General features: G+C 45.6%; 5 protein-coding genes and 1 pseudogene across 10 annotated transcripts; 3 read left to right on the plus strand and 3 right to left on the minus strand.

The window, feature by feature from the left end:
* Positions 1-1,218: 1,218 nt before the first annotated feature.
* Positions 1,219-104,444, plus strand: ACOT11 (acyl-CoA thioesterase 11). 3 transcript variants are annotated; one of them, XM_089666571.1, is made up of 17 exons: positions 1,219-1,334; positions 2,773-2,853; positions 11,536-11,695; positions 14,386-14,455; positions 16,069-16,129; positions 26,681-26,782; positions 29,405-29,540; positions 31,371-31,530; positions 33,011-33,130; positions 48,208-48,352; positions 50,038-50,093; positions 52,888-52,954; positions 54,027-54,110; positions 63,447-63,580; positions 63,654-63,785; positions 65,834-65,957; positions 103,248-104,444. In XM_089666571.1, exons 3-17 carry the CDS (start codon positions 11,554-11,556, stop codon positions 103,257-103,259), a joined length of 1,545 nt encoding a protein of 514 aa, XP_089522697.1. In that variant the 5' UTR covers positions 1,219-1,334; positions 2,773-2,853; positions 11,536-11,553; the 3' UTR covers positions 103,260-104,444. The 3 variants fall into 3 exon arrangements, with proteins under 3 accessions (XP_089522697.1, XP_089522695.1, XP_089522696.1); XM_089666569.1 differs by lacking the exon at positions 103,248-104,444 and adding an exon at positions 69,223-71,634; XM_089666570.1 differs by lacking the exon at positions 103,248-104,444 and adding an exon at positions 69,223-71,634 and having other exon boundaries at positions 1,246-1,308.
* On the minus strand, positions 75,577-110,076 carry FAM151A (family with sequence similarity 151 member A). Its single transcript, XM_089666568.1, has 8 exons — positions 109,634-110,076; positions 99,823-99,963; positions 96,575-96,724; positions 95,134-95,293; positions 94,798-95,025; positions 93,813-93,952; positions 82,979-83,116; positions 75,577-78,152 (listed from the first exon to the last, which is right to left on the minus strand). The coding sequence occupies exons 1-8, from the start codon at positions 109,746-109,748 to the stop codon at positions 77,482-77,484; spliced, it is 1,743 nt and encodes a 580-aa protein (XP_089522694.1). The 5' UTR covers positions 109,749-110,076; the 3' UTR covers positions 75,577-77,481.
* A 6,838-nt stretch (positions 110,077-116,914) lies between these two features.
* On the minus strand, positions 116,915-117,060 carry LOC149429317 (U2 spliceosomal RNA; annotated as a pseudogene).
* Positions 117,061-123,092: 6,032 nt separating this feature from the next.
* On the minus strand, positions 123,093-151,076 carry TTC4 (tetratricopeptide repeat domain 4). Of its 2 annotated transcripts, XM_089666598.1 has the most exons (11): positions 149,167-151,072; positions 145,084-145,196; positions 142,691-142,799; positions 136,024-136,185; positions 133,420-133,497; positions 132,401-132,525; positions 128,178-128,264; positions 126,146-126,342; positions 125,933-126,017; positions 123,788-123,870; positions 123,093-123,367 (listed from the first exon to the last, which is right to left on the minus strand). In XM_089666598.1, exons 2-11 carry the CDS (start codon positions 145,186-145,188, stop codon positions 123,265-123,267), a joined length of 1,134 nt encoding a protein of 377 aa, XP_089522724.1. In that variant the 5' UTR covers positions 145,189-145,196; positions 149,167-151,072; the 3' UTR covers positions 123,093-123,264. The 2 variants fall into 2 exon arrangements, with proteins under 2 accessions (XP_089522724.1, XP_089522725.1); XM_089666599.1 differs by lacking the exon at positions 128,178-128,264 and having other exon boundaries at positions 149,167-151,076.
* Positions 151,077-151,193: 117 nt separating this feature from the next.
* Positions 151,194-158,589, plus strand: LOC149429319 (putative proline--tRNA ligase, mitochondrial). Of its 3 annotated transcripts, XM_089666610.1 has the most exons (4): positions 151,196-151,268; positions 151,398-151,462; positions 155,144-155,210; positions 157,166-158,589. In XM_089666610.1, exon 4 carries the CDS (start codon positions 157,176-157,178, stop codon positions 158,562-158,564), a length of 1,389 nt encoding a protein of 462 aa, XP_089522736.1. In that variant the 5' UTR covers positions 151,196-151,268; positions 151,398-151,462; positions 155,144-155,210; positions 157,166-157,175; the 3' UTR covers positions 158,565-158,589. The 3 variants fall into 3 exon arrangements, with proteins under 3 accessions (XP_089522738.1, XP_089522736.1, XP_089522737.1); XM_089666612.1 differs by lacking the exon at positions 151,398-151,462 and having other exon boundaries at positions 151,194-151,268; XM_089666611.1 differs by lacking the exon at positions 151,196-151,268 and having other exon boundaries at positions 151,328-151,462.
* Positions 158,590-191,136: 32,547 nt separating this feature from the next.
* LOC149429320 (putative proline--tRNA ligase, mitochondrial) lies at positions 191,137-231,636 on the plus strand. Its single transcript, XM_089666549.1, has 3 exons — positions 191,137-191,249; positions 228,591-229,189; positions 230,834-231,636. The coding sequence occupies exons 2-3, from the start codon at positions 228,601-228,603 to the stop codon at positions 231,607-231,609; spliced, it is 1,365 nt and encodes a 454-aa protein (XP_089522675.1). The 5' UTR covers positions 191,137-191,249; positions 228,591-228,600; the 3' UTR covers positions 231,610-231,636.
* The last annotated feature ends 24,753 nt before the right edge of the window (positions 231,637-256,389 follow it).

The raw sequence follows: 256,389 nt of genomic DNA on the forward strand, positions 1-256,389 counted from the left end.
TCAAGTAAGTGGTAGGACTCTGATGTGGACTCTCAACAGGGGATTATAATGGGGACTCTCAAGTTAGGGGAGATTGTGATGGGGACTCTCAAGTAAGAAGGGGACTCTGATATGATAGGGACTCTCATGCAAGGGGGGATTGTGATGGGGACTCTCACATAAGGGGGGAACTCTGATAAGGACTCTCATGCAAGGGGGGATTGTGATGGGGACTCTCAAGTAAGGGGGGACACTGATAGGGACTCTCATGCAAGGGGGGATTGTGATGGGGACTCTCAAGTAAGAAGGGACTCTGATGGGGACTCTCATGTAAGGGGGGACTCTGATGGTGACTCTCAAGAAAGGAGGGACGCTGATGGGGACTCTTATGCAAGGGGGGATTTTGATGGTGACTCTCAAGAAAGGAAGGATGCTGATGGGGACTCTCATGCAAGGGGGGATTCTGATGGTGACTCTCAAGAAAGGAGGGACACTGATGGGGACTCTCTTGCATGGGGGGATTCTGATGGTGACTCTCAAGTAAGGGAAACTCTGATGGACTCTCATGCAAGGAAGGGGGTTGTGATGTGGACTCTCAAGTAAGGAGGGACTCTAATGGGAACTCTCAAGTAAGGGGGGGATCTGATGAGGACTCTCAAGTAAGGGGGGGATCTGATGGGGACTCTCAAGTAAGGGGGATTCTGATGGGAACTCTCATGTAAGGGGGGCCTTTGATGGGGGCTCTCAAGTAAGGGGGATTCCCAAGTAAAGGGGGGGGGGGCTCTGATGGGGATTCTCATGTAAGCGGGGAATCTTATGGGAACTCTCAAGTAAGGAGGGATTCTGATGGGAACTCTCATGTAAGAGGGGACTTTGGTGGGGCCTCTCAAGGGGGGATTCACAAGTAAAGGGGGGACTCTGATGGGGACTCTCATCTAATGGGGGGATTCTAATGAGAGCTCTGATGTAAGAAGAACTCTTGATTGGGCTCAAGTTTATATGGATTTTTTTTTTTACTTTGTTCTACTGACATTTGTTCTAGTTGTTTTAAGTTCTATTATGCTGAATTAAAAAAAACTCCGTATGTAAAATGTATTCATTCATTTCAATTTGATGAGTGGATTGATGAATCTTTTTTTGCGGTCTGCAAATCATACAATGTGGCCCTTGTATTGGACAGATTGGGGACTCCCGGTATGGAGGATGGTGAGGCTGACATTGCCGCTTTAAGGCTTGCTCCACGCCTGTTGTGGGATGAAGGAAGTCTTGGCTGAGCAGAGGCAGAAGGAAGGACATGAAAGTTTGCTGTGCTCTGGGGACACCCAGCAGGTGGAGGGACAGCGACTGACGTGACAGTAAACTTGTTTTATGATATAAATATCAACTTTATTATGTTGGATCTCTTCAGCTGTCCTCTGTCTGTAGGACTCCTGTATGCCGTCCTCTGTCTGTAGGACTCCTGTATGCCGTCCTCTGTCTGTAGGACTCCTGTATGCCGTCCTCTGTCTGTAGGACTCCTGTATGCCGTCCTCTGTCTGTAGGACTCCTGTATGCCGTCCTCTCTCTGTAGGACTCCTGTATGCCGTCCTCTCTCTGTAGGACTCTGCATGCCGCCCTCTGTCTGTGGGACTCTGCATGCCGTCCTCTGTCTGTAGGACTCCTGTATGCCGTCCTCTCTCTGTAGGACTCCTGTATGCCGTCCTCTCTCTGTAGGACTCCTGTATGCCGTCCTCTCTCTGTGGGACTCCTGTATGCCGCCCTCTGTCTGTAGGACTCTGCATGCCGCCCTCTGTCTGTAGGACTCTGCATGCCGCCCTCTGTCTGTAGGACTCTGCATGCCGCCCTCTGTCTGTAGGACTCTGCATGCCGTCTTCTGTCTGTAGGACTCTGCATGCCGTCTTCTGTCTGTAGGACTCTGCATGCCGTCCTCTGTCTGTAGGACTCTGCATGCCGTCCTCTGTCTGTAAGACTCTGCATGCCGTCCTCTGTCTGTAGGACTCTGCATGCCGTCCTCTGTCTGTAGGACTCTGCATGCCGTCCTCTGTCTGTAGGACTCTGCATGCCGTCCTCTGTCTGTAGGACTCTGCATGCCGTCCTCTGTCTGTAGGACTCTGCATGCCGTCCTCTGTCTGTAGGACTCTGCATGCCGTCCTCTGTCTGTAGGACTCTGCATGCCGTCCCCTGTAGGACTCCTGTATGCCGTCCTCTGTCTGTAGGACTCTGCATGCCGTCCTCTGTAGGACTCTGCATGCCGTCCTCTGTAGGACTCTGCATGCCGTCCTCTGTCTGTAGGACTCTGCATGCCGTCCTCTGTAGGACTCTGCATGCCGTCCTCTGTCTGTAGGACTCTGCATGCCGTCCTCTGTCTGTAGGACTCTGCATGCCGTCCTCTGTCTGTAGGACTCTGCATGCCGTCCTCTGTCTGTAGGACTCTGCATTCTGTCCTCTGTCTGTAGGGCTCTGCATGCCGTCCTCTGTAGGACTCCTGTATGCCGCCCTCTGTCTGTAGGACTCCTGTATGCCGCCCTCTGTCTGTAGGACTCCTGTATGCCGCCCTCTGTCTGTAGGACTCCTGTATGCCGCCCTCTGTCTGTAGGACTCCTGTATGCCATCCTCTGTCTGTAGGACTCTGCATGCTGTCCATAGAACGTCCTTTAGCTGTATTACATACCCACTGACCTCTGTGCGAACCTGTGTCCTGCAAATGAGTTTCAAAGTTGATTGCTGCATTGCACTAACGGTGCCCATACATGTTTTCATGAATCATACATTCTGATTGTTCTCTCCCAATAGGATCTATCCATCTACAGGCGACAATCAATTTGATCAATATGGTACAGGGGAAGTGAATACCGATAGTTGGAAGATACGACCGTAAGTTATCAATCACATCTCTATTTTCGCCATGCGATCTCATAATCATATCAATCAAAATATGAAATGCTGCCAATCGATGTAACACAATGATATTCCCCTCCCCCCCTCCCGGTGGATTAGTTTGATCGAATAAAATCTAAAGTCTAAATCAACAGGTAGGAAAGTTGCTATTTGATTCAGCTGTCCTATTCCTATTGTTTTGTTCGCTTTGATTGAATCATTCACCAATCCTATAATAACATAGAAGCGTGTATGGCCACCAGAAGATTGTACATGACCACTATCTACACTGACCATTATTGATAGAGCAGATGACTGTCCTGGATTCCAAGGACATGTCCAACATTTTGGTGATTTGTTTCCTGCAATGTAGATGACTTTAAACACCTTTCTGATAAATTCCCTATTTATTGACCCTAGGTTCACATCTGTGCGGGTGGTGCCGCTGCAGATCCACACGAACATCCGTTCAGCCGCACCACCCGCACAGAGAAATGCGGACCCGCGGACGGGTGCCATTAGTTCTAATGGCACGCCGCTCGCACTGGAAAACGCAACTGTACTGGGAAAATCGGTTCCTGTGTGGGCTGCAGTTTCCAAAGAAGTGCAGGGACTTCTTCCCTGTGTGTCACAGGGCATGGGGGTCCATTCAAATGAATGGGTTCTCGTTCCCATGCAAAACTAGGGCAGCACAGTGGCTAAATGGTTAGCACTTCTGCCTGGCAGTACTAGGGTCATTGGTTCGAATCCCAACCACGGCACCACCTGCCTGGAGTTTGCATGTTCTCCCTGTGCCTGCGTGGGTTTCCTCCGGGTACTTCTGTTTCCTCCCACACTCCAAAGACATGCTGGTAGGTGAATTGGATCCTGTCTAAATTGGCCCTAGTATGTGTATGTATAAATGTAAGTTATGGACCTTAGATTGTGCACCCCTTGAGGGTTAGGGACTGATGTGAATGTACAATATATATGTAAAGTGCTGTGTAAATTGACAGCGCTATATAAGTACCTGAAATAAATAAATAAACACGGCTGCATAGATATGAACCGGGGGGTTAATGTAAAATTCAGTTTGGTTACATCTTGTTTTTTTTTTATATTGTTAAGCTGAACATACACTGTACAATCAGATTGTACAATCCCCTTTAGAGCTACCAACAATTTATGAAATACAAGGGCCAGCATATTAAATACAAACTAAATGGATTGTTGATATGCATAGACTACATAGATTTGGTAAGCATTTGTATAATCAGATTGTAAAGTGTATGGACACCCTCCAGCTGGCCATACATTTTAGGCTGCTTTCACACTCCATTACAAAAACACAGTAAAGTCACATATGCATTCTTGTTGCGTTTCCAGTGCGTTTTGCACCTGTAAAAAAAGGACATGTGACCCAAAAACGCAATGCAGGTGTGTTTTCTATTTATTTCAATGAGGATGTGCATTTTTGGTTCCTTTTTTTTCTTTTTTTGCACTAAACATGCACAAAAAATGTAGCTTGCAAGAGTTTGAAAAACACAACAGACCAGCAACTGACCATAGGATTTAATGGTAATAGTCATCAGTGTGAATGGCTGATTGTACAATCATCTTTAGGCTTTGTTTACACTTACTGGTGGGGGAGTGGTAAAATGAGGTGGCAGAGCTGCATTTTAGCACGCCCCTTAAGCTGCTAAGGCAGTCAGACAAGGGTGTATACATGCCACAATGTTCTGCTTTGCGGTGCAGCTAAAATGATCCAAACATCGTGTTCGGCAGGTAGTAGTGCCAACAAACACACATACTCAAGGGACTGGAGCCGCTTAATAAAAATGCCATTATGAATGAGGCCTAAGTCCTCGTTTTCACAGATGGTTGTTTTTTTGACAGTTCTGAAAAGAAATGCCCGTAGCGAAATAAAGAAGAAATAGCGCAGGGCATACATGACTAGGCCCAGAGTGGGGGAAGGAAGAGCAGAAAGGGTTAAGGTAGCTCCAGGGGGATTTGTTATTGTTAGTGGGGGGTAGCTGATTGGTAGAGGTTTGTGTAGGTGGGGTTTTGCTGCACCTTAGGGTGGGAGGTTCTGTGAGAGGGCGTCAGTTAGCTGGACGGCAAGAATGTGAGCTTCCCTCCCGCCCTCCCTGTTTGGGTGAGTTTTGGGTCCCTCCGGGTAGAAGGGGGGGACTATGTTGGTTAATGGACGGTTGTTGGTCTTTGGAGGCAGTTCTTATTTGGACGGTGAACGTCACTGGTGTGGGACCCATCCGTGGTATGGGATGCCTGGGGACATTCCCAGTTAACCGAGGTTTAACTGGAAGGTGGTGGTGCTGCACTGTGGACGGTATGGTTGTCTCCGAGCTGGTTGGTTGCGGCTGGAGGCCTAGGGTATATGGTTGTCCGCAGGTGCATTTCGGATCGTTTTGGGGTGCCTTCGAGGACCAACAACAATTCTGGGGGTTTCTGTTATACGGTCTGGTTGGTGGCGGTTGTTGGTCTTTGGAGGCGGTTCTTATTTGGAAGGTAAACAACAATGGTGTGGGACCCATCCGTGGTATGGGATGCCCGGGGACATTCCCAGTTAACCAAGGTTTAACTGGAAGGTGGTGGTGCTGCACTGCGGACGGTATGGTTGTCTCCGAGCTGGTTGGTAGCGGCTGGAGGCCTAGTGTATATGGTTGTCCGCAGGTGCATTTCGGATCATTTTCGGGTGCCTTCGAAGACCAACAACAATTCTGGGGGTTTTTCTGTTATAAGGAATGGTTGGTGTATTGTAACTTGAGTTGTTATTAAAAGGCCATGTTGGCCATTTACTCCAAAATTGGTGTTCTGTCTTTTGTTAGTAGAATTGGTTAAGGGGAAGGGGGTTGGTGCGGAACGGTAATGGTGGTAATGGGGAAGTGGATGAGCCTATCTCTGGTACAATAGTCAAGGAATTAGTGGTGAAATGCCTTTTTCAAGCCAGTTGACAGGTGCCTCAGAAGTGATATGCTGCCACCTGGACACCTATTATTTTGGAGAAATCCCACCATACTGCGCTGCAATTGCATGCATCAGATGTGGTTTACGGCACAGTCCCATTCACTTGAGTGGGGTGCACTTGGCGGCAGTACTGCCTTCCCAAAGCAACATGCTATATAATATATGGCGTGCATGACCATGGAATGTGTACATGCATGTCTGCCAGCAATGTGAAAGTGTTATTAAACCCACAACAGTAAAATCAGTCTGTATATACAGTAAAGCATGCTTGTTATACTCACTGTGGAACCTAAGGGGTTAATCCTCTGCATTGTGTAAAAAGGGCATTTGATCCTGACTTCTCTGCTCCTCCCCTTGTTCAAATGTCCACAACTTATCTCCTGATAAGACAGACTGAACCCATTCTGCACATGCACAGTTTAGTGTGTATTGCTAGAAAGGTTTTTTTTGTCTTGGGAGAGTGCATGTGAACAGCACAGGGCCAATCAGCACTGTCCACACAGAGAACAGGGATCCTGCATCCTCCTAAAGCAGAAAACTCCTCCTACAAGCTTTAACCAGTGCTCTGCTGAACACTGATAGAAGTCACAAGGCTGTTTTAACTATTCATGAGAAAAGGTATTTAGCAGTTTATATTTACTAAAATAATTGCATTTCCATGTTGTGTGTACTATGGGAGACCAGATATAGTGAATGCAGGGTCCGGGGTTTAGTAACACTTTAACTTGCCAGTGGGCGGTCAGAGTGTGGAAAAAATGCTGTGAGAATTGTATAAAATGTGTGTAGCCGCAACTGCTCAGCCATTTTATGAATGAATACAATGCTTCCTCTGATTGGCTGAGGTGGAAAGGCATGCGGATGACATCATAATCTCCACCTCAGCCAACAGAGGATGCCTTGTATTCATTCATAAAATGCTAAACTTCCTTTGAATGGTTGAGCAGTGTTCACCCCAAATCAATTTTGTGCCAGGAGCATGATGGGAAGTCCCTGTACCACTTCCGGTACACAGCGCTGTATTCTGTACAGTGTCCCTGGAGTTAATTTTGTCCCAAGTTTTTCTTGTTTGTAAAGTTTTATTTGAAAGTTCTAAGAATAAGTAAGGAAAAGTATGATAGAATAGTGCAGTTTTACGTACACATGACAATAATGCGGTTTTCACGCTTGAGCTAAGCTTAAGCATCGTTTTGAAGGGTTTTTTTTATCATTTGTACAGGTGATTTTGTGAGCATCTGAGTGTAAGGGGGTCTTAGAAGGGGCGTTCTGTTTCTGCCACTATTATATATAGTTGGGTTTCATAGGAATTAGAGGAGCTTGGGTGTAGAGTTAGTAGAACGAAGAAGAAGAACTTGGGTCTGGCCCCACCAGACTTGGCGGGGCCCTCCTGGAAGCTATGTAGTCTTCAAAGCAAGTGGCATTCCCCGGCTGGGCAGTGCCTGGGGTCCAGGTTCCCTCAGTTGGGTTTAGCTTTAGGGACAGGTTGAAGGGCGGCCCATTACAGGGGATTATGCTGATGGCCACCTCTGGAATTTGAAAAGAATGTGAATGCCCTGCCGTTACACTTTAGCAAGTAAAGTGTTGAAAAGCAAGTTGGACTTGTCTCTTATTTTTAATGGTGGTCTTTGCCGAAACTGGTTCCTGGTTCAGCCGGGGGAGGGGGGTTATGGAGCAGGGTGATGTGTCATGTCAAGGGGCTTGTGCACATTATGATATACAGAATACTCTATTGCTCCCTCTGGAAGTGGGGCCCACACTAATGAGGATTTAGGCAGGAAGCCTGTTGGTGGTACCCAAAGATGCAACATATGAGGAAGATTATCTTGGCCCCACCTACATGAGGATTAAGTGATTTTTCAGTTACATAGTTAGTCTGGCTGAAGAAAAGACAAAAGTCCATCCAGTTCAACCATTAAAAAAAAAGTTATAATCCTATACACACAGCTGATCCAGAGGAAGGCAAAAAAACCCCAGTTATTTTTAGCCAATGAAAAGCTAGTTACTAAGGAAAAGAAACAAACAATATGTGCGATTTTGCACTCTTTTTTTTTTCCTTTTTTATGCAAGTGTAGAGTGTTTTTGAGGTGTTTCCATTGACATCTGCTGGGGCCAAAAGCATTTGAAGCTTTTAGTTCGAAAGATGCTCATGTACTTTTCAGAGCTGCAAACTTCAGGCGACACTACACTCCGGAGTGAAGCGGCACGATTGGAATACATGTGGTTTTGGATGTTGAGTGTTGTGGAGCTTCAATCTACAAAACACTCAGGTGTGAATAGAGCCTTAATGAACAAAATGGGCCTTAATTTACCATGAATGTTCCTGATTTTGTCTTGAAAATGTTCCTATTATATACATAACTGACTTCTTTTCTGCAATTTCATTTGTATTGATTGCACCAACGTATTCCTAAGCTGTTTAAAGAGAACAATAAATGTTCTGTACCTGCACCTGAGGTAGTTTACAATTTAATTTTCCTACCACCGTCCTGCAGACACACTATAGGGCCAATCTGGGTGTAAGTCCATTAACCTTCCAGTGAATTCTTTGGCTGAAGGATTAAAGTCCAGGAACTGCACCCAGGACCCTAGTGCTACAGAGCAGAGGTTTTACCACCAATCACAGCTGTCCACATCTGGGGCATTTTAGCACACATATTATATTGTACAGTAACATATGTTGCCTTAAGCACTATTCATTTATTGTTGGATTTAATATCCACAATTGGTACAGTGTAAGTATAATAGTTATGCTGTTCCTGTCTAAAGGTCAGGGTCAACGCGTTTCACCTAATTATGGCTTCTTCAGGACCCAGTGTATTGAGAGGGCATCATTGTATATGAAAGAGAATATACAGTATATGATAGTAACATAGCATTAGTGATATTAAACATACAGTCAGGTCTATAAATATTGGGACATCGACACAATTCTAACATTTTTGGCTCTAGACACAACCACAATGGATTTGAAATGAAACGAACAAGATGTGCTTTAACTGCAGACTGTCAGCTTTAATTTGAGGGTATTTACATCCAAATCAGGTGAACGGTGTAGGAATTACAACAGTTTGCATATGTGCCTCCCACTTGTTAAGGGACCAAAAGTAATGGGACAGAATAATAATCATAAATCAAACTTTCACTTTTTAATACTTGGTTGCAAATCCTTTGCAGTCAATTACAGGCCGAAGTTTGGAACGCATAGATATCACCAGATGCTGGGTTTCATCCCTGGTGATGCTCTGCCAGGCCTCTACTGCAACTGTCTTCAGTTCCTGCTTGTTCTTGGGGCATTTTCCCTTCAGTTTTGTCTTCAGCAAGTGAAATGCATGCTCAATCGGATTCAGGTCAGGTGATTGACTTGGCCATTGCATAACATTCCACTTCTTTCCCTTAAAAAACTCTTTGGTTGCTTTTGCAGTATGCTTTGGGTCATTGTCCATCTGCACTGTGAAGTGGCGTCCAATGAGTTCTGAAGCATTTGGCTGAATATGAGCAGATAATATTGCCCGAAACACTTCAGAATTCATCCTGCTGCTTTTGTCAGCAGCCACATCATCAGTAAATACAAGAGAACCAGTTCCATTGGCAGCCATACATGCCCACGCCATGACACTACCACCACCATGCTTCACTGATGAGGTGGTATGCTTAGGATCATGAGCAGTTCCTTTCCTTCTCCATACTCTTCTCTTCCCATCACTCTGGTACAAGTTGATCTTGGTCTCATCTGTCCATAGGATGTTGTTCCAGAACTGTGAAGGCTTTTTTAGATGTCGTTTGGCAAACTCTAATCTGGCCTTCTTGTTTTTGAGGCTCACCAATGGTTTACATCTTGTGGGGAACCCTCTGTATTCACTCTGGTGAAGTCTTCTCTTGATTGTTGACTTTGACACAGATACACGCACCTCCTGGAGAGTGTTCTTGATCTGGTCAACTGTTGTGAAGGGTGTTTTCTTCACCAGGGAAAGAATTCTTTGGTCATCCACCACAGTTGTTTCCGTGGTCTTCCGGGTCTTTTGGTGTTGCTGAGCTCACCGGTGCGTTCCTTCTTTTTAAGAATGTTCCAAACAGTTGTTTTGGCCACGCCTAATGTTTTTGCTATCTCTCTGATGGGTTTGTTTTGTTTTTTCAGCCTAATGATGGCTTGCTTTACTGATAATGACAGCTCTTTGGATCTCATCTTAAGAGTTGACAGCAACAGATTCCAAATGCAAATAGCACACTTGAAATGAACTCTGGACCTTTTATCTGCTCATTGTAATTGGGATAATGAGGGAATAACACACACCTGGCCATGGAACAGCTGAGAAGCCAATTGTCCCATTACTTTTGGTCCCTTAAGTGGGAGGCACATATGCAAACTGTTGTAATTCCTACACTGTTCACCTGATTTGGATGTAAATACCCTCAAATTAAAGCTGACAGTCTGCAATTAAAGCACGTCTTGTTCATTTCATTTCAAATCCATTGTGGGGGTGTATAGAGCCAAAAATGTTAGAATTGTGTCGATGTCCCAATATTTATGGACCTGACTGTATATCATGTAGTAGACCATATGACAATCTGTGCAGAGAAGTATATGCTCACACAGGCATGGCAAACTGCAGGAGGTCCCGAAATCAGTTGTGGGGATGGGAACAGGGATGATAGGACCACACCAAACCCACCAAGGGAGGACATCAGATGGGTGGTTGAATGAATGAGGGAACCTACAGAAGTGTTTCACTAGTCACTGTTCAATAGGCACACTATTCCTTCCACTGACACCAATTATCTGGCACTATTCATCCCACTGACACCAAAAATGGGACTCTGTACCTTCCATTACCACCAACAATGGGAAACTATTCCTTCCATTGATATAAATGATGGGGCACGGTTCCTCCCATTGACACCAACAATGGGACAATATTCCTCCTTTGACCAGAGGTGCTAGGTAACTGACCAACAAGCCAAGCAGTAATTGTGTACTTGCAATGACCACAATCCAGCCCCCTTATCTGAAGGACAGTAAATTGTCCCTTACTTTAAAAAGTTTGGAGACCCCTAGTCTATACTAACAAATTTCATCCGGCCATGTTCTAAAAGTGACAGCTGGAATCTGATCGGTTGCTGCACAACACAAAATTCCACCTATTTGATGAATGACACCCAAACAACTCTTATGTGCCACTGTACAGCGAGACCATCAGACAACATCAATTATAGGTAACCAGGCATGAAATTTTTTCAAAGTCTGGATTTGGAGGGGGAAATGGAATCTCTGCCAGGCTTCTCTTTCAATCTCTTTCCTTGCTGGGAAGACTTCACTAGAATTGGTAAAATCATACACAATTCTGCCCTAAACCCTCATTGCCTCACATTGGGGTTCATATACAGCATGAAAACTGGAAATGTTGTTCCTAGCAATTAGATTTAACCCTTAGGTAAATCCTGATCTGTTGCTATGAGCAAATGCCCCATATATGCTCAAACTTTGGAAATCAGCCCCACTTTCCCCTTGACCACTATATTCCTACACAGGGAGACCTTGACTGTTGATTGTGGCATATGACATATAAACTTGTTTTTCTGAAGCCCCCCCACCTCAACAAAATGTTTAGAACCTGTAGCAAATTATAATGGTACACTGTATATTTACCAACGATCTTTAAACATTAGACATTTGTTGCACTTCAGTATTAGCAGATGTACTAAATCTGGCTTTTGTTAAAGGTCCCAGCCTGCCGTGCCATGGCAAGCAACAATGGAGACAGGCGAAACCCAACAGAGGTGCGCATGAGCCAGATGGTGCTACCATGTCATGCCAACCACCGTGGGCAACTCAGTACCGGGCAACTGCTGAAATGGATAGATACTGCGGCCTGCCTGTCAGGTGAGAGTTGTTATAACATAGGTTTTTGCTTACATAGGGCTGTTCTGAGTTGAAGTATAACTAAAGGCAAAACTTTTTTTTAGTTTTAGATAATGGAGAGGGCTTAGGACACCTATAAGGTTTGTAGTGCTGTCCGTGCCCCTGTTATACCTAGGGTTTTAAAACCTCCAAAATGGGGAAAAAGATGCTTTTATTGTTTACCTGTAAAATCCTTTTTCTTGGAGAACATCATGTGACACGGAGCACCTTCACATTCATTATGATATTTAGGCAAAGCTCCAGTTTTTGTAGTACGCCATAAACCAAAAAAGGAAGAGGGGTGGGATCACTGTGTCCCATGATGTACTCCAAGAAAAGGATTTTATAAATAAACCAAAAGCCTTTCTTGTACATCTCAGGACACATTGCATCTTCATATTCATTTCGATAGGGATGTCCCAAACCATTGATCGTGATGGGAGAGCAGCACAGCAACAAACCACCAACCCAAATAAGTAAGAACCTTATGCAGCAGCCTGCACACCGCACTGACCAGAGGTAGCATCCTTAGAGGCATTTGCGTTCACTTGGTAACACTTGCACTGAAGACCAGGTAGCACCTTTACAAACATGAGCTACCGAAAGCTGATGATGAGTATCCCAGGAGGCACCAACACTCTAGTAGAATGGGCTTTCAAAGGAAAAGGTGGAACCTTACCTTTAAGGCATACTCTTGAGAAATATACCGATGAATCTATCGAGAAATGGTAGATTTGGATGCCGCATTCCTTGTGCCCCGAGGAAGCTCAAAGAGGGAATTTGACTTTCGAATAGCAGCCGTCAACGTCAGTTAGCACCTGATAGCACGAACCACATCCAAGCTGTGAAGAGCCTTGTCCGCTAGTGTCTAAGGCTTAGTACAATATTCTGGATGAGACAGAACAATGAAACCACTTTAGGCATAAAGAACTGGTGAGGCTGTGAGTACCTTTTCACGGCGGAGTGCCAGAAATGGGCCCTTACAGGATAGAGCAGCTAATTCTGAAACTCTGTGAGCCAAAATAACAGCAACCGGAAAAATAAACTTCCAAGTCAGAAGGGCTAAAGAAACATTGGTGGGTTCAAATGGAGATTTCTGCAAAACTGAAAGTACCAGGTTGAGGTCCGACAGCATCAGTGAAGTGTTAATTGCTGGAACAGTGTGCATAATGCCTTGTTCAAAGGCCCACACCAAAGAGTGTAAGGCAATCTGTCTCTGAAACAGGGCCACTAAAAATTAAATTTGACCTTTGATCATACTCGAGGCCAGTCCCTGGTCAACTCCTGAGCGAAGATGAGCAAGAATAAGGCAACCACAAACTTGTGAGGGAGAAACCCCCGAGTCTCACACCAGGAAAAATAAGCCTTCCAAGTCTTATTGTAAACCTTCCTGGAAGTTGCCTTTCTAGCCTTAAGCAGGGAAGGAATTACCAAATCTGAAACACCCCTGTCCCTTAGGATCCTGGTTTCAACAACCATGCCAGCAACTGTAAGAAGGATGGCAGATCAGAAATTCTGACAGTAGGTCAGAAGGGTTGGAAAGAGTTTAGGGTTTGTCTGATGACATGTTCACCATGTTAGAATACCAAGTCTTCCTGGGCTAGGCTGGGATGATCAGAATCACCAGAATGTCTTCCATTGGAATCTTGCAAAGCAGATGAGGTAAAAGCTGAAAGGCAGGATGGCAAAGATTAGTGAGAACTGGTCCCATAGTGTCACCATGGCAACCACCATGAGTGTTCAAGGATTCCTAGTCCTGAATACAAACCTGGCATCCAGGTTCAATGAAAAGCTGGACAGAAGATCCAAATATGGGACCCTTGCTGCTGCCTGCATCATAATCAGATCCTGAAAATGAAAGGACCCAAGACCTGTTCCCACCGGGGGGGAGGGGGGGGCAGTCCAATCTTCACTTATCAGCTCAGGCTTTGCTACAAGGACCTTCAGGGACTCAACTGCCCTGCAGGGGATCACAACTCTGACCCTATATAGCACCCTAGCTATTCATAAGGAAATATACCACTGCAAAGGGTCCGTAACACAGGGTCCAGTGCTGACTGGCAATGTTAAAGGCCGTCCCCACGCGTCTAGTGTGGAGTCCAGGTACCACTGCTCTAAACATTGAAAACCCATAGAACATGGATCTGTATAAAGCAAATCTCATAATCCTAGCTGCAAATGTTGAGAAGCTAGCTATTTTTGTGCAGAGAGCTGAACAGACATGACTATCGCCTTCAGACACTAGCAAAAAAACACTGTAGCCTTTCCCAATGGGGAGGGGTTATATCTGGGAGGGGACTTTTTTTTTTGTGCAGGTGTCCACCTGAAGGTGGTGATATAACCCTACCATAATGAATATGAAGGTGCCCCGGGATGTATGAAATAGAGAAAAAGTTTTGATTTTAGTTCTGCGTTTAAATAAAGTTCTTAAGGCCTTTCCTGGAAACCTGTAAATCCAAATAATTGTGTCTCGATCCAAATTTTGCTTACATTACTTCTCAGGCCCTAAATCTGACCATTGTAGAAAAGCGTTGTGTTTTGTACTGAACTACCAGATTTCACCAGAAGGTGGCATTTCAATCAAATCTGTAATTAATGCTGTTTTGGATACACACAGTACTGTACATTGAGAGGAACTGTCCTAGCACAAGTGTTGTGTTCTGGTCTTTCAGCTGAACGCCATGCTGGCTGTCCCTGTGTCACTGCCTCTATGGATGACATCTACTTTGAGCATACCATCAGGTAATGACATTTCATTTTGTTTCATTAATAAAAGTAAATACAATGACTGCCTTTTTTGCCTACCCCTCATCCCAGCTCTGTCTGTAAACCTTAAAGTGACAATAAAGTAATTTTTTTTAAACATAAAAAAAAAGATAACTCCTAATCCATGCAACAATATTGCACAAAAAGATATTTTACTCTTCTCACAATCCCTGTCAGCACTCTCCTTCGAGTGCCTCCTGTAGTTCTCAATGGGTCCTGTGCCAAGCTGTGTGCATCCATAGACACACACAGTGACTTGACAGCTGCAGGGGTCAGTTCCCTCAGTTTATGCTGTAAAATTAGGAAGTGAGGTGAGCGATGCTGTTGCTGGAGACACTGATGAAGTGGTGACATGGAGATAGGTAAGTGTTTAGAGATGAAGGGGGAGGCAGATAGGACAGGTAGTGGGGCATTTTTTTACCTGATGACAGAGAATGGGTTAAGGTAAAAAGACATTTACACTTTACTTTACATTTACTTTAAATCTGTCATCTGCTCATTGGTGGTACAGTGGCTAGGTGACCCCCAGCGCCTGCTCATTGTGAAGACTATCAGTGACCTCCAAGAGCTGTGCAATGACCATGAATTTATATACCTGCTTGCCTATACCTTTGACTCAGTGAGAGGGGCGCCTGGATAACTGATGGGGCCTTGCATGGGAAGTAGAACAAGTGTATGAGAGGGATCTTATTGTAGACCGTTCACTTATCTTAAAACAATAGGTTCAATTCACAAAACAAATATAGCAGGTTTTACAGTCACATGGCTGAAAATAGAGTGCCTTATGCAGGCCATAGACGGGTCGTTTATCGGCCGAATTTTCGTCCGAACGAAAAACCTGCCAATATTCACGCCGTTAGTGGGGCAATGCCATCAGCTGCCTTTGCGGATCTTCTCATTTCTTTTTATCGGTCATGCTGCATTTTTCGTGAGCATTGGTGGCAGCATCCATGGCAGCAACTACCGATTTTTCGTTTATCGGCCGACAAATCAGCCAATAAACGGCCAGTCTATGGCCAGCCTTAGACAGGTCTTAAGCCTTTGTGACTGATCCTAAAGTATCTAACCAATCTGAGCTGTCGGTAGTTGCACTAGGCAAATGTCAGCTTTCAGCCAGTAGAATTTTTTTGTATGCAAAGTCTGAAAAATCATTTGTTGGATCATTCCATCTTGCCATTACTGAGGTGACTAATTTAGATAGAAAGCCATTAAAATTTCATCCAGACCTGCTACTTGAATGGAATCCCAGGTTGCTGTTGTGTCTTGCACTTAAACATTACAACATGTTCAATTTTCCAAATGAAAACCACATTCATGCTTAGAATTGTATGCAATGGAGAAAAATTCTCCATCCTGCTCCTTTCGAATTTTCTCTTCATTATTGTCAAAAACGACTGTCAATTTGACCCCTTAACCAGTAGAAAATATAATGAATATTCTGAAAATCAAAATATTGAAACAAAATTCTACTGATATATAATCAGCTTAAGTTTTAAGCTGGCAAGTCTACTTTTGCCATTTTAAAAGATAAGCCCATCAACGAGCATATTTCAACCTAATTACAGTTTTTTTTTCTTTTTTTTTTTTAGCGTGGGACAAGTTGTTAACTTAAAGACAAAAGTGAACCGAGCTTTTAATTCTAGTATGGAGGTGTGTGTTTTATTTTATTATATTTATTTATTTTATGATATTTGTGTTGGAGACATCTCTGATGCATTTTGATAGCTGAGATGTCATCGTAGCTGAATTAATGATGTAGCATAGCAAGAATAGAGGTATTTTACATAGTTGCATAGTTAATCTGGTTGAAAAAAAGACCCAAGTCCATCCAGTTCAACCAACAGAAAGCTGGAGCTAAAGAAAAATTATACCAAAAATAAAATAAGTAGTATTGGAATGAAGTATTAATATTCAATGCACAAGTACAGCGCATAGTGTGGTGTCAGTGGTTTTCACATTGTCCCATTGTCTCCCTAAATAGCGTGTCACCTTGCCCCAGCAGGTTCAAGGCTTCTATGCTCCAGTGAACATGTCCATACCGATATCCATTCTCTTATCTTGCAAAGTGAACACACAAACTAAAAACAAATATTGGTGTAAATCAGGATTTCACTAATGTGTTTGCACCTTATTTTGGTTCACAGAAAGTTATATTGCATGGATCAGCTGAATTTGGTGTGTGTACTTTGTATTAAATATTTTTTCAGCAATTTTTACTAAAACAGTTCACATAGATGTATCAAAGCTATTAGAGTTGTTACTCCTCTGCATACAGAGCCTTGAAAAGGTATTCATACCCCTTGAAATTTTCCACATTTTGTCTTGTTACAACCAAAAACATAAATGTATTTTATTGAAATTTTATGTCAAAGACCAACAAAAAGTGGCACATAATTGTGAAGTGGAAGGAAAATGATAAATGGTTTTCAACATTTTTTTTTTTACAAATATCTGAAAAGTGTGGCGTGCATTTGTATTCAGCCCCCTCGAGTCAATACTTTGTAGAACCACCTTTCGCTGCAATTACAGCTGCAAGTCTTTTTTGGGGATGTCTCTACCAGCTTTGCACATCTAGTAAGTGAAATATTTGCCCATTCTTCTTTGCAAAATAGCTCAAGCTCTGTCAGATTGGATGGAGAGCGTCTGTAAACAGTAGTTTTGCCACAGATTCTCAGTTGGATTTAGGTCTGGACTATGACTGGGCCATTCTAATACATGAATATGCTTTGATCTAAACCAGTGGTCTCCAAACTGCAGCCCAGGGGCCAAATGTGGTCCTTTGCTTGCTTTTATCTGGCCCTTGGGGCACTATTTTCATCCACTGGTACCAACAATGGGGCATAATTCCCCCTACGGACACCAATGAATGGGCAGAATACTTCCCAAAGACACCAGTGATTGGGTACAATTCCTAACAATGACACCAATAATGGGGCCCAATGACACTAATAATGGGGCATACTTATTCCCAATGATACCAATGATGTGGCCCAATGACACCAATGATGCGGCACAATTCCATCCAATGACACCAATGATGGGGAGCTGTTTATTCCCACTGACAATGGGACCTTTCTACTCCCAATGGCCACAGGTCAGCCCCCCTTAAGTCTGAAGGACAGTAAACTGGCACTTTGTTTAGAAAGTTTGGAGACCCCCTGATCTTAATCATTTAATTTTAGCTTTGACTGTATGTTTAGGGTCATTGTCCTACTGGAAGGTGAACCTCCTCCCCAGTCTCAAGTCTTTTGCAGACTCTAACAGGTTTTCTTTTAAGATTGCCCTGTATTTGGCTCCATCCATCTTCCCATCAACTCTGACACCTTCCCTGTCTCTGCTGAAGAAAAGCATCCCCACAACATGATGCTGCCACCACCATGTTTCACAGTAAGGATGGTATGTTCAGGGTGATGTGCAGTGTTAGTTTTCCCCCACATATACTGTTTTGCTTTTAGTCCAAAAAGTTAAATTCTGGGCTCATCTGACCAGAGCACCTTCTTCCACATTTGTTGTGTCCCCCACATGGCTACTCACAAACTGCAAACGGGACTTCTTATGGCTTTCTTTCACCAATGGCCTTCTTCTTGCCACCCTTCCATAAAGGCCAGATTTGTGGAGTGCACAACTAATAGTTGTCCTGTAGACAGCTTCTCCCACCTGAGCTGTGGATCTCTGCAGCTCCTCCAGAGTTACCATGGGCCTCTTGGCTGCTTCTCTGATTAACGCTCTCCTTGTCCGGCCTGTCAGTTTAGGTGGACGGCCATGTCTTGGTAGGTTTTCAGTCGTGCCATACCCTTTCCATTTTCGAATGATAGATTGAACAATGCTCCGTGAGATGTTCAAAGCTTGGGATATTTTTTCATAATCTAACCCTGCTTTAAACACCTCCACAACTTTATCCCTGGTGTATTCGTTGGCTTTCATGATGCTGCTTGTTCACTAATGTTCTCTAACAAACCTCTTAGGGCTTCACAGAACAACTGTATGTATACTGAGATTAACCGTTTCAATACCGTGCAATTTTACACCTTCCTGCCCAGGCCATTTTTCAGGTTTCAGCGCTCTCACACTTTGAATGACAATTGCGCGGTCATACAACACTGTACCCAAACTAAAATTTTATCATTTTCTTCACACAACTAGAGCTTTCTCTTGGTGGTATTTAATCACCGCTGGGGTTTTTATTTTTTGCTAAATTAACAAAAAAAGACCAAAAATTTTGAAAAAGAAACACATTTTTCTTTGTTTCTGTTATAAAAGTTTACAAATAATTGTTCTTCATAAATTTAGGCCGAGATGTATTCTGCTACATGTCTTTGGTGAAAATAACTCAAATTAGGATGTATTTTTTAGTTTGTAGGAAGGTTATAGAGTTCACAAACTATGGTATAGATCTGAATATTGATCAATCCTGAAGTACTGACAGCCAATCTAATTTCTTGAGGTCCAAGAATGTCAGAACAGTACAGATATTCCACAAATGACCCCTTTTTGCAGAGTAGACAGTCCGACGTACTTCATAAGAGGCATGGCGAGTTTTTTGAAGTTGTATTTTTTTGTCATAATTTTTCGGAAAATGAAAAAATTAAAAAAATTATTTTCACTATTTTTTATTTTACATACTGTCACCAGTGCAGTACAGCATCATCATATAACTGGCATGGCGGTTAACAGGGACACTGACTGGTGACAGTATGAAAAAAAAAAATATATTTTTTTTTTTAATTTTTTTTAATTTTTTTTAATTTTTTTATTATATTTAATTTTATATTACTTTTTTTTTTTTTTTTTTAAGATTTTTTTTTCATATTTTACTATGACCAAAATAGTACAATGTTACCATAGTAACATTGTACTACTTTGGGGAAATGATCAGTATTTTTTTTTTTTTACACAATTTGCTTATAGCAAAGAATTACTTTGCTATAAGCAAGCATTTACCTGAATTAAATCGATTTAATTCAGCTTTTTTTTTTTTTTTTTTTGTGCTTAGCTGTGATTTGGTCACAGCTAATCACATGACATGTGCATGTGATTAGCTGTGACCATTCACAGCTAGGCACTAGTATACAATGGATGGCATCATGAATGAAGCCATCCATTGTATACAACTGTCATGTGACCTGCTGTCATTGGTCACAGCAGGTCACATGGTACCAGCAACGGGAGCCGGTACTCGGATCTGTCATCGGCCGTGTCCGAGGTGCACAGCCGGTGACAGATCGCACTGCTGCGCCGCTCTGCATTAGCGCAAACGGCGCATGTGCGGGAGCACGCCAAATGGCGTGCACCCAGAGTGAAGAGACACATCTGAAGCCGCCAAACGGCCATTGGCCGGGCGGCTAATGGTTAAATTACACACATTACTAATTAGGTGACTTCTGAAGGCAATTGGTTCCACTAGATTTTAGTTAGGGGTATCAGAGTAAAGGGGGCTGAATATAAATGCATGCCACACTTTTCAGATATTTTTTAAAATATTTGAAAACCATTTATCATTTTCCTTCCACTTTACAATTATTTGCCACTTTGTGTTGGTCTATCACATAAAATCCCAATAAAATACATTTATGTTTTTGGTTGTAACATGACAAAATGTGGAAACTTTCAAGGGGTAAGAATACTTTTTCAAGGCACTGTATATGTAAAATGTCAGCTTGAGCTATGGAACTCAGTGTAAACTAGGAATTTGTTAAGTAAACTTGGATGTAAGAAACATTAAGCACCATTTTCTAGCTGTAGACATAGTATAGTAGACGTGCACTGTTTGGCCACACAGTGATTTATGCAGATAGCAATAGCATTCGGCAATACATTTGAATAAAACAAATGTGTATATAATTTGCGACACCCAACTTAATTTCTGTGATAGCTGTAAGTATACTGTAGCAATAGAGGAATTCTCTTTGAGAAGGTGATTAATGATAAAGGGGGCTATTTTGTTAAAGGGCCCCATCGCACATAGTTTTCGACATACATTCTCTATAAGCATTTTTTTTCCAGCAATTTCAATGTAAAAAGTTATTTCACATAGATATATCCCTCTCTAACCGCATCCCGTCCGCCCTGTAGCAGAAATACTGCTACAGGGTGGCACGGGTGTGCAAAATCATGTGTGCAAAATCACTCCCCCCCCCCCCCCCCCAAATGACCCCTTTTTTGGAAAGTAGACACCCCAAAATATTTGCTGAGAGGCATGTTGAGTCAATAGAAGAATTTATTATTTTACCACAAGATTTTGGAAAATGACTAAAAAAAAATTTTTCTTTCTTACACAAAATTGTCACTAAAATGATTTATTGCTCACACATGCCATAAGTATATGAATGACCACCCAAAATGCATTCTGCTACTTCTCCCCAGTATGGAAATACCACATGTGAGACTTTTTGGCAGTCTAGCTGTGTGCAAGACCCCAAAATCCAATAAGCACCTTCAAGCTTTTAAAGGGCTTTATTTCCTCATTACACTTCCTGACTACCTTTCACAATTTCACAGGCCCTGAAATGCCAGAATAGCACCAAACCCCCCCAAATGACCCATTTTTGGAAAGTACACACCCCAAGGAATTTGACAACAAGCAAGGTGAGTATTTTCCAGATCTCATTTGTTGCCACAAGTTTTTGGAAAATGAAGAAAGCAAGCAAACATGTTTTTTCTTTTCTTTTTTTCTTTTTCAAAACCTTGTGAGAAAAAATTAGATCTGCAAAATACTTGTCATGCCTCTTTTTAAATTCCTTGGGGTGTCTACTTTCAGAAAAGAGGTAATTTGGGGGTGTTTGTACTATCCTGGTATTTTAGCACCTCAAGAAATGTGATAAGCATCAGAAAGTAAAAGCTGTGTAAATTTAATTATCTATACCATAGTTTGTAGATGCTAGAACTTTCACACAAAGCAATTAATATGCAGTTATTCAGATTTTGTTTACCAAAGACATGTAGCAAAATACATTTTTGCCTAGATTAGTTCCCTGCCATCAGAATATAATGATCAGTGTTGCTGGTTATGGTCAGAGGCACTGATCAAGCAATAAAAACCCAACTAGCTGGTTCAACAGAAGTCAATTAAGAGACTGACTTCTGTACAACCAGCCTGCCCATAGATGAACTGAAATTCAATTGGTCCTTGCCAAACCAGTCAAATTTTGATCCATCCATCCAGGGGCGGACTGACAACTCATGGAGCCCCCGGGCAATAGAGGATCATGGGGCCCCTGTGTCCTTGCCCACACTCAAAAAAGCCTATAAAAAAGGTACCAGGGGCATTTCATAGGTCCCCCTACTGACCTCGGGCAGTGCCCGAGTGCTCGAATGGTCAGTCCGCCCCTGATCTGTGGTCAGTTTAGGTGTAAATGAGACCTAACAAGTAACTTAGTGAATTGACATAATAGAGATATCAGTTTTCTCTAGGGATTGGATGGATATCTTATCTGATGTTGTCATGAACATCTAAAGCAAGCAATGAAGAATGAGAGTATTTGTGTGGTAGGTAGCAGAGGAAGATGTGATCAGCTGCGGGCAGCAAGCTTGTATAAATCAGTGGCAGGCTAACGGGCATCTGCAGCCGTCTGCATGTAATTGTACATAAAGGAAAGTTTGAGCAGCCCAGGACAAAAACAGTTTGCATCCAGGGCTGCTTATCTGTCCCTAACCTCATTAACTGTTTGAAGTGAGATTACATGTGGACAGCTGCGTGTCTTTGATTTGTACAGGTTCGCTGGCTGTGGCTGATTCAGTTTTGCTACCTGCTGCATAAATATGCTCAATCACCATGATTGTACTGTTCTTCACAGCCCTGTGAATGAGGCCTAAGGTGGAGCTGAACGCAAAAAAAAAGTAAAGATTTTCTGTGTTACGGGGAACATTTAGGGATGTTAATTCTGCCTAAGCAGTAGCCTGAAAATGTGCCTTTTGTCCTAAATTCCTGCAAAATAGCAGTGCACTTCCAGGTATGTGAGGGTGCCTAGGCTCCTAGCTGTGAGGTGCCTCATAGCTGTGTAACACCCTGCAGAAATACTGGCTGCAGGAAGGTAAATGGACACAAGATAGCAGTATTCTGCAGCTCAATTATACAGATTCTGTTGAAGAAAAGCTTTGTTGGACTTGTAGGCTGATAGCAGGAATTCATTGTTTAATATGATCTAACAAACTACATTTCCTATAAGAGCTAGCTAATGGCAGATAAATACAGAAGCTCGGGAACCAGAAGACGGGAAGTGGACAGTGAGAGTTGGAGGGCAGGTGTGCGGGGAAAGCTGTGCGGGACCCCAGAGATCCGGGCTGGGCCAGGCCGCTGAGAGTGAAGGAGTGAGATGGAATTGCTGACTGCCAACACCGCTGACAAACCAGACTGACAGGTGAACCAGAGTGTTGTCATCTGAAGTGCTCTGGGACAGAGGAATCAAGAGAATACAGGGCCCACCATCTGCAGAGAGATTATCTGCTTCCTGACTGCAGCCATAGATCGGGTGAGAGAGCTCCATAGCCCAAATTATCTAATTCACAAAAGATATTGCTAAACTCAGTTACTCCGTTCTCAGCTTTGTATTCTCCATCCTACAAGTTACAAGTGTTACGGCCTAGATTGTTTGGCCCATCTTGCCTTGCGGCCTACTAATCATTACACACTCTCAACATACTAAATCACAAGCCTACTGCAAAATCTGCACAAGGTGGGTCAATCTGCCTTGGTGCCTCAGACTCGGTTTACACAACTCATCAGGGCGTCTTCCCATTCTACTACAGAAGTGTGTTCTGCCTCCTCCCTATTTCTCCCAATCTCAGCATAACCTATGGTTTTGCCCAGAGAGTGTTAAAGGGACACCATCCTAATTCAGCATCACTTAAGGGAGCACCTTCCCTCACTTTATGTTCACATTCTTTGGGGAACTCCTAACCTTGCATCAAGAGAGATTTGAATTTTGATGTGCACCAACCAGGGCCCCATCAAGCTCGCAAAAGATTGAAAATTGCAGTTTAAAAGGACATTAATCCATCTTTTCACAGAGCTCTTTTTCTTTCAGAATTAAACCCAGCCACCATTACCTGAGGGCCCTATGTGAGTTGTTTGCTTCCCATTCTGCTCACTTGGGAGAAAACATCTCAGTTTTGAGGTTATGTTTGAATTCTGAATTGCAGGACATACAAAAGAACTGATTTCAGTGTGCTATGTTGCAACCCTTGTATGAGTTTATCAAGAGTGTTACCTGTCATTTCTTGCACATATTTTCTTATTGTGCTTAATTTTACTGTGCTCACCCTTTGAACTAAAAAAAATAATCAAAGTGTCTGTTCACTGTAACCTGTGTGTGAGTCTATTTCAGCATTTCTCAACCACGGTACCTTGAGGTTTCTTCAGGGGTGCCTTGGTAAAATGTCCAAAAATTGCCCAAAACTTGTATACAAGCCAGTGGGTGGAACAAGCCTGCCTTTTAGTTACACAAAGCCGCAGGTTTTCACTACGGGGACACAGGCACCATTACGACCTTCTAGCCACAGGCGTCCTGACAGCCAATAACATCACCAGTTGATAAGGAGGTTGTCAGCCGCCTGCACAGCATCCTAGTTTGATCATCTCCTGCCTCTCTCTCTGTCAGTGCTGGGGTCACATTAGCTCAGTGATGGAGAAAAAGTGAGCGAGAAGAGAAACATTGGAATACTAGTCAGTACCAGTGTGCAGAAGTGTATTTGCTTTGAAAGAATAAATCACCTCTAATGTTGGGTATCCTACATGTGTGGATGTTGCTGCGTTATACAAAACTATTAGAATTGTTTTTCATATTTTAGAATGGGGTGCCTCAAGACTGTCCATAATTTTAAAGGGTGCCTCGGCATTGTCCATAATTTTAAAGGGTGCCTTGACTGAAAAAAGGTTGTCAAAAACTGGTCTATTTTATGGTTGCAGCCAGAGGGTTTTTGTGACCAAAGGTTTAAGGTGGTGTCAGTAGGGGTTGGGCTTTCAAAGCAGGCTCAGGAAAGACGGGGAACCCAAAAATTACTTGGCGGCCCTCAAGGGGAGAGTGCTACAGCAATATATCTACATTGTAAACCTAGATACTGCTGCATGTGATTTCTAGACTCAGCAGATCCACAGTAAGATTTGGTAATGTTTCTATTGCACTGCTCACCGTTCTCTTTACTGGAGACGTTAACATGAGGAAGCAAAGGCCTGCCTCTACCAAGATGGCGGCCTCCACACAGAAACACATTATAGAAAAAGGCCTGGTAAGTCATTAATAGGAGAAGATCAGCTCCTGTGAGTTCACAGAAAACTGGAGCCTTCTGGCTGAAATAAAAAAAAATGTGAATACTTGTGAGCTACTATGGTAAAACGTGATTATGTTAATCAATTAGGTAAATGAATAAATAAACCCACCTGTGGTTCGCTGACACTCACACTAAGTCATAAAATAGTGCTATGTGACTCAAAATAATATATAAAAGTGCCGCGCTCCCATACAAATAAACTTTGAAATACCTTATATTAATAATTCCAAAGCGTAAATCAAAAGTTTGATGTATATCACATATACCACTCTATATTAAACAAATATATTTCTGTGCTGATTACCCTTTGTGAAAACAAAAATCAATATCAATGTACCCAAGTCCATATATAAATATAAGTGTACACAGAGTCCTCTTCCGATTAAATTCAACATAAGAAGTGCCACTCCCAAAATCCACGTGCAGTGTGATCTTAGTATGCGCTCACCTTGTGTTTTGCCTAAGATGATAGGCAAAAAACGCTTGTTGTCCTCATAGGACTGATGTAACCATATTCCTCCTGTGTAAAGATCCTCCAGATATAAAATGGACCGTTGTAATTATATATTATTCCACCTGGGGCCTCTCCAATCAATAAGTATGCTGTATAAAGGAAATGGATGGATGGATCTCTCCCTTTCCCCTCCAGGGGTCTCCCTCCACCTCTAAATAGCCTCTCTCCGATGTATCTCAGATGGGTATCATAGGAGAAAAACAGAAACCACGGTGCCTTATCCTTTTTAAAATGGTAATTTATTAATGGTCAATTTGCCACTCACATGATTACACTTTTCCATAAGCTAGTGAGAGCATAGCCTGCAGTATCTGCTATACTCGCCGTACTGATCCGAGACAACGTTGTAACGTCGGAGCCCCTCCCCTACGCATTGCGTCACCGGCTCACGTGACTTCATCAGGGGGATATGATTGCAATCATATCTTTTGTAAATGAGATCATTTGGGATATGGAGCTCTCTCACCCGATCTTTGGCTGCAGTCAGGAAACAGTCTCTCTGCAGATGGTGGGCCCCGTATTCTCTTGATTCCTCTGTCCCAGAGCACTTCGGATGACAACACTCTGGTTCACCTGTCAGTCTGGTTTGTCAGCGGTGTTGCAATCATACCCCCCTGATGAAGTCTTGTGACCCGGTGACGCAACGCGTAGGGGAGGGGCTCTGACATCACAACGTTGTCTTGGATCAGTACGGCGAGTATAGCAGATACTGCAGGCTATGCTCTCACTAGCTTATGGAAAAGTGTAATCATGTGAGTGGCAAATTGACCATTAATAAATTACCATTTTAAAAAGGATAAGGCACCATGGTTTCTGTTTTTCTTCTATGATACCCATCTGAGATACATCGGAGAGAGGATATTTAGAGGTGGAGGGAGACCCCTGGAGGGGAAAAGGGAGAGATCCATCCATCCATTTCCTTTAATTACAACAGTCAATTTTATATCTGGAGGATCTTTACACAGGAGGAATATGGTTACATCAGTCCTATGAGGACAACAAGCGTTTTTTGCCTATCATCTTAGGCAAAACACAAGGTGAGCGCATACTAAGATCACACTGCACGTGGATTTTGGGAGTGGCACTTCTTATGTTGAATTTAATCGGAAGAGGACTCTGTGTACACTTATATTTATATATGGACTTGGGTACATTGATATTGATTTCTGTTTTCACAAAGGGTAATCAGCACAGAAATATATTTGTTTAATATAGAGTGGTATATGTGAATACATCAAAATTTTGATTTACGTTTTGGAATTATTAATATAAGGTATTTCAAATTTTATTTGTATGGGAGCGCGGCACTTTTATATATTATTTTGGAGCCTTCTGGCTGCCATTTTTTTTTTTTTTTTTTTGAGCAGAACTTGCAAAGTTCAGTTCCTCCTTTTAACCTCTGTGTAATTGTGTCTCTCCAGGTCGGAATCCAAGTTACCTCAGAAGATCTGTGTAGTGGTAAAGAGTGGAAAGTGTGTCAGGCATTTGCCACATTTGTAGCACAACCACAAGGCAATGTAAAAGTGAGCGAATGTTATTATGTCACAATATCACCAATGTGAATTTAGATATAAATGATTATATGGATAAAGTCCATTACATTTAGAGGTGTGTTGTGGTCTGCCATTGTCTACATGGGCCCTTTTTTTGCTTACAGACCATTGTGGCCACACAGCGGGGCCCGATCACAGCAAGGAGGGAGGCTCACTGTCAACACAACTTGCTCTTCTGTCTTTCCCCGCTGGCACTAGCTGTGTTAGTTACTGACAACTTGTCACCAGTGTGACAAATATTTAGAAAACCAGTATTCCCTGTTCACACAGCATGCTTCTGTACAACAACTCACCACCCAGAAGCAATGTCTGACAGTGCAGAGGCGGTGCAGGAGTGAACAGGCAAGGCTAGTTCCCTGCGTCTCCTCCTGGATGCAATAAAAAGTGTATATATCAGGCCAGCATTTCTCATCCTATTTTTTTTTTTTTTTTTTTTTTTTTTAGTCTCCATTGACACTTGACGTGTGACTTTGGACATTATAGCCACATGACAAATAGCAGCCCATTCTTTTCAATGGCATCCATTCAAATCGGTTTGACTAAGGCCTCCTGTGCACTGCAGTTGAAAAAGTTCCATACAGCATTTTTTTTGTATTTGTTTTTACTAAGGTAAAATGTAGCCCATTATTTACAATGTGCCTTTGCACACAGGTGCGTAAATAAGTGTCCTGCGTATTCCACCGTGAGAAGAAAATAGGAAAATCTGCATTTTTGGTCAGTAATTTCTGCTGCATGCAAGCAAATCAGCGTGAATATGTGCATATGAGCATAAATATTAATGAATTTTCCCTAAGAATGTATTGAGTGTGCAATTGTGCAAACACACAAATATGCGCGAAAATGCGCAAATCAAGGACCTGCAGTTATGTTTAAAAAAAAAAAAGCAGATACGGAAACATCAGTACCATGTGCAAGAGGCCTTAAAGTCACAGAGATTTTGAAAATATGCCTGCACTACTTTGATCCAACTTTACATTCTCTAGACCAAAGTCCATCAAAAGTCACACCAAAAGTCATGCTCCAAAGTCACACTGGAAATCCTGCAACTTTGGAGATGTGCTAATGTGAATGGAGCCTCAAAGTATGCAGAATCCCAAGATACCCCATTCATGAGCTGTATTTATTGGGCTGAAGGACACTGACCTCTGCCGGGAATGAGGATGTCACCCTCTCTTTGGCATCACATGGGGAGTCCACCCTTCACATCAGTATTCCCCCTGCAAATCAGAGTCTTCGCTTTTATATGAGGCTTCCCACCATGTTGACATGAGTCCCCCCTCCTTTTTACATGAGTCCCCCTTCCTTTCACATGGTGTCCCCACCCCGTTGACATGTGAATCCACCCCTCTTTTCATACGAGTTCCCACCCCACATAAGAGCCCCCTCTCTTTTCGCACGACAGCCCCCTCTCTTTTCACATAAGACCCTCCTCCCCTCTTTTCACAGAGTACCACATCTTTATACCTGAGAGTCCCCCCTCCATACACATCAGAGTTTGCCCCTTTCATGTGTGAGTCTGCCCCTGTCATATAAGAGCCCTCAGTTGCTTCTTCACAAATGGGGTCCTACATTCAAATCTTCAACATGGCTGTGGTATCATGGCAGAAGGTAGGAGAAATGATGCTGTGTATCCTGGTCAGTACCCCTGAAATTAATGATGTGGTGTGGCCAATAGTGGCAGGGCACTGTGCAGCCATACTGAATTTGTATTACTAGGGCTGGGCATTGCCCCCCCCCCCCCGACCCTTTCCCTTTCCTTCATAGTTTTTAGAGGTAGAGCGTGCAACTAAAATCTGAGGGGGGGGAGTGCAGAGTCCCCCCAGTACCCCCCTAGATCTGGCCCTGCCACACACTGTCTAATACCTTCTATTGAACAAAGAAAAGTAAATAGTTTTTCTACTGAATGGAAAGTTTCTTTTTTCATGTTTTGTATGTTTATGTAAAGTTTAAATGCACCACAATGACAGAAGAATGACAATATCCCGCCTTTGGTGGTTGGTGGCTGTGAGATTTTTCCACATACTGTATGTGGACCTGGTCACCAAACACTTCCAAACCAATGTCCATGTTTCATCACCCTTTAAACCTATTAACAGAAACATTTGTGGGAATGTTTATGAACATATACATGGTGTTATCTGGTTATTGTCCATAGTTGGTAAAGCAAAGTCCAAAGTGCGTAGCACAAGTGACTTATCACCCAACTGTATTGTATAACATGAGGGAAAGTACCAAATTCCGCAGTAAGTACATCAAGATACTGTTTAGTATTTTTCCCAATAGTTCATTTTTCTTTATAGGGATTTCAGTGTTTGTACTTTTCGGCCTCAAGCCCCCTGACACTAAACCCTCCATGTAATTCCAGAGAATTAGGCAGGAGGATGTGAAGTTCCTTTTTAAAATAAATAATTACATCTTGGCTGGGAGCTTCATCATTTCAAGATTCTAATGGTGAATGGGTAGATCTAGATCACACTGCTGTCTGCATGATATGCCCATCATAATTCATCCTCATTTATGGTAGAGATCAAAGTGCTGCATATGCAACAGCAAATCCAAATTTCATTTGGGATGTTCTGATGTTATGCACAGGTGAAGCTGAAGCCTTTGACCCCGCTTACCGAAGAGGAGCAGCTGGAACACAGTATTGCTGCTGAGAGACGCCGCATGAGATTGGTCCATACTGACAACATCAAGGACCTGTTGACCAGGAGCACCCTCCAAGACGGTAAATACCTGCTACTCTGTAGTGTGACCCGCCTACCATGCAGATGTGCCTGTTGCTATATCGCCATACAAATCTAATTATCATTGGAGAACACATTTTACAAAGCAGTCAACAGGCTTTTAATTGGGTTAGATGGGGTTTGCATTTCTATTCAAGTCTTTGAGAATTTATAGCCATCTTGAAGCAGGTTAGAAGGAAGTTTCCTGCAAGTCAAATGCACCTGTCACTAAATTCTGAGTGATCTTAAATGTCGTTCAAACTGATGCCATCCATACAAGGCCCTTAGGGTCCCATCGACACAGGCCCTTAGGGTGCTGGTCATATAGGAATCAAACCTGGACTGATGCAACAATCAAGAGGGGGTTGACTGTGTAGGTCGTCTTCCCTTGGGGTTGCTAATGTGTGCCCATTGAAACAGAAAATTCCCAAGTGTTTGGAACTTTTTTGCAAAATTGGGACCCAATCCATCCCTTTTATTGTTAGCTATGAATGTGTTCAATTTTCTTAGCAGTTAAATCAAAGAGGTGATCCTGGTGGGTTACAGTGCTTTCAAGAATAGACTTGTCTCCTTGCTGTGAGACATCTTGCTGTCCTAAGAGCCAGCTCTCTCTGGGCACCATGCCTGATATGCTTGAGATCCCTTTTCCATAGAATGTTCAGTTTTTTAGTTAAGCCATAGACAGGTTAGAACCAGCCGGGATTTGAACCGTGTATGGGCAGGCTGAATGTACTCAAGTTGATCAATTGATCAACTTGGGTACAACCAGCCTTCCGAATTTTACATGCGATTATCGCTAGTGGCTGGTATAGCAATATACCATATAGCCGCTATCAATCAGTCTTTTCCCAGCAGGGACAGCTCCCCCCTGCTCCCCCATGGGGAGAACACAATGGCTCAGCAGGGGGGAATCCCCTGTCAACACTGTCAGTGTTGATGGGGAATTGAGCCAATTTCTTTCCTACAACTCCATGTATGGCCTGCCTTAGGTCTTCAGGTCTTTCCTCAACCCCTCCAATTACTTGCGTTTTTGGGATTGGTGTGCAGAATGTGATAACACATGTGCATAACCAATTTGTACCCACATACTAGAGCCAATTTGGACCGGAGCCAATTATCCTACCAGCAAACTCTATGCTGAATATGTCCTTGCTGAAAATCAAACCGAGGACCGCAGTGCTGCAAGGCATAACCACTAAGCCAGCATTTTTTCAGTCACGGCACCCTTCAAAGGTATGCACAATCTCAAAGCACCCCAGTCTAAAAAGTTGAAAAAAAGTTACTTATCAATGGGAAATCTGAGACTGGGACATATAACCATCTTGATGAAAGGAACATCACATCAGAGCCCCCCATCTTGTCAGAGGTCCCACCTATACATGAGCCCCTGAGACCCCCATCACGGAACCCTCCAAGGACACTGTCCCTTCCCCATGTCAGAGCCCTACCTTTTTGGCTCCAAGGTAGGTAAATGCCGCTTGCCCTGGGTCAGTCATGCATTACCATGGTGCGGTCAAGCCAACCAACTTAACCATGGCAATGTATGATGCCGTGTGTCCTGGTCCTTGAGTGTTCTTGGTTGTTATGGTACTGCAAGCCAGCCCGATGATAAATGAAGCAAAGAGAAAAGCAGCACAGGATTCAGGAAGTACACTCCCAGTGACCCTGTAAACCACTCTCTGGATTCTAGCTGTAGGAAACTACATCGAACTTAGATTAGGGTCAATTGGATGGACACAGTTACTGCATAGTATTAGTAGGTCACCGATCACATGGAATTTCTCTTGAAGCCACATTTGATAAAGGTGAGTGCATGTGTACCTGTCTTGCAGAACACAGTCAAGAACAAGAAAAGAATGGAGAGTTCCTGGCTCAGAAAACCCGTGTGGAGAGTGTGGAGCTGGTGCTGCCTCCTCATGCCAACCATCAGGGGAACACGTTTGGTGGGCAGATAATGGCCTGGATGGAGAATATTGCCACAATAGCTGCCAGGTACAGTGTGTGTGTGTGTATGTATATATGTATGTGTGTGTGTGTATGTATGTATGTGTGTGTATATATATATATATATACACACGCACATTCACACATTCATACGTATGCTTAAAGTGAATATTTGCGACAGTCCAAAGCAGTATTCTAGCAAATTGTGAATTTGTTACACCAAGGCCTCTCGCGCTGTTTACAGGTATCAAACGGGCCTCACTTATTTTATATCTGATCAGTAATCACTAAGGCATGTCTTTTATAAAAACTTTGCATAACTGTTTTTCCATTGATACAGCATGTAAATTTGTTCTGTGTGAATGGGGCAGAACTGAATGTTCTTATGTGATCTTCTCTGCAGATTAAATGTTATTCATTGGTAAAACTCCTAGATTGTAAGCTCGAAAGAGCAGGGCCCTTGAACCCCTCGTGTTTTGTTTTGTTACTGTATTGTCTCATGTTCTGTCCCCCACTATAATGTACAGCGCTGAGCAAACCTTTTACCGCTATATAAATACTGTATAATAATAATAATAAAACTTTGGCAAGAACTATCGCATTATGGCCACTAGATGGCACAGAGTATTATTTGAATTAAATATGCTCCTCAGCTCCATCTACTGGCCATAATATGCTATTTTTGCCATTCACACTTTTTTCAAGGAATAACATTCAATCTGCGCAGAATATAGCTTGAGAACATTTGATTTTGTCCCATTCGCACAGAATGAATTTACATGCACTTTTGACAGACAAGCAGCTAGGCAAAGTTTTTAAAAATACACCTCATAGAGTATGGCAACAGTTGGCTGTAAATACAATTTTCGACAATTTAAATTGCATTAAAATCCTATCTTTTACACATATTGTTTTTGTCAGTACTGATTCATGCATTCCACAGCCTAACTACTCTTACCAAAAGAGCCCCTTTCTATAAAGATAGTAGAGTTCCATTTCTCAGGCTGTTTTCCAGATGTACGTTGTATGTTAGGGCAAAAAAATCAATTCATACACATTTCCCCATGTTTTATCACTAAACACAATGCAAGTACAGAAAAATGCCTCTTGATCCTACCAGAGATCCAGCGAGCTCCTAAATTCCTGTTTAAAGCTTACATAACAGATTCTGCTGCATTGAAATCCCAAGCAGTGTTATCAGCCCTGCCCGGTTCTTCCCTGTGGACTACAGATCACCTCCACCTATGTTAAGGAGATTAGGGTGGTGGTACTGAAGTCCAACAAAAAAAGAACTGGTAGGGGCTGACAATGCTGTTTGGGAGTTTAAAGGGGAATTCTGTATCAGCTGAAGCAGGAAGATAGGAGCCCATTGGATTTCTGGCAGATCAACAGGTATTTTCTGTACTTTCTGTAACATTTGTACTTTTTTTTTTTTTCCCCAAAACGATTTAACCTGCCCAATCTTTATACACAATAAATATTGTATAATAATAATAATAATTTCTTATTTTCTTTTTGACTTGCACAGCCGGCTTTGTCATGCCCATCCAACTCTGAAGGTAATTGAGATGTTCCATTTTCGGGGACCCTCTCAGGTTGGAGACCGGCTGATTCTAAAGGCTATTGTGAATAATGCCTTCAAAGACAGGTCAGTACGTGAGTGGAGGCAAGTGGGAAGTTGTGTCTAATATCCAAATCAACTTGCAGACAAAACTGTTAAATGTAGTTTAATTTTGTACATTAAAAGAAAAGTTACAGTGATATTTACATTAACAAACAGCGAATAATTAAATTAAAGAGACCCTGTCTCCAACTTAAAAATGGCATGTAAAAAGCGCAAAAAAATCAAGTACTTTAAATACTTACTTGCAGCATTTTCATCAATTATTTTTCATTCATTTACAGTGCGCTATTGAACTTGTTACAAAAATGTACTTTTTCAGAAAGAGACTATTCCCCAGCACAGCCAGACCCCTCCTTTACATCATAGCCCTCTCCTCTTTCAGTGGGTATTTAAATCCTGTCTGTGCTGGCCAAGCTCCTCACCTCCTTACATAACCCTTTTATATAGCAGCTGAGGAAGGAGTGAAAGGGAATACACTTGAGTGACAGCTTTGAGGCTGTTGACATCACTTCCAAGATGGCAGCGCCCAGCATCTGTCTCTGGCCTCTTGGATGTCCACACAAGGTTTTTACATGTAAATAACAAGCCTAAAATATGTTAAATTTACATGTAATCCTAAGAGAAGATTGTTGTTGAAATGAATGGTCTGCTGACAGGGTTTTTTTTTTTCTTAATATGCCAGAAAACCTCATATTCACGATGGGAAGCTATACTATAATAGTATTTAGCTATGTAAAGATAAACATAACATCTGATAACACTGGACAAAGAGATCCACAGTAAGCCAATGTTTCTGCTAAATACCATCATCAAACCATTTGCAGTTTTTGAATATGGCTTGTGCTATGAACAGGTCTTGCACATACCAATTTTCTACACTACTATGGCTTTATTGTAGCTGTTTTGTATGTTCTCCACCATCTTTTCCAGGAACTAGTACACAAATTCCCATTCCTTTAAACCCTATACTGGATTACAGGGCTGCCAGCTGCCCTTCCTTTAAGCAGCCTAACATTGGTACTAGACTAGGTAAACATAGCTAAGACAGCCTTCAAAGTTGGTTAAAAAAAAGAGTGTTTGATAAAAACACAAGCTATACATATATGTAGTTGTGAAATTAAGTGGAGTGGAGCATCCACCTTGTGTTGTGGAAAAAGAGATATTACATGCCCAGATATATTCCCCATAGAGGCAGACTGTTGGTGCTTTGGCTACTCATCTTCCTGAATAATTATCTTTATTATAAGGAGTAAGATGTACAGATAAAATAGCCTATGCGTTTCGGCGATCAGCCTTAATTATAGCCATTGTGTTGTCTGTAGCATTCATTTATTTCTAAAGTCAACAATTTTGTTGATATTGAATGGGGTGGTTTCCCCTAACCTTAGCCCTCATCTAATACTTAAGCTGGTCATACATGGATTGAATTCTGTCTGTTTCCTGCTGAAACGGCCAAAACTTGATCCATGGGCGGCCTTGCCAGCACCAACTGCCTCGAAGAAGCTGGGCGGAAGTTGTCTTCAAAACAGTGAATGCAACCAATCAGCTGCAGTCACTGTTTGGGTATACCAACAGCCCTGTTTGCCAGCTGTCAGAACACAATAGCCTACAGGGAGATTCCTCCATCCAAATTGTTTAGAATCTGGTCATTTTCCTTTGTTTGGTTCATAGGTTGAACAAAAAAAAATCTATGCTTGTATAGCTAGCATAACTTGTACCAGCATACTGGAGTGGTGAGGGGTCATAACATTTATATTGCTTATATGGTGTAGGAGCAAAGAAAATAGAGTACACCGGCCTAGTGCAACACCTTCTTACACCTTTAACTTGTTAACAATGTATTAAAATACTCACAAAAGAGTTAAAATCATAGGCATTTGTCAAATCCTAGATACAGACTCCCTTCACATCTTACTAAAAAATAGAATGGTTGGGGGAATTCAATAAACATGACGGTACCCAACCCTAAAATGTAGGTGGGTGTCACCACAAGAAATAACTAGTAGAAAAAGAAACCATGGAAACCACGACACCACTAGGGCTACCTCATACAAATGTAGTGCTACCCTCAAGGGCCGCTGTATTTTTGCCCAGGTTTCCCTCTTTCTTCGTCCTGCAGCCAAGCACAAAGCATTTTTCACAGCCAGGTACACACACTTTTTCGCTCGTTGTCTTCAATGACCAGTCTAGGGAATGTTGTTTTGGAGTTTTATTGTAGAACTGGGGATAGGGATGGAGAATTCAGTAGGAATTCCACTGAAGACATCTAGCTTATCTCTTAATTTAGCACTTTTGATGACCTGGCTGAAAGTAGATAGCAGACTTGCTCTTTTAATTGCAGCAGCAAGTAGTTTAGAAGTGAGCAAAGTCCCTTTAGCAGTAGTAGTAGTTACAGGGCTGAGCTCATCAGGTTCAAGCCAGTTACGACAGACTGCGGCAGCCCAAAGGTAATGTAACTGAACAAAGTCCTTTGCAGTAGCAACAATTGGAGAAGCTCTTCAGAACACTAGCCAATGTTCCCTTTCCTTTTCAGACCCACACTGACTATCAAGCACCAAGGGGGTAGCAAGTGCATTAGTCCTCTAATTCCTCAATGTCAGTACTCACAAGGCCCAAGGACAGACTGTTGGCCTCCTTCCAGTCTTCTCAGTGAAACCCTCCAGTGGTACCAGACAGAGCTTTGGCAGACAGCTCCCTTCTGTCAGCATACTGTAGAACCAGGGTCACTCTCTCTAACTTCAGGCCCTCAGGTCAATCACCTGAGGCCTGCATGGCAGCCAGTGCCAGGCAAGGCAAGCCTGCCTCCAGCCTAGCTTGGTTCTCCTGGGAAAGACGCTAAACCCAATTGCCCACAGAACATAAATTCCACTCCTAGCATGCAATGGGACTGCCCTCCTCTGCAGTTGGCAAGGGCTATATCCATATTCATGCTGTTCATTTGTCTAGCCCCTACCCATGTTCTGAAAGGCTCTTATAGCTTCCTGAAGGTGGGCAGAACTCATACAAACTCAAACAGCACTGGAGCATCATGAGCAGACCTAACTAATCCATCACAGCACTCTGTTAAGCAGAGAACCCAATTAGATGTTCCTAACCGTCCCTCTGTGAGACAGAGAAACACAGCTATGCTTACCCGAACTATACAAATCCTAGCACCTACCTAGGAGGGTGCTACACAAAATGAATTTAAAGCAGTAAAAAATACAGAAATGTACTCACGCTTGATGTATAGTCCAGTCTAAGCCTGCATGATCCCACGAATGATTGTCCCCAAATATTCCCTTCTAAAAACCGCCTAATAAGACACACCATATGGCCCACCACCTTGACATCTTCCATGGCTAAATGTAAGGACAGAAGGCCTCTCCAACATTGACAGCAAATGATAATCTCTATAAAGAGGATAGCTAATGCATTTTAAAATCTCTGAGGAACATAATACAAGGAAATAAACAGGCGTAAAGCTCTTTCATATGCTAAAGATAATTATTGAGAGGTTATAAAATAAATTAAATTATCGTATCACCCAATATTTCGTCTCCATTCAGTAGCCAAAAAGGCATGCAAAAAGGAGAATTTGTGAAAAGAAATTCACAGAAAAGCGGCTACATTATGAACAGAATGTGACACTCAGAAAAATTTCCAAAAATTATGCTTTATTACACTTATAAATATGACATATGGGCAGTCGCCCTGGTTTACCATCACCTCAGTATGAGACAATACACACAGACCTAAAACCATTAAAATAACACCAAGACCGGTCTAAATGCATGTGCAGCAGAGAAAATGACTACAAGAGTCTAATGTCCCTGAGACACAGACACATAGGTGAACACTTCCCAAAGGAGGTGTATCCAAAAATTATACCATAGGTATACCATAATACATATTATAATATTAGAATTCGGCAATTGCCATAATGGTTATATCCCAAACAGGGAATCCAAAAATTATACTATGGATATGGATATCACATGTATGCAATTCAGCAAGCACAATATGCGTCAAAAGGAGAACAATATGCCACAGGCCTGTATAAAAAAAGACAAAAATGTCATATGTATAATGCAATACATTCCTGTGCCGGCACAAGTGGTTGGGGCCCATTCATCTGTATCAACAGCTGTTTCTTAGAGCTCTTAGATGAGAATATGCGCCATTTATTCCCAGGATGGAAGAAAGGATGCAAAATGCAGCACTCTGCTTGAAATGGTTTCTTCACCATTACATGTGGACTATACACCACTTTCTGTAGGAAAAACAAGACACATCCCAAAAGATCTTCTGCCTGTTGAAATGCATGTGGTATGTCTTGTTTCCCATAAAAAGCACCATGATGTCCCCATCCTGTAGTAAAACAGACAATATGTGGAAGAGTCACTGACAGAGCTTACACTCTATGTAGGATATATAGGTCATATAATGACAGAGGACCATATATCTAATGTCCTGTAACAGTCCACTCACCACCTGTGCACTGGATAATAGGAACGGAAAAGATGTCCTTCATAGGTATTGCCATACAAGGCCAAAGAGGCCAAGGAACCACCGCTGACATCCGCCGATATACCGCGGGTTCCAGCCCCTTCTTGGCGCCTGTGCTGCTTAGGCTTGCCTCATGGCATGTGAAGATGGCTTCCTCCTAATGGGTCAGCGTGCGTTCCACCTAGTGCGCATGACCGGAAGTGACGTATCTGACGTATGACGTCAACGCGTTTCGCCGATGGGCGTATCTCACTCAGCTTCGTCAGGACCAATGCTAATGTAAAGCTCTTTCAGCCCAGTTTCTCTGTCTCCCTCAATACTTGAGCATTGACATTTGTCTATATTTTATAGTGTAGAAGCTCTGAATCCTGTAGAGGTATGTTATATAGTAGTATTTGGTATAAAGATCCTAAAGGCTTCATCAACCGGGTTATCCTACTGGACCTTCAAAGGAGATTATTAAAAAGGCTGAGAGTGCCACAAAAGTTTTTCACAGTTCATAAGAAGTTTTATTGCACAAACTTTTTGTGGATTAAAACTTCTTATGGACTGCAGAAACTAGTGTGGTAATCTCATCCTTTTAATTTATTAAGTTCATTTGTATTTGTCTTTGCCACCCACTGGGCAGATTTACCCTCTCCAATTGTCCTGGTGATCTTTGTCACTGATTAAGAACGTGAAGGTAAATTCAAAATGTTACAGTTCTCAAAGAAAAAGGAATAGAGGGGACACTCATCTAAGATGGGATTTCCCCTCACTTTAGAGAGATTTCCTCTAACTTCCTATTGTGTCTCCAGGGCAGAAAGTAAATGGAAATCTCCTTACTGGAACACATACTGTACTACACGGTTTATTATTCCAACCAAAAAATGGCTTTAGATACATTTAGGGGTAAATAAAATTGGGTAACCGCTTTTTTAAAACACCTCAATTTGTCTGAAAACTAGCCAATTGGCATCCTGATGAGTAGGGATGAGCTCAGGTGTGTTTTGGATCCTAGTAAAAGCTGTCACTGTGCCCCACCAATCATAGGCAGCAACCACTCATCTATGTACCTCTTTTATATATGTGGCTGTGGGGTAAGAAATACCTCAACTGTTTGATTGGCAGAGATCAGTTACAGCTTCCTGGCGGGAAGTGGGTTCAGTCTAGTCTCTGAACACGCCCGAGCTCATCCGTACTGATGAGTAGCATGCCTTCCCTTCATTTCCATCTCATATTAGTTCATTTCTGACCCTCTGAAAGAGAAAGCAAGCCAATAGGCAGATGTCCTCTCCACAATGTCCACTGGATTCAAGAGGATAGGTCCATAGGGTAAGTCAATATGGTTCCTCAAGTTTTAGCACAACCGCAGGGGCGGACTGACAACTCATGGGGCCCCCGGGCAATAGGGGATCATGGGGCCCCTATGTCCTTGCCCAAACTCAAAAAAGCCTATGAAAAAGGTACCAGGGGCATCTCATGGTGCCCCCTACTGACCCCGGGCCCTCGGGCAGTGCCCGAGTTTCCAAATGGTCAGTCCGCCCCTGCACAAGAGTTATGTTATTTTTGTAAGTTTGTTTTTTTACACCAGTGTTGCTAGTTCCACATTTTAAAAAACACTTCACTGGAGGACAGATGACAAATTTCTCTTGATCTGGCAGCCCTGGCTCATATTTGATTGTGAGGTTTGCTGCTCCCCTCTTGGGGTTTACCAGTGGAGTAGATTATTATGACCTATACTTCCCTGTGGCAAATCTCCTCCCTCCTTCTCCCTGTTCCCTCTCTTTCATTCTCCCCCACTTTTTTTTCTCCTTCTCTGCTACTTCACTTTTTTCTGCCTTTTACTTTTAGGGGATGATCCCCCCCACTGTCACTGGTGTTGATATCCTAGTGGAGAACAACATCCGCTTTTTAATGTAGCAATAAAATACGGCGGGGCAGGGTTCTCTCACGTTTGGCGGTAGCGAACAGGGACTGGACAGTCCTCATATTTTCCGCTTTCTTTTTAGTGCATGTGACCTTAATCATACGGGTCTTGGGCTAGGGTGCATGACTTTTACCAGTTTATACTACCATGCCTTATGAAGCTAATTCTATTTTGTGTAGCATTGTCCCCTGATCTCTACACGTTGTTATACCACTGTTGACCAAACTTGTTGGTTTATGGACCCCTGCGTGAGTTTCCACTTTGACTTTGTTCCTTTTTCTATGATTTTATTATTACCGTACTTGCCAAATCTTTTTTTTTATGTACTGGTCTTGGATATCTGGTACCAGAAAAACACTTTACTATCCCATAGCAAGTATCTGGATATCAGCTTTGAAATTAAATGATTTATGGCAATCAGTAACAAGTTAACATTCAACAGTGCAGTCTATTCAGACCTACTGAAGTAGCACATTCCGTACCTACTCTAGGTTGCTGTACACCAATTCTCTTTGCTTCATCCTATTTAATGCACCCCTATATGTTGGTTTCCCTGACATCACCTCTGCAGTTGCGTGATCGGATTGTAACCCATCCTCATTGTTTGTAACAATTGTGCTTTTATCTGGCTCTTACCAGTTTGTAGAAAGTTTTATAATGCTGAGTATTCTGCTTCAGAACCTGAAGAACTGCTGTATTGTCTGCACAAGACAAACACAAAGGACAGGGCTTTGGAACCTGATCTGCGGAAGTTTAATTTGCTTTAGAAAGCAAAGATTTCAACATGAACCTGCACAGGTGTGAGTTTCTGTCCAGGTTGTGCAAGCTATCGGTTTACAAATTCAAGGACTGCAAAACAGTGTTTTCTAAGACATACTGTAATGGAAGACATCTTTGAGGAACATAAAGGACAAGCCATTCTAAAGCTGCCATTAAAGTGATTGTAAAGGGTTTTTTTTTTTTTCAATACCAAACATGTCTATACTTATCTGCTCTGTGTAATGGTTTTGCACAGAGCAGCCCCAATCCTCCTCCTCTTCTCGGGTCCCCTTCCGGCACTCTTGTCTCCTCCCCCCTGCCGAGTGCCCCTTTAGCAAGCCAATGATTGAACATATATCAATCATTGGCTTGACATTGACAGTCCAAAGGATATATAACATAGCTAACAATTAGTCAGATAAACATACAGTGGATTTCCAAGATTACTTAAAAGCCCCACTCAGACCAGAGACTAAAGCCCCAGAAACATAATGAGAATACCAGACGAATGATTGTCATTCTTTTTTTTTTTTTTGCATGCTAGTCTCTTATCGAAAATGAAGAGGGTACAAATTCTTGTACGACAGAATAAAAATTTGGAAGTGATGTAATGTATTGTATTTGTATTGTATTTTTGAACAAAAACTGTGCTGACTAAGCGAAAAACATACGATCTGGTATTGTATAGGAAAAATTCTCATGCTTGTCCTTTCAAATAATTTTGGACGAAAGCTGTGTACTAACGATCATATTATTGTATGATCGCTTCTGAAGCGGTATGTTTCTTAAGATTTTCTGATCGTTAAGTACTAGGCTTAACTTTTAACCATACCTCCCTCCCACTCCCCTCTAACCCATATTCAAAACTTTATCAAATTTGAGAGTACAACCTCTCCTCCCATACATGACCACTTCATTAACTTATCTTAACAGTCCAAATTGGGCCAAATAAGAAAAGTCGATTGTTGGGGTTTATGTACAGTTTAAATGCTGTGAAAGGTCAATTTGTAATGTAGAACTATAGGCAAAATTTTTTTTTTTTCATTTTGGATAGAGTAAGGGACAGTCATAATCCAACACCCCCCCCCTTCCCCCCCAAGTCACCAGAACTAGTGTCCCTATTGGAAGATTTTCCCTCCTATTTCTTTTCTGGGGACAACCCAAATATGTATTTTTTTTTCTTTCACTTTGTAAATGATAGTGGTAAACAGAACAAATATAATGGGTGAATCTCCCTAATGGGGGCACAAAGAGCAATAACTGACAGGGGTTCTAATCCTTTTCCACTCTGTCCAAAGGGAGGCAGAATGGTCAACTTAAAGGTTAGTTTAAGGTCAGGATCGAGTAAACCTGTTTTCTTCATTAAAAGCCCAAAAGCAAAAACTGATGTACTGGTTCTCTGTTCCATCCCTTTCACTCTGCCAGCATTGGTGCGACTCCTGTGGTGTGTTAAGCCAGCCATAGACAGTTCGACACGACTTACCGAGAGTCAAACCATGTATGAGCAAGTTGAATGTACCTAAGTTGATCGATCTATCGATCAACTTTGGTACAACCAGCCTGTCAGATTTTATATGCGATTGTTGCTAGTGGCTATTGGAGCCCCTATCATTAATCTCTGTGTTTTACCAGCAGGACGACTCCCCCCACCCCCACTGCTGGGAAAAAGCAATGGCGGGAGGGATTCCGCTATCAATACTGGTTGTGTTAATGGGGAAATCCAAGCGATTTTCTTTCTGAAAGAAAATTGCTCCGTCTATGGCTGGCTTTAGACAGTCAAATACTTAAAATAGATGAGCGGATACCCCTGACTCAATCTTCATGTAAGGAGAACAAAAGCAATCAGCTAGGAAAATATAATACAAACTGAGATTTTTTTACAAGAGTGATCAACCAGAAAAAAGTCCCCATAATCCCCAGCTATGGTCTCTACATACTTCTTGGGAGACATCAAGTGGTTCCTCGGGCCTGCCTTGACGTCTAGGGGGAGGATGTGTGGCCCATAGGTTCTTTCCTCCCCCGATCCCTGGGAAGTCTCTCTTAGGGAGAGCCCCTCGACCAAGTGCTTGGTGGTCGGTTTTGGCTGATTTCAAGGTAAGGGGTCCACCAGGCTTATTAGTCAGGTGGACCATGTCAGAAACTCTTTGTCCCTGTCAGGAGCCTTGCACCCCGAGGGTTCGGGGTAGAGGTCCTACCCCTTTCGGAGAGGGTGAATTAAAAGCAAACCCCTAAGTGCACTTTTTTGTGTTGGTGTTTTTGCAATTGCACCTTTTTTGTACACTTATTGGGTTTTTGTTTTTGCGCACCTCCGCGAAAAAAAATCAGTCACTGTACAGCCTGCCCCTGTGTTTTATTTCTCCTCTAAAACGGAGAAAAAGATACATTTGAAACAAACAAAAAAAAAATAACTAGATCAGTGTTTGATTTAGGTTATGATTAGGGTCAAAACTCAAGGTCATAGCTCAGGGTCAGTGTATTTTAGGTAGGTTTAAAGGCTAAGTTCACCTTTACAGTAAAAATAATATATGCACATTTTTTTGCAGGTAAAAAATATGTGCATTTATAATTTTTTAAAACCGAAGCCAGGAAAGCGTTATACCCGCGATCACCAGATTGCAGGCGCAATATCAGGCTCCTGCACACTGTGTCTGCAGCTCTGTTGCCCGTACCTGTGTTAGGGGCTGTCACTGCAGAGCTGTAGGCAGTGTGAGCGAACTACGAGCATGCTGATCAGCGCACACAGTTCATTCAAACTACAAGTACATCTGCTGTGGTGGTTGACGGTGCTTGTCGTTTCTCCACCCACACAGCCATGCTACTTTTAAAAAGTGACAGAGGGTGTGTGGAGAGCAACATTTACCATCAAATGAAAGTCCAGTTTTCCAAAAAAAAAAAAAAACCTCAAGATTTATTTCTCCTGGATACCCTAAGTCAGGGGTGGGCAACTGTGGCCCTCCAGCTGTTGTAGAACTACAAGTCCCATGAGGCATTGCAAAACTGACAGCTACAAGTATGACTCCCAAAGGCAGAGGCATGATGGGACTTGCAGTTCACCAACAGCTGGAGAGCCACAGTTGTGCACCCCTGCCCTAAGTAGTTGTGATAATATGTAGTTTTACTAACACATGTCAAAATTGCGAAATCACATTCAGGCATTAGGATTTGTTTTACCCCCGTCATAAAGGGGGTTAAGCAACAGCAGCATTTACTGCTTTCTCTTGCCTGTTGTAAATCATTACCTTTCATATTAGTATTATTAGTAGTGAGAGATGCGCTGGTGAACTTTACCTGCCCTGTACTATGACACTTGGGCAAAGGCCAAGAAACCTATGTATAAAGCATGCCAGAAGACCATGTTTATGACGCTCATGAGTCTATTGCCTCGGTTTAGAAAACTTAGATGCTCCAAATAAACTGATAAACCTATCTTTGTATGGTGTTATGTTTGAAAAATCTGGCATAAATAATATTAGACATCTGAGTAGATCAATAAAACAAGATAATCAATCAATTATTATTCTGTAATCAGCTTTGACAAACTTTTATGAGTCCAGGGCACTTGATATGCCGCACATCACTAAAGTGGTTAGCACTGCTGACAGCATGAAGGTACGCGGGGACGGTACACAGTGTGTGATCTTCTACTAAGCACACCAAAGATAGCTGCCTCACCATCTGTCCCAAAAGCAGATAAAGCGATTTGCATTCCCAGGGAGAAAAGTGCTACATAAATGATCAAATTCAAAATAATTTAGCTTGGAACATTTGTAATTCAGTACTAACATAGTAGATGGTTCTAATCATTACCAAAAACGTTAAATCAGTATTAAAGCTAAAACCAACAATGTAAAATATTGCAGCTTACCAATCATCTAATTTAGTGGCTGTATTAGTTTTCTTTTTTAGGCTTTTTCCCCTCTGTTTTCATCTGGTGATCTGGTCAGTTACACACCTCCTGTATTAGAGTGCCCCCACTCTGGATGAAGGAGCACAGGGGGTACCTTTGGACAGCAGCACTGTTAATCCAGGGAGGGGAGAGTTAGATGTTCTAGCCAATGTTAGATACACTAACAAATTGAAGCTAAACAACAGCTCCTATTTTATAAACAGTCACGCTACTTTTAAAAAGTGACAGAGGGTGCGTGGAGAGCAACATTTACCATCAAATGAAAGTCCAGTTTTCTGGAAAAAAAAACAAGATTTATTTCACCTGGATACCCTAAGTAGTTGTGATAATATGTACAGTTTTACTAACACATGTCAAAGTTGCAAAATCGCATTCAGGCATTAGGATTTTTTTTTTTACCCATGTCTTGAAGGGGGTTAAACAGCAGCATGGCCAGTTACACACCTCCTGTATTAGAGTGCACTTTGGATGAAGGAGCACAGAGGGTACCTTTTGGACAGCAGAATTGTTAATCCGGGGAGGGGAGAGTTGTACTAGCCAATTTTAGATACACTAACAAATTGAAGCTAAACAGCAGCTCACATTTTATAAACAATTTTTTTTTCTTTTGGGATAAAAGTTTTACACGAATGAATAAAAGCTGCTCATCGTAAGCATGCCTGCTAGTGGTAAATGGATTGTCTCAACCCTCTAAATGCTACATCTGCAAGAGATCATTTTCTGTTAAAAACAAGACTTACTGGCAGGATCCCCAGATGGAAATAAAAGGAATGAGAACCTAAAAAGAAAACTAATACAGCCATCATATCTATGAATTAGTAAGCTACAATATAATACATTTTTCCTTTTGGGTTTAATACCGCTTTAAGCATTAGTCAGCATGTTGCAGGTGAAGAGTGTTGCAAATGACAGAGATGTTGGAGCTTAACAGATCCTGAACATCATAATAGATGTCCCCCTATTGTGTCCCTTCTGCATTCAAATTGCCTGATGAAGGGGCCCTGCCTGGCTCCGAAACCTCCTTACCATGTGACCACAAAATAAAGCTTTGGACCCATTTTGAGGAATCCTTGGTGTGCTGGTGATGTTTCTTCACTTGGATTGTCTACAGTTCCAAGCCTGTGGTCACTACAGCACCCAGCAATACCAAACAGCCATTTTCAGGAATATGTGCATGGGGATTATTGTGTTTTGACCTTCCTCATTCAATGACTAGTATCATGTTCCAGCTTGACTATTACAACACACATTCCTATGTGGCCTTCCAACAAACAGACCAGCACCACTCCAGCCCATCCTGACCTCTTCTGCATCACTTATCAATGTCTATGTTGCTCCTCCAAGTCTTCTCTTCATTAGCCCTTCCACAGGTCACTAGTTATGCAGGGACTACAATTCTAACTTTTCAAGCTGCAAAACTCTCCATTCTGGCCCCTAAATACATTTCCTCACTAATTTCCAGGTACCCTAAGCACAAAGTCTACTTTCTCTAGTCTCTATGGCTGAATTTATACCTGTAGGTTGTGGTAACATATGGCAAAACCCATGTATTGTCTTGTAATACTGAAACATACAATAACGCATGGAACCCAGTGCATTGCCTTTCATTTTACTGTAACCCAAATTCACCTAGACCCACAATGCATGTGTGAACACTTCTCAACGGTCTGTGCATTTTATTGCGCTGCAGCGAAAAAAATATTGCAGGTGCGTTATGATCTGCGTTGAGATGTGTGGGTAGCGCATTCAAAATGAAAGTGCTGCCTTTCCACAATGTATGTTAATGTCCAAAGTACAGCATGTCAGTCAAGTGATAGTTGGCTAACTGGCTGGCAGTTTGAACTGGCTTTCTTATCCCCCTCTTTTGATAAGTTATACTTATCCATGTTCCTTGCCGACAATAGCCATTATTAGACTGGGGTAGGCTGGCAAGTTGAACTGGATAGTCCTATTTTTTACTTTGTGACGCCTTCCATGTTCACTGTTTAAAAAGCCAGTTATAGACCTGGGTAGGTGACCAGTTTTTTCTTTGTATGTTAATTTTGGAGGTTCAGTGGGTGCATTGGACACCCTGGCTGCCGTTGTGCTACATGCTGGGTGTCAGGTGCGCTCCCATGACCTTAATGAGGGGTGGGCTCCCTCAGGTTCACCTGCCCTTGTTTCTATCCATTTAAATGCATGTGCCTCCATTGTGAGGACTCTCAAAATTTATAGAGTTAGGACCACAGATACTCAGGGTGCCGTGATGTGGCTGTGTGGCTTAAGTATGTATTTGCAAATGTGTGCTAACTAAACCCCTGTTTTTAAACGCATGTTCTTAGGTTAATTTGTTTTTTGATAGTTTGCTAACTGGCTGGCAGTTTGAACTGGCTTTCTTATCCCCCTCTTTTGATAAATTATACTAATCCATGCTCCTTGCCGACAATAGCCATTATTAGACTGGGGTAGGCTGGCAAGTTGAACTGGATAGTCCTATTTTTTACTTTGTGACACCTTCCATGTTTACTGTTTAAAAAGCCAGTTATAGACCTGGGTAGGTGACCAGTTTTTTCTCAGTTTTTTCTAGGTCTGAATGGGCCCTTAGTGTTTTGGGGCAATTTTATTTCCTTCCTTGTTTTAACCACTTGCCCTCCAGAGGATTTAACCCCCTTCCTGACCAGGCTATTTTTTGCCATACGGTGCTGCGTTAATTTAACTGACCATTGCGCGGTCATGCAACACTGTACATAAATGAAATATATGTCCTTTTTTCCCCACAAATAGAGCTTTTTTTTTTTTTGGTGGTATTTGATCTGTGTTTTTTATTTTTTGCGCTATAAACAAAAAAGGCAGACAATTTAAAAAAAAAAACAATGTTTTTGACTTTGCTATAAAACATATCCAATAAAAAAAAATTAAAAAATCACATTTCTTCACAAATTTAGGCCAAAATTTATTCTGCTACATGTCTTTACTAAAAAATCCCAATAATTGTATATTTATTGGTTTACCTGAAAGTGATAGCGTCTACAAATGGCGTATATATACTGGAATTTTTTTTTTATACTAGTAATGGCGGCAATCACCGATTTATAGCGGGACTGTAGGGGGCATTCTCACACTGGGGGGGAGCTAACTGCCACTGACATCCCCATTGACACTAATACAGTGATCAGTGCTAATAAAAAAGCACTCACTCTGTACTAATGACACTGGGCAGGAAGGGGTTAATATCTGGGGCGATTTTACATTGTGTGCTCTTTTACTTGGGAGAGATACAAAGAAGCATATCCATGCTGACAGGAGAGAGATCTGTGTTGTTTACACACAGGTCTCTCCCCTGTCAGCTTTGCTGACGATTCCCGAGTCCCGCCCGGGACCTGATGATTGACATCCCCAGCCGCCAAAAGCCACGCGGATAGGGCGCCCGCACCTGGAAATGCAAATCACACATATATATATATATATATATATATATACACACACACACGTATGTGATTTTGCGCAGCCGTGCCGCCCTGTAGCAGTACTTCTGCTATAGGGCGGATGGCAAAACTGGTGGGTTTTTGTTGTTTGTTTCTATACAATCATTATTTTACAAATAAATATTTTGTTAAAGGGTGTATAAATCACTGTGTTTGGAAAACATCTAGTTAAAGGCTCTATTCCCCTTTCTGTGTTGTAGGAATATAGGCGTTCCTGAAACATGCAGCATGTTATTTGCTTTGGTGTGAAGCGGTGCTATTCAGTCTAAATGGCACCCCACTGAAAGAGGTGCACTGCAGCACAACGCGCCGCAACGCACGACAGCAATCACTTTCTGAAAGACATGATTTATTCATCAAAATGATTATTTAATTAAATATTCATATTGCTACATGCATATCCAGCAAATGTGATGTGAATGGACTGAATGTTGCTTGGGTACTGTAATTTTATTTTTTTTTTTAAACTGCAATTGCTCCTTACGTCCTGGAATACGGCTGATAGATCATAAAAGATATCGGTATACCGCTTCAGCCTGTTAAGATTCACAGTGTGAACATGCTTGTGTTGCAGTATGGAGGTGGGGGTCTGCGTGGAGGCATTTTGCCATGATGTCACTGTGCCTAGAAGACACATAAACAGCGCTTTTATGACGTTTGTGGTTCTGGATGAAAATAACCATCCTTGTATTCTACCTCACATCAAACCTGAACCTGGGGTAGGTAAACTACAGTATTTATTTCTTTATCTTACGTTTCACTATTATATCGCTTATGTAAAAGTAACAAATATCTGCCTCTTGTCATATTGTCCTAATAACTTTTTATGGATGCAGATGGATATTAATCACTTTGAGAGTAGGAGAGAAGTCCTAAAAAAACTTCCAACAAAGTTTTTTTTAGACATACACTCACCGGCCACTTTATTAGGTATACCTGTTCAATTGCTTGGAAACACAAATTGCTAATCAGTCAATCACATGGCAGCAACTTAATGCATTTTGCCATCTAGACGTGGTGAAGATGATTTGCTGAAGTTCAAGCCAAGCATCAGAATGGGGAAGAAAAAGGATTTAAGTGACTATGAACGTGGCATGGTTGTTGGTGCCAGATGGGCTGGTTTGAGTATTTCAAAAACTGCTGATCTACTGGGATTTACAACCATCTCTAGGGTTTACAGAGAATGGTCCGAAAAAGAAAAAACATCCAGTGAGCTGCAGTTGTGTGGATGAAAATGCCTTGTTGATGTCAGGAGAATAGGCAGACTGGTTCGAGATGATAGGCAACAGTAACTCGTGTCAACATGGACCTGAATCTCTGAGGAATGTTTCCAACACCGTGGTTGAATCTATGCCATGAAGAATTGGCAGTTCTGAAGGCAAAAGAAGGTCCAACCCGGTACTAGCAAGGTGTACCTAATAAAGTGGCTGGTGAGTGTACAGTACTTTACTCCTCTCACCCTGCCATGAATCCCCATTGCTCCCCTACTATTTCTGTCAATTATGTAAAAATGCAGCTGGTCCTGTGTAAAATAACACTTGCGCATAGTCTGCACGTTTGAGTAAATATAAAGTAACAAAATATTGTTTTTTGTATTTACTATTTCATTCAGTTTTTCTTAAATAAAATGTATTTCTTTTTAAACCCCTTATTAATCATTAGTAACCCCCTAATCAGCCTTTTTAACAAATTTCTCCCCATTTCCCCCTAGCATGCAGTAGCTTTTGTGCACTTTCAGAAAACGCACAAAAAACATGCAAACTAATAGAAAGTCTATGGGAAAATGCACATTAGCTGCACAAAACACATGGGTATACCCTGCTGCGGCCAAACCACAGAATTGCAGTGTGAAGCTGCTCTTGGCTTGTTCTTGATTGATTGATTTTTTTTTTTAACCATAATCCATTTGTTTTTAATTTTTATTTATTTTTTTTAGTGATGTATGAATAATGTGCAACATTGTAAAAAATAAAAAAAAGCCCTTTTTTCAATTTGCAAAAACTTTGCCATCAGGAACACAATTTTCAAGTGTCATTTTAAAAGGAAATTATTTTCAATAAAAACACAAACTGTATTTAAATCACTGGGGAGATTTTCCCTCACTTCCTGTTCTGGTGACATTCTGTGAAACAGGGATGGTTTGGGCCATTCTCTACAAGGGAGACACAGAAAGTAATAACAAACTGGAAAAGTGCTAATCCTTCCCTACGCTATTCAAAACTAAAAATATAAAGTATAGGCTGGAAAATTTTGGCTTTCACCTCCTTTTATAGTAAGAAATCCGCCTTATATAGAGATATGGGATCCATGCGAGGACCACTCTAAAGTTAATTGGTTCATGTTCTTTGTCCGCTTCTAAAGTTTAGTTCTAAATGTTCATAACACGTTACTTCCTTTTTTACAGGATGGGGAAAGACGTTACCGGGAGGCATATGCACGCAGGAAGATTAGACTGGATCGGTAAGTAGAAAAAGCATTGCAGAAAAGAGTGTCCCAAAGACAGTCCTAGGAGACCATCGTACTGATAACGTCCTAAGGCTATAAAATTCAAGTGTATAACTATAACCACATTAGGAGCCCTGTAGCATTGGGGTTCAGGAACTTTTTGACAACATGATTGACGATTTGCTCTTTTAAAGTCCAATTAAGTCAGCTAAATAGATATTTAATCCAATAATCTTTCAGTCTTGGTGAACCCAGTAGATTTAGTCCTCATGCACACTGGATGTTTTTACAGCGGCTGTTTTTGGCTTTTGACATTTTTTTTTTCTACAGCCAGTAAACCCCCTAGCATGTTATCCTATGTGTCCATGCACACATAGACTGTAATCAACATTTTTTGGCTGGAAAAAACCCCCAGAACTAGTGGGTTTCTAGAGGAGTTTTTTTAACTGTAAAAATGTTCTAACACTGAAAAACGCAGTAAAACATGGCAAACCAGTGTTTTTAGATGGTTTTTTGAACAAAAGAAAAAAGATTTTTGGTAAAAAAAAAAAACTCTGCAAACTGCTAATACAAACATGCTAAAAACCACCGAAAAACTCACGTTTTAACGTGACTTTACACAGCTAACATTACCAGCGTTATTAAAAGGCCCAGTGTTCATGGAGCCTTAAACTCAAGGATAAGACTGCACATAGAAATCTCTTGCTCAGCTTTCTTTTACTATAAACCAAAACAAACTTTATGTATCTTTTTTTTTTATCCTTAACCTTGCAGTCTCATAATTGCACAGCCTCCTTCATGTCCTCTATCCCCATAACAGGAGACATGTCTACAGCAACCTAGCGGGCATAGTGTGACATCACGTACAGTGGGTCCATGCTCATACCCGTTGCAACTGCAACACACCAAGGCTAAACATGGGGTGTCGTAGCCACAAAACTGACTACAGGAGATACAGGTACACCATATGGAGGCACAGCATGCCTGTATCTCCTGCCTGTGATCCCAAGGACACAAACTGACCACACTAGCATGGATCTGCTTCCATGCTTGGTGTGGTCAGTTTGATAGTGAAGCCAAGTGTAATTTGCAGGATCATTAGGTATATAGCAACAAAGGGTTCAACAGAACTTTTACAGGCTATATATTTCAAAAACCGTAGGTATAAAATACACTTTAAAGTGATTTTAAAGCCTGGACATTTTGTACTTTTCCCTTTTGTGCATTCCATGCATTAAGGTAAAAAAAGTGCCAGTGTTTGTATCGCCCCCTCACCCCCCCCTTTTTTTTTTTAAATTGAAGATTTTTGTAACAACTGTACCATTAAAAAAAAGTGACAAGCCATACAACCGCCTTCAAATACACAATGCAAAAAAGTGCAGAAAGTACAAGTTGAATACAAAAAGTCACTCAATCCCCCTTTTATACTTGAGTCCTATCTTGATCCAGAGCTTTGCCTGTCTGCTCTCTACGCTTTCTCTGCTCACAGAGGCAGCAGCAGGAGCTATTGGCGCTTGCTGCTGTCAATCAAATCCTTTGAGTAGAGAGTGGAGCATGGGGCCGAGCCGCACTGCGTGCATCAGTAGAGGCACACAGCCCGACTTGGGCTCTAGCGCCCAGGTGAGGCCACTTGGAAAGCAACTTCCTACAGTGGCGCACTGAGAAAAGGAGATGCCTGGAGCTCTGGAGGGGGACCGCAGAAGAGGAAGCTTGAGGCCGCTGTGTGCAAAACCATTGCAGAGAGTAGGTAAGTAAAACACGTTGAATATTTTAATTCAAAAACTGTACCTTTACAAATGCTTTATTATGACTGTGCAGTTTGAAAGGTAGCATAGTTAAACCCAGTATATTCAGTAGTGTAATAACTGATCAGGAAAGCCTCCTCCTCTTCTCTGCCATTGAAGTCTATGAGGACACTTGTACTAAGGGTACTTATACTGCTCAGCTCTGCCAGGACAGGACAAAGGAACGGGAGGGAAGGGAGCAACATTTCCGTAGAAAATAAAAAAAATTAAGACTTTTAACAGTAAAATGTATTTATTTTTTTATTTATTTCAGGTACTCGTATAGCGCTGTCAATTTACGCAGTGCTTTTTACATATATATTCACATCAGTGCCTAACTCTCAAGGGGTGTACAATCTAAAGTCCCGAACTCACATTTATACATACACATACTAGGGCCAATTTAGACAGGAGCCAATTAACCTACCAGCATGTCTTTGGAGTGTGGGAGGAGACCGGAGTACCCAGAGGAAACCCACGCAGTCATAGTGAGAACATGCAAACTCCAGGCAGGTGGTGCTGTGGTTGGGATTCGAACCAGCAACCCTAGTACTGCCAGGTGGAAGTGCAAACCATTTAGCCACTGTGCTGCCCATCAGTTACAAATATAACATGTGGGGTACAGAAGTATCGACAGATAAAAAATTATGAGATTTCAGCTGGGGTTTAAGATGAAATTAATATGTGTGAAGGTCGAGCACTTTTATCAGATTGGTAAAGATTAAAGTGCAGCATTGAGCTAACCATTGAAAGACAGATATCTCCCTGAGAACTTGCAAACGACTCTTATGCCCATCCTTTGTAGTGCCAGGACTATTTCTTCTGCAGCTCTACTGGTAGACTGAATCAAGCAAGTGCAATTGACACTTTCATACCCTCCTTATTAGAAGAGAGATTTTCTAACAAGTCAGATCATGCATAAACGAGTTGGAAAATATCAGTCAGCAATAGAGAGTGCTCTCCTTATCTCGCCCTGAGGTCCAGTTATCTATTTTCGTACAGTATTTTTTTTTTTCTACCAACAGTAAATATGTTATATCCTGTAACCAATCAGAGGTGCCCCTGTCTGTTCCATGGGATCCAAGCAATCAGGTAGGTCCCATAGGCGATTGTAATTATTTATTTGTTGTAGAGTGGTGTTTCTTAGCCAGATTAGATTTGTACATTGCTTTGTAACATATTCCACCTACCCAAGTTCATGTCAATGTATCTCAGGCACCATTTCCTGTGTGCCTGCATGTGTATATAGCCGGTATGCTGTTACTGTATGTGTGTGAGTTTCTTAAATGTGAAATGCCTTTGTTATTTGCAAGAAAGTTAGAGTTTAATTTTAACAATCAAAACTGTCAACACCTAGAATTGTTAAAGAAAATCTATGGTCACAGCATACACTTTCACTTTATAACATTTGCATTATAAAAAAAAGACAAACAATAGTTATTTTTGACAATCCGATATAAGTTTACTTATAAAATCTCCTTTAATATTGTGAGTGCTGCATGTCTGCTGGTTATCTCTTCCCACAACTTCCTGGATTCCCTGCATACTTTGCAGTTTCTCTTCTGCTCTTTACATTCAATTTCTAAGGACTACATATCCCATGGTACCTTGCTGCCTGCAAGCTGTGTTTTCTGTACTAACGTCACCTTCTGAAACTCCTCCTCTCAGCTCCTCTGTAGATCAGAAGGCAGGCTTTATGAAATGTGTGACACAGCAGTACCTACTCACAGGGCATAGTGACTACGGATCACAGAATTCAGAGACGTAAATGTGTGGGGGTCTTCAGAAAGTAAGTTTACAAACTCCAAGATCATTCAGATAAATAGCAGTAGGCTAGAAATAACCGAAGTACAAGTTGGAAATAATTACACTTTTTGCATTTTGACCATAGATACTTGACCAGTAAAACCTGTTAACACCGAGAATTATTAACATGTTTTCTTTAGCATTGTAGTATAATAAAAATAGAAGTCTTTTTGTATTTGTACACCATTCTGAGTTATATGAAAAAACTTACTTTTAGGTCTGATATGGTAATTGTAATTAATTACAATGCATCTAAGTCATTGACTTCCTAAATAGTCTCTGAAGGCCTTGTTTAACTAAATAGTAATCATTTGGTATCATTTGGCATCATTTTAATGACTTTTTTTTAAATCTCCAGGTTTACCTGAGTTACAACAATGTTTCCGCTCTGAAAATGTTGGTATCTAAAACTGACTGGGTCCTAGCTACAGAAATCAATAAGGTACTTGAGGTTACTGTTAGAGATGAGCGAATTATTAAAAAATTCGATTCGGCTGATTCGCCAAATTCGCGGAATAAATTCGATTTGAGGCGAATATATTCGCTGCAAATTTAACGTGTAAAAAGGGTGTTTCTAGGCTTCAGAGAGCCTTTATATTAGTGCAGAACACTGTACCTTTAATTTAAATGCCCTTGGAGTCTGCTGGGGAAGAGAAATAATACTGTCAGTCAGTATGACATGCAGATGAGTGCTGTCGATCTTAGAATCACCGCACACTTCACTCATTTGGGCAGTCACGGGGCCAAAACCAGAGTGTGGAGCCACAGTGTGGCGGTGGAGGCAGCAGCAATGGGAGGCCATACAGCACCCTATGACAAAATGGAACCCACCAGCAGTGTGAGGAGACCTGAAAGTGGCACATGGCAGAGTGTGGCGATGGAGACTGCAGCAATGGGAGGCCGTACAGGGACCCATGACACACTCTGGACCTGGCAGCAGCATGAGGAGGCGGTACAGGGGCCCATGACAGATTACGGGCCTGGCAGCAGCATGAGGAGTCGGTACGGGGGCCCATGGCAGATTACGGGCCTGGCAGCAGCAATGGGAGGCCATACAGCACCCTATGACAAAATGGAACCCACCAGCAGTGTGAGGAGACCTGAAAGTGGCACATGGCAGAGTGTGGCGATGGAGACAGCAGCAATGAGAGGCCGTACAGGGACCCATGACACACTCTGGACCTGGCAGCAGCATGAGGAGGCGGTACAGGGGCCCATGACAGATTACGGGCCTGGCAGCAGCATGAGGAGTCGGTACGGGGGCCCATGGCAGATTACGGGCCTGGCAGCAGCAATGGGAGACCATACAGCACCCTATGACAAAATGGAACCCACCAGCAGTGTGAGGAGACCTGAAAGTGGCACATGGCAGAGTGTGGCGATGGAGACAGCAGCAATGGGAGGCCGTACAGGGACCCATGACACACTCTGGACCTGGCAGCAGCATGAGGAGGCGGTACAGGGGTCCATGACAGATTATGGGCCTGGCAGCAGCATGAGGAGTCGGTACGGGGGCCCATGGCAGATTACGGGCCTGGCAGCAGCATGAGGAGGCGGTACAGGGGCCCATGGCAGAGTGGCGGAGCGTAAGCAGCTAAAATTGAAGGCCATACAGAGGCCTATGTTAAAAAGTCCCCCCAGCAGCAGCGTGGGGAGACGACTAATAGTCGTCTCCCCACGCTGCTGCTGGGGGGACTTTTTAACATAGGCCTCTGTATGGCCTTCAATTTAAGCTGCTTACGCTTCGCCACTCTGCCATGGGCCCCTGTACCGCCTCCTCTTGCTGCTGCCAGGTCCAGAGTGTGTCATGGGTCCCTGTACGGCCTCCCATTGCTGCTGACTTCATCGCCAGACTCTGCCATGTGCCACTTTCAGGTCTCCTTACACTGTTGGTGGGTTCCATTTTGTGATAGGGTGCTGTATGGCCTTCCATTGCTGCTGCCTCCACCGCCACCCTGCGCCATGTGCCTCTGTCGTCTGCTCACGCTGCTGACGGCTTCCGCTTTTTAACCGAGGCTTGTGTTTGGCTTCCGAATACTGCTGCATCCACCGCCACCCTGCGCCATGTGCCTCTGTCGTCTGCTCACGCTGCTGACGGCTTCCGCTTTTTAACCTAGGCCTGTGTATGGCTTCAGAATAATGCTGCCTACACCGCCACCCTGCGCCATGTGCCTCTGTCGTCTGCTCACGCTGCTGCCAGGTCCATACTGATTCATGGCCCCCTGTACCGGCTCCTCATGAACGTGGTTCAGCGGGTTTGCATCACTTAACGGCAAATCGTTGACAAACGCTGGGACGTTCAGTGTTGTGCGCATTAAGCCAGACACCAAAGGGCAGCACAGACCTGTTATTACTCGCTCAAGCATGGATGAACAAAACCAGTATCTACCACAAATTGGACCCAGACCTGCCCAGGGTCTCGTAAGTAGATTGCACGGAGGAGTAGAGTTCGTTATTGGAATTAACTGTGAGGGACTTTTAAACCTAGGCCTGTGTATGGCCTTCAATTGCAGCTGCTTCTGCTCCGCCACTCTGCCATTGGACTCTTGATAGTCGTCGACTATCAAGAGTCCAATGGCAGAGTGGCGGAGCAGAAGCAGCTTCAATTGAAGGCCATACACAGGCCTAGGTTTAAAAGTCCCTCACAGTTAATTCCAATAACGAACTCTACTCCTCCGTGCAATCTACTTACGAGACCCTGGGCAGGTCTGGGTCCAATTTGTGGTAGAGACTGGTTTTGTTCAGCCATGCTTGAGTGAGTAATAACAGGTCTGTGCTGCCCTTTGGTGTCTGGCTTAATGCGCACAACACTGAATGTCCCAGCGTTTGTCAACGATTTGCCGTTAAGTGATGCAAACCCGCTGAACCACGTTCATGAGGAGCCGGTACAGGGGGCCATGAATCGGTATGGACCTGGCAGCAGCGTGAGCAGACGACAGAGGCACATGGCGCAGGGTGGCGGTGTAGGCAGCATTATTCTGAAGCCATACACAGGCCTAGGTTAAAAAGCGGAAGCCGTCAGCAGCGTGAGCAGACGACAGAGGCACATGGCGCAGGGTGGCGGTGGATGCAGCAGTATTCGGAAGCCAAACACAAGCCTCGGTTAAAAAGCGGAAGCCGTCAGCAGCGTGAGCAGACGACAGAGGCACATGGCGCAGGGTGGCGGTGGAGGCAGCAGCAATGGAAGGCCATACAGCACCCTATCACAAAATGGAACCCACCAACAGTGTAAGGAGACCTGAAAGTGGCACATGGCAGAGTCTGGCGATGAAGTCAGCAGCAATGGGAGGCCGTACAGGGACCCATGACACACTCTGGACCTGGCAGCAGCAAGAGGAGGCGGTACAGGGGCCCATGGCAGAGTGGCGAAGCGTAAGCAACTTAAATTGAAGGCCATACAGAGGCCTATGTTAAAAATAATAACATGTTTGGGGCATGATTCATGGCGGATTTAGTCAGTTGTGTCAGGAACTGGTGGTTTGAAATCCAGACTAATCCACGCCTGATTCATTTTCACAAACGTGAGTCTCTCCACACTTTGGGTGGACAGTCGTGTCCTCCGCGGAGTTACAATACCTCCTGCCGCACTAAACACGCGCTCCGATGCCACGCTACTGGCCGGGCATGACAGCCTTTCAAGGGCAAATTCAGCTAGTTGGGGCCAAAGGTCAAGTTTCGTTGCCCAGTAGTCAAGGGGATTGTCTACCTCGGTTGGCAGGGTGCTGTCCAAGTAGGCCCGAGCCTGTTGTTTGAGGTCCTGCTCCAGGTCCACCTGATGCTGCTGCTGCTGCGGCTGGTTAGTAGTTTCCTCACTGCGCTGGTGAAGAAAGCTACTCGTCATCGACTGCAGACTGAGGCAGCCGCTGCTGGTGGAGCTGCCACTGCTCCTACCACCCCACCCCTCCCCTGCTGCCATGGCAGCGGAACGCGAGCGCACAGGGCCCACAGTGTCTGAGGATGGACGTTGGCGCAGAAAGGCAGAGACCAACTGACTACATAGGTGGTTTTTATAGTACTTTATTTTGGCCTCCCTCTCAGCAGGTGTGAAAAAGGCCACCATTTTTGAACGGTAGCGAGGGTCCAACAAGGTGGACAGCCAAAAGTCATCCCTCTGTCTGATGGTTATTATTCGGCTGTCGCTAAGCAAGCAACCGAGCATGCTATGGGCCATTTGTGCCAAGGAATGCGAGGGACTCCCTGCCTCCATCTCCACAGCATACTGCCACGGTGCGTCTGGGTCCTCTGTCTCCTCCTCCTCCTCTACCAGATGCTCCTGCTCCTCCACTCCTGTCCGCTGAGTGGAAAAACCACCCATTTCACTCAATAATTCCTGAGCACCAATGTCCTCCTCTACCTCCTCCTCTTCTTCCTGTCCTGCCCCCACAGGGGTCATGTGGCGTTGAGATCTGTGCGCCACGTCTACCGCACCCTGACCAGCCATTGTTAACAGCATTTGTTCCAGGACGTGCAACAGAGGAATGACGTCGTTCATCCCATAGTCCTGCCGACTCACGAATAGCGTGGCCTCCTCAAAGGGCCTGAGCAAGCGGCAGGTGTCACGCATGAGCTGCCAATGGCTGACATCTAAGTTACACAGGGGAGTACCTTTATCCGCTTGTAACATCAGGAAATCGGTGATGGCCTTTCGCTGTTCGTAGAGGCGGTCTAACATATGTAGGGTTGAATTCCACCTTGTTGCAACGTCGCAGATCAGGCGATGCTGTGGAATTCCGTTCTGCCGCTGCAGCTCAAGGAGGGTGTGCTTTGCGGTGTAGGAATGGCTGAAATGCATGCAAAGTTTACGTGACATTTTAAGGATGTCTTGCAGTGGGATGGTGGATTTTAGGAACCGCTTGACAACCAGATTGAACACGTGAGCCATGCATGGCGCATGGCACAACCTTCCTTGACGCAGAGCAGACACCATGTTCTTTCCGTTGTCGGTCAACATGGTTCCGATTTTCAGTTTGCGCGGAGACAGCCATCTGTCGATTTCTCTGTTCATTACACTGAGAAGTTCCTCCCCTGTGTGACTACGTTCGCCAAGGCATACCAGGTGCAGAACAGCGTGACACCGTTGCGCCCTGCACATGTGATATGCCGGTCGGGTAATGGGACTTGGCACGGGGGTGGCGGCTGAGGACACGGCGGAAGAAGAGGTGGTAGAGGTGGACATCTTTGCTGGACCAAGGACGTGCAAACGTGGAGGCAAAAGCGGCGTGACCTGTCCAAGTTGCTGGTGTGGCTGTGCCGGCACCACGTTCACCCAGTGGGCCGTAAATGACATGTACTGTCCCTGACCGTAGTTACAGCTCCACACGTCGGCGCTGCCGTGCACTTTGGCAGAGACCGACATGCTCAAAGACTGGCCCACCATCTCTTCTACATGTGAATGCAGGGCTGGCACTGCCTTTTTGGCGAAGAAATGCCGGCTTGGCACTCTCCACCGCGGCTCGGCACAAGCCATCATTTCTCGGAAAGGTGCTGAGTCCACCACTTGGAAAGGGAGGGACTGCAGCACCAGCAACTTGGACAGGAGGACGTTCAGCTTCTGCACCGTCGGGTGCGTGCTCGCAAACTGTTGTCTCTTGGAAACGGATTCCAAGAAAGACTGCTGACGGAATCCGTGAAGAGGAGTAGCAGGAGAAGGAGCATCTGAACGAGCGGAAGATGCCAACGAGCCACAACTCCCCTCAGCAGAGGTGTTGGAGCCTTGACTGGCTGATAGAGGGCGATTGACGTCGGGTGACGGAGCAAGTAACTGAGCGGGTGATGGAGCGGGGGCTGGGGCAGGCAGAACCGCCGTATCTTTATCACGGTTTTCCCAGGCCACCGAATGGCGACGCTGCATATGCTGATGCAACGCTGTAGTCCCAACATGGGCCCCCTGGCCACGCTTGACTTTCTGGCCACATAGTCGACATACGGCTACGTTTACTTCCTCGGGCGGCTTGATGAAAAATTGCCACACCGCCGAGTAGGAAACTTTGCCCCCGCTACTCCTCACTGGCTGACTGCTACTTCCTCCGTGCACACCGGCACCACTACTGGCCGTGGTGGTAGGCTGCAGTGGAGCTGGTGCTCTACTCCGTGGCCGTTTGCCTCCACTGACACTGCTGCGACCCTGCTGCCTCCTGGGCAACCCACCGACTGTTTTGCTTGCTGGCAAGCTGGCACCCTCTTCTCCTGATGATGCAGAAGCAATAGCCTGATGACGACGAGGCTGCCAAGTGCGATCAGCCTCATCATCATCAATTAGGGTCTCCGCGTCACTACTAGCCCCCTCGGCTGCGTGTGGGTCAGGAGACAGACCTGTCTCTAGACCGGCTACCGAGCCACTCTCCTCGCCAGTACTTCTTCGCCTGGCTGCTGAAGAGGCGGATGTCTCCCCCCGTTCCTGACCGCCCTCTGTTAGCTCTTCCTCACTGTACAGTGGGGCTGAGCCCACAGCATGCGATACTTCGCTTGGTGAGGGAACACCAAAGGACAGGGGCAGGTAGAGGACACGTGATTTCAGTGGGCTTGCTCCCGGGCCATGCCAACTAACGGTTGTGTCTGACGTACCCACCGACCGTTGGCTGTAGGTGTCAGAGGTGACCTGGGAAGAGGAAGACGACCGAGTCAACCAATCGATGACGGCAGGGTTGTCGGTGGAGACACGACCGCTGGATGACACCGGGAGCACTGGCCTCTGGCTGCGACTAGTGCTGCCTCGACCCCTTCCTCTGCTGCCACGTCTGCTCGCTCCTGAAACATTGCCTCCTCTGCCACTCCTCTGCGTGTTGTCTGACATACTCTTTAATTCAATAGTGGTTGTGAAGCAGAAAGTAACGATTCTGTGTCCCCGAGTAACGATTCTGAGTCCGGATTCGGCGCGAATCAAATTTTTCCTGATCTTCGAAACGAATTCCACTTCGCCATGTTCGATTCGCTCATCTCTAGTTACTGTGTCTTTATTTAGGTACCATGCATACTAGCAGGTTTTTTTTTTTTCTAAAAAAATGCTGGTAATAGCATTTCTTTAGTAGCATTTGGAAGCGTTCAGGAGCATTTAGGCTCCATGCACACGGGGCGTTTTAATAACGCTGGTAACAATAGCTGTGTAAATTCGCGTTAAAACTTGAGTTTTATAGTGTTTTTGCATTAGTGTTTAGCCGTGTTTTTTTCCAGTCTTTTAACCAAAAAAAGTACAAAAACACCATTTTGCTACATTTTTCAGCGTTAAAGCGTTTTTAAAGCTAAAAAACTCTTCTAGAAACCACTAGTTCTGGGTTTTTTCCAGCCAATAAACGCCCCTGCCAAAAAACACTGATTAGTCTATGTTTGCATGGACACATAGGATAACATGCTGGGGGGTTTACTGGCTGTATATAAAAAAATGTCAAAAGCCAAAAACAGCCTCTGTAAAAACGTCCAGTGTGCATGAGGACTTAGTGTTTTTTTTTCTGCCAGAAAAATGCTCTCAAAAACTCAACAAACATTTTTTCTTTTTCTGCTGAAGTTTGAAAAACTCTACTAGCCTAAAACAGTGCGCATAGACACACAGGGTAACACAAATTAGCTTCTTGGAGCAGAAAAAAAATGCTTATAATAGATTCTAGGAGCTTAAAAAAACTCTAGTGTGCATGAAGCCTTATTCTTTTCTATTAGCAATACCAGTTACTAGTCCTTTGCACTCTGCTTGATTTTTTTGAGGGCAAAGCTTCCAAAATTCAGTTCCTTCTTAAGAATGAGAATGTCAAAAATTGTTCAAAAGAACAAATAAAGAAGCGCTCCGAACCCTGTGGAAGTCAATAATCACAAGCCCAGGAACAGTTACAATAGACATTCACTTTAGTGTTGGGATAAAAAGCATCACATGTAGGAGTGTCCAGATTGATACATCACCAAGCCAGTGGAGAGGAGAAACACATTCTCCCAGATGCTGGAGGATGAGACATGATCCTGGACCCAACAGTAGGTTGCTCAGCCCAGGAGCCTCAGGACAGTGGGAAGGGAGTGTGGATGACAGCCACTGGGAACACTAAGATGGCGCATCCACTGGACGTCACGTCTCCCAGATCCAGTTGCTGTGTCATACACCTGGTGAGAGACCGCCTGAACAAGGGCTGGTGAAGGCAAACTGGACGCCTAGGGGAACACTCAAACCATGTCAAGCCAAAGGAGAGAAGCTGGTCATCACGATAACATGTTTCAGGGACTTGCCCCCCTTCCTCAGATCATGTGACTCTGTTGACTTCCACAAGGCTGGGAGCACTCCTTTATTTGTTGTTTTGTGCTCATGTCTCATTGCTGGTCATCTGAGTAGCTGGAGCTGCCCATACTGTGGTTATCTACATATCCCCTGGAACCTCGTTGCGCTTGGTATTTGCACCTTTTCAAAAATTGTTCAGAAACTAAAATGTAAACTGCAATTGCTAAATTGTCTTCAAAGGTGCAAGATCCAGGGCTGTTCATCTTCATTTCACCATGCAGAGGGGTTGATTTACTAAAGGTGAATATACTGTGGACTGCAAGTGCTGTTGCTGCAGAACTTTGTAAATGAGGTAAAGCTTCTATTTGCAAAGAATACCCAATCACATGCAAGGAAAATAAAATGCATTTTTGCCTGCGCATGATTGGATGATAGAAATCAGCAGAGCTTCCCCTCATTTCAGAGCTTCCCCTCAGATCTAGTGCAAGTGTACTTGCAGTGCGCAGAATATTTGCCTTTAGTAAATCAACCCCAGTGTGTCACTGACCTATGACAAGTGTGCAGGTCAAGCATTGGCGTCACTGGCTGCATATGTGTTCCAAATAGTGAAGTAAGGATGAATAGGAAAGCCCTAGAGATAAGTTAGTAAAGGCAGCTCCCATATTTTTTTCTTACCAGGTTTTCTGTAATTCTATCCATCTTCACATTATTCTGTAGATAAGCAGCTCAGAAAATGTTCTTGTACTTTTATTGGAGGTAAACATTTCTAAGTTCTTGTAATCACATCCATCAGCTATAAAAATAAATCCTACTCATTGTGACACTTTGTGTTGACATTTTGTTATCTGACACGCCTGTCATGAACAGTCTAACAACATGAACACTTCAGGGATTCAACTGCAGATCTCCAACATTTACTTCAGAACATTAAAGTGCATAAGCCAAAATAATTTTTCAATTTGGATGGAGTAGGAAATGACAAAACTTCAATAATTTTTTGTGCCATCTGTATCCTATTGGAAGATGTCCCTTTACTTCCAGCTCTGTAGATACAACAGGAAGTGAGAGGAAATCTCTCCAAAGTGTAGGAACTTCCTTTATAGTTGTCTTCAGTTGTCCCCAATGGAGGATTCCCCATCTATTCCTATTCCTGTTCTTGTTGACAAGTCAGGCTTTTTGGATTTGTACCACTTTCTAAAATGGTCACCAGCACAAATAGAGAGGGTGAATATCCTTTACAGAGTCCAAATTTTGGGTTTCCCCCAGAAAAGTGACAGAAGGGAAATCTTCCTATGGGGACACTAGTTCTGGTGACCTGGGAGTCCTCAAGGAATTCCCTTAATTTGCAGGGATTTCCTCTCACTTCCTGTTTGGCTATGGGACTGGAAGTGAAGGGAAATCTCTGCAAAAGGGTACACATGGCGAAAAATAAAAATATGACAGGGGTTATAACCCTCCTTTAGTCTATCCAAAATGAAAAAAAAGTTTTGCCTATATTTTTACTTTAACGTTAATCATACTGTGAAATGTTTGTGCGATTGAACACAAGAAATAACAATATGTGTGCTTGTTTTTTTTTATCAGGTTCAGCTGTACACCCTGGAAGATAACACATTTCTGTCCTTCAAATTGGATATTAGGGTGACTGTCAAGGCCAAACAAACCTTCAACCTGCTTTCTGACCTAAGACGCAGGAAAGAGTGGGACCCCTACTATAAGTGAGCATGGGGAGATAGGATAGGCTGGTGTCTGCTGGTTTCCTGTATGATAACTATCATGTATTCTCTACAGAGAGTGCCAGCTGCTGCAACAAGTGAATGAGGACGATGCTATTTATCATGTAATCAGTACGGTGCGCAGTGCAGAAGGGAAGCTGCAAGACTATGTCATCCTGGCTTCACGGCGGCCACCCTGTGACACTGGGTGAGGAACCAGAGCACCTATCTAAATGTAAAGTGACCCCTATCTTTGTGTGTAACAGGCTGGGGTTTTTTATGTGTGAGGGAGAGAGGGACACAAGCTGACCTTATGGCCAAACGTTTGTTGTCACCTGCCCATCACACTTATTTCAACTTATTGTACACCCCATTCCAAAACCATGGGCATTAATATGGAGTTCCCCCAATTCTTTATCTCTATAATGGCCTCCACTTCTCTGGGGAGGCCCACTCAGCCAAAAGAGCATTTGCAGGGTCAGGTACTGATGCTGGATGAGAAGACCTGGCTTGTAATTATCATATTATTATTATACAGGATTTTTATAGCGCCAACAGTTTGCACAGCGCTTTACAAAATGAAAGTAGACATTACAGTTACAATACAATTTGGTACAAGAGGAAACAGAGGGCCCGACTCATTAGAGCTTACAATCTACTAGGAAGGGTTGAGTGATACAAAAGGTAATAGTTGTGGGGGGGATGAGCTGATGGAGGAAATAAATGGCAGTTTACTAGGTAGGAGCAGGATAGACTTCTTTAAAGAGAGAGGTTTTCAGGGATCGTTTAAAGGTGGATAGATTAGGAGACAGCTGGAGAGGTTGGGGTAGAGAATTCCATAGAATGGGAGAAGCTTGGAAGAAGTCCTGGAGGCGAGCATGGGAGGAGGTAACACGGGAACTTGAGAGCAGAAGGTCTTGGGGGGATCGAAGAGAGCGGTTTGGTTGGTATTTTGAGACCAGGTTGGTGATGTAGCTGGGGGCAGAGTTGTGGATGGCTTTGTAAGTTGTTAGTATTTTGAATTTTATTCGTTGAGCGAGCGGAAGCCAGTGGAGGGATTGGCAGAGAGGGGTAGCAGACACTGAATGGTTGGTAAGATGGATGAGCCTGGCAGCAGTATTCATGATGGACTGGAGGGGAGAATAGCCTATGTAAAGGTTAGCCAATGAGAAGGGAGTTGCAGTAATCGAGTCGGGAGATAACCAGGGAGTGAATTAGGAGCTTTGTGGTATCATTGGTTAAGAAGGGGCGTATTCTGAAAATGTTGCGGAGGTTGATAATAATGCACCCCAGTGGTTTTTGGTAGAGTTGAGGTCAGGGCTGTTTGTAGGCCACTCAAGTTCCCTCACAGGAACTCAAAGTTCCTTCACAGTAAACTCCCCAAACAGCTTTATGGAGCTGGCTTTGAGCACAGGGGCTCAATCAGCTAGAATAGAAAATGGCCTTCCCCAAACTATTGCTACTAAATTGGAAGTGCACCATTGTCTAGTGCAGGGGTGGGCAAACTTTTTGACTTGAGGACCGCAATGGGTTCATATATTGGACCCGGGGGCCGGACCAAGAGTAGATGAATGATGTGTATGTGTCATCCATAGTAAGTATAGTAATATTCCCCCATAGTAAGCATAATAATTAATCCCCCATATAGTAATTCATCCCCCATAGTAATTCATCCCCCATAGTAATTCATCCCCCATATAGTAATTCATCCCCCATATAGTATTTATCCCCCATATAGTAATTCATCCCCCCTATAGTAATTCATTCCCCATATTAATTCATCCCTCATATAGTATTTCATTTCCCACAGTACTATTCCCCAACAAGTAGTAAGCCAAGTCCCCGCTGTGTCAATTCACTTACCTTTGCTCCGCGCGTTCCTCTCGCCGTGTTCCTGCGCCGTTCCGGTCTTCAGGGCGGACTGTGAGAGGAGCCTAGCTCCCCTCACGTTCCTCACGCTGCCCCTCCTACACACATCCTGAGAGCTGATGTTTGCCACGCTCCACGGGCCGGATTAAAAGGCCCGCCGGGCCGTATACGGCCCGCGGGCCGTAGTTTGCCCATTGCTGGTCTAGTGTCTTTGTATGTTGTAGCATGAACAGTATCCTTCACTGTGCGAAGATAACTGGATTGATGTATAAGAAATCAGAGAGATAGAAATCATGATTTTTTTTTTCTATACAGATTTTATTTCTCTCTGGTGTTCTAATACAACAATTTTGTACAACTATTATAAACAAGATACTTTCTTTACAGGGACCCATATGTTGTGGCCTTTCGATCTGTTTCTCTCCCTACACATCCCCCCATTGATGAATACTCCCGGGGTGAGACTCTTTGCTCTGGATTCTGTATATGGTCAGAAGGAGACAAGACAAAGGTATGTCCCTCAGGATATCACACATTGTCTTAGAGAAAGCTGGCATTTTCATGTATGGTGCCATGCTGTAAGACAGTAATGGGCAGGTTTTCAGAGGTTGTGGCTGTACCAGCTCCTGCAGAGGAAGGAGTGCACAGCCAACCTTCATGGAACTGTCCTTCATGCACCAAATATTTACTGTGATGCAACTACAAATAGATGAGATGATATCATATTTATATGTGGTTGCTTTGTTGGTCTTAAAGGATAAGTTCTGCTTTCATAAGATGTTACACCCATATTCAGGATGTAACATGTTATGAAAGCACCAGTCCCCACTCCTCTGCTTTGACATCTAGAGGGGGATCTTCTCCCCCTCCCCACCCGCTAGCTGTCAAATTTACAAAAAATGTGACCTTGCGGGTTTCCCCCCACCCGGCTGCGTCACTCATTCATTCTGTGAATGAGGAACTACAAGTCCTGACGGCCTTAGTGGCTGTTGGCCTGTAGTTCTCAATGAACTACCAAGGCATTATGGAGTGCCATGGTAGTTCATTGAATCTTCCTATCCGTATATCTGCTTGCCCATACATCCCGTATAGGCAAGCAGATATACTGACAGCTCTGCAGGAGACCTGCATGGCAACAGCGATCTACTGATTTGCTGGTGCAATGCTTTACAGGATCCTGCAGCACAAAATAATAAGTGCACATTTTTTTACCTGCAAACAAATCTGCATTTAATATTTTTTTTTACCAAAAGGTGAACTTATTTAGGGTTAGTGGATTGAGAAGGGCAAAATACTTTACTAAGCATTGTTCAATGCCTTAAGCCAGACATACACGGGTTGAATTCCAAAAAAATTTTCTTTCAAAAATCTTTTCTAAGAATTTTCGTTCGAATTTCGCACTATTAGTGGGTTACAGAAACGGACGATTTTTGTGTCACCATCGAATTTGAGTGATCAGGCATGTTGGAAATTTTCTGAAAAACTAATTCATTTCAAATCAATGATGGGAGAATCATGCGGGAAACAAACGAAAAAGAAATGAGCATGGGCTGTGACCTGGAAAGAAAAGAAAATTCTTTGCAGGAAAATTCTTTTCTGTAGCCACATGAGGTGAAATTAAAGGCTTGGTTGGGTGAATTTTGAAATCAATGATAGCACCATAGGATTAGAAAACACACTAAATTTCCGATTTTCTAAAGAAAATTTGTTTGGAATTTGACCCATGTATGGCCAGCTTTAGCAGTTATTAGGAATGTGTCTGATGCATGTGAGGAGTGTTTCTGCTAGAAGGGGAAGGGAATAGGAGGATTGTTAGCCAGTTCTGGTGACAACCCAAAAATTGGTATTTTCTTGCTTTTTCACTTTCTGTGATAAATAGGATGAATAGAGAAGATGAATTTCCCTAATGGGGTCACTAATGTCAGTAAACATCTGGCCGGTATTAAAATCCCCTCCATCCTATCCAAAACAAAAAAACATTTTCCATTTAATTATAATCTAAATGCAGGTCAGCCAATTTTTTTTTAATTTTTTTTTGCTTTATATAGAGTGGAGAAGAATTGGATTTCCTTGTTGATGGTTAATGCTATCCAGTGCTCTATTAGAGAGGCTGACAATGGTTTCAGCAGAAAGAAAGTGAGTGAAAATCTGGGGACATAGACAGCAATAAAAATCTGATAGGGGTTCTAGCCACCCCCTACTTTGCTAAAGAGTCAGTGTCCATGTTACTGCTTGAGTGTTCCCCTCACTTGTTGCCGAGTTCAGCATTGTCAACAGGACAGGAAGTGAAGGGAAATCTCTTTTACAGAGTCCCGGATGGCATTACGAACCTGACAGAGGTTCTAATTCTTCCTCAACTGAAATAGAAGCAATGGAAGAAGGTGCACCGACCTAGTATGATACTGTAAGGGACCACCTGACAGCACCTCTAGCAACCCACTGGCCGGGCTTCCCCAGAGCGCGGAGTCTAAGTTCCGGAGCACTTGTTCACCAGAGCCCCTGATGGTGGGGATGGACTTGGAGCGCTCCGAGACCAGGTCGCGACTACTGGATATACCCACCAGTGGTAGAGGAGTCCGCCAGGGGCTCCCGCAGGGTGAGAGTCTGTTGTGAGGGGACCAGGGGGTCCTAGAGGGATGGATTGGTGGAGGAGCGAAAGCTAAGTCAAACAAGCCGAGTCGGTAGCCGGGGGGTCGGTGTGGTACAAAACAGTAGGCAAAGAATGGTCGGGTCACACGCCAGGTCAATAACAGGAGATCAGATCTAAAGGGGAACATCCAGGAGTGAAGTCAGGCAAGCCAGGGGGTCAGGATAGGAGAAGGCAGCAAGGTCAGACAATCCGGATCAATAGTACTCACAACACAGGTATCAGATAACAGGAATCGCAGAAAGACCATTCGGCAACAAGTGTCTGTGCAGGGCTGGTTTAAGTAGCCCGCCCTGCACCTGACAGGCACAGCCTAGGTCCTAGTGCCTGCCCAGCACTGTCATAGACGACGGGTGCGCCTGGGTCCTAGTGCCCTGCTGCCTGCATGTCTTGACAGACACCTACGCATGTGCAGACCCATGCGTCGCGATGGTCCCTGAAAGATACCCTAACCACTCTTTATAATAAAAAAAAACCCAATGCCAATGTATATACAAAAGTACACAATCAAGGTCATGTAACCTATCCAGTCCCAACACAGGAAACGTATCTTTCTAATGGGGCACAGCTTACATGTTTCAAGGGCAAAGCCCTCTTCTTCAGAGCCGTAAGCTGTGCCCCCTTGGATGTAAATATTTTCTGTGGTTTTTTTTTAAATGTTAAAGAGTTGTTAAAGTATCACACTAGGCCAGTGCGCCTTCTTCCTTTGCTTCTATTTCAGTATTGGTTTCCTCTAACTGAAGGTTGTCAAGACTGTGCTGCGTGGAGGTTTCCAGTGCTGGTTACCATATTTGTATAGAGAGGAAGAGTCCACTGTGCGCCCACTCTGCAGCTTTGAGCGCCTTTCCCATCTGTAGCACTGACAAGAGTGTTCGTGATTTGATCCTTCCCCACTCTATCCAAAACTAAGAAAAAAGCTTTGGCTGGACATACCCTTAAAAAGTGTATATATGAGATCCAATATCAGAACCAGAGCAAATGAACGTTTGAAAAGGTTCATCACTGGTATCAATGAGAATAGAATTGGGTTATCAGTCACATATTTTAGTATCTCCCATATCTGCTATCGAAGAATTGTATGATAGATTGACCATGGTAACTAATACAGTTTATGTAATTCACTCAACAGGTGTCTTACTATAACCAGTTTACACCCGGCCTCGTCTCACAAGTAACAACCAACATTGCTGGACTGTCCTCTGATTTCGCCAGCACATACCAAGCCTGCGAGAGGTTTCTGGTTGAGAACACTAAGGACTCTGAAAGAGATGTCAACACACCCGAGCCATAGGAACCAGATTTTATATTGCTGTACCTGTACAAAAAAAAAAAAATATATATATATATATATATATATATATATATTCTTTATAAAGTACTGACAACATTTACCTCTTTACCTTGATGGAATATGGGAAAGGTAGCTAGGTTGTTGATAGACAACATAAATGTGTCACCCTTACTGCTGGAGCACATGGTTGGTGTGAATGTACAGTATGCAAAACTTGATGTAAGGACTAAATAAATACCTGTAGTAGTAATATTAATAATATAGTAGTTTAATAAATAAAATATATATACTGGAAATCCAGTTACTAAAATCTCATAAGATTTATCCTGTTAAAGGATAAGTTCACCTATTGCACAAAAATAATAAATGCACATTTTTTTGCAGGTAAAAAAAAATTTATATTTGTTATTTTTGTCTTCAGGTGCCTGTAAAGCATTGCACCAGGAATCAGCAGATCGCTGGTGCAATGCAGGTCTCCTGAAGATCTGTTAGTATATCTGCTTGCCATACGGGATGTACAGGCAAGCAGATATACTGACGGGAAGATTCAATGAACTACCATGATGCTCCACAGTGCTGTGGTAGTTCATTGAAATATACAAGGACTTGCAGTTCATTCATTCACAGAAAACTGTGAATGATTGATATGGCCATGCTGTTTTCAAATCCAATAGCTAGTACAGGGAACTTCTCCCCGTATTTCTGTCAGACAGAGAGGGGGGCAGCAGCTGTAACATTGGGAGCATGTTACATGTTCCATCCACTTTTAGGTGAACTTATCCTTTAAATACTTTCTAAAGTAATTTCCAATATTTTAAATTTGCATCTTTCATTAAAATAATTCCTAGTAATCCTGCCATGAACGTCGGTGTTCAGACGCTTCCTTTTACAGGATGATGGCGCTATGTTCAAGTCTCCTAAGGAGACTATAGGTAGCCATACTAATGTACATTGCACAGGCATTGTCCACCCTCTTGAGAAATGACATACAGCCAACTCTGGAGCCAATCTGTGCAGAAAGGAAGAACCTGCAGGAGAACAGTAGCATGGAGATACATCAAAGGATAAAAAAAAAGTGAAAACATGGCAATTGTATGTGACACTCAGTGCTTTGCATTCTAAATACCATTCAGTCAGGGATTACATCTACTTAATTCATAAAGAATAGCTATTAATTACTACACAGATGGCATGAATGGCTGCCAGTAAGTAACACTCCGTAGCTTAATTAGTTATGATCACTTTTTACATTTTTGTGATTATTCACTACTACGTACTAATTTTGTAGCTCAAATAATAGGGAGCCATTTGTTCCTGGTGTAGGGATTGATCACTACTTTTAGCAGCAGTTCACCAGCGCCTGTGTGCTCCTGCATTATTTAATAATAAACTAAGGCAGGCCATAGACGAGTTGAAAACTGAATATTCCGTCGAATGAAAAAGGAAAAAGGCTCGTAAGATTGTGCCATCATTTGTTTTTGTTTTTCTAAACAAAATCCAGCATGATGGATTGGGCACTTTTGATTGCAACACAAAAAGCATGTGTCGCAGCTAGTAATGATGTTGGATAAAAACGACTAAGTATTTTCGATGGTATTCGACTCGTCTATAGCCTGCTTAAGACTTAGGTCTTCAATCTTAAAGCGGCATTTCACTCACTCTGTAAACAAACTGTAGCTGCTGACTTTTAAAAAACAGCCACTCACCTGTCCCACGATCCCACGGTACCCCCGCCGCAGCCCGTTTCACCAGCCATCCTGTATTCCAGGCGCCGGCATCTTCAGTGTGGGCACCCAGCTGTGATGGCTTGCAGCTTTACAGCCGGGTGCCCACTGCGCATGCGTGAATAGCGCTGCGCTTCCTGAATGGCCCCGTTGTCTTCTGGGACCTGTCATGTGTCCCGCAAGACTACGGAGAGGGAGGGTAGGAAAACTTCTACTTCTGATTGCCTTGGTGATCGCAGCGGAAGTGGGAGCGGGTACCTGTCAATTTCGGGTACCTGCCCCCCCCCCGCTCCCCAAAGGTGCCAATCCTTAATGGGGAGCAGGGGACCAATCATTAAAGTGGAACTTCCCCTTTTGGGTGGAACTCCGCTTTAACACTCTATCTTTTGCACAGACAGCAATTTCTCATGGTAGAAGCGGAAGGGCTTTGACGTTAGTGTATTTTTGCATGAAATATAGATATTGTCAGTGTGTACAGTGTAAATTGTTTAATACAGAAACATATTAAACCCATTCTGTAACAAAAGTCTTGCTTCTGTATTATGCATTTGTTTCAGACTCACTGCATGTAAAACACTCAAAACCAAATGTAGCAAGATTTTGCAGCTATTAAGGAATACAATATATTTTAATAAAAGTTTTTCTGGCTAGAGTTTAGCTGTAAAGGATGTAAATCCCCTCTGTGTGTACAAAAGGCCTTTGCAAACCCAATTATTATGTTGTAGATGTATTGATGACATCATCACTGTGCTGTACATAGCTTGTGCCGACAGCTGATCTGTGGGAGGGACCCAGCAAACTCCACCCACTACAGGCTGCCAGCAGAAAACTGCATGAAGGGGTGGAGACAAGACCAGTCACTCTGCACAAGGACAGAGAACATCAGTGACCAGTCTTTATTATGGGAAGCTTCGGCACTGGATCACTGCTCAGATCTGAAAGGATTACACAAAGCATACCATGATTCAAGTAAAATTATACTTGCACCCTGCATTCAGATAATATTTCCTTATCCCAGAGTTCAGTTTCAAAATAGTTGATCCTAAGTCTTGGTAACAGAGGCAAATAATATTTTTACAGGTTAATGTTATTTTAACCCCTTCCCACCAACTGTTCACATATATGTGGACTTTCAGAAATGGATCTTTATCTGTGGGGCTGCTTATAGCCATACCATACTTCACAGCACTCTCCCAGCACAGGGACCGGGATCTCACTGACACTGGGACTGGGTTCACACTTGTGCAGTATAGGACACCACATGTGGTTTGCACAGGAATCGCATCATATTCCTGTGCACATCCCATTCATTGTCTGTGTGGTGCAATTTGAGCCATACATTTTGTATGGCTCAAATCGCATTGCAGCAGCACCAAAATGGTGCAGGACCCTTTTTTTTCCTCACCTAAATTTCATGGGTGTTCACACCCATGAGATCAGATTCTGGCTATTGCACTGTGTTTTGCAATCTGTTTCGGGGTGTTACCATTGACACCCGCAGCAAATTCCATGGATGCCATGCGATTGCAATGCGGTGCGGGAATCCTACAGCATTCACTGCATTTCCCGCATCACATCAGTGTGAACCAGGACTGAGTCTCATACGATGGGGAATGGAGAAGAGAAAAATTTATTTAAAAAAGTAGCTAGGTCAAGGTTATGGTCAAAAATCATGGTCAGGGTAAAATGTTAGGGTCGTTGTATTTTAGATAAGAAGAAAAAAAGCATTTTTTTTGTATCATTGTCTGTCATTGTCAGTGTGTTTTAGGTAGGATGAAAAAAAGAACAGAATGCGCACCATTGTTTGTGTCCTACTACGGGTACGAACTACAAATAACATACATATAGTATTTGGTATCGCTGCAATCGTCAGGGGCAGGATAATTTATTTTGAGTTGTTTCTTGAAGGTAGGTTATGGTAATAGCAAGAAATATACAGTACATTTAAATATATATATTAAAAAAAATTTAAAAAAATATATCATTTATTTTGTGACAGTTTTCTTTTGAGAATAATAAAAACAGGAGATATCCATTACCATTTACCACCAAATGAAAGCCCAATTTCTCCTGTTAAAAAAAAAAAAAAAGTATAATTCCCCTGGATACACTAAGTAGTTTCGAGGATCTGCACAGTTTTACTAACACCTGTCAAAGTTGCAAAATTGTGTTCAGGCATTAGGATTTGTTTTACCCTCTTTTATGAAGGGGGCTAATGCCTCCGTCACATACAAGTCTCCAAATTTGAATTTCAGGCAGTGTGTATGGCCACTGTTCCTAAAGGCTGAACCAGGAAAAAAAAGTCTGCTGTGCAATGCCCTGATCCTGGGAGCTAAGTTGTGGGTCAGTATTTAGCACAGCGGTTCTGCGAGTTTTTCCACTAAGCTCTCTGTGCATGTGCACATACAAGACTGGGGCCTCATCTGTTACACAAATTACCGTAAAATTCATAGGGATAGGTGGCTTTAAATGTCAATGTTACATTCTACATTCCAAGTAAAAAAAAAAACAAAAAAGGGTTGTGATATGTAAACCCCTGTTTCTGTGTGTTAGCAACCCTATTACTATAATTGGGTTCAGTTTATGCCATTAATGCAGCTGGTTCCTAAGCTGGCTATACACCAGCAGAATTTCCCAAAAATCATTAATCGGGGCATATGATCTTGCTATCATTGAGCAAACTCATTTCATTTGAAAGCCCTTCAAATTTCATCAATACCTGCTACTTAAATGGATTCCCAGATATATTAAACATGTTTCTTTTGTGCCTAGCACATGTGCAATACAATATGCACAATTTTCCCCAAAGTAGCTATAATATTAATTTTAAATCGCCTTGCCCGACAAAGGATTTGCCATCCTGTTTAGCTAGCCTTATGATTTGCATACCTGTAAAGCCAGGATGGATATTCAGCTCTTCACTGGATGGCCACCTTATTGACCATCAAATTAGTGATAGTTGCCTACCTGGACATGTAGAATGGAGGAGGTATGTAAATCACAATGCCGTAGGAAGCTGCAAAGCTGAAATAATGTTCCACTTGGACTTGTAGCATACAGTAAATAAAGGAAGTGAAGTGCCACACCACTGCTTAATAGTCCAGATACAGTTTTATTCCACTAAAGGTCAGACAAAAAATCAAAAGGTAAGCAAATGCGTTTCGTGGGTCCCTTCATCGGGGCTAAAAAGATCGTTCTGAACACTCTAAATGTCCTGGAAACCCTTTTGATTGTTCATCTGACTTTTACTGTTATAAACTGTATCTGGACTAATGAGCAGCCGTGTGGTGCTTCAATTCCTATTTATATTGTAATACAGTTTTTCGGTGGGCATAAGACACCCCATCGGCACCAACTTAGAAGCGAGCATACTTGACTTACACAGTTGTGTACATTATACTTCTCAGTCATTCACACTTCACTCTAACTGTACTCTGACTTCTCCCAATGGATGCAGCATTTCTGAGGGGGCACCGCGGAGCCTGTACCACACTCCATCTGCACAGCCGACATGTCATCTCACTCCTAGTGACATTATGAGACTTTTCCCTGACACACAGATATCATCTCTTCACGTGTTCCTGAGCTTCTCCACTGCCAAGTGCCTTCACTCTCTCCATGTCTGTTCCGTGACCTTCCAGGCTTGGTACATTAGATACCCTGTGCTGCAATATTGGTTCCTGTATGTGGGGCACCAGTTGCTAGGGGGGGGGATTAAGCTTTCAAACCCCCTCATTACCAGGACCCTCCATCACCCATGCCAAGTCACCACCACTTCCTGCTGGATAGCTGCTTTAGCACCTACCATCACTCTGGTTACCCTTAGCAATATAGCCATTTCTCCTCCAGCTCCACTACAGGTTATACCATTGTAATGTCTCTTTACCAACTTCTCTTCATCCCCATTAGAAGACCTGTTCGTGTATCCACCCCTTTCTAAGGAACTTCAGACCAGGCACTTTCTTGTATCTTTAGAACTTTTACTTGAAACTTGTGCAGATACAAAGCAATTTAAAACAGTATCTCACAAATTTCCTCCATACATGTTCATCCTAACTTCAGGTTCACTTAGTTCATACCTTCAAATAGAGCAAAGTCCTTTATGTAAAGTCCATGAATCCATCTTCGGTACCCTATAAAGGTAAGCGCCCAAAAGTTAGAGCAGAGTTACATGTTGCCGCAGTCCTCCTTGCAATTCCCCATCCAAAGACTCCTCTAGGTTGCCTCCTGCACAACATGGCAGAGCCATGAACACCCAGGAGCCGGCACATTAACCCCTTCCTGCTTCAGGGTAGCCTAATAAACAAAACACACCAACCATATTTACCTAGTAATACTGTGCAGAAATACATGAGGTACACAGGGCAGTCTTAATATCATCATGGGCCCCTGAGCAGAGTAATGCAATGGGGCCCCTACCAGCCTGCCCCAATTTACGCACCTTATCTCCAGAATTAAACTATAAATAGTTGATAGAATCAAACATATATTTATTTGTACTTTAAATAGAATTGATTTTAAACAATAAGAAAACTTGCCACAGAACAAGGACTAAGCAACACAAAGAACACAGTACTGGCGGAGGCATAAGGGCATAGTACAGGGGGAGTCAGAAGGGCACAATACAGGTTCTGGGGCGCTGCCCGGCCCATCCCTGGGACAGCTTTGTAAAAAGTGTGACAGTCTCAGCAAATCCAGGACAGCTGGCAAGTATAATGTGATGCAAGATTATCATGGGGCCCCTGGGCAGTGCCCAGGGGTGCCCATGCATTAAGACTGCCCTGGAGGTAGAACCTGGTGAAGTATGTACCCCCCAAGAAGGCACTTGTCTACACATTACAAACAAAGGGAGTGTGGAGATTCTTTGTGATGTAGACACTGCCCACACAGTAACCAAATCACCTACAGCAACATCAATCAAGCTTAATAATGTTATGCAATGCCAGAGTGAGCAAAATCCTCTCTTGTATTACAAGAGGTATAGACTCCAGAGAGAGAGAGAGAGATCATTTTACACCGGTACAAATCATTACTAAGACCTCATCTGGAATATGCAGTTCAGTTTTGGGCACCAATTCACAAAAAGAACATTGGGGAACTGGAGAAAGTACAGAGAAGGGCAACCAAACTGATAAGAGGCATGGAGGAGCTCAGCTATGAGGAAAAATTAGAGGAACTGAATTTATTCTCTCTTGAGAAGAGGAGATTAAGGGGGGATATGATCTCCATGTATAAATACATCAGTGGTTCATATAGTGAACTCGGTGTAGAGCTATTCACCCTGAGGTCATCACAGAGGACAAGGGGGCACTCTTTAGGAAGGAGGAAAAGAAATTTAATCTCCAAACACAGAAAGGTTTCTTCACAGTGAGAGCTGTGAAAATGTGGAATAGACTCCCTCAAGAGTTGGTTCTGGCCAGCTCAGTGGATTGCTTTAAAAAAGACCTGAATTATTTCTTGGATACACAGAATATAACTGGATACTAACATTTATAGGTAAAGTTGATCCAGGGAATATCCGATTGCATTTGGGGGGATCAGGAAGGAATTTTTTTCCCCCTGCAGGCGCAAATTGGATCGTGCTTTGCTGGGTGTTTTTTTGCCTTCCTCTGGATCAACTGTGGGTATACTATAACTTTATTTTTTATTTTTTTTTTTTTTTTGTGTTTGAACTGGATGGACTTTTGTCTTTTTTCAGCCAGACTAACTATGTAATCATTGCAGTATAGTTGGATAGCAATGCTAAGAAGATAACCACATTGGGCCAGCGCCTTCTTTTCACTTTCTTAATCGTTTGTAGCATGGCAGAGGTATGTAAATCACAGTGACATAAGAAGCTTGGTTTTGGGAAGTTTGAGAATCAGTCTTCTTGTTGAACAGAAATGCAAACACTTTGGCAGATAAAACAGTTCACTTATACAGTATATAACAACAGTGCTTTTAATTATTTGCCTAGAGTTCTGCTTTTGTAGTTTCTTATTTTAAATAACATGCATTTTAACTAATTCTTTGAAGAGTCTGTTTTTTTTTAATAAAATTTGATTTTATTGTAAAAGTTTTTAAACCAATACATTTAGAGGGTAGGGCTAAATTAGTGTTTTTTCATACATTATATAAACATACCATCCTTTGTTAAAAACATGGTGCCATTGACAGTACCCCTTACATAGGCTCCCTCCCAGTTACTCCCCCCAGTTACAACCATATTTACCTATAGTTCTTCTCAATGAACAAGACTTTTTCTGACTAAATATCCTTTTTTACTCCACCTAACCGATTGTGGAAATATTCTGAGAGAAATTTAAAAGTTTGTGCAATGCTGGCTATTCCCACAAAGTTATATATCCCTTGTAGATATTGAAATATTCTGCTTCTATGTGCTGAAGATGCTTGTCATAAGGGAAGAGTAATATTCTGGGGGTAGTTTGTAATACACTCCATTTGTGGTATGTGTTCTGATGGTTATTAAGCCATGGTATCCTTCCATGAATGTCCCCTGGTCTTTAGTATGCTCCACTGTTAACGTGTATGTAGAGGAGGCCTTCAAAAGACGGATAGTGCTTAGCCAACCCTTGCCCAGAGCCACCGCCTGCAGTTGGAAGGACACATCCTGCCACACCCCTTCAAAGAGCTTTAGCATATCCAGCACCATTGGGTCTGTGTATCCATTATTCAGCTTCTCAAAAGGCCATCTAGGGGCAATGGTGACCCCTGGGAAAATGTTGTTGATGCTGCTGATGAAGTCTTCTCCTTTGATATATCCTGGTGTGCTGAAATTCCCATAAGATATCTCCATGCTGATCCACACTGGAACATACAGCAGTTTATCACTGTTCAGCCTATTCAGTAGATGCAAAGTCTCATTGAGAGAAACATGATCTTTAGGTTTCAGATATACACCCCATGGGAGAGCGGAAGCAACCACCATCTTCAGACAGCCTTCCAGTGGAAGTGTAATGTTTGACTGGGCAAGCACTGCCACTGGCATAAGAGTGGAGCTGACCGACTGAACGTCAACTTCAAATGTGAGCATTCCAAAGCTACCTGCAACACAGAGAACATTGTAACGGTGTCTGATAGGATACACATTATTGCATAGATGCCTGTACATATCCTCAGGCTTCAGGAGTATTACTTGACTTTTCTCCTAAACACATTATCATTGACTGTAGGAGCGGGTGAGGCAGGTTTGAGCAATAGAGAATGGCCAAAAAGGAGAAAAGTACACCAGCCTTGCGCATTACCTTAAGGCACCATCTAGTCATCAAAAGTAGATTAAATATACTCACAAACAACAAGAGTCCCAGGCATATTAATTGCTGAAGTGTTAACCTCACTTTCAGGACCTGGGCAACACCCCACAGCAGATGCAATAGCTAACATGTTTTGAGGGGTATACCCTCTTCATCAGAATAAATGGTGCCTTAAGGTAATGCACAAGGCTGGTGTGCCCCTCTTGTTTTTTCTCTATAGTCCCTAGGATTTCCCCCAACCTGAAGAATCTACAAGCTTACCCAAGAACCTTACTGGTGCATAGAACCTACAAGTTCTTCTGTCTCACAGATGACTTATGTACTTTCTACTGGTTCACAGTATCTTAGCTCTAATGTGATGTTCATGGTTTCATTTTTTGAGCAATAGATGATATGATACATGTCTAATTACTTTTCCCTATTTTGTTCTCATTTCTTAAACAGTAGCTCCAGACAATTTATTTTTTCTAAACGTGTTACAAAACCCAGGACCCTGCATTCACTATATCTGGTCTCCCATAATACACACAACATGGAAATGCAATTATTTTTAGTATATACAGACTGAAAAATACATTTTTCATCAGCAGTTAGAACAGTCATGTGACTTCTATCAGTGTCCAGCAGAGCACTGGTTAAAGCTTGTAGGAGTTTTCATTTTGCTCTAGAAGGATGTAGAATGCCTGACCTCTGTCTGGACAGTGCTGATCGTCCCTGTGCTGATCACATGCACTTTCCCAAGAAAAAAAAAACTCTCTAGCAATACATACCAAACTGAGCATGTGCAGAGCGACTCCACATGATATGTCTTATCAGGAGATAAGAGGGGGACACTGGAAGAAGGGGAGGATCAGAGAACTCAGGATCAAACCGCCTTTTTACACATTGCAGAGGAATAACCCCTTAGTTTCCACAGTGAGTATAACAAGCATGCTTTACTGCATATACAGACTGATTTTACTGTTTAGTAGTTTAGGGTTTAGTAACACTTTAGGTTTAACAATTTAGTTAGAGTTAGAAATTTTGTCATGTTTTAATTGCTGTGTGGGTCTCTGTCTGGAAAATTTCCTGTCCTGGTGTCACTACAGTAGTAGCTTATTGTCCACTTTATTAAGAGTAGTCATATATATGGCTAGATTTCAGCCACTGTGCTGAATAAGACAAATCAATAGATTAGCATAGTAGGCCTCTGTCTAGAGTTAGGGGAAATGTGGTTTCCTTGTTTGTTACCTCCAGACTGTTCTCGGTATACACTATTTATCAATACAGTCACCATTGTTTGATTTGTTGTCCTTTTGATTTATTGTGAAGGGTGTGTCAGCGGGGTACACATAAAGTTAATCAGGTGTCTCCACTCCAGGTCAGGCTCAGAGGGTGTTTCTATACTGCGGCCCTGTGGAGGGTGCACGGGTATTCCTATTTTCACCTCATACTGTTTTTGCAGCCTGTGTTCATTTTTTTTTTTTTTTTAATGAAAAAGGCATGAACCCCAACATTTTGATGTGGGAAAGAAAACTGGTTGGAATGCAACATACACCGATCAGTCACAACACTACTGTATAGCCACTGACTGGTAAATTGAAGAACATTGATTAACTCTTTACAATGTCATCTGAAAGTGGGTGGAGGGGGGGATATATATATATTTTTTAATCAGAAGTTAATCAGATGTTTTTTGTAAACCAAAACAGTACATAGGCATCAACATAGCATGTAAAGGGGAATTTAAAGAGTAACAACACTGCACATACCACAGTCAAAACATCCAAAGCGAGGTATAAGCACAGTTCCACCTAGGAGGACAAAACCAACTTAATGGTAATAAGTACATTCTCACCCAACCCCCCCCCTGCCAAGTGATATAAGCTGGCCACAGCCAAACAAACTAGAGGGGTCTGTTTGCAACTAAAGCAGGACATAAGTGGGTGGAATTCCGAACAATTTTTCGATCTAAAACATCGTTCGTTCTGTAATCCAATGGTGCTACCAATGATTTAAAAAACTGGTAGTTTTTCACAAATTTTCTAGCATGCTCGATAAATGAAATGGGGAGGAACCATGAAAATCAGCCGGTGCCATTGCCCCACTAACAGAGCGAAAGTCAGCCGATTATTCTTCGGTTCAATTTTTGGAAATCTACCCATGTATGGCCGGCCTTAGTCTAACAGGCTGTGGGCAGGTGTATCCAACCACGGGGCCCATATCTTTTCAAACTTGTAAGGGCAACCCCTATATTGATAAATATATTTTTCTAAACAAAGCCTATCACTCATGTAGGCTATCCATTCCTTACAAGTGGGAAAAGTATTGGACGAGTGGAAGTTAGTCTGTATATGCAGTAAAGCATGCTTGTTATACTCACTGTGGAACCTAAGGGGTTAATCCTCAACATTGTGTAAAAAGGCTGTTTGATCCTTTCTTCCCTGCCCTTCCTCTTGTTTAAATGTCCACGCTGATAAGACAGACTGAACCCGTAGCCTTTCTGTACATGCTCAGTTTAGTATGTATTGCTAGAGAAATTTTTTTTTTCTTGGGAGAGTGCATGTGTTCAGCACAGGGCCAATCAGAGGTCAGGGGTTCTGCATCCTTCTAGAGCAGAAAGAAAACTCCTCCTACAAGCTTTAACCAGTGCTCAGCTGAAGTCATAAGACTGCTCTAACTGCTGATGAGAAAAGGTACAGTCAGGTCCATAAATATTGGGACATCGACACAATTCTAACATTTTTGGCTCTATGCACCACCACAATGGATTTGAAATTAAACGAACAAGATGTGCTTTAACTGCAGACTGTCAGCTTTAATTTGAGGGTATTTACATCCAAATCAGGTGAACGGTGTAGGAATTACAACAGTTTGCATATGTGCCTCCCACTTTTTAAGGGACCAAAAGTAATGGGACAATTGGCTTCTCAGCTGTTCCATGGCCAGGTGTGTGTTATTCCCTCATTATCCCAATTACAATGAGCAGGTAAAAGGTCCACAGTTCATTTCAAGTGTGCTATTTGCATTTGAAATCTGTTGCTGTCAACTCTCAAGATGAAATCCAAAGAGCTGTCACTATCAGTGAAGCAAGCCATCATTAGGCTGAAAAAACAAAACAAACCCATCAGAGAGATAGCAAAAACATTAGGCGTGGCCAAAACAACTGTTTGGAACATTCTTAAAAAGAAGGAACGCACCGGTGAGCTCAGCAACACCAAAAGACCCGGAAGACCACGGAAAATAACTGTGGTGGATGACCGAAGAATTCTTTCCCTGGTGAAGAAAACACCCTTCACAACAGTTGGCCAGATCAAGTACACTCTCCAGGAGGTAGGTGTATGTGTGTCAAAGTCAACAATCAAGAGAAGACTTCACCAGAGTGAATACAAAGGGTTCACCACAAGATGGAAACCATTGGTGAGCCTCAAAAACAGGAAGGCCAGATTAGAGTTTGCAAAACGACATCTAAAAAAGCCTTCACAGTTCTGGAACAACATCCTATGGACAGATGAGACCAAGATCAACTTGTACCAGAGTGATGGGAAGAGAAGAGTATGGAGAAGGAAAGGAACTGCTCATGATCCTAAGCATACCACCTCATCAGTGAAGCGTGGTGGTGGTAGTGTCATGGCGTGGGCATGTATGGCTGCCAGTGGAACTGGTTCTCTTGTATTTATTGATGATGTGACTGCTGACAAAAGCAGCCGGATGAATTCTGAAGTGTTTCGGGAATATTATCTGCTCATATTCAGCCAAATGCTGCACAACTCATTGGACGCCTCTTCACAGTGCAGATGGACAATGACCCAAAGCATGCTGCAAAAGCAATCAAAGAGTTTTTTAAGGGAAAGAAGTGGAATGTTATGCAATGACCAAGTCAATCACCTGACCTGAATCCGATTGAACATGCATTTCACTTGCTGAAGACAAAACTGAAGGGAAAATGCCCCAAGAACAAGCAGGAACTGAAGACAGTTGCAGTAGAGGCCTGGCAGAGCATCACCAGGGATGAAACCCAGCGTCTGGTGATGTCTATGCGTTCCAGACTTCAGGCTGTAATTGACTGCAAAGGATTTGCAACCAAGTATTAAAAAGTGAAAGTTTGATTTATGATTATTATTCTGTCCCATTACTTTTGGTCCCTTAAAAAGTGGGAGGCACATATGCAAACTGTTGTAATTCCTACACCGTTCACCTGATTTGGATGTAAATACCCTCAAATTAAAGCTGACAGTCTGCAGTTAAAGCACATCTTGTTCGTTTCATTTCAAATCCATTGTGGTGGTGTATAGAGCCAAAAATGTTAGAATTGTGTCGATGTCCCAATATTTATGGACCTGACTGTATTTAGCGGTTTATATTTACTAAAATAATTGCATTTCCATGTTGTGTGTACTGTGGGAGACAAGATATAGGAAATGCAGGGTCCTGGGTTTAGTAACGCGTTCAGTGATGCTTTTTTGAAGCATTAATGAAGCTTGACAAATGCCCTGTGTAATACTTTAACATTTCAATGTATCCAGACATAAGATGTTCCTATGAAATGCACAAGCAGTGCACTTGTTGTCATATGGAAACAGTGAGGTCAGTATGTGATGTAAGGATCCCTGCCATCATCAAAGAATCACTGCTTACTTTGTAGAAGGCTCTGCACAGCTGAAACATCACCTTCAGAGTCAAACCATTTCACAAGAATTCCGTCATTGTCCTCGGGGTGGAAATACATACGCAGACTGCCACCGGAATAAAACAGTTTCCTCCTGTTTGCATTCACTAAGTAAAAGAAAGAAAAGGTATTACTGTGTTCCAGACCCTCACTAATGGACAGCACAAATACAGTATACCTATATTTATATAAAGCCTCATCCTCAAGGTCCCTTACAGTTTTGTACAGAAATTCAGAAATGCTGGATGGGCTTCACAGTCATAGGCTAAGCCAAACTGGTGCATTGTTTGAGGATTTTAAGATTTGCTGGGAAGAGGATTTGTTCTATTCAACTTGCATGTATTTTTATATCTTATATTGAACTGCATGAGATTATTTTTCTGTAGTATGTTGACATCTAGTGGCATTTATTTTCAGCTAAAACTTGTTTACTAATATGATTTTGGTATCTTCCTCCATCCTCTCCTTCTGTTTTGTGCTTGTTAGTTCAGCCCTAGATAGACCCTCCCCATTTCTTCCATGTCCCCTCAGTCAGTGTTAATTATTTGCAGAGACTGGGCTTAGGAAAGTCATTGTCTTCTTCAAAAGACTAGAAAAACTTTTTCTGTAACTCGACTGAAAAAAGGGGAAAAGGAAATAGGCAAAGGGAAAAAATGGACTTTAGAGACACCGAATACATATACACTTATAAGTAAAATCATTTGTACTTTATTATGACAATGAGTCATGACAGAAAAACATTTTTAGTTAAAATTTCCATTGTACAATATCCTTGAGGACAATGTCACACATCCCACCATACCGAAGGAGCAAGACCAGTGATAAGACATACTGTAACCACCAGGAAAGGTCCTATGGGGAGGTGAGGGACATTATGCCGCCAGAAGAATGGCCCAAGATGTTTCGTGACAACTATCGCTTCCTCAGGGGCTGAATTACAAAATATAAAAAGGAAACACACACACACATACATACACATACAGTGGGGATCGAAAGTTTGGGCACCCCAGCTAAAAATTTGTATTAATGTGCATAAAGAAGCCAAGGAAAGATGGAAAAATCTCCAAAAGGCATCAAATTACAGATTAGACATTCTTATAATATGTCAACAAAAGTTAGATTTTATTTCCATCATTTACACTTTCAAAATAACAGAAAACAAAAAAATGGCGTCTGCAAAAGTTTGGGCACCCTGCAGAATTTATAGCATGCACTGCCCCTTTTGCAAAGCTGAGACCTGCCAGTGTCATGGATTGTTCTCAATCATCGTCTGGGAAGACCAGGTGATGTCAAGCTCAAAGGTTTTAAATGCCCAGACTCATCTGACCTTGCCCCAACAATCAGCACCATGGGTTCTTCTAAGCAGTTGTCTAGAAAACTGAAACTGAAAATAGTTGACGCTCACAAAGCTGGAGAAGGCTATAAGAAGATAGCAAAGCATTTTCAGATGTCAATATCCTCTGTTCGGAATGTAATTAAGAAATGGCAGTCATCAGGAACAGTGGAAGTTAAAGCAAGATCTGGAAGACCAAGAAAAATATCAGACAGAACAGCTCGCAGGATTGTGAGAAAAACAATTCAAAACCCACGTTTGACTGCACGATCCCTCCAGAAAGATCTGGCAGACACTGGAGTTGTGGTACACTATTCCACTATAAAGAGATACTTGTACAAATATGGTCTTCATGGAAGAGTCATCAGAAGAAAACCTCTTCTACGTCCTCACCACAAAAATCATCGTTTGAACTTTGCAAATGAACATATAGACAAGCCGGATGCATTTTGGAAACAAGTTCTGTGGACCGATGAGGTTAAAATTGAACTTTTTGGCCGGAATGAGCAAAGGTACGTTTGGAGAAGAAGGGGCACAGAATTTAATGAAAAGAACCTTTGTCCAACTGTTAAGCATGGGGTTGGATCAATCATGCTTTGGGGTTGTGTTGCAGCCAGTGGCACAGGGAACATCTCACGAGTAGAAGGAGAAATGGATTCAATAAAATTTCAGCAAATTTTGGATGGTAACTTGATGCCATCTGTGAAAAAGCTGAAGTTAAAGAGAGGATGGCTTCTACAATTGGATAATGATCCTAAACACACCTCGAAATCCACGGGGGATTACATCAAGAGGCGTAAACTGAAGGTTTTGCCATGGCCTTCACAATCTCCTGACCTCAACATAATTGAAAATCTATGGATAGACCTTAAAAGAGCCGTGCGTGACAGACAGCCCAGAAATCTCAAAGAACTGGAAGACTTTTGTAAGGAAGAATGGGCAAAGATACCTCAAACAAGAATTGAAAGACTCTTGGCTGGCTACAAAAAGCGTTTACAAGCTGTGATACTTGCCAAAGGGGGCAGTACAAGATATTAACTCTGCAGGGTGCCCAAACGTTTGCAGACGCCACTTTTTTGTTTTCTGGTATTTTGAAAGTGTAAATGATGGAAATAAAATCTAACTTTTGTTGACATATTATAAGAATGTCTAATCTGTAATTTGATGCCTTTTGGAGATTTTTCCATCTTTCCTCGGCTTCTTTATGCACATTAATACAAATTTTTAGCTGGGGTGCCCAAACTTTCGATCCCCACTGTATATATATATATATATATATATATATATATATACACAGTCAGGTCCATAAATATTGGGACATCGACACAATTCTAACATTTCTGGCTCTATACACCACCACAATGGATTTGAAATGAAACAAACAAGATGTGCTTTAACTGCAGACTGTCAGCTTTATTTTGAGGGTATTTACATCCAAATCAGGTGAACGGTGTAGGAATTACAACAGTTTGCATATGTGCCTCCCACGTGTTAAAGGACCAAAAGTAATTGGACAATTGGCTTCTCAGCTGTTCCATGGCCAGGTGTGTGTTATTCCCTCATTATCCCAATTACAATGAGCAGATAAAAGGTCCAGAGTTCATTTCAAGTGTGCTGTTTGCATTTGGAATCTGTTGCTGTCAACTCTCAAGATGAGATCGAAAGAGCTGTCACTATCAGTGAAGCAAGCCATCATCAGGCTGAAAAAACAAAACAAACCCATCAGAGAGATAGCAAAAACATTAGGCGTGGCCAAAACAACTTTTTAGAAAATTCTTAAAAAGAAGGAACGCACCAGTGAGCTCAGCAACACCAAAAGACCCGGAAGACCACGGAAAACAACTGTGGTGGATGACCAAAGAATTCTTTCTCTGGTGAAGAAAACACCCTTCACAACAGTTGGCCAGATCAAGAACACTCTCCAGGAGGTAGGTGTATGTGTGTCAAAGTCAACAATCAAGAGAAGACTTCACCAGAGTGAATACAGAGGGTTCACCACAAGATGTAAACCATTGGTGAGCCTCAAAAACAGGAAGGCCAGATTAGAGTTTGCCAAACGACATCTAAAAAAGCCTTCACAGTTCTGGAACAACATCCTATGGACAGATGAGACCAAGATCAACTTGTACCAGAGTGATGGGAAGAGAAGAGTATGGAGAAGGAAAGGAACTGCTCATGATCCTAAGCATACCACCTCATCAGTGAAGCGTGGTGGTGGTAGTGTCATGGCGTGGGCATGTATGGCTGCCAGTGGAACTGGTTCTCTTGTATTTATTGATGATGTGACTGCTGACAAAAGCAGCAGGATGAATTCTGAAGTGTTTCGGGCAATATTATCTGCTCATATTCAGCCAAATGCTTCACAACTCATTGGATGCCGCTTCACAGTGCAGATGGACAATGACCCAAAGCATACTGCAAAAGCAACCAAAGAGTTTTTTAAGGGAAAGAAGTGGAATGTTATGCAATGGCCAAGTCAATCACCTGACCTGAATCCGATTGAGCATGCATTTCACTTGCTGAAGGCAAAACTGAAGGGAAAATGCCCCAAGAACAAGCAGGAACTGAAGACAGTTGCAGTAGAGGCCTGGCAGAGCATCACCAGGGATGAAACCCAGCGTCTGGTGATGTCTATGCGTTCCAGACTTCAGGCTGTAATTGACTGCAAAGGATTTGCAACCAAGTATTAAAAAGTGAAAGTTTGATTTATGATTATTATTCTGTCCCCTTACTTTTGGTCCCTTAACAAGTGGGAGGCACATATGCAAACTGTTGTAATTCCTACACCATTCACTTGATTTGGATGTAAATACCCTCAAATTAAAGCTGATAGTCTGCAGTTAAAGCACATCTTGTCCGTTTCGTTTCAAATCCACTGTGGTGGTGTATAGAGCCAAAAATGTTAGAATTGTGTCGATGTGCCAATATTTATGGACCTGACTGTATATATATATATATATATATATATATATGAACATATTAGTTGTATTAGTTTGCATCATAAACGTGAAAATCTTAACTCAATTAGCTTAAAGTGATTTTAAAGGCTCAAGGTTTTTTACCTTCATGCATTCTATGCATGAAAGTAAAAAACCTTCTCAGTGCAGCATCCCCCTATTACTCACCTAAGCCCCCTCTCGATTCAATGATGTGCTTTAGAGTCTTGGCTATTCCAGGACTCCCTCTTCTCATTGGCTGAGACAGAAGCAGGAGCAATTGGCCCCCACAGCTGTCAGTCACAGCCAGTGAGCCAATGAGAAGACAGAGGGGGCGGGGCCAAGCCACAGTCAAATGTGTGAATGAATACATGGAGCAGCGGGTGCCCCCATAGCAAGCTGCTTGCTGTGGAGGCACCTGGCAGGAGGGAGGGACCAGGAGTGCCAACGGCAGACCTGAGAAGAGGAGGATCTGGGCTGCTCTGTGCAAAACCACTGCACACAGCAGGTAAGTAAAGACATGTTTGTTACTTTGTCTATAAAAAAAATAAGCTTTTAGAATCACTTCAAGTAAAATACTGTGTCTTTTTGAAGAGTTAAGCTGTCGGTGGATGGTACCAAGTCAGCAGGTGACCATACTGTCCAGACAGATTGGGTGTAAGGAGGTATGTCAATGCATAAAGTGGCATTTAAAACAGAAAAGGGCTTATCCATCACATTGTGTTTGTGGGTGAAGAGTGCAGGAGGAAAAAATCCCATTTCAGCTTTCTTGTATCTGATGATCACAGTTTTGGGTTATTTAATGAACATCTCCCTATTAAAGTACAATTCCCATGGCAAACAACAATGCATATAAATAGGTACCATCATCACTCTTACACCTACTATACATACCAGTTGGTATTTTTCATATACCCGTTGGGACTATAGCAGTACCAAGAAACCATCCACAGATGTTTAAAATACAGGCAGTCCCTGGGTTACGAACAACATAAGTTCTGTAGGTTTGTTCTTAAGTTGGATTTGTATGAAAGTTGGGACAGGTACATTTTTTCTTTGTAACCCAAGCTAAAAATTATTTTTACAGTTTTTGTAGCTGCTGACTTTTATTTCTTTTTTTTCTGATGGAACTTTGCTTTAAGTACGAGTTGTATGAAAGTCGGATGTTTGTAACAGGGACTTCCTGTATATAAATTTTATTAGACATTCATAAAACACATTCCCATTTTTAATTAGTTAAAAATAATAAGTAACAATCTGGGGCTTTTACACAACAAACATAACATAAATCAGTTATTTCCATCTAACCGCCGCATTACACTTTGTTAATCTCAGACCTGTAAGTATTGGTCAATAAATCCTTGCTGTAGGGACAGGACATTCTCTACGCATTTCGCGATGACCAGTCACTTCTTCAGGAGGATATGGAAAGAACTTGTTTGCGTTAAACCATGCTTGGCCTACAACTATAAAAATATTTTCCAATGTGGAGCTGTGGAATGAAAGGTCAACATAGTTGCCTGGTATAAATCCTGGGCAAGAGAGCCACAAAGATATAAGACCTGGTCACAGGTTAGCATGGCTTATCCTAAGGCCAGATGTGCTTTGTTTCTAGAACAAGGCAAACAGCTTACATGCATATAATATACTGTATGTTCTATTCGTTCTTCCAGATGATTGGACATCGGCTCATTTAAAGTAAACCCATCATGGGGGAAATATGTTTGCTGCCAATACTAACCAACGTCTAAAAATGCTTGATATCTGGCTGCTATGCTGGCTCACTGACTTCGATACATCCTAAATTGTTGGCCTGACATGTATGTAGTATCAGGAAAATCAGAGAAAAGTCATAATCCCTTATCCACACTCTTGTTCCAGGAGATTCAAAGTATTGAAGCCAGAGGGACAGTATGGCAGGTAACTTGCAACTTCGGGAAGGGTCAGCAATGGCAGCTTTCTATAAACAGATTTCTTTCACATAAATATCTAAAAAAGAAACAAATTTCTGCGTTTACCTGCTTGTTGATGAAGGCCAATTTCACACACGTGGCCAGGGAGGGTAGGGGGGTGGTAAAAAAGAGGCTGTTGATTCTTGCTTTTTGTGTCCCCTGACTGCCTACCTACAATGTGACATGGGTCGATTACCATTGCCACGGCACTCAGCTTAGCATGTTGAGTTTGGCAAGTGGTGCTTCTTGAAAAACTCACCCATTGAAGTCAATGGGACCGTGTTGTAATCGCATTACAAACGCATTCAGGACAGAGTGCTTGTTTCCTGATAGTCCAACCCCCAGCAAGGTGCACTCACCTATTCACACTCTTTAGGTGACGGATGATGTGGGAGCTTACCCGGGTGTGTGTTGTCACCATTCTCTGACAGTGTTCAAGTTTGTGCAGACTTCAGAGCATGTTACATGCTGTTATCAACCAATCAATGGGTCTGAAGGAGCAGCGAGGAAGTGCAGATCGGTGAGGCTGTCAGAAGGCATTGGGTGGGCAAAGCGACATAGACCACTCCTTGTCTGGAAATGTTTGTTTACATGTACCAATCAATTACTTAGAACCCCCAAATGTTATATGTTTTTTTAAAGCAGAGGCCCTAGACCAGGGGTAGGCAACCTGCGGCTCTCTAACTGTTGTGGAACTACATTTCCCATGAGGCATTGCAAAGATTACAAAACTGACAGTTAGAGCTATGACTTGCAGAGGCATGATGGAACTTGTAGTCCTGCGGCTCTCAGGTTGCCTACCCCTGCCCTAGAGGATAACACTGTTATCAGCTCCTCTGTGGCAGCCGGTCACCGGCATCTCTCCCGGCAGGTCCGGCTCCCTGCACACACTGCATAGCAGACGCCTCCTCCTCAGCTCAGACATTGTACACAGACATGAGGAGGAGGAGAGGAGGGACAACACTGCGTGAGCTGTGCTGCTGTGAGGACTGCCGTGAATTTACCATGAGTGGAGAGCTACAGGGGAGCGGGACACACCATCTAGCACAAGTCCTCTCTACTCTCATAGAGCACCCTCCAGCATATATTGGACCCCCCCCCCTCCAACCCACCTTCTACTACAAGTCCTCTCCCATCCCAATGTGCCCCCCAGTACATAAAAGGTCACCCACCTTCTAGAACAAGTCCTCTCCCCTCCCAAAAGCACCCCCCCATTACATATCAGCTCCCCCATATCACCTTCCAGCACACGTCCTCTCCCCTCACAAAGCACCCCCCATTACATATCAGCTCCCCCCACTTCACCTTCTAGCACAAGTCCTCTCCCCTCACAAAGCACCCTCCAGTACATATCAGCTCCCCCATCTCACCTAGCACATGTCCTCTCCCCTCCCAAAGCACCCCCCATTACATATCAGCTCCCCCACTTCACTTTCCAGCACATGTCCTCTCCCCTCCCAAAGCACCCCCCAGTACATATCAGCTCCCCCATATCACCTTCTAGCACACGTCCTCTCCCCTCCCAAAGCACCCCCCATTACATATCAGCTCCCCCACTTCACTTTCCAGCACATGTCCTCTCCCCTCCCAAAGCACCCCCCAGTACATATCAGCTCCCCCATATCACCTTCTAGCACACGTCCTCTCCCCTCCCAAAGCACCCCCCATTACATATCAGCTCCCCCACTTCACCTTCTAGCACAAGTCCTCTCCCCTCCCAAAGCACCCCCCATTACATATCAGCTCCCCCATAGCACCTTCCAGCACACGTCCTCTCCCCTCACAAAGCACCCCCCCCAGTACATCTCAGCTCCCCCATATCACCTTCTAGCACACACCCTCTCCCCTCACAAAGCACCCCCCAGTACATAGCTCCCCCATCTCACCTAGCACACGTCCTCTCCCCTCCCAAAGCACCCCCCAGTACATATCAGCTCCCTCATCTCACCTTCTAGCACACGTCCTCTCCCTTCCCAAAGTCCCCCCCACTACATATCAGCTCCCCCATATCACCTTCTAGCAAACATCCTCTCTCCTCCCAAAGGGGAGTTGTTTTTGTAGGCTTTTCCCCTAAAAAAAGTATTTAGTCAGCCACCAATTGTGCAAGTTCTCCCACTTAAAAAGATGAGAGAGGCCTGTAATTGGCATCATAGGTAGACCTCAACTATGAGAGACAAAATGAGAAAACAAATCCAGACAATCACATTGGCTGATTTGGAAAGAATTTATTTGCAAATTATGGTGGAAAATAAGTATTTTGTCACCTACAAACAAGCAAGATTTCTGGCTCTCACAGACCTGTACCTTCTTCTTTAAGAGGCTCCTCTGTCCTGCATTCATTACCTGTATCAATGGCACCTGTTTGAACTTGTTATCAGTATAAAAGACACCTGTCCACAACCTCAAACAGTCACACTCCAAACTCCACTATGGTGAAGACCAAAGAGCTGTCGAAGGACACCAGAAACAAAATTGTAGACCTGCACCAGGCTGGGAAGACTGAATCTGCAATAGGCAAGCATCTTGGTGTGAACAAATCAACTGTGGGAGCAATAATTAGAAAATGGAAGACATACAAGACCACTGATTATCTCCCTCGATCTGGGGCTCCACACAAGATCTCACCCCATGGGGTCAAAATGATCACAAGAACGGTGAGCAAAAATCCCAGGACCACATGGGCGACCTAGTGAATGACCTGCAGAGAGCTGGGACCAACGTAACAAAGGCTACCATCAGTAAAACACTACACAGATCCTGCAGTGCCAGACGTGTCCCCTGCTTAAGCCAGTACATATCTGGGCCCGTCTGAAGTTTTCTAGAGAGCATCTGGATGATCCAGAAGAGGATTGGGAGAATGCAATATGGTCATATGAAACCAAAATAGAACTGTTTGGTAGAAACACAACTCGTCGTGTTTGGAGGAGAGAGAATGCTGAGTTGCATCCAAAGAACACCATACCTACTGTGAAGCATGGGGGTGGCAACATCATGCTTTGGGGCTGTTTCTCTGCAAAGGGACCAGGACGACTGATCCATGTACAGGACAGAATGAATGGGGCCATGTATCCCGAGATTTTGAGTGCAAACCTCCTTCCATCAGCAAGGGAATTGAAGATGAAACGTGGCTGGGTCTTCCAACATGACAATGATCCCAAACATACCGCCTGGGCAACGAAGGAGTGGCTTCGTAAGAAGCATTTCAAGGTCCTGGAGTGGCCTAGCCAGTCTCCAGATCTCAACCCCATAGAAAACCTTTGGAGGGAGTTGAAAGTCCGTGTTGCCCAGCGACAGCCCCAAAACATCACTGCTCTAGAGGAGATCTGCATGGAGGAATGGGCCAACATACCAGCAACAGTGTGTGCCAACCTTGTGAAGACTTACAGGAAACGTTTGACCTGTGTCATTGCCAACAAAGGATATATAACAAAGTATTGAGATGAACTTTTGATATTGACCAAATACTTATTTTCCACCATAATTTGCAAATAAATTCTTTCCAAATCAGCCAATGTGATTGTGTGGATTTGTTTTCTCATTTTGTCTCTCATAGTTGAGGTCTACCTATGATGCCAATTACAGGCCTCTCTCATCTTTTTAAGTGGGAGAACTTGCACAATTGGTGGCTGACTAAATACTTTTTTGCCCCACTGTACCTCCTATAATAGAGTGCCCCCAGTCTGAATGAAGGAGCACAGGGGGCACCTAAGGATGGCAGAGGGAAATGTTAGATGGAGTAGCTGATTTAAACACACTAATGAATTGACGCCAAACTTCAGTTCTAGCTTTATGAGAAGTTACAGCAACAGTTTTGTTCCTTTTGGGATAAAGGTTTTACATAAAATAATAAAAGCTGATCATTTTAAGTACCCCTGTCAGTCTTAAATGATTTGTCTCATTCTTCTAAGGGTCCTTTTACACGGGCGTTCCATTTTTTTTCTTCAGTTCAGTCATGTTTTTTCAAAGTAAAAACGGATGAGTTTACATCTGTTTTTTTCATCCGCTTTTTATCTGTTTACATCCGTTTACATTGGTTTACATCCGTTTTCCATCCGTTTAGATCCGTTTTCATCCGTCTACATCCATTTTTGGTCTGTTTACATCTGTTGACATCCGTTTTTCATCCGTTCCGGGTTTTTTTTTTGCAGAAAAATAAATAGGGTTTTCTTCCGTTCAAAAAAAATGGATGTTAACAGATGCGGACATTAACGGATTTAAAAAGATGTTCATCCATTTACATCTGCTAGTCCATAGAAATACATGAGGGTCCGTTTTTCATCCGTAAACGGACAGATGAAAGACGGACATACGGAACGCCCGTGTGAAAGAGGCCTAACTGCTACATCTGCAGAACAGCTTCTTCTGTTGAAAGAAAATACTTACTGACAGGATCACCAGGTGAAAATAAAAGAAAAGAAGCCTAAAAAAAGAACACCAATGCAGCTGTCACATACAAGAATTGGTAAGCTACAATATAATTACATATTTCTTTTGTGTTTGTTAGCTCTCTAATCAACTTGCACATCTTTTGAACCGAATTACCTTCACCTTGTCACATTGCAGACTCTGGACTGACACTTACACGCTATCTTTTTAAATTCCGATAAGAGGGGTTCGTAAATATCATAATAGATCTGCTCAGGATTGCTGTTATCACGGATGAACAACAAGTCGTCCAGGGTAAGTGGGTCCGAACTGCCTTGCCATAAAGTGAGAGTGTACCTGTGCAGGGAACAAAAACAACCCTCAGATCAAACCAACACCCCACATCTCCATCCTGACACAACCACTATAAACTATGAATATTATACTGACAAGGTATAGCACCAATTAATCTAAAAGGTGCGCAAAGCCAACATCTCTGCAGTGATCAATACATAGTTACATCGTTAGTCTGGCTGAAAAAAGACAAAAAGTCCATCTAGTAGTGCAACCATTAAAAAAAAAAAAAAAAAGTTATCCTATACCCACCATTGATCCAGAGGTAGGAAGAAAAACCCAGCAAAGCATGATCCAATTTGCTCCTGCAGGGGAAAAATTCCTCCCTGATCCCCCGAGAGGCATTTGGATATTCCTTGGATCAACTTTACCTATACATGTTAATATCCAGGTATATGTGTATCTAGGAAAGATGATGATGATTTGAACAGTTCCGTTGCTGCAAATGGGGTGCAACTTGCCATGCGATTTTGAACTGGCAAATCACATTGGTGTGAATCAGGGTGCAATCTAACATTCGTTAACTGATTCTGACAAAAGAGTGGCAAAATGTTACACAGCAACAATGGAGACAGGCCCTCCCATCCTCTAATTGAGGAATTCTGTGAAATTGGATTGCAGGGAATATATAAAATTCCATTTAGGGTAATTTGAGTGGACTTCAGGACTTCAGCACAGTTGCAGAATTTGCTGGCTAGTTTCAACCTTCATTGTTCTCTGGAATTACTCATTAAACTCTGAGCTGGGCAGCACCAATGAAGGGCTAGAGTAGTATATAGTATATATATATAAATTACTATAATGTAAATTCTAATTTTATCTAACATGCATGACATGCTGCCTGTTACCGGTCAGACTGCTCCAGTAGCCAGCTGAAGTGAGGCCAGGCAGAGCGGGTCAGGACAGCTCGAGCTGGAAAGGTGATTTTCTGGGGAAGATCCTTCACTAGATCGTACATCTTCACAATCATTTCTCTGCTGTACGTTTTGTTGGAGATAATCGGTGGCAGGTACAGTGTCACCCATCCAGGGGAAATTGTGATATCCGGGAATTTCTCTTGGATTAAACCCAGAAACCTGCAACAATGGATTGTAGTTACAATAAAGACTTTCATCAATTTATCCTACTTGTCAGAATATTACCAGCTTGCCAATATTATACCCAAAAATCCTCAGGATACTGACTGTGTGGCATTGATTCCTATCTCATGGTTGACATTGGGTCCGGCCACGATGTCCGCATTTATCCATACAGGACGGTTGATTTTAATCTCCGATGACTTTTTCAGCAATATGTCAAGTGACGGCCTGACAGCTTGAATGCTCTTGAAGTCCAGTTTGATGCCTGGATAGAACAAAAGGTTAAACTGTACAATTGATACATAGGAATTTAAAATGTATCTAAACCAAAGAACAAAAAAGCAGCTTGACAGTATTTAGATCTGGTGGCTGTATGAGTTTTCCAGACTTTTTTTCCTTTTGTTTTCACGTGGTAAAACAGTTAGTAACACACTTTTCGGACAACAGAACACCCCTTTTCCTCTTCTCTATAAGGGGAGGTGTTTTGTAGTTCACAGCAATACCTGGAAACAATGCTAACTAATCCTAATTCAGCACAGGCAGAGAGCACAGGAAGTTATCTGCCCACAAGATTTCTGGAAGGACCAACCGTTTTTTTAAACTAGAAACAGAAAAGTGAGTGGTCTATCGAGTCTGCCCTAGTTTTTGTTTGTTTTGTATTTTTTTTAGTCATTAACTGTTTTGTCTGAGTATAGATCTATGTTTCTATTATCAAACAATCATAACAAAACACTTTTAATGTTTTTTTAAAATTGAACTCCGGGATAAGCAAATATTGTCTAAATACAAGAGTCACGTGTATTCTTGCATGGATCTTGGTGTGCTTTGTATCTTTCTTCCAGATCTGTGCAACAATCCAATATAAACTTTTTCCCTGTGCAGGAGCTTCCTGTAGTAAAGACCGGTCACTGCTGCTGCTCTCTCCATGTGCAGGGTGACTGGTCTTGTCTCCGCCCCCTCCTGTAGTTTTCTGCAGACAGCCTGTAGTGGGCGGGGCCTGCTGGGTCCCTCGCACAACTTTGCTCTCTGCACAGACTATGTACAGCACAATGATGGTATTATGTTTTACCATATCTGGGTCTGCAAAGGCATTTGGAGCACACAGAGTATATTTATATTCTTTATGGCTACTGGGGAATACATTTAGATGAAAGTTTTTGTCCCAGGAGTTCAGCTTTAACAGTGCAAAAGGGGAGCAAAATACCCAACGTTACTTGTTACAGATTACAAACGCTTTAAGTAATTCTCCATTGTGTCCTTTAGTGCATTGTGACCAGGAGCGGACTGACAACTCATGGGGCCCCCGGGCATTAGGGGATCATGGGGCCCCTGTGTCCTTGCCCCAAATCAAAAAAGCTTATGAAAAAGGTACCAGGGGCATCTCATGGGGCCCCCTACTGACCCCGGGCCCTTGGGCAGTGCCCGAGTTTCCAAATGGTCAGTCCGCCCCTGATTGTGACCTTGTCTGTTCCACAGAGAACCATTACATAATCATAGATTATATATACATTTTTTTGATCCAGTAACATGAAGACCAGAATATTACCTTTAGAGGAAAGCAGCACAGCGTCCAGCCATTCTTGCAGTGTATTGTCACTGTATATATCGGGGGGATGAGCCATGATAGGAATATTCGTCTCATTGACTGTTCCTTGTCCCTGTACATTGACGTCAGCCTCCAACACCATGATGCCGCCTGCAGGGTTATACATAGTAATCAGATGAAGATCTGTGCTCCCTCGATCATTATCACTGTGTCAGGCATTTCAACTGCATTTTTGCTACATGTCTGCCAAATAAAATCAATTACAGGATAAGTCACCTAAAGAGCAGGAAATCTACCAAACAAGGGTATAGACTGATATCTTTTCACTGTTTTACTGAGTCACATGACTCATAAACTTAAGCTGGCCTTACTTTGAGTGAAATTTTACTGAGTCAGTAGAGACCTGCCGAAATTCAATCAGTGTGTGGCTGTCCCCACTTAAGAGGTTGTTCATTTGATCCACATCTGTCAAAGGGAAATGCTGGAAAATGTTTCCTGATCAGTGACTGCAGCCATTGACCAGTGTACTCTGACAGCACAGGGTCCGCTGTCAAAAAAAACAATGTACCGGTGGTGGGGATTCTTCCATTCGCTATATATGTGCAATGTGCCGGTGGTGGGGATTCTTCCATTCGCTATATATGTGCACTGTGCCGGTCGTGGGGATTCTTCCATTCGCTATATATGTGCAATGTGCCGGTGGTGGGGATTCTTCCTTTCGCTATATATGTGCAATGTTTCCCAGTGGTGGGGATTCTTCCATTCACTATATATGTGCAATGTGCCGGTGGTGGGGAATCTTCCATTCGCTATATATGTGCAATGTGCCGGTGGTGGGGATTCTTCCTTTCGCTATATATGTGCAATGTGCCGGTGGTGGGGATTCTTCCATTCGCTATATATGTGCAATGTGCCGGGGGTGGGGATTCTTCCATTCGCTATCTATGTGCAATGTGTCGGTAGTGGGGTTTCTTCCATTCGCTATATATGTGCAAAGTGCCGGTGGTGGGGATTCTTCCATTCGCTATATATGTGCAATGTGCCGGAGGTGGGGATTCTTCCATTTGCTATATATGTGCAATGTGCCGGTGGTGGGGATTCTTCCATTCGCTATATATGTGCAATGTACCGGTAGTGGGGATTCTTCCATTCACTATACAGTGAAGGAAATAAGTATTTGATCCCCTGCTGATTTTGAATGTTTGCCCACTCACAAAGAAATGATCAGTCCAAAAATCGAATGGTAGGCGTATTGTAACACTGAGAAACAGAGTAGCAACAAAAAACTCAAAATCTTGTCCCTGGATCTGAGTGCTGTTTAACTCCCTCTGATGCTAGGAAGTCAGCTGGGGGTCTAGCAAAAGGAACACCGACTGGTGTTCGGAAGAACTTTGTCCATCAAACCTACTCCTTAAAAGAACACTGCTCTGGGGCTCTAAAGAAGTTACTACTACTACGGCCTTAAGCTGAAATCCACTGTTTGATTCAACCAAGGACTCCAACATAGCTTATCCAGAAGATTATATAAAGTCTGCAATATGCAGTTCCTATTTTAGGAGTATCCCATTCATCTCCCTCATCCCTGTCCAAGTTCTCCAAAAAAAAAAAAACAACAAAAACAACAGCCCTAGACTGATTATTGAAGAAACATGTGACTGAGCCTATGTGCCTTGCTGCAGGGCAAGGTAACTGGGGAGGATCTGGACAGTATTCCTGCGGCTCTTTCAGGAGTAGTGCTACATGTACATCACATGATCAAGAGAGCTTTAAAGTACACAATATACGCCAAGCAGTCATAACATTATGATGAACCACCGAATATTGAGTAGGTCCTCCTTTTGTCGCAATAACCAGCCCAGATCCATTATTGTATGGATGCCACTCGACCTCTGAAGGTATACTGTTGTTTCTGGCACCAAGCAGTCAGTGGTAGATGCTTTAAGTCCTGTAAGATGTGAGGTGAGGTCTCTATGAATCAGACATGTTTTCCAGCACATCCGACAAATGCTCCATGGAGTGAGATCTGGAGAATTTCAAAGCCAAGTCAACACCTCAAACGCATTGCTGTGTTCCGCAAACCATTCTTGAACCATTTTTGCTATGTGGCAGGGTACATTATCCTGCTGAAAGAGGGAACTGCCATCAAGGAATGCCATCTCCATGAAGGGGTGTACCTGGTCAGCAACAACATTTAGGTAGGTGATAAGTTACATCCACATGAATGACCCAAGGTTCTCAGGAGAACATTGTCCAAAGCATCACACTGCTTCTGCCAGCTTGCCTTCTTCATATACTGCATCCTGGTGCCATCTCTTCCCTGGGTAAGCAATGCACACGCACATGGTCATCCACGTGATGTAAAAGAAAATGTGATTCATCAGACCAGGCCACCTTCTTCTATTTGTCTGTGCTTCAATTCTGATGCTCATGGGCCCACTGTAGGCGCTTTTGGTTGTGGGCACAGGTCAACATGGGCATCCTGACCGGTCTGCAGCTACGCATCCCCGTACACCACAAACTGTGATGCCCATTTCTTCTGTTTTCAACACATCAGCTTCATGGACAACATGCTCACTTGCTGCCTAATATATCCCACCAACGTTTAGATGCCATTGAAATGATAATCAATGTTATTCACTTTACCTGTCCGTGATCTTAATCCTGTGTCTGATTGGTGTATGGTGTCATGGTGCTTAATGCACTGCCTAAAAGGACAACAGTACATTAGCCAAGTCCAATACATGGACCATTAACTGCTTTTTATTTTTAAAGTGTCCCGTGGCTTCTAATTGTACTTTGGCTTTTATTATAAAAATCTGAAGAGGGCTAATAAAAAAAAATCAGTTGTGTTTATTGGAACACCTGATAAAAATACAATTACAAAAAACATAAGCTGTGTAATAAAATAAGGGCCCTCTGGTTGGTTTCACGTCTTTGCTTTATAGTAACATGCTAAAAACTGTGCATTTCACCACTCATTACCTCAAGTGGAAGTAATGCAAAAACTGGTGCAGAATGATGTGTGTTATGAAAGCCACTCCAATACACCTTGTAAATGCACACCAAGACATGTCCACTGCAGTGCATCACAAGGAGAAAAAAAGGAACCATCTCTGATTGTGGAGCAATGAAAAACAGTACATGAACATGTTTTTGGTGCGTTGGCATCTCACAATGATTGGGCTGCATTAACTCAATATCTGTTAACTTGACTGCAGCAATGGAAGTGAAATGTAAAGCATACTCACTGTTCAGGGCTTCTTGCATTTGGCTCTTGCTATTGGCTGCATGATACCAGGTGACGAGTAAGCCATCCTTGGCTGAGATCTGCCCAATGGACTTTAGGTAGTCCAGCATATCTCCATCTGTGCTGAACCCAGGCTTGGAATCTAATGAGAATCATAAGTTTCAAACTGATAAAGAAAAACTATTTTGTACAGTCATATACACTCACCGGCCACTTTATTAGGTCCACCTTGCTAGTCTTGGCAAAGATTCAATGAGGTGTTGGAAACATTCCTCAGAGATTTTGGTCCATATTGACATGAGTTACTGTTGCTTTTCTATCATCTTGAACCAGTCTGCCTATTCTCCTCTGACCTCTGACATCAACAAGGCATTTTCGTCCATAAAACTGCTACTCACTGGATATTTTCTCTTTTTCGGACCATTGTCTATAAACCCTAGAGATGGTTGTACGTGAAAATCCCAGTAGATCAGCAGTTTATGAAATACTCAGACCAGCCCGTCTGGCACCAACAACCATGCCACATTCAAAGTCACTTAAATCCCCTTCCTTCCCCATTCTGATGCTTGGTTTGAATTTCAGCAAGTTGTCTTCACCGCGTCTAGATGCCTAAATGCATTGAGTTGCTGCCATGTGATTGGCTGATTAGCAATTTGCGTTACCAAGCAATTGAACAAGTGTACCTAATAAAGTGTCCGGTGAGTGTAGACAAAGAGAATATTAAAGTAGATTTCAAGGAGAGTTACAATAATTCTGTTTACTGTCAATGATTTGAACTGTTTAGGGATTTAAAGCCCTCAATGGATCAACTTACACAGAAAACACCCCTGCCAAAAAATGCTGATTAAAGCTTATGTGCGCATGGATGCATTGGATAACATGCTGTGGAGTTTACTGGTTGGAGAAAAAAATACCAGAAGTAAAAAACAGCAACTGTAAAATGCCTAGTGTGCACAAGGCTTCTAAAATGTGCACTTAGGTGCTGGTGCCCTCCTGGTTTTTCTTTCCAAACATTGTGGTGGACCCTGATGGCGAGATCTCAGTAAGCACAGTTACTTACCATCTTTATGCTGATGACACACAAATCTATCTGTCTACCCCTCACCTCACCCCTTCAGTTTCCACCTGCATCGCTAGCCTACTAAGTGACATATCGGCTTGGATGTCACTCCACTTCCTCAAACTCAACCTTTCCAAAACTGAGCTCCTGTTATTCCCCCCAGCCCGCGCCACCCCCATTGACTTCACCATAAATATCGCTAACACCATCCTCAGTCCCTCCCCTCATGCCCGGGTACTGGGTGTAATCCTAGACTCCCATCTGTCCTTCCAGCCCCAGATCCATCGCTGAGAAAATCATGTAGACTTCACCTCCGCAACATCTCCAAGATACGCCCATTCCTAACCCCGGAAACCACTAAGCAACTTATTCACTCCCTTATTATATCACGCCTTGACTATTGTAACTCCCTCCTCATTGGCCTGCCTCATCGCAGGCTATCCCCTCTTCAGTCTATCATGAATGCTGCTGCCAGACTCATCCACCTTACTAACCGTTCTGTATCTGCCACCCCTCTCTGCCAATCCCTCCACTGGCTCCCAGTTGCCCAACAGATAAAATTCAAAACACTAACAATGACATATTAAGCCGTTCATAACACTGCCCCAACTTACATAACCAATCTTGTCTCTAAATACCACCCAAACCATACACTCCGCTCCTCGCAAGACCTCCTACTCTCTAGCTCCCTTACCTCCTCCTCCCATGCTCGTCTCCAAGACTTCTCCAGGGCGTCACCCATCCTCTGGAACTCCCTACCCCAATCTATCAGACTTTCACCTACTCTACTTGCCTTTAGGCGATCACTGAAAACCTATCTCTTCAGGGAAGCCTATCTCGCCCTCTGCTAATACTGGAATCCTCTACTCTTCCAACCACTCCATCCCCCCACAGTTACTAGCTACTGTACCATTCACCCCTCCCTCCTAGATTGTAAGCTCCAAGGAGCAGGGCCCTCAAATCCCTCTTGTATTGAACTGTATTGTTACTGTATTGTCTCCCACTATAATGTAAAGCGCTGAGTAAACCGTTGGCGCTATATAAAGCCTGTATAATCATAATAATAATAATACAGAGCTTTGGCTTATAAGAATGGGCTATAATCAGCTCAGGAGCAGAAGGGGCAATGGGGTAAGGACATTTTGTTTGTAACTGTCCAGTTCTTTAAAGAAAACCAGTGCTGAGAGAAATTTTGTGGACCTCTCCTTCTGAAAATGGCAGTTGCCTGTCTGCCTTTGACTTCAATCTTTTCTTAGTCCATGGCATAGAATAAATATGTAACAACTTAAAGTGCATCTGAAGCTAAGACGTTTTGTACGTTTGGATAAACTTTTAGTGACTTTAAATACAATTTATTTCAAAACTCCTGATCTGCATGCTTGTTCCTGCTCAGTGACCTGGTGACGCCATCCTACATTTTTCCAAATCTAGTTTTCTTGTAAGAACTTTCAAAGTAAAGTCTGTCATTAGGAAGGCTGAAAATGTTGTTTTGGAAATGTTGTTCGGAACCTGTCTGGCTCCAAACTGGCAATGCCTCCAAAGTCTAAGGAGTCACTTAGGACTGCACTAACACATGGAGTATCTACAGTATACTGGGTGTGCAGACTTGTCTGTGGGTATCTACCACCGCCATATACACATGGCCACAATCTCTCACCAAACCATCTCAAAATCATTAAAAAAAAGACAATATAGGCTGGTCAACAAATGTAATTTGCAGGCCCTAGCTATTAAAGTGTTACTAAACCCCGGACCCTGCATTCACTATATCTGGTCTCCCACAGTACACAGAACATGGAAATACAATTATTTTAGTCAATATAAACTGCAAAATACCTTTTCTCATTAGCAGTTAGAGCAGTCTTGTGACTTCTATCAGTGTCCAGCCGAACACTGGTTAAAGCTTTCTTTTCAGAGTTTTCATTTTGCTCTAGGAGGATGCAGAACCACCGACCACTGTCTGGACAGTGCTGATTGGCCCTGTGCTGGTCACATGCACTCTCCCAAGGAAAAACAAAAACCTCACTAGCAATACACACCAAACTGAGCATGTGCAGAGGGACTCCACACAATATACAGTATCTTATCAGGAGATAAGAGGGGGACACTGGAAAAAAAGGAGGATCAGAGAAGTCAGGATCAAATAGTGTTTTTACACAATGCAGAGGATTAACCCTTTAGGTCCCACAGTGAGTATAACAAGCATTATTTACTGCATATACAGACTGATTTTACTGTTGTGGGTTTAGTAACACTTTAATGACTAGCAAGTATGTGCACTTTTTGTATTTGTGATCCTATAGTCCTCTGCATGATCACCCCAATGCTTAAAAACGTTAGCTCTGAATTTTTTTTTATGTTTTTAGGTTCCTATATGACACTCCATGGCCAAACCTCCTTTGGAAAACTGATCGGCCAGCTTGGATTTTCCCATCAGACCTCTACAATTTTCCCCACAGCACTCCTACTCTTCAAACAAACCTGCAAATCTCCTGCTACAATCTTCAGTGTCTGTATAAAGATGTTTTGTTTGTTGGCTGTTGCATACATGCATAGTCATCCTGTGACAAATGTCTATAGACAGCTTAAAGTAGAACTATAGGCAAAACTTTTTTTCTCATTTTGGATAGAGTAAGGGAGGGTCAGTTTATTTTCTTGTTGTCTGTGTCCCATTAGGGAAATTTCTATTCACTTCCTGTCCCATAGCCAACACAGGAAGTGAGAAGAAACCCCTACAAATATAAGGAATCTGTTGGGGCCCCCCAGGTCACCAGAACTAGTGTTCCCATTGGAAGATTTCCCCTCTATTACTTTTCTAGGGACAACCCAAATTTTGGGATTTTATTTTTCTTTCACTTTTTAATGATAATAGTAAACAGGACAAATAGAGAGGGTGAATCTCCCTAACAGGGGTGCAGACAGCAATACAAACTGACAGGCATTCTAATCCCTCTCCACTCCATCCAAAACTCTATCCTGAGCAGATGCCCCCCTATGATCCGGCGGTGGCCTGTCCTTTCAGCATTATCACATCCAAAGCAAGGACCCAGCATTGGTCTTGATGATGTCAGGACGTTAAAACACTGGAAAATGGGGAAGAAGATGCTGCGGGGACTGGTCTAGAGATTTTCTAACTGCTGGCTTGAAGACTCTGGATATCGGCCAAACAACAGAATGGCTGGCGTCCTCACCTAAAGTGAAAAGTTGATGTGCAATATCTTAAATCAGTATTAAACCCAAAACCAAAAATATAATATATTGCAGATTACTAATCCTTAGATTTGGTGGGTTCATTAGTTTTTGGGGTTTTTTTATTAGGCTTTTTTCCCCTCTTTTTTTCACCTGCTGATTTGGCCAGTAATGCACATCCTGTATTGCAGTGCCCCCACTTTGGATGAAGGAGCACAGGTGGCACCTTTGGACAGCAAATTTCCAGTCTGGGTGGAGGGGAGTGTTAGATGTACTAACATATTTAGCTCATACTGCAGTTATAGCAAACATTTTTTTTGGGGGGGATAAAGGTTTTAAATAAATAAATAAATAAAAGCTGATCATTTCAAACACCCCTGCCAGTGTTAAATGGTTTGTCTCAACACTCTAACTGCTACATTTGTAGGAGAGCCTGTTCTGTTGAAAAACAACAGATTTACTTGCTAGATCAGCAGATGAAAATAAAGGAAAAAAAAACTAAAAAAAAGACAACTAATGCAGCCATCATATCAAATAATTGAAAATATGACACAAAATATAACACTGTAAATATATAGATATCTGATGAGTGCCACTGAATTGGGGGAGGTTTTCCTCTTGTGTCATATATCAAATAATTGAAAATATGACACAAAATATAACACTGTAAATATATAGATATCTGATGAGTGCCACTGAATTGGGGGAGGTTTTCCTCTGGAGCATGTGGTGATATCTGAGTGCACTTTACTCAATCAATTATCGTTATGTTCATGTGGTGATTTTGGTGGATCAATAAGGACTTTGCACTTCATCACAATTTTCATTTTTCAGTTGATGGACTTATGTCAAATGATTCAAATATTTGTGTATATTTACAGTGTTACATTTTGTGTCATATTTTCACTCTGCTAGTGTGTTATATATATGTTTTTTATTTTTTGTGCTGCTTTTATTCATTATTGATTATTACCGTATTTGCCGGCGTATAAGACGGGGGTCGTCTTATACGCCGGTATACGGCATACTGACACTTTTTAGGGGGGCGGCGCGGTGCCGCCGCCGCCCCCCCTTCCAACGGAAGGGACACGAAGTACAGGGGTGCGCAGGGGCTGTTTCTTACCTGGCTCTGGTCCCACGACGATCCGGTCCAGGAAGCGCGGCTGCTCCTTCAGTTCGGCCACTGGATGTTCGTGCGGCTGCTCGGCTCCACCTCCTCACCGGTGATTGGCCGCCAGAACTGTAGCTCAGGAAAGGCACACAGGCGGCCAATCACCGTTGAGAGGGCGGAGCCGAGCGGTCCCGCGAAAATCGAGTGCAGGAGCAGCAGGTAAGTGTTCAGTGTAGAGGTGCTGCTGCAACCACATATGCTGGCTGCAGCAGCACCATACTAGAACAGGGTCAGCAAGTGTAATTGGTGTCAGTGGGAGGAATAGTACCCCATCATTGGTGTCACTGATACCAATGATGGAGCACTATTCCTCCCACTGACACCAATGATGGGGCACTATTCCTCCCACTGACACCAACGATGGAGCACTATTCCCCCCCCCCCACTGACACCAACGATGGGGCACTATTCCCCCCCCACTGACACCAATGATGGGGCACTATTCCCCCCCCACTGACACCAATGATGGGGCACTATTCCACCCCCCACTGACACCAATGATGGGGCACTATTCCACCCCCCACTGACACCAATGTTGGGACACCATTCCTCCCACTGACACCAATGATGGGGCACTATTCCCCCCACTGATACTAATGATGGGGCACTATTCCTCCCACTGATACCAATGATGGGGCACTATTCCTCCCACTGATACTAATGATGGGGCACTATTCGTGCCACTGATACCAATGATGGGGCACTATTCCTCCGACTGACACCAATGATGGGGCACTATTCCCCCCACTGATACTAATGATGGGGCACTATTCCTGCCACTGATACCAATGATGGGGCACTATTCCTGCCACTGATACCAATGATGGGGCACCTATTCCCCCCACTGATACTAATGATGGGGCACTATTCCTGCCACTAATACCAATGATGGGGCACTATTCCTCCCACTGACACTGATGATGGGGCACTATTCCTCCCACTGGTGTGCATTGGAAGAGGGGTAGTCTTATATGGCGAGTATAGCCCAAACACTACATTTTAGCAGGAAAAGTAGAGGGTCGTCTTATACGCCCAGTCGTCTTATACGCCCAGTCGTCTTATACGCCGGCAAATACGGTAAATCAAAGAATTGCAGTATAATACAGTGGATATAAAAAGTCTACACATCCCTCCAGGTTTCTGTGATGCAACGCCAACTGGATTTCATGCCCTTAAAGTGGTATTAAACCCCAAAACAAACATTTACAGGGGATATAAAAAGTCTAAATAGGAGTCAGTACACACCTGCCATCATTTAACTGCCTCTGATTAACCCTTGAAAAAAAAAAAAACCACATGTACATAAGTATTCCCAGCCTTTGCTCAATACTTTGTTGAAGCACCAATTACAGCCTCAGGTTGTTTTGTGTATGATGCTACAAGCTTGGCACACCTATATTTGTGCACTTTCCCCCATTCTTCTTTGTAGTACCTCTCAGGTTGGATGGGGAGCGTCGGTGCACAGCCATTTTCAGATCTCTCCAGAGATGTTCAATCGGCTTAAAGTCTGGGCTCTGGCTGGGCCACTCCAGGACATTCACAGAGTTGGCCCGTAGCCACTCCTTTGTTATGTGGGCTGTGTGCTTAGGGTCGTTGTCCTGTTGAAAGATGAACCATCGCTCCAGTCTAAGGTCCAGAGCACTCTGGAACAGGTTTTCATCAAGGATGTCTCTGTACATTGCTGCATTCATCTTTCCTTTGATCCTGACTAGTCTTCCAGTTCCTGCCGCTGAAAAACATCCCCACAGCATGATGCTGCCACCACCATGCTTCACTGTAGGGATGGTATTGGCCAAGTGGTGAATGGTGCCTGGTTTCCTCCAGACATGATGCTTGGCATTCAGGCCAAAGAGTTCAAGCTTTGTTTCATTAGACCAGAGAGTTTTGTTTCTCATGGTCTGAGAGTCCCTCAGGTGCCTTTTGGCAAACTCCAGGTGGGCTGCCATTTGCCTTTTACTGAGGAGTGACTTCCGTCTCGCCACTCTACCATACAGGCCTGATTGGTGGAGTGCTGCAGAGATGGTTGTTCTTCTGGAATGTTCTCCTCCCTCCACAGAGAAATGCTGGAGCTCTTTCAGAGTGACCATCGAGGGCTTGGTTACCTTCATTGCTAAGGCCCTTCTCCCTCGATCGCTCATTTTGGCAGGGCAACCTGCTCTAGGAAGATTCCTGGTGGTTCCAAACGTCTTCCATTTACGGATGATGGAGGCCACTCATTTAGACATTCAATGCTGCAGAAATTTTTCTGTACCCTTCCCCAGATCTGTGCCTTGATACAATCCTGTCTGAGAGGTTTACAGACAATTCCTTGGACTTCATGAATTTCCCACAGGTGGACTCCAATCAAGTTGTGGAAACATCTCAAGGATGATCAGTGGGAATAGGATGCATCAGAGCTCAATTTTGAGTGTCATGGCAAAGGCTGTGAATACTTATGTACATGTAGTTTTTTTCATTTTTTATTTTTAATAAATTGCAAAGATTTCAAAACAAACTTCTTTCATGTTGTCATTATGGGGTATTGTTTGTAGCATGTTGAGGAAAAAATTTATTTAATCCATTTTGGAATAAGGCTGTAACATAACAAAATGTGGCAAAAGTTAAGTGCTGTGAATACTTTCTGGATGCACTGTAGGTCTTTCCTGACATTTTCTTAGTCACATCCTACAGCAAAAGCCATGGTCTGCAGAGAGCTTCCAAAGCATCAGAGGGATCTCATTGTTAAAAGGTATCAGTCAGGAGAAGGGTACAAAAGAATTTCCAAGGCATTAAATATGCCATGGAACACAGTGAAGACAGTCATCATCAAGTGGAGAAAATATTGCGCAACAGTGACATTACCAAGAACTGGACATCCCTCCAAAATTGATGAAAAGATGAAAAGAAAACTGGTCTGGGAAGCTGCCAAGAGGCCTACAGCAACATTAACGGAGCTGCAGCAATATCTGGCAAGTAATGGCTGTGTGGTACATGTGACAACAATCTCCCATATTCTTCATATGTCTGGGCTATGGGGTAGAGTGGCAAGACGGAAGCTTTTTCTTACGAAGAAAAAATCCAAGTCTGTATATAAATTGTATAAAACACATCAGAAGTCTCCCAAAAAGCATGTGGGAAAATGTGATATGCTCTGATGAAACCAAGGTTGAACTTTTTGGCCATAATTCTAAAAGATATGTTTGGCACAAAAACAACATTGCACATTGACAAAAGAACACCATACCCACAGTGAAGCATGGTGGTGGCAGCATCATGCTTTGGGACTGTTTTTCTTCAGTTGGAACTGGGGCCTTAGTCAAGGTAGAGGGAATTATGAACAGTTCCAAATACCAGGCAATATTGACACAAAACCTTCAGGCTTCTGCTAGAAAGCAGAACATAAAGAGGAACTTTATCTTTCAGCATGACAACAACCCAAAGCATACATCCAAATCAACAAAAGAATGGCTTCACCAGAAGAAGATTAAAGTTTTGGAATGGCCCAGCCAGAACCCAGACCTGAATCTGATCGCAAATCTGTGGGGTGATCTGAAGAGGGCTGTGTACAGGAGATGCCCTCGCAATCTGACAGATTTGGAGTGTTTTTGCAAGGAAGAGTGGGCAAATATTGCCAAGTCAAGATGTACCATGCTGATAGACTCATCCCCAAAAAGACTGAGTACTGGAATAAAATCAAAAGGTGCTTCAACAAAGTATTATTTTAAGGGTGTGCACACTTATGCAACCATATCATTTTAGTTTTTTATTTTTACTTCCCTCCACCTAAAAGATTTCAGTTTGTTGTTCAACTGAGTTGTACAGTTTATAGGTCACATTAAAAGGTGGAAAAAGTTCTGAAATTATTTATCTTTGTCTAATTTTTTACATCGCAGAAACCAGACATTTTAACAGGGGTGTGTAGACTTATTATATCCTCTGTAAATGTTTGTTTTGGGGTTTAATACCACTTTAAGGGCATGAAATCCAGTTGGAGTTGCCTATTTTTGGGCTGTTCAACAGGCAGTGAGGTCCTTGGTGAACAGACGAATTTTAGAGCATGACATAGTTAACTGATGGAGTCTTCCTCCTAATACAAAAAAGGGATGAGAGGTATTGGATGCATCTTTACAGCACTAAAAAAAAAAAAAAAAAAAAGACAGGAGAACCCGATTAATTTCATACAAGGACTGGGATTTTTGGAAATACCAGGACCCCAACATCTGACCACACCAATGAGTCTTTTTTCCAGTGCTATGTTTTCGGAGCAGATCATGAAGCAAGTTTGATTCTTCTATGTCCAAAGCTACCATCTATTTCATGATAAATAACAGCTTTTTTTGATGATTTCTTGCCATAACCATCTATAAAATGGCCAATGTAAATGATACAATCAGTCAACTTGTCTATCCTTACCTTTCTTCGGAGGCTGTCCCAATGTTAAGCAGAGAGCAGCGATTGCGACACATACCCCAACAAACACACAAACTCCTGCTATGGTTCTTAGATCCGCCAAACTGCAGTGCTTCATCGTGACATGAACAACTTCTTCCTAACTCCAGGGTATTAGAGGGTTTTCCGATCTGTAGATGGCGAGCCTTCCTATGGATGTAAGTGAACCCTACTAAGCTTCACGTCCTTTATTCAAGACCACAATAAATGTTCTGCTCTTTTTAGGCGTCTTCTCACATTACAGAAAATCCTCCAGCTGCTCCTCCATCTAACAACAGCTCCGTTCTATGGGCGATACAAGATACACGCTAAGAACTCTGCCCTTGGAGTTTATGCTTCAGCATTCTTTCCCATAACAGCATAGAAATGCAGCCGTTTTCCTTTTCAATAGATGGCGTGTATGTATTACGATCGTGGACTTCAGTACACCCTGCTCCAATTACAGCTTTCTAACCACCTTTCTAACAAGGCAATTTCCAGAAAAAAAAGCATGGCTCAACAGTTCTGTTTTTGTTAATAGTAAACCAGGGGGTTATATCAGTATGGGATCTGTCTAAAACTTCACCTTAAAGGGAAACTACTGTGTTATTGGTGAATACACATGGAACTATAGCGAAATTAAAAAATGACATAGGCGATGTCCCTAGCTTTAACCCCTTCTTGATGGAAGGTAAAACAATCTTGATGCCTGAACACAGTTTGGTAACTTTGGCATGAACTGTACAAACCATTGCAGCTACTTAGCACAGCCATGTGAATAATACCTTGTTTTCTAGGATAATCAACTTGTTGGAGATAAATGTTAATGGATATGATATCTCCCTAATCTTTTTAATTATCAAAAGAAAAATATAACCCCAATTCCAAAAACGTTTGGGACGCTGCGTGAAATCTACCTAAAAACAGAATGCAATGATTTGCTGATCTCATAAACCCACATTTTATTCACAACAGAAAATAGAAATCATATCAAATGTTTGAACTGGAAAAAAATGTACAATTTTAAGAAAAAAAATAGGGTAAGTTTGAAATTTATGACAGCAACAGAACTCAACAAAGTTGGGTCAGGGCAAAAAAAGCTGGCAAAGTAAATAGTATTAACAAGGAAGGGCTGGAAGAACATTTTACCACTAATTAAATGAATTGGCAACAGGTCAGTAACATGAGTAGGTAAAAAAGAGCATCTTAGAGAGTCAGAGCGTCTCAGAAGTAAAAGAAGGGGAAAGGTTCACCAGTCTGTGGAAAGTTGCATCTACAAAATTGTCGAAAAACGTTCAAAGAATGTCATGTGGGCAGCACAGTGGCTAAATGGTTAGCACTTCCACCTGGAAGTATTAGGGTCGCTGGTTCGAATCCCAGCCATGGCACCACCTGCCTGGAGTTTGCATGTTCTCCCTGTGCCTGCATGGGTTTCCTCCGGGTACTCCGGTTTCCTCCCACACTCCAAAGACATGCTGGTAGGTTAATTGGCTCCTGTCTAAATTGTCCCTAATATGTGTATGTATGAATGTAAGTTAGGGACCTTAGATTGTACACCCCTTGAGGGTTAGGGACTATATAAGTACCTGAAATAAATAAAATAAATAAAAAAATGTTCCACAGCTTAAAATTGCACAGACTTTAAAAAAAAAACATCATCTACAGTATTTAATATCATCAAAAGATTTAGAGAGTCTGGAGAAATCTATCAGGCCCTCAGACAGCACTGCAATAAAAACAGGCACAATTCTGTCCTGGACATCACTGCATGGGCTCAGGAATACTTCCAAAAATCATTGTCTATGAACACAGTAACCGTGCCATCCAAAAATGCAAGGTAAAGCTCTATCATCCAAAGAAGAAGCCATGTCTGAACATGATCCAGAAATGCCGTCGTCTCCTCTGAACCAAAGCTTATTTAAAATGGTCTGTTGCAAAGTGGAAAACTGTTCTGTGGTCAGATGAATCGAAATTTAGCATTATTTTTGGCAACCATGGGTGCCGCATCCTCCAGACTAAAGAGGAGAGGGGCCTTCCAGCTTGTTATCAGTGCTCTGTTCAAAAGCCTGCATCTCTGATGGTATGGGGGTGCATTAATGCATATAAAATGGGCAGCTAGTACATCTGGAAAGGCACCAATGCTGAAAGAGGTTTTAGAGCAGCATATGCTCCCATCCAGACAAGGTCCTTTTCAGGGAAGGCCTTGAATATTGTAACAGGACAATCCTAAACTGCATGCTGCATCTATGACAACAGCATGGCTTCATAGTAGAAGAGTCCAGGAGCTTAATTGGCCTGCCTGCCGTTCAGACCTTTCACCAATTGAAAATATTTGGCACATCTTGAAACGAGAAATACTACAAAGAAGACCCAGGACTATTGAACAGTTAGAATCTCATATCAGGCAACAATGGGCCATTTCTCTCCCAAAACTCCAGCAACTGGACTCTTCAGTTCCCATACATTTACAGAGTGTTGTTAAAAGCAGAGGGGATGCTAGACTGTGGTAAACATGACCCTGTCCCAAATTGTTTTGAGACCTGCCATCAATTTCAAAATTACCTTTTTTTTTTAAATGGTACATTTTCTCAGTTTAAACATTGGATATGTTCTCTATTTTTTTATTGTAAATAAAACATAGATTTATGAGAATGGAAATCATTGCATTGTTTTTATGTAGATTTTACACAGTGTGCCAACTTTTTTGGAATTGGCGCTGTAGTTAAACAAAACACTGACATGCATACCACATATGTGTACATTATTTGTTCTTTGTACCGTTAGTAGGACCAAGAAACAGCAATCCACTTATGCGATATAATGGGCAGGTGACAAGTCTATTAAACTGCCAATTTCTATCCTGTTCTCCACTGCAGCTACTCAGAAACTAATTAACAAACAATTGGGATTTTTGAGGCACCATAGGTAATACAGAGACCCATGTAATAAAATCCACATTTTTTTATTAAAAAAAAAGAAAACAGAATATACAGTCTTGTTGAAAACTGAAAACACTAAAGAGTTTACCAATAGGTCACTCTACTACCTAGACATATATATGCTGTCTATATCCTAATCCACATAGGTTTTATAAGTCATTTCTATAATATGCAATTTAAGTAGATACAATACCCCATGGCATCAGCTGAGGTCTTCTTGGTGGAACAACCTGTGTAACCCCCTGGATGAAAGTACAAAACATGGAAAGAAAAGTAAAAGGGAATTGGAAATGTACGGTTAAGGCAGAAACCTAACCCTTCAAAGTACTCAGGGCTATCTGCTGGTCCACACCCCATTGAAGAAAAACCAAAATGTGAGCAACAGAAAACCTGTGAAGGTGAAAACCCAGCAATGCGCACCAAGTGAAATAAGGCAGGCCATAGATGGAGCAAATTTCTTTCCTGCAACCACAGGTTGACAGTGGAATCCCTCCTGCCCCAGCAGGGAGGTGGGAGCTGGAGGAAGCCGTCCCTGCTGGGAGAACACAGTGATTTTTGCTATCAGCTACAACAGTCGCTAGCGATATTCCCGTATAAAATACAGCAGGCTGGTTCTATCCAGGTTGATCAATCGATCAAATTGGGTACATTCAGCCTGCCCATACATGGTTCAAATCTTGGCCAGTTCCTTGTGAACTGGCCGAGATTCGTACTGTTTATGGCCGGCCAAAGCCATCCAGGTGCGATAAATGATATGTGAGATGGACATCCAAGCCCGAAGCATAGTTAAGATGACTTAATAAAAGAGACCCTCATCCTTCAGCACCTGGTTTTCAACAGCCGGGTGGAAGATTGGACCTGGATAGGATTGGAGAGAGGGTCAAGGCATAATGGAAGACACCATGGCATGTTGGCCACCAGACAAGGACCATGAATCAAGCCCTGCGCAGCAAATCTGGGGCCAGCAGAATTACTGGAAGGCCCTCCAGCTATATAACATCGGAATTCAGCTGTGTACTCAGAAACAGAGCATCTACACTGCCACAAACTATTCAACTTTGCTTCAGCAGTAGTGCAGTGGTTGGGATGATCTGATTCATTGTGGTCACAAAAGACTCAAAATTATTCAGACTGGCGCTGTCTTGTTCTACATAAGGGGAGGCTCAAGCTAGGGCTTCCTCAGTCGCAAATACTTTAAAATGGCAACCAAAACCTGAAAGATGTGGAAGAAAGCGAAAAACTAACATTCGAATGGATAGAAGAATAGCCAAAATGGCAAGGACTCAGCCAACAATCAGCTCCAGGAAGATCAAAGAAGGTGTAAAGTTTCCTGTGAGTACTGGTACAATTAGAAGACGCCTATGTGAAGCCAAGCTATCTGCAAGAAGCCCCCGCAAAGTCCCACTGTTGAAAAAAAGACATGTGCTGAAGAGGTTACAATTTGCCAAAGAGCACATTGACTGGCCTAAAGAGAAATGGCGCAACATTTTGTGGACTGATGAAAGATTGTTCTTTTTGGGTCTAGTGGCCGGAGACAGTTTGTCAGACGACCCCCAAACACTGAATTCAAGCCACAGTACACTGTGAAGACAGTGAAGCATGGTGGTGCAAGCATCATGATATGGGGATGTTTCTCATACTATGGTGTTGGGCCTATTTATCGCATACCAGGGATCATGGATCAGTTTGAATACATCAGAATACTTGAAGAGGTCATGCTGCCTTATGCTGAAGAGGAAATTTCCTTAAAATGGGTGTTCCAACAAGACAACGACCCCAAACACACCAGTAAACGTGCAACATCTTGGTTCCAGACCAACAAGATTGACGTTATGGAGTGGCCAGCCCAATCCCCGGATCTTAATCCAATAGAAAACTTGTGGGGTGACATCAAAAATGCAGTTTCTGAGGCAAAACCAAGAAATAGAGAAGAACTGTGGAATGAAGTCTAATCATCCTGGGCTGGAATACCTGTTCACAGGTGCCAGAAGTTGGTTGACTCCATGCAACACAGATGTACAGCAGTTCTCAGAAACAGTGCTTATACAACTAAATATTAATTGATTCAAAGGAAAGCAAAATCTTCAAACATTTTTCAGTTTATATAGTGAATGTTTGAGTTTGTAAAGAAGAATACAAAGACTGCTATTTTTTTGAACAGTCTAATATTCACTTTTCTTCCATTTTTTTAGAGGAACAACACAAATTTGATATATTTTTCTTCATGTTTTGATTTGGAATAGAATGTGTAGTGTTCCCAATGCATTTGTGTGTATGGAAATAAAAGCTATTAGAAGGATTTTGAGCTTTATTCACTTTTTTCAACACACTGCTATTATTTTGAACACAACTGTATACACAATTCCTCTAAAACTCGTATCTGGCCCTTTTGCTGATATTATCTGTTCGTACATTGAATATACAGTATGTACTGTTATTAATCCTCTCTGTTCACAGAGGCCCTGCACTAGGTGGAGGCACTGGCACCTTTATTATCAATCCCACTCTTCCACTTAGCGAAGGTTCTGGTTCTCTTATTTATCTACAGGTTTACTGATATATCCTGTTTGGGGAGGACCATTTCTCACAACTCCCCAAAAGTTGGCTATACCAATCTATGCAGCTGAATAATGTTTTCAAACATCCTTAGGTTACCATGAATAAATCTTCAATAATTAAACTTTAAATTGGGGTTTATTGTAAATTAATAACATTTTGAACATTTTATCTAAAATGTAATACTGAAAAGACTTTTGGGTGACCTGGTATGTTTAGTCACCTACTACTGGCAATAGAGAAGGTGTAACTTGCCAGGTTAGGGTAAAGTGGACCAAAAAAAACAAAACCTTTACTAAACCAACACATTGCTCAGTAGAGCCATCTTAATACATAAAGTATCTACATGTCTCACTTCCATCACAAATCCCAAAGATAAGGGATTTACTCCCCATTTCCAGATAGTGGGCAAAGCAATCCAGAAACACTGGTTTATATCAGTGGTTACAGTCTGTATATTTTGATATATTATTATAAAGTGACAGCACAGTGGTTAGCACTACCGCCTGGCAACACTAGGGTTGTTGGTTCGAATTCCAACCATGATACTTCCTGCCTGGAGTTTGCATGTTCTCTCTGTGCCTGCGTGGGTTTCCTCCAGGTACTCAGGTTTCCTCCCTCACATGATAGTAGGTTAATTGACTCCTGTCTAAATTGGCCCTAGTAGGTGTATGTATGAAGGAATGTAACGGATCTTAGATTGTAAGATCCTTGAGGGCAAGGACTGATGTGAATGTGCAATAGATGTGTAAAGAGCTGTGTAAATTGATAGTGCTATATAAGTTCCTGTAATAAATATTCCAAACTCCATACAACTGTTTGGGGTGTTTTGGCCATCACCAGTGCAACGTATGAAAACAATGCGTTCTCGGGTGTAGGACTTGGAGTTGGTCTGAAAGGAACTAAAAACCCCTCCATTGAACCAATATTACTGGGTTTTTTTTTCCGCAGTGTAGTGAACACACTCAAAAAAACTAGCACCCAGTGCAAAAAAAAAAAAAAAAAAGTAAGCACACAAAAAAGTGCACAGGGTGTACATATAGCCCTCCTCCGAAGAGAAAGGGCCCTAGCTCTGATCCCCTGGGGAGCAAGGCTCCTGACAGGGACTGAGGCTCTTACTGGTCCACCTGATCGAAACCAGGCGGACTCCCTTCTTCAGGAGGTCTGCCAAAGCAAGGCCACCCCGAGTACTTAGTGGGGCTCCCCTGAAGGGACACCCCATAAGATGCATGAGAGGACGAAACCCTGACCAAAAGGCCACATGCGCCCCCCCTCCCCCCAAGACTTTTAGGGCAGGCCCGAGGACCTACACTCCATTAATCAGGAAAGTAAAGTGAAAGTGCGTACTGTGCTGTGCAAAGTGCAGGTGACAAAACATACATTTAAAAAAAAAAAAAAGGGGACGTGGATAAGTGCATTTGTGACATAGTGTAGTACTATGGCAGGCCGTTTGACCAGGAATAAAAAATTCCTTTGGTCCTGGTCAAAAGGCCCAGCCCTAGAGGCAGGGCAAAAAAGAAAAAAAAAAAAAAAAGCATGACTGGTGTAGTGACCAAGGTGCCTAAAACTCAAAGAAAGTAAGCTCACTCAGTGGCACCCCTGGACTGCCACACCAGGAGCGCATACACCGCGGGCTTCTTTCTCAGCCCGGCCCTTGGTCAGACCAGTGAAGCCCCATCCCTAGCAGGAAGGCATTAGAGCTTAGGGAGAGTCCGGCCATCACTCGGGGGCAAGCCTGTGGAACTCAGGCCAGAATCAACCCAGGAGGAAAAGGAGCTCACTCATCGCTCCATAGCTAATTACATCGAGGAGGTACTAACCAGCACCCCAAGCCAATATGGCACCGGCCTTCCCTCTCCTGAAAACTGATAAGAACAGATACTACACTAGATCTTATCCAAAAGGCCGAGAAGTGTTAAAATCAGTCACTGTGGAACCTAAGGTGTTAATCCTCCACATTGTGTAGAAAGGCTGTTTGACCCTGTCTTCTCTGACCCTCCCCTTCTACTGTCCCCAATCAATCTGCTGATAGTACAGAGCTCTATGAGTCACTCTGCACATGCTCAGTTTGGTGTATATTGCTAGAGTTGGTTTTTTTTTTTCTTTGGGAGGGTGCATATGATCAGCACAGGGCCAATCAGCACTGTCCAGACAGAGGGTCAGGGATTCTGCAGGCTCATAGGACAGTCAGAGGAGAATGAAAACTCCTCCCACAAGCTTTAACCAGTGCTCAACTGAAAGCTGATAGAAGTTACAAGACTGAATTATACTGCTGATGAGAAAAGGTATTTAGCAGTTTATATTTACTAAAATAATTGCATTTCCATGTTGTGTGTACTGTGGGAGACCAGATATAGTGAATGCAGGGTCCGGGGAGACCGGATATAGTGAATGCAGGGTCCGGGGAGACCAGATATAGGGAATGCAGGGTCCTGGGAGACCAGATATAGTGAAGGCAGGGTCCTGGGATACCAGATATAGTGAAGGCAGGGTCCGGGGAGACCAGATATAGTGAAGGCAGGGTCCTGGGAGACCAGATATAGTGAAGGCAGGGTCCAGGGAGACCAGATATAGAGAATGCAGGGTCCTGGGAGACCAGATATAGTGAAGGCAGGGTCCTGGGAGACCAGATATAGTGAAGGCAGGGTCCGGGGAGACCAGATATAGTGAAGGCAGGGTCCGGGGAGACCAGATATAGTGAAGGCAGGGTCCTGGGAGACCAGATATAGTGAAGGCAGGGTCCAGGGAGACCAGATATAGAGAATGCAGGGTCCTGGGAGACCAGATATAGTGAAGGCAGGGTCCTGGGAGACCAGATATAGTGAAGGCAGGGTCCAGGGAGACCGGATATAGTGAAGGCAAGGTCCAGGGAGACCGGATATAGTGAATGCAGGGACCGGGGAGACCGGATATAGTGAATGCAGGGACCGGGGAGACCGGATATAGTGAATGCATGGTCCGGGGAGACCAGATATAGTGAATGCAGGGTCCGGGGAGAACGGATATAGTGAATGCAGGGACCGGGGAGACCAGATATAGTGAATGCAGGGACCGGGGAGACCGGATATAATGAATGCAGGGACCGGGGAGACCGGATATAGTGAATGCAGGGTCCGGGGAGACCAGATATAGTGAATACAGGGTCCGGGGAGACCAGATATAGTGAATACAGGGTCCAGGGAGACCAGATATAGTGAATGCAGGGTCCTGGGAGACCGGATGTAGTGAATGCAGGGTCCGGGGAGACCGGATATAGTGAATGCAGGGTCCGGGGAGACCGGATATAGTGAATGCAGGGTCCGGGGAGACCGGATATAGTGAATGCAGGGTCCGGGGAGACCGGATATAGTGAATGCAGGGTCCGGGGAGACCGGATATAGGGAATGCAGGGTCCAGGGAGACCAGATATAGGTAATGCAGGGTCCAGGGAGACCAGATATAGGGAATGCAGGGTCCAGGGAGACCAGATATAGTGAAGGCAGGGTCCAGGGAGACCAGATATAGTGAAGGCAGGGTCCAGGGAGACCAGATATAGTGAAGGCAGGGTCCAGGGAGACCGGATATAGTGAATGCAGAGTCCTAGGAGACCAGATATAGGGAATGCAATGTGCATGGAGACCAGATATAGGTAATGCAGGGTCCAGGGAGACCAGATATAGTGAATGCAGGGTCCAGGGAGACCAGATATAGTGAATGCAGGGTCCAGGGAGACCGGATATAGTGAATGCAGGGTCCTGGGAGACCGGATATAGTGAATGCAGGGTCCGGGGAGACCGGATATAGTGAAGGCAGGGTCCGGGGAGACCGGATATAGTGAATGCAGGGTCCGGGGAGACCGGATATAGTAAATGCAGGGTCCGGGGAGACCGGATATAGTAAATGCAGGGTCCGGGGAGACCCGATATAGTGAATGCAGGGTCCGGGGAGACCGGATATAGTGAATGCAGGGTCCGGGGAGACCGGATATAGTGAATGCAGGGTCCGGGGACACCGGATATAGTGAATGCAGGGTCCGGGGAGACCGGATATAGTGAATGCAGGGTCCGGGGAGATCGGATATAGTGAATGCAGGGTCCGGGGAGACCGGATATAGAGAATGCAGGGTCCGGGGAGACCGGATATAGTGAATGCAGGGTCCGGGGAGACCAGATATAGTGAATGCAGGGTCCGGGGAGACCAGATATAGTGAATGCGGGGCCTGGGGAGACCAGATATAGTGAATGCAGGGACAGGGAGACCGGATATAGTGAATGCAGGATCCGGGGAGACCAGATATAGTGAATGCGGGGTCCGGGGAGACCAGATATAGTGAATGCAGGGACAGGGAGACCGGATATAGTGAATGCAGGGTCCGGGGAGAACGGATATAGTGAATTCAGGGTCCGGGGAGACCGGATATAGTGAATGCAGGGTCCGGAGAGACCGGATGTAGTGAATGCAGGGTCCGGGGAGACCGGATATAGTGAATGCAGGGTCCGGGGAGACCGGATATAGTGAATGCAGGGTCCGGGGAGACCGGATATAGTGAATGCAGGGTCCGGGGAGACCGGATATAGTGAATGCAGGGTCCGGGGAGACCGGATATAGTGAATGCAGGGTCCTGGGAGACCGGATATAGGGAATGCAGGGTCCAGGGAGACCAGATATAGGGAATGCAGGGTCCAGGGAGACCAGATATAGTGAAGGCAGGGTCCAGGGAGACCAGATATAGTGAAGGCAGGGTCCAGGGAGACCAGATATAGTGAAGGCAGGGTCCAGGGAGACCAGATATAGTGAAGGCAGGGTCCAGGGAGACCAGATATAGTGAATGCAGAGTCCTAGGAGACCAGATATAGGGAATGCAATGTGCATGGAGACCAGATATAGGTAATGCAGGGTCCAGGGAGACCAGATATAGTGAATGCAGGGTCCAGGGAGACCAGATATAGTGAATGCAGGGTCCAAGGAGACCGGATATAGTGAATGCAGGGTCCTGGGAGACCAGATATAGTGAATGCAGGGTCCGGGGAGACCGGATATAGTGAAGGCAGGGTCCGGGGAGACCGGATATAGTGAATGCAGGGTCCGGGGAGACCGGATATAGTAAATGCAGGGTCCGGGGAGACCGGATATAGTAAATGCAGGGTCCGGGGAGACCCGATATAGTAAATGCAGGGTCCGGGGAGACCCGATATAGTAAATGCAGGGTCCGGGGAGACCCGATATAGTGAATGCAGGGTCCGGGGAGACCGGATATAGTGAATGCAGGGTCCGGGGAGACCCGATATAGTGAATGCAGGGTCCGGGGAGACCGGATATAGTGAATGCAGGGTCCGGGGAGATCGGATATAGTGAATGCAGGGTCCGGGGAGATCGGATATAGTGAATGCAGGGTCCGGGGAGACCGGATATAGAGAATGCAGGGTCCGGGGAGACCGGATATAGTGAATGCAGGGTCCGGGGAGACCAGATATAGTGAATGCAGGGTCCGGGGAGACCAGATATAGTGAATGCGGGGTCCGGGGAGACCAGATATAGTGAATGCAGGGACAGGGAGACCGGATATAGTGAATGCAGGGTCCGGGGAGACCAGATATAGTGAATGCGGGGTCCGGGGAGACCAGATATAGTGAATGCAGGGACAGGGAGACCGGATATAGTGAATGCAGGGTCCGGGGTTTAGTAACATTTTAAGACAGTGCTGGAAGGTGAGTAAGGTGTTCGTGGCTGAGCTACTGAGGACATCTTGTGGTCATACACGAGTACTGCAGTTATTAGACATCTAAAATGCCACAAGTGGGTTCCATTATTCCTTCAAAACTCGATTTGTGTAAGCAGTGCACACAGGCATTATTGTTTGTTTGCTTTAAATATATTTGTCTCTAACTCACTCTGTAGCTAGGGGATGCTCTGTGTAGTTAGTCCTACCCTTCCTCTTCGTGCTTTAACCTTCATTCATCATATGTACTGTATTCTGTTGGACAGACACACTATGATTTTTTACCTAGCTGATGTTTATCTGTTATGATCTGCACAAGTTTTGGGATTAAAGGTTTCAACCATTTGCAAGATGTGATTTAGGATCTAGTCACTGTCTGCCAATTCTACTGTACTGTACTTTACAGCTATCTTGGAAAACTGGAAAAATTATAGAGATCACCCTTGTAGTGCTTAATTTGGAGAGGCAGATTGGGTGTACAATACTTTGCATTCGGATCTGTAAATTATATGGATCGTAACACTGCAGTAATGTATGCTTTGGGCCAGTTCACAGTCCAGTTTTGACTGTTTTATGCTGTATGCACATAAACGTTTGTGCTAATGTTTATATAAGTATAGTGTAAATGTAGCCTATGGCTACCACTGCTGCCTAGTGAATTCAGGGCCAACATGCCAGCATCAATAATGTGTAGGCAGCAATGACATCTCAGAATGACCTCAGCCTGCAGTCATTCTGCGCCTGCCCCACTTAATGCAGACTATTGATGTTTTACATCAACCCTTGAATGCGTCATTCAAATGAACACCACACTTGGATGCAGATTTAAAGATCATGTAATTGGTGGAGCAAGTGCAGAATGTAAGCATCTCAACCGATACGGACATAAGTGGGTGTATGTCCACATGAATTCAGAAGCAGTACAGCCAACTTTGTATGCAGGATCTCACTGCCAGCAAGATTCTGCATAAATCAAATACAGTCACATACATATAGGTATAAGACGCATGTATTTTTTCTTTTACAGAGACTATGGGGTTGATTTACTAAAACTAGAAAGTGCAACATTTGGTGAAGCTGTGCATATCAGCCAATCAGCTCTTAAGGTTTTTTTCACCTTCATGCATTCTATGTGAAGATAAAAGCCTTCTCTGTGCAGCAGTCCCTCCAGCCCCCTCTAATACTCACCTAAGCCCCCCTCTCTATCCAGCGATGTGCACTGGAGTCCTAGCTATCCTGGGACTCCCTCTCCTCATTGGCTGAGACTGCTGTCAGTCACAGCCAATGAAAAGATAGGGGGTGGGGCCAAGCCACGGCTCTGTGTGTGAATGGACACATGGAGAAGCAGTTGGGGAATGTGCATACTCGAGTGCCCCCCAAACCAAGCTGCTTGCTGTGGGGGCACCCAACAGGAGGGAGGGGCAAGGAGCGCTGGCGGGTGACCCAAGAAGAGTAGGATCCGGGCTCCTCTGTTGAAAACCACCGCACAGAGCAGGTAAGTATGACATGTTTCTTATTTTAAAACAGCCTTTAGAACCAGTTTTAGCTTGTTCAATTAAGCTTTGACAAAAAAAAAACAAAACCTGGAAGCTGATTGATTTCTGTGCAGAGTTGCGCCAGGTTTACACTCCCATTTCATCTGGATAGGTGGGAAAGGATTAGAGACTGTCATGTTTTATTGCTAACCTAAGGCTCCCTTAGGCAGATTGCTCTTCACTTCTTGTCCTGGTGACAAACTGTTTTGCTAGATGGAAAGTAAGTAGACATCACCAAGCAACACAGATAGGAATACAAAACACTTTCGTAAATGTAAAGTTAATTGTATAGAGGTTGTATGCCAAGATTGTAATGTAATGTGTATGGTAAGCCTAATGGAGACCCAGTTAGCATTAAAAATCCAACAGGGGTTCTAATCCTTCCTCACTCTATCCAAAGTTAAGGTACAAATTCCTGGCTGTACATTACACTTAGAACTGCATTCATCGGATATTGCAAAAATAGTAAATATTACATTCTGAACTCCAGGTCGATGGATTTGGGTACTAATTTTTTTTCTGAACTCTATTAACAGGATTGCCATGAAATAAATAGCTACAACAGATACCGTTAGCGCACCAGTGGAAGAAAGTTGAACCAAAATAGATGGAAATGTTCAGAACATCCTCCACTGTTTTCTTGTTATCAGTGCAGAGATAGAAAGGTGCTGGTCACAGCTTATGCACATAAGCAAGATCCGAGTGTACATGCACTGTCAGGTCAAGACAAATATTTTATTGGCTAAACAAAAACTAATCTCTGTATCAAAATTTAGTCAAGATTTCCCAAGAAGCGCTGCCGTGTCCATGATGCCAAATAGTTTTAAAAATAATGCCAGCGTGACACACATTACATCCAGGTCAAAGTTCACAGTTTATCTTTAAATATCAGCATATCCTCTGTAATTTCTTATCTGAAAAGTATTTTCTACAGAAGTGAGATTGCTTTACAAATATTAAAAATGATGGTGTTCCGGCTTTCACACGAAATCTGTAAAGACAAAAAGAAAAAAAAATACAAAGAAAAGTTGAACATATGATTTCAGAAGCAAAAATATTAATTTTATAGGCCATAAAAGCTTGAGCTGTCTTAAATCAGCTTTTTCTTCTGCATGGGAGCAGACAGGCTTCAGTGTGAATTAGGAACAATTGCCAGTATGAACGTCGGCATCATCAGGGGATCATTGATGCCTAGAAGGCCACATTTAATAGTGTCTATATGCATAACTGGACTATAATCCTTATAATTTCCCTCCCTAAAAATATTTAATTTTTTATTAACACTTTTCTGTATTGCAGTTAAACAATACAGCCTAGTCTCATCTATGTCCCTGGCCTGCGACTGGACAGTGAATAAAGCAATAGCGCATATAAAACTATAAAAATTGATGGTATCCTTTAGTCATCTCACCTGCTGTGCTGCATGGTTTCTAGCAAGGTGCTGTCTGGATCTACCTGGTAGAAACACTCAGAGTCTTCATCCTCAAAGTAAACCTACACAGACGGGTACATGATTACTTATGTACATGAAACAACTACAATAATGTAAGCAGTTAGAAAATGTTTATACAGGAGTAATACAAATACTACTACTATGCAATTAATGACAATAAAGTGGCATTCCAGTTATAACCGAACAGTAAACCTACTCCCACCCCCATTCTAGGACTATTCTATCTACCCTGTAAAGAAAAAGATTGCTATACTTACCTATTCTGAGGTGGCTCCAGTCCAGTATCCAGCAGTGGCTTCTGAGTGCAGACAGAAAGCTGACAACAGCTGGGAAATGACTAGGAGAGGATGTCACCCATTATCTTACAGAAGCTGCTGCTGACAGCTGGAACCTGACCCGAGTGGCTTTGGAATAGGTAAGGATAACGATCTTTTCTTTACAGGGTTAGATAGAATAGGTTTAGAATGGGGGTGTGAGTAGGTTTTGCCGTTAGTTAACCTCCCTAGCGGTCTGATTATGTCAGTATTTCTGTGCTCAAAGCGGTACATTGTTTTCAATGGAAATATGTTGTTTTTTTATTGTAGGCCTGTAATTCGTAGGAATAACTCACTGAAATCTGTCCGAACAAGAGTCTAGTAAACATCCCGGGTATGATAAAATTTGAAACGCTAAATCATAAATTATAATATAATATATAATCATAAACAAATAATATAATAATAAATTTAATTAAATATTATAAACAAACCAAAAACACTGAAATATGAACTAGAGCACCAAGTTCGCACATCACTGAGCAAAGTCACAAAATCTTTTTCAGTGTCTGATGACAAATTTCCCCACGAATCATTATCACTCAATTCTTCAAGTGGTTCCAATTTACTATCGCTGTTCTCTAGCTGGTCTAAAACCACTTTTGACAAAAAGGGACGCTTTTTGGACGCCATGGACGTTTCTCAGTTACCAGGCAGAAAAAAATGGTAAAAATGCAGGCAGGGCACAGGACAAAGCACTCGGGACAAAATGTATGTGAAATGGTTTGATACAGTAATGTAATACTATCATATTTTAGTGTATTGAGTGAATGTCAAATTTTTACATTTTTTTAAATTCCCGCCGGTTCCGTCCCCCATACGTCCCGACACTCACAGGGAATGGAACCCGGAAGACAGATGCCAGCATCGGCCGGAGGTCATGGCCGGGGATGCTGCAGGGGGGATATTGAGGGAACGGAGGACAAGGTAAGTGCTGGAGGGATCCCAGAGCAACGCTGCAAGGTATTCCCGAGTGTAGCTCAGAGTTACCGCTTCTGGTACTGAAACCTAACCCTGAGCTACACTCGGGAATACCTCCAGGGGGGTTAAGTTATGACTGGAATTCCACTTTAAGTATTTGAAAAGGATACAAAGAGAACATAAAGATCATCTGCTACAAATGTCCTGTTTGACATACATGGAATAATGGAATTAACAAGATAATGTAAATGTAGAACTCCAAATGTTCTACATTATAGATCATAAACATCCTGTAAAGCTAGGCATACATGGAAAAACTGCACAGGTTCCCCCCATCCACTCAAGCGAGATGGATAGAGGAATTAGATGCAGCGCTATTAGAACAAACTTTCCAACAAACCCATTTGTGAGATGTTGATCATTAGATTGACTTCTCACAAAAGGGAACAGCCACAGATGGTACAAAATTCAACCAGCCTCTTCTCAACTAGCCAAATTTCAATCAATCTATGGCCAGCTTAAATATGTGCTAATACATTGTTCCAAAACTATGCATATTTTGCCCACACCCTGAATATGCAAATGAATTCCCCTATTGAGTCGACACCCATAATCAGTAATGGTCAGTATGTGACTCACTGGCGTCTTCCCACTGCAGCTACTCATCATATAATTGCTGTATGAAGAGTACCATCTAGAGCCCTGGTGCCCAACCTGTTGCCTGAGGGCTGCATGCAGCCCTTTGCACTCTTGGACCTTCAACTTTAAATGACCCAGACTTGCCTAGGGACTGTTAAGATAAAAACAGAGATTTCTATTGTTCTTGAAATGCACCTAGAAATATTCACTTTGTCTCCATTGCACTGACCTCTAGATTTGGAGCAAGGTATTTTCTTTCTGTGTCCCATTGGGGTAAATCCTCAGAGAACATTGCTGTTAGATGATCACGAAACCTTAAAAAAAAAAAAGATAGTGTGTTTGATTTATTATTATTATACAGGAGTTATATAGCACCAACAGTTTGCTCAGCACTTTACAATATAAAGAGACAATACCACAACGATACAGTTCAGTCATTTACCTGGAGTCCTCATGAAATGCAGAGATAAAGTCTGTCTGACAGTGCTCTGGATACAAAAACAACACCGGCCAGCTAAGACGACCACTCTCATTCATAAACACCTGAGCTCCAGTTGTGTTTTCTGAGGAGGTAATACTATCAGAGGATGTCTCATCATCATCATCGCTCCTTTGCTCTTGCAACCTTATCCCCCGAGACTATATTGGGGGGGGAAATAAAAAAACAAAAAAAAAAACAAAAAACACATTGAGTACATGGCCATAATAACAGCTATAATGGCAATTCAATTATTTATATAGGCATCAGGCTCACAAGCAAAAAAAAACTGGAATTCTGTTTTGCTAATTGGACACTCGTTTAAAGTTGCTATTGACTCACTTCTGATGTTAGTGATTAGTTTATGAATTGCTTCTGATCTGAAACAAATTTCCTTTGCACTGCAGATTGATTTGTGTGAGGCACAAAAGCAAATCGGAATCAGACAACTGGCCAAGTATGCAAAGGGAAGATTTACTAAAACTGGAGAGTGCAAAATCTGCTGCAGCTCTGCATAGAAACCAATCACCTTCCTTATTTTATTGTCAAAACTTTATTGAACAAGCTGAAGTTAGAAGCTGATTGGCTACCATGCACAACTGCACCAGATTCTGAGCGATCTAGTTTAAGTAAATCTCCCCCACAGTGTTTGGAAAGATCCCTCCAAACCCTAAGCCCCCCTTTATATTGGCGTTTTGCATTAAATGTGCACTGAATGGCATAGTTTCGCACACGTTAAGACATGATGTCTGGTGCATTGCAGTGCCATTGGTTCAGAAGAGCATCCCACTGTGTTTTTAAAGTACACACAGCCACAGTGCGTTAAAAAATAAAGAGTTTTGGGTCCAATTTATAAACAATGGGCTGCTTTAACGAGCGCAATGGCCTGGAGAAATGGGAACGGGGCCTTACTTGGTGTCCTTTAACACCATACTGCACAAAAAAATGCACTGAAAATGCATATGCAGTAATGTGCAGTTGCATGCATTTGTATGCATTGCAGTGTGAACAAGGCACATAGAAAGCCACTGGGGTTGATTTACTAAAACTGCACAAAATCTGGTGCAGCTCTGCATAGAAACCATTCAGCTTCCAGGTTTTTATTGTCAAAGCTTGAACAAAACTGAAGTTAGAGGCTGATTGGCAACCATGCACAACTGCACCAGATTTTATTTTATTGCCGGTACTTATATAGCACTGAAAATTTACGCAGCACGTTACATATATATTGTACATTCACATCAGTTCCTAACCCTCAAGGGGCGTACAATCTAAAGTCCCTAATTTACATTCTGGGGCCAATTTAGACAGGATACAATTAACCTATCAGCATGTCTTTGGAGTTAGACTGAGTTGAACTGCATTTATCCAGTACAAAAAAAATACAAGTCACTGGGCATGGTGTGAATGAGCCCTGTCAGGGCTAGTGTGCCAGTTATTGCTGAATAACTCTTGCAAACAGTAACCAAGAAGCAGACAAAAAGAAGGCACATTGGAAAGACAAGAAACAGCACTCTATAAGGATTTTCCCTATTTTCACTTTAGTCAACACCAATACCACATAACTTTGAATGGCTGCAAATTATTTTGTCTAGCAACCTTCCAGATCTTAGTAAAAAAAAACTAACTTTTTTTTTTGTTTTAAACATATGCCAACCTCTCACATTAACTACTGCACCAGTTGAGTCTGTTCTGTGTTTTATTTCCTTTTCCTTTTTTCTTTGCACTTTTGGATTTTTTAAAGATTGAATACAGCATCATTTTCCAATGCATGCATTACACATACTAGTTTTCTATATCATTAAAATAAGATGATATAAGTTGGATCTCCAGATTTAAAACCAACGTATCTTCTCAAGCCAAAATCAGCAGTTATTAAAGCATTTGCTGGGAACTCTAGGTAGTAAATGAAAAACTGGTAAATTGTAAAATTGGAACACTAAATGTTTTTTCCCTAAAACTCAACAATTAGAAAAAAAATCTTTAGATTACATACCTTAATAGCACTGAGCAGAGTGTTCTTTTCTGTCTGTTTCTTCTTTTCAGTCTGTTTCATTTTCCTGGCATCTCTGTCTACTGTCCTCTGTAAGCAGAAGGTTTGTAAATGTACTGTCAAATCCTTTTCTTGGAGTCCGTAGATGGACATAGGAAGTCTAAAACCTTCAGGATTATATGACACTGGCAGCAAACTGTGTGCCAGACCCGGACAATCCATTCTACTACCAGTATGCCTCATTTTTATAGCAAAGCAGCACTGAGAGCATGATCATAAACTCAGAAGGGGGTGAGACCAATGTCCCTCACTGGGATACAGGAAATTCTAAAGCATCAGGATGTCTGATAGCAGTCCAAATGGCAGGTGGACAACACAGCAAACAAACGTTAACAGGCCCAAGGTAAAAAAAACAAAAACTGGGAACTACCTACAGCTCAAAGAGCTGCCTGAAGGACCTTACACCCAATTGTAGCATCTGATAAGGCTGAAATGTCCACCAGGTAGAACTTAGAAAACAAGGAGAACAAGACTAGTTGGCAGCCTTATAAATCTGGGAAACACCAAAAAGCCCATAATGGCCTGTCTGAGCCACCAGGAAATGGTGAAGTGAGAAGCAGGGATGTCCTTCTGGAGTCCATATGAAATGACAACAAGCGAATCGATCTTTCCAACAGAAGCAGTGGATAAGAGATAGACTAGCAAAGCCGAACTACATCCAGACATTGGAGGGAAATTTCTTTTTGATGAATCTAAGCCGGACATGGTAATGGAAGAGCAAAGTCGTGGTTGAAGTGAAAGGCGGAAAGGGGGGTTCAGGGGTTACAAATATTATTAAATATTAGTAGGCTGCTCAAATAGTTACACTTACTTTACTGTTTGCGACGTCTGATATTCCACTTTGGACTTTTTTTGGAATTCCCTGACTGTGCCCCGGTTCAAGTCAAGACCCTGCTGTGGCTCCCTCATAAACTCCGCCTCGCTACACTAAGCCCTCTTATGTTACACAATTTGAAGATTTGGGGCTCAGTTAGGTTTTCAGGTGGCCTTATATCTCCAGATCTACCCCTTATGTCCTTGTTTAATAACCCCCTTTTTCCCCCCCGAATTGGATGAGCCGACCACCTTCAAATGGTGGTCCGACCATGGTTTTTTACTCATGTTCGCCATTTTCTTTCTTCACAAACGTTCCCCTCTTGGGCTTCCATACAGGAAGCTTATCAAGCCCCCCAGACTGAATTTTATCGCTATTTTCAACTGCGTCACTGGGTATCTTCTCTTAGAGGTACCTCCGTGTTTCCCTATAGGTCATCGGTATTTGAGCATCTCCGTTGGGACGTCTCCGGGGTCCCCAGGCACTATTTTCCTTCTTTCCTCTGTACTTAACTCCACTTCTTCTTCTCTATCTTATGTTTCACGTTGGGAGAGGGACCTGGGAGCATCCATAGACCCAGCTAAATGGAGTAAAGCATGGTTGATTACATCTCGTTGCTGATTCACTACGACTACCATGGAGGCTGCTTATAAAGTTCTATTGCATTGGAATTGGGTGCCTACTCGCAATGCATGCGCCAATCCCAACTTTTCGGATTGATGCTTCCGTGGCTGTGGAATGCGCGGTGACGTACTGCACATTTGGTGGTCATGTCCTTGTCTTGTTGGGTTCTGGTCCAGAGTTTTTGGTCTTCTATACTCGATCTTTCATGTTCCCATTCCAAAAGATGCAAAAGCGGCAATACTTCACTGCCCAGTCATGGGTTTTTTGCGCACCAACAGAAGCTTTCCACATACATCTTTATTGCCGCTAAACCGGTTATTGTCAAGGCTTGGCGATCACCCTCTGTCCCTTTCTGTAAGGTTAAGTCTACTTTGACGGTCCTGATGTTACATGAAAAAATGACCAGTATTGTTGATGTTATCCATGCTAAATTCTTGAAGATCTGGCGTCCTTGATGGACATACGAGTTTCCCAATCTCTCTCCATTGGGTTTGGGGACTCACTAATTTTTGCGGTCTCTCGGGCCTGCGGGAGAAAAAAAAAATCTCTCTTTCTTCCTCCTTGATTCCGGATAGTATACTTCTTTTCTTTTTCCTCTCTTTCCTTCTCTGGTCTTTTCTCTCTTTTCTCAGGTTAAATTAAACGCCATTGTTTTACTACTAATACCTACTGTTTGATCCCCCGCGCATTGCTCCTGAACCATGGAAGCCGCAATAGAGCCTCAGCCTCTAGGCAGCATTAATTTGGCTAATAATGTTATTTAAATGTTTGAGCATCGCCTGTTACACTCCCTATTGGTGGTTTATTGTATGGCACCCCTGTGCGGGCGATCAGCTGTTTGTACTACTCAGCGTTTCAATAAAAACTTTACACAAAGAAGTGAAAGGCAGAAAGGAAGCCCTGGGCCTGAACACCACTTTGTCTCCAAGCAAGACCAAAACGGGTTCTTTGCAGGATAAGGTCACCAGTTCAGGCACTTGCCTTGCAGAGGTGGTGGCTACAAGAAACACCACCTTGTGGACGAGAGCAGAGAGAGAAATGTCTCTAATGGGTCAAAACAGTAGTTTTTGGAGTACAGAGAAAACCAGATTCAGATCCTACAAAGCTATGGGCAATGATCAGGGAGAGTCACATGAACCCCTGTACAAAGGTCTTATTTAAAAGAGTGAGACACCAATGAACTCTGAAAGAGAATGGAAGACTCTTGATAGTGCCGAATGCCATGTACTGGTCCAGACCCAGGAAGGAGAGAATTCATCCCAAGGAGAAGTTCCTGGGGTGAAAACCCATAGAATTCCACAGAATCCCAAGAAAAATAAACCTTCAATGTATGATGACAGACCTTTGTGGGAAGTAGACTTCCTAGTCTTCAGCATCGTGGAACTCACAAACTGAAAAATGCCCCTGTCCCTTACAATCTGGGCTTCAACGGCCATGTAAGCTCATCAGTCAAGGATTTGAGCGACTCAGAATCCCTGCAGCCGATGTCTCAGAAGCTGCTAAAGCTGCCAGTAAATCAGACATGCAAAACGTGCATGAATGTAGTAAAAAAAACTTCAGTCAAAAGGGCAGAGGCCATGTCCCACAGAAATCAAGAGGACTTGAAGATGGGAGACATCAGATTGCTGCAGAGTAATAAGCATGCTGCAAGCAGCCCCTGACCCGTTATTAGAACGTAAATTTGGGGCACCTGGTAGAGCAGGACCATTTTTCCAATGTCTAGAATCAGACATGCTGTGGCCACACGGCCAGAGCACAAATAGGCAACATATCGGCTCAGTGTAAGAGGCAAGGCCTCAAGTATTCACGAAATCTGGACTGCTGGTTCCAGACAAGAATCAGTGACCAGTGTGTTGGATGGCTAGAAGTGGCGATTCGTAGTCTCTGTAGGTGAGCAGCAGAAAAGGCTGAATTTCCAACTGGTTCTTTGCAATCAGGAGCAAGAGCAGCAGCAAGGAGATATCTCCTCATTGTTGCATGGTGGGAAAGAAAGCACAGAGCGAGTGTGTGCATCACTCAGCCCAGCACACATCAGTGTACGGTCCCACAGCATTAACACCTCCCACAGCAAAGCTTACAGGAATTGAGGAATAATGGGCCCACCTGCCTACTCAATTAATAAATCTTTGGAGGTAGAGCAATTGCAGAGGCAATGTCTGCAGCATAGGACCTAGAAAGCACTATGCAGTTCTGGAAAGTGTCCCACGGGGAATCCATTGCCTGAAGTTTACAACCAGGTTATCAACAAAACATCTAGTCCAGCAGGGTCTGCATGCAGTATGGTCCAAAAGCCAGGCTGAGGACTTCTGCACCGTATAGCTGCCCCAAGGATGAAATGTTGGGGAAACCACCCTGTTTTACTTATATAATGCCATAGAATCAGTTGGTTCCTCAACTTTCAAGCATCCCATCCCATTCTTGGACAATCAGCATCTCCTATGACATATTCCATTGTGATTAGATTTAGGTGTCTGTGCAAAAATGTTGGGAAATCTTTCCGACACTCATTAAAACTGAATAAGTGGCTTGGATGAGCTGTGAAACATTTTCAACTTTACAGAACTCTACTAGATAGTGATTACAGAACAACTACTACTAGCTGACCTGGATAAACGAGAGCCCTTACAGTCTTCTTTATAATGGCAGCAAAATACAAAGCTTCTAATATCCTCTAACTGTCTCATCATAGAAGAGGTACTACAGCCTGCAGATTACACACGCCTCTCACCTGAAGTTTATCTGCCTTTGTTCTAGTTTCCAGCAGCTTTTTCTCTGTTGGGTTGATCCGTAAACCTTCATCACACCACTTCAAAGCTTCTAAATAGTTCTTTATTTCCATGTAGCATAAAACACCTGAGATACAGCAGAGAAAATGGTCACTAAAAAAAAATGGTGAACCTTCTATATGTTGTCTGTTTCCCTGTGACTGTCACATCCCGACCACCAGGGTATTGCTGGAATATGAATTTCCTGCATTCTTCATATATTGGTCTACAGAATCCACAGTCAAAAGTTATTGACAATGTTACCGGTCCCTAGTGGAGCCTGTATGGATATCTCTAAACATGAAGACTACAAAACAATCCCATGATTGGTGTGTTTACACAAAGGTCTCTCCTGTCAGCTTTCCCTGACGATCCCCACGTGCCGGCCGAGAATAGCTGGCCGGGACCCGGTGATTGACATCTCTAGCCGCCAATAACGGCGCAGGTAGAGTGGCGCGCACGTGCCCCCTACCTGGAAATGCAAATCATATATATATATATGTAATTTTGCCTAGCCCTGCCACTCTGTAACAGCATTTCTGCTATAGGGCGGAGGGCAAGCGGTTAAACAACAAACAGAAACATATCACCACCAAATGTCAGTTTATAATTATTTCACGTGCAAAGCTAAATTCAATGTGTGGCCATTCTGAATAATTGCCTTCAGTGATTAAATATCTATGCTCCAAATTTCTATCATGGCAGCAACCATTTTACCAAGTGATTTTCAAAGCGCTAGTTTCCACTGACAATCACCCCACAACAGTACCTTGAGTGCAAAAACTAAATGTGATTTCCGCATGTATGTTCCATAACATGTTGATATAGCTTTATATGTAGGAGATCTGGGGAAAATGGTCTTCAGGGTCAAGCCAACACAGAGGAAGCCACCATGAGTGTTGATGATGCAGTTGAGGTGAGAGCTGAGTATCATCAGTCAAGCATTTGCTGATAAAGTAAGAAGATAAAAAAAAAGAATTACCTCGTATTATGGCCTTTAGGTGTTCTGGTTTCTGTTTTCTTGCGGCAACTGCATCATTAAGTGATGAACGGTAGTTACCTATAAGAAGACATCAGCAGCTGAGTATGACACATTTAGGCAGCAGAACAGGTGACTGGTGGACTACAGTGCTTTGCCAAACAGCTTGGGACCTTTTATTTTTCCTCATTTTTAAACTACACCTGCTGCATCTGATACATTAGTAGTACATATGCCCAGCATCATCTTTCATTAACACTTATCCCCACCCTAACACTGAACCCTATTCTTCAACAACTTGCGCATCTAAATAATTACTAATTAACCTAATCTTAACACTTAAAACCATAACTTAAAAGTAGAACTAAAAAGGCAAAACGTTTTTTTTTTCATTTGGGATATATAAAAAGGGAGGGTTATTACTCCTGTCAAATTGTTTTTGCCATCTGTGTCCCATTGCAGAGATTTCCCTTCACTTCCTGTCCCACAAGTGGTAGGAAATTCCTGCAAATTAAGGAAATTCCTTGGGGACCCCCAGGTCACCGGAACAAGTGTCCCCATTGGAAGATTTCCCTTCTATTACTTTTCTAGGGACGGCCCAAAATTTGGGATTTTCTTTTAATTTCACTTTCAATGATAATGGTAAACATAACAAATATAGAGGATGAATCCCCGGGGGGCAGTACACCAGAAAAAACTGACAGGGGTTCTAATCCCCGTCCACTTTCCCCAATAACTAAAAAAAAAAGTTTTGCCTTTAGTTATACTTTAAACCTGAAAACGAGCTATTTACAGTCAACCTTAACACTTACTGTAACTTAACCTTCAAACTGAACTCTCCTTATAACCTTTAAGGTGAGCTGAACTCTAAAAACCGTGGCCAAAAAAGATGCAGACAGAGTACAAAGACTAGTCCCCAGTATTGCCTGTTGTCTATTTGCACTGATCTTTCCCCTTCTAACATACCTTCCATTGTTCTGAACTGTGTCAATGTGTGGAGGTGGCCAGCTTGGTAGAGATAGTGCTTGGTTTCCTCATGTCAGCACCTCCAGCAAGAACAAAAGTGAGCAATAGAGCAGTGACATTACCAAACCTCATTTCAACTCTCCTGAGACTACAGGCAGCGGTGCCTAAGGCTGCGTTCACACTAGCGTTGTGTGCAGGCGGCAGAGAGGCGTTTGGGAAGCGTTTTTACCGCTTCCCAAACGCCTCTGCCAATTCTGCAAATCACAGCACATGGTGCTGTTCTAACGGGAGCGTTTGTGTCGTGGCAAAACGGACGCCTCTGGTCGAGTCAGGAGGCGTTGAAGCCTCCTATTCTCGTCTATGGTGCCGCTCCGCAAACGCCCGGCCTGCATTATAGGCGTTTGTGGGGTGTTATTAACGCTCGGCAAACGCCTAGCAACTGCCGCTAAACCGTGCATGCGGCGTTTGCGGAGCGTTAAAAACGCTCCGCAAACGCCGAACCAACGCTTGCCAAACGCTATAGGGGCGTTTGGCAAGCGTTGGTAAAACAGCCAAGTGTGAATCAGCCCTTAAAGTGGCTGTAAGACTCAGACATGAAATATGAACAAAGTATATCCTTCTATAGTGTGTACTTGTCTCAGTCCAGAGCCTCAAGTTTAATTTCTCTCTGCTGCCTTGTTCCTCTGCTATCCATGAGTCATGCCTGACAAGTTTTCCTGACACCAAGAGAAAAAAGGTGACAGGAAAGGGAGCTCCCGTACACAGCCTGTGATTGACAGCCTCAGCGCTGTTCCTGTGTGCTGTGTGAAGGGGGGTGTGTGTCCCTTCTCTCCAATCAGATCTCAGAGCTCTCCTCACTGAGCTCTGCAGAGTGTAACTTCAGCTCCCCGCCCCCTACTTTTCAGAGCTTAGAGATCTTGTGTAAATTCTGCACTTTGAATGCATGTAGAGATTGCTGCAGATAAACAGATACAATGTATGGAGGAGGATTTTTTCATCTCTGTGTATCACCTGAGGCTAGTCACATCACTGGTTATATGGGAGGGTTAACAACCACTTTATTTTCATACTGCAGTTATATAGCTATGCGGCTGCAGGCACAGGAGTGCCTAGGCATACTCACATATCCGAAGTTCATTGCTACGTTTTTTTAGGAGGAGCTGCAGACAAAAGGCACATTTTCATGGTACTGCTAAGGCACAGTTAACATTTCTAAACTGCCCCTATAAAGTGACAAACCTTCACTTTTTGAATTTTCTTTTGTTTAACCCATTATCCTATAACCATACTTCACGGAGCTGCTTGACGTGGCAATGTGGCTTTACATGTATGTGCAAATGTATGCAACAAAAACCTCTATTTTTAACCCAAAATGCTGAAACAAGTTAAATAAATTCTTGTGATTATTAGCTGGAGAGTGAGCTTGGGAATTTTGTATTGCTCTATAGATTATTCTACCCTCATGCCCCTTTGTTTGCTAGAGTATAAATTAATATGAGTGGTTGCCATTATTGCCCATTAGTGCCACATACAGCAATAACAACCCGACAGAGGTCATGTGCCCCCAAAACGTAAACAAATGGCTGGATTTTTGTTTTGAGCCCAGCCAAGCACTTTAGAATATATAATCCTTTAACCTACCTAAATGAAACTGTGCTGCTGCCCTGTTGGTGTACAGAACTGCATTCAGCTCCTGGTCTTTGCAGTTTTTCTTGATGCCCTCTGTATATGCCTCAATGGCTTTCTTGTAATTCTTCTCCTTAAAAAAGTCATTGCCCTCATCTTTACAGGATTTGGCCAGTTCTGTTGTGGGAACACAGACAGTGAGTGTGAAGAGAATATGAATACTCATCTAAAAGGATGATCAGAAAACCGTGTGGATACAAACTACATTACAATTCATGCCATAGGCCAGGGGTCTCCAAACTTTCCAAACAAAGTGCCAGTTTATTGTCCTTCAGACTTGCCGGACTGTGGCCAATGGTAGAAGAAAATAATGCAATTCTTGTGTAAAATTTACTTGTGAGCCACTGAAGGATACATATATATGTGTATATATAAACAATATAATATGTCGCAGGCATCCTTGCTCACCCTCACGTGGTGTGCATCAACAAAATAGCAATAAATAGATTGGGTGCCGCGCTCCATTAATTGTTTAAAATTATATAACAAACATATAATAGTCTCTCTCAATTTTCACCGTGAATGTGCATAAATACATCTTGTGCCAATAATTATATAAATCTAAATACAATTACAGATAAAAATTATTGCAAAAAAAAAAAAAAAAAAAATAAAATTATTTGCAAATAAAAAAATATAAAAAATAATAATTGCAAATAAAAAAGGTGGAATAATCCAGCTATGACCTTAAGCTGTATATAAAAGGTCCTATATGCACTGAAATAGTATCAAATTCCATATAAGTTCAACAGAAGAATGGATTCAATATACTCTCCTCTGTAACAGCCTGTGCTGTATAGCTGCAATGGTATACAATAGGAGCTGCACTGTGAATCACTGCGATAAACGAGATCTCTCCTTCCTCAGCACTCTCCTTAGTCCAGTTCTCCTTGTATGGGTCATAAGGAAAAGAAAGAGAGGTACATAGGGGTTTATTTACTAAAGCTGGAGAGTCCAAAATCAGACTCCCTTCTGCATAGAAACCAATCAGCTTCTAACCTCAGCTTGTTCAATGAAGCTTTGGCAATGAAACCTGGAAGCTGATTGGTTTCTATGCAGAAGTGAGTCTGATTTTGCACTCTCCAGCTTGAGTAAATAAACCCCATAGTGTCTTATCCGGGGTAAAGGACTTTATTATGCGCTAGTAATGCACTCACATGTTGTTAAAATAAGATGCGCTTGTCATATATATACAACCGCGGATAGCGGTAAGATCAGCCTTGTCGGTGTGCCTGCGCACACTGTCAATACTCGCCATGTCTGGATACGGATGCGTGGTGACGTCACTGCCCCTCCCCTGTGATTCACAGTGCAGTTCCTATTGTACACCATTGCAGCTATACAGCACAGGCTGTTACAGAGGAGAGTATATTGAATTCATTCTTCTGTTGAACTTATATGGAATTTGATACTATTTCAGTGCATATGGGACCTTTTATATACAGCTTAAGGTCATAGCTGGATTATTCCACCTTTTTTATTTGCAATTATTATTTTTTATATTTTTTTATTTGCAAATAATTTTTTTTTCTTATTTGCAATTATTTTTATCTGTAATTATATTTAGATTTATATAATTATTGGCACAAGGTGTATTTATGCACATTCACGGTGAAAACTGAGAGAGATTATTATATGTTTGTTATATTATTATTTTAAACAATTAATAGAGCGCGGCACCCAATCTATTTAATGGTAGAAGAAAATGCTCTAGTGTCAGTGGGAGCAACAATGCCTCAGCCTTGGGAGTAAGAAAATTACATAACAATTATGGTCAGTAGGAGGAGGAATAGTGCCCAATCATTGTTATTAATTGAAGGAAAAGCGCCCTACCTATTGTGTCAGTGGAAGGAATAGCGCCCCATCATTGTGTCAATGGGAGAAATTATGCCCCATTGTTGGTGTCAGTGGAAGGAATTATGTGCCACTGCTGGTATCAGTGGAAGGAACTTTGCCTCATTGTTTGTGCCAGTAGGAGAAATGGTGCCTTGTATCAGTGGGAGGAATGGTGCCCCAATGGTTCAGCAAGGAAAAGTGCCGGATTTGACCAGCGAGCTGCATTTTGAAGACCACTGACATAGGCAAATGTTTCAGAAAAATAACATTTATTCCATATAGTCATCATGACAAAGCAATACTATTTTATACTCATGGTTGTTATAGTGCATGATAGGTGATCACAACGATATACAGTATATCAATAAAATTTTATCAACAAGATCTCATGTATGTACTTTTATTATCTTCAGCACAATGTTCTCTGAGTATTAAAAAAGATCTAAAATCAAAAATGGACTTCTCCCCTACAAATGCTTTTAAGAAGAGCCCTCCTGGTGCATGCACGAACACCTCAAGATAGCAGCTGGAACGCACGCTGAACCGCAACATCGGCGTAGGTGTGATGACGTCAGTGACCAGGATGCAATGCGACGCATTTCAGAGCATACGCTGGCCTCTGGTGGCTCTATTACTGACAGAGCTTGCAGTTCACTGACTCTGCAAGCGGAGACCAGGGCTATCAGGAGGGTGGTTTTGAGGGTCAAGTGCCTGAGAGATCATTTCCCAATGGTTCGAAGGGCGCCTGTTGGAAACTTTTTAAAACTGTGCCAAGGTCCCAGAGAGGGTATTCTGGCATGCGAAGGACTCTGCGTCTGGAGATAGTTCTCAGGAATCTGACCACCAAGGGATCCTCTGCTAATTTCAGCCCCAGGAAATTAGACAAAGCAGCTACTTGCACTTTAAGTGTATTGGTGGACAAGTTCTTGGCTGCCCTGGCTTGAAGGAATTCTTCAAGCCAGTACTGTATTTAGGATAGGGGCTCCTAACGACTCGTTCCTGCTTCTCCAGAAGGAAAACGTCCTCCAGATTTTGTAGTTTATGGCATTTGTAGAATTTTTCCGCCCGTCCAAGATGGTGGCAACTACTCTCTCTGACAAGCCTTTTTTAGCTAGCCTGCTCCGCTCAAAAGCCATGCTGTCAGGGACAGCTTTTCTGGGGGTGGGTGTACCACTGCCCCCTGCACAAGTAGGTTGTATGTGGGTGGTATCATCCATGGGTCCGTTAGGCTCAGTTTCTTCAGGAAGGAGAACCATGACCTTTTGGGCCAGAACGGAGCGATCAGAATGTCTCTGGCCTGAGACGACTGTATCTTCTGCACCACTCTTGGTAGCAGTCTGAATGGTGGGAAAGCGTAAAGGAGGTCTCCCTCCCATTGCTGGGCCAGTGCATTAGTCCCCGCACTCTGGGAGTCCTTTTGAAGGCAGAAGTATTTTTCTAGTTTTGCATTCCTTCTGCTGGCAAAGAGATCTATGGAGGGAGTGCCCCATCTGCTGCAGATTTGGGCTAAAGCTGTGCAGCTCAGGCACCATTCTGACTGGTTGACTTCCTCTCGGCTCAGTTGGTCCGCTAACCCAGTAATTCCCTTAAGTTTGATGACCTTTTTGCAGTTTCCGGGTCCCACTTGCCCTGGATCAGGCAACCCTCCATGTGTGCGCCCCACATACTTGCGTCTTTGGTGATTTTTGTTGGGTTGGATTACTTCCATTTTCTTCCGGCTTTCAGCATGTGGATGTTCCCCCACCACTCCAGTGACTCTCTCACTTTGTATGTGAAGCAGATGCTGGAATCCAGGGACGCTTGGCTGGATTTCCAGTGGGAAAGAACAAGGTTCTGTATCCTTCTGGAGTGTAGTTGTGCCCATTGTAACCCCGGTATGGCTGCTGTCATGTGGACGATGAGCTTCATGGCGTTTCTGATTGTGCAAGTTGCCATCCCCTGGAGGGTCCTCGTGTCTTGTTGTAGTTTGAGTGCTTTTTCTGGAGTCAAGTATAAGCAGGTATTTGTGGAATCCAGAATGTATCCCAAATATGTGATTCTGTTGGAAGGCCACTGCTTTTTCCAACATCGGTAACGATTTGAGGATTTCCTCAGCCAGTGTAGCTTGTTTAAGGTGAAACCGGAGCTGTCCCAGCCATATGTCTATGGTTCTGGAAATGCAGGTTGTTGCTATTGCTGTTTTAAAGTTTACCGTGGACGCTTCCCATACTCTTCTAAAAAATGTGTCGACCTTGCGGTCCATTGGGTCCTTTAAGGAACCTCCGTCTTCGAAAGATAGATCAGTGGATTTCGAGATCTTCGAAAGGGGGGCATTAGGTTTCGGGGAGGACTCCCACATAGACACATCTTCCTCTTTAAATAGAAATCACCTTTTAGGGTTTTTAGGAAAAAAAGCTTTCCTTTCCAGCTCTTCCCATTACCTCTTTATGGTAGATAAGGTGGAACGGACGAGGAACGTGCACCCGCTTCTCTTTTGTAGCCCTGCATGTGGCTGGTTGTGCAGAGAGAGATCCAGTTGTTCCTCTTCTAAGTCCAGGGTATCGTATATTACCTTTAGAAGGCCTTCTGTATCCTCTGCTGGAAAAAGGAATCTCTGCGACCTGTGGTCCTGGTCTTCTGTCTCGCCTTCCTCCGAGTCAGAAGTGCCAGAAGGTTCCTCTTCTTGAACTGTGACAGCGCCCGGGTCCTGTCTCCTCTTCTTAGCTGGTATGGAAATGCCTGAGGTGCCTGACTGAGGCTCGTCCAAGCCTGGTTCCTGCATATGTTCCCTAAAGTTTTGAAAGGTTTTGGACATCTCCTGCGTCATATTTTGTAGAAAATCTTTGAAGAGGGACCCCGACTCTTTCTTAATCAGCTTCTCAATGCACGCCTGGCACAGCTGCGTTTTCCAAGCGCTAGCAAGTCTCTTCTTGCAGGTAGCACATTTTCTCTTAGTTTCAGAGGGCCTCCTTGTCCCTTCTCTCCTCCTCCTGTAGGCCCATCTAAGGACATGGAGATACAAGGTATAGTGCTCCTGTAAGACGAGGGCCCTGGGGGACACCCCCTAACGTGCAACCACTGGCAGCCCGAAAACCCCCCTGGAGGGAGAGGAGGGGGGGAGAAAAAGGGGGGGGGGGAGAAGGGCCTCGTGCCCCCTCGGCCTTCCCCACGAGATTCAGATCCGAGCACGAGAGGTATGGGGGGGGGGGGGGGTTCGTGGGAGCCAACAGGCCCCTACCGTGCTGCTGGCCTCCCCCAACTCGGACAGATCTGCATCCATTCTGGCCGCATTCCCACCCTCAGCACGGCTGTGTTTGAAGGGTACCGGGGCTTCGCCCCCTCCCTTGGGTCTGGGTGTGCCAACTTCCCCTCATGGCCGTGGTGGATGAAGCAGCCGTGGCGGGGGGCAAACTTGCGGCCCTCCGCCCATGTCCAAGATGGCAGGGGGGTGCTTTCTGTTCGTCAAGCGCCAGAAATGACGCTCGAGGGTCTCGGCGCCCAGAAATGACGATCCCGGCTGTAATGTCACCGACCCGCGCCTCCTCGCTGGAGATGTCGGCATGCAGCCCCACATGGTAGTGGTCCCTTCCGAATAGGTCGGCGGAGTGGGCTCTATCACCCCTGGAGAGCCCCGCAGGACCATAAAGAGGGGAGCTGTCACACCTAACCCCAGGAAAGAAAGGGGGGCTATTTAGAGAACCCTGGCGAGGCCACCCCGCAAGGCCCCTGCCTTGCTTGAGAAGAGGAGGAAGGGGTAGCCCCATCCAGGAGGCCTCTGTACTCTGCCAGACGGCCATGCCAATACAAAAAAAAAAAAAAACGGGAGTAGTTCCTGTTACGGAGGAAACACTAATACTGAGGGTCTCCTATGGAGAGAGGCTATTTACGGAAAAGGTGGATTGGGTGTTTCCTGGGAGGAGCCTATCTCTCGTGAAGCTGTCCTGAAAGATGACTCGGGAAAAAGTTTTTTTTTACATCACAGAAACCTGACATTTTAACATGGGTGTGTACACTTTTTATATCCACTGTACATTTGTCAAAGCTGGACCAATGTAACTATGTATAAAATATCCATACCTGGAATTCCTCTTTAATAAAAAATAATTTAAAGCGGAGCTACAGTCAAAACTAAAAAAAACAGACATTCACCTGTCCTTCGATCCAGCGGTGTGTGTTCACACCGGCCGGGTTCACCAGCTATCCTGTGTCCCCGGCATCTTCAGTGTAGGCAGTTGAGGCTTCACAGCCCGGTGTCCACAGTGTATGCACGAGTAGCACTAAGCTTTGTGAATGGACCCGTAGTCTTCTGGGACGTGTCACATGTCCCAGAAGATAACAGGGAGGGAGGGGGGAGGACAACGTCCACTTCTTATCGCCTAGGCCAGGAGTGGGCAACTGTGGCCCTCCAGCTGTTGTAGAACTACAAGTCCCATGAGGCATTGCAAAACGTACAGTTACAAGCATGACTCCCAATGGCATAGGCATGATGGGACTTGTAGTTCACCAACAGCTGGAGGGCCACAGTTGCCCACCCCTAGCCTAAGCAATCACAGTGGAAGTGGGAGCCGACATCTACCAAATTCGGGTACCCTCTTCCCCCCTCACTCCCCAAAGGTACCAATCCTTAACAGGGAGCAGGAGACGAAGCATTAAAGTGTAACTTCCCCTTTTGGGTGGAGCTCCGCTTTAAGGAAAGGAAACTGCTGCAAGTAAGCATTTAAAAAACTTGAATTTTCTGTGCCTTTACATGTAATTTAGGTTGGTGGCAGGCTGTCTTTAAGGTAAATGCTTAAACTTATTATACTACCTTCAGGATCATCAGTCAAAATAGACTGCAGACAAGCCAGCTCCGGTGTTTTCTCTGCATTGACTTCATCAGGAGCCTTCTTCATGAACATGGGGATCTTATCAAATTCCTTCAAGGAATGCAGAAAACACGCATAAATCCCACAATAAAGCACTTCATAAAATTATAGAATAGAATTATATTATATAGAATATTTATTATATTTATGTATACAATGAACTCTCTAGCTGCCATACACAGCTTCACCAATTTCTGCTGAAATGTCCAAAATTTTTGTTTGAAGGAGTGGAAAATTGGGTGATGAACAGCAGCTGCATCCAATCAGATGCAGTCATGTTTAGGTATTCTGCCACTGGCTGGTGCTGGCTGTAAGAATAAAATAGTCCATAGCAGGGGATTTGTCTATCCATGTCGTTTAGCAGGGATGGAGGATTCTGTTAGATTTCTTTTGTTCAGTCTGCAGGTTGTAGATAGAGTAATCCATAAAAGGGGTTCCCTGGCACTGGAAACACCATGGGGGAGATTTACTAAAACTGGTGCACACAGAATGAGGTGCAACTGTGCATAGTAATCAATCAGCTTCTAGGTTTCATTGCCAAAGCTTAATTGAACAAGCTGAAGTTAGCAGCTGATTGGTTACTATGCAAAGCTGCACCAGATTCTGTGTGCACCAGTTTCAGTAATGCAGGCCATACATGGGTCGAATTCCGAAAGAATTTTCTTTAGAAAATCGGAAATTTTTGCATTTTGTAATTGGATGGTGCCACCATTGATTTCGAAATTCAACCAACCAAGACTTTAATTTCACCTCATGTTGCTACAGAAAAGAATTTTCATGGCCGGGAATCTTCTTTTCTATCCAGATCACAGCTCACGCTCATTTCTTTTTCAATTACATTTCCAGCACGATTCTCCCATCATTGATTAGAAATTTGTTCATTTTTCAAAAAATTTCCAACACGCCCAATCACTCAAATTCGATGGTAACTTGAAAATCGCCCATTGCTGTGGCCCCACTAGTGGTGTGAAATTCGAACAAAAATTCTTAGAAAATAATTTCTACAGAAAATTCTTTTGGAATTTGACCCATGTATGGCCGGCTTAAATCTCTCCACATGTTAAATGTTTAGGAAAGGCTGATGTACAGACTGAATGACACAGCTGCCCTTTTTTTCCCCAGACGTAGTCCTGCTACCCAAGAAATTAGGATAATAGAAAAGTTGGCCATGCACTAGTACAATTACGTTTGCATGAACAGCTCTACAAAAAAATTCTCATTGGTACATTGAATGACCTGACAGATGCCATTCAAACGTACTTTGCATTTTTGCTTTTATCATTCGATTTTTGAATGAATGCAATTTCCTGATTGAAAATGACATTCACTGCTACTTCAAATTTTCTTGTCACTGGGGTTGAAAACAAAAATCAATTTGAACCCACTAAGAATTTGAAAATTAAATGAGAGTTCCTGAAACAAAAGTTGATGAACAAAATTCTTGTAGTGTATGGCCAGCTTAAGACACATACAGGTGATTTTGACACCCATTTGGTAAAGGGTTCCCCCTGTACTTACCTTTAGAGGTGATGAGCTGTCAGTGCCCACTCAGCAGTGTAGCAGTTCAAGAATCTGAAATCCCTGCTCTTCTTCCCCTTCTCTCTGCAGGGCTTCTGCAATGGATCAGAGTGATCTTGACTGCTCAGCGCCAGCACAGAGAATTGCTCTCATCTGGAGAGTGTGGGGTGTTCGTTCACCCTTTAATTTTTACTGAAAAGGTGAACTTACCCTTTAAAAGCATAATTTAAGATTTCTGTACGGAATACATATCTGGATTTTTTTTTTGAGAGTTCATCTTTAAAGCTGAGCTCCATGTATGGCTATTATTTCCATAGTTACATTGATCCAGCCAGGAACAATGTAAGTACGTAGGTGCCATACCTGGCCAATCCCTGTGGAACCTCAGTCGATGCCGAGCTAGCAACCCATTTTCACAATGAAGCAGGACAGCCACTTGGCATGGGACCTGAAAGCTAGTGGGACATCACTGAGGTAGCGGTGCATACTCCAGTAGTTAGCTACGTATTGGCACAATCCATACGTACATTAGTCCAAGCTGGGCCAATGTAACTATGCAAAATAAGCCATACCTGGAATTCAGCTTTAGCCATGCCATACAGACCGTCTATAACTCAGCATACAAGGTGTGAATCATATTTGTGCCTCTACACTGCTTACTTATTAGAAATCCTCCAAACGAAGAGATTCTCTGCAAATAATAGCCAATCAGATTTCATCTGTCATTACTTGGGCAGCAGGAACATAGAAAGAAGGTTGTCATTGGCTTCTTTCCTTTAGTACACCTCCTCGTTATCAAACAAAACCCGAATCTTACCTCCTCCCATTGTTCTTCATTAAAGGCTCCCTTGTATTTGTGGGTGCGGAATTTATCTATAAACTGGTCCATGACTTCATCTTCCTCTTCTGGTTTAGGATCCATGGCAGCAACTAAACATATAAGCAGGATATTACGAAGGGTCCATGTTTCACTACAATGTACAATCCACCCACTGAAGTGTCCTCTACTAGACAAGCCTAAGACTGGAATTTGTAGTAAAACTGTTAAGGTGACCATACACAATACAATCTGATTGTATAATACCTATTAGATCTACCACCAACCGTGAAGTGCAAGAGCTGGCCTGATTTGATACAAATTCAATGAGTTGTTTAACCATTTCAATACACCTTCCTGCCCAGGCCATTTTTCACGTTTCAGCGCTCTCACACTTTGAATGACAATTGCGCGGTCATACAACATTGTACCCAAACTAAAATTTTATAATTTTCTTCACACAACTAGAGCTTTCTTTTGGTGGTATTTAATCACCGCTGGGGTTTTTATTTTTTGCTAAATTAACAAAAAAAGTCACGTTTTCATGACTCAATTAACAAAAACATGTTTTTCTTTGTTTCTGTTATAAAAGTTTACAAATAAATAATTGTTCTTCATAAATTTAGGCCAAGATGTATTCTGCTACATGTCTTTGGTGAAAATAACCCAAATTAGGATGTATTATTTAGTTTGTAGGAAAGTTATAGAGTTCGCAAACTATGGTATAGATCTGAATATTGATCAATCCTGAAGTACTGACAGCCAATCTAATTTCTTGAGGTCCAAGAATGTCAAAACAGTACAGATATCCCCCAAATGACCCCTTTTTGCAGAGTAGACAGCCCGACGTACTTCATAAGAGGAATGGCGAGTTTTTTGAAGTTGTATTTTTTTTGTCATAATTTTTCGGAAAATGAAAAAATGAAAAAAATTATTTTCACTATTTTTTTTTTTTAAATACTGTCACCAGTGCAGTACAGCGTCATCATATAACTGGCATGGCGGTGAACAGGGACACTGACTGGTGACAGTATGAAAAAAAAAAAAAATATATATATATATATATATATTCTTTTTATTTTTTTATTATTTTTAATTTTTTATTACATTTTTTAAAATTTTGTTTTTCATATTTTACTATGACCAAAGTAGTACAATGTTACCATAGTAACAATGTACTACTTTGGGGAAGTGATCAGTATTTTTTTTTACACAATTTGCTTATAGCAAAGAATTACTTTGCTATAAGCAAACATTTACCTGAATGACATCGATTCATTCAGGTTTTTTTTTTTTTTTTGTGCTTAGCTCTGATTTGGCCACAGCTAATCACATGACATGTGCGTGTGACCTGCTGTGACCATTCACAGCTAGGCACTAGTATACAATGGATGGCATGAATGAAGCCATCCATTGTATACAACTGTCATGTGACCTGCTGTGATTGGTCACATGGTACCGGCAACGGGGGGGCGGTACTCAGATCTGTCATTGGCCGTGTCCGAGGTACACGGCCGGTGACAGATCGCGGCTCTGCAACCGTGCATGTGCGGGAGGACGCCAAATGGCATACACCCCAGACATCTAAACCATTTTTGCGGCCGCCAGACGGCTATAGGCCGGGCGGCTAATGGTTAAGGTTTGTCCCCATATTACATAGTTTTGTTCAGTCTAAAGGAGATTGACAATCTGATTGTATAGTGTATGGCCAGCTTTAGGTTATAATGAAAAGTGTATCTTGTTCCTGCAGTACAGCGGCACTATAACCCATGTAACTAAGCTGTTAGGAGGAGGCCAGCAATAGCAGCTCCCATGTGTCTGTATCACATATCCCAACGATAGGCAAAAGCCTTTTAGTGTCATTACAGAGCAAGAAAAGGATACAGCCTCTGGAAATGGTTTACTGCTTCCTGCGTCTCTGTTGGGGAGATTTTTCCTCTTTTTTGGTCAGGACGGGAAGTGATGGGAAAGGTCCCCAATGGGACAAACAAGAGATCCCTGTGCTCAAATCCCAAAAGCTAGTGCATGCATTTATCCATCAGGTGCTAAAGGGGTGTAACCACATATTAACACTAGAAATTCTGAAGGACCCTCTGCACACTGGTATACACCCTTTCAAGCAGACTATGCAATAAATAGGGATATTTAGCTTTTGGGAATTGAGCACAGGTATCTCTTGTTTGTTGTATTGTTGGGTCAGTAGCCAGACCTGAACCTTGTAGCTCTCCCCATTGTGTCTTTTCCCCTATGCTAGCATTGTGTCCACAGTAGCATTTGCGTAGGCAGAGCAGAGTAGGACTGGCCATAGAGGGATTACTTTGACGCAGTTGGCCAGCTTAAGCATGTATTGCAATATGTGTGAACTAAATATCCCTATTTATTGCATAGTCTGCTTGAAAGGGTATATACCAGTGTGCAGAGGGTCCTTGAGAGTTTCTAAGGTCCCCAATGGGGACACTTTCTATAAAGTGAGAAGGGGTCAGAACGTCTGACAATGTTTTCATTGCTAAAACAAACAGAAAGATAGGTAGTGAGCGCTTAATCCTAAAAGTAGCTATGCACTCAAAGCAACCAATATATGCAGTAAGTCAAATGATATAAATTAGTACAGCGCTAAAATCATATGTAAAACTATAAATAAATTCAAACAACGTCCACAGAGTCTATAAAACTGTGACTGTAGAAAATAGGCGAGCACAGACAAACACACATGTGAAAGTGAGCAAGAACAGCACCGCAGCAAGGAGGAGTACTTATTTTCAGACCCAGGCACCATACCAAGAGGTGGAAGATTTCCTGTAAACAGGCAGTTCCTTCCAGCCAGCCCCTTTGAGGAAACCTCCGTTTACCTGGATCTTGTTTCTCTTCATTGAGTCCTATCATCACACGGAAGGGAGGATTGCCCAAGCTGACCAGACCTTTGACCAGACCTCTGATGAGGGATTCTATACAACGCTCATACCTTACTTATTTCTGGTGAGTGCGCATTTCTATCATTTCCCAAGGAGCACCACCAGTACCTACTGTTTTCTATGATCAATGTTTTCATTGCTATTTGTGTCTTCCTGTCCTGGTGACAACCCCATTCCTTGTACTGGCATAACTGTCAAAAATAAAGACCTGATAAAAATGTAAAATGTATCTATAGCCTTTTTTTCTAGCTTTGGATGGAGTGGGGAAGAAATAGAACTCTTATTTTAATGCTGAGTCAAACCAGTGCAATTTCAGCTGCGATTTGTGAATTGAAATCACATCTAATGAATGTGAATGTCAGTGTCCTAATATGTGTGACTTGCTGCAGCATGATTTCTAAAGTAGTTCTTGCATTACTATTTGTGCAGTTTTGTTGAGATTTCACATACATAGAATATAATGGAAATCGCACTGCAAACTGTAAGAAATCGTTGAAAAAGTAGCAATAAAGTCCTCAGAGATCACGCTGAAATTGCACACAAATCGCAGCTGTATGACCGATGACTTACTGCTATATGGGCAACTGTTAAGAGAGACTTCCCCTCACCTACTATTCAGGTGACACAGTTTTACAAATGAGGAAGTGAGAGCTCCCTAACAGCCTCACAGACAATAGTAAAAATTCATTTTTTTTAATTACGTAGGGGAATGCTAGAACCCCTGTCAGATTTTTATTGTCTGTTTCCATGTTGTAGATTTTCCCTCATTTCCTGTCTGGTAAAAAAAGTAAGGAAACTGTCACCAGGACAGGAGGTGAGGGGACATCTCTCTAGTGGAGCCCCAGATAGCAGTAAAAACCTGACAGGAAATCTAACCTTCCCCACTCTATACCAGCTAGAAAAAATAAAGATTTGGTAGTAGATACACTTTAAATTTCCCTATTATGTTCAAAACTAAAAAAAATGACTGTGAATAGGCTTTAAAAACTGTCATGTAAAGCTGGTAATAGCTGATGAAAAAATGTTACAGATCTTAAAATTTGTAATACAGATTTGTATTTGTCTGATAAAAGTACCAACACACAGAGTGAGGACCTGGATAACTGATCAATCAGAGTTATACACAATCAGCCAGCCCCTCACAGCACTTGGGTGATCCTGATGAACTTACCAGCTGAAATCTGTTTTGGGTCAATCTACAAGCTGAAGATCTCACCCACTGGGAAACCGAAGCTGCACAGCCTGGAGGCAAGTAAGTAGTGAGTCCTGGCTGGGACTTGTAGTCCCTCACTCTCCAGCCACAGATGGCCTATATGTAAACAGCTGCTAGCTGTAATCCCCTGAACAGAGCACTGTATGCTGCCTGGGACTTGTAGTCCCACACTGTCCAGCCACAGCTGGCCTGTACATGTAAACAAACATCTGACGCCTGTAGGTCTAATCCCCTGATCTAAGTCATGAGTGTTAGCTGAGACTTGTATTGCCACAGTCTTCTGCCGCAACTGCCCTATACATGTAAACAGGGCTTTTTTTCAGCGGGAACACAGCTCCAGCACTGAATGTATGTAATGGCAAGGAGTGCTGGAGGGTCTGTTGATGTTGGCTGCCAGGGGATCTATTGCTACTGATGGGAATGTATTTATGCATTGGGGACTACTGTTGCTGGGGGGTCAGTTGTTGCTGGGTGGAATCTATTGTTGCTGGCTGCTGGGAGATGTGTTGTTGCTGGGGGTCTATAATTACTAGGGTGGTATTTTGTTGTGGGGGGGGGGTCTATTGAGTGGGGGATTAATTGTTGCTGGCTGCAATGGATCTACTGTATTTTATGGCTTTTTTTGTTATCATTAACACATTACATACAAATTAGGTAGCACCACAAAATGATACTAGGTTCTATATTCTCTAAAAGGGGCAGCACTGGGAGGTGGGTAGGAGGTGTAACCAAGGGATGGTGCATGGGAGTGGAGACAAGGGGTGACTCAAAAGGTGGGAAATTCTTGCACCTATTCTGAGGAAAAAAGCTTAGCATGTAAACAAATGGCTGATATATCTATAGGTCTAATCCCCTGATCTAAGTAGTGAGTGCTGGCTGAGACTTGTAGTCCCACACTCTTCTGCCACAACTGCCCTATACATGTAAACAACAGCTGACACATGTAGGTGTAACCCCCTGATCTAAGTAGTGACTGAGTGTTAGCTGGGACTTGTAGTGAGTCCTGGCTGGAACTTTTAGTCCTACACTCTCCAGCCACAGCTGGCCTATACATGTAAACAAACAGCTGATGCCTGTAGGTCTAATCCCCTGATCTAAGCAGTGAGCGCTGGCTGAGACTTGTTGTCCCACACTCTTCTGCCACAGCTGCCCTATACATGTAAACAAACAGCTGATGCCTGTAGGTCTAATCCCCTGATCTAAGCAGTGAGCGCTGGCTGAGACTTGTAGTCCCACACTCTTCTGCCACAACTGCCCTATACATGTAAACAGCTGACACATGTAGGTGTAACCCCCTGATCTAAGTAGTGACTGAGTGTTCGCTGGGACTTGTAGTGAGTCCTGGCTGGAACTTTTAGTCCTACACTCTCCAGCCACAGCTGGCCTATACATGTAAAAAAACAGCTGATATCTGTAGGTGTAACCCCCTGATCCAAGTAGTGAGTGTTAGTTGGGTCTTGTAGTGAGTCCTGGCTGGAACTTGTAGTCCTACACTCTCCAGACACAGACATGTAAATAAACCGCTGTTGTTCCCTTGTAGGTGTAATTTCCTGATCTAATCTAAATAATGAGTGATGTCTGAGACTTGTAGTCCTACACTCTCCAGACACAACTAGCCTACACATGTCAACAAAAAACTGATATATGTGGGTGCAATTCCCTGATCTAAGTAGTGAATGTTAGCTGGAACTTGTAGTCCCTCACTCTCCAGCCATAAACATGACCTATACATGTAAACAGCTGAGATCTGTAGATGTAATCCCATGCTGTGAGTACTGGCTGGGACTTGTAGTCCTATACTCTCCAGCTACAAGTGCCCTATACATGTAAACATACAGCAGACCCCTGTAGCTGTAACCCCCTGATCTGACACAGAGAACCTATACACACCGCTTACCTTCCTGTCACACTCTTCCCTACTTCCGGTTCTGGATCTTCTTTTCTCCACGTGCTTCCGGGGGTGTAGCACACTCTCTCTTCCCCCACGTGTTTCCGGTGTGAGCTTCCGGGTTGTGTTACCCTTGGCCGTGCCGTGCTGGGAGGACAGAGGGGTGTGTGTGGTGAGTGTGGCAGTGCTGGGGGAGAGCTGTGTACAAGGAGGGGATATCCTCTAGCTGCTGTATTCTGTTTATTAGAGGGATTTCCTCTCAGGTCCAGTCAGAATACAGCTGTCATCTGTTTTCTGTCAGTTTCAGAATGGAGGAGGTCTGATGGATGGCTGAGAACACTTCTCTTCTCCTCAAGTTATATATATGTAAGCAATGACATTTGTTTCAAGGCCATCTGCAGACTAAACTTTATTCCTGCTTAGTTTTGGGCAGAGTAAGGGGAGAGATGGAACCCTTATGTCATGTCTATGTTCCTGCAAGGAGAAGAAATGGGAAATGTCTGTATTGGGGACATAGACTTCAGCTAAACGCTTCTCTTCAGTGAAACACAGAACCTTTAACTACTTCCCTACAGGGCACTTATACCCCCTATTTGTCCAGGCCAATTTTCAGCTGTCACACTTTGAATGACAATTGCACAGTCATGCAACGCTGTACACATATGACATTTTTATCATTTTGTCACACAACTTGAGCTTTCTTTCGGTGGTTAAAGAATAAACAGGTGGCGCACACACCTAGTGCATTATCCAAGGTTTATTGAAAGGTGTAAAAGATAAAAACATACTCACAGACGAAGCATGTATCTAAGAGGCATCACCAGCAAGGCTCCCATCATCCATCCACTACACATCTGCACCAGAGGCTGGTCAATAGCTCTGAGGAAAGGGATTCGTCCCCGAAACGCGTCAGCCATTTGACCACACTGACAGTTGGAACACGTTGCTTGCCGTTGTGGCCATCGTCAATATGCAAATGCTTTTTAGATACATGCTTCGTCTGTTAGTATGTTTTTACTTTTCACTCCTTTCAATAAACCTTGGATAATGCACTAGGTGAGTGCGCCACCTGTTTTCTCTCTATGCAGTGGCTGATCTCCCCGTCTGAGGAGGGCTGCACCCCTGAAGCATTTCCTTTGGTTGTCGCTGTCCTGGTTCTCTTGGCTTCCCTTTGGCTGTGCATTTCCTGAGGCGCTAGAGAGTACATACGATATCCGGTTCAGTTGTTTTCTTTCGGTGGTATTTAATCACCACTGGGTGTTTTATTTTTTTTTTTTGCAAAATAAACAAAGACCAAACATTTTGAAAAAAAAATCAGTTCTTTGTTTATAAAATGTGTCATTTATAAATGTATAGTTCTACATTTTGCAAATAAATAATCGTTCCTCATAGAGTTAGGTTAAAATGTACTCTGCTACAGTTCTTTGGAGAAAATAACCAAAATCAGTCTTTACTATTTGGTCTGTAGGAAAGTTATAGAGTCCACAAACTATGGGATAGATCTCTGACAATCGATCAATTCTGAAGTACTGATGGCCAGTCTTATTTCTTAAGGCCCCAAATTATCAGAACAGTACAACCCCCCCCCCCCCCCCCCCAAAGTTAGGGATGAACTGAAATTTTGGCCTCCGAAACATATCGGCCGAAAATAGCCTTGTCAGCATTGTGCCCATAGGAAAAATGTATCCGATACAGGGGACTGTGTGTACTGCAGGTGTGAGGGGGGAAGGCAGGAGAGGAGCAGTGTGTACAGTGACTGTCACTATATATTAGTGCTGGTTTTTAAATGTAATTAACAGTTTTTTTTTTTCTTCACTATAGCTCAGAGAATGAGCTTTCACTCTCCCCAAGCTAAAAGAAACAAAGTTTCTTTATATTTTTTTCCTGAGCTAAAAGAAACAAAGTTTCCTTTCGCTCCGGGGAAAGTGACAGCTCGTTATCTGAGCCAGGGGTCTCCAAACTGTCCAGACAAAGGGCCAGTTTACTGTCCTTCAGTCTTTTGGAGGGCTGGATTGTGGCCAGTGGGGGTAGAAAATGTTCTAGGCAGGACATCGATGAGCTTAAGCAATGCCTCAGGTGTGGTGTTCAGTGCCTGTGGTCAGTAGAAGGAATAGTGCCCTGTCATTGGTATTACTGGGATGAATAGTGCCCCAACGTTGCTGTTAGCTGGGCGAATTATGCCCCACTGTTGGTGTCAGTGTTAAGAACTGATCCTCAAACCAGTGGGAGTAATAGTGCCCCAAGGGCCAGATAAAGGCTGACAAAGGGCCACAGTTTGGAGACCATTGATCTGAGCTATAGTGAAGAAAAAAAAAAGCTGGCAATTGCATTTAAAAACCGGCACCCACATATAGTTACAGCCAGTGAGGGAGCCTCTCTGTATACACTGCTCCTCTCCTGCCCCCTCCTTGTACACACAGTCCCCTCCACCCCCTCCTCCCTACAAAGATGGCCTGTCACTCATGCTATCACATAGGGGACAGCAATAAAATCATAAGTTAAAAAATATATACATGAAAGTAGAAAAAAAAAAAATTGGAGCCTCCCCACCCCCACATACGCAGACATTTTGGTTTCGGCGCTGTGGTAGCTCACTGAGTTTTCCTGTCAATATATCTGCTTGCCTCTACATCGCATGTGGGCAAGCAGATATACTGACAGGTCTGCAGGAGACCTGCATAGCACTGGCGATTTGCTGATTACAGGCTCCTGCAACCTAAAATAAGAAATGTATGTTTTTTTTTTTTACCTGCAAAAAAAGTGCATTTATTATTTTTGGTCAAAAGGTGGACTTATCCTTTAACTAATTGTTAGACGTCTGGCACCATAGATTGTTGATCCAGGGAATGTCTGATTGGCTTAAAACAGTATTAAAACTATATATTGTAGTAGGTTACCAATCCTTAGACTTGGTGGTTGCATAATTTTTTTTCCCTTTATTTTCACCCTGTGATCTCACCAGTAACACACTTCCTGCCTTAGGGTGTCTCTGCTCTAGATGGAGGAGCAATGGCGACACCTTTGGACAGCAGCATTGTCTGCCTGGGGGGGCAGGGAGTGTTAGATGTACTAGCAGATTTAGATACACTAACAAAGTGAAGCAGAACCCCAGCTAATACTTTTTAACCAGTTACAGCAACCTTTTTGTTTTCCTTTTGGGATAAGGTTTTACATAAATAAAACTGCAGTTGATAGGTGGAAAATGCACCACATCCACAGAAATTTTGACAATAACACTTGTAGAGTAAGACATAGGACTTTAAAGGTGCTGAACATGTTAAGAGGAAAAGAAAATTCCCAAATAAATATGAATAAAAACAGAGCAATATATGATACAGGTACTGTGGGGGGGATGCATGGCTGGTAATCTAACAGGACTCCACGTGTCTTAGGTATTACATCTTATATTTGAGTTTCTCTCATTGTGGGGAAGGCGGTGGGTTTGCCTATGGCCTAAGATTCTTCCCTCCTCACCCACTTGGGTCCGCTGTTGTTTGGGGTTTGTGCTCTCCTCCTTACCCCCCTTCCTTCCCCTTTTGGGGTCCTGCACTGCACAGCACCATTCTGCATGTGACCTTATGATGTGATGTATCAATTTATTTACCCTGGTTTCATAAAGAAGCTCTTTCTGCAAAACGCACCCTCCATTATATCCATTCAGCATCCGATTTATGATATATTCTGAGAGGACGCTCCTGTTTTGGAATATGATACTTATATATTATGGTATGTTATTTTTTTTATGATACAGAGCATTGAATATATGCAGGGTGGTGAGGACTGTACACAGGGTATTTTACTATACATGTGGATGGTCAAATGTTTTTATGCACTGGATTGTGAAGTATGTTGCATTTTTTTTAACATTGATAAATTGATCTGTTTGTATCCATATATAGTGTGAATTTTCTTTTCCTGTTAAAGAGTTCAGCACATTTAAAGTCCTATGTCTTACAATAGTTTGTATTTATATAAATAAAAGCTGATCGCCCCGTCAGCAGTAAATCGTTTGTCTCAACCATCTAACTGACATTTTTGCTTTGACAGCTTGGTGCATTAAAGGAAGTTGAAAAATAACAGACTCACCGACTGGATCACCTGCTGAAAAATAAAGGTAAAAAAAAAAACCTATAGCTGGCCATAGCCGGTCCGATTCTTGGCTGGTTCAGCAGGGACTAGCTGAGATTTGTACCATGTATGGCCAGGCTGAATGTACTCAAGCCGATCGATCAACCTGGGTACAACCAGCCTGTCTGATTTTACATGTGATTATTGCGAGCAGCTATCGGTACTCACTGTGTTCTCCCAGCGGGGATGGTTCACCCCCACTGGGAAAACACAATGGCTCCACGGGAGGGATTCCCCCATCAACACAGTCAGTGTTGATGGGGGGAATCGTGATTTTCTTCTTCGTATTTGCAGGTGCACACTATATTTGTATTTACAATAGCATCACCATATACATGAGCACGGCAGCACACAGAAAATCTTCTTAATCACAGGCTGCATGCTGCACCGTGGCTGTATTCTGACAGGGAACCTGCTGGTTGGAGGAGAAAACACAGAGGTGAGCTCATTATTCTGCTGCTGTGCCTTCATTATCCAATCAGCAGGCAGGGATTATGTTCATGATTAAAGCGATTGAAAACCCTTCCATGAAGTGACTGGCCTCAGATGATACACCAAGATGAAACCAATCCTCTCTACACAAGTTGTACTTGCTCATTTTCAGCCCTCTCTTCTGTAGATTGTTCTAAAAACACACAGATTAAATAATTTTTTTCTCAGCGCTATCAGCGGGGGGTGGGGATCTGTGAGGGACCGCCGAGCGGCACCACTAGCACTCCACCGGTCAGGCATGCCCAGAGCGCGGAGTCTAAGCCCCAGGGTACTTGTTCACCAGAGCCCCTGATGGTGGGGATGGACTTGGAGTACCCCGGGACCAGGTCGCCACTACTGAGCACACCTGTCAGTGGTAGGGGTGTTCGCCAGGGGCTCCAACCAGGGAGAGCCAGATGTGAGGAGGTCGGGTGACCCCGATGGGATGGATGGATGGCTGAGCAAGTGCGACGTCAGACGGGCCGAGTTGGTAACGTAGAGGATGGTATGGTACAAGGGAGCGGACAGAGAATCGTCGGGTCACACGCCAGGTCAGCAACAGCAGGTCAGATCTAATGAGGGGCATTCAGAAGAGAGGTCAGGCAAAGCAAGGGTCTGGGCAGGAGAAATCAGCAGGTCAAGAGCAATCCGGGTCAAATAACTTACTAGGCACAGGTTCAGATTCACAGGATACAGGTAGGACCAGAAGGCACTGAATGACAGCTCAGGGACATTTAAATATCCCGCCCTGCGCTGCCATTGGTGCCCAGCGGGCGGCCGCGGCTTCTACTGCGCATGCGCGAACTCGAACGCCGCGGCCGGCCCGGACCTAGTGCCCGTGTCCCTGCACAGGGCGGTGCAGTGCGCGTGCGCCGGGACCATCGCGGCGGGGATCGAGGGGATCCCTGACAGGATCTGAAGTCTCACATTGCAGATCTCAGTGAATAGAGCTCTGACTCCTGATTGTAGGGAAGGGACACATCCCCCTTCACACAGCACACAGAAAACATGCAGAGCTAAGGATGTGAATCACAGGCTTTGTGCCGAAGCTTTACTCCCCATCACTTTTGTATCTCTTGGTGTCGGGAAAATCTGTCAGAAGTGACTGCTAATAACTGAGGAACGAGTCAACAGAGAGGAATCACACTCAGTGCTTTGGATAGAGGCAAGTACACACTATAGAAGGATGTGCTTTGTTCATGTTTCATTTCTGAGGTTTAAAACCACTTTAAGCAGTGCTGCTGCTGCAGAAGTTAAGGAACTAGCTCTGATATATGCCTGGATCAAAAGATAGGGCAGAATTACACATCCTTCGGCAGGCAAGCAAGTTCAGTATATGTTTTTGGACTGTGGTGTTTAGCTATCGGAGTTCAGTTTACATCTTAGGCGTAAACTTTGTAGCTGCAAAAACATGAATTGTATACTGTGCTGAGAAATAGCAAAATTAAATGTTATGCTTGTCTTTCACAGGGAACCCACAATGATGAGACTGCTGAGAATATCATTTTCCCACCTTGTGGCCAGCAGATATTATTGCCACAATGCGGGTGAAAGAAGGCGCCACTTAATCTCTAAGATTTATAATCCAGGAAATCTGTGGAAAGAAAGTTCTTCAGAACTGCAGCAAAAATCCAATGAGCCCACCAGCAGGAGTCAAAGACTCATGACCAAAACTGGCTTAATACATCCCTCTAGCCCTGGCTGTTTCCATTACATGCCATACACAGTACGAGCCATGGAGAAGCTAATTTGCCTTGTCGATCATGCCATGCAAGAGATTGGAGGACAGAAGATGGACATGACCACTCTTTGCTCTGCTGCGCTTTGGAGACAAAGTGGACGCTGGGATTTAGTTGGAAAGGAACTGTTCTGTCTGATGGACAGACACAACCAGGAATACTGCTTGGGGCCAACACATGAAGAGTCTGTTACCCAACTTGTTGCCACAGAAGGGGGCATTAGCCAAAAACAGCTTCCTCTGCTGCTCTACCAGATTACTCGGAAATTCAGAGATGAGAAGAGGCCATGCTTTGGCTTGCTGCGTGGCAGGGAGTTTTACATGAAGGACATGTATACCTTTGACATGACCGAAGAAGCTGCCTACCAAACGTACAACAACGTGTGCAACGCTTACTGCAAGATTTTCCACACTCTTGGCCTAAAGTATGTGAAAGTACAGGCAGATACAGGAAACATTGGGGGGAAAATGTCACATGAATTCCACCTGCCTGCCAGCATTGGTGAAGACAGGTTAATGTTGTGTGGAAGTTGTGACTTTGCAGCAAATGTGGAGACATTGAAAGTCGAGGAGGAGGACTGCCCAGTATGTTCAGGAAAATTGGTGGAGAGCAAAGGCATTGAGATTGGACACACGTTCTACCTGGGAACCAAATACTCACTTGTGTTTAATGCAGTCTGTTATGATTCACAGAGCAAACCCACCATTGCACAAATGGGATGTTATGGCATTGGCATATCAAGACTTTTGGCAGCATCTATAGAAGTCCTTTCCACTGAGGAGGATGTTCACTGGCCGGGTCTAATTGCCCCATATCAGATCTGTTTAATTCCCCCCAAAAAAGGAAGCAAAGAGATTGCAGCATTACCAGTAGCAGATAAGCTCTATGATGTGTTATGTTCAGTCCATCATTTGAGAGATGAGGTAGTTCTAGATAATCGGGACCATATGACTATAGGAAAAAGGTTAAGGGAAGCCCATATAATGGGCTATCCATATATAATTATAGTGGGCAAAAAGGCTTTGGACAGTTCACCGCAGTTTGAAGTACATAATCACAAAACTGGTGAGGTCCAGTTCCTCTCTAAGGAAGGTGTGCTAAGCTTTGTGCAAGAAATCCAGGTGGTCTAAATAAAGGGGTTTTTTTGGGACTAGAGCGGGTGTGTGGCTCACATGGTCTTATTTGTATGGTGTAGAGCTTGAGCTTCTAAACAAAAAGGGCCAGTTTACTGTCTGTCAGACTTTGAGGAGGCTGGACTGTGGCCAGTGTAAGTAGAAAGTGTCCTTGCATTAATGGGAGTAAATAATGCCCCACCATTGGCATTAGTGAGAAAAATAATGCCCCATTGTTGGTATAAAGGGAAGGAATAGTGCCCCATCATTGGTGTCAGTGAGAGGAATAGTGCTCCATCATTGGTATCAGTGGGAAGAATAGTGAGCCATCATTGGTGTCAGTGGAAGAAATCGTGCCCCAAAGGACAGATAAAAGCAAGAAAAGGGCTGCAGTTTGGAGACCACTAGTGTAGAGTATCAAGCTGGGACAAGCAATGATGTGAGCCTAAGAAAAAAGAATTTATTCTCATGCCAAAAATATCTATGATAAGAATTGCCAATTTAAGCTGAGCACACACACAAATGTATTCCCACATCGAAAAATGTCAAAAATGAATAAAAACAATACTGGATTGCTAATACCTTCCCCAAAAAAATGTGATAGAAGATATAAAATTATGTAAAATAAATATATAAACACAGTGCCACCAGGATCTATAAGGCATAAATAAAACATAAACATCTTGCTGCCCTACTAGCACAGTATGACAATGTGACACAATATAATCACTAATACCAGTTATGCAAAAGTATGTATATCAACACAGTGCTACCCTACTATATAAAGCATATGTATGTATACGTAAATCAAAGACATATAAATACCAACATGCTGTCCTACTAACACACATGCAAGTAAAAACAGAAGGTGTACTAGAATAAGTAGAAAATAAATATACAGATCATATAGTTAAAAAAAAATCCAAAGACAGTGAGCCCATCCCTACGTGTTGGATCCAAGTGTATAAGATAATCCCACTTCTCAAAAAGGATAGGTAGACCTTCAATTAATATGACACCCATGAATCTTCAATATACTACACCACTGTGCTCCTTCACCATCAGGTGTGCACGCTAACCTTAGTGCCCGGACATACCAGTGTGATATGGGAATTGAAATCGCATCTGGTGAATGTCAGTGTCTTAACGTTTGCAAATTGCTGCAATGCGATTTCTAAAGTAGTTCTTGCATTACTATTTCTGCAGTTTTGTTGCGATTTCACATACATAGAATATAATGGAAATTGCACTGCCAATTGCAAGAAATCATTGATCTTCACAAGTAGCAATAAAGTCTTCTGAAATTGCACACAAATCGTGTGATTTTAAATCGCAGCGGTGTGACCAGTGATTTATGACCAATATATGTAGAACCAGCATACACTACATCCAGAAACTATTCACAGTGCTTAACTTTTGACACATTTTGTTATGTTACAGCCTTCTTCCAAAATAGATTAAATTCATTTTTTCCTCAACATTCTACAAACAATACCCAATAATGACAACGTGAAAGAAGTTCGTTTTGAAATCTTTGCAATTTATTAAAAATAAAAAATGAAAAAAACCCATGTACATAAGTATTCCCAGCCTTTGCTCAATACTTTGTTGAAGCACGTTTAGCACCAATTACAGCCTCAAGTCGTTTTGCGTATGATGCTACAAGCTTGGCACACCTATTTTTGGGCAATTTCTCCCATTCTTCTTTGCAGTGCCTCTCAAGCTCCATCAGGTTGGTTGGGGAGCGTCGGTGCACGGCCATTTTCAATTCTCTCTAGAGATGTTTAATCGAGTTCAAGTCTGGGCCACTCCAGGATATTCACAGAGTTAGCCGTAGCCACACCTTTGTTATGAGGGCTGTGTGCTTAGGGTCGTTGTTCTGTTGAAAGATGAACCGTCGCCCCAGTCTAAGCTCCAGAGCGCTCTGGAGCAGGTTTTCATCAAGGATGTCTCTGTACATTGCTGCATTCATCTTTCCTTCGATCCTGACTAGTCTCCCAGTTCCTGCCGCTGAAAAACATCTCCACAGCATGATGCTACCACCACCATGCTTCACTGTAGGGATGGTATTGGCCAGGTGGGGAGCGGTGCCTGGTTTCCTCCAAACATGACGCTTGGCATTCAGGCCAAAGAGAGTTCAATCTTTGTTTCATCAAACCAGAGAGTTTTGTTTCTATGGTCTGAGAGTCCCTCAGATGCCTTTTGGCAAACTCCAAGCAGGCTGCCATTTGCCTTTTACTGAGGAGTGGCTTCCATGTGGCCACTCTACCATACAGGCCTGATTGGTGGAGTGCTGCAGAGATGGTTGCTCTTCTTGAAAGTTCTCTCTCCACAGAGAAACACTGGAGCTCTTTCAGAGTGACCATTGGGGGCTTGGTTACCTCCCTTGCTAAGGCCCTTCTCTCTCTAGAGCTCATTTTGTCCGGGCGACCCGCTCTAGGAAGATTCTTGGTGGTTTAAAATTTCTTCCATTTACAGATGATTGCCGGCCACTGTGCTTATTGGGACCTTCAAAGTTGCAGAAGTTTTTCCGTACCCTTCCCCAGATCAGTACCTTGATACAATCCTGTCTCGGAGGTCTACGGACAATTCCTTGGACTTCTTGGCTTGGTTTGTGCACTGACATGCCCTGCTAACTGTGGGACCTTAAATAGACATGTTTATGCCTTTCCTAATGTCCAATCAAGTTGTGGAAACATCTCAAGCAGTGGTGTATTTTGGTTTTGTGCTGCCCTAGGCAAGACTAAAATCGGCACCCAACCCGCATCTAAATTTGTCCCACCCCTTTCTGTTTAAGATCCACCCCTTCATCTGTAACCCCAACCCCTTCCTATGTAGGCTCCACCTCTTCTTATTAGAGCTCCACCCACTGACAACGATGGGCGCTATTCCTCCCACTGACATCAATGATGGGGCACTATTCCTCCCACTGACACCAACAATGGGGCACTATTCCTCCCACTGACACCAATGATGGGGTACAATTACTTCTACACTGACACCAGTGATGGGGCATTATTCCTCCAACACTGACACCAATGATGGGGCACTATTCCTCCCAATGACACCAATGATGAGGCACTATTCCTACCACTGACACCAATGATGGGGCACTATTCCTCCCACTGACACCAATGATGGGGCACTTTTCCTACCACTGACACCAATGATGGGGCACTATTCCTCCCACTGACACAAACGATGGTGCCCCATCATTGATGTCCCCTCCCTCCTAGATTGTAAGCTCGAAAGAGCAGGGCCCTCGATCCCCTCATGTTTTGCATTATATTGTTATTGTTCTGTCACATGTTCTGTCCCCCTTTGTAATGTACAGCGCTGAGCGAACTATTGGCGCTTTATAAATACAGTATAATAATAATAATCGTTGATGTCAGTGAAGGGAGGAATAGTGCCCCATCATTGGTGTCAGTGAAGGGAGGAATAGTGCTCCATCGTTGGTGTCAGTGGGGGGAGAAATAGTGACCCATTGTTGGTGTCAGTGGGGGGGGAAATAGCACCCCATCATTGGTGTGAGTGGGAGGAATAGTGCCCCATCATTGGTATCAGTGACACCAATGATGGGGCACTATTCCTCCTGCTGACACCAATGATACTTACCTTGCTGACCCCTGCTCCAGCCTGGGCTCACTCCCTCCCTCTCCCATCTACAGCCTGCATACCTGGCTGCAGCAGCACCATGTGCACGGAACAGACACTTACCAGTCAGCTGTCTTCCCACTCTCTTCACTCGCTTCGGCTGCTCCCTCACTAGACCTTCTTTGATCATCGCGCTGTCGCTCGGCTCCTCCTCTCCAAGCTCCACCTTCTCGCTGGTGATTGGCCACCTGTGTGCCTTTCCTGAGCTACAGTTTCGGCGGCTAATCACCGGTGAGGAGGTGGAGCTTGCAGAGGGAGGGACAAGCTGCCTTAGGCTGTTGAGTAATCCTGGGGGTGTGGCCAGATGACAGGGGTGGCATGTCATCCCGCCCACACATCGCGATCCAGGGAAATGAAGACACCGGACCCGCTGACCGGGCAACCTCTTTACCCCACCCCTCCTCCAGCAGCGCTTCGTGGACCGGATCGACGTGAGACTGGGACATGGAGTCGCGGGCCCAGGTAAGATACAGCAGCCCGCCCTTGTACTAAGTATCCCTTCCGTGGGAAAGGGGGGGGGGCGGCGGAGCCGCCGCCGTGCCACCGCCGTGCCACCCCCCTAAAATGTGCCGCCCTAGGCAAACGCCTTGTTTGCCTCGCGGCAAATACGCCCCTGATCTCAAGGATGATCAGTGGGAACAGGATGCACCAGAGCTCAATTTTGAGTGTCATGGCAAGAGCTGTGAATACTTATGTACATGGGTTTTTTTGTTTTTTTTATTTTTAATAAATTGCAAAGATTTCAAAACGAACTTCTTTCATGTTGTCATTAAGAGGTATTGTTTGTAGAATGTTAAGGGGAAAAATGAATTGAATCCATTTTGGAATAAGGCTGTAACATAACAAAATGTGGCAAAAGTTAAGCACTGTGAATACTTTCTGGATGCGCTGTACATAAGAAATCTTCTGCTTATAGGCACCCAGGATCTCACAGGCTCAAGATGTGTGCACCCTTTAAAGTACTTGGACTGATGTGTGCTCAAAGAGAGGAGAAGGTTTCCCATAGAGCTGTAACATTTATGAAATATTAATAACATTCATAAAAATACACTCCCAAAATAACAGAGAATCACAGGCTCATGTAAAGCAGACTCATGCAATCCCCCTATTCTATTCAATCCCCAGATTAGTTCCCTTAACATATTCAGACCTCTGATCAGCCCCCTTTACATGCAGAACCAAGATAAACTCCATTAACGTATCCTGGCCCCAGATAAATCCTGTTGGCATATTCTTGCTCCAAATAAGCCCCATTAACATTATCAGACCACTGGTCAGATTCCTTAACATATGCAGACCCCAGATCACCCCCCTTAACATATTCCAAACCCAGATCAGTCCCTCGTAAGATATTCAGACCCCAGATAAGCTCCCTTAACATGCAGACCCCAGGTCAGCAACCTTTTGCATATTAAGCCCCCAGATATGCCCCCTTAAAATTCAGATGCCAGATCATTCCCTCCCTTAACACAATGAAACCCCACATAGTTGATGCATTTGAAATGTATTAAGATTTAAAATGAAAATTCATCTGGGCTTTACCTCATTCAGCCTGCTTAGTTGTGAATTTTTATTAGACATGACAGGTTTCTTCTAACCCAGTTATTGTTTTCTCCTAGTAAAACATACAAAACAATTTACATTTACAATTCTTTTCATGTTATAATGTGCATTTTGAGACAAAAAATGACTTAATACCCCAAAATATTATATATAAAGCAGAGAACCTGTAGAATGAAAGAATAGCTAGTTGCAATTTTTATGTTGCACTATATTTCTGCAATTTTTTGTCAAACCTAAATTTTGAATGTAACCAGGTCCTGGCAGGTCTGTTCCCACTCAATACTTGGAGCCACTTAGTACAGGGAGCTGTAGGTCTCACTTATGCCTGCTCCCTCTCTCTCTCCTCCTCTCTTCCATCCAGCTTCTGCTAAGCCCAAAGGGCAGCCAAGGGAAAGACACAGCCACGAATGGCATTCTGGAACGTGTAGTCCCGTGAAGGTGATATTGTACTGTGTGGAGCAGGGAGAAGACTACCGTTCCCAAGGAGCCACAGGACACTGAGGGTGGGGCAGAGGCATACATACCAAACTGCCCAGGAAAGGTCATGGCAGTTGGCGCTGGGACGATGGAGAGTTAGCTGTTCGGGATCCCAGCCAATGGGAACGCCTATGCCTTAAACCATCACTACCTGAGGGTGGTCTACAGCCGCACTGTTCACCTTGCCACTGCAGAATAGTCAAAGAGAGAGGGAGATAAAGAGACCACACAACACCACCCACAGCTCTGATTGCCAGAGACACAGAAAGAGACCTTCTGCCACAAATGCTGTTCAGTAGCACTGGGGAGAGGGCTGTCAGGCTGCTATCTGTACTGTTTGGTAGGAACTGAGTTATCCAGAAAGCCGCCATCCACCATACACTTCGCACATACACTCAGACCTGCTACATACATCTTGCAGCAGGCTCTCATACAGCTCTCATATTCAAGATAACAAGATACTTCTTAAAACTGCTCTTATATCTGACTTGATTTTATTCAGTCTCTGTTCCCTAACTATCTTGCAACTGAGCCAAATACTACACTGGTTCTCTAGCATACCCTAACTGGATGCTACCCAGTGGTAGCCAGAAGAAGAAACAATTTAAGGACTGCCCCCTACTACACTCAAATTTGCCCATATACCACCTTCTGTTACTTACCCTGGACCGCCTAGGCCTGGACAGTGTCCTTCAGGCATTCTTGGTTTAGCATAGCCAGCCTTGTGCATCTGGGCAGTATAGCTATGGGGTCTTATACACATCTGGTTTTACTGCGGCTCGTTGTTGCACTTCAGGGGATGGTGTTACTGTTTAAGCTGCCCTGGGTGGCTGGTATCAATTTAAGCTGGGTACACATTATATGTTTTTCCTTGTTCAACCCAGCAGGGTGAACGAAAAACAATCCTGAGAGATCGCTGTACTAACACAAGCTGCCCTGGGTGGCTGGTATAAATTTAAGATGGATATACACTATAAGTTTTTCTTTGTTCAACCCAGCAGGCTGAACGAAAAAAAAAACCTGAGAGATTGCTGTACTAGCACAAGCCATGTTAGTGTGCAGATCTCCCCCGCTGTGCTATTGTATTCTGACAGAGAAACTGCTCCAACCCCCCCTCATGAAACACACTGATCAGCACTGGCAGCCGTTGGATACCGGTTGGATGCTGGTTTTCTACCATGACCATTTGACAGACCATTTTCAGCTGATTTTTGGCACGTGTACCCAGCTTTAGGCTACTTGGCATTGTTTACTGCTCTGTATGTTAATTGTACTGTTATCTCTGTCATTTAATGCCTTTTTCTTTTGTTACTCTCATGTTACATTGTTTACCCCTTACTGTACATCAGTACACAAAGTTTGTCTTTAATGATTGTTTTGCTCTCTATTCTTTCAAAGTAGCATTATTGCTGAATGCAAGATTAACTTTAGTGATTTTCTTGTGAGGACTAGTGTTTGTGTACTCAGCCGGTTGAGTCAGAGAGGCTGGGGGTTTTGACTAGGTTGAGGCCAGCATCAGAGGACCCATCTCAATCAGCAGCTCCTTTGGGAGTAGCATTACACTATATTAAGTTTAATATTCACCAACACAATATAATTCCCAATTTTTGTAACGTTTAAAAGAAGAGACTGTGTGGAATATAAATTGTCCTCGAAAATTATACTCAAAATGTATCATAGGCAATGCTTTAAAATCTTTACAGCTCATTGGTTTAGCAATAGGCCCTTTAAAAGGCCCTAGAATATTCCTCTCATGCTAGCAAGCGTGGTGATAACCAATATGTTTTACCTTAACACTCTTATATACAAGTACATCCTAGGTTTATGCACAGGGGTTGGAGGTCCTTTACATATTTTCATTTTATTAGATTTAATGGTGTTGTTTATTTTTTTTTTGGGGGGGGGGTTATTACAACAGGGCTGAGTCTACTTGATTAGTTTGAAAGCAAAGAACTCTAATAAAGACAGTTAGGTCTTCTTAAATGTACCAACTGTCCAGAAGCAGTGATTTTTTTTTTTTTTTTTTTTAACGCCGACATTTACAAAGGAAGAAAAGTAAAAAAAATACAGGCAAATTACATCTCTCTCCTGCTTCTTCTGCATCTCTCTCCTACACGCAGACCCCAAAGGTCCCCCAAAATACATAGCAGTCCCTTAAGGGTCTGTTATGTATTGTGTGGAACATGGGAGTGGTTTGTGTGTTCTTTTATTTTCTGTAAAAAGAAAATGTCTGCAATTTGAACTGTATCATTTTTTTTTCTTTGTACATGCCACTTTAGCTGTAGCTCTTCTATGGCAAGAATGCAAAAAAATTTGCGGAGAGTCTCCACAAAATGCGTACCAGATGCTTTCAGTCTGGTATAGATTTTAAGGGGGTCCCTCATGCAAAAAAAAAAAAAAAAAAAAGTGTGCAGTCCCCTAGAAAATCTATACAATAGAAATAAGATTAACAAATCGATATACTGTATATATGTCCTACCATCAGGTGATAAAGGGGTGTGGCTACATATTAACACAAAAAAATTTGAATGCACCTGTCAGGGATCCCCTCGATCCCTGCCGCGATGGTCCCGGCGCAGGCGCACTGCTCCGCCCTGTACACGGGCACTAGGTCCGGGCCGGCCGCGGCGTTCGAGTTCGCGCATGCGCAGTAGAAGCCGCGGCCGCCCGCTGGGCACCAATGGCAGCGCAGGGCGGGATATTTAAATGTCCCTGAGCTGTCATTTCGTTGCCTTCTGGTCTTACCTGCTTCCTGTGATTCTGAACCTGTGCCTTGTAAGTTTATTGACCCGGATTGTTCTTGACCTGCTGATTTCTCCTGCCCATACCCTTGCTTTGCCTGACCTCTCTCCCTGGATGCCCCTCATTAGATCTGACCTACTGTTGCTGACCTGGCGTGTGACCCGACGATTCTCTGCCTGCTCCCTTGTACCTTACCGTCCTCTACGTTACCAACTCGGCCTGTCTGACTTCGCACTTGCTCAGCCATCCATCCATCCATCCCATCGGGGTCACCCGACCTCCTCACATCTGGCTCTCCCTGGTTGGAGCCCCTGGCGAACACCCCTACCACTGACAGGTGTGCTCAGTAGTGGCGACCTGGTCTCGGGGTACTACAAGTCCATCCCCACCATCAGGGGCCCTGGTGAACAAGTACCCTGGGGCTTAGACTCTGCGCTCTGGGCACGCCTGACCAGTGGAGTGCTAGTGGTGCCGCTCGGCGGTCCCTCACAGCACCTGCTGAACACTGCTATACAGTCTTTCTAGCCATCTATGTATAAAAAAACGGGATTTTTAGTTCACATACATTGCAATACATGTTTAGGTTGGTCAGTCATGTCACAGTAATCCCCTTCTGGCCAGCCCCTACTCTGCTCTGCAAAATTCAAAATAGTTCATGTACTGCAGTAGATATAGTTCCAATATAGGGCAAATGGACACAGACTGCAGGCGAGCGACAGTTTCAGATCTGGTCACTGACCTGCACTATACAATAGACACCAATATACACCCTTTCTAGCAGCCTTTGACTAATAACATGGATTTTTAGTTGACATGCATTTCAATACATGTTTAAGCTGGCCAACTGTGTCAAAGTAATCCCTTTCTGGCAAGGCCCTACACTACACTACACTACACTACACTACACATCACTACACTAGCTTACGCTACTCTATACTACACTACTATACTCCATACTAATCTACTCTACATGACACTACACAGTCACTACAGAACTCTACTCTTCACTACACTACACTACTCTTCTCTCCTCTCCTCTACTGTACTGTACACAATCACTACACTACTCTACTGTTCTCTACTATTCTCTATACTACTCTTCTCTACTCTATACTACACAACTGTACTCTATTCTACACTACAGTACACTAAATTGCTCTGCTCTGCACTACTCTACACTATACTACACTACGCTACGCATCACTACACTATACTACACTACTATACACTATTTTACAGCCAGGCAGCCAGTAAATTGGTGATGTAATCACTAACATGTATAAAATAGTTGCTGACTTAAAATAGTATTTTTGACATGTCCGGATGGCAGTTGCTGGAGTTGACATTATCTGCAATATGCTGAAAATAATTGTTGCCCTGGTGATCTTACATAGGCTGCATACTTGCAGGTCTTCAAGTCTTACCCGAGATGTTCTTCAAACTCTCTCTTTTCCAAACTTTGTGGGATTGTCCTTCCATGACCTGTAAAACCATAAATGTGTTCAGTATAATGCAGTCTGTAGAAATGATTGTAACATCAATTGGCCGCAGAAACATTCAGGATGATGGATTTCAAGTTACAGATGGAAATTCACTTGGGACAACTCAGCAACTTTTATTTTATTACATTGGCTAACTTACATACTTATATCTGTCTTAGGGTGCTTCATAAATATCATTCTCCCTTTACTTTACCAATGCAATGGTTTTCTGTTCATTAAATTGGAAATATCACAAGAAACCATATACAAATGATGAAAGTCTGGTAATAAAGCCACACCTACATCACCCCTTTTTACAAATGCATGACAGACCTATTCACCACTACATGATACAGCCTCCATCATGCTATATCTGTCTTACCTTTTTATGCTCCATATCATATATGGCAAGTTCACATTTTGTGCTATGGCTGTGAAGATATTTTTCATATACACTCAGTGGACTCTTGATGATCATTGCTACCTAGTTTGCCAAATTCTGATTCAAGCTGTACTAAGTGGATAGCGAATTTAGGGCTAGTGTACACCTGTGTCACCCTCTGAAAAGTGATCCACAGTGGTTTGCTTGTCAGAGGATGCTTGACAGACGGCAAGGAGGTGTTAGGTTGCCTCCTCCCCAACTGTTTACAGCAAGTGTAAATGAACCCTCTGAACATGGCATCCAGACATTGATCTTAGGCAGTTGCACAATGCACTAAAATCTACCTTGTTGGGTATTCTAACAACACGTCATGGGGCCTTTGTGGAATCAGGGGATCCATTTTTGGCCATTGTAATCTAGGGCAAAGTTAGTCTATAACAGCACTGAACAAGTGTTTCCATTTTGTGGGCAATTTTGGGAACATTATATGACTTTTGGAGGGTTGTTTTATTTGTCAGAGCTATTCTAAGAGTTTAGACTTTTTACTGTCTTGCTGGCATTCTTCCAGGGAGACCCAGGCCTTCATCCTCATCCTCCTGATGCACTCCCTTGCTGCAGCTGTAAACTGTGGGATCTCGATGAACTTCTTGACCACGGTGTAGATGGAATAGTAGAAGTGGTCATCTTCTTCCATTTGGTTGGCAAGAAAGCTGAAGACACAAATACATGAAATGTAAGAGTCACCCAAACGGATATGTACAATTAGGTTTCTTTAGGTATGCTTCTTCATATTTGAAAATCCTGCCAGTAGTCATTCTGTAGAGGATGTGACAGAGTCAGCTGACAAGCTTCGTGTGATGCAGTTTGCTGTAATTGCAGTGCAGTTTATCGCTTGACAATCATGGCACAACTGCACTGCATTTTGGTGCCGTTAAAAATCAATGGCACCCAAACAGGCATTGTGTGATTTGTCATTTTTGTAGAGCATTTTGGGATTGCAGACAAAACAGTCTACTTTTTTCTGTAAACTATATCCATCCTCTATCAGGGGTGTGGGAAGTTTTTTAAAAACTACTTGTCCAGGGACTAAATCGGGGTCCCAATCTACTTGTCCAGATAAAAAAAAAATTGTAAGCAAGCCATATTTACAGTGCCTAGAAAAAGTACTCATAACCCTTGAAATTTTCCACATTTTGTCATGTTACAACCAAAAATTTAAATGTTTTTTATTGGGATTTTATGTGATAGACCAACACAAAGTGGCACATAATTGTGAAGTGGAAGGAAAATGATAAATGGTTTTCAAAATGTTTTACAAATAAATATCTGAAAAGTGTGGCGTGCATTTGTATTCAGCCCCCGAGTCAAAACTTTGTAGAACCACCTTTTGCTGAAATTACAGCTGCAAGTCTTTTTGGGGATGTCTCTACCAGTTTTGCACATCTAGAGAGTGACATTTTTGCCCATTCTTCTTTGCAGAATAGCTTAAGCTCTGTCCGATTGGATGGAGAGTGTCTGTGAACAGAAATTTTCAAGTCTTGCCACAGATTTTCAATTGCATTCAGGTCTGGACTTTGACTGGGCCATTCTAACACATGAATATGCTTTGATCTAAACCATTCCATTGTAGCTCTGGCTGTATGATTAGGGCCATTGTCCTGCTGGAAAGTGAACCTCCGCCCCAGTCTCAAGTCTTTTGCAGACTCTAACAGGTTTTCTTCTAAGATTGCCCTGTATTTGGCTCCATCCCTCTTCCCGTCAACTCTGACCAGCTTCCTGTCCCTGCTGAAGAAAAGCATCCCCACAACATGATGCTGACGCCACCATGTTTCACAGTAGGAATGGTGTTTTCAGGGTGATGTGCAGTGTTAGTTTTCTGCCACACATAATGTTTTGCTTTTAAGCCAGAAAGTTCAATTTTGGTCTCATCTGACCAGAGCACCTTGTTCCACGTGTTTACTGTCCTCTCCACATGGCTTCTAGCAATCGCAAATGGGACTTCTTATGGCTCTCTTTCAACAATGGCTTTCTTTTTGCCACTCTTCCATTAAGGTTATATTTGTGGAGTGCATGACTACTAGTTGTCCTGTGGACAGATTCTCCCACCTGAGCTGTGGATCTCTGCTGCTCCTCCAGAGTTACCATAGGCCTCTTGGCTGCTTCTCTGATTAATGCTCTCCTTGCCCGGCCTGTCAGTTTAGGTGGACGGCCATGTCTTGGTAGGTTTGCATTTGTGCAATACTCTTTCCATTTTCGGATGATGGATTGAACAGTACTCCATGACATGTTCAAAGCTTGGGATATTTTTTTAAACCTAACCCTGCTTTAAACCTCTCCACAATTTTTGTCCCTGACTTGTCTGGTGTGTTCTTTGGCCTTCATGATGCTATTTTGTACTAATGTTCTCTAACAAACCTCTGAGGGCTTCATAGAACAGCTGTATTTATACTGAGATTAAATTACACACAGGTGAACTCCATTTACTACTTCGGTGATTTCTGAAGACAATTGGTTCCACTAGATTTTAGTTAGAGGTATCAGAGTAAAGGGGGCCGAATACAAATGCACGCCACACTTATCATTTATCATTTTCCTTCCACTATCACATAAAATCTCAATAAAATACATTTATGTTTTTGGTTGTAACATGACAAAATGTGGAAAATTTCAAGGGGTATGAATACTATTTCAAGGCATTGTAAATCTGAGGTACTTTTAGGAATCATGAAGTGACGTGAAAAAATGCTGCTCTACACAAACCAATGGTACAAACCATTATATTACCAAAAAAACAAAGTGCAAAAATAATAAAGAATTATTAGAAGAAAAACTAGTAGTAGAAAAAATATTATTGAAATAAAAAATAAATATATAACCACACAAAAATAAAATATAAAAATACAGAATATATTTAGTATGAATCAAATAAAAGCCAAAAATCAAGTTCAATCAATAAAGTGTTCGTTCAGTGTACCCTCCTTTGGATAACAAAAAATATGTGCATCTGTCATCAATTCCCATGCAAAGACATCCTCCACCATATATCTGCTCACCTCACGCAGTGTGACCTCACATTATACAATGTTACGGTCTAAAAGCACTTTTGGTCCCATATGGACTCAGAAGATCAGCTTGCTGAATGAAGACTCCAAAGTATGCTCCCTCCTGATGAGCGTCTTTGCATCAGCTGTATTCCTCATTAAAAAGAACTCCTTTTAAACTTTTATTCATCAATTAAAACATATGAAATACACGTTCCGATTTTCGCACTGTTAGTGGGGCAATGGCAGTGTCCGATTTTCGCTGTTCCTCCTCATTTCATTTATCATATATACATGATTTTGCATTTCGGGTAGGAAGCGCGTGACCGCCCTACCCGCGCCACCAATCGCGGCTGTGGGTGTCAGTCAGTGGGTCCCATCTGTTGATTACCCGCCAGAGCCTGGCGATTACCGGCAAACACTGACAGGGAGGAAGGCTGCAGTGCTTACACTGCAGTTCTCCTCCCTGTCAGTTTCCAGCACACTTTTCTGGATCAGTGTGTTATGTGAAGGACACACACCCCACCCCCTAGTAAAGCCCTACCCTCACACAGTTAACCCATTGATTGCCTCCAAAAGTTAACCCCTTCTTCCCCAGTGCCATTAGTACAGTGTCTGTGTTTTTTTTTTTTGCACTGATCACTGTATTGGTGTCACTGGGGATGTCAGTGACCGCAAGTCAGTTCCCCCCCAGTGTCAGAATGTTCGCCGCAGTCCCACCATAAGTCGCTGATCGCCGCCATAAGTCGCTGATTGTTATTATTAGTATAAAAAAAAAAATTCCAGTATATATACCGTCATTTGTAAACGCTATAACTTTCACGTAAACCAATTAATTTACACGTATTGGGATTTTTTTTTTTAGCAAAGACATGTCGCAGAATTCATTTTGGTCTAAATTTATGATGAAATTTGATTTTTACATTTCTTTACTGGACATGTTTTAGAGCAAAAAGTCCAAAATATTGTTTTTTTTCTCAAAATTGTCAGCCTATTTTTTTATAGCGCAAACAATAAAAAAACGCACAGGCAATCAAATACCACCAAAAGAAAGCTCAATTTGTGGGGAAAAAAGGACGTAAATTTTATTTTGGTGCAGCATTGCATGATTGCACAATTGTTAGTTAAAGTAACGCAGTGCCATAACACAAACCGCTTCTGTAACCACTTCCTGACCAACCTATAGCAGAAATAAATTACATATATATATGTGATTCTCACTGCCATGGTTTTCACACCCCTCCCAGATAGCGTCAGATTGCCCCTCAGTACACCAGTAATCACATTTAACCCCTTGATTGCCAGGAACACGCTCATACACAATAAACCTCCATTGCTAGTATAGTGTCTGAATGGATCAATATCTTTGATCAGATCAGCACTATACCAGCGTTCACATTAGTATTGTGTCCCCAAGAATGCAGCGTTAGCGGGATCAGCCGCGGCACCTTGCAGCACCTGCGTTTAGCCTCTACTCTTACCCCCCTTCTCCCCCAGCAAGTGCAATGTCAGTAGGTCACTGTCTCTTGATACATTGCACACAAAACAGCAGTGTTCGCAGAATCAGGCCTGATCTCTGCTGGCACTTGCCGGTAAATTTTGATGACCCATTACGTTTTCCGAATTTACATTTTTTTTGGGCCTAACCCTCAACATGGGCATTAATAAAAAAATTAATTGTGGTTGTATTGGTCCACAGACCCGATTCATCATATGCCCGTGTTCTCTGCTGCCATAGCCATACATAGATATGAGAATATAATGTGTTTTATGCATTTCAATGACAATACACTCTGTCATCTTCGAGGTGACCCTGAATTTGACCGGCTCCACAAAATTATGCCCTTCGTAAATCACCTTAACCAAAAATTTGCAGATGTCTATACTACCCAGCAAAACATCTGCGTTGATGAGTCCCTGATTAATTTTTCTGGCCGCCGTGCATTCCAACAATTTCTCCCCAGCAAGCGTGCCAGTAATGGGGTCAAGATGTAGAAGACCTGTGAGAGGGCAACAGGCTATACTTATAAGTTTTGGATTTATTAGGGAAAAGCACCCTTGCCCTCCCACGCATGCACACCTGTGTGCACGAGCATTGACCCTGTGCCAGTATGTAGACACCATGCATGTGAGGTTTCGCCGTGAACGTCAGATCAAGGGCAGTAATTCTAACACTAGACCTCCTCTGTAAATCTAAAATGGTAGCTTGTAAAGGCTTTTAAAATGTTGCCTATGGATATTAAAAACGTATGCAGTTTGTTGCCATTGCGCGGCACATGTACAGTTTTAAATAATGTCATGTTTGGTATCTATTTACTTGGCATACCATCATCTTTTATATTTTACCAAATAATTGGCCAATATATTGTGTTTTTGTGCATTAAAAGTAAAAAAAAGTGTATTTTTAAAAAATTTGCTTTTGAAAAATTGCTGCGAGAGTACTATGTGACATAAAAAATTGCAGCAAACAAGAGATCCCTGTGCTCAAATCCCAACAGCTAGTGCATGTATTTATCCATCAGGTGCTAAAGGGGTGTAACCAGCATGTATTGCAATATGTGTGAACTAAATATCCCTATTTATTGCATAGATTGCTTGAAAGGGTATATACCAGTGTGCAGAGGGTCCTTCAGAATTTCTAGTATAAAAAATTGCAGCACCCACCATTTTATTCACTAGGGCAGTGATGGCGAACCCGTGGCACGCGTGCCACAGCCGGCAGGCCGAGCCTTATCTGTGGGCACGCCAGGAGAATACCGTATTTTTCGCTCCATAAGACGCACTTTTTTTCCCCCCAAAAAAAGGGGAAAATGTCAGTGCGTCTTATGGAGCGAATATAGAGCGGCCGGTCCGGTATTTCCACCGCCGCCGTGTCAGAATACCGGGCCGGCCGCTCAGCTCTGCAGTGGGACCGTACCTGTCCCTCTATCCAGCGGCGCGCTGTCTTCCCGGCTTCTGTAGTGTGCGTGACAGCCGGGTCCCAAGTGCGCATGCGCAAGAAGCGGTGCTCTTTGTGAATGGTAAGGCGGTACCTGGGACACATGACAGATCCCAGAAGCCGCCGGACCAATCACAAAGCGCAGCGCTTCTCGCGCATGCGCACTGGGCATCCGGCTGTCCGACGAGCGCCCACACTACAGAAGCCGGGAAGACAGCGCGCGGCTGGATAAAGGAACAGGTAAGATAAAAAAAAACTCTGCGGAAGTAAGAGCGGGTACCTGTCAAATTCAGGTACCCCCTCCCCCTCCCTCCCCAAAGGTCAGCAGTCATCTGTACTGTCCGCAGTCTCTGGTCATCCCTGTGCTTTCCGCAGTCTCTGGTCATCCCTGTGCTGTCCGCAGTCTCTGGTCATCCCTGTGCTGTCCGCAGTCTCTGGTCATCCCTGTACTATCCGCAGTCTCTGGTCATCTCCTGTGCTGTCCACAGTCTCTGGTCATCTCCTGTACTGTCCGCAGTCTCTGGTCATCCCTGTGCTTTCCGCAGTCTCTGGTCATCCCTGTGCTGTCCGCAGTCTCTGGTCATCCCTGTGCTGTCCGCAGTCTCTGGTCATCCCTGTACTGTCCGCAGTCTCTGGTCATCTCCTGTACTGTCCGCAGTCTCTGGTCATCCCCTGTACTGTCCGCAGTCTCTGGTCATCTCCTGTGCTGTCCGCAGTCTCTGGTCATCCCTGTACTGTCCGCAGTCTCTGGTCATCCCTGTACTGTCCGCAGTCTCTGGTCATCCCTGTACTGTGTCCGCAGTTTCTGGTCATCCCTGTACTATGTCCGCAGTCTCTGGTCATTCCCTGTACTGTCCGCAGTCTCTGGTCATCCCTGTACTGTCCGCAGTCTCTGGTCATCCCTGTACTGTGTCCGCAGTCTCTGGTCATCCCTGTACTGTGTCCGCAGTCTCTGGTCATCCCTGTACTGTGTCCGCAGTCTCTGGTCATTCCCTGTACTGTCCGCAGTCTCTGGTCATCCCTGTACTGTCCGCAGTCTCTGGTCATCCCTGTACTGTCCGCAGTCTCTGGTCATCCCTGTACTGTCCGCAGTCTCTGGTCATCCCTGTACTGTGTCCGCAGTCTCTGGTCATCCCTGTACTGTCCGCAGTCTCTGGTCATCCCTGTACTGTCCGCAGTCTCTGGTCATCCCTGTACTGTGTCCGCAGTCTCTGGTCATCCCTGTACTGTCCGCAGTCTCTGGTCATCCCTGTACTGTTAATTAGTTTGCACTACTGTACGAGTTGTTTTTTCTAAACCAAAAGCTCGATATTCAGGTTTCATTGCAGTGTTGGCACTTTGAAAGAAATAAGTTGGTTTTGGGTTGCAGTTTGGGCACTCGGGCTCAAAAAGGTTCGCCATCACTGCACTAGGGTGTCTGCTTTAAAAAAATATATAATGTTTGGGGGTTTTGATTAATTTCCTAGCAAAAATTCAGATTTTTTCATGTGAACAAAAAGTGTCAGAAAAGGCTTGATCTTCAGGTGGTTAGAAGAGTGAGTGATGTGTGGCCTTTTTGGAAAGTAGACACCTCAATCTATTTGCTGAGAGGCATGTTGACTCAATAGACGAATTTATTTTTTTACCACAAGTTTTCGGAAAATGACAAAATAAAAGTTTTATTTTTTTTTTACACAAAATTGTCATTCAAATGATTTACTGCTCACACATGCCATGAATAAATGTGGAATCACCCCCCAAAATACATTCTGCTACTTCTCCCGAGTATTGGAGTACCACATGTGAGAAACATCTTGGCAGTCCAGCCAAGTACAGGACCCCAAAATCCAATAAGCACCTTCAGGTTTTCAAAGGGCTTTATTTCCTCAGTACACTTCCTGACTACCTATCACAGTTTCGGAGGCCCTGAAATGCCAGGATAGCACCAACCCCCCCCCCCCCCATGACCCCTTTTTGGAACGTAGATACCCCAAGGAATTTGAGCAAGGAATAAGAAGCATGGTGAGTATTCTGTAGATCTTGTTTGTTGTCATAAGTTTTTGGAAAATGAAGAAAGAAAACAAAAACATGTTTTTTCTTTTTTTTTATATTTCAAAACATTGTGAGAAAAAATGAGATCTGAAAAATACTCACCATGCCTCTTTTTAAATTTCTTGGGGTGTCTACTTTCCAAAAAGGGATAATATGGGGGGGGGGGCGTGCTATCCCGGCATTTCAGGACCTCCGAAACTGTGATAGGTAGTGAGGAAGTGAAATGAGGAAGTTACGCACCTTCAGGCTTTCAAAGTGGTCATTGGATTTCAAGCTCCTGTATGTGGCTAGGCTCCCAAAAAGTCTCACATGTGATATCCCCATACTCGGTAGAAGTAGCAGAAAGTATTTTGGGGTGTAATTCCACATATACCCATGGCTTGTGCGAGAAATATATAATTTAAATGACAACTTTTTGTAAAAAACAAAACAAAAACAAAAAGGTTGGCATTTTCCAGAAACTTGTGGAAAAAAATAAATCTTTCAGAGACTCGATATGCCTCTCAGCAGATAGCTTAGGGTGTTTACTTTCCGAAAAGGGGTCATTTGGGGGTGTTTGTACTATCCTGGTATTTTAGCACCTCAAGAAATGTGTTAAGCAGTCAGAAATTAAAAGCTGTGTAAATTGCAGTATCTATACTATAGTTTGTAGATGATAGAACTTTCACACAAAGCAATCAATATATACTTGTTAGGATTTTTTTTACCTAATACATGTAGCAGAATACATTTTAGCCTGAATTTATAACTAACTTTGCGTTTACTGTATATTTTTTATAGCCGAAGTAAAAAATATTGTTTTTCTTCAACATTTTCGATCTTTTTTTGTTTATAGCGCGAAAAATAAAAAGTGCACAGGTGATCAAATACCACCGAAAGAAAGCTCTATTTGTGTAAAAAAAAAAGGATGTAAATTTTGTTGGGCTGCAGCATGGCATGACCGCGCAATTATCAGTTGAATTAGTGCAGCGCCGAATAGAAAAAAGAGGCCTGGTCATTAAAGGGGGTAAATCCTCTGGAGGGCAAGTGGTTAACATGAAGAAGTGTGAATGGATCCTAATGTGAATGAGAGGCTCAGGCAGATGGCTGCGACGGTATTCTAGATTGGATATATGGGATGTTGGGCTCTTCTTCTCTGAGCTCCAGTACAGCATCCTTTCTGTCTTCATGGTAACAGCACAAGCCAAAAGTGGAGGGGCACAGCTACCCCGGTGTCCCTGAAGCTAAGGGGTCATGTACATGGGGCGTTTGCAAAACTCTTTTGAATGATGGAAACTGACTGCTGGAAAACGTAGGTTAAAAAACGTCAGTTTTGCTGCATTTGCATAACGCATTTAGCTGCATTTATGCACGTTTGCATTTAGAAGCTTTTTAAAAGATAACCTCAGGAGACCTACCCAAATGCCCAGAATGCACTGAAAAATAGTAAATTCACTAAAAAAGGCTATTAAAATACTGCAGGAGTTATTTTATCAAGTCATGTGGTATTTTAGTAGTGAAAAGCATGCATTAATGTTTCAGCTGTCAGCGGGATTCCCACTTGCAACTGAATGTAAAAAGAAAGAATTGCGTGCAATTAAAAAATAATTAAAAAAACAGCGTGGGGTCCCCCCTCCAGTCCATACCAAGCCCTTCAAGTCTGGTATGGATCTTGAGGGGAAGCCCAAAGCCAAAATGAAAACAAAAAAAATGGCGTGCGGCTCCCCCCAAAATCCATACCAGACCAGACCATTATCCGAGCATGCAACCCGGCAGGTCAGGAGAGGGGCCGAACCATACCAGGCCACATGCCCTCAACATGTTGATGGGAACAAGGGCCTCTTCCCCACAACCCTGGCCGGTGGTTGTGGGGGTCTGCGGGTGGGGGACTTATCAGAATCTGGAAGTCCCCTTTAGCAAGGAGGTCCCCAGATCCCGCCCCCCCCACATGAATGAGTATGGGGTACATGGTACCGCTACCCATTCACAAAAAAAAAGCTGTAGTGTGGGAAAAAAGGAGTCATTCTTTGACAAGCCCTTTAATAAAAGAATGTCCCCCGAAGTAGATCCAACGTCATTCACGTGGGGGGCAGGATCTGGGGGCTAAAGGGTGCTTCCATATTCCGATAAGCCCCCCGCCCGCAGACCCCCACAACCACCGGCCAGGGTTGTGGAGAAGAGGCCCTTGTCCCCATCAACAAAACACCCCCCATGTTGAGGGAATGTGGCCTGGTATGGGTTGGGAGGGGAGGCACTCGCGTTCACTCGCCCCCTCACCCTTTCCTGACCTGCCGGGCTGCATGCTCGGATAAGGGTCTGGTATGGATTTTGGGGGGGAACCCACACCATTTTTTTTTTTGCGTGGGACTTCCCCTTAAAATTCATACCAGACCCGAAGGGCTTGGTGTGCACAGGACGGGGGACCCCACGCTGGTTTTTTTAATTATTTTTTAATTGCTGGCAATTCTTTCTTACATTCAGCTGTCAGTGGGAATCCCGCTAACAGCTGAAACGTGATGCATGCTTTTCACTACTAAAATACCGCATGACTTGATAAAATAACTCCTGCGGTATTTTAGTAGTCCTTTTTAGTGGATTCAAATTTGTTTTAAAAAAAAAATGCTATGCGGTCTCCTACCGCATACTCAGATGTGGTAGGATACCGCTTAGTGCATTGTGCCCTGGATATGGACCTGTCAAAAAATGCTTTTAAATGCAGTTAGCCACGTTTACAAGCGTTTGAAACGCTGATAAAATCTACTCCTGAACGCAAGTTTGCTGCATTTAAAAAAGCGACTGTAAACTCAACTGTCTGTAAAAGACATAGTGTACATGGAACAGAAGCGTAGGCAGGACAGAATGCACAAAGAAGATGGTAAACACACAAAGCTTTATTGAACTATGAAAGGCACTCAATCAGAACAGTTCATGGCACTCCACAACATACGGCTTGTAGGGACACTCACGGTAAGCGGGCTCACGGGGACTCAGCGGGACTTTCAGCACAGCTCCCACACAGCTCTCTAGGGACAACATCTGGCTCATGGGGACTCAGCGGGACTTTGGCTAGGGGTCTTACCTCAGCATAGTTTCCACATAGCTTTCTAGGGACAACATCAGGCTCACGGGGACTCAGCGGGATGTTGGCTATGGGGTCTGGCCTCAGCACAGCTCCCACACAGCTTTCTAGGGACAACATCCGGCTCCCGGGGACTCAGCAGGACCTTGGCTGTGGGGTCAGCACAGCTCCCACACAGCTTTCTAGGGACAACATCAGGCTCACAGGGGCTCAGCAGAACCTTGGCTATGGGGTCTGGCCTCAGCAGAGCTCCCACACAGCTTTCTGGGGACAACATAAGGCTCACGGGGACTCAGCGGGACCTTGGCTGTGGGGTCTGACCTCAGCACAGCTCCAACACAGCTTTCTAGGGACAACATCAGGCTCACGGGGATTCAGCGGGACCTTGGCTGTGGGGTCTGACCTCAGCACAGCTCCAACACAGCTTTCTAGGGACAACATCAGGCTCACGGGGACTCTGCGGAACCTTGGCAATGGGGTCTGATTTGGGTAGCGATGGCTCAAGCACTCAGGGGGGCACTCCAGGTAGCTATAAACCAAGCACGCCATGGGGCAGTTCAAACAAGGGTAGTCTGAGCACACAATAAGGGCAGTTCATGACAAAGGTAGTCTGAGCACACAATAAGGGCAGTTCATGACAAAGGTAGTCTGAGCACACAATAGGGGCAGTTCATGACAAGGGTAGTCTGGGCACACAATGGGGGCAGTTCATGACAAGGGTAGTCTGAGCACACAATAGGGGCAGTTCATGACAAGGGTAGTCTGAGCACACAATAGGGGCAGTTCATGACAAGGGTAGTCTGAGCACACAATAGGGGCAGTTCATGACAAGGGTAGTCTGGGCACACAATAGGGGCAGTCCAGGGCACTCCGCAACATGCGGCTTGTAGGGAAACTCACAGTAGGCGGCTTGCATACACGCAGCAGCAGGCGGCTTGTAGGGACACTCACGGCAGGCGGCTTGCAGACACTCAGCAGCAGGCGGCTTGTAGGGACAGTCAGCAATGGACAGCTTCCAGGGACACTCCCAGCGGTCAGCTTCCAGGCACACTCAGCAACGGACAGTGGCCCTCACAGCTTTCCAGGGACAGCAGCGGTCAGTGGACCGAGATCCTCACAGGGCTCAGGTTTCCAGGGACAAAGCGATAAATAGCCAGGGGCCCTCACAGTGGTCAGCTTTCCAGGGACAGCAGCGATCAGCAGTCAGGGGCTGTCAGGAAAGGAGATTTTGTTTATTGTTTAACCACTTGCCGCCCAGCCACTGTAGATATACGGCAGCAGGGCGGCACTCGCAGGCAAAACCACGTTTTAAAACGTGTGTTTTGTAAACAAATAGGGGGCGCGCGCGAGGCGTGCCACCGCCGTATCTGTCCCGCCGATCACAACCGCAGATGTGAGTCGCCGGGTCACAGCCTGTCCTTAGCGGCTGTTTCCCGGCGATCGGCGGCAAACAGTGACAGACAGCACAGCTGCAGTAGCTGTGCTGTCTGTCACTTCCCTGTCAGTTTCTCTTTCTCGATCAGCCTTGTCCCGTCCAGTACACACCCCCGCCCCCTAGTAAAACACTCCCCACCAGTGCAGTACAGCATCATCATATAACTGGCATGGCGGTGATCAGGGACACTGACTGGTGACAGTATGAAAAAAAAATATATATATATTTTTTTTTTATTATTTTTAATTTTTTATTACATTTTTTTTATTTTTTTAAGATTTTTTTTTCATATTTCACTATGACCAAAGTAGTACAATGTTACCATAGTAACATTGTACTACTTTAGGGAAGTGATCAGTATTTTTTTTTTTTTACACAATTTGCTTATAGCAAAGAATTACTTTGCTATAAGCAAGCATTTACCTGAATGACATCGATTCGTTCAGGGGTTTTTTTGTTTTGTTTTTTTTTGTGCTTAGCTGTGATTTGGCCACAGCTAATCACATGACATGTGCATGTGATCGCTGTGACCATTCAAAGCTAGATACTAGTATACAATGGATGGCATGAATGAAACCATCCATTGTATACAACTGTCATGTGACCTGCTGTGATTGGTCACAGAAGGTCACATGGTACTGGCAACGGCGCCGATACTCAGATCTGTCATCGGCCGTGTCCGAGGTACACGGTCGGTGACAGATCGCGCCGCTGCGCGGCTCTGCAAGTGCGAAAACTGCGCATGTGTGGGAGGACGCTAAATGGCGTCCACCCCGGAAATCTAGTGCATTTTTGCGGCCGCCAAATGGCCATTGGCCGGGTGGCTAATGGTTAACAGGCCTTTATGGCCACATTAGACTTATTTCAACATACATGATAAACATACATTACGCAGACCAAGGATAGCAGACCTTCAGGTCCATGCAGCCTTTCTTCAATAATCCAACTCAGTCAAAATCTAAAGGGAGTGCAATGAAAGGAAGAAAACAGAATAGTTGCCAACACCCAGAGATCAACAAGCAGCAACCACAGGCCTAATATTCCTCCACACCCTTATCCAGACCCTTCGCCGCCACCTGTCTCTCTGAAGTTTGAAGTTTGCTAGAGAGCGTTTGGATGATCCAGAAGAGGACTGGGAGAATGTCATATGGTCAGATGAAACCAAAATAGAACTGTTTGGTAGAAACACAACTCGTCATGTTTGGAGGAGAGAGAATGCTGAGTTCATCCAAGGAACACCATACCTACTGTGAAGCATGGGGGTGGCAACATCATGCTTTGGGGCTGTTTCTCCGCAAAGGGACCAGGACGACTGATCCATGTACAGGACAGAATGAATGGGGCCATGTATTGTGAGATTTTGAGTGCAAACCTCCTTCCATCAGCAAGGGCATTGAAGATGAAACGTGGCTGGGTCTTCCAACATGACAATGATCCCAAACATACCGCCCGGGCAATGAAGGAGTGGCTTCGTAAGAAGCATTTCAAGGTCCTGCAGTGGCCTAGCCAGTCTCCAGATCTCAACCCCATAGAAAACCTTTGGAGGGAGTTGGAAGTCCGTGTTGCCCAGCGACAGCCCCAAAACATCCCTGCTCTAGAGGAGATCTGCATGGAGGAATGGGCCAACATACCAGCAACAGTGTGTGCCAACCTTGTGAAGACTTACAGGAAACATCTGATCTCTGTCATGGCCCACAAAGGATATATAACAAAGTATTGAGATTAACTTTTGATATTGACCAAATACTTCTTTTCCACCATAATTTGCAAATAAATTCTTTCCAAATCAGCCAATGTGATTGTCTGGATTTGTTTTCTCATTTTGTCTCTCATAGTTGAGGTCTACCTATGATGCCAATTACAGGCCTCTCTCATCTTTTTAAGTGGGAGAATTTGCACAATTGGTGGCTGACTAAATACTTTTTTGCCCCACTGTATATTTCCTCAAACCTCTGCCAGAAGAGATCCAGAAGTGCTGGTCTCATAAAGGACACATCATATTCTCCCGTACCCACAGGAGCAATGAAGGCATAGATTTCAGTAGCCTGAAATCCCATTTCCAGGACCCTATCTATGACCTCCCTTCGGCTTAGAGGGGGGCCCACCCCGGTCCACTTTAGTTGGACTACATTCTTCCGTACCGCCAAGGTTGGAAGATGCCCAGCCCATGCTTGGGGAGGCCTAACCTTGCCTTGGCCACCTCTCACAGCCGCCAAGTAGCTCAAGGCAGGCTGGACCACCGGGGTGCCCACCACAGAGGCACCTGGAACTGGGGGGGCCGCACCGGGGGCAGCAGGACCTGGAGGGATAGGCCCAGGTATAACAGGACCAGACGGGCCTTGAGGACCCGCATTTACAGGGGGGGCCCGCCGGGGCCTGACCTGGGGAAACAGGAACACCAGCAAGGGGACCCGGGGGGGTAGGCGAGTCCCGCACAGAGTCCTCGGTCAGCGGTTCACTCGCCTTTGCCAGGAATCCAAGTTCCACCAAGCTGGAAATGCGCTCCAGTTTGACGTATGCGCCCGCTCCTTCAGGACCGGCTTCGCCGGTTTGCGTGGCACTATGTCATCCACTTCCCCTTCTGAGTCGTCTGACGTAAACCTGAAGCGATCCGCATGTAACCCCGGCTCCACTCCCGCCGAGAAGCTCAGCGCTCCGGCCTCCTCCGCCTCCTCCATCAGAGTTCCCCAATCAGCGGACCGCTGACCCGGGGGGAGGGAGTCCGAGACTCCCGGGTCAGCGGCGTCTTCCTTAACTGGATCCGCCATTTGCTGGGAGGATGCAGCTGGCCCAGCCTGCCCCTGCATCGGCTCACCTTCCTTCACTGATGAGACGTCTGATAGCTCCTCCATGGAGGAGACCTCTTCCACCAGGCCCCTTGCTGCAGCCACGCTCCTGCTCCTTGCGGCCTTGAAGCGGGTCTCGTTCTGATACCTCTCCCTCAGCACTCCACTTTTCTTTTTCAGGGCTGCCACGTACGTGCTTTGGAGGGCCACCCGCTTTTTCCAATGCCTCTAGGCCCGGCTTCATCAACGGACGTTTTGAGCTCCAGGCTCTGTCATATGATTGACGGAGCTTTTTGAGCTCCAGACTCAATTTCCCCAACTTTGTTTCCTCCTTCTCGATCATCCTGACACGGGTCGCCACCCTGTCACGGTAAGCGCTGTAATCCTCCCCCTTCCCTGAGGCTGTTCCCAGGTCCTCTATGGCTGGAAATTTGGGACCGGTACTAGGCTCCTCCAGGGGCATATCAACGCTGGGCCCAAGCCCAGGATCCGCCATCCTCCCTGGTCTTGAGCAGAGCACTTTAGCCCCAGGCTTCTCGGGCCTTCCTGGAGCTCACCAGCACAACCTCTCTCAGGAAAAGACTCACTGCTGGTGGTGCTGATGGGCTCACCTGCCGTGTGGGCTGCAGTATCAGTTCTCACCAGCAGGTGCTTTTCAGCAGCCAGGATCTCACTCCTGCAATCAAGCCATCACCTGAGGCTGATTGCAAGAGGTGTATTTAAGCAGTACCAGGCCTGCAATCAGTGCCTTGGTGTTTTCCCATGAGCCCTGAACCTGTATCCTGTCTTCTACCTGCTTGACTCTCCTGCTCGATTCTGACCACAACTGTACTCTGCTCTGCTCCTGACTTTGGCTTTTCCTACTGATTCTGTACCACGCTGCCCGCCTGTTGATGACCTAGCTCTCCTTTTTGACTGTCTGTTTGCCTGCCCCTCTGTGCCATATCTGCCCGATTGTTCCTGACCCGGCCTGCCTGACCACTCCACCTCTCCAGCCCTGACTACGCCTGTGTTCTTGAACATATTGATATTAGTTGAAGGTTTGGTTTTTGTTTGCACTGTGCGTGTTTGTATATTTGTGCAGCTCTTAAAAAATTATATTATTATTACATCATTCCTGAAGCCTGCTGTTCCCTGTGTCAGTCCACACATCTCTGGTCATACCCGGATCCCTTACAGGGGCCCTCACAACGACCAGCTTTCCAGGAACAGCAGCGATTAGCAGGAAGGGGCCCTCAAAGCGGCCAACTTTCCAGGGACAGCACCGATCAGTAGACAGGGACCCTCGCAGCGGCCAGCTTTCCAGGGACAGCAGCGATCAGTAGACAGGGACCCTCGCAGTGGCCAGCTTTCCAGGGCCTGCAGCGATTAGTAGACAGGGGCCCTCACAGCGGCCAGCTTGCCAGGGACAGCAGCGGGAGTCCTGGCTGTGGGGTCTGGCCTCAGCGCAGACCCCACACAGCACTTCTCCCGAGCGCAGGGGATCAACACAGGCTTGCAGGTGCTCAACAGGGTCTTGGCTGTGGGGTCTGGCCTCAGCACAGACCCCGCACAGCACCCTGTCCCGAGGGGGGATCGAGCATACACGCACCGCGTTGCGGGGGCGATGAGGCACGCCCCCTTGACACGGGCCACGCTCTCGAGAGCGCAGCCTTTGTCTCTGGCATGAGACATGGGTACGGATAGTTGGCACTGACTGGCAGCACTGCTGGGCATTGACTGGTGCAATTGCTGGGCACTGACTGGCAGCACAGACTGATGGCACTGCGAGGCTGCACTGATAGGCACAGTTAGGTGGCTCTGCTGGGCACAGGTAGGTGGCACTGCTAGGCAAAACTAGTGGTTGGCACTGCTGGGCACTGATCATCAGGGCACTGATCATCACTGCCCTGATGATCGTTGCCGATCCCTGCTCTGACAACTGCCAGTTCTCGGCAGTACTTTCCTCATGCTCTGACAGTGTGAGGAAAGTGCAGCCGAGAACCTGTAGCGGCAAGATCTGTCTCCCATGAAGATCTGTCTCCCATGAAGCGACTGCGCATGTCCCGGTTTTAGGCATAAGAAGCCGATCGCGGTCTGTAGCACGGAGCTGCCACAGTTAACCCCTTTTAGGCTGGATTACACTTACACGCACCGCTGAGTCTGATCCCTCGGATCACTAGGAGCCGACGATGCTCCCGCAAGATGGTTCTAAGCTGCGTATTGGGGAGCATCAAGGATCGGAGAGAGGACAGTTACATAGGGGAGGGGGATTGTGACATGGGAAGTAAAGTCACATGTGGGGAGGACAGTGACATGGGGGGGGTGACATGTGGGGGGATCAGTGACATGTGGGGGCCATAACATGTGTGGGGGGGCCGTGACATGGGGGGGATGACATGCGGAGGACAGTGACATGTGGGGGGCCAGTGACATGGGGGGGTGAATGACATGGGGAGGACAGTGACATGTGGGGGGAGGACGGGGGGGCGTGACATGGGGAGGACAGTGACGTGGGGGGAGGACAGGGGGGGCGTGACATGGGGAGGACAGTGACATGTGGGGGGAGGACAGGGGGGGTGTGACATGGGAAGGAAAGTGACATGGGGAGGACAGTGACATTTGGTGGGGTCAGTGACATGGGGAGGACAGTGCCACATGGTGGGGTCAGTGACATGGGGAGGACAGTGATGTGGTGGGGTCAGTGACATGGGGAGGACAGTGACATGTGGGGGGGTCAGTGACATGGGGAGGACAGTGACATGGGGAGGACAGTGACATTTGGGGGGGGTAAGTGACATGGGGAGGCAGTGGCATGGGGGAGTACATTGAAATTGGGGGGGCAGTGACATGGGGAGGACAGTGGCATTGGTGGGGGCCATGGCATGGAGAGGACAGTGACTTGTGGGGGTCAGTGACATGGGGGTGGGGCAGTGACAAGGGGGGAGCATGACATGCGGAGGGCAGTGACATGTGGGGGGGCAGTGACATGAGGGGGGGAATGACAAGGGGAGGACAGTGACATGTGGGGGGAGGATGGGGGGCGTGACATGGGAAGGACAGTGACATGTGGGGGGAGGACAGGGGGGCATGACATGGGGAGGACAGTGACATGTGGTGGGGTCAGTGACATGGGAGGAGAGTGACACGAGAGGGGGAAGTGACATGGGGAAGACAGTGACATGTGGGGGGGGTCAGTGACATGGGGGGGGCCGTGACATGGGGAAGACAGTGACATGTGGGGGGTCAGTGACATGGGGAGACAGTGACATGGGGGACATTGACCTGGGGGGGCTGACATGGGGAGGACAGTGACATGAGGGGGGGCACTGATATGGGGAGGACAGTGACATTGGGGGGGGGGCAGTGACATGGGGGAGGTCAGTGACATGAGGGGGGCGCTGACATGGAGAGGACAGTGACATGAAGGGGGCAGTGACATGGGGGGCCTCACATGGGGAGGACAGTGACATTTGAGAGGCAGTGACATGGGGAGGACAGTGACATTGGGGGGGCAGTGAAATGGGGGAGGTCAGTGACATGAGGGGGACACTGACATGGAGAGGACAGTGACATGAAGGGGGCAGTAACATGGGGGGCCTCACATGGGGAGGACAGTGACATTTGAGAGGCAGTGACATGGGGAGGACAGTGACATTGGGGGGGACAGTGGGGCATTGGTGGGGGCCATGACATGGAGAGGACAGTGACATGAAGGGGGGCAGTGACTTTGGGGGCCTCACATGGGGAGGACAGTGACATTTGAGGAGTAGTGACATGGGGAGGACAGTGATATTGTGGAGGACAGTGACATGGGGAGGGGGCAGTGACATGGGGAGGACAGTGACATTGGGGGGACAGTGATATGGGGAGGACAGTGGCATTGGGGTGGGCCATGACTGGGGGAGGTCAGTGACATTGGGGGGCAGTGACATGGGGAAGACAGTGACATGGGGGGGCATGACATGGGGAGGACAGTGACATGGGGGGCACTGACATGGGGAGGACAGTGACATGGGGAGGACAGTGACATGTGGGGCGAGGACAGGGGGGGGGCATGACATGGGGAGGAAACTGACATGGGGAGGACAGTGACATTTGGTGGGGTCAGTGACATGGGGAGGACAGTGACATGTGGGGGGGGGGGTCAGTGACATGGGGAGGACAGTGACATTTGGGGGGGTAAGTGACATGGGGGGCAGTGGCATGGGGAGTACATTGAAATTGGGGGGGCAGTGACATGGGGAGGACAGTGATGTGGTGGGGTCAGTGACATGGGGAGGACAGTGACATGTGGGGGGGTCAGTGACATGGGGAGGACAGTGACATAGGGAGGACAGTGACATTTGGGGGGGGTAAGTGACATGGGGAGACAGTGGCATGGGGGAGTACATTGAAATTGGGGGGGCAGTGACATGGGGAGGACAGTGGCATTGGTGGGGGCCATGACATGGAGAGGACAGTGACTTGGGGGGTAAGTGACATGGCGGGGCCATAACATGGGGGTGGGGCAGTGACATGGGGGGAGCATGACATGCGGAGGGCAGTGACATGTGGGGTGCAAGTGATATGAGAGGGGAAAAAAGACAAGGGGAGGACAGTGACATGTGGGGGGAGGATGGGGGGCGTGACATGGAGAGGACAGTGACATGAAGGGGGCAGTGACATGGGGGGCATGACATGGGGAGGACAGTGACATTTGAGAGGCAGTGACATGGGGAGGACAGTGACATTGGGGGGGGCAGTAACATGGGGAAGACAGTGACATTGGGGGGACAGTGGGGCATTGGTGGGGGCCATGACATGGAGAGGACAGTGACATGAAGGGGGGCAGTGACTTTGGGGGCCTCACATGGGGAGGACAGTGACATTTGGGGAGTAGTGACATGGGGAGGACAGTGATATTGTGGAGGACAGTGACATGGGGAGGGGGCAGTGACATGGGGAGGACAGTGACATTGGGGGGACAGTGATATGGGGAGGACAGTGGCATTGGGGTGGGCCATGACTGGGGGAGGTCAATGACATTGGGGGGCAGTGACATGGGGAGGACAGTGGCATTGGGGTGGGCCGTGAAATGGAGGACAGTGACATGGGGGGGCACTGACATGGGGGAGGTCAGTGACATTGGGAGCGCAGTGACATGGGGAGGACAGTGACATTTGGGGAGTAGTGACATGGGGAGGACAGTGATATTGTGGAGGACAGTGACATGGGGGGGCAATGACATGGGGAGGACAGTGACATTGGGGGGACAGTGATATGGGGAGGACAGTAGCATTGGGGTGGGCCATGACTGGGGGAGGACAGTGACATTGGGGGGGGGCAGTGATATGGGGAGAACAGTGGCATTGGGGTTGGCCATGACATGGGGGGGCACTGACATGGGGAGGACAGTGACATGGGGGGGGGGGGGCATGACATGGGGAGGACAGTGACATGTGGGGGGGCAGTGACATTGGAGGGGGGACATGACATGGGGAGGACAGTGACATGGGGGGCACTGACATAGGGAGGACAGTGACATGGGGAGGACAGTAACGTGAGGGGGGAGCAGTGACATGGGGAGGACAGTGACATGAGTGGGGGCACTGACATGGAGAGTACAGTGACATAAAGGGGGCAGTGACATGGGGGGCCTCACATGGGGAGGACAGTAACATTTGGGGGGCAGTGACATGGGGAGGACAGTGACATTGGGGGGGCAGTGACCTGTCATACCCCCACATGTCATTGCACCCCCACATGTTATGCCCCCCTATGTCATTGAACCCCCCCACATCAGTGGCCTCCCCATGTCACGGCCCCCCTATGTCACTGACCCCCCGCACATGTCACTGTCCTCCCCATGTCACGGCCCCCCTATGTCACTGACCCCCCGCACATGTCACTGTCCTCCCCATGTCACTTCCCACTCTCGTGTCACTGTCCTCCCCATATCACTTTCCTCCTCATGTCACGCCCCCCTCTCCTCCCCCCACATGTCACTGTCCACCCCATGTCATTCCCCCCTCACGTTACTGCCCCCCCCCCACATGTCACTGTCGTCCACATGTCATGCCCACCCATGTCACTGCCCCACCCACATGTTATGGCCCCCCATGTCACTGACTCCCCCCCACATGTCATTGTCCTCTCCATGTCATCGCTCCCACCAATGCCACTGTCCTCCCCATGTCACTGTCCCCCCAATGTCAATGCACTCCCCATGCCTCTGCCTCCCCCCCCAAGTGGTCTTAATTGGGTCGTGTAGCGCCCCCGCGGGCCGTGGCGGAGTATAATGAGGGTGGGGGAGGGGAGAGTGGTCTGAATTGGGTCGTGTGGCGCCACCACGGGCTGTGGCGGAGTATAATGAGGGAGGAGAGAGTACTCTGAATTGGGTCGTTTAGCACGCTCACATACCGTGGCAACATAAAACATATGGTGAGGAGAGACATCCTAGGCCCCTCTCTACCAGGTTCCTTATGCTGACATATGCCACACCACCCAATGGGCAGGATCAGACTGGGAGGGCGAACCTGGCTAGCCGCACTCCTCAATTTTATACATGTGGTGATTGGCTTTTTGCTCAAGACCCCTCAGCAGACAGAGTAGACAGAGTGACCCCCCACATCTGCAAGTGGGAATGACATATGTACGGAACCTAGTAGAGACTCTCTCCTCACCTTAATTCTATAGTGTTCCGACTCTTTATATAGTGCTCCACAATCTGTGAGGTTCAGCTCATGGAGAGCTGAGAGCCCATCAATCTCATTCCCTTTATTCCTAGACATGTCTGCTCTGATGTATGTGTAGATATATACCTCCTACACCGAATACCATACTCATACATGACACACAACCGCTCAGCCTTCACCCCCGGATCATACACCGGCATACCCACAATCCTCTGCGACATTTATGTAAATGAGATGGGCGGGGACTACCAATCAGAAAACGGGGGCGTGGCAGCAGTGCATGGGCGCGGTGCGGCAAAGCCTTAGGGCGGCATCCCTATGTCCTCCCATTGAACATTTTAGGGGGCGTGGCTTTCAGCTCCATAAACGGATGTGATAGGCTGCCCTCCTTTCTACTTCCCGGTCACCTCGGTTTCCACCATGGCGGCGCTCAGGCACCTGTTTGCAGTGGCAGAGGTGAGTATCCCCATGTCACTGTTTTCTGCAGAAGTAGCCGATCGCCATCCATAGCACAGAACTGCCACAGTTAACCCCTTTTAGGCTGCACTGCTGAGTACACGCACCGCTGAAGCTGATGCCGCAGATCAATAGCCGACGCTCGCTCGGAGACACATCTTCATTGGGACTCATCTTGCCGCTACGCCAGCAATTGCATTTCCCTGTAATCAGTGCTATAAACAAAGAAGACCGTCAATTTTGGGGAAATTTTTTTTTTGACTTTTTGCTATAAAATACATTCAATAAAAAAAATGTAAAAAGTCAAATTTCATACATTTAGGCCAAAAAATATTCTGCTGCATGTGTTTTGCTATAAAATCCCACTAGGTGTAAATGTATTGGTTTACATGAAAGTTATAGCAAATGGCAGTACAGATACTGGAATTATTATTTTTTTTTTATACTAGTAATTGCAGCGATCAGCAACTTCTAGCGGAACTGCGGTGGGCATTCTGACGCTGGGTGGGAGCTAATGGCCACTGACAAACCCAGAGATACCAACACTGTGATCGGTGGTAATAAAAAGCGCTGACATTGTGATAATGACACTGGGCAGGAAGGGGCTAACATCTGGGCCAATCAGTTGTATCCTGTTGCTCCTGCACTGTGCTGTTTCACTAGGGGAACATGCTTCATGTCCATGCTGACAGGAGAAAGATCTATGTTGTTTACACACAGATCTCTCCCCTCTCACCTTTAGCGGTGATCACCAAGTGCCAGCCGGGACCCAGTGAATGGCAGCGCGGGTAGGATGGTGTGTGCGTTCTCTACCCAAGGCATGAGCGTGCAGGCATCGCACAGACCCCTCTTGGGGCCTGAGGGGGCAGGCATCGCACAGACCCCTCTCTGGGCCAGTGGGTGCCGTCATCGCACAGACCCCTCTCGGGGCCTGAGCGTGCGGGCGTCGCACAGACCCCTCTCGGGGCCTGAGAGTGCAGGCATCGCACAGACCCCTCTCGGGGCCAGTGGGTGCCGTCATCGCACAGACCCCTCTCGGGGCCTGAGCGTGCAGGCATCGCACAGAGCTCTCTCGGGACCCTTCTTTTGGTCTGAGGGTGCAGGCATCCGGGACCCTTCTTTGAGTCTGAAGGTGTAGGCATTGGGACCCTTCTTTGGGTCTGAGAGGGCAGGCATCGGGACCCTTCTTTGGGTCTGAGAGTGCAGGCATTGGGACCCTTCTAGGGGTCTGAGGGTGCAGGCCTAGGGACCCTTCTAGTGGTCTGAGGGTGCAGGCATCGGGACCCCTCTAGGGTTCTGGGGGTACAGGCATCGGGACCAACATTGGGTCTGAGGATGCAGGTATTGGGACCCTTCTTTGGGTCTGATTTTGCAGGCATCGGGTCCCTTCTTTGGCTCTTAGGGTGCATATATCGGGACCCTTCTTTGGGTCTTATGGTGCAGGCATCTGGACCCATGTGGGGTCTGAGGATGCTGGCATCGGGACCCTTCTTTGGGTCTGAGGGTGCAGGCTTCGGGATCCTTCTAGGGGTCTGAGGGTGCAGGCATCGAGACCCTTCTAGGGGTCTGAGGGTGCAGGCATCAGAACCCTTCTAGGGGTCTGAGGGTGCAGGCATCGGGATCCACGTACGGTCTGAGGGTGCTGGCATTGGGACCCTTCTAGAACTCTAAGGGTGCAGGCATTGGGACTCTTCTAGGGGTCTTAGGGTGCAGGCATCGGATCTTAGGTAGGGTCTGGGGGTGTAGGCATCGGGACCCTACTAGGTGTCTGAGGGTGTAGGCATCGGGACCCAAGAGGAGTCTGAGGGTGCAGGCATCAGGACCCTTCTAGTTTTCTGAGGGTGCAGGCTTCGAGACCCTTCTAGGGTTCTGGGGGTGCAGGCTTCGAGACCCTCCTTTGGGTCTGTGGGTGCAGGTATCGGGTCCCATGTGGGGTCTGAGGGTGCAGGCATCAGGACCCTTCTAGGCGTCTGAAAGTGCAAGCATTGGTACCCTTCTAGTGGTCTGAGGGTGCAGGCATCCGGACCCTTCTAATGGTCTGAGGGTGCAGGCATTGAGACCTTTCTAGGGTTCTGGGTGTGCAGACATCGGGACCCACATGGGGTCTTGGGGTGCAGGCATTGGGACCCACGTGGGGTCTGAGGGTGCAGGCATCGGGAACCTTCTAGGGGTCTGATGGTGCAGGCTTTGGTACCTTTCCTTGGGTCTTAGCGTGTAGGCTTCGGGACCCTTCTTTGGGTCTGAGGGTGCAGGCTTCGGGACCCTTCTTTGGGTCTGAGGGTGCAGGCTTCGGGACCCTTCTTTGGGTCTGAGGGTGCAGGCTATGGGACCTTTCTAGGGGTCCTAGGGTGCAGGCATCGTGACTCTTCTAGGGGTCTGAGGGTGCAGGCATTGGGACCCACGTGGGGTCTGAGGATGCAGGCATTGGGACCTTTCTTTGGGTCTGAGGGTGCAGACATCGGGACTGTTCTAGGATTCTGGGGGTGCAGGCATCGGGACCCAAATTGGGTCTGAGGATGCAGGCATTGGGACCCTTCTTTGGGTCTGAGGATGCAGGCATTGGGTCCCTTCTTTGGTTCTGAGGGTGCAGATATTGGGACCCTTCTTTTGGTCTTTTGGTGCAGGCATCTGGACCCATGTGGGGTCTGAGGATGCTGGCATCGGGACCCTTCTTTGGGTCATGTGGTGCAGGCATCAGGTCCCATGTGGGGTCTGATGGTGCAGGCATCAGGACCCTTTTTGGGATCTGAGGGTGCAGGTATTTTGAACCCTCATTTGGGATTGAGGGTGCAGGCTTCGGAACCCTTCTTTGGGTCTGAGGGTGCAGGTATTTGGACCCTCATTTGGGTCTGATGATGCAGGCATCGGGAACCTTCTTTGGGTCTTAGGGTGAGGGATCGGGACCTTTCCATGGCTCTGAGGGTGCAGGAATCGGTACCCACGTGGGGTCTGAGGTTGCAGGCATCGGGACCCTTCTAGGGGTCTGAGGGTGCTTGCATCGGTACTTTTCTAGGGTTCTGGGATTGCAGGCATCGGGACCCACATTGGGTCTGAGGGTGCAGGCATCGGGACCCTTCATTGGGTCTGAGGGCGCAGGCATCAGGACCCACATTGGGTCTGAGGGTGCAGGTATTGGGACCCTTCTTTGGTTCTTAGGGTGCATATATCGGGACCCTTCTTTGGGTCTTATGGTGCAGGCATCTGGACCCATGTCTGGTCTGATGGTGCAGGCATCAGGACCCTTCTAGGGGTTTGAGAGTGCAGGCATGAGGACCCTTATAGGGGTCTGATGGTGCAGGCATTGAGACCCTTATAGGAGTGTGAGGGTGCAGGCATTAGTACCCTTCTAGTGGTCTGAGGGTGCAGGCATTGGTACCCTTCTAGTGGTCTGAGGGTGCAGGCATTGGTACCCTTCTAGTGGTCTGAGGGTGCAGGCATTGGTACCCTTCTAGTGGTCTGAGGGTGCAGGCATTGGTACCCTTCTAGTGGTCTGAGGGTGCAGGCATTGGTACCCTTCCTTGGGTCTTAGCGTGCAGGCATTGGGACCCACGTGGGGTCTGAGGGTGCAGACATCGGGACCCATCTAGGGGTCTGAGGGTGCAGGCATCGGGACCCTTCTTTGGGTCTGAGGGTGCAGGCATCGGGACCCTTCTTTGGGTCTGAGGGTGCAGGCATCGGGACCCTTCTTTGGGTCTGAGGGTGCAGGCATCGGGACCCTTCTTTGGGTCTGAGGGTGCAGGCATCGGGACCCTTCTTTGGGTCTGAGGGTGCAGGCATCGGGACCCTTCTTTGGGTCTGAGGGTGCAGGCATCGGGACCCTTCTTTGGGTCTGAGGGTGCAGGCTACGGGACCTTTCTAGGGGTCTTAGGGTGCAGGCATCGGGACCCTTCTAGGGGTCCTAGGGTGCAGGCATTGGGACCCTTCTAGGGGTCATAGGGTGCAGGCATCGGTTCCCACGTTGGGTCTGGGGATCTAGGCATTAGGACCCTGCTAGGGGTCTTAGGGTGCAGGCATTGGGACCCTTCTAGGGTTCTGAGGGTGCAGGTATCGGTACCCATGAGGATTCTAAGGGTGCAGGCATCTGGACTCTTCTAGGGTTCTGGGGGTGCAGGCATCGGGCCCCTTCTTTGGGTCTGATTATTCAGGCATCAGGTCCCTTCTTTGGTTCTGAGGGTGCAGGCATCGGGACCCTTCTAGGCGTCTGAAAGTGCAAGCATTGGTACCCTTCTAGTGGTCTGAGGGTGCAGGCATCCGGACCCTTCTAATGGTCTGAGGGTGCAGGCATTGAGACCTTTCTAGGGTTCTGGGTGTGCAGACATCGGGACCCACATGGGGTCTTAGGGTGCAGGCATTGGGACCCACGTGGGGTCTGAGGGTGCAGGCATCGGGAACCTTCTAGGGGTCTGATGGTGCAGGCTTTGGTACCTTTCCTTGGGTCTTAGCGTGTAGGCATTGGGACCCTTCTTTGGGTCTGAGGGTGCAGGCTTCGGGACCCTTCTTTGGGTCTGAGGGTGCAGGCTTCGGGACCCTTCTTTGGGTCTGAGGGTGCAGGCTTCGGGACCCTTCTTTGGGTCTGAGGGTGCAGGCTTCGGGACCCTTCTTTGGGTCTGAGGGTGCAGGCTTCGGGACCCTTCTTTGGGTCTTATGGTGCAGGCATCTGGACCCATGTCTGGTCTGATGGTGCAAGCATCAGGACCCTTCTAGGGGTTTGAGAGTGCAGGCATGAGGACCCTTGTAGGGGTCTGATGGTGCAGGCATCGGGACCCATCTAGGGGTCTGAGGGTGCAGGCATCGGTACCCTTCCTTGGGTCTTAGCGTGCAGGCATTGGGACCCACGTGGGGTCTGAGGGTGCAGACATCGGGACCCATCTAGGGGTCTGAGGGTGCAGACATCGGGACCCATCTAGGGGTCTGAGGGTGCAGACATCGGGACCCATCTAGGGGTCTGAGGGTGCAGACATCGGTACCCTTCTTTGGGTCTGAGGGTGCAGGCATCGGCACCCTTCTTTGGGTCTGAGGGTGCAGGCATCGGGACCCTTTTTGGGATCTGAGGGTGCAGGTATTTTGAACCCTCATTTGGGATTGAGGGTGCAGGCTTCAGAACCCTTCTTTGGGTCTGAGGGTGCAGGTATTTGGACCCTCATTTGGGTCTGATGATGCAGGCATCGGGAACCTTCTTTGGGTCTTAGGGTGAGGGATCGGGACCTTTCCATGGCTCTGAGGGTGCAGGAATCTGTACCCACGTGGGGTCTGAGGTTGCAGGCATCGGGACCCTTCTAGGGGTCTGAGGGTGCTTGCATCGGTACTTTTCTAGGGTTCTGGGATTGCAGGCATCGGGACCCACATTGGGTCTGAGGGTGCAGGCATCGGGACCCTTCTTTGGGTCTGAGGGCGCAGGCATCAGGACCCACATTGGGTCTGAGGGTGCAGGTATTGGGACCCTTCTTTGGTTCTTAGGGTGCATATATCGGGACCCTTCTTTGGGTCTTATGGTGCAGGCATCTGGACCCACGTGGGGTCTGAGGGTGCAGGCATCGGGACCCATCTAGGGGTCTGAGGGTGCAGGCATCGGTACCCTTCCTTGGGTCTTATGGTGCAGGCATCTGGACCCATGTGGGGTCTGAGGATGCTGGCATCGGGACCCTTCTTTGGGTGTGAGGGTGCAGGCATCAGGACATATGTGGGGTCTGAAGGTGCAGGAATCAGGACCCACATTGGGTCTGAGGGTGCCGGAATCAGAACCCACGTGTGGTCTGAGGGTGCAGGCATCGAGACCCTTCTAGGGGTCTGAGGGTGCAGGCATCGAGACCCTTCTAGGGGTCTGAGGGTGCAGGCATCGAGACCCTTCTAGGGGTCTGAGGGTGCAGGCATCGAGACCCTTCTAGGGGTCTGAGGGTGCAGGCATCGAGACCCTTCTAGGGGTCTGAGGGTGCAGGCATCGAGACCCTTCTAGGGGTCTGAGGGTGCAGGCATCGTGACCCTTCTAGGGGTCTGAGGGTGCAGGCATCAGAACCCTTCTAAGGGTCTGAGGGTGCAGGCATTGGGATCCACGTACGGTCTGAGAGTGCTGGCTTTGGGACCCTTCTAGAAATCTGAGGGTGCAGGCATTGGGACTCTTCTAGGGGTCTGAGGGTGCAGGCGTCGGAACCCACGTAGGGTCTGGGGGTGTAGGCATCGGGACCCTACTAGGGGTCTGAGGGTGTAGGCATCGGAACCCAAGAGGAGTCTGAGGGTGCAGACATCGGGGTCTTTCTAGTGGTCTGAGGGTGCAGTCTTCGAGACCCTTCTAGGGTTCTGGGGGTGCAGGCTTCGAGACCCACATAGGGTCTGAGGTTGAAGGCATTGGAACCCACGTGGGGTCTGAGGGTGCAGCCATAGAGATCCACATGGGGCCTGGGGGTGTAGGCATCGGGACCGCTAGGGGTCTGAGGGTACAGGAATTGGGACCCTTCTTTGGGTCTTAGGCTGCAGGTATTGGGACCCTTCTTTGGGTCTGAGGGTGCAAGCATCGGTACCCTTCTTTGGGTCTGAGGGTGCAGGCATCGGGACCCTTATTTGGGTCTGAGGGTGCAGGCATCGGGACCTTTCCAGCGGTCTGAGGGTGTAGGCATCGGGACCTTTCTTTGGGTCTTAGGGTGCAGGCATTGGGACCCTTCTTTGGGTCTTAGGGTGCAGGCATTGGGACCCTTCTTTGGGTCTTAGGGTGCAGGCATTGGGACCCTTCTTTGGGTCTTAGGGTGCAGGCATTGGGACCCTTCTTTGGGTCTTAGGGTGCAGGCATTGGGACCCTTCTTTGGGTCTTAGGGTGCAGGCATTGGGACCCTTCTTTGGGTCTTAGGGTGCAGGCATTGGGACCCTTCTTTGGGTCTTAGGGTGCAGGCATTGGGACCCTTCTTTGGGTCTTAGGGTGCAGGCATTGGGACCCTTCTTTGGGTCTTAGGGTGCAGGCATCGGGACCCTTCTAGGGGTCTGAGGGTGCAGGCATCGGGACCCTTCTAGGGGTCTGAGGGTGCAGGCATCGGGATCCACGTACGGTCTGAGGGTGCTAGCATTTGGACCCCTCTAGGAATCTGAGGGTGCAGGCATTGGGACTTTTCTAGGGGTCTGAGGGTGCAGGCATCGGAACCCACGTGGGGTCTTGGGGTGTAGGCATCGAGACCCTACTAGGGGTCTGAGGGCGCAGGCATCAGGACCCACATTGGGTCTGAGGGTGCAGGTATTGGGACCCTTCTTTGGTTCTTAGGGTGCATATATCGGGACCCTTCTTTGGGTCTTATGGTGCAGGCATCTGGACCCACGTGGGGTCTGAGGGTGCAGGCATCGGGACCCATCTAGGGGTCTGAGGGTGCAGGCATCGGTACCCTTCCTTGGGTCTTATGGTGCAGGCATCTGGACCCATGTGGGGTCTGAGGATGCTGGCATCGGGACCCTTCTTTGGGTGTGAGGGTGCAGGCATCAGGACACATGTGGGGTCTGAAGGTGCAGGAATCAGGACCCACATTGGGTCTGAGGGTGCCGGAATCAGAACCCACGTGTGGTCTGATGGTGCAGGCATCGAGACCCTTCTAGGGGTCTGAGGGTGCAGGCATCGAGACCCTTCTAGGGGTCTGAGGGTGCAGGCATCGAGACCCTTCTAGGGGTCTGAGGGTGCAGGCATCGAGACCCTTCTAGGGGTCTGAGGGTGCAGGCATCGAGACCCTTCTAGGGGTCTGAGGGTGCAGGCATCGAGACCCTTCTAGGGGTCTGAGGGTGCAGGCATCGAGACCCTTCTAGGGGTCTGAGGGTGCAGGCATCGAGACCCTTCTAGGGGTCTGAGGGTGCAGGCATCGAGACCCTTCTAGGGGTCTGAGGGTGCAGGCATCGAGACCCTTCTAGGGGTCTGAGGGTGCAGGCATCGAGACCCTTCTAGGGGTCTGAGGGTGCAGGCATCGAGACCCTTCTAGGGGTCTGAGGGTGCAGGCATCGAGACCCTTCTAGGGGTCTGAGGGTGCAGGCATCGAGACCCTTCTAGGGGTCTGAGGGTGCAGGCATCGAGACCCTTCTAGGGGTCTGAGGGTGCAGGCATCGAGACCCTTCTAGGGGTCTGAGGGTGCAGGCATCGAGACCCTTCTAGGGGTCTGAGGGTGCAGGCATCGAGACCCTTCTAGGGGTCTGAGGGTGCAGGCATCGAGACCCTTCTAGGGGTCTGAGGGTGCAGGCATCGAGACCCTTCTAGGGGTCTGAGGGTGCAGGCATCGAGACCCTTCTAGGGGTCTGAGGGTGCAGGCATCGAGACCCTTCTAGGGGTCTGAGGGTGCAGGCATCGAGACCCTTCTAGGGGTCTGAGGGTGCAGGCATCGAGACCCTTCTAGGGGTCTGAGGGTGCAGGCATCGAGACCCTTCTAGGGGTCTGAGGGTGCAGGCATCGAGACCCTTCTAGGGGTCTGAGGGTGCAGGCATCGAGACCCTTCTAGGGGTCTGAGGGTGCAGGCATCGAGACCCTTCTAGGGGTCTGAGGGTGCAGGCATCGAGACCCTTCTAGGGGTCTGAGGGTGCAGGCATCGAGACCCTTCTAGGGGTCTGAGGGTGCAGGCATCGAGACCCTTCTAGGGGTCTGAGGGTGCAGGCATCGAGACCCTTCTAGGGGTCTGAGGGTGCAGGCATCGAGACCCTTCTAGGGGTCTGAGGGTGCAGGCATCGAGACCCTTCTAGGGGTCTGAGGGTGCAGGCATCGAGACCCTTCTAGGGGTCTGAGGGTGCAGGCATCGAGACCCTTCTAGGGGTCTGAGGGTGCAGGCATCGAGACCCTTCTAGGGGTCTGAGGGTGCAGGCATCGAGACCCTTCTAGGGGTCTGAGGGTGCAGGCATCGAGACCCTTCTAGGGGTCTGAGGGTGCAGGCATCGAGACCCTTCTAGGGGTCTGAGGGTGCAGGCATCGAGACCCTTCTAGGGGTCTGAGGGTGCAGGCATCGAGACCCTTCTAGGGGTCTGAGGGTGCAGGCATCGAGACCCTTCTAGGGGTCTGAGGGTGCAGGCATCGGAACCCACGTGGGGTCTTGGGGTGTAGGCATCGAGACCCTACTAGGGGTCTGAGGGTGCAGGCATCAGGACCCTTCTAGGGTTCTGGGGGTGCTGGCTTCGAGACCCTTCTAGGGTTCTGGGGGTGCAGGCTTCGAGACCCACATGGGGTCTGAGGGTGAAGGCATTGGGACCCACGTGGGGTCTGAGGGTGCAGCCATAGAGATCCACGTGGGGTCTGGGGGTGTAGACATCGGGAACATGCTAGGGGTCTGAGGGTGCAGGAATTGGGACCCTTCTTTGGGTCTGAGGGTGCAAGCATCGTTACCCTTCTTTGGGTCTAAGGGTGCAGGCATCAGGACCTTTCCAGCGGTCTGAGGGTGTAGGCTTCGGAACCTTTTATTGGGTCTGAGGGTGCAGTCATCGGGACCCTTCTAGGGGTCTGTGGGTGCACGCATTATGACCCACATGGCGTCTGAAGGTGCAGGCATCGTGACCCTTCTTTGGGTCTGAGGGTGCAGGCATCAGGACCTTTCTTTGGGTCTGAGGGTGCAGGCATCGAGACCCTTCTAGTGGTCTGAGGATGCAGGCATCGAGACACAGGTGGAGTCTGAGGGTGCAGGATTCAGGTTCCTTCTAGGGGTCTGAGGGTGCAGGCATCGGTACCCACGTTGGGTCTTGGGATGTAGGCATTAGGACCCTGCTAGGGGTCTGAGGGTGCAGGCATCGGTACCCACGTTGGGTCTTGGGATGTAGGCATTAGGACCCTGCTAGGGGTCTGTGGGTGCAGGCATCGGTACCCACGTGGGGTTTGGGGGTGTAGGAATTGGGATCCTGCTAGAGGTCTTAGGGTGCAGGCATTGGGACCCTTCTAGGGGTCTGAGGTTGAAGCATCGGGACCCATGATGAGTCTAAGGGTGCAGGCATCGGGACTCTTCTAGGGTTCTGGGGGTGAAGGCATCGGGATGCACATTGGGTCTGAGGATGCAGGCATTGGGACCCTTCTTTGGGTCTGATTATGCAGGCATCAGGTCCCTTTTTTGGTTCTTAGGGTACATATATCGGGACCCTTCTTTGGGTCTTATGGTGCAGGCATCTTGACCCATGTGGGGTCTGAGAATGCTGGCATCGGGACCCTTCTTTGGGTCTGAGGGTGCAGGCATCAAGACCCTTTTTGGGATCTGAGGGTGCAGGCTTCGGGATCCTTCTTGGGGTCTGAGGGTGCAGGTATTTTGACCCTCATTTAGGTCTGAGGGTGTAGGTATTGGGACCTATCTTTGCGTCTGAGGGTGCAGGCATCGGGAGCCTTCTTTGGGTCTGAGGGTGCAGGCATCGGGAGCCTTCTTTGGGTCTGAGGGTGCAGGCATCGGGACCCTTCTTTGGGTCTGAGGGTGCAGGCATTGGGACCCCTCTAGGGGTCTGAGGGTGCAGGCATCGAGATGCACATGGAATCTGGGGGTGTAAGCATCGGGACCCTGCTAGGGGTCTTAGGGTGCAGGAATCGGGACCCTTCTTTTGGTCTGAGGGTGCAGGCATTGGGACCCTTCTTTGGGTCTGAGGGTGCAGGCATCGGGACCCACGTGGGGTCTGAGGGTGCAGGTATTGGGACCCTTCTTTGGGTCTGAGGATGCAGGCATCGCGACCCTTTTTTGGTTCTTAGGGTGCATATATCGGGACCCTTCTTTGGGTCTTATGGTGCAGGCATCTGGACCCATTGGGGTCTGAGGGTGCAGGCATCAGTACCCATGTGGGGTCTGATGGTGAAGGCATCAGGACCCTTCTAGGGTTCTGAGGGTGCAGGCATCGGGACCCTTCTAGGGTTCTGAGGGTGCAGGCATCGGGACCCTTCTAGGGGTTTGAGGGTGCAGGCATCGGGACCCTTCTAGGGGTTTGAGGGTGCAGGCATTGGGACCCTTCTAGGGGTCTGAAGGTGCAGGCATTGGTACCTTTCTAGTGGTCTGAGGGTGCAGGCATCGAGACCTTTCTAGGGGTGCAGGCATTGGGACCCACGTGGGGTCTGAGGGTGCAGGCATCGAGACCCTTCTTTGGTTCTGAGGGAGCAGATATCAGGACCCTTCTTTGGGTCTTATGGTGCAGGCATCTGGACCCATTGGGGTCTGAGGGTGCAGGCATCAGAACCCATGTGGGGTCTGATGGTGAAGGCATCAGGACCCTTCTAGGGTTCTGAGGGTGCAGGCATCGGGACCCTTCTAGGGGTCTGATGGTGCAGGCATCGGGACCCTTCTAGGGGTCTGATGGTGCAGGCATCGGGACCCTTCTAGGGGTCTGATGGTGCAGGCATCGGGACCCTTCTAGGGGTCTGATGGTGCAGGCATCGGGACCCTTCTAGGGGTCTGATGGTGCAGGCATCGGGACCCTTATAGGGGTCTGATGGTGCAGGCATCGGGACCCTTCTAGGGGTCTGATGGTTCAGGCATCAGGACCCTTTTTGGGGTCTCAGGGTGTTGGCATCGAGTCCCTTCTTTGGGTCTGAATATGCAGGCATTGGGACCCTTCTTTGAATCTGAGGATGCAGGCATCGGGTCCTTTCTTTGGTTCTGAGGGTGCAGATATCGGGACCCTTCTTTGGGTCTTTTGGTGCAGGCATCTGGACCCATGTGGGGTCTGAGGATGGTGGCATCGGGACCCTTCTTTGGGTGTGAGGGTGCAGGCATCAGGACCCATGTGGGGTCTGATGGTGCAGGCATCGAGACCATTCTAGGGGTCTGAGGGTGCAGGCATCGGGATCCACGTACGGTCTGAGGGTACTGGCATTGGCACCCTTCTAGTGGTCTTAGGGTGATTGCTTCGAGACCCTTTTAGGGTTCTGGGGGTGCAGGCTTCGAGACCTACATGGGGTCTGAGGTTGAAGGCATTCAAACCCACGTGGGGTCTGAGGGTGCAGCCATAGAGATCCACGTAGGGTCTTGGGGTGTAGGCATTGGGACCATGCTAGGGGTCTGAGGGTGCTGGAATTGGGACCCTTCTTTTGGTCTTAGGCTGCAGGTATTGGGACCCTTCTTTGGGTCTGAGGGTGCAGGCATCGGGACCCTTCTTTGGGTCTGAGGGTGCAGGCATCGGGACCCTTCTTTGGGTCTGAGGGTGCAGGCATCGGGACCCTTCTTTGGGTCTGAGGGTGCAGGCATCGGGACCCTTCTTTGGGTCTGAGGGTGCAGGCATCGGGACCCTTCTTTGGGTCTGAGGGTGCAGGCATCGGGACCCTTCTTTGGGTCTGAGGGTGCAGGCATCGGGACCCTTCTTTGGGTCTGAGGGTGCAGGCATCGGGACCCTTCTTTGGGTCTGAGGGTGCAGGCATCTGGATCCTTTTTTGGGTCTGAGGGTGAGGATTTGGGACCTTTCCAGAGGTCTGAGTGTGCAGGCATCGGGACCCACCTGGGGTCTCGGGGTGCAGGCATCAGGACCCTTCTAGGGGTCTGAGGGTTCCTACATCGGGACTTTTCTAGGGTTCTGGGGTTGCAGGAATCAGGACCCACATTAGGTCTGAGGGTGAAGGTATTGGGACCCTTCTTTGGGTCTGAGGATGCAGGCATCGGGACCCTTTTTTTGTTCTTAGGGTGCATATATCGGGTTGCTTCTTTGGGTCTTATGGTGCTGGCATCTGGACCCATGTGGGGTCTACGGGTGCAGGCATCAGGACCCATGTGGGGTCTGATGGTGCAGGCATCAGGACCCATGTGGGGTCTGATGGTGTAGGCATCAGGACCCTTTTAGGGGTCTGTGGGTGCAGGCATTGGGACCCTTCTAGGGGTCTGATGGTGCAGTCATTGGTACCCTTCTAGTGGTCTGATGGTGCAGGCATCGAGACCTTTCTAGGGTTCTGGGTATGCAGACATCGAGACCCACGTGGGGTCTTAGGGTGCAGGAATTGGGACCCACGTGGGGTCTGAGTTGGCAGGCATAAGGACCCTTCCTTGGGTCTGAGGGTGCAGGCATCGGGACCTTCTTTGGGTCTGAGGGTGCAGGCATCGGGACCTTCTTTGGGTCTGAGGGTGCAGGCATCGGGACCCTTCTTTGGGTCTGAGGGTGCAGGCATCGGGACCCTTCTTTGGGTCTGAGGGTGCAGGCATCGGGACCCTTCTTTGGGTCTGAGGGTGCAGGCATCGGGACCCTTCTTTGGGTCTGAGGGTGCAGGCATCTGGACCCATGTGGGGTCTGAGGGTGCAGGCATCAGGACCCATGTGGGGTCTGAGAGTGCAGGCATCGAGACCCTTCTAGGGGTCCTAGGGTGCAGGCATCGGGACCCTTCTAGGGGTCCTAGGGTGCAGGCATCGGGACCCTTCTAGGGGTCCTAGGGTGCAGGCATCGGGACCCTTCTAGGGGTCCTAGGGTGCAGGCATCGGGACCCTTCTAGGGGTCCTAGGGTGCAGGCATCGGGACCCTTCTAGGGGTCCTAGGGTGCAGGCATCGGGACCCTTCTAGGGGTCCTAGGGTGCAGGCATCGGGACCCTTCTAGGGGTCTTAGGGTGCAGGCATCGGGACCCTTCTAGGGGTCCTAGGGTGCAGGCATCGGGACCCTTCTAGTGGTCTGAGGGTGCAGGCATCGGGACCCACGTGTGGTCTGAGGGTTCTCGCAGCGGGATCCTTCTAGTTGTCTGAGGGTGCTGGCATTGGAACCCTTCTAGGGGTCTGAGGGTGCAGGCATCGGGACCCTTTTAGTGGACTTGGGGTGCATGTATAGGGACCATTTTTGAGTTCTGGGGGTTCAGGCATCGGGACCCTTCTAGGGGTCTGTGGGTGCACGCATTATGACCCAGGTCCCATGTGGGGTCTGATGGTGCAGGCATCTGTACCCATGGGGGTCTGAGGGTGCAGGCATTGGGACCCACGTTAGGCCTGAGGGTGCAGGCATTGGGACCCTTCTAGGAGTCTGAGGATTCAAGCATCGGTACCCTTCCTTGGGTCTGAGGGTGCAGGCATCGGGACCTTTCTTTGGGTCTGAGGGTGCAGGCATCGGGACCCTTCTAGTGGTCTGACGATGCAGGCATCGGGACACATGTGGGGTCTGAGGGTGCAGGCTTCAGGTCCTTTCTAGGGGTCTGAGGGTGCAGGCATCGGGACCCTTCTAGGGGTCTGAGGGTGCAGGCATTTCGACCTTTCTAGGGGTCTGAGGGTGCACGCATCGGTTCCCACGTTGGGTCTGGGGATCTAGGCATTAGGACCCTGCTAGGGGTCTTAGGGTGCAGGCATTGGGACCCTTCTAGGGTTCTGAGGGTGCAGGTATCGGTACCCATGAGGATTCTAAGGGTGCAGGCATCTGGACTCTTCTAGGGTTCTGGGGGTGCAGGCATCGGGCCCCTTCTTTGGGTCTTATTATTCAGGCATCAGGTCCCTTCTTTGGTTCTTAGGGTGCATATATTGGGACCCTTCTTTGGGTCTTATGGTGCAGGCATCTGGACCCATGTGGGGTCTGAGGATGCTGGCATCGGGACCCTTCTTTGGGTGTGAGGGTGCAGGCATTAGGACACGTGGGGTCTAAGGTTGCAGGCATCAGGACCATTTTTGGGATCTGAGGGTGCAGGCTTCGGGATCCTTCTTGGGGTCTGAGGGTGCAGGCATCAAGACCCTTCTTTGGTTCTTAGGGTGCAGGTATTTTGACCTCATTTGGGTCTTAGGGCATTGGGACCCATCTTTGCGTCTGAGGGTGCAGGCATCGGGACCCTTCTTTGGGTTTGAGGGTGCAGGCATCGGGACCTTTCTTTGATTCTGAGGGTGCAGGCATCTGGACCCTTCTAGTGGTCTTGCTGTGCAGGCATTGGGACCCTTCTAGGGGTCTGAGGGTGCAGGCATCGATATCCACATGGAGTATGGGGGAGTAGGCATCGGGAACCTGCTTGGGGTCTGAGGGTGCAGGATCGGGACCCTTCTTTGGTTCTGAGGGTGCAGGCATCGGTACCCTTCTTTGGGTTTTAGGGTGCATGCATCGGGACCCTTCTTTGGGTCTAAGGGTGCAGGCATCAGGACCCACGTGGGGTCTGAGGTTGCAGGTATTGGGACCCTTCTTTGGGTCTGAGGATGCAGGCATTGTGACCCTTATTTGGTTCTTGGGGTTCTATATATCTGGACCCTTCTGTGGGTCTTATGGTGCAGGCATCTGGACCCATGGGGGTCTGAGGGTGCAGGCATCAGGACCCAAGTGGGGTCTGATGGTGCAGGCATCGGGACCCTTCTAGGGGTCTGAGGGTGCAGGCTTTGGGACCCTTCTTTGGTTCTGAGGGTGCAGATCTCTGGACCCTTCTTTGGGTCTTATGGTGCAGGCATCTTGACCCTTGTGGGGTCTGAAGGTGCAGTAATCAGGACCCACATTGGGTCTGAGGGTGCAGGAATCAGAACCCACGTGTGGTCTGAGGGTGCAGGCATCGTGACCCTTCTAGGGGTCTGAGGGTGCAGGCATCGTGACCCTTCTAGGGGTCTGAGGGTGCAGGCATCGGGATCCACGTACGGTCTGAGAGTGCTGGCTTTTGGACCCGTCTAGAAATCTGAGGGTGCAGGCATTGGGACTCTTCTAGGGGTCTGGGGGTGTAGGCATCGGAACCCACGTAGGGTCTGGGGGTGTAGGCATCGGAACCCTACTAGGGGTCTGAGGGTGTAGGCATCGGAACCCAAGACGAGTCTGAGGGTGCAGACATCGGGATCTTTCTAGTGGTCTGAGGGTGCAGTCTTCGAGACCCTTCTAGGGTTCTGGGGGTGCAGGCTTCGAGACCCACATAGGGTCTGAGGTTGAAGGCATTGGAACCCACGTGGGGTCTGAGGGTGCAGCCATAGAGATCCACATGGGGTCTGGGGGTGTAGGCATCGGGACCGCTAGGGGTCTGAGGGTACAGGAATTGGGACCCTTCTTTGGGTCTTAGGCTGCAGGTATTGGGACCCTTCTTTGGGTCTGAGGGTGCAAGCATCGGTACCCTTCTTTAGGTCTGAGGGTGCAGGCATCGGGACCTTTCCAGCGGTCTTAGGGTGCAGCCATCGGGACCCTTCTTTGGGTCTTAGGGTGCAGCCATCGGGACCCTTCTTTGGGTCTTAGGGTGCAGCCATCGGGACCCTTCTTTGGGTCTGAGGGTGCAGGCATCGGGACCCTTCTAGGGGTCTGAGGGTGCAGGCATCGGGACCCTTCTAGGGGTCTGAGGGTGCAGGCATCAGAACCCTTTGAGGGGTTTGAGGGTGCAGGCATCGGGATCCACGTACGGTCTGAGGGTGCTAGCATTTGGACTTTTCTAGGGGTCTGAGGGTGCAGGCATCGGAACCCACGTGGGGTCTTGGGGTGTAGGCATCGAGACCCTACTAGGGGTCTGAGGGTGCAGGCATCAGGACCCTTCTAGGGTTCTGGGGGTGCTGGCTTCGAGACCCTTCTAGGGTTCTGGGGGTGCAGGCTTCGAGACCCACATGGGGTCTGAGGGTGAAGGCATTGGGACCCACGTGGGGTCTGAGGGTGCAGCCATAGAGATCCACGTGGGGTCTGGGGGTGTCGACATCGGGTACATGCTAGGGGTCTGAGGGTGCAGGAATTGGGACCCTTCTTTGGGTCTGAGGCTGCAGGTATTAGGACCCTTCTTTGGGTCTGAGGGTGCAAGCATCGGGAACCTTCTTTGGGTCTGAGGGTGCAGGCATCGGGACCTTTCCAGGGGTCTGAGGGTGCAGGCATCGGGACCCACGTGTGGTCTGAGGATTCTGGCAGTGGGACCCTTCTAGGGGTCTGAGGGTGCAGTCATCAGGACCCTTCCAGGGGTCTGAGGGTGCATGCATTAGGACCCACGAAGAGTCACCCTTTCCAGCGGTCTGAGGGTGTAGGCTTCGGAACCTTTTATTGGGTCTTGGGGTGCAGGCAACGGGACCCTTCTTTGGGTCTGAGGGTGCAGGCATCGGGACCCTTCTTTGGGTCTGAGGGTGCAGGCATCGGGACCCTTCTTTGGGTCTGAGGGTGCAGGCATCGGGACCCTTCTTTGGGTCTGAGGGTGCAGGCATCGGGACCCTTCTTTGGGTCTGAGGGTGCAGGCATCGGGACCCTTCTTTGGGTCTGAGGGTGCAGGCATCGGGACCCTTCTTTGGGTCTGAGGGTGCAGGCATCGGGACCCTTCTTTGGGTCTGAGGGTGCAGGCATCGGGACCCTTCTTTGGGTCTGAGGGTGCAGGCATCGGGACCCTTCTTTGGGTCTGAGGGTGCAGGCATCGGGACCCTTCTTTGGGTCTGAGGGTGCAGGCATCGGGACCCTTCTTTGGGTCTGAGGGTGCAGGCATCGGGACCCTTCTTTGGGTCTGAGGGTGCAGGCATCGGGACCCTTCTTTGGGTCTGAGGGTGCAGGCATCGTGAACCTTCTTTGGGTCTGAGGGTGCAGGCATCGGGACCTTTCCAGGGGTCTGAGGGTGCAGGCATCGGGACCCACGTGTGGTCTGAGGATTCTGGCAGTGGGACCCTTCTAGGGGTCTGAGGGTGCAGGCATTGGAACCCTTCTAGGGGTCTGAGGGTGCAGTCATCGGGACTTTTCTAGGGGTCCGAGGGTGCATGCATTAGGACCCACGAAGAGTCATAGGGTGCAGGCATCAGTACCCTTTTAGTGGTCTTAGGGTGCATGTATAGGGACCATTTTTAAGTTCTGGGGGTGCAGGCATCAGGACCCTTCTAGGGGTCTGTGGGTGCACTCATTATGACCCACATGGCGTCTGAAGGTGCAGGCATTGTGACCCTTCTATGAGTCTGTGGGTGCAGGCATTGGGTCCCTTCTAGGAGTCTGAGGATGCAAGCATCGGTACCCTTCCTTGGGTCTTAGGGTGCAGGCATCGGGACCCTTCTTTGGCTCTGAGAGTGCAGGCATCCAGACCCTTCTTTGGGTCTGAGGGTGCAGGCATCGAGACCCTTCTAGTGGTCTGAGGATGCAGGCATCGGGACACACGTGGAGTCTGAGGGTGCAGGCTTCAGGTTCCTTCTAGGGGTCTGAGGGTGCAGGCATCGGGACCCTTCTAGGGGTCTGAGGGTGCAGGCATCGGTACCCACGTTGGGTCTTGGGATGTAGGCATTAGGACCCTGCTAGGGGTCTGTGGGTGCAGGCATCGGTACCCACGTGGGGTTTGGGGGTGTAGGAATTGGGATCCTGCTAGAGGTCTTAAGGTGCAGGCATTGGGACCCTTCTAGGGGTTTAGGTTTAAGCATCGGGACCCATGATGAGTCTAAGGGTGCAGGCATCGGGACTCTTCTAGGGTTCTGGGGGTGAAGGCATCGGGATGCACATTGGGTCTGAGGATGCAGGCATTGGGACCCTTCTTTGGATCTGATTATGCAGGCATCAGGTCCCTTTTTTGGTTCTTAGGGTACATATATCGGGACCCTTCTTTGGGTCTTATGGTGCAGGCATCTTGACCCATGTGGGGTCTGAGAATGCTGGCATCGGGACCCTTCTTTGGGTCTGAGGGTGGAGGCATCAAGACCCTTTTTGGCATCTGAGGGTGCAGGCTTCGGGATCCTTCTTGGGGTCTGAGGGTGCAGGCATCAAAACCCTTCTTTGGTTCTTAGGGTGCAGGTATTTTGACCCTCATTTGGGTCTGAGGGTGCAGGTATTGGGACCCATCTTTGCGTCTGAGGGTGCAGGCATCGGGAGCCTTCTTTGGGTCCGAGGGTGCAGGCATCGGGAACCTTCTTTGGGTCTGAGGGTGCAGGCATCTGGACCCTTCTAGGGGGTCTGAGGGTTCTGGCAGTGGGACCCTTCTAGGGGTCTTGGGGGGCAGGCATCTGGACCCTTCTAGAGGTCTTGGGGTGCAGGCATCTGGACCCTTCTAGGGGTCTGAGGGTGCAGGCATCGGGACTCTTCTAGGGGTCTTAGGGTTCTGGCAGTGGGACCCTTCTTTAGGTCTGAGGGTGCAGGCATCGGGAACCTTCTTTGGGTCTGAGGGTACAGGCATCGGTACCCTTCTTTGGGTCTGAGGGTGCAGGCATCGGGACCCTTCTTTGGGTCTGAGGGTGCAGGCATCGGGACCCTTCTTTGGGTCTGAGGGTGCAGGCATCGGGACCCTTCTTTGGGTCTGAGGGTGCAGGCATCGGGACCCTTCTTTGGGTCTGAGGGTGCAGGCATCGGGACCCTTCATTGGGTCTGAGGGTGCAGGCATCGGGACCCTTCTTTGGGTCTGAGGGTGCAGGCATCGGGACCCTTCTTTGGGACTGAGGGTGCAGGCATCGGGACCCTTCTTTGGGACTGAGGGTGCAGGCATCGGGACCCTTCTTTGGGACTGAGGGTGCAGGCATTGGGACCCTTCTTTGGGACTGAGGGTGCAGGCATCGGGACCTTTCTTTGGGACTGAGGGTGCAGGCATCGGGACCCTTCTTTGGGACTGAGGGTGCAGGCATCTTGATCCTTCTTTCGGTCTGAGGGTGCAGGCATTGGGAATCTTCTTTGGGTCTGAGGGTGAGGATTTGGGACCTTTTCAGAGGTCTGAGGGTGCAGGCATCGGGACGCACCTGGGGTCTGAAGGTGCAGGCATCGGGACCCTTCTAGGGATCTGAGGGTTCTTGCATCAGGACTTTTCTAGGGTTCTGGGGTTGCAGGCATCAGGACCAACATTAGGTCTGAGGGTGCAGGCATCGGTACCCTTATTTGGGTCGGAGGGTGCAGGTATTGGGACCCTTCTTTGGGTCTGAGGATGCAGGCATCTGGACCCTTCTTTGGTTCTTAGGGTGCATATATCGGGTCCCTTCTTTGGGTCTTATGGTGCAGGCATCAGGACCCATTTGGGGTCTGAGGGTGCAGGCATCAGGACCCTTCTAGGGGTCTGAGGGTGCAGGCATCGGGACCCTTCTAGTGGTCGTAGGGTGCAGGCATCGAGACTTTTCTAGGGTTGTTGGCGTGCAGACATCGAGACCCACGTGGGGTCTTAGCGTGCAGGCATCGGGACCCTTATTTGGATCTGAGGGTGCAGGCATCGGGACCCTTCTTTGGGTCTTATAGTGCAGGCATCTGGACCCATGTGGGGTCTGAGGGTGCAGTCATCAGGACCCATGTGGGGTCTGATGGTGCAGGCATTAGGACCCTTCTAGGGGTCCGAGGGTGCAGGCATCAGAACCCTTCTAGGGCTCTGAGGGTGCGGGCATCGGGATCCATGTACGGTCTGAGGTGCTGACATTGAGACCCTTCTAGATATCTGAGGGTGTAGGCATTGGGACTCTTCTAGGGGTCTGAGGGTGCAGGCATCGGAACCCACGTAGGGTCTGGGGGTGAAAGGAATCGGGACCCTACTAGGGGTCTGAGGGTGTAGGCATCAGGGCCCAAGAGGAGTCTGAGGGTGCAGGCATCGTGACCCACATGGGGTCTGAGGGTGAAGGCATTGGAACCCACGTGGGGTCTGAGGGTGCAGCCGTAGAGATCCACATGGGGTCTGGGGGTGTAGGCATCGGGACCATGCTAGGGGTCTGAGGGCGCAGGAATTGGGACCCTTCTTTGTGTCTTAGGCTGCAGGTATTGGGACCCTTCTTTGGGTCTGAGGGTGCAAACATCGGTACCCTTCTTTGGGTCTTAGGGTGCAGGCATTGGGACCCTTTATTGGGTCTGAGGGTGCAGGGATCGGGACCTTTCCAGCGGTCTGAGGGTGTAGGCATCGGAACCTTTCTTTGGGTCTTAGGGTGCAGCCATCAGGACCCTTCTTTGGGTTCAGAGTGCAGGCATTGGACCCTTCTTTGGGTCTGAGGGTTCAGGCATCTGGATCCTTCTTTGGGTCTGAGGGTGCAGGCATCTGGATCCTTCTTTGGGTCTGAGGGTGCAGGCATTTGGAACCTTCTTTGGGTCTGAGTGTGAGGATTTGGGACCTTTCCAGGGGTTTTAGGGTGCAGGCATCGGGACCCACGTGGGGTCTGAGGGTGCAGGCATCAGGACCCTTTCAGGGGTCTGAGGGTGCTTGCATCGGGACTTTTCTTGGGTTCTGAGGCTTCAGGCATCGGAACCCACATTAGGTCTGAGGGTGCAGGCATCGGGACAAATCTTTGGGTCTGAGGGTGCAGGCATCAGGACCCTTTTTTGGGTCTGAGGGTGCAGGTATTGGGACCCTTCTTTGGGTCTGAGGATGCAGGCATCTGGACCCTTCTTTGGTTCTTAGGGTGCATATATCGTGTCCCTTCTTTGGGTCTTATGGTGCAGGCATCTGGACCCATGTGGGGTCTGAGGGTTCAGGCACAGAACCCATGTGGGGTCTGATGGTGCAGGCATCAGGACCCTTCTAGGGGCCTGAGGGTGCAGTCATCAGGACCCTTCTAGGGGCCTGAGGGTGCAGTCATCGGGACCCTTCTAGGGGTCTGAGGGTGCAGTCATCGGGACCCTTCTAGGGGTCTGAGGGTGCAGTCATCGGGACCCTTCTAGGGGTCTGAGGGTGCAGTCATCGGGACCCTTCTAGGGGTCTGATGGTGCAGGCATTGGGACCCTTCTAGGGGTCTGATGGTGCAGGCATTGGTACCCTTCTAGTGGTCTGATGGTGCAGGCATTGGTACCCTTCTAGTGGTCTGATGGTGCAGGCATTGGTACCCTTCTAGTGGTCTGATGGTGCAGGCTTCGAGTCCTTTCTAGGGTTCTGGGTGTGCAGACATCGAGACCCATGTGGGGTCTGAGGGTGCAGGCATTGGGACCCTTCTTTGGGTCTGAGAGTGCAGGCATCGGGACCCTTCTTTGGGTCTGAGAGTGCAGGCATCGGGACCCTTCTTTGGGTCTTATGGTGCAGGCATCGGGACCCTTCTTTGGGTCTTATGGTGCAGGCATCGGGGCCCTTCTTTGGGTCTTATGGTGCAGGCATCAGGACCCATGTGGGGTCTTATGGTGCAGGCATCAGGACCCTTTTTGGGGTCTGAGGGTGTAGGCATCGGGATCCTTCTAGGGGTCTGAGGGTGCAGGCATCGGGACCCTTCTAGGGGTCTGAGGGTGCAGGCATCAGAAACCTTTTAGGGGTCTAAGGGTTCAGGCATCGGGATCCACGTACCGTCTGAGGGTGCAGGCTTTGGGACTCTTCTAGGGGTCTGGGGGTGTAGGCATCGGAACCCACGTGGGGTCTGGGGGTGTAGGCATCGGGACCCTACTAGGGGTCTGAGGGTGCAGGCATCGGGACCCAAGAGGAGTCTGAGGGTGCAGGCATCGGGACCCTTCTAGTGGTCTGAGGGTGCAGGCATCGGGACCCTTCTAGTGGTCTGGGAGTGCAGGCTTCGAGACCCTTCTAGGGTTCTGGGGGTGCAGGCTTCGAGACCCACATGGGGTCTGAGGGTGAAGGCATTGGGACCCACGTAGGGTCTGAGGGTGCAGCCATAGAGATCAACGGGGGGTCTGAGGGTGTAGGCATCGGGACCAAGCTAGGGGTCTGAGGGTGCAGGAATTGGGACCCTTCTTTGGGTCAGAGGCTACAGGTATTAGGACCCTTCTTTGAGTCTGAGGGTGCAAGCATCGGTACCCTTCTTTGGGTCTTAGGGTGCAGGCATTGTGACCCATGTGGGGTCTTAGGGTGCAGGCAGCGAGCTCCACGTGGGGTCTGGGGGTGTAGTCATCGGGACCCTGCTACGGGTCTTAGGGTGCAGGAATCGGGACCCTTCCTTGGGTCTGAGGCTGCAGGTATTTGGACCCTTCTTTGGGTCTGAGGGTGCAGTCATCAGTACCCTTCTTTGTGTCTTAGGGTGCAGGGATTGGGACCCTTCTTTGGGTCTGAGAGTGCTGGCATCGGGTCCCTTCTTTGGGTTTGAGGGTACAGGCATCGGGTCCCTTCTTTGGGTCTGAGGGTACAGGCATCGGGACCCTTCTTTGGGTCTGAGGGTGCAGGCATCGGGACCCTTCTTTGGGTCTGAGGGTGCAGGCATCGGGACCCTTCTTTGGGTCTGAGGGTGCAGGCATCGGGACCCTTCTTTGGGTCTGAGGGTGCAGGCATCGGGACCCTTCTTTGGGTCTGAGGGTGCAGGCATCGGGACCCTTCTTTGGGTCTGAGGGTGCAGGCATCGGGACCCTTCTTTGGGTCTGAGGGTGCAGGCATCGGGACCCTTCTTTGGGTCTGAGGGTGCAGGCATCGGGACCCTTCTTTGGGTCTGAGGGTGCAGGCATCGGGACCCTTCTTTGGGTCTGAGGGTGCAGGCATCGGGACCCTTCTTTGGGTCTGAGGGTGCAGGCATCGGGACCCTTCTAGGAGTCTGAGGGTGCAGGCATCGGGACCCTTCTTTGGTTCTGAGAGTGCAGGCATCGGGACCTTTCTTTGGGTCTGAGGGTGCAGGCATCGGGACACACGTGGGGTCTGAGGGTGCAGGCTTCAGGTCCCTTCTAGGGGTCTGAGGGTACAGGCATTGGGACCCTTCTAGGGGTCTGAGGGTGCAGGCATTGGGACCTTTCTAGGGGTCTGAGGGTGCAGGCATCGGTACCCATGTTGGGTCTGGGGATGTAGGCATTAGGACCCTGCTAGGGGTCTGAGGGTGCAGGCATTGGGACCTTTCTAGGGGTCTAAGGGTGCAGGCATCGGTACCCACGTGGGGTCTGGGGGTGTAGAAATTTGGACCCTGCTAGAGGTCTTAGGGTGCAGGCATTGGGACCCTTCTAGGGGTCTGAGGTTTAATCATCGGGACCCATGAGGAGTCTAAGGGTGCAGGCATCGGGACTCTTCTAGGGTTCTGGGGGTGAAGGCATCGGGACCCTTCTTTGGTTCTTAGGGTGCATATATCGGGACCCTTCTTTGGGTCTTTTGGTGCAGGCATCTGGACCCATGTTGGGTCTGAGGATGCTGGCATCGGGACCCTTCTTTGGGTCTTAGGGTGCAGGCATCAAGACCCTTTTTGGGATCTGAGGGTGCAGGCTTCGGGATCCTTCTTGGGGTCTGAGGGTGCAGGCATCAAGACCCTTCTTTGGTTTTTATGGTGCAGGTATTTTGACCCTCGTTTGGCTCTGAGGGTGCAGGCATTGGGACCCATCTTTGCGTCTGAGGGTGCAGGCATCGGGACCCTTCTTTGGGTCTTAGGGTGCAGGCATCTGTACACTTCTAGTGGTCTGACTGTGCAGGCATTGGGACCCTTCTAGGGGTCTGAGGGTGCAGGCATCGAGATCCACATGGAGTCTGGGGGTGTAGGCATCGGGACCCTGCTACAGGTCTGAGGGTGCAGGAATCGGGTCCCTTCTTTTGGTCTGAGGCTGCAGGTATTGGGACCCTACTTTGGTTCTGAGGGTGCAGGCATCGGTACCCTTCTTTGGGTCTGAGGGTGCAGGCATCGGTACCCTTCTTTGGGTCTGAGGGTGCAGGCATCGAGACCCTTCTTTGGGTCTGAGGGTGCAGGCATCGGGAACCTTCTTTGGGTCTGAGGGTGCAGGCATCGGGACCTTTCCAGGGGTCTGAGGGTGCAGGCATCGGGACCCTTCTAGGGTTCTGATGGGGGGAAGGCATCAGGACCCACGCGGGCACTGAGGGTGCAGGCATTGGGACCCATGTGGGGTCTGAGGGTGCAGGCATGGGGACTCTCCTAGGGGTCTTAGGGTGCAGGCATCGAGCTCCACGTGGGGTCTGGGGGTGTAGTCATCGGGACCCTTCTAGGGGTCTTAGGGTGCAGGAATCGGGACCCTTCTTTGTGTCTTAGGGTGCAGGGATTGGGACCCTTCTTTGGGTCTGAGAGTGCAGGCATCAGAACCCTTCTTTGGGTCGGAGGGTGCAGGCATCGGGACCATTCTTTGGGCCTGAGGGTGCAGGCATCGGGACCCTACTTTGGGTCTGAGGGTGCAGGCATCTGGATGCTTCTTTGTGTCTTAGGGTACAGGCATCGGGAACCTTCTTTGGGTCTGAGGGTGCAGGCATCGGGACCTTTCCAGGGGTCTGAGGGTGCAGGCATCAGGACCCACGTGTGGTCTGAGGGTTCTGGCAGCGGGACCCTTCTAGGGTTCTGAAGGTGCAAGCATCGGGACCCTTCTAGGGGTCCGAGGGTGCATGCATTAGGACCCACGAGGAGTCTGAGGGTGCAGGCATCGGTACCCTTTTAGTGGTCTTAGGGTGCATGTATAGGGACCATTTTTGAGTTCTGGGGGTGCAGGCATCAGGACCCTTCTAGGGGTCTGTGGGTGCACGCATTATGACCCACATGGGGTCTGAAGGTGCAGGCATTGGGACCCTTCTAGGAGTCTGAGGATGCAAGCATCGGTACCCTTCCTTGGGTCTTAGGGTGCAGGCATCGGGACCCTTCTAGTGGTTTGAGGATGCAGGCATTGGGACACATGTGGGGTCTGAGGGTGCAGGCTTCAGGTCCCTTCTAGGGGTCTGAGGGTGCAGGCATTGGGACCTTTCTAGGGGTCTGAGGGTGCAGGCATCGGTACCCACGTTGGGTCTGGTGATGTAGGCATTAGGTCCCTGCTAGGGGTCTGAGGGTGCAGGCATTGGGACCCTTCTAGGCGTCTGAGGGTGCAGGCATCGGTATCCACATGGTGTCTGGGGGTGTAGGAATTGGGACCCTGCTAGAGGTCTGAGGGTGCAGGTATTGGGACCCTTCTAGGGGTCTGAGGTTGAGGCATCGGGACCCATGAGGAGTCTAAGGGTGCAGGCATCGGGACTCTTCTAGGGTTCTGGGGGATCAGGCATCGGGACCCACATTAAGTCTGAGGATGCAGGCATCGGGACCCTTCTTTGGGTCTGATTATGCAGGCATCAGGTCCCTTCTTTGGTTCTTAGGGTGCATATATCGGGATCCTTCTTTGGGTCTTATGGTGCAGGCATCTGGACCCATGTGGGGTCTGAGATGCTGGCATCAGGACCCTTCTTTGGGTCTGAGGGTGCAGACATCAGGACCCATGTGGGGTCTGTGGGTGCAGGCATCAGGACCCTTTTTGGGATCTGAGGGTGCAGGCCTCGGGATCCTTCTTAGGGTCTGGGGGTGAAAGGAATCGGGACCCTACTAGGGGTCTGAGGGTGTAGGCATCAGGGCCCAAGAGGAATCTGAGGGTGCAGGCATCGGGACCCACATGGGGTCTGAGGGTGAAGGCATTGGAACCCACGTGGGGTCTGAGGGTGCAGCCATAGAGATCCACATGGGGTCTGAGGGTGCAGCCATAGAGATCCACATGGGGTCTGGGGGTGTAGGCATCGGAACCATGCTAGGGGTCTGAGGGCGCAGGAATTGGGACCCTTCTTTGTGTCTTAGGCTGCAGGTATTGGGACCCTTCTTTGGGTCTGAGGGTGCAAACATCGGTACCCTTCTTTGGGTCTTAGGGTGCAGGCATTGGGACCCTTTATTGGGTCTGAGGGTGCAGGGATCGGGACTTTTCCAGTGGTCTGAGGGTGTAGGCATCTGAACTTTTCTTTGGGTCTTAGGGTGCAGCCATCAGGACCCTTCTTTGGGTCTTAGGGTGCAGGCATCAAGACCCTTCTGTTGGTCTGAGTGTGCAGGTATCGGGACCTTTCTAGGGGTCTGAGGGTGCAGGCATCGAGATCCACGTGAAGTCTTGGGGTGTAGGCATAGAGACCCTGCTAGGGGTCTGAGGGCGCAGGAATCGGGACCCTTCTTTTGGTCTGAGGGTGCAGGCATCGAGACCCTTCTTTGGGTCTGAGGGTGCAAGCATCGGGACCCACGTGTGTTCTGAGGATGCAGGCATCGGGACCCTTCTAGGGGTCTGAGGGTGCAGGCATCAGGACCCTTCTAGAGGCCTGAAGGTGCAGGCATCAGGACCCTTCTAGGGGTCTGAGGGTGCAGGCATCAGGATCCACGTGGGGTTTGGAGGTGTAGTCATCGGGACCCTTATTTGGGTCTGGGGGTGCAGGAATCAGGACCCTTCTTTGGGTCTGAGGCTGCAGGAAACGGGACCCTTCTTTGGGTCTGAGGGTGCAGGCATCAGGACCCTTCTAGGGGTCTGAGGGTGCAGGTATCGGGATCCACGTGAGATCTTAGGGTGCAGGCTTAGGGTCCCTTCTAGTGGTTTGAGGGTGCAGTCATGGGGACCTTTCAAGGGGTCTGGGGGGTAGGCATCTGGACCCACGTTGGTTCTGAGGGTGCAGGCATTGGGACCATTCTAGGGGTCTGAGGGTGCAGGCATCGGGACCCTTCCAGGGGTCTGAGGGTGTAGTCATCGGTACCCTTCCAGGGGACTGAAGGTGCAGGCATCGGGACCCTTCTAGGGGTCTTGGGGTACAGGCATCGGGACCCTTCTAGGGGTCTGAGGGTGCAGGCATCGGGACCCTTCTTTAGGTCTGAGGGTGCAGGCATCGGGACCCTTCTTTAGGTCTGAGGGTGCAGGCATCGGGACCCTTCTTTAGGTCTGAGGGTGCAGGCATCGGGACCCTTCTTTAGGTCTGAGGGTGCAGGCATCGGGACCCTTCTTTAGGTCTGAGGGTGCAGGCATTGGGACCCTTCTAGGGGTCTGAGGGTGCAGGCATCGGAACCCTTCTAGGGGTCTGAGGGTTCTGGCAGTGAGACTCTTCTAGGGGTCTGAGGGTGCAGGCATTGGGACCCTTATTTTGGTCTTAGGGTGCTGGTATTGGCACCCATGTGGGTATATATATCTTAGTTACATCTTCTCTGTAAATAATTTTATTGCACCTGTGTGACTCTTTTAGTAATAAATCTTTCTTTCTGAAAGTGTTGAACTGTTTCTTCAGCTCTTAATTGCAATTTACGAATCCCTGCCTTTGAAGAGACGCTACTGTTTGTTTAAACCTCTATAACCGGCCTGCGGACCGCTTTATACAGACGATTATTTCAATCAATATAGTGTTATAACTGATTACGCGAGTTTCTTCTTTCTCTGTACAAGAAGGAGGTGGTGGCAGTGTGGCGGGTTAGTTGCATAATTAACCCGACCCAGTAACAATCGCTCAGGCTGTCGGTACATCAATCTGTATCCATTAGCTGGAAAATCGTTGTGCAGGGTGCAGCTGGGCGTGGCATTGTTACGCAGGTCACATCGCGGTTGTAGATTGGCTAGTCCTTCGGTCACCAGTTTGGTGAGAAGGTCTGGGGTCTGACGCTGCGACAGTGACATATTGGACGTCGCGATCGTCAGATTGTCGCATGTTGGTGGTGGCGATCTTGCGATCCTGACATGAGCAGGTGCCAAGTCCTGCTGGAAAATGAAGTCAGCATCCCCATAAAGCTCGTCTGCGGAAGGAAGCATGAAGTGCTCCAAAATCTCCTGGTAGACGGCTGCGTTAACCCTGGACTTAATGAAGCACAGTGGACCAACACCAGCAGATGACATGGCTCCCCAAATCACACTGAGCAACAGACCAGGTCTGTTTTTCTTTAGCCCAGGTAAGACGCTTCTGATGTTTGTTGTTCAGGAGCGGCTTGACAACAGGAATACAACATTTGAAGCCCATGTCCAGGATCCGTCTGTGTGTGGTGGCTCTTGATGCACTGACTCCAGCCTCAGTCCACTCCTTGTGAAAGTCCCCAACACTTTTGAATGGCCTTTTCCTGACAATCCTCTCCAGGCTGCGGTCATCCCTGCTGCTTGTGCACCTTTTTCTTCCACACTTTTCCCTTCCACATAACTTTCTATTAATGTGCTTTGATACAGCACTTTGGGGACATCCAACTTCTTTTTCAATTACCTTTTGAGGTTTTCCTTCCTTATGGAGGGTGTCAATGATGGTTTTCTGCACAACTGTCAGGTCAGCAGTCTTTCCCATGATTGTGAATCCTACTGAACCAGACTGAGAGACCATTTAAAGGCTCAGGAACCCTTTGCAGGTGTTATGGCTTAATTAGCGGATTAGAGTGGGACGCTTTGAGACGAGAATATTGCACCTTTTCACAATATTCTAATTTTTGGAGATTGTGGATTTGGGGTTTTCATGAGCTGTAAGCCATAATCATCACAATTATGACAAATCACGGCTTGAACTATCTTGCTTTGCATGTAATGAGTCTCAAATATTAGTTTCACCTTTTAAGTTGCATTACTGAAATAAATGAACTTTTGCATGATATTCTAATTTTTTGAGTTTCACCTGTACAATAGCTCAGTGGGTGTGACTCCCCCATCCTTTTCAAATGTGTGGACTGGGGAATCAGATCATTTTTTTTATTTTTCGCTCAACGAGCTGGTTGAACGGAAAAAAAATGATCATGTATGGCCTGCCTAAAGCCCAGTATGCACTATAAGAAAACTGGACAAACGATCTTCTGGTTTTCCTCGATGTTTCACAGCAAGTCAAAACTGAGGATTGGTTCTAATTGTATGAAAATTCTCAAACGTCAAAGGCTTTTTTTTGTTGTTTATTATTTATGATCATGTGCAGTCTTTCATATCCCATTTTTCTGATATGAAAACAGAACGCATGAAACAAACATCATTAGTTCTGTAAGAAAAAAAATTTGGAGTTTGTCCATTTGGAAATTTTTGCTTGGAAAGTCTGAATCAGATGTAGAAAGTTGTGTGTACGCTATTTATAAATTTCATATACTTATATAGCACCTTCAATTTATACAGCACTTTACATACATATATTGTACATTCACATCAGTCCCAAACCCTCAAGGGGTGTACAATCTAAAGTCCCTAACTTACATTCATATGTACACATACTAGGGACAATTTAAACAGGATCCAATTAACCTGCCAGCATGTCTTAGGAGGGTGGGAGGAAACCGCAGTAGCCGGAGGAAACCCACGCAGGCACAGGGAGAACATGCAAACTCCTGACAGGTGGTGCCATGGTTGGGATTCGAACCGATGACCCTAGTACTGCCAGGTGGAAGTTAGCCACTGTGCTGCCCAAAAAAGATATTTTACTTATAGATGAAGCCTTTTGGGCTATAAGATAATCGAATGATCGTTCCTCGTAATTTTTCATCTGATTTTCTCTCAGTGTGTACCCAGCTTAAGAAGCTCTCAGGTGGTTCAGCTGTCTAGTGTCTATGAAAAGCTGAAATCATTTTGGATGGACTGATACTTAGTGGTAAGCGTTGGAGAGGGGTGTTTGGCAGTTAATGGTGAAGGGCTCATTTTACAGGTTCAGAGGTTTAGGCTATAGCCTGGAATTCCACTTTTAGATTTTGTTGAGTGTTGAAAATCTCTTGTCCTTCTCTTTGCAAACCAAACCAAGATAAAGGAACAAAAAAAAAATTGGAATTTGAATATAAATACATAAAATTTAGAAAACCATATTCATCAAACCTTGCTAAAGCAGTCCCATGGGTCAGTTCCTGAAAAGCCGTAGTCATGGATTCCCATCGGCGCGATGGAGAATGTTTGTTGTTTTTCCAGCATCATCCCAATGTAGCACCAGGACAAAGCTAAACAAGAATTAGAACTATGTGTAAAAAACATATGACAACTCATTGTACCTTCATAGTGTCACTGACCTACACATTGTAAAACTAATAAGCAGCAGGTTCCAGGCATGGCTGCAGCAGCTCACAAACATCTCTGCACAAGTATGAATGTTTTTGTCGACTTAATACAACAACAAGCCATTTTTTGACAGTGATCCATCCTAAGGCTAGGTTCACATTATTGCAGCTCTTCAAGCCCCATTTGCACAAGCACGGTAGCCCATTAATTTGAGAGCTGATTCACACATGTGTGGTGCGGACTGAAGCTCAGGTTTCACAGCTAATTGATACAGTAGTTGTTCACGTCAGGTTCAGGACAGGATTAGCTCAGGATTTTATCCTGTTCACACATATGCGGTTTAGAAACGGTTCCCGTAGAAGTCAATAGCCTGTAATCCACACCTGTACCAGACTGCACTGCTCAGAAATTGTACAGGACTCTTTTTAAAACTGCACTGAATCTGCACCACCAGTGCACCGGACATATGTGAACAGGCACCATAGGCAGCAATGTGTTTCCACATGTCATGCGGATTAGATGCCGTTCAAACTGCATCCAATCCGCATATATGTGAACGGGCACTGAATTGGCTGCTGTGCCTGCGTTTCATGCAGGAAATAAGTTCCTGCTCCATTTTAAGAAAATGCAGCAATAGGAAAATAATATGGTGCTTTTGAACTATGAGCCCTGCACATTTTTAACCTTTTGGCGCCGGCTGCATGCAAATGTGCGGCCTCCCGACATCTGGGCCTTGACGCCAAGCGGCCGCGCATTTGCGTGCAATTAAGAAAAACATATGTGCTGAGAGCGTGCGCCCTGCGCTCTACCAGCACACATGTCTGTTACTCACGGAAAGGTCCCGTTCTCCTCTTTCGATCGGGACCTTTCCCGATCATGTGACTGCGAATCACGGCGGTCACATGACCCTAAAACCCCGCCCCACCTCCCGACTTCTGAAACCCTTAAAGGGTCAGGAGGCGCCCGTGGCAAGGGGTTAAAGAGCAGCCCACTTTGGTTGCGGGTGTAGAAAGAACTCTGATATCTGCAGTAGTGTCAACACATCTAGAGTTCTTCGGGCCATGTATGGGTTGCATGCTGGATAATGTATAGTATACAATATTTACATAATTATTATGGTTAAAAGAACAAATTTCTCTCACGTTCATCTCCTGTGCTACATCGGGCAAGCACAGGTTAATTTTGAAGATCTAAGGGCTCATTCATACAAGCTTTGCCTTCCGAAGTGCGATTCGCATTAGTGGGTATAATTGTGGTCACAGTGTTTTTATTAAAATAAGTACAGTTTCATCATCCATATACTTAAAGAGAAGGGATCATATAAATCCAATATTGTGTGTTTAGTATCACTTCAAGGTTACAAACTGCTTAGACTTCAGAACCACTTTGAGAAGAGATCAACTAGATAATACTGTATGAATGGAAAGTATGAAAGAAAGAATTCATCTGACCTCAAAGAAATATATATATATATACATACAACATAACAAAAGGTTCTATACAAACAGAAATCTTCTGCTGTCACAACAGACACTGTGTCCATTGTAAGAGAGACAAAGCTGCTCACACTAACTCTGTAATGGTTGTGGAAGAACTTCACCACATCCTTAGCTGTGCTTGTATTTTCAAGGCTTTTCCCTTTTATTTTCAGCTTGTGATCCTGCCAGCAATAAACTTTCTGTTCTAGGGTGACAACATTCAATCACTCTACAGTATCTATGCAGCAGTGTTGTCACTTTAAGACAGGACTACAGACACTTCCCCCTGTCTTCCATAAGATAGAGGAGAGGGGTATTGTTGTCACAAGGGACAACAAACTTGTCCTAAGGTTGACAGGCACTGCTCCTGCTGTATGGTAGGCTTTAGGTGGGCAGTCAGGTGGTAAAACTGTGGCTCAACTACCCATATTTTACCATTTTACAACCCCCCCCCCCCCCCCAAGAGGGACCAAAAAAGTGAAGTTCACTGTTGCACTTTGCATACATTTTCATTGGCTGCAGGGGTCTCCAAACTTTCAAAACAAAGGGCCAGTTTACTGTGCTTCAAACTTTATGGGGGTGGACTGTGGCCAGTAGGAGTAAATAATGGCACAGGCTTGGTGGTCAGTGGGAGTAAAAAAAAACTATGTATCATTGGTATCAGTGGAAGGAATAGCGCCCCATCATTGGTTACATAGTTAATCTGGTTGAACAAAGATACATCATGTTCAACCAGCAGAAAACAAAAAACACAACACACACACAAATAGAAATCCTTTATATACACTATCCAATACCTGCAGTTGATCCAGAGGCAGGGCATAAAACCCAATAAAGCATGGTCCGATTTGCTCAAGTGGGGAAAAAAATTCCTTCCTGATCCATTAAGAGGCAATCAGATATTCCCTGGATCAACTTTACAAATGAATATTCAATATACAATGAATATCAAATTATATTATGTGCAGTGGGAGTATTAATTCCCCATCTCTGGTGTCCGCGGGAGGAATAATACCCAATTGTTAGTATCAGTTAGAGGAATAGTGCTCCATCTTTGGTGTCAGTGGAAGGAATAGTGCCTTATATCAGTGGAATGAATAATGCTCCAAGGGCCAAATAAAGGCAGGCAAAGGGCCACATCCAACCTGTGGGCTATAGCTTGGAGACCCCTGTTCTATAGGAACAAATCAATTTAAAACCTGCATTCAAATATGATAATTGGATAAAAAAAAGTTTACTGTGAGCCAAAATAGACAATTCCCTTTTGACACACTCCTAAATGAGGCTCAAATGTGATTGCTACTGTATATATATGTACCCAAACTGTTCCCATCCCAGGATGGTCTCCAATGTGGGCGCTTCAGCGCCTTTTCTGGAACCAGTCTATTCATCATGCTTAACAAGAGATCTGTCAGGAATGGACTCACCAATAGTGGTGGGACGCACCTGCCTTGTTGGCTGCAGTACCAGGGCTGGCCAGCGGGTGCTCTCAGCAACCAGAGGCTCACTCCTACAATGAGCCAGCACCTGAAACTGATTACACAGGTGTATTTAAGGAATGGCCAGGCCTGTGTTCAGGGCCTTGGTGTATGTTTCCCATGAGCCCCTGTACCCTGTCTGCTTCCTTCCTGATCCTGCTTAATCCTGATTCTGCATGAACTCTGCCTGTCCTGACCTCGGCTATTCCTGACTCTGCTTCCGCCTGCTCCTTGTACCTCGCTGCCCGCACGATACCGACCTGGCCTGCCTGACTACGCTCACTTCACCCGACGATCCATCCATCCCGCACGGATCACTGGTTCCAGTCTGCACCAAGTCCATCCCCACCATCAGGGGCCCTGGTGAACAGCAGGCTGGGACTTAGACCCCGCACCCTGAGGAAATCCCTGCTGTGGGCTCAGCCTGCCTGACCACTCCACCTCACCAGCCCTGACTGCCCTTGTCTGTGTAAATTCTGTTATCAGTTGGAGGTTTGGTTTTGTTATACTGAAAGAAAGAATTAATCTGACCTCAAATAGCCTAATGTAACACAACAAAAGGTTCTATATAAAGAGAAACCTGCCGCTGTCATAACAGACACTGTGTCCATTGTGAGACAGACAAAGCTCCCACTACCTCTGTAATGACTTTGGGAGGACTTCACAGCTTCACGGAGCAGCATCAATGCTTTGTTAAAAAATAACAGTCGGCTTTGTTCAGGTTCTAGTTTTTTCAAGAAGATTTCATCCAACCTAAAAATGGAAATACTCTATTAAAAATACTGCAAAATAATTAAAATTAAAATGAGTTTATATCAGGAAGTATAATCAATAAGCACTAATATGAACTTTGCTTTCAGAGTCCTAGAACCTTTAAATACTATGTGACTGCACCAATCTCCTCCAGCAAATGGCAATGATTACAGTACAGCCTAGTGGCTGGGTGTGTAAATCGGGTATTGAGACTTCACACTTGTCCATTCTGTTGCAGTGCATTACTGCATACATTTTAAAGCCCAGATAAGCCTTCAGTGTAAATGACCTAAATGATGTTCCAGGTGCATCAATGAAAATGGTGTACAGCCCATCCTGCTTTGGTTTTTTTTCTGTAAGGTAATTACAGCCTGAGCACAAGAGCATCTCCCCTGTGAGCATATTACAGAAAATGCCCTTTGCTCTCTGTGTAGAAGCAGTGGTCTCTCTGCGGATGTCCAACGTTCCCCCTATTGAGTCAGAAATAAAGTTCTAAAATCAGCAAAGCTCATGCTCCCTGCTGATGGGAAAGTGCTAGCTGTGACTTTGCAGGGGCTTTGCCCACTGCTTTCAGGCAGCATGCAAGAGTTTTTTTCCCTACAGCATGCTACCAGGGACCAGACCTTTCTGCGTAGGCTGTGACTGTTATCTAAAGAAAATATTTGTAAGACTTTGTACACCTTTTTTGATGCTCTGGCATGTATTTAGCTGATTTAAAATACAAGTTTATTTTGGCTTCATTGTGTAGTATTAGTCATGTTAACATGCATAGTGTTAAAGTATATGTAAACCCTCACCTTGTAAACTCAATTTACAATTGAAATGAAAGGCAAAACATTTGTGTATAGATATAAAAAAACAAATATCTTTCTTTCTCTTTTTTATAAGTGATCACATGCTGTCTGTTCTCAGCTGCACAGAGAGGTGGGAAAGGAGAAACAGCATCACACTGATCTTCTCAGTGAATGGTTGTGCAGGGGAGGGGGGGTACAGGACAAGTCTGATCATTGGAGGAGAGCAGGCAGCTCAGTTCCCAGCACAGCTAGAAAGCTGACCACGCTGTGCTCTCATGCCTAGTGTAGTCAGTTTTTAATAGGAAAGCAGAGGGACTGGCAGGAACACCAGGAATTTTATGCAAAGGAAGCAATACAAAGAGAACAGGATACCTTTTCACACATGTACATGGTACAGCAGGCACGTATCAGTAATATGAAATGTTGGGTTTACATATTCTTTAAGGCATCCTATTTTTATTTAGAATGGGCCGTCAAAGCATAGCAATGAAATAACTTTACAGCATGTTAACGCAGTGCACTACAATGCATGGCATGTAAGTAGCTTGGAGACTACTGTACATGTGTGTTGGGGTGCCATTCTAAATTAATGACATTGCAACACATCACACAAAGTACTGCATGCTGATGTAATTTCCTGAAATGCATAGGTGTGAAGTCGGGCCTAAAAGTCAAAATCAGGCACTGAAAACTTCTTGTAGTTTTTCTGACCTGGGAGCCCAAAACCTGAGGTACCCTCTAAGAAAACATTTACCTATAGCTCTAAATTCATATATCCCCCCTCCCCCCCGCCCCCATACTCCCCTGCAAAATACTAGTCACAAAGACCTGGCATATTGGTTGTGCCAACTATGGAATACCAGGCCCTCCAAAATGACTCCACAAGGTACACTTACTCGATGTCTTGGAATCTTTTTACAAGCTAGATCCTACATTTGCTATGGAACCAACCCACCCATACCAAAATGTAGTCTTACTTGGAAGTGACTTACCGCATACAGAGAGAGGCCATTGTGAAATACCAGCTCCTTTTCTCTTCCAATGAGATCTATAAAATAAACAGCAAACGCAATGTTCAAATATTTGTTCTGGGTTTTAAAACTAACTCTGTGTATTATATTTATTAACATTCAAAAAAGGATTTATTGGACTAGTGATATTTCTTGGTTGTATTTCCATCACTGGAGCTTGTAGGAATACAACATTTGGCATCTACTACTAAGGTCAATAGAACACACCTCTGCTGGTATCTCTTCCTTAAGGCTTGGTTCACATATGTGCGGGTGGTGCCGCTGCGGATCCACACAAAAATCCATGGAGCTGCATCACCCACACAGAAGAATGCAGACCCGCGGACGGGTGCAATTAATTCTAATGGCACGCTGCCCGCACTAGAAATTGCGACGGCATTGGGAACTGAGATTCCTGTGTGGGCTGCGGTTTCCGAAGAAGTGCAGGGACTTCTTCCCTGCATGTCCCGGGGCACGGGAGTCCATTCAAATGAATGGGCTATCGTGCCCACGCAAAATCAAAGCCATTGATTGTTTACAATTGTCGTGTGATCTGCTGTGATTGGTCACAGCAATCACATGGTAACAGCAGCGGCCCAGCACAGTGATCTGTCACACGTTAACAGATCGTGCCCGCATGGCATGTTTCGGGAAGATGTCAACCCAGATCGACAAAAGTCCCACCCAATCGCCATTTTGCAATAGGCCAGACAGGAAGTGGTTAAGGTTAAAGGATAAGTTCATCTTTGGGAACATGTTATAGAGGAACACAGAGGTGAGCTCATTATTCTGCTGCTGTGCCTTCATTATCCAATCAGCAGGCAGGGATTATGTTCATGATTAAAGCGGTTGAAAACCCTTCCATGAAGTGACTGACCTCAGATGATACACCAAGATGAAACCAATCCTCCTACACAAGTTGTACTTGCTCATTTTCAGCCCTCTCTTCTGTAGATTGTTCTAAAAACACACCGATTAAATAATTTTTTTCTCAGCGCTATCAGTGGGGATCTGAAGTCTCACATTGCAGATCTCAGTGAATAGAGCCCTGAATCCTGATTGTAGGGAAGGGACACATCCCCCTTCACACAGCACACAGAAAACATGCAGAGCTAAGGATATGAATCACAGGCTGTGTGCCGAAGCTTTACTCCCCATCACTTTTGTATCTCTTGGGGTCGGGAAAACCTGTCAGAAGTGACTGCTAATAACTGAGGAACGAGTCAACAGAGAGGAATCACACTCAGTGCTTTGGACAGAGGCAAGTACACACTATAGAAGGATGTGATTTGTTCATGTTTCATTTCTGAGGTTTAAAACCACTTTAAGCAGTGCTGCTGCAGCAGAAGTTAAGGAACTAGCTCTGATATATGCCTGGATCAAAAGATAGGGCAGAATTACACATCCTTCGGCAGGCAAGCAAGTTCAGTATATGTTTTTGGACTGTGGTGTTTAGCTCTCGGAGTTCAGTTTACATTTTAGGCGTAAACTTTGTAGCTGCAAAAACATGAATTGTATACTGTGCTGAGAAATAGCAAAATTAAATGTTATGCTTGTCTTTCACAGGGAACCCACAATGGTGAGACTGCTGAGAATATCATTTTCCCACCTTGTGGCCAGCAGATATTATTGCCACAATGCGGGTGAAAGAAGGCACCACTTAATCTCTAAGATTTATAATCCAGGAAATCTGTGGAAAGAAAGTTCTTCAGAACTGCAGCAAAAATCCAATGAGCCCACCAGCAGGAGTCAAAGACTCATGACAAAAGCTGGCTTAATACATCCCTCTAGCCCTGGCTGTTTCCATTACATGCCATACACAGTACAAGCCATGGAGAAGCTAATTCGCCTTGTCGATCATGCCATGCAAGAGATTGGAGGACAGAAGATGGACATGACCACTCTTTGCTCTGCTGCGCTTTGGAGACAAAGTGGACGCTGGGATTTAGTTGCAAAGGAACTGTTCTGTCTGATGGACAGACACAACCAGGAATACTGCTTGGGGCCAACACATGAAGAGTCTGTTACCCAACTTGTTGCCACAGAAGGGGGCATTAGCCAAAAACAGCTTCCTCTGCTGCTCTACCAGATTACTCGGAAATTTAGAGATGAGAAGAGGCCATGCTTTGGCTTGCTGCGTGGCAGGGAGTTTTACATGAAGGACATGTACAGTTGTGTTCAAAATAATAGCAGTGTGTTGAAAAAAGTGAATAAAGCTCAAAATCCTTCTAATAGCTTTTATTTCCATACACACAAATGCATTGGGAACACTACACATTCTATTCCAAATCAAAACATGAAGAAAAATATATCAAATTTGTGTTGTTCCTCTAAAAAAATGGAAGAAAAGTGAATATTAGACTGTTCAAAAAAATAGCAGTGTTTGTATTCTTTTTTACAAACTCAAACATTCACTATATAAACTGAAAAATGTTTGAAAATTTTGCTTTCCTTTGAATCACTTAATGAATATTTAGTTGTGTAGGCACTGTTTCTGAGAACTGCTGTACATCTGTGTTGCATGGAGTCAACCAACTTCTGGCACCTGTGAACAGGTATTCCAGCCCAGGATGATTGGACCACATTCCACAGTTCTTCTCTATTTCTTGGTTTTGCCTCAGAAACTGCATTTTTGATGTCACCCCACAAGTTTTCTATTGGATTAAGATCCGGGGATTGGGCTGGCCACTCCATAACGTCAATCTTGTTGGTCTGGAACCAAGATGTTGCACGTTTACTGGTGTGTTTTGGGTCCTTGTCTTGTTGGAACACCCATTTCAAGGGCATTTCCTCTTCAGCATAAGGCAGCATGACCTCTTCAAGTATTCTGATGTATTCAAACTGATCCATGATCCCTGGTATGCGATAAATAGGCCCAACACCGTAGTATGAGAAACAAGCCCATATCATGATGCTTGCGCAACCATGCTTCACTGTCTTCACAGTGTACTGTGGCTTGAATTCAGTGTTTGGGGGTCGTCTGACAAACTGTCTCCGGCCACTAGACCCAAAAAGAACAATCTTACTTACAGTCCACAAAATGTTGCGCCATATCTCTTTAGACCAGTCAATGTGCTCTTTGGCAAATTGTAACCTCTTCAGCACGTGTTTTTTTCAACAGTGGGATTTTGCGGGGGCTTCTTGCAGATAGCTTGGCTTCATGTAGGCGTCTTCTAATTGTAACAGTACTCACAGGGAACTTTAGACCTTCTTTGATCTTCCTGGAGCTGATTGTTGGCTGAGTCCTTGCCATTTTGGCTATTCTTCTATCCATTCGAATGGTAGTTTTTTGCTTTCTTCCACGTCTTTCAGGTTTTGGTTGCCATTTTAAAGCATTTGCGATCATTTTAGCTGGGCAGCCTATCATTTTCTGCACTTCTTTTATATGTTTTCCCCTCTCCAATCAATTTTTAATCAAAGTACGCTGTTCTTCTGAACAATGTCTGGAACGACCCATTTTCCTCAGAATTTCAGAGAGAAATGCACTGTAACCAGCATGTACAACATTTGCTGCCTTCCTTCTTTAAATAAGGGCAATAATTGCCACCTGTTTTTCAAAGAATGAATGACCTCACTAATAGAACTCCACACTGCTATTATTTTGCTATTATTTTGAACATGCCCCTTTCAATTAGTGATTCAATTACACAGAATCAGCAGCATCCATGTCATGACTGTTGGGTCTGTTGGATTTCTATTAGTCTACTACACCTGCTAGTAAATTATTTGCCATGTAGAAGTATCATTTCTACCAAAAACAGTGATTGATCTGGTTAGTGATGTCTGACTGCTATTATTTTGAACACAACTGTATACGTTTGACATGACTGAAGAAGCTGCCTACCAAACGTACAACAACATGTGCAACGCTTACTGCAAGATTTTCCACACTCTTGGCCTACAGTATGTGAAAGTACAGGCAGATACACATGGATTCCACCTACCTGCCAGCATTGGTGAAGACAGGTTAATGTTGTGTGGAAGTTGTGACTTTGCAGCAAATGTGGAGACATTGAAAGTCGAGGAGGAGGACTGTCCGGTATGTTCAGGAAAATTGGTGGAGAGCAAAGGCATTGAGATTAGGCACACATTCTACCTGGGAACCAAATACTCACTTATGTTTAATGCAGTCTGTTATGATTCACAGAGCAAACCCACCATTGCACAAATGGGATGTTATGGCGTTGGCATATCAAGACTTTTGGCAGCATCTATAGAAGTCCTTTCCACTGAGGAGGATGTTCACTGGCCGGGTCTAATTGCCCCATATCAGATCTGTTTAATTTCCCCCAAAAAAGGAAGCAAAGAGATTGCAGCATTACCAGTAGCAGATAAGCTCTATGACGTTTTATGTTCAGTCCATCATTTGAGAGGTGAGGTAGTTCTAGATAATCGGGACCATTTGACTATAGGAAAAAGGTTAAGGGAAGCCCATATAATGGGCTATCCATATATAATTATAGTGGGCAAAAAGGCTTTGGACAGTTCACCGCAGTTTGAAGTACATAATCACAAAACTGGTGAGGTCCAGTTCCTCTCTAAGGAAGGTGTGCTAAGCTTTGTGCAAGAAATCCAGGTGGTCTAAATAAAGGTTTTTTTTTTGGGACTAGAATGGGTGTGTGGCTCACATGGTCTTATTTGTATGGTGTAGAGCATGAGCTTCAAAACAAAAAGGGCCAGTTTACTGTCTGTCAGACTTTGAGGAGGCTGGACTGTGGCCACTGTAAGTAGAAAGTGCCCTTGCATTAATGGGAGTAAATAATGCCCCATCATTGGCATTAGTGAGAAAAATAATGCCCCATCATTGGCATTAGTGAGAAAAATAATGCCCCATTGTTGGTATAAAGGGAAGGAATAGTGCCCCATCATTGGTGTCAGTGAGAGGAATAGTGCTCCATCATTGGTGTCAGTGAGAGGAATAGTGCTCCATCATTGGTATGAGTGGGAAGAATAGTGAGCCATCATTGGTGTCAATGGAAGAAATAGTGCCCCATCACTGATGTCAGTAGGAAGAATAATACCCCATCACTGATGTTAGTAGGAGGAATAATTCCCTATTGTTGGTATCAGTGGGAGAAATAGTGCCCCAAGGGACAGATAAAAGCAAGCAAAGGGCTGCAGTTTGGAGACCACTAGTGTAGAGTATCAAGCTGGGACAAGCAATGATGTGAGCCTGAGAAAAAAGAATTTAATCTCAAAAAATATCTAAATGATAAGAATTGCCAATTTAAGCTGAGCACACACCCAAATGTATTCCCACATCGAAAAAAAAAAATGTCAAAAATGAATGAAAACAATGCTGGATTGCTAATACCTTCCCCAATAAAAATGTGATAGAAGATATAAAATTATGTAAAATAAATATATCAACACAGTGCCACCAGGATCTATAAGGCATAAATAAAACATAAACAACTTGCTGCCCTACTAGCACAGTATGACAATGTGACACAATATAATCACTAATACCAGGTATGCAAAAGTATGTATATCAACACAGTGCTACCCTACTATATAAAGCATATGTATGTATACGTAAATCAAAGACATATAAATACCAACATGCTGTCCTACTAACACACATGCAAGTAAAAACAAAAGGTGTACTAGAATAAGTAGAAGATAAATATACAGCTCATATAGTTAAAAAAAAATCCAAAGACAGTGAGCCCATCCCTATGTGTTGGATCCAAGTGTATAAGATAATCCCACTTCTCAAAAAGGATAGGTAGACCTTCAATTAATATGACACCCATGAATCTTCAATATACTACACCACTGTGCTCCTTCACCATCAGGTGTGCACGCTCACCTTAGTGCCCGGACATACCAGTGTGATATGGGAATTGAGATCGCATCTGGTGAATGTCAGCGTCTTAACGTTTGCAATTTGCTGCAATGCGATTTCTAAAGTAGTTCTTGCATTACTATTTCTGCAGTTTTGTTGCGATTTCACATACATAGAATATAATGGAAATTGCACTGCCAATTGCAAGAAATCATTGATCTTCACAAGTAGCAATAAAGTCTTCTGAAATTGCACACAAATCGTGTGATTTTAAATCGCAGCGGTGTGACCAGTGATTTATGACCAATATATGTAGAACCAGCATACACTACATCCAGAAACTATTCACAGTGCTTAACTTTTGACACATTTTGTTATGTTACAGCCTTCTTCCAAAATGGATTAAATTCATTTTTTCCTCAACATTCTACAAACAATACCCAATAATGACAACGTGAAAGAAGTTTGTTTTGAAATCTTTGCAATTTATTAAAAATAAAAAATGAAAAAAACCACATGTACATAAGTATTCCCAGCCTTTGCTCAATACTTTGTTGAAGCACGTTTAGCACCAATTACAGCCTCAAGTCGTTTTGCGTATGATGCTACAAGCTTGGCACACCTATTTTTGGGCAATTTCTCCCATTCTTCTTTGCAGTGCCTCTCAAGCTCCATCAGGTTGGTTGGGGAGCGTCGGTGCACAGCCATTTTCAATTCTCTCTAGAGATGTTCAATCGGGTTCAAGTCTGAGCCACTCCAGGATATTCACAGAGTTAGCCGTAGCCACACCTTTGTTATGAGGGCTGTGTGCTTAGGGTCGTTGTTCTGTTGAAAGATGAACCGTCGCCCCAGTCTAAGGTCCAGAGTGCTCTGGAGCAGGTGTTCATCAAGGATGTCTCTGTACATTGCTGCATTCATCTTTCCTTCGATCCTGACTAGTCTCCCAGTTCCTGCCACTGAAAAACATCTCCACAGCATGGTGCTACCACCACCATGCTTCACTGTAGGGATGGTATTGGCCAGGTGGGGAGTGGTGCCTGGTTTCCTCCAAACATGACGCTTGGCATTCAGGCCAAAGAGTTCAATCTTTGTTTCATCAAACCAGAGAGTTTTGTTTCTATGGTCTGAGAGTCCAAGCAGGCTGCCATTTGCCTTTTACTGAGGAGTGGCTTCCATGTGGCCACTCTACCATACAGGCCTGATTGGTGGAGTGCTGCAGAGATGGTTGCTCTTCTTGAAGGTTCTCTCTCCACAGAGAAACACTGGAGCTCTTTCAGAGTGACCATTGGGGGCTTGGTTACCTCCCTTGCTAAGGCCCTTCTCTCTCGAGCGCTCATTTTGGCTGGGCGACCCGCTCAAGAAGATTCTTGGTGGTTTCAAACTTCTTCCATTTACAGATGATTGAGGCCACTGTGCTTATTGGGACCTTCAAAGTTGCAGAAGTTTTTCTGTACCCTTCCCCAGATCAGTGCCTTGATACAATCCTGTCTCGGAGGTCTACGGACAATTCCTTGGACTTCTTGGCTTGGTTTGTGCTCTGACATGCCCTGCTAACTGTGGGACCTTAAAAAAACATGTTTATGCCTTTCCTAATCATGTCCAATCAAGTTGTGGAAACATCTCAAGCAGTGGTGTATTTTGGTTTTGTGCTGCCCTAGGCAAGACTAAAATCGGACACCCAACCCGCATCTAAATTTGTCCCACCCCTTCCTGTTTAAGATCCACCCCTTCATCTGTAACCCCAACCCCTTCCTATTTAGGCTCCACCTCTTCCTATTAGAGCTCCACCCACTGACAACGATGGGCTCTATTCCTCCCACTGACATCAATGATGGGGCACTATTCCTCCCACTGACACCAACAATGGGGCACTATTCCTCCCACTGACACCAATGATGGGGTGCAATTACTTCCACACTGACACCAGTGATGGGGCACTATTCCTCCCACACTGGCACTAATTATGGGACACTATTCCTCCCACTGACAACAATGATGGGGCACTATTCCTCCCACACTGGCACTAATGATGGGGCACTATTCCTCCCACTGACACCAACGATGGGGTACTATTACTTGCACACTGACACCAATGATGGGGCACTATTCCTCCAACACTGACACCAATGATGGGGCACTATTCCTCCCACTGACGCCAATGATGGGGCACTATTCCTCCCACTGACACCAATGATGAGGCACTATTCCTCCCACTGACACCAATGATGGGGCACTAATCCTCCCACTGACACAAACGATGGTGCCCCATCATTGTTGTCCCCTCCCTCCTAGATTGTAAGCTCGAAAGAGCAGGGCCCTCGATCCCCTCATGTTTTGCATTATATTGTTATTGTTCTGTCACATGTTCCGTCCCCCTTTGTAATGTACAGCGCTGAACGAACTATTGGCGCTTTATAAATACTGTATAATAATAATCATTGATGTCAGTGAAGGGAGGAATAGTGCCCCATCGTTGGTGTCAGTGAAGGGAGGAATAGTGCTCCATTGTTGGTGTCAGTGGGGTGAGGAATAGTGACCCATCGTTGGTGTGAGTGGGGGGAGAAATAGTGACCCATTGTTGGTGTCAGTGTGGGGGGGAAATAGCACCCCATCATTGGAGTCAGTGGGAGGAATAGTGCCCCATCATTGGTATCAGTGACACCAATGATGGGGCACTATTCCTCCTGCTGACACCAATGATACTTACCTTGCTGACCCCTGCTCCAGCCTGGGCTCACTCCCTCTCTCTCCCATCTACAGCCAGCATACCTGGCTGCAGCAGCACCATCTGCACGGGACAGACACTTACCGGTCAGCTGTCTTCCTTCTCCGGCCACTCTCTTCACTCACTTCGGCTGCTCCCTCACTAGACCTTCTTTGATCATTGCGCTGCCGCTCGGCTCCTCCTCTCCAAGCTCCACCTTCTCGCTGGTGATTGGCCACCTGTGTGCCTTTCCTGAGCTACAATTTAGGCGGCTAATCACCGGCAAGGAGGCAGAGCTTGCAGAGGGAGGGACAAGCTGCCTTAGGCTGTTGAGTGATCCTGGGGGTGTGGCCAGATGACAGGGGCGGCATGTCATCCCGCTCACACATCGCAATCCAGGGAAATGAAGACACCGGATAACCTCTTTACCCCTCCTCCAGCAGCACTTCGTGGACCGGATTGACGTGGGACTGGGACATGGAGTCGCGGACCCAAGTAAGACACAGCAGCCCGCCCATGTACTAAGTATCCCTTCTGTTGGAAGGGGGGGGGGGCGGCGGAGCCGCCGCCGTGCCACCCCCCTAAAATGTGCCGCCCTAGGCAAACACCTTGTTTGCCTCGCGGCAAATACGCCCCTGATCTCAAGGATGATCAGTGGGAACAGGATGCACCAGAGCTCAATTTTGAGTGTCATGGCAAGAGCTGTGAATACTTATGTACATGGGTTTTTTTGTTTTTTATTTTTAATAAATTGCAAAGATTTCAAAATGAACTTCTTTCATGTTGTCATTAAGAGGTATTGTTTGTAGAATGTTAAGGGGAAAAATGAATTGAATCCATTTTGGAATAAGGCTGTAACATAACAAAATGTGGCAAAAGTTAAGCACTGTGAATACTTTCTGGATGCGCTGTACATAAGAAATCTTCTGCTTATAGGCACCCAGGATCTCACAGGCTCAAGATGTGTGCACCCTTTAAAGTACTTGGACTGATGTGTGCTCAAAGAGAGGAGAAGGTTTCCCATAGAACTGTAACATTTATGAAATATTAATAAAATTCATAAAAATACACTCACAAAATAACAGAGAATCACAGGCTCACGTAAAGCAGACTCATGCAATCCCCCTATTCTATTCAATCCCCAGATTAGTTCCCTTAACATATTCAGACCTCTGATCAGCCCCCTTTACATGCAGAACCAAGATAAACTCCATTAACGTATCCTGGCCCCAGATAAATCCTGTTGGCATATTCTTGCTCCAAATAAGCCCCATTAACATTATCAGACCACTAGTCAGATTCCTTAACATATGCAGACCCCAGATCACCCCCCTTAACATATTCCAAACCCAGATCAGTCCCTCGTAAGATATTCAGACCCCAGATAAGCTCCCTTAACATGCAGACCCCAGGTCAGCAACCTTTTGCATATTAAGCCCCCAGATATGCCCCCTTAAAATTCAGATGCCAGATCATTCCCTCCCTTAACACAATGAAACCCCACATAGTTGATGCATTTGAAATGTATTAAGATTTAAACTGAAAATTCATCTGGGCTTTACCTCATTCAGCCTGCTTAGTTGTGAATTTTTATTAGACATGACAGGTTTCTTCTAACCCAGTTATTGTTTTCTCCTAGTAAAACATACAAAACAATTTACATTTACAATTCTTTTCATGTTATAATGTGCATTTTGAGACAAAAAATGACCTAATACCCCAAAATATTATATATAAAGCAGAGAACTTGTAGAATGAAAGAATAGCTAGTTGCAATTTTTATGTTGCACTATATTTCCGCAATTTTTTGTCAAACCTAAATTTTGAATGTAACCAGGTGCTGGCAGGTCTGTTCCCACTCAATACTTGGAGCCACTTAGTACAGGGAGCTGTAGGTCTCACTTATGCCTGCTCCCTCTCTCTCTCCTCCTCCCTTCCATCCAGCTGCTGCTAAGCCCAAAGGGCAGCCAAGGGAAAGACACAGCCACGAATGGCATTCTGGAACGTGTAGTCCCGTGAAGGTGATATTGTACTGTGTGGAGCAGGGAGAAGACTACCGTTCCCAAGGAGCCACAGGACACTGAGGGTGGGGCAGAGGCATACATACCAAACTGCCCAGGAAAGGTCATGGCAGTTGGCGCTGGGACGATGGAGAGTTAGCTGTTCGGGATCCCAGCCAATGGGAAAGCCTATGCCCTAAACCATCACTACCTGAGGGTGGTCTACAGCCGCACTGTTCACCTTGCCACTGCAGAATAGTCAAAGAGAGAGGGAGATAAAGAGACCACACAACACCACCCACAGCTCTGATCGCCAGAGACACAGAAAGAGACCTTCTGCCACAAATGCTGTTCCGTAGCACTGGGGAGAGGGCTGTCAGGCTGCTATCTGTACTGTTTGGTAGGAACTGAGTTATCCAGAAAGCCGCCATCCACCATACACTTTGCACATACACTCAGACCTGCTACATACATCTTGCAGCAGGCTCTCATACAGCTCTCATATTCAAGATAACAAAATACTTCTTAAAACTGCTCTTATATCTGACTTGATTTTATTCAGTCTCTGTTCCCTAACTATCTTGCAACTGAGCCAAATATTACACTGGTTCGCTAGCATACCCTAACTGGATGCTACCCAATGGTAGCCAGAAGAAGAAACAATTTAAGGACTGCCCCCTACTACACTCAAATTTGCCCATATACCACCTTCTGTTACTTACCCTGGACCGCCTAGGCCTGGACAGTGTCCTTCAGGCATTCTTGGTTTAGCATAGCCAGCCTTGTGCATCTGGGCAGTATAGCTATGGGGTCTTATACACATCTGGTTTTACTGCGGCTCGTTGTTGCACTTCAGGGGATGGCGTTACTGTTTAAGCTGCCCTGGGTGGCTGGTATCAATTTAAGCTGGGTACACATTATATGTTTTTCTTTGTTCAACCCAGCAGGGTGAACGAAAAACAATCCTGAGAGATCGCTGTACTAACACAAGCTGCCCTGGGTGGCTGGTATAAATTTAAGATGGATATACACTATACGTTTTTCTTTGTTCAACCCAGCAGGCTGAACGAAAAAAAAAACCTGAGAGATTGCTGTACTAGCACAAGCCATGTTAGTGTGCAGATCTCCCCCGCTGTGCTATTGTATTCTGACAGAGGGACTGCTCCGACCCCCCCTCATGAAACACACTGATCAGCACTGGCAGCCATTGGATACCGGTTGGATGCTGGTTTTCTACCATGACCGTTTGACAGACCATTGACATACAGAGCATTGTTTACTGCTCTGTATGTTAATTGTACTATTATCTCTGTCATTTAATGCCTTTTTCTTTTGTTACTCTCATGTTACATTGTTTACCCCTTACTGTACATCAATACACAAAGTTTGCCTTTAATGATTGTTTTGCTGTCTATTCTTTCAAAGTAGCATTATTGCTGAATGCAAGATTAACTTTAGTGATTTTCTTGTGAGGACTAGTGTTTGTGTACTCAGCCGGTTGAGTCAGAGAGGCTGGGGGTTTTGACTAGGTTGAGGCCAGCATCAGAGGACCCATCTCAATCAGCAGCTCCTTTGGGAGTAGTATTACACTATAATAAGTTTAATATTCACCAACACAATATAATTCCCAATTTGTGTAATGTTTAAAAGAAGAGACTGTGTGGAATATAAATTGTCCTCAAAAATTATACTCAAAATTTATCATAGGCAATGCTTTAAAATCTTTACAGCTCATTGGTTTAGCATTACCCATGAAAAAAGGCCCTAGAATATTCCTCTCATGCTAGCAAGCGTGGTGATAACCAATATGTTTTACCTTAACACTCTTATATACAAGTACATCCTAGGTTTATGCACAGGGGTGTCCAAAAGCAGTGATTTTCTTTTGTTTTTTTTTAAGGCTGACATTTACAAAGGAAGAAAACAAAATACAGGCAAATGACATCTCTCTCCTGCTTCTTCTGCATCTCTCTCCTACACACAGACCCCAAAGGTCCCCCAAAATACATAGCAGTCCCTTAAGGGTCTGTTATGTATTGTGTGGAACATGGGAGTGGTTTGTGTGTTCTATTATTTTCTGTAAAAAGAAAATGTCTGCAATTTGAACTGTATCATTTTTTTTTCTTTGTACATACCACTTTAGCTGTAGCTCTTCTATGGCAAGAATGCAAAGAAATTTGCGGAGAGTCTCCACAAAATGCGTACCAGATGCTTTCAGTCTGGTATAGATTTTAAGGGGGTCCCTCATGCAAAAAAAAAAAAAAAGTGTGCGGTCCCCTAGAAAATCTATACAATAGAAATAAGATGAACAAATCGATATACTGCATATATGTCCTACCATCAGGTGATAAAGGGGTGTGGCTACATATTAACACAAAAAAATTTGAATGCACCTGCTGAACGCTGCTATACAGCCTTTCTAGCCATCTATGTATAAAAAAACAGGATTTTTAGTTCACATACATTGCAATACATGTTTAGGTTGGCCAGTCGTGTCACAGTAATCCCCTTCTGGCCAGCCCCTACTCTGCTCTGCAAAATTCAAAATACTTCATGTACTACAGTAGATATAGTTCCAATATAGGGCAAATGGACACAGACTGCAGGCGAGCGACAGTTTCAGATCTGGTCACTGACCTGCACTATACAATAGACACCAATATACACCCTTTCTAGCAGCCTTTGACTAATAACATGGATTTTTAGTTCACATGCATTTCAATACATGTTTAAGCTGGCCAACTGTGTCAAAGTAATCCCTTTCTGGCAAGGCCCTACACTACACTACACTACACTACATTACACATCACTACACTAGCTTACGCTACTCTATACTACACTACTATACTCCATACTAATCTACTCTACATGACACTACACAGTCACTACAGAACTCTACTCTTCACTACACTACACTACACTACACTACTCTTCTCTCCTCTCCTCTACTGTACTGTACACAATCACTACACTACTCTACTGTTCTCTACTATTCTCTATACTACTCTTCTCTACTCTATACTACACAACTGTACTCTATTCTACACTACAGTACACTAAATTGCTCTGCTCTGCACTACTCTACACTATACTACACTACGCTACGCATCACTACACTATACTACACTACTATACACTATTTTACAGCCAGGCAGCCAGTAAATTGGTGATGTAATCACTAACATGTATAAAATAGTTGCTGACTTAAAATAGTATTTTTGACATGTCCGGATGGCAGTTGCTGGAGTTGACATTATCTGCAATATGCTGAAAATAATTGTTGCCCTGGTGATCTTACATAGGCTGCATACTTGCAGGTCTTCAAGTCTTACCCGAGATGTTCTTCAAACTCTCTCTTTTCCAAACTTTGTGGGATTGTCCTTCCATGACCTGTAAAACCATAAATGTGTTCAGTATAATGCAGTCTGTAGAAATGATTGTAACATCAATTGGCCGCAGAAACATTCAGGATGATGGATTTCAAGGTACAGATGGAAATTTGAAACCGCTACTGCCATTCACTTGGGACAACTCAGCAACTTTTATTTTATTACATTGGCTAACTTACATACTTATATCTGTCTTAGGGTGCTTCATAAATATCATTCTCCCTTTACTTTACCAATGCAATGGTTTTCTGTTCATTAAATTGGAAATATCACAAGAAACCATATACAAATGATGAAAGTCTGGTAATAAAGCCACACCTACATCACCCCTTTTTACAAATGCATGACAGATCTATTCACCACTACATGATACAGCCTCCATCATGCTATATCTGTCTTACCTTTTTATGCTCCATATCATATATGGCAAGTTCACATTTTGTGCTATGGCTGTGAAGATATTTTTCATATACACTCAGTGGACTCTTGATGATCATTGCTACCTAGTTTGCCAAATTCTGATTCAAGCTGTACTAGGTGGATAGCGAATTTAGGGCTAGTGTACGCCTGTGTCACCCTCTGAAAAGTGATCCACAGTGGTTTGCTTGTCAGAGGATGTTTGACAGATGGCAAGGAGGTGTTAGGTTGCCTCCTCCCCAACTGTTTACAGCAAGTGTAAATGAACCCTCTGAACATGGCATCCAGACATTGATCTTAGGCAGTTGCACAATGCACTAAAATCTACATTGTTGGGTATTCTAACAACACGTCATGGGGCCTTTGTGGAATCAGGGGATCCATTTTTGGCCATTGTAATCTAGGGCAAAGTTAGTCTATAACAGCACTGAACAAGTGTTTCCATTTTGTGGGCAATTTTGGGAACATTATATGACTTTTGGAGGGTTGTTTTATTTGTCAGAGCTATTCTAAGAGTTTAGACTTTTTACTGTCTTGCTGGCATTCTTCCAGGGAGACCCAGGCCTTCATCCTCATCCTCCTGATGCACTCCCTTGCTGCAGCTTTAAACTGTGGGATCTCGATGAACTTCTTGACCACGGTGTAGATGGAATAGTAGAAGTGGTCATCTTCTTCCATTTGGTTGGCAAGAAAGCTGAAGACACAAATACATGAAATGTAAGAGTCACCCAAACGGATGTACAATTAGGTTTCTATAGGTATGCTTCTTCATATTTGAAAATCCTGCCAGTAGTCATTCTGTAGAGGATGTGACAGAGTCAGCTGACAAGCTTCGTGTGATGCAGTTTGCTGTAATTGCAGTGCAGTTTATCGCTTGACAATCATGGCACAACTGCACTGCATTTTGGTGCCATTAAAAATGAATGGCACCCAAACAGGCATTGTGTGATTTGTCATTTTTGTAGAGCACTTTGGGATTGCAGACAAAACAGTCTACTTTTTTCTGTAAACTATACCCATCCTCTATCAGGGGTGTGGGAAGTTTTTTAAAAACTACTTGTCCAGGGACTAAATCGGGGTCCCAATCTACTTGTCCAGATAAAAAAAAAAATTGTAAGCAAGCCATATTTACAGTGCCTAGAAAAAGTACTCATAACCCTTGAAATTTTCTACATTTTGTCATGTTACAACCCAAAATTTAAATGTTTTTTATTGGGATTTTATGTGATAGACCAACACAAAGTGGCACATAGTTGTGAAGTGGAAGGAAAATGATAAATGGTTTTCAAAATGTTTTACAAATAAATATCTGAAAAGTGTGGTGTGCATTTGTATTCAGCCCCCGAGTCAAAACTTTGTAGAACCACCTTTTGCTGAAATTACAGCTGCAAGTCTTTTTGGGGATGTCTCTACCAGTTTTGCACATCTAGAGAGTGACATTTTTGCCCATTCTTCTTTGCAGAATAGCTTAAGCTCTGTCCGATTGGATGGAGAGTGTCTGTGAACAGAAATTTTCAAGTCTTGCCACAGATTTTCAATTGCATTCAGGTCTGGACTTTGACTGGGCCATTCTAACACATGAATATGCTTTGATCTAAACCATTCCATTGTAGCTCTGGCTGTATGATTAGGGCCATTGTCCTGCTGGATAGTGAACCTCCGCCCCAGTCTCAAGTCTTTTGCAGACTCTAACAGGTTTTCTTCTAAGATTGCCCTGTATTTGGCTCCATCCCTCTTCCCGTCAACTCTGACCAGCTTCCTGTCCCTGCTGAAGAAAAGCATCCCCACAACATGATGCTGACGCCACCATGTTTCACAGTAGGAATGGTGTTTTCAGGGTGATGTGCAGTGTTAGTTTTCTGCCACACATAACGTTTTGCTTTTAAGCCAGAAAGTTCAATTTTGGTCTCATCTGACCAGAGCACCTTGTTCCACGTGTTTACTGTCCTCTCCACATGGCTTCTAGCAATCGCAAATGGGACTTCTTATGGCTCTCTTTCAACAATGGCTTTCTTTTTGCCACTCTTCCATTAAGGTTATATTTGTGGAGTGCATGACTACTAGTTGTCCTGTGGACAGATTCTCCCACCTGAGCTGTGGATCTCTGCTGCTCCTCCAGAGTTACCATAGGCCTCTTGGCTGCTTCTCTGATTAATGCTCTCCTTGCCCGGCCTGTCAGTTTAGGTGGACGGCCATGTCTTGGTAGGTTTGCATTTGTGCAATACTCTTTCCATTTTCGGATGATGGATTGAACAGTACTCCATGACATGTTCAAAGCTTGGGATATTTTTTTAAACCTAACCCTGCTTTAAACCTCTCCACAATTTTTGTCCCTGACTTGTCTGGTGTGTTCTTTGGCCTTCATGATGCTATTTTGTACTAATGTTCTCTAACAAACCTCTGAGGGCTTCATAGAACAGCTGTATTTATACTGAGATTAAATTACACACAGGTGAACTCCATTTACTACTTCGGTGATTTCTGAAGACAATTGGTTCCACTAGATTTTAGTTAGAGGTATCAGAGTAAAGGGGGCCGAATACAAATGCACGCCACACTTATCATTTATCATTTTCCTTCCACTATCACATAAAATCTCAATACAATACATTTACGTTTTTGGTTGTAACATGACAAAATGTGGAAAATTTCAAGGGGTATGAATACTATTTCAAGGCATTGTAAATCTGAGGTACTTTTAGGAATCATGAAGTGACGTGAAAAAATGCTGCTCTACACAAACCAATGGTACAAACCATTATATTACCAAAAAAACAAAGTGCAAAAATAATAAAGAATTATTAGAAGAAAAACTAGTAGTAGAAAAAATATTATTGAAATAAAAAATAAATATATAACCACACAAAAATAAAATATAAAAATACAGAATATATTTAGTATGAATCAAATAAAAGCCAAAAATCAAGTTCAATCAATAAAGTGTTCGTTCAGTGTACCCTCCTTTGGATAACAAAAACTATGTGCATCTGTCATCAATTCCCATGCAAAGACATCCTCCACCATATATCTGCTCACCTCACGCAGTGTGACCTCACATTATACAATGTTACGGTCTAAAAGCACTTTTGGTCCCATATGGACTCAGAAGATCAGCTTGCTGAATGAAGACTCCAAAGTATGCTCCCTCCTGATGAGCGTCTTTGCATCAGCTGTATTCCTCATTAAAAAGAACTCCTTTTAAACTTTTATTCATCAATTAAAACATATGAAATACATGTTCCGGAGGTGTATTTTGCACCAGGTATGATGAAGATCCGGTGATGCACTGATTAAACACAAGATGGCAGTATCATCTCAGCAGCAGAGTCCTGTACAAGCTCAAAAGAGACACCATCCGTAACATATTGCAAGGCAAAGCACAGGCCCACTCAATGAATGCTATTGCCTGCTGTAATGCCGTTTCAAGAGCCGTTTGTAGAGTACTACAGGCCGCTATCAGCTTATCTTTTATCCCTTTTGCTGTAAGAGCCGTTTTTGTGTTTTGTGCACCCATTTAAAAAATCATTTTAGGCCTGAAGATTACACAAAACATTATATATTTTCTGAAAGCAGATGCCTTAGAGAATAAAATATTGGTAGTTCCAATTTTTTTATGCCACACGTTATTACCACAGAGGTCTAGGAAATGCAAAATTTTAGTAAAAAACACACTTAAGTTAGTATTAGTGGACAAAAAGGCAATATACGGTATTACCCATTTTTTTGGTAGAATATAAAAGATGAGGTTGCACCAAGTAAATAGATACCCAACATGGCAAACCTTAAATTTGCATGTGCTTGAGAAATGACGACAAACATTAGTACCCTATATTTTTTATAGGCGACACTTTTAAAGCCCCTTATAGGTCATCAGTTTAGTGTTACAGAGGAGGTCTAGTGCTAGAATTATTGCTCTCAATCCGGCGTGCCCGGCGATGTGTAACGTGTGTCACAAGTGATGTTTTCATTCGTAGGTGTCCGACGTGTGCGTTTATGTCCATATGTGCAAACTGTATATGTTGGGGGGGCCTCAAAACTTTCAGGGAGGAGGGGGTTATGTGCTTGGATGTAACTTTCATTTGTTTACAATCCAAAAAAAATGTATCCACTTTAACTTTTTTTTCTGCATCACATAGGGGACAAAGTTCCCTCTGTGATTATTTTTCGTGACAGGTTCTCTTTATTAAGACATGCAGGGCCCAAAAAAAAGAAACCTGCTTGCCCGCTGCAGGGCTAAACAAACAAACAAAAAAAATCCACATACCTGGCGCTCAGAACTACATGTCCCGGGTGTCGGGCAATTCAAATCGCACTCCCATGCTCTATGTAATGGAGATGAACAAAAGCAGTAGTAATTGAAGTCCAGCGTGGGTGGCAACCATGACTCCTTCCATAAATACAGTGGAGGAGTGAGCGCAGCCGCTCTAGGGCAGGAATTGTTTTATGCACAGGAACACCATGGGATTGATTAAATTGGAGAGTGTAAAATCTGGCACAGCTGTGCATAGTAGCCTTATGCAGGCCATAGACGGTTCGTTTATCAGCCGATTTTTCGTCCGAAAGAATAATTGGCCGATTTTCGCACTGTTAGTGGGGCAATGGCAGTGTCCGATTTTCGCTGTTCCTCCTCATTTCATTTATCATATATACATGATTTTGCATTTCGGGTAGGAAGCGCGTGACCGCCCTACCCGCGCCGCCAATCGCGGCTGTGGGTGTCAGTCAGTGGGTCCCATCTGTTGATTACCCGCCAGAGCCTGGCGATTACCGGCAAACACTGACAGGGAGGAAGGCTGCAGTGCTTACACTGCAGTTCTCCTCCCTGTCAGTTTCCAGCACACTTTTCTGGATCAGTGTGTTATGTGAAGGACACACACCCCACCCCCTAGTAAAGCCCTACCCTCACACAGTTAACCCATTGATTGCCTCCAAAAGTTAACCCCTTCTTCCCCAGTGCCATTAGTACAGTTTCTGTGTTTTTTTTTTTTGCACTGATCACTGTATTGGTGTCACTGGGGATGTCAGTGACCGCAAGTCAGTTCCCCCCAGTGTCAGAATGTTCGCCGCAGTCCCACCATAAGTCGCTGATCGCCGCCATAAGTCGCTGATTGTTATTATTAGTATAAAAAAAAAAATTCCAGTATATATACCGTCATTTGTAAACGCTATAACTTTCACGTAAACCAATTAATTTACACGTATTGGGATTTTTTTTTTTAGCAAAGACATGTCGCAGAATTCATTTTGGTCTAAATTTATGATGAAATTTGATTTTTACATTTCTTTACTGGACATGTTTTAGAGCAAAAAGTCCAAAATATTGTTTTTTTTCTCAAAATTGTCAGCCTATTTTTTTATAGCGCAAACAATAAAAAAACGCACAGGCAATCAAATACCACCAAAAGAAAGCTCAATTTGTGGGGAAAAAAGGACGTAAATTTTATTTTGGTGCAGCATTGCATGATTGCACAATTGTTAGTTAAAGTAACGCAGTGCCATAACACAATCCACTTCTGTAACCACTTCCTGACCAACCTATAGCAGAAATAAATTACATATATATATGTGATTCTCACTGCCATGGTTTTCACACCCCTCCCAGATAGCGTCAGATTGCCCCTCAGTACACCAGTAATCACATTTAACCCCTTGATTGCCAGGAACACGCTCATACACAATAAACCTCCATTGCTAGTATAGTGTCTGAACGGATCAATATCTTTGATCAGATCAGCACTATACCAGCGTTCACATTAGTATTGTGTCCCCAAGAATGCAGCGTTAGCGGGATCAGCCGCGGCACCTTGCAGCACCTGCGTTTAGCCTCTACTCTTACCCCCCTTCTCCCCCAGCAAGTGCAATGTCAGTAGGTCACTGTCTCTTGATACATTGCACACAAAACAGCAGTGTTCGCAGAATCAGGCCTGATCTCTGCTGGCACTTGCCGGTAAATTTTGATGACCCATTACGGTTTCCGAATTTACATTTTTTTTGGGCCTAACCCTCAACATGGGCATTAATAAAAAAATTAATTGTGGTTGTATTGGTCCACAGACCCGATTCATCATATGCCCGTGTTCTCTGCTGCCATAGCCATACATAGATATGAGAATATAATGTGTTTTATGCATTTCAATGACAATACACTCTGTCATCCTCGAGGTGACCCTGAATTTGACCGGCTCCACAAAATTATGCCCTTCGTAAATCACCTTAACCAAAAATTTGCAGATGTCTATACTACCCAGCAAAACATCTGCGTTGATGAGTCCCTGATTAATTTTTCTGGCCGCCGTGCATTCCAACAATTTCTCCCCAGCAAGCGTGCCAGTAATGGGGTCAAGATGTAGAAGACCTGTGAGAGGGCAACAGGCTATACTTATAAGTTTTGGATTTATTAGGGAAAAGCACCCTTGCCCTCCCACGCGTGCACACCTGTGTGCACGAGCATTGACCCTGTGCCAGTATGTAGACACCATGCATGTGAGGTTTCGCCGTGAACGTCAGATCAAGGGCAGTAATTCTAACACTAGACCTCCTCTGTAAATCTAAAATGGTAGCTTGTAAAGGCTTTTAAAATGTTGCCTATGGATATTAAAAACGTATGCAGTTTGTTGCCATTGCGCGGCACATGTACAGTTTTAAATAATGTCATGTTTGGTATCTATTTACTTGGCATACCATCATCTTTTATATTTTACCAAATAATTGGCCAATATATTGTGTTTTTGTGCATTAAAAGTAAAAAAAAGTGTATTTTTAAAAAATTTGCTTTTGAAAAATTGCTGCGAGAGTACTATGTGACATAAAAAATTGCAGCAAACAAGAGATCCCTGTGCTCAAATCCCAACAGCTAGTGCATGTATTTATCCATCAGGTGCTAAAGCTGTGTAACCAGCATGTATTGCAATATGTGTGAACTAAATATCCCTATTTATTGCATAGATTGCTTGAAAGGGTATATACCAGTGTGCAGAGGGTCCTTCAGAATTTCTAGTATAAAAATTGCAGCACCCACCATTTTATTCACTAGGGTGTCTGCTTTAAAAAAATATATAATGTTTGGGGGTTTTGATTAATTTCCTAGCAAAAATTCAGATTATTTCATGTGAACAAAAAGTGTCAGAAAAGGCTTGATCTTCAGGTGGTTAGAAGAGTGAGTGATGTGTGGCCTTTTTGGAAAGTAGACACCTCAATCTATTTGCTGAGAGGCATGTTGACTCAATAGATGAATTTATTTTTTTACCACAAGTTTTTGGAAAATGACAAAATAAAAGTTTTATTTTTTTTTTACACAAAATTGTCATTCAAATGATTTACTGCTCACACATGCCATGAATAAATGTGGAATCACCCCCCAAAATACATTCTGCTACTTCTCCCGAGTATTGGAGTACCACATGTGAGAAACATCTTGACAGTCTAGCCAAGTACAGGACCCCAAAATCCAATAAGCACCTTCAGGTTTTCAAAGGGCTTTATTTCCTCAGTACACTTCCTGACTACCTATCACAGTTTCGGAGGCCCTGAAATGCCAGGATAGCACCAAGGTGATCAAATACCACCGAAAGAAAGCTCTATTTGTGTAAAAAAAAAAAAGGATGTAAATTTTGTTGGGCTGCAGCATGGCATGACCACGCAGTTATCAGTTGAATTAGTGCAGCGCCGAATAGAAAAAAGAGGCCTGGTCATTAAAGGGGTTAAATCCTCTGGAGGGCAAGTGGTTAACATGATGAAGTGTGAATGGATCCTAATGTGAATGAGAGGCTCAGGCAGATGGCTGCGACGGTATTCTAGACTGGATATATGGGATGTTGGGCTCTTCTTCTCTGAGCTCCAGTACAGCATCCTTTCTGTCTTCATGGTAACAGCACAAGCCAAAAGTGGAGGGGCACAGCTACCCCGGTGTCCCTGAAGCTAAGGGGTCATGTACATGGGGCGTTTGCAAAACTCTTTTGAATGATGGAAACTGACTGCTGGAAAACGTAGGTTAAAAAACATCAGTTTTGCTGCATTTGCATAACGCATTTAGCTGCATTTATGCACGTTTGCATTTAGAAGCTTTTTAAAAGATAACCTCAGGAGACGTACCCAAATGCCCAGAATGCACTGAAAAATAGTAAATTCACTAAAGAAGGCTATTAAAATACTGCAGGAGTTATTTTATCAAGTCATGTGGTATTTTAGTAGTGAAAAGCATGCATTAATGTTTCAGCTGTCAGCGGGATTCCCACTTGCAACTGAATGTAAAAAGAAAGAATTGCCGGCAATTAAAAAATAATTAAAAAAACAGCGTTGGGTCCCCCCTCCAGTCCATACCAAGCCCTTCAAGTCTGGTATGGATCTTGAGGGGAAGCCCAAAGCCAAAATGAAAACAAAAAAAATGGCGTGCGGCTCCCCCCAAAATCCATACCAGACCAGACCATTATCCGAGCATGCAACCCGGCAGGTCAGGAGAGGGGCCGAACCATACCAGGCCACATGCCCTCAACATGTTGATGGGAACAAGGGCCTCTTCCCCACAACCCTGGCCAGTGGTTGTGGGGGTCTGCGGGTGGGGGACTTATCAGAATCTGGAAGTCCCCTTTAGCAAGGAGGTCCCCAGATCCCGCCCCCCCCCCACATGAATGAGTATGGGGTACATGGTACCGCTACCCATTCACAAAAAAAAAGCTGTAGTGTGGGAAAAAAGGAGTCATTCTTTGACAAGCCCTTTAATAAAAGAATGTTCCCCGAAGTAGATCCAACGTCATTCACGTGGGGGGCAGGATCTGGGGGCTAAAGGGTGCTTCCATATTCCGATAAGCCCCCCGCCCGCAGACCCCCACAACCACCGGCCAGGGTTGTGGAGAAGAGGCCCTTGTCCCCATCAACAAAACACCCCCCATGTTGAGGGAATGTGGCCTGGTATGGGTTGGGAGGGGAGGCACTCGCATTCACTCGCCCCCTCACCCTTTCCTGACCTGCCGGGCTGCATGCTCGGATAAGGGTCTGGTATGGATTTTGGGGGGGAACCCACACCATTTTTTTTTTTTGCGTGGGACTTCCCCTTAAAATTCATACCAGACCCGAAGGGCTTGGTGTGCACAGGACGGGGGACCCCACGCCGGTTTTTTTAATTATTTTTTAATTGCCGGCAATTCTTTCTTACATTCAGCTGTCAGTGGGAATCCCGCTAACAGCTGAAACGTGATGCATGCTTTTCACTACTAAAATACCGCATGACTTGATAAAATAACTCCTGCGGTATTTTAGTAGTCCTTTTTAGTGGATTCAAATTTGTTTTGAAAAAAAAATGCTATGCGGTCTCCTACCGCATACTCAGATGCGGTAGGATACCGCTTAGTGCATTGTGCCCTGGATATGGACCTGTCAAAAAATGCTTTTAAATGCAGTTAGCCACGTTTACAAGCGTTTGAAACGCTAATAAAATCTACTCCTGAACGCAAGTTTGCTGCATTTAAAAAAGCGACTGTAAACTCAACTGTCTGTAAAAGACATAGTGTACATGGAACAGAAGCGTAGGCAGGACAGAATGCACAAAGAAGATGGTAAACACACAAAGCTTTATTGAACTATGAAAGGCACTCAATCAGAACAGTTCATGGCACTCCACAACATACGGCTTGTACGGACACTCACGGTAAGCGGGCTCACGGGGACTCAGCGGGACTTTCAGCACAGCTCCCACACAGCTCTCTAGGGACAACATCTGGCTCATGGGGACTCAGCGGGACTTTGGCTAGGGGTCTGACCTCAGCATAGCTTCCACATAGCTTTCTAGGGACAACATCAGGCTCACGGGGACTCAGCGGGATGTTGGCTATGGGGTCTGGCCTCAGCACAGCTCCCACACAGCTTTCTAGGGACAACATCCGGCTCCCGGGGACTCAGCAGGACCTTGGCTGTGGGGTCAGCACAGCTCCCACACAGCTTTCTAGGGACAACATCAGGCTCACAGGGGCTCAGCAGAACCTTGGCTATGGGGTCTGGCCTCAGCAGAGCTCCCACACAGCTTTCTGGGGACAACATAAGGCTCACGGGGACTCAGCAGGACATTGGCTGTGGGGTCTGACGTCAGCACAGCTCCAACACAGCTTTCTAGGGACAACATCAGGCTCACGGGGATTCAGCGGGACCTTGGCTGTGGGGTCTGACCTCAGCACAGCTCCAACACAGCTTTCTAGGGACAACATCAGGCTCACGGGGACTCTGCGGAACTCCAGGGGCATATCAACGCTGGGCCCAAGCCCAGGATCCGCCATCCTCCCTGGTCTTGAGCAGAGCACTTTAGCCCCAGGCTTCTCGGGCCTTCCTGGAGCTCACCAGCACAACCTCTCTCAGGAAAAGACTCACTGCTGGTGGTGCTGATGGGCTCACCTGCCGTGTGGGCTGCAGTATCAGTTCTCACCAGCAGGTGCTTTTCAGCAGCCAGGATCTCACTCCTGCAATCAAGCCATCACCTGAGGCTGATTGCAAGAGGTGTATTTAAGCAGTACCAGGCCTGCAATCAGTGCCTTGGTGTTTTCCCATGAGCCCTGAACCTGTATCCTGTCTTCTACCTGCTTGACTCTCCTGCTCGATTCTGACCACAACTGTACTCTGCTCTGCTCCTGACTTTGGCTTTTCCTACTGATTCTGTACCACGCTGCCCGCCTGTTGATGACCTAGCTCTCCTTTTTGACTGTCTGTTTGCCTGCCCCTCTGTGCCATATCTGCCCGATTGTTCCTGACCCGGCCTGCCTGACCACTCCACCTCTCCAGCCCTGACTACGCCTGTGTTCTTGAACATATTGATATTAGTTGAAGGTTTGGTTTTTGTTTGCACTGTGCGTTTTTGTATATTTGTGCAGCTCTTAAAAAATTATATTATTATTACATCATTCCTGAAGCCTGCTGTTCCCTGTGTCAGTCCACACATCTCTGGTCATACCCGGATCCCTTACAGGGGCCCTCACAACGACCAGCTTTCCAGGAACAGCAGCGATTAGCAGGAAGGGGCCCTCAAAGCGGCCAACTTTCCAGGGACAGCACCGATCAGTAGACAGGGACCCTCGCAGCGGCCAGCTTTCCAGGGACAGCAGCGGTCAGTAGACAGGGACCCTCGCAGTGGCCAGCTTTCCAGGGCCTGCAGCGATTAGTAGACAGGGGCCCTCACAGCGGCCAGCTTGCCAGGGACAGCAGCGGGAGTCCTGGCTGTGGGGTCTGGCCTCAGCGCAGACCCCACACAGCACTTCTCCCGAGCGCAGGGGATCAACACAGGCTTGCAGGTGCTCAACAGGGTCTTGGCTGTGGGGTCTGGCCTCAGCACAGACCCCGCACAGCACCCTGTCCCGAGGGGGGATCGAGCATACACGCACCGCGTTGCCGGGGCGATAAGGCACGCCCCCTTGACACGGGCCACGCTATCGAGAGCGCAGCCTTTGTCTCTGGCATGAGACATGGGTACGGATAGTTGGCACTGACTGGCAGCACTGCTGGGCATTGACTGGTGCAATTGCTGGGCACTGACTGGCAGCACAGACTGATGGCACTGCGAGGCTGCACTGATAGGCACAGGTAGGTGGCTCTGCTGGGCACAGGTAGGTGGCACTGCTAGGCAAAACTAGTGGTTGGCACTGCTGGGCACTGATCATCAGGGCACTGATCATCACTGCCCTGATGATCGTTGCCGATCCCTGCTCTGACAACTGCCAGTTCTCGGCAGTACTTTCCTCATGCTCTGACAGTGTGAGGAAAGTGCAGCCGAGAACCTGTAGCGGCAAGATCTGTCTCCCATGAAGATCTGTCTCCCATGAAGCGACTGCGCATGTCCCGGTTTTAGGCATAAGAAGCCGATCGCGGTCTGTAGCACGGAGCTGCCACAGTTAACCCCTTTTAGGCTGGATTACACTTACACGCACCGCTGAGTCTGATCCCTCGGATCACTAGGAGCCGACGATGCTCCCGCAAGATGGTTCTAAGCTGCGTATTGGGGAGCATCAAGGATCGGAGAGAGGACAGTTACATAGGGGAGGGGGATTGTGACATGGGAAGTAAAGTCACATGTGGGGAGGACAGTGACATGGGGGGGTGACATGTGGGGGGATCAGTGACATGTGGGGGCCATAACATGTGTGGGGGGGCCGTGACATGGGGGGGCATGACATGCGGAGGACAGTGACATGTGGGGGGCCAGTGACATGGGGGGGTGAATGACATGGGGAGGACAGTGACATGTGGGGGGAGGACGGGGGGGGCGTGACATGGGGAGGACAGTGACGTGGGGGGAGGACAGGGGGGGCGTGACATGGGGAGGACAGTGACATGTGGGGGGAGGACAGGGGGGGCGTGACATGGGAAGGAAAGTGACATGGGGAGGACAGTGACATTTGGTGGGGTCAGTGACATGGGGAGGACAGTGCCACATGGTGGGGTCAGTGACATGGGGAGGACAGTGATGTGGTGGGGTCAGTGACATGGGGAGGACAGTGACATGTGGGGGGGTCAGTGACATGGGGAGGACAGTGACATGGGGAGGACAGTGACATTTGGGGGGGGTAAGTGACATGGGGAGGCAGTGGCATGGGGGAGTACATTGAAATTGGGGGGGCAGTGACATGGGGAGGACAGTGGCATTGGTGGGGGCCATGGCATGGAGAGGACAGTGACTTGTGGGGGTCAGTGACATGGGGGTGGGGCAGTGACAAGGGGGGAGCATGACATGCGGAGGGCAGTGACATGTGGGGGGGCAGTGACATGAGGGGGGGAATGACAAGGGGAGGACAGTGACATGTAGGGGGAGGATGGGGGGCGTGACATGGGAAGGACAGTGACATGTGGGGGGAGGACAGGGGGGCATGACATGGGGAGGACAGTGACATGTGGTGGGGTCAGTGACATGGGAGGAGAGTGACACGAGAGGGGGAAGTGACATGGGGAAGACAGTGACATGTGGGGGGGGTCAGTGACATGGGGGGGCCGTGACATGGGGAGGACAGTGACATGTGGGGGGTCAGTGACATGGGGAGACAGTGACATGGGGGACATTGACCTGGGGGGGCTGACATGGGGAGGACAGTGACATGAGGGGGGGCACTGATATGGGGAGGACAGTGACATTGGGGGGGGGGGCAGTGACATGGGGGAGGTCAGTGACATGAGGGGGGCGCTGACATGGAGAGGACAGTGACATGAAGGGGGCAGTGACATGGGGGGCCTCACATGGGGAGGACAGTGACATTTGAGAGGCAGTGACATGGGGAGGACAGTGACATTGGGGGGGGCAGTGAAATGGGGGAGGTCAGTGACATGAGGGGGATACTGACATGGAGAGGACAGTGACATGAAGGGGGCAGTAACATGGGGGGCCTCACATGGGGAGGACAGTGACATTTGAGAGGCAGTGACATGGGGAGGACAGTGACATTGGGGGGGACAGTGGGGCATTGGTGGAGGCCATGACATGGAGAGGACAGTGACATGAAGGGGGGCAGTGACTTTGGGGGCCTCACATGGGGAGGACAGTGACATTTGAGGAGTAGTGACATGGGGAGGACAGTGATATTGTGGAGGACAGTGACATGGGGAGGGGGCAGTGACATGGGGAGGACAGTGACATTGGGGGGACAGTGATATGGGGAGGACAGTGGCATTGGGGTGGGCCATGACTGGGGGAGGTCAGTGACATTGGGGGGCAGTGACATGGGGAGGACAGTGACATGGGGGGGCATGACATGGGGAGGACAGTGACATGGGGGGCACTGACATGGGGAGGACAGTGACATGGGGAGGACAGTGACATGTGGGGCGAGGACAGGGGGGGGGCATGACATGGGGAGGAAACTGACATGGGGAGGACAGTGACATTTGGTGGGGTCAGTGACATGGGGAGGACAGTGACATGTGGGGGGGGGGTCAGTGACATGGGGAGGACAGTGACATTTGGGGGGGTAAGTGACATGGGGGGCAGTGGCATGGGGAGTACATTGAAATTGGGGGGGCAGTGACATGGGGAGGACAGTGGCATTGGTGGGGGCCATGACATGGAGAGGACAGTGACTTGGGGGGTAAGTGACATGGCGGGGCCATAACATGGGGGTGGGGCAGTGACATGGGGGGAGCATGACATGCGGAGGGCAGTGACATGTGGGGTGCAAGTGATATGAGAGGGGAAAAAAGACAAGGGGAGGACAGTGACATGTGGGGGGAGGATGGGGGGCGTGACATGGAGAGGACAGTGACATGAAGGGGGCAGTGACATGGGGGGCATGACATGGGGAGGACAGTGACATTTGAGAGGCAGTGACATGGGGAGGACAGTGACATTGGGGGGGGCAGTAACATGGGGAAGACAGTGACATTGGGGGGACAGTGGGGCATTGGTGGGGGCCATGACATGGAGAGGACAGTGACATGAAGGGGGGCAGTGACTTTGGGGGCCTCACATGGGGAGGACAGTGACATTTGGGGAGTAGTGACATGGGGAGGACAGTGATATTGTGGAGGACAGTGACATGGGGAGGGGGCAGTGACATGGGGAGGACAGTGACATTGGGGGGACAGTGATATGGGGAGGACAGTGGCATTGGGGTGGGCCGTGAAATGGAGGACAGTGACATGGGGGGGCACTGACATGGGGGAGGTCAGTGACATTGGGAGCGCAGTGACATGGGGAGGACAGTGACATTTGGGGAGTAGTGACATGGGGAGGACAGTGATATTGTGGAGGACAGTGACATGGGGGGGCAATGACATGGGGAGGACAGTGATATGGGGAGGACAGTAGCATTGGGGTGGGCCATGACTGGGGGAGGACAGTGACATTGGGGGGGGGCAGTGATATGGGGAGAACAGTGGCATTGGGGTTGGCCATGACATGGGGGGGCACTGACATGGGGAGGACAGTGACATGGGGGGGGGCATGACATGGGGAGGACAGTGACATGTGGGGGGGCAGTGACATTGGAGGGGGGACATGACATGGGGAGGACAGTGACATGGGGGGCACTGACATAGGGAGGACAGTGACATGGGGAGGACAGTAACGTGAGGGGGGAGCAGTGACATGAAGAGGACAGTGACATGA

This window comes from Staurois parvus, unplaced genomic scaffold (genome assembly GCF_062004578.1).
Source record: "Staurois parvus isolate SC_StPar_1 unplaced genomic scaffold, SC_StPar_1.0 ptg002753l, whole genome shotgun sequence".
In the NCBI taxonomy this organism is placed as follows: domain Eukaryota; kingdom Metazoa; phylum Chordata; class Amphibia; order Anura; family Ranidae; genus Staurois; species Staurois parvus.

Bases quoted from the DNA above. Each gene is read 5' to 3' on its own strand.
- ACOT11 (XM_089666569.1), top strand. From the start codon at position 11,554: ATGGCAAGCAACAATGGAGACAGGCGAAACCCAACAGAGGTGCGCATG. The intron at 11,696-14,385 runs GTGAGAGTTGTT...CTGGTCTTTCAG, and splicing joins TACTGCGGCCTGCCTGTCAG to CTGAACGCCATGCTGGCTGT. The intron at 31,531-33,010 runs GTACAGTGTGTG...TGACTTGCACAG, and splicing joins ATTGCCACAATAGCTGCCAG to CCGGCTTTGTCATGCCCATC.
- LOC149429320 (XM_089666549.1), top strand. From the start codon at position 228,601: ATGGTGAGACTGCTGAGAATATCATTTTCCCACCTTGTGGCCAGCAGA. The intron at 229,190-230,833 runs TGTACAGTTGTG...TTTGAACACAAC, and splicing joins GGAGTTTTACATGAAGGACA to TGTATACGTTTGACATGACT.
- TTC4 (XM_089666598.1), bottom strand. From the start codon at position 145,188: ATGGATCCTAAACCAGAAGAGGAAGATGAAGTCATGGACCAGTTTATA. The intron at 142,800-145,083 runs GTAAGATTCGGG...CATTCCTTGAAG, and splicing joins ATGAAGAACAATGGGAGGAG to GAATTTGATAAGATCCCCAT. The intron at 128,265-132,400 runs GTGAGAGGCGTG...TTCTGCTTACAG, and splicing joins CAAAGGCAGATAAACTTCAG to AGGACAGTAGACAGAGATGC.
- FAM151A (XM_089666568.1), bottom strand. From the start codon at position 109,748: ATGAAGCACTGCAGTTTGGCGGATCTAAGAACCATAGCAGGAGTTTGT. The intron at 96,725-99,822 runs GTGAGTATGCTT...ATAACCCTGCAG, and splicing joins AATGCAAGAAGCCCTGAACA to GCGGCATCATGGTGTTGGAG. The intron at 93,953-94,797 runs GTAACAGGCAGC...TTCCCTGCACAG, and splicing joins CTACTGGAGCAGTCTGACCG to GTACACTCTCACTTTATGGC.
- LOC149429319 (XM_089666612.1), top strand. From the start codon at position 157,176: ATGATGAGACTGCTGAGAATATCATTTTCCCACCTTGTGGCCAGCAGA.